Source organism: Microtus pennsylvanicus, chromosome 2, assembly GCF_037038515.1.
Source record: "Microtus pennsylvanicus isolate mMicPen1 chromosome 2, mMicPen1.hap1, whole genome shotgun sequence".
NCBI classification, from domain to species: Eukaryota; Metazoa; Chordata; class Mammalia; order Rodentia; family Cricetidae; genus Microtus; species Microtus pennsylvanicus.
The window spans coordinates 131,429,964-131,716,330 of record NC_134580.1 but is presented as its reverse complement, the minus strand read 5'-3'; the positions used below and the strand labels follow the sequence as shown (position 1 = coordinate 131,716,330).

At 43.9% G+C, this 286,367-nt stretch overlaps 6 protein-coding genes across 17 annotated transcripts; 3 read left to right on the top strand and 3 right to left on the bottom strand.

The window, feature by feature from the left end:
* Positions 1 to 31,739: 31,739 nt before the first annotated feature.
* Cnbd2 (cyclic nucleotide binding domain containing 2) lies at positions 31,740 to 85,089 on the bottom strand. Its single transcript, XM_075962737.1, has 14 exons — positions 84,784 to 85,089; positions 81,921 to 81,974; positions 77,264 to 77,311; positions 70,569 to 70,706; positions 68,127 to 68,180; positions 66,331 to 66,494; positions 64,456 to 64,612; positions 63,915 to 64,066; positions 61,272 to 61,410; positions 50,536 to 50,650; positions 44,663 to 44,840; positions 42,451 to 42,571; positions 36,324 to 36,487; positions 31,740 to 32,060 (listed from the first exon to the last, which is right to left on the bottom strand). Exons 1-14 carry the CDS (start codon positions 85,087 to 85,089, stop codon positions 31,742 to 31,744), a joined length of 2,109 nt encoding a protein of 702 aa, XP_075818852.1. The 3' UTR covers positions 31,740 to 31,741.
* Positions 84,993 to 85,771, top strand: Scand1 (SCAN domain containing 1). The gene is made up of 2 exons (XM_075962736.1): positions 84,993 to 85,120; positions 85,216 to 85,771. The coding sequence occupies exon 2, from the start codon at positions 85,272 to 85,274 to the stop codon at positions 85,698 to 85,700; it is 429 nt and encodes a 142-aa protein (XP_075818851.1). The 5' UTR covers positions 84,993 to 85,120; positions 85,216 to 85,271; the 3' UTR covers positions 85,701 to 85,771.
* Positions 85,772 to 87,568: 1,797 nt separating this feature from the next.
* On the bottom strand, positions 87,569 to 203,397 carry Phf20 (PHD finger protein 20). Of its 2 annotated transcripts, XM_075962734.1 has the most exons (18): positions 203,231 to 203,397; positions 181,594 to 181,708; positions 151,489 to 151,660; positions 147,926 to 148,010; positions 132,135 to 132,214; positions 128,763 to 129,150; positions 123,623 to 123,736; positions 122,603 to 122,791; positions 120,890 to 121,069; positions 110,333 to 110,611; positions 106,390 to 106,488; positions 105,664 to 105,828; positions 104,785 to 104,963; positions 102,547 to 102,646; positions 97,447 to 97,642; positions 94,124 to 94,505; positions 92,654 to 92,837; positions 87,569 to 90,203 (listed from the first exon to the last, which is right to left on the bottom strand). In XM_075962734.1, the coding sequence occupies exons 2-18, from the start codon at positions 181,674 to 181,676 to the stop codon at positions 90,061 to 90,063; spliced, it is 3,018 nt and encodes a 1,005-aa protein (XP_075818849.1). In that variant the 5' UTR covers positions 181,677 to 181,708; positions 203,231 to 203,397; the 3' UTR covers positions 87,569 to 90,060. The 2 variants fall into 2 exon arrangements, with proteins under 2 accessions (XP_075818849.1, XP_075818850.1); XM_075962735.1 differs by lacking the exons at positions 128,763 to 129,150; positions 132,135 to 132,214 and having other exon boundaries at positions 203,231 to 203,369.
* A 15,778-nt stretch (positions 203,398 to 219,175) lies between these two features.
* Positions 219,176 to 255,445, top strand: Rbm39 (RNA binding motif protein 39). Of its 11 annotated transcripts, none has more exons than XM_075962721.1 (17): positions 219,176 to 219,515; positions 220,145 to 220,208; positions 221,982 to 222,031; positions 226,264 to 226,458; positions 229,939 to 230,004; positions 230,101 to 230,154; positions 235,834 to 235,951; positions 238,055 to 238,207; positions 239,010 to 239,147; positions 239,525 to 239,590; positions 242,758 to 242,962; positions 243,099 to 243,176; positions 248,253 to 248,285; positions 251,786 to 251,867; positions 252,776 to 252,881; positions 253,575 to 253,653; positions 253,742 to 255,445. In XM_075962721.1, the coding sequence occupies exons 2-17, from the start codon at positions 220,158 to 220,160 to the stop codon at positions 253,840 to 253,842; spliced, it is 1,575 nt and encodes a 524-aa protein (XP_075818836.1). In that variant the 5' UTR covers positions 219,176 to 219,515; positions 220,145 to 220,157; the 3' UTR covers positions 253,843 to 255,445. The 11 variants fall into 11 exon arrangements, with proteins under 11 accessions (XP_075818836.1, XP_075818834.1, XP_075818837.1 ...); XM_075962719.1 differs by having other exon boundaries at positions 248,235 to 248,285; XM_075962722.1 differs by having other exon boundaries at positions 230,104 to 230,154; positions 253,742 to 254,693.
* A 2,096-nt stretch (positions 255,446 to 257,541) lies between these two features.
* On the bottom strand, positions 257,542 to 259,169 carry Romo1 (reactive oxygen species modulator 1). The gene is made up of 3 exons (XM_075962718.1): positions 259,028 to 259,169; positions 258,719 to 258,849; positions 257,542 to 257,729 (listed from the first exon to the last, which is right to left on the bottom strand). The coding sequence occupies exons 2-3, from the start codon at positions 258,847 to 258,849 to the stop codon at positions 257,621 to 257,623; spliced, it is 240 nt and encodes a 79-aa protein (XP_075818833.1). The 5' UTR covers positions 259,028 to 259,169; the 3' UTR covers positions 257,542 to 257,620.
* On the top strand, positions 259,150 to 284,081 carry Nfs1 (NFS1 cysteine desulfurase). Its single transcript, XM_075962717.1, has 13 exons — positions 259,150 to 259,284; positions 259,836 to 259,915; positions 262,073 to 262,189; positions 264,488 to 264,571; positions 271,541 to 271,693; positions 274,057 to 274,150; positions 275,129 to 275,263; positions 278,250 to 278,407; positions 279,372 to 279,477; positions 280,486 to 280,567; positions 281,204 to 281,287; positions 281,897 to 281,986; positions 283,537 to 284,081. Exons 1-13 carry the CDS (start codon positions 259,167 to 259,169, stop codon positions 283,598 to 283,600), a joined length of 1,365 nt encoding a protein of 454 aa, XP_075818832.1. The 5' UTR covers positions 259,150 to 259,166; the 3' UTR covers positions 283,601 to 284,081.
* The last annotated feature ends 2,286 nt before the right edge of the window (positions 284,082 to 286,367 follow it).

The following is a 286,367-nucleotide window of genomic DNA, read 5'->3' as shown; positions in this document are numbered from 1 at the left end:
TGTATTCATTTAAATACTGCCTAGCCCATTAGTTCTAGCCTCCTATTGGCTAACTCTCACATGTTGATTCAACCCATTTCTAATAATCTGTATGTCACCATGAGGTCATGGCTTACCGGGAAAGATTCAGCATGTCTGACCTGGCAGCTCCATGGCGGCTCTCTGTCTGCCCTTCTTCCCAGAATTCAGTTCTGTCTCCTTCGCCTACCTAAGTTTTTCCCTATCAAAAGGCCAAGGCAGTTTCTTTATTCAACCAATGAAAGCAACACATAAACAAAAGGACCTCCTACACCACCTTTTTCTGGGCTGAGTATATAGCCCAGAATAGGACATGTTCAGTGTTTGAAAACACAGGGCTGGAGAGATGGCCCCGCAGTTAAGTGCACTTACTGCCCTTATAGAGGACCTGGGTTCAGTTCCCAGCACCCACTAACAGCTTATAACTGTCTATAACTCCAGTTTCAGGGATTCTCTTGTCCTTTGTGGGCACATATATACACACAGATGAAACACCCACACGCATAAGAATAGGGAAACCCTTTAAGAGTTCTACTTAATAGCCAGGCAGTGGTGACACATGCCTTTAATTCCAGCACTTGGGAGACAGAGGCAGGTAGATCTCTGAGTTCAAGGCCAGCCTGGTCTACAAGAGCTAGTTCCAGAACAAGCTCCAAAGCTACAGAGAAACCCTGTCTTGAACCCCACCCCCAAACAACAACAACAAGGTTCTGCTTAACTTACAGAAAAGGTAAATTTCCTCTTTTCTAGTAAGGACCCCCTTTTCTTAGGGAGCCCTGCTTTTCATTCACACATGGACCCTGTGAATTCTAGCAGACAGTCCTCCAGGCCACTGCAATTGAGTCAAGGGACCTAAACTGCCCAACGCCTCTGTCTACTGCACTTTCTGGTTAAAGTAACAGGGAATCTGGTCTAGTTTCCTCTGGTCTCATAATTCCTGGGGTTTGTTGTTGTTGTTTGAGAAAGGGTCTAAGTATGCAGCCCCGGCTAATCTGGAGCTCACTGTCTAGACCACGCAGGCCTGAAACTCACGACATTCATCTACCTGTGCCTCCTACCTGCTAGGATTAAGGGCGTGTGTCACCATGCCTGTCCTATAATCAAGTAAGAACCTCTTTTAGGGAACCTGGAACTTTTTTACTTTCCCTTCTCTGTACCACGGACCCGGCAGTGCCTTCCTCCAAACACTCAGTGTTTACTGACTGCCTCTTAGAGGCTTGTTTTGTGTTCTGTCTAGAGATGTGGCGCTGGATAGGACACCACCCCTAGCTGAACCACTGGATGGATAGAAATGCTCTCTGGGCTATACCCAGTTTAATCATTGGATTTGAGCAGAAGAAAATGAGACATACGATTTGAAATTGCCAGTCATGCCTTCCAAGCTTCCTACAGACAGTCTGGTTGTAGTTTTGTCTACATGTTTACCTCCAGCCAAACCGAGCTGTTTGCGGTCCTGGAACAACCCAAGCTGTCCCCACTTGCATGTGTCACCAGGGTGTGTGCTGTGTACTCTCCACGTCTCTTTCTGTTTCTCTCCCATCCAGGCCTTCTTTGTTCTGTCTCCTTTCTCCTTCTTTTGTGTGTGTGTGTTGATGCACATATGTTTGGTCCTTTCTCCTCGTGTGTGTTGATGCACATTTGTGTACATGTGTTTGGTCTTTTCTCCTCATGTGTGTGTGTGTGTTGATACACAGATATGTGCATGTGTTTGGTCCTTTTTCCTCGTGTGTATGTGTTGATACACAGATATGTGCCTGTGTTTGGTCCTTTCTCCTCATGTGTATGTGGATGCACATTTATGTACATGTGTTTGGAGACCAGAGGACAACCTCAGGTGTTGTTCCTCAGGTGTCCCTCACCCCTTTTTTGAGACAGGGTCTCTCATGGTCATGGGCTGGAACACACAGAGTCTTCTAGGCCAGCATGCCCAAGGATCTGCTTGTCTCGGCTTTCCCAGAGCTGGGATTATCAGTGTGTACTGAACTTGACATTTTTACAGATGACCTGGGATCAAACTCAGGTCCTCGTATTTGTCAGGCAAGTGCTTTGCCATCCGGACCATGTCCTCACCCCCCATCCCTCACACTTTTGTTAGTTAGTTAGTTTGTTTTCCAAGACAGGGTTTCTCTGTGTAACAGTTCTAGCTGTCCTGGAACTCACTCAACTCGAGGTTGGCCTTGAACTCACAGAGATCCACTTGCCTCTGCCTACCGAGTGCTGGGATTAAAGGTATGCGCCACCACCACTTGGCCTTCCTCACACTTTTTGAAGCAGAAACTTACATAGCTTAGGCTGGCCTCAGACTCATAATGTAGCCAAGGATGGGCTTAAATTCCTAATCCTCCTTCCTCTACCTCCTAAATTCTGTACACCACCACACCTGGCTTTGGGACTTTCATCTTAGCCGTCCCTCTCTCTTGCTCTCCATTCTTTTCTTTTTCCTCTAGGCTCCTCCTCTGCCATCCCACCTTCCTTCCTAATTTTTCTGACTCTTTTCCTTTCTCCACTTCACCAGGGACCTGTCAGTGACATCCACGGTCACTCAGAGTCTCGCTCTGTGGGGACAAAAGATAGAACAAGACAAATCTAAGTCCAACAGCTGCTAGACCTCATTACAAGGAGCCTCAGAGTGGGTAGGAAAGGCGAGGAGGAATGTTGAAGGGGGAGGGGATCCCAGCAACAGAGAGGAGGCTGCCTAGCGACTGCTGGCGAATCCCCGGAGCATCCACAGAGAGCATGCCAGTCACAGACTTCCAACCCACCCGCTCCTCCCTTTCCTCTCTCTGATCAAAGAATTGGGGAGGGGGGAGGAATCATATTGCAAAAATCCTTGATAATCTTCTATCCCACCTCTGTAATTCTGCATTGAGAAACTGAAGCAGAGAGAAGGGAAGCCTCTGGTTAATGTCATCCAGAAAGTGGCTCGGCAGGGACTGGACTCCAAGCCTCCTGCCGCTCCTTTCTATTTGGTTTAATTGTTTACTTGTGGGTTTTTGTTTGTGTGTGTGTGTTCTCAAGGTCAGGGGACACCTTTGGGGAGGTCTCCCCTGTCACTTTGTTCTGAGGCAGGGTCTTTCTTGCTTCTGCTCCTTCAGTGAGCCCTCCAGGATAGCTCTCAGAGATTCTGTCTCTCCCTGGTCTTGCTGTAGCAGCAGGGGGATTAGAGGTGTGCACTTCCACACCTGTCTTTTCACGTGGGTCCTGGGGTCCAAACTCGAGTAGGTAGGCTTGCTCAGCAGGTGACTGGCCCTCTTGGGGGGACTTTGAGAGGGGTATCATCATGTGACACAGGCTAGCCTCAAACTCACAATATTTCTGCCTTCACCTGCCAAGTGCTAGGATTAGAGATTATGGACACGCCACCACGCCCGGCTGAGGGATCGTCTTTCACTACCACACTGCCATCCTGTACTCCCAGCCTGGCTCCTACCACGCCGGGCGTTCTAGTCCCTGTTAGGATTCTCCGTCTCTTTACTGGGAATAGGAATCCCTGCGGTTTGGATAAAAAGGACAAAGCACAACATTCTATCCTAGCCAGAAGCCTGGTGGCTTCTGTGGCTCTGGGAAGGATGATGCAAGTGTCCGTCTGGCCTGTAGGGGGACAGGTTTTGGAGAGCCTATAATAAGCAGCTGCAGAGAGTTGACTAGGCTCTGGTTCAGTAGGTGGGACCCTTCCTCTTCCAGCCTAGCTGGCTGCTTGGAGGCCCTATCTCACCCCACCAGTCTCCAACTTGAAGCCGAGGCCACCCAGGCACAGAGGATCGGGGCTGCCGCTGAAGGCTGCTGCAGGCAGGGGGGAGGGAAAGGTTTCCAGCGGCTCCTCTTTCAGTCCCCTCCTCCCCTCCACAAAGGGCCACTGTCTGAACACAGAGGGACCCTGGAAGGAGGCCTCCCAAGGTGCTCAGCAACAGGGCTGGGTTTCATCAGGCCAGGCCGCTGGGCCAAGTAAACATCAGGGAAGGAAGAGGCCCAGCAGTTTCTGCAGTCTAGCTCCCCGCCCCAGGAAGCTCAGGAGCGTGCTCAGCCAGGGCATCCAGAGACAATAAGGATGGCTGTGGTCATCTGCCTGATTTTATAGCTGTAAAAATGGAGAATCGGAGATAAGGGACCCACTCTGTCTGGCATTTGCCACTGCTTGGGGCACGGCCATCCTACAGTCCTTATCAAATGCAAAGGTTTTACAAGACTGTTGTGCTAGTTCAGAGGTGGGAGGGAGTTTTGTGAGCTGGAGAAATCAGGGAATACTTCCTGGAGAAAGTGGGACTTAAGTTTGGTCTCCATAACTGCACAAGAAGAAGCAAGGTACCTTGGCCAGAATGCACAGGCCGGGTACAGCATTGAGGAAGCAGGAGCACTTGGGGACAGAGACGACATCTCTCACATAGGGAAGGTTAGAGCAGTAGTCTGGAAAGTTTGGTTGGGAATTAAACCACAACTAGTCTGGACCAAATAGAGACGTCCTAAACAGAGTAATTAATGGATGGGGGGAGCAGAATTTTAGAGAAGGTAGGATGTCCTGAAAGAGCCATAGATTGACCTCTGCTTCTCTGGAAAGCCTGGGCTCGTTGTGGCCTCTCTCTGAGGTTCGGTTTCTTTTAAAAATGAAAGTGTCAAGGCTGATGCTCAGTTGATAAAGCGCTTGCTACACAAGGATGAGGACCTGATCAGATTCCCAGCGCCCATGGAAACGTTTGGGTGTGGTACGCATGCCTGCAATCCCAGCACAGGCAGGCGAAATGGGAGGGCTCTTGGAGCTTACTGGCAAGCTGGTCTAGCTAGTCGGTGAGCTTCAGGTTCAGGGTGAGATCCTGTCTCAAAACCAAAGTGGAGAGTGTTGGAGAAAGACACTTGACCTTGACCTCTGGCCTCTACATGCAGGTACATACATGAATATACACACATGTACATACCACACACAGAGACACATAGACATAAAATTAAAGAATAGAAGTGGGGGCTTCATCAGCAGTTAAGAGCACTTGCTGCTCTTGGAGAAGACCTGGGTTTGGTTCCCAGTACCCAAATTATGGCCTTACAGCCACTTGTCTGTAACCCCAGTTCCAGGGCATCTGATGCCCTCCTGACTTCCACAGGCACCAGGCACATATGTAGTGCACACACATACATGCAGACAAAACATACTCATTTACATAAAAGAAATAAATCTAAAACAAACCAAAACAGCAAAAAGGTTCGGGGGTTGAGAGAACAGCTTAGTGATACACTGCAGGCTTAGCATACAGGAACCTAGTGATACATTGCAGACTTAGCATACAGGAACCTAGGTTTCGTTACCAGTGCCATAAAGGTGAATAAAAGAAAAACAAAACAGGATTGGAGAGATAGCTCAGCAGCTAAGAGCACTGACTTCTCTTCTAGAGGATCCAAGTTGAATTCCCAGCACTCATATGGCAGCTCACAACCATCTGTGACTCTAGTTCCAGGGCATCTGGCATCCTCATACAGACTATACATGAGGGGAAAAACACCACTGAGCCATCTCTCCAGCCCCCATTATCAGTGCTTCATTTGTTTGGTTAGTTTTTATTTTATTTATTTATTTATTTTTGGTTTTTCAAGGCAGGGTTTCACTGAAGTTTTGGAACTTGTCCTGGAAACTGGCTCTTGTAGACCAGGCTGGCCTCTAACTCAGAGATCCACCTGCCTCTGACTCCCAAGTACTGAGATTAGAGGCATGAGCCACCACGGCCCAGCTCCACTTTACTTTTTGAGACAGGGTCTCTCACTGAACCTGGAGCTCATGGATTGGCTAGACTGGTTGGCCAGCAAACTCCTGGGATCCTACCCATCTCTTCCTCTCCGACCCAAGTGTTTGACTCTGCTTGCACATGGGTGCTGGAAATCCAAACGCAGAACCTCATGCTTGCGTGGTACATACTGGACAGACTGAGCCATCTCCCTAGCATCTGCCCTCCCTCTGATTATTTTTCTTTGCAAACTCGTGCTGTTCTACACTTTTTTTTTAAATTTAAAAGTTTTTATCATATGATTATATCAAGAGTTACCCTTACCTGTGTAGTCTGATGGTAAGCCATTCCCAAGGTCCTGAGTTCAATCTCTAGCATAAAAGTAAGAAGTAAAAAAAGATTCCTTGCTCTTTCTATGGTAAAACAATACTGAACACCCTAACCCCACTGTTGGATATTTAGGGTGCTTCTTTTCTATTGTAGACTATGTATTATTATACATACATTATTTAGTACATGCAGGAATATGTCTCCAGGATACAATTCCAGAATAGAAATTATGTGTTAAGTTCTTTATATCACTTAATACAACAATTTAAAGCAATCATAATTATGCAAATTGTACAAATGAGGAGAATCAAGCCGTAAAAAGACTCTACAGCTAGGTAAGTCAAAATCACACAGTTCCTGTATGGTAGGGTAGAAATTCCCAGAGAGGCATTCTGGGAATTCTGACACTAGAGCTGACAAGCTCAATCATTCTACCAGTGGGTCTCACATGGCTGCATCACCTGGAGGACCTGTTAAAACACAGGGCTACCGCCAACCCTGAAAACTTCTTAGTCATGTACTACGGGGCCCGTGGCTTGGTGTCTCATTTAGTTCCTAGGTCATCCGATGCAACAAGCACACTTCGGATAGTTTCATTCTCCACGATCTCGCCCACTCTAGCTCTTCTTTTAGGTCAGAAGGCAAAAGGGCTCGTGCCCTGCACATGGCCTTGAGGGGACCAGAGCTGAGACGTAGGGAAGGCTTCCTGGAGCCCATAGCCTATACTCCATGGAGACAGGGCGAGCATCTGGAGCCGGGCTGGTATGTAGTGCTCAATACATACTTGCAGAATGAATATAGAAATAAATGAGGTACAAAGTGCTCCATCCAATTTGTTGCTGCCTCTTTTCCTAGCCCCCTGGGAAGCCCCACTGCCCACACTGGCTGAGATCCAAACTCATGCTCTGAGAGCCCTTGGAGAAAAGCTGGGCATTTCATCCCGTCACTCCTGACTTCTAATGAAGTCAATGAGGCAGCCAGGCCCCTGTTATTAATGGAGAGACGACATCTTAGCATGCTAGAGTTCCGCTGAGATAAGCTAGTCCAATGCGCTCATTTTATTAGCATTAATAGCAGTAGATATAATTCATAGCATAGCTGTGCAATCGATACACTTACTTAAAAAAAAAAAGCCTCTCTAGCCAGAACTTCCTTCCCTCTTACAGCTGAGAGTTTCTTTCCAGAGAAGAAGTCTTTCCATGGGCTCAGCCTGGCAGGCTCACTCAGACACGACACGGAAGATTTAAATTTGGGAGGTCTGCAGGACATCCCTTCCACGAAGCAGGAAGACAGAGATTTCCCACATCTGAAGGAACAAAAGGCACCAGGTCACATGCTTACAGGAGGTCACACACCAAGCCAGCTCCTTGAGATCCTGACTCTGTTACAGAATTATTCTGAGGTAGGAGATATGGAAGCCTTCTAGTCCCTTCCCCAGCCCTGCTGTTTCTTCTAGCTGTCCCTCACCTGGCCCCCAACTCCTCCTGCTGCCTGCTCCACCTCAGGCTGTTCCTAAGCCTCCTTCCCTGTTGGGCCACTTGCCTTGGGTCCTCCCGGGCTCAGTCTTATTAGGAACAATTGGGTTCCAGGCCCTGCACAAACAACACACAGGAGTCATCATGGAATCTGTGGTGAGAGGTTTCATGGACATGGAGAGGAATTTCATGGGCCCACTCAATCTGATGCCGCTGACCAGCCAAGCAGTCGGACTGGCTATGGCGTGAAGGACAGATGAAGCCAGAGTGGTCAGTCATCCTGGCCTCCAAGCAGAGGGAGTTCTACACTGATGCTGTGAATCAAGCCAGCTCAGGCATAGGTGGCCAGCAGGGGACATTAGACAGACCCCGCCACACGGAGTACCCTGTCTGTGAGGTACATGTACACTCAGGGTAGACAGAATCAGCAGCCATGCAGACTGACGGACTGGGAGAAGGGTCCGGTCATCTGACACAGACGGACTCATTCTGACTGTGGGCAGTCAGACACAGGTGGCTGACACCAGTCAGATGCAGCTTGTCAAGCATGGATAGGGTCTGTTTAGTCGGTTGCAGTTAGGTCACCTCAGACAAGAGCCTCCTGTCAGGAGAGATGCCATCAGCCAGGTAGGGCAGTCAGTCAGCTGGGGTAGGATGGACGGAGCAGTCTTGGCCTGTCAGACCCATGAAATCTATGTTCAGTGGGACAGCCAAACACACTTGGGTTATCAGGGCAACGACGGCATCTGTAGGCGGCCAGTCAGGTTGTTTCCAGACAAGCGCTAGATTTCGGGTCCCTTATGTTCTGGGCGGAGCCTTGGCTGATTAAGGGTGGGGCCTGGTCTTGCCACGCCTGAAGACAGTGTCTTCCCAGCAGCCTTCTAGTGTTGCCATAGCAGCTGGGACCTGATCCCAGCCTGCAGCTGTACCTGGCTTTTCTACTCTTGCTCTGGCTAGTTGGTTCTGAATTCTCTTCCCTGGCCCTGGGGCCACCAGATGCTAAAGATAGAGCGCTGTGCAGAAGAAGCAGCAGTGGCAGAGGGGCAAACACACACACACACTCACACACACACACTCACACACATACACACAGACACACACACACACAGACACACAGACACAGACGCACACACACTGAGTACAGCGCTCTCCACTGTCATGTTGCACACTCACACACACACACTCACACACACACACTCACACACACACACTCACACACACACTCACACACACACACTCACACACACTCACACACACACACTCACACACACACACACACTCACACACACACACACAGAGTACGGCACTCTCCACTGTCTGGTTGCTCTCTCTTTCTCTCTCCCCCTCTCTCTCTCTCATACACACACACTGAGTACGGCACTCTCCACTGTCTGGTTGCTCTCTCTCTCTCTCTCTCTCTCTCTCTCTCTCTCTCTCTCTCTCTCTCTTTCTCTCCCCCTCTCTCTCTCTCATACATACACACTGAGTACGGCACTCTCCACTGTCTGGTTGCCACTTTATCAAATCTTTACCCTCCTAGGGATGATGGAAATGACTCACATAAGACTACACAAGAAGAATGATAGTGAATGATAGAAACCCCTTAACCCCAGATGCATACCATGGCCCTGTGGCATCCCCAGGAGCAATCAAGTTTCTCTCGACAGTGAGGGTGTGTCCACAAGAACAGCCCATGGAGTGAGGTGATCAGGCAATGCTGGGCTCAATGGTGGCAAGGGTGAGTGTCAAGTCTGTGACGGAAGTCCTCTAAGGTATTTGATCTGAGCCTCACAATGCTGCTTCTATACAGATGAGGAAATCAGGTGCAAAGGGAGTTCATGTTTTGCACGAGGTCAGCTGTCCTGAGGTGCAAAAGCCAAGATGAACTCCTTGACACGTTGACATGTGAATTCTTAACTAAACTCCGTGGGAATGTGGCGGTATAGGCCCAGCTACTGGCAGGATGGAGGATCACATGAGACTACACACTGGAGACTATCATGATCAACATAAGACCCTATCTCAAAAAAAAGTTAAAAAAAAAACCCTGTACCTTTTTATTATAAGCCTGACCCCTGAAGGCCAACATAAATTTCCATTAGCAAGTTTCTTTATTCTGCTTCAGAAAACCCAACTCTCTGCTGAGTCCTGGGCGTCCCTCTGCCTCAAGAACTTGGTATAAGAATCTGTTAGAACGGAGAAGCTAGGGGCTAGGGATGTAGGTCAGTGATAGAGCTTTATGCCCAGCATGCACACGACCCTAAGTTTGAACCCTGGCACCAGAAAGGAAAAAAAATAAATCTGAGAAGTCATGCTAAACCAGGAACAAATTGTAAGTCTATCTTTCAAGACTCTAAAATTGGGAAGCCTGTGAGATCAGGTGCCACTGGAAAACTGTGCTGCTAGGCACACTGTCACCAAAGAAACCAGAGTATGGCTTCAGGTCCAAACACCTATGATCAAGTTCCAGCAGTATGAACCAGGAGTTAAGAACACGTGATCATAAGCTCAGGTATCTACAAAGGTAATGAGATCATGAAACTGAGTAAAGGGTCAGACCAGCAAACCTGCTCCATCTAGAGGGCTGTGTGCTCCAGGTGTGGCGGTGCGTGTCTTTAAATCTAGCTCTTTAATCCTAGCATTAGGGAGGCAGGAGCAGGTGGGTCCCGATGAGTTTTGAGGCCAGTCTGTGTCTACATAGACAGTTCCAGGCCAACTAAGGGCATAAAGTAAGACCTTGTCTCTAACGAAATAAGCGCACCGTGTCCTCAGTCACCCACCCTCTGGTTAGGCAGTGCTGACTAAGTCAGTTAACAGAGTCTGATTTCCACCGTGTATATAATGAGAAGGAAACTTCATCTCACAGTGTGAAATTTTATGTTGATCAAACATTTCTATCTGTAGAAAACATGGGAAGTGTGGCAGAGTCTATAAATGGAGGGGAAAGTGAAAACGCTGACTGAAGGCTTGTTGGGCATCTGCCACACAGTCTCCAGGAATTCTGAGAGCCCGTCTCTGAGGAAGGGCTTGGGTCCCTCCTAGACAGATGAGGAAAGGCCCTAAAGAAGGATGGTGACTTAACCAAGGTCACAAGCTGTTTGCTGAGGAGCCAGATTTAAATCTAGACCCTCCGATGTCTCAGAGCAGTGTCTCCCTGCCAAGCCCACTATCGTCCTCACTGTTGATGGAGCCCAGGGCCTCCGAGCCGTACCTCAACCTCTGGCATCAACTGGCATCACTCTGGGTCACACCAAGATGACTTCAGGAAGAGCCCGAAAGAACAGTTCTTAAATGTTTTAATTCTAGAGCAGGCTTATTGATAGGGGGATCCTCAGTGACCTTCAGCCATGTTGTAGTAGGCTAAAGAACGGGTGCCCAAAGACATCCGATTCCAGTCTTTGGGGCCAGTTTCCTCTCTTACATTCCTCTGATATGTGTCCTAATTAACCTACATCCATCCTTCACCCTTCAGCATTCCCCACTGTCTTAGTTAGGGTTACTATTGCTTTGACGAAACATCATGACCAAAAAGCAAGTTGGGGAAGAAAGGGTTATTTGGTTTACACTTCCATATCATCAAAGGAAGTCAAGACAGGAACTCAAACAGGGGAGGAACCTGAAGGCAGGAGCTGATGAGAAGACCTTGGAGGGGAGCTGCTTACTGGCTTACTCCATATGGCTTGCTTAGCTTGCTTTAAAGAACCCAGGACCACCAAGGGCCCCAGCCACACCAATTACTAATTAAGAAAATGCCTTACAGTCTTGCTTACAACTGGATTATTTTTATGTGCGTTGGTGTTTTTGTCATGGTGTCAGGCCCCCTGGAACTGGAGTTACAGACAGTTGAAAGCTGTCATGTGGGTGCTGAGACTTGAATCCAGGTCCTCTGGAAGAGCACTCGGTGCTCCTAACTACGGAGCCATCTCTCCAGTCCCTACAACCGGATCTTAGGGAGGCATTTTCTCAACTGAAGCTCCCTCCTCTCTGAGGACTCTAGCCTGTGCCAAGTTTGCATAAAAGCAGCCAGGATGCCCACTAACTAATACCCCTTTCAGTCCTGTGGAGGACCCCACACTGCATTTCCACCATTTCTTCTCCTTGCTCCCCTCTGTTCAGTTTCTTAAGTTTTCATGACCTAGTAGGTGTTTGTTTGGTTTTTTGAGACTGGGTCTCACTATATCACCCTGACTAGCCTGGAATTTGTTATGTAAACCAGGCTTGCCTCAAACTCACAAAATCTGATTGCCTCAGTCTCCAGAGTGCTGGGGTTGAAGGCCTGAGCCACCACACCTGCCTCTGACCTTGTGGTTTTGAGAGGCATCGGTCAGAAGTTTTACAGGGAGTCCCGGATTTGGGTTCTCTCCTGTTTAGACTGGGGTCATGTAGTTGGGGGAGGGCATCATAGGCAGAGCATCCCTGTCACCACATTATGTCACGGTGTGTGCTCGTATGGCTTGATCACCTCAGCAAGCCGACGCATGCCGTGTTCCTCCACACTGCGGTTGTTTGTATGTCCTCTACCACTGAACCACAGCCCAGCCCGGGAATTCTCATATAACTATAATTTCTCTGTGCTGGAGAGAGGGCTCAGCAGTTAAGAGCACTTGTTGCTCTTTTGAGGACCCAGGTTTGGTTCCAAGCACCCACACAGTGGCTCACAACTACCAGTAACTCTAGTTCCAGGAGACTGACCTTTGCTGACCTCCTTGAGTGCCAGACAAGCATATGGTACACATATATACATGCAGACAGAACATTTATACACATAAAACAAATAAAAATTTAAAAAATTTCAAGAATTTCTCATTAAAATTCCTATATATTTATTCAATAATTAATATCAACATGGACTTGAGGATGCAAAGTTATACATTCACCTATCTTCCAATACTATGATATTTACTTTGTTGCTCAGATGGTCCTAGCTCTCTCTGGCCATTGGCAGTTTTTTCATGTTGTTTCCTATGTGCTTTTGATACCAAGCAGTTTGACTGTAAACAGAGACTGCTCGTTCATTTCCCAGCCGCCCAGACCTGAATAATCACACGGAAACTATATTAATTACAACACTATTTGGCCAAAAGCTTAGGCATATTCCTAGCTAGAATTAATAGAAATTAACCCATTTCTATTAATCTGTGTGTCACCACGAGGCTGTGGCCTACTGGTAAGGTTCCGGCATCCTTCTCCTTCCGCAGCTACATGGCATCTCTTTGACTCCGCCTACTCTCTCTCTCTATCTTTATTTGGTTTTCCTACCTAGTTCTATTCTGCCCTGCCATGGGCCAAAGCAGCTTCTTTATTAACCAATGGTAATGAAATACATTCATGGCATACAGAGGAGAATCTCACATCATTTGGTCAAGTATAATTCAGGTTCCCTGGTTGTATCAATATGATCTCAAAAGTAATCTAGATGAACCCTTTTAAGTGTTAAATATTTGAGGCAGTAGAATAGCTCAGTCATTAAAGGCACTTGCTGCCAAGACTGATGACAACCTGAGTTCAGTTCCTCAGGATTCACGTGATGGAAGAAGAGAACCGACTCCTGCAAGTTGTCCTGCGACGGCCACACTTGTAGGCATGTGTACAAACACACATATGTCAAGTAAACAGGTTTTTAAAAAAATCTTCTTTTTAAAAAGTTATGTGTTTACTTCAAGAAAACTTAACTAGCATGTCAACTGGTGATTTCCCAAGAACAAAGGGATACTAAGCATAGGCTGGTACTGGGCTCCTTAGAAATTCACAGTTGAAATGCTTACAGTGCCTCCTCAAGGTGACACTTAGAGGTGGAGCCATTGAGAGACGGTTGATCATGAGGATAGAACCTTTATTAATGGAATTAATGTCCCTATGAAAGGGACCCTAGAGAAATTTCTACCAGAAGGGACAGAAGTGGAAGACTCCCCTATGAACCAGAAATCAAACCCTCACAAGACACCGATTCTATCAGTTCCTTGATCCCAGACAGCTCAGCCTCTAGAACGATGAGATATAAGCTTCTATTGTTGTGTGGGTATGTGTTTTGTTTTTCTGAGACAGGTCTCTCTACATAGCCCTGGCTGTCCTGGAACTCTCTACGTAGACAAGGCTGGTCTGGAACCTACAGAGATCCATCTTCCTCTGGTTCTGAGTGCTGGGACTAAGTCAGATGCCACCACACCTTGCCAAATTTCATTTATAACCTTTTCTTTCTTTTTTAGTTTTTCTTTTCTTTTTTTGAGACAGAGTTTCTCTGTGTAGTCCTGGCTATCTTGGAACTCTCTAAATAGACAAGGCTGACCTTAAACTCACAGAGATCCACCTGCTTCTGCCTCTTGAGTGCTGGGACTAAAGGGATGCCCCACCACCATCTAGCATGATGATATTTTCTTATAGCAGCCTAAAGATACTAAGACACGGTGGCACACAGATATGGAGGACATTGGTAAGCTGCTTTGGGGGTGACTGAAGTTTGAAAAAATCTGGCCTAGAGCAGAACAGACTCCGAAATCCATACAGTGATCCAGTGAGGATTATGATCAGGTTGTTTGCACACACCTCCACACAACCGGCCTCCAGGGTCCTGCTGCGAATAAGATCTGGCTGGGTGCAGAGGCATGCTACTGTTGATAAGGAGATAAGGGGGTGGGTACTGCGTGTCTAGGCCCTGGGAAGGTGGCTGCTGCCGTGTTTGTTTCCCTGGCAAGCTGTGTGGGCGGCTTGAAGCAGAGCACTCTTTCGTGCTAATGAGCTTAGCGCCTTTGCCCTAATAAAGCCGCTATGTGTCACAGGGCTGACATGCGATGGCTCCCAAGGAGAAGGGTTAGAGATGCTCATTATTTTTGTTCACGACTTTTTCTCCATGTCATCCTTGAAGTAAGACAGCCAGAAGGACAGGGCAGGCAGACCTGGTGCACCCTTGACTCACAGTTCTAAACTCTCTGAACCCATGTGCCCCACCCTCAAGAATGCTCAGAACTGAACTGCATCATTTAGACTTAACCCTGAACCTGCCTCCCAACTGGGCAGAATTCTGCATCCCAAAATCTCCACCCTGGTCTGAGATAGAAAGGCCTTCATGTTTTCATTTGCTCTGCTCGCTTGAGTCTGAGCTGTGAGTTTCTGTGTGCAAGTGTCTACTTAGGCCTTGAGATCTTCTGCAGTGCCCTTCAGGGAGCTCTGGAGTTAGGTGACTTGGATTTGACTCCTGGCTTCTGCTGAGAACTAGACAGATTGCCTAGCCTCCCAACTGTAAGAAGAAAAGAGTAATAGAATATGCCTTACAGGGTTACTCTGTGAATTAAGTAAGACAACCTAACCAAAGCCTTCAGTTATTGAAGTGCCTGGCCCAGAGTGTGTGCTCAACAAATTCATCTGTATAAGAACTACTGTTAGCGGAGGGGGCACAAGCCTTTAATCCCAGCACCTGGGAGACGCCCCCGTGTGGATCTCTATGAGTTCAAGGCCAACCTGGTCTACAGAATGAGTTCTGGGCTAGCAAGGACAGTATAGTGAGATCCTGTTTCAAAAATCAACAAAGAAAGAAAGAAGGAAAGCAGGAAATGTGTGTCACCGTCGTCTGCAGGTTCCAGGAATACCAGCTTGTTCAGCTGCTGAGGAAGCCAGAGTTCAGAAAAGAGACCATGATCTCCTATTCCTTGGCTTGTCACTGTGCCAACTTATCTACCCAGCCCTACTGCTTGAAATCCTGGTGGGATTACTCCTCCTCTGCAGGCACTAGGCCCAGAAGCTTCTTTTGCAATGCTAGAAACCTTTGTTTCACCAATTTTCTGTCCTCGAGTCATTCCCCTGTCTCAGGCTCTTGTCATCCATCCGTGGCCTTTCACAGCTTTCCGTCAGAAAGGTCTCTCTGACTGTCTGGTTGTCCTCTTGGGAATCCATCAAAAGTTTTAAGCTTGGGTTAGGGGTGTGGTTCAGTGGGCATGGCCTAGTGGTAGAACAAGTGCTTAGCATGTCCAAGACTGGGTTCCATCCTCAGCACAGTAGTGTGTGTGTGTGTGTGTGTGTGTGTGTGTGTGTGTGTGTGTGTGTGTAGGGGCTCATACTTACTATAAATCTCATCAACATCAGCACCCTTTTCACTAAAAGAAGCACTATATAGCTTCTTTTTTGCTACATCCAATTTGCTAATACCATTAGTCTTATACTTTGGAGCCATTATCAAATAAGATATGGGTTTTTATGACATTTTATTCTCTCTCTCTCTCTCTCTCTCTCTCTCTCTCTCTCTCTCTCTGTCTCTCGCGGTGTGTGTGTGTGTGTTAGTGGAAGCTAAAAGGGACTTTGGATTCCTTGTAACTATAGTTACAGGTATTCTGTGCTTCCTGATATGGGTGCTGGGATCCAAACTCTAGTTCACTAGATAGAGCAAGTACTAACTGCTGAGCCATTTCTCCAGTCCTAACAACAGTGATGTTGTTGATTTTGTTTTGTTTGTTTTGTGGAAGGTGCTTACTAAGTAGCCTTGGCTGACTTGGAACTTGCTATATGATTTGATAATAGTCAGTCTGATAACTGAGGGGTAACTAAGAGATGGAGGAGTGGACACCCTAGACAAGGGACAACTTACATCCTGGATGAATGGTGTGAGGTAGAGAAGCATGTGACATGTTACTCTGAACCACGGGCAATGGACAGCTTACACATCGCTTGTTTGGGGAAATATCCGTCGAGTATTTCTGGGAAGCAGTTCACCTGCGGGTAGCTGAAACTAGAAAAGGGAAGCCAGGGTCAGGAGGACCAGGGTCAGGAGGACCAGGGTCAGGAGGACCACTGCACAAGCCCTGACCATGCTTCACCAGGCTGATCAGGTCTCCCCGCGTCTGCTCATGTTCTCACTTCCGCCATCTTTCACGATGCAACGCAAAGCCCTTCAATAGGTCTCACTTCCATCTCTGTACACGTCGAAAGGTCTGGCTGTCCTCTCTTCCCTAGGCCAGGCCTACGTGGTACAGTTCTCTAGCCTGTTAGCTATTTGCTCTTCTCTTCTGTTGGGAGGCTCCTCCCTGACACTCCCCATGGCTGCTCATTCCTTGCCTCCTTCAAGACTTTGTACCACTAAGGAGGCAGAGACAAACGTTTCTGTGCATTGGAGGCCAGCCTGGTCCACATAGTAAGTTCCAAGACGGCTGTTGCTATGTAGAGAGCGAGTCACTAGAAAAACAAACAAAAACCAAAGACTGTTCCAACGTCAGCATCCATCACCTCAGTATCCCACACTTACATCTGTGTCCCTTCCCTACTTCTTATTTGTCCAAGGCACTTCAGCTACCTGTCCTTAGATGCATTTTAGGGATGTTTAGTGTCTGTTTTACCCATTAGAACATAAAGGTCACATCAGGAACTTCGGGTTTATTTGGTAGAGTGCTTGTATTACAAAGCAGGAGGGCCTGAGTTTAGGCCCCAGAATGCATCTAGGGGGAAAAAAGACAGTTGTGATGGAACATGCTTATAATGCCAGCACTAGGAAAGCAGAAATAGGCAGACCCAGGGGGGGGGGGGGGGGAAGAGGGTACACCGGCCTGGCACTCTAGGTTTCTTGGCAGTGAGAGAGCACTGGCTGCTTTTCCAGAAAACCCGGGTTCAATTCCCAGCACCCACATGGCAGCTCAAAACTGTAAGTCCAGTTCCAGGGATCTGGCAACCCTCACATAGCTATACATGCAGGCAAAAAACACAAATGCATATAAAACATAGTAATAACAAATCCTGGGTTGGTAAGCAAACAAGCACGCACGCGCGCACACGCGCACACACAACACTGGACAGAAACACAGTGGGAGGAGGATGGGGTGGGGGGCTGACTCACCTTCCTAGCCTCACGGAACAATACTACGAGGTTGTATTTGAATAGATAAGCGGCAAACTAGGTAACCAGTTTAAAACACCGTTTCTGGTGAGGCTTGCCATTCCTAGAGAAGTGCTCTGGCTGTTAGGGGTTTGGCTACAACTATTTGTATTAGTCATCCCTAATTGCTGGGTCTCTTAGTTCGTTTTGCCCCACACCCCCTTTCTGGCCTTCTGGTCTCTACAGAGGGTTTAAAGAGATCAAAAATTCCCCCCATTTCCCCTGCTTCATCCTGTCCTATTCCACTAGGATTGCAGAAGGTACCCCGCCCCTGGCCGGAACCTTACAGTTAGGGAACTGTAGCTCTCCGGTGGTGTTTCTGGAGACTTCCGGTGCCGCGCCTGTCTGAACGAGGAGAACTGCCAAGTCAGTTCCGGCAGAGAGCGTGGCGAGCTAGGGCGTGTGGCCTCTTCCTCCGGGCCCCCACGGCCTCCGGCCTGCGCCGGGTGAGCCGGGGGGCCCGGGAGCAGCCTTGGTCTCCGTCCTGCAGACCCCAGGAGCCCGAGCCATCACAGCATCCGCCGATCCGGCCGAGCCGCGATTCTGCAGCGCCCTTTCCCCCGCCAACGAAGGGCCTCGATGGCGGCGGCCTCTGCGCACCGCCTCCTCCATCCACCGGCCCCCTGCTCTCCAGGGCCGGGCCCATGGAGAAGCCCCAGCCAGGCCTTCGAAGACATCTCCAGTTGTCGGCGAGCGTGGCGTGGCGGAAAGAATGGCCGCCACCCGAAAGCCAAGATTGGCCCTTGAGGGCCTCTGCAGCCTGAGGCGGAGGGTCTGCGCAGGAACACTCGGCCATCACTGGGAGGGGACCGCCCTGTTGAGCCCTCGGACTTGGATGAACAGAGGCCTCGACGGCCCTGGAGCGAGGTGAGCCGAGTCCAGCATAGCGGGAGGAACGATCGATCGTAGGGCCGCGGGGTCCCCCTTCCACCCGAGAGAAGACGGGACGTGACATCGCAAGCGGCCAGTCGGAAACGCTGGCGAAGATTTCCCCGCCGCCGTAGAAGGCCTTGTATATAATATGAAAAAGCTGCTCTCAACCTTTCCCCCGACCCTTTTAGAGAGACCTTGGCTAAATCTGGACACGTAGCTGTAGAGATTGCCTACGCAGGGTAGAAGTAGGAAATCACACGGGCGTACCCAGTCGTCTTTAAAAACACCGTCGTAGACGAGTCTTCTAGAAGTGACTTTGAAGTGGAATTGTTTAGGCCACCTCTAGAAAGATCCCTGGAGCGACATTCGTCCTTGTTTATTCAGTAGGTTAGAGGACCCAGCCGGAGGAAGAAGAGGTCCGGAGCCAGATTGATCGTGTGAAGAAGACGTCTTTTTTTTTTTTCCTGTTGTATTGTGTACACATTTTGTTCATTTCTCAACCCCCGCCCCCCGTTTGGGTGTATGTGTGTCAATGCCGAGTGTTTTTTGGAACTATCTTTCTAGATGCTCTAAAGTGCCTGACATATTTTATAAGTAGTGGTAGAAAAACAACACATCATGTAAATACGTTTTTGTTAGGTTTCATTTGAAATATTGTTTGGGGAGGCAGAACTAAACCATTCCCGAGTTGACCACTTCGTGTTTGTGCCCCGGTTCCCAGGAGAAGGCAGAGCTCTGAGCCATTGTGCTCCATTGTGTTTGGCTTTGCCGTGTACATAGCATATATAAAGGACAAAGGAGTCCTAATTTACGACGTCTAGTCACTCTAGGTGTCAAAGAGGTCGCCAGTGTATGACAAAGTAGAGGTAGTAGAATACGTTTTGTATTTTTTATGTTAAGGTTTTCTTTTTGTGTTAAAATTGTTTTAATTGCTACTCTTGTTCCATGTGTGCCGTTTACTGGACTGCTGTGTCCACAGTGGACAACAGTCCTTACTTGAAACATCTGGTCTATCCAGATGTTTAGAAGTGCCCAACGTATGTTAAATGTAGAGGTAGTAAAATATCACTTTGTAAATATCTTTTTGCTAAAATTCATGAAACGCTGTCTTTTGGGAGTAGAATTATGGAGCCCTCTGTGAGCAGTACTGTCTGTACTTGCTCAGTGGCCTGGAGGAAGTCAATGGGAAGCAGCGCGGTCATGTACTAGTGTGTTTATACGGGACCTTTTCAGATATCATTGCTATATATTTGCATTTTGTTTTGCTGTGTGTAGTCTGTATATAATGGACACATGCCTAAAATTTTCAGCTTCTCATCTCTAGATGGTAAAGAGGTTGCCAATGTATGACAAAGTAGTAAAATTAGCACATTGTTAATTTGTAGGAAAGGTTGCTCTGTACATGATTTGGGGATATGAATTTGTTCAGCTATTTCTGAGCATTGCTTATGTCTCTATTTGTCTACTGGCTTGAAGGCAGAGAAGGGAGAAGAAAGTGGGTCAAAGCCCAGATGGTTATATTTAGAAGATACCTCAGATAATAACCATTGCTTTGCATACAGTTTTATTTGCCAGTGTAGTGTATATAGCAGATAAGTTCTTACATGAGATACCTGGTCTGTCTAGGTATTTTCAGTGTTTGATACATTTAAAAGTAGAAGTAGTAGAATAATACTTTATGTAAATAGTTTTGAAAAACTGGAGATACTATGTTTAGAAGTAGAATTGCTAACCCACCTCCGAGAACAGTGCACAGGCTGGACTTGTCCAGTGGACTGAGGAGGTGGAGGGAAGGAACTGCAAAAAGATCCCATTAGTGTGCTAGACGTTTTTAGCTTCCCACCACCCTGTATGTTATATACATTTAACTTTGCTACACTGTACATACTGTACATACTGGACAAAGGGGTCCTCATTTATGATACCTAGTTTCTAGGTATTAAATTGCTAGCAAATGACAAAAGTAGAGTTAGTAAACTAACACCTTCTGTGTACTCAGTGTTAAAATTCACAGCAAGGTTGTCTTCTGAAGAGTTGTGAAAGTATCGTCCAAGTGTCAGGTGCCTGTGTCTTGTGATACAGGGGAGGGGCTGAAGAAAAAGGTCGGAGACCAGAATGCTCTCAGCAGAAGACACTTTGAGATCTAACCATTGTTACATGTGTGTGGTTTCCACACTACTGTGTATATAGGGGACAAATTTATGTCCTCATCTGAAACATCTAGTCCTTCTAGGTGTTTAGAAGTGCACAAAGTATGTTAAAGGTAGATGTAGTAAATAATTCATGTTGTAGATTCTCCTGTTTAAACTCGTGGTGAAATGCCGTCTTTTGGAAATGGAATGAAAAGATCATTTCTGAGCAATACAGACTTGTGCTGGATTGGCAGGAAGGAAGAAAGAAAACGTATGAAGGCCTAATACTAATGTAAGTTTTGGTGATGCAAGATTAGCCATTGTCCCTTTTCTCTGTGCTTCTTATTTTGCAGTATATCATGTGTACAGAAGACGGATGAGTCAGATATGCAGCGCCTAGTCTTCTAGAAGGGAAAGAGGCTGCCAGTATGTGACAGAGTAGAGTAGTGTTTGAAAGCTGTGTTAAAATTCATAGGAAAGAACTCTTAAAACCATGTAGGAAGTGAGGTTGTTATCCCCACGAAACCATGACAGATTCATAAACCTGACCCTTGGGTTAAAGAGAGGTGGGGAGGTTCTAGACCAGAGCGATGCTCTCGGGTCTGTTAGGGATGCGCGGTCTATTCTCTGCCCCGCACTGTACATACGCTGGGGAAACAGAAGTGTTACTGGAAACATCTTGTCTTTAAGCTTTTCAGTGCATAATAACTTGGTGTAGTATGCACACTTTTAATCCTAGGCTGAGGCAGGTGGATCTTGTGAGTCCCAGGCCAGCCAGGGCTTTGTCTCACACAGTAAGAAAATGTGCATAATGGACTGGTAGGTGGCTCAGCAGGTAAAGGCGCTTGCCACAAACTGGTGACCCGAATGTGATCTCCAGGATCCATGTAAGAGGAAACTGATCCACAAATTGTCTTCTAGCCTCCATACAAAGTGGCATGCATGTGCCTACACACATGCACTAATCCATAAATGTAAAAATTGCACACACGGTGAAAATAGAGGGTTAACAGCACCTTTTAAGGATTGTTATTTCATAGGAATGGTTACACTGGAATGGAACTTTTAGACATGGAATTGAGCCGTGTCTGGACATATTGCTAGGTTGACTGGAGGGACAGGGAGGCTCACAGGGCGAGGTCTGCAGCACTGCGCTGTTGAGATTGACATCCTGAGAACCCCTGCCGTAGGTGCATCTTCAGTGCTCATAGGAACTTCACATTTTAGTGTATAGATCTGAAGATAAACTTAGGAATGCTGTGCTTAGTGTGCTCTGTTGCTTTGTGTTTCCCTGTAAGCTGAGCATTGAGGGAATGCAGAATTTTAATTGTAACTTCGCCAGTACTTCTATCTAGAGGCCTGCTGCCATTTTTGTCTTCTATGAAATTTTTGTTGCCAAGGAAGACAGGATTACAGCTTTGTCTGACAGATTGAGATGGCGTGGTGTATTCTTGGTTATCAACATACTCATGTAGCGTGGGGTTTTAGATGGTGAATAATCACAATGTGGGGGCAAGCATGGTGCATACTGTGTAACCTCAGTTACCTGATGTGTGTACACTTGCAGCTGCATGTGGCTGGGTGACTGTTCTTGGCTTCTTGTGTTTTGTTTCCTGTAATGCACATGCTACACAATAAATAAAAGCAAGTTTAACATGGAATCTCTGTCCCTTGGTAATAAAGAGCGTCATCCGTAGAAGCAGTGCTCATGTAGCTGAGCTCTCTCTTCCATGCTCCCCTCCCCTCTACGTTCCCTATGCGTCTATAGACCTGACTGTGAAAACCTGGCCCCTACAGTGTGTGCCCTTTCCCTAGCAGTCCTGGCCTCTACCTCCTGAATTTGGAAGCCACCTTTGCCTGTTGTCCTTAAAGCCACCTTTAAGTTTTGACTGCAGCCATAAGATACAGCACATTACCTGGCAGGGAGGAAGGGTTAGGTAGTGTCTGTTCGTGCACTTGCTGGACACGGCTTTTTGGACCGTTGCTTTGTGCAGTATGCTGGTATATGTACCCACTGAAGAGCCAGGGTTTTCCCAACAGAAAGTCTCCACCATGACTAGCCAAGGTCAGATGCAACACCACAGACCCCAAGTCAGTTTCTGAGAGTGTCTGATAAGGTGGTGTAGGATTTTTTTTTTAGATTCAACTTGAGTGGGAGGTGCTTCTCAAGGTTGGGAACCTGAGTGCAAACGCACTTCCTGTTTGCTTCAGCCCCCATCAGTTTAGATCCAATCTGCCTCTGTTGATGCCCCTTTGATACAGGTGCTGGATGACTGAGCTGAACTTCAGGGAGGCACAAGGTTTTTGCATCTCTAGCCTTGGGTCCAAGTACCAGGTAATGCAGGGCCTTCCACAGCCACCTTTCATCTGAAGGTGTTTTGGTTTCTCTTTTGGTTTTTCAAGACAGGGTTTCTCTGTAGCTTTGGAGCCTGTCCTGGAAACTAGCTCTTGAAGACCAGGCTGGCCTTAAACTCACAGAGATCTGCCTGCCGACTGAAGCTACTCACTCACCCCTCACCCTTGACTGACCAGTCCTCTTGAGGAAGTTCATCCTTTTAACCAAGTATGTTGCTTCTGTGGGGATGCACACATGGGATGGAGGAAGAGGACCCCTGCCTAGCCAGCCAGATCAGCTGAACTGTCCCTGGTGATCTGTGGAGTGACAGATGCTGCAGCCAGACCACCTCACAGCTGAGAAAGCGGAATCATCATTTTTGTCTTTTTGTTTTGTTTGTTTCAAGACTAGGTCTCTGTGTAACAGCTCTAGCTGTCCTAGAACTCACTCTGTAAACCAGACTGGCCTCAGACTTACAGAGATCCTTCTGCCTCTGCCTCCCGAGTGCTGGGATTGAAGGTGACTGCCACCACTGCCTGGCTATTTTTGTCTTTTTGAGACTTTTTTTTTTTTTTTGAGACAGTGTTTCTCTGTATCCCTAGCTGTCTTGGAGCTCACTCTGTAGACCCGGCTGGTCTCTAACTCAGAAACCCACCTGCCTCTGCCTCCTCCGGTAGGATTAAAGGCGTGTGCCATCACCACCCAGCTGAAACCTTACATTAGGCATTTTTGCCTGCCTGTGTGTCTGCATGTGATGAGCATGGAGTTCCACATCTTTTGAGATAAAAGTGTGGAGCTCGGGCTGGAGAGATGGCTCAGCGGTTAAGAGCATTGCCTGCTCTTCCAAAGGTCCTGAGTTCAATTCCCGGCAACCACATCTGTTATGAGGTCTGGTGCCCTCTTCTGGCCTGCAGGCATACACACAGACAGAATAATATTGTATACATAATAAATAAATAAATTTAAAAAAAGTGTGGAGCTCTTCTGTACAACATGAATGTACTTCATGCCATTGAAGAACCATAACACATATTGCAAGCCAAAAATGATAATGTCACTTTTTTCAATAAAATGCTTTTTAAAAAGATAAATAAAAAGAGAAGAGTGACTTTACATCAGGGACAACCACTTAATCCTGTAAGTTAATATTGCCAGCAGAGCAACAGACTGAAGCCCTTTGTTACCTAGGGATCCTTAGAACAAGGTGGCGGGAACAGCAGCACATGCCTCCAATCCCAGCTGCCCAAGACGCTGAGGGGAGAGCTTTGCAAGTTTGAGGCCAGCCTAGCCACCCTTGTCTCAAAATGAAAACTATAAGAACTCAGGATGTGGCTTCGTGCTTATCCAGCAGGAGCACAGGATGGTGGCACTTGCGGGAGGGGGCAGAGATAGCACACAGTGCCACACAACGCAGACACTAAATGTAAGAATACCAAATAAACCCAGATCAAAGAAGTCTCCAAAATAACTGCTCTGTAATCTGCAAACATATTGGGAACACAGACTTCAAAACAAGACTGGGAAATGTCACACAGGAAACCAAAGGGATATGACAAACAAGTGGATCTATGTGCACCGCGTGTGTGCAGGTGCCTGTAGAGGCCCGGAGCTGGAGTTCCAAACGGTTGTGAGCCACCAGTGTGGGCAGTGGGACCAAACCTGCTCCTTTGGAAAAACATCAAGTGATCTTAACCTCAGAGCCATCTCCCCAGACCTCAAAAAAGTTCTGACCAAAAATAAAAATAAAAAATTATCTATTTTTGTTTAGAGACATTTCTATATTATAATTATAAGACCTATTTATTTGTTTAGATGTTAAAGGTCACAGTTACCTAGTATTCAGGAAAAAGAAAAAAAGGCAGTTTTAGGTTGACAGCAAAACTGGACAATGTAGGATTCGCCATACTCCCTGCCCTGCCTATGTATATCTGTGCATAGTATTGCTGTGAAGACACACCAATGAAAAAAAGAGCAATTTTTTAAAATTAAGTTTATGTATTATATATACACAGTGTTCTGCCTACATGTATGCCTGCACACCAGAAGAGGACACCAAATCTCATTGTAGACAGTTGTGAGCCACCATGTGGTTGCTGGGAATTGAACTCAGGACCTCTGAAAAAGTAGCCAGTGCTCTTAACCACTGAGCCATCTCTCCAGACCCCACTAACCTCTGTCTTAGTGCTTTATTGCTGTGAAGAGAACCATGACCACAGCAATAATGGAAAGCATTTAGTTGGGGCTGGCTTAACAGGTTCAGAGGCTTAGTTCATTGTCATCATGTTAGGAAGCAGGGTAACACAGAGGCAGACATGGTGCCGGAGAAGGAACTTGTCCACATCCAGATCTGTAAGCAGCAAAAAGAGCATGCCATGAGCCTGACCTAGGCTTCTGAAACACCAAAGTCTACCCCCTTTGACACTCTTCCTCCAACAAGGCCACACCTTCCTATAGTGCCGTCTGCTATAAGCTCATGGGGCCATTTTCACTGAAACCACCACATCCCATCATCAGCATCCCTTACCAGACGGGACAGTTTTGAAGAGGAAAAATCATCCACACCAGAGTCCATACTTTACATTAGGACTGGATCTCAGTGCTGTGCATCCAGCCCGTGGGTCTGGACAGTTGTCTAAGGGTGTGTATTCACCATTATAGTGTCTTCTTGTTCGTTTTTGAGGGGACTGAATTACTTAATGCTACTGTACTCTTAAAATTGTTAAGATGACACTGTGTATGGTGATCCATGCCTGTAATCCCAGTACGTGGGAGGCTGAGGCAGGAGAATCTTGAGTTAGAGGTCAACCTGAGCTACATAATAAGACCTTGTCTCAAACAAGGAAAGTGATGAAACAAAGGAAGGTCATTGAGTGCTGAGTGCCACCTCTCACTGCCACCAGCTCTCTCCTGCATTGGTTTTCAAAGTCCCAGGCCTGCAGCAGCCATGAATACCTCTCTTCCAGCTTTGGTCCCACTCCTCTGCCACTGGAAACTGTGGGCATCCCACGGTCTGCTCTGAACCAGGGTCAGGCTTGCAACTAAGTTCCTTGTTAAAGACTTCAGTCTTGACGTCCCAAACATCAGCAAGGAACCAGGGCAAAGTGGCCGGGGATCCAGGTGTGTCACCCTGACATCACATCCCTCCATCTCGTCCTTTAGGGTTGCCAGAAACGGAAGGTGAAATTCCCCCCACAGAAAGGATTGGAGATTTACTGATTTGTTTGCTTACAACCCCAAGACGGGCTCTTAAATTTCTTCTATAATAAACACTGGCACCATTCCCTTTGTTTGTTTCTCCAGTGGGTTTTCCCATTTCCCCCAAACAGTGGAAGTTTTTACTGCCGGGGGCTCTATTTTTGGCTGGGTGTGCCTATTTACATATGGGAAATCATGGCGGAGGGCGAGAGTGTTCTCTTTAGTGTAATGGCAAGGCTGGGTACGCAGAACTTCTCTCTGGAAAACAGGTGGCTGGATGGGTATGGATGAGTAAGAGTGGTTTAATAAACAGCACACACCCCAAAGCTGACTAACCAGGAGTGGGCAGGGTGAGCAGAAGACAGACCGCCTGCATCAGCCACCTAGCAGGCAACTGGGGTGAGACAAGGCTTTTGCCTTCTTGGGCCTCAGGCTTCCTCCCTAACAAAGGGAATAGAGCCTCCTGTCTTCCTGGTTGATAGCCGGGTTGTACTTAAAGGCTAAGTGTCAGCCTTTTGTTATCATTTAGTCGGAGAATGTCCCCATGGGGTCGTGTGTTAGAAGCTTGGTCCTAGAGTGGAGTAAGTCACGAGGGACGGGCGGTGGTGGTGTTTGCACGCCTTTAATTCCTGCACTCGGGAGGCAGAGGCAGGTGGATCTCTGTGAGTTTGAAGCCAGCCTGGTCTACAGAGTGAGTTCCAGGACAGCTAAGGTTGTTTCACAGTTACACAGAGAAACCCTGGGATGGAGTTGTAGCTCAGTGGTAGGGGGCTTGGCTAGCCCACAGCCCAGGTTAGATTCCCTAGTATCACATACAACCAAGCGTTCTGGCATAGGCTATAGTCCCAGGACTCAGAGGTGAAGGCAAGAAGAGTAGAATTGGAGGTCATATCCTCAGTTCACAGTGAGTTTCCAGGCCAAGCTCCAGGGGTCCTGTATCCCCCCACCCCCCCCAAAAAAAAGAAAAAAAAGGGTAGGGCCACGTGGGAGGCCTTTGGACTATTTGGGCAGGTGCTACCCTCAAGGAATTAAAGTAGATCATGTTTTTTTTGTTTTTATTTTTAAATAATTTATTTGAATTTTTTTTATGTGCATTGATGTGAAGATGTCAGATCCCCTGGAACTGGAGTTACAGTCAGTTGTGAACTGCCATGTGACTGCTGGGAATTGAACCCAGGACCTCTAGAAGAACAACCGTGCTTTTAACTACTGTTTTGTTTTTTGAGATAGGGTCTCACTATATAGCCGTGTCTAGCCTAGAACTTGTTAGGTAGACGAGGCTAGCCTGCAACTCAAAGAGATTCACCTGCCTCTGCCTCCCCAGTGCTGGGGTTACAGGCGTGTGTCACCACATCTGGCACGAAGGTAGTTTTCATGAGCCCCAATTGTTCTTTCCAGAGTAGCCTGTCAAAAACCCATCTCTAGACTCTTGTCTCATCACGTGACCTCTCACTTGAACTCGTGAGCAGCCAGGGACCTCAACAGAGCCGACAGCATGCCACTCTGACTTCCAGCTTTGAAAACCATGAATTAAATGAGCTACCTCTTGTTATAAATCAGCCTTGGATGTTTCATTATAACAGTGAGAACCAGGCTGGACAGTGGTGCTGCACGCCTTTAATCCCAGCCTTCGGGGGGTAGAAGCAGGTGGATCTTTCTGAGCTCGAGGCCAGCCTGATCTACAGAGCTAGGTCAGCACAGCCAGAGCTACACAGAGAAACCTGTCTCCGAGATAATAATGATAATGATAGGAACCAGACCAGAACTCACGCGGACCACACAGTCATGCCTGAGCACAGATTCTTCTAATGTTTGCCTCTTACCTTTGATAGGGTCTCATTGTGTAGCCCTTGCTGGCCTGGGTTTCCTTTACAGCCCGGACTGGCCTCAAACTTGTGGTGAGCCTCTCGCCTCCTGAATGCTGTCATATTTCACCAGGCCCCGCCCCTTTCCTTTACTCAGAAATAGGATGTGGGCATTCTGGAACTTGAGATCTGTCTGCTGGCAGGTCTGGGCTCGGGTCTCCGCAGTGGGAAACCATGATCTCCTGCTGACACTTGTGCCAAGGGCCAGCATATCTACCTTCTGAATGAACTCTCCTAAATAAGTCCTGAATTATCGTCCCGATTGATGCGGACCCCTGAGAGCTGCTACATAGTGTTTCAGGTGGGGCAGGTGCAAAGGGGCTTGGGGAACTGCCCTTTCTGCAGTCCTCAGCCCGGAAGCTCAGAGGTTGTCCCACCCTGACTGTCCCTCCGTCGCCTGCACCTTCTTCCATTGTCTACCAACAGGTGAGGACATTTCTGGTCTCCTCCTGCCAGGCTACCCCTTAACGCTGACATCAGTCAGGTCAATAGAGAAGAGGGCGGATGGGCTGCAGTGCTGACTTGGCCCCCTTGCACCCCAAACCACCTGCTGATGGCCTTTATCCCTGATTGTGAGGCCCAGCTCTGACGTCAGCTCCATTGGCGGAGGAAGCTGTCCCTGGCGATGTGGATCAACGTTAAACGATATTAACGACCTCTGGTGTACAGCAAGTACTTCCAGTGTGTTTGCCTTGATACGACAGGGTAGAGTGGAAGCTCACACTACCCAGCCGTGCATTCTGGGGCACTTAGTTCATAGGAGCTGCCACACAGAAGTTCCCCGTGTCTGTGGGAGCACACTGCAGTTCCCTTCCTCTCAATCCCTGCCACTGTGCTGGGGCCTTAGAGAACTGTGTCCTGCTGCTTGAGATCCTGAAGCCCACTCCTCCCTCAAGGCCCTTATCCCACCCCCTCAGGGCCCTTGTCCCACCTGCCTCAGGGCCCTTGTCCCACCCCCCTCAGGGTCCTTGTCCCTCGGTTCTCTTCAAATAGTCCTTCCTCTTCTATCTTCTCCTTCCCTTCCCTTCTGTACCCACGTCTCTATCTTCTCTCTTTCACCCCCTCCTTCCAGCCCTTTCTCTCAGCTCTCCTCCTCATTTTGGTTTTTAAGGCACGGCCTCTGTATAGCCCACTGAGGCCTTGAATGGTCTTCAGTCCTTGGCTTCTGGAATTTAGTAATTAAAGGCATGTCCACCATACACTGCTTTAAGTCCATTTCTTACCCATCATTCTCACTGAGAACATGTGGAGGAACAAGAACATTCTGGAAGCTTTTTTTCTCACTTTCTCAAGAAGTGGGACCCAAATTTCCTGATAAGCAAAAACTTCTGCTTGTTGTACACTTATTACATCAACAGCCCAAAGCAGCAGAGCTGGCAGGCCCAGCGGGTCCCTGGACCCCACAGTCAGGTACTTAGTAAGACGAGTGTCCTGTGGGTGTTCAGGACACCGCTGTGTGTCTGACCACTCTTTTTTTTGCTGGTCAGTGCGGCCTAACAGTAAGGTCAGACCGACGGCTTATTTCATCACCAGCCACACCTACTCATTTACATTTTCTACCATTGCTTTTCTGAGGTGGCACCAACTGCTGTGACAGGGACCACAGGACCTATGCAGCCTAGAGTATGTACCATCTGGCTCTTTCCAGCTGCAGAGCCCTCATCTGGAGAACAGAGTGTTTTATCCTCTGAGCCTGCCTCAAAGCAACAGTCAATAAGTACACCAATGAAGACATCTGTACCACCATTTTGGAGCCACACCCTCAGCCCAAAGACATCCCTAGTGAGACACCCCTACTTCCCTAGCCCCACCCCCCCCAACAGTGGTACCTGGTCTTGCAGGATGCCTCAGACTTCTTGTTTGGTGCTCTGTTTTGGCTGGGTTTCATGTAGCCCAGGATGTCCTACAGGTCTTATGTAGCCCAGGATGTCCTCCAACACTGTGCTGTGGATGATTGTGAACTTCTTGACCTAGTTTGGTCTCTGTTGCTGCTATGATAAGCACCACAGCTAAAAGCAACTTGAAGTGGGGCTGGAGAGATGGCTCAGAGGTTAAGAGCACTGCTTGCTCTTCCAAAGGTCCTGAGTTCAACTCCCAGCAACCACATGGTGGCTCACAACCATCTGCAATGAGATCTGGTGCAAAACACTATATACAAAATAAACAAATCTTAAAAAGGGGGGGGGGCTGGAGAGATGGCTCAGTGGTTAAGAGCACCAGCTGCTCTTCCAGAGGTCCTGAGTTCAATTCCCAGCAACTACATGGTGGCTCACAACCATCTGTAATGAGATATGGTGCCCTTTTCTGGCATGTGGGCATACATGCAGGCAGAATGTTGTACACATAATAAATAAATAAATCTTAAAAAAAAAAGCTTGAGGAAGCAAGGGTTTATATGGCTTACAGGTTATATAGTTCATCGTCCCCAAATACCAAAGACTTGGAACCTGGAGGCAGGAGCTGAAGTAGAGGCAGGAACTGAAGGCTGGCTCCCGGGCTGGCTCCCAGGTTCATAGCCAACTACCTTTCTTATTCAGCTCAGGCCCACAGGCCCAGGAATGGGAACACACACCATGGGCTGGACACCTTCATCAGTTAACAATCAAGAAAATGTCCCACAGATGTACCCGCAGGCCTGTCCAATGAAGGCAATCCTTCAATTAAGGTCCCTCTCCCCAGGTGCACCAAGTTGACAACGAGAACTAACTAGGACCTCCCTGCCCCTCTAGCCTTACACTCCCCAGTGCAAGGATCAAGGACAGCATTTGCCACCTCGGCCAGCTTAGGTGTCTCTGATTTCTTGACTCTTTCAAGTCACCAGAGAAGGCAAAACCCTTAAGTTCACCATTTCCCTATAACATTTATGCTCCTAGTCCTCCTGTTTAGTACACAAGAAAATGGGTTTTAATACAAAAATACCCACTGTTAAACATATCTTTTAAAACTATTGTCAATCTCGTGTCTATGCAATCCATTGATCTTGCCAACTTTCTCCGCTCACTATTGGGGATACAAAGTGTAGGCACTGGGATGACTCATGGTATTCAGGGTGCCCCAGGGTGGGACAGCACCAGACCCTCCAGGGCTCCCGACTCAAAGTCCACAGCCCAGGCCACTCTTTGCTGGGTTGCAGGTGAGTGGCCCTAGCCATGGGGTGCAAGAGGGTTCCTGCGCTGTCGTGACCTCTCTCAGGCCTCAGAGGGTTCATGTGGAAAGCTGGCATGGTGCTTCATCTGTGGTATCAAGGCTGGATGGGAACAGGCGCCCCGAAATAAGGAGTACCGGAGGAACCAAGGCGTCTTCCTGAACTCTGTCTTGCAGCCTGTTTGCTGCTGGTGGGCCTCTGCTGTTCACAGGATGCCGACTTAGCCAGAGAGGCCTTGCCCGCAGCCTGCTGCCCAACACATCCCATATGTTTTATTTAAAATATTTTAAATTAGAGCCGTGCGGTGGTGGTGCACGCCTTTAATCCCAGCACTTGGGAGGCAGAGGCAGGCGGATCTCTGTGAGTTCGAGACCAGCCTGGTCTACAAGAGCTAGTTCCAGGACAGGCTCCAAAACCACAGAGAAACCCTGTCTCGAAAAACCAAAAAAAAAAAAAATTTAAATTAGTTGCTCATGTTTTAACAGTAGGAATAATCTAAAATAATGGGTTTCTTGATTTTCTTACATAGTGTATTGACTGCAGCAACTGGCCTGTTTTAGTTCTCAGCACTGTGTCCATTGACTGAGGCGAGGGAGCTCTGTCTAGATGGGGAATGGTCACGTTGGTTCCCTAGTAACAGACACACCCCAGCCTCCTGGGCATCCACGTCTCTTTGCATCCCACAAGTGCTATGGGAGATCATGCCTCTCAAGTCACTGGCTGAGTCCTCCAGCCTTGCCCATCCTAAGCCTGCAACTCCCCTGTGGCCATCCAGGAAACAGAGAAGCCAATCCTAATGTGCTTTATTGATTCTAAAGAAGGACTCCTGCATTTTTATACTGAGGAAGGAGTTCTTGGATTTTACGACGGGGTGCTGAAATAGTCTGGACAATCCTCAAGGGGGGTAGATATTTCTGGGGCACCATAAAAACAGGATAACGTTGTTTCACTCTCTTGTTGAGGTTACACAAATCCAGGATCAAAGACCTCGGGTCGTAGATCTCTTTTTTCTTGGTCTGGATGGGGATGTACGGTTGCTCATTGAGGGGCTTCACCAGCAGCCGCAGCAGATCCTTCCGGAAGATATTCCAGTTGTTTTCCTTCAGGTATCTCTGACACAGCTCTTCGTCACTGAAGGGTAAACACAGAAGCTGCACTCCAGGGCCTGGATGGAGGCTTTCACCCTTCCTTTCCAACACTAAACACTCCCTGCTTCCCGGCTCTGCGCTTTCCCACATCCTCCACCTTCTTTGCCTTTCTGCCAACTCATTCCTTTAAGTCTATGCTGCTCTTCTGTCAGGCCAGGAGTCACTGGTGAGCTGCTCAGTGCTGGAAATGTGGCCAGTATAAGTTAGACCCACAACACAAAGAAATATGAATTATTAATTTTAAAATTGATGTGTAGAAAGAATACTTTTGATATACTGAATCCAATAAAGTGGATTGAAGCTAATTTTGGTGGATAAAATGGAGATAGTGGTATATGCCTAGAATTTCAGTACTTCTAACATGGATACAGGAGGATCACTGAATTTGAGGCGAGGCTGAACTACATGATGAATTTGAAAGTAGCCTGGGCTACATAGTAAAACTGTGTTTCAAAAAGGCCAAACAAAACTGGGCCGTGATGGCACTCATTTTTAATCCCAGCACTTGGGAGGCAGAGGCAGGTGGATCTCTAGGGGTTCCAGCCTGGTCTACAAAGTGAGTTCCAGGACAGCTAGGACTGTTACACAGAAAACCTGTCTTGAAAAATAAAAACAAACAAACAAAAATGCCAAACAAACCAAGGCCAGCAAGATGGCTCAATGGGTAAGTGCTTGCCATGCAAGCTTGGTAACCAGTATTCAATTCCCAGAACCCATGTGAAGATGGAAAGAGAACACCAACTCACAAAGTTATCCTCTGTGTACCCAAGCATATGTACCACACATGAATGCATGAAGACACTCACAATAATAAAATAAATGAAAATAATAAGCATACGCTATTGGAAAGCTGGTCATGGCACACGCCAGTAATCTTAGCACTCAAGAGACAGGAGGGTTATGAGTTTGAGGCCAGCATGATCTACACAGCAAGTCCTAGGATAGAGTGGGCTACAAAGCTGTTGATCATCAGCTTTCTGTCAATAAAAGCTACAGTGGGAGGAGGGTACCACCGGGGCAAGACCACTCACACACACTAAGAAGGGTACCATCAGAAGCATGGAGATGCTCTGAGTCTGGAGGGAGGGTCCCCAGGGCTGAGGGATGTAAGCTGGTGCAGCCACTTTGGAAAACAGTTTGACAACTTCTCAGAAGGTTAAACATACAGTTACTACATGACTCGGCAGTTTGCCATCAGAAGTATACTTAAGAGAAACGAAAATATGTTCATATACAAACCTGTACAAGAATGTTCAGAGACACATCAGCCATAACAGTGGAGAGCAGAACAATCCAAATGTCTATCAGCTGATGGATAGACTGTCTCTCTCTGTCTCTCTCTGTCTCTCTCTCTGTCTCTCTCTCTGTCTCTCTGTCTCTGTCTCTCTGTCTCTGTCTCTTTCTCTATGTCTTGCACACACACACAAAATTATTCTTTGTTTATGTTTGGGGTTTTTTTTTGGGGGGGGACTGGGTTTATCTGTAGCATTGGAGCCTGTCCTGGAACTAGCTCTTGTAGACCAGGTTGACCTCGAACTCACAAAGATCTGCCTGCCTCTGCCTCCTGAGTGCTGGGATTAAAGGCATGCACCACCACCACCCGGCTACAAAATAATTCTTTTATATGAAATGTTCAGAACAGAAAAATCTGAGAGAAATAGAGAGTGGCTGCCCTGGGCTGGTCCTGATGTCCTAATCCTACCTGGGCCCCTCCCTTGCAGCACCTGGGGGTGCGAAGGTAGAGCAGCAGGGTTCAGTGATTACCGGCTCATTCCTTCTGATACCTCAGCAAGGGAAGGGCATTCCAAACTTCCTCTGACTCCTCTGGCCTCACCTGTCCAAGCGCGCAAGCCCAACACCTCACTGGTAACCATGAATGGTCCCAGCTAAACAATGTTGATCAGGACAAAGCAACTGTGATCCCTAGAACTCAACCTAAGAAAATACCCAACAGTCAGAATGGGCTCTAAGGTCCTTCAGGTCTCAGTAACGTCCCTGCCCAGTCCGGAAAGCTAACTGTGGGCCTCTCTTCTCAGTGCCATCTATCTTGAGTGACATCGTGTTGGTAGCTGGCAATTGGCTGGTTGGTATAGTCACACCACAGAAATCAGCGCATGTTCCTTGGCAAGGTTGTCCCCTGCCTCTTAGCAACCTGGTTGGCAGCCATTTACCAGCACATGGATGGACAGTCTCCTCTTCAAAGTTCTGTTAACGCACATCTCCTTACACAACACAGAAATCACGTGCCCACGGCCCATACACTGGCTGAGTCTTTTTGGTTTTGTTTGTTTTTTCTGTTTTTCAAGACAGGGTTTCTTGAAACCTGTGTTTCCAGCTCTAGCTGTCCTGGAACTCCCTTTGTAGACCAGGCTAGCTTCGAACTCAAAAAAATCTGCCTGCCATCTCTCCAGCCCCATTTCCTTTTGTTTTGCTGAGATCAAAGGCATGAGCCATCACGCCCAGCTACATGGGTCGAGTTTTTTTGTTTTCACAACTAACCCATTTCACAGATGTGAACCATGGGCTTGAAGAGGCCAAAGGAACTTGCCAAAAACCTATGAGGGATAAGCACATAATTACACATTCCTACGGGACCTCTTATTTTTGGACCCAGAGTCCAAGACAGAAAAAACCGCATGTCACCCACGGTCGCTGAGGAGGTCACTGATTTCTAGTCTATTCTTTTGAGTAAACAGAACAACAAGTGTCTAGCTCCATACCCTAGCCTCTCCTAAACTGTGACTATGCCACTATGGTCAGCTCTTTGTTTTGCCCAGCGTGCCATGACCCGGGCCGTGAAGGCATTCGCGGGACAGGCGCCACCGTTTAAGGATATCTGAGCTGCATGATGGCTCTGTCTCCCACGTGCTGGGGCTGTCCAGGAAACCACAAGCTCAACATTAGCAAATGCAGAATCCTGCCTGGCAGCATCATGGTGGCACAAGGCATGTGTACAACATTCTGCCTTGATGTATGCCCACACGCCAGAGGAGGGCGCCAGATCTCAGTACAGATGGTTGTGAGCCACCATGTGGTTGCTGGGAATTGAACTCAGGACCTCTGAAAGAGCAGGCAATGCTCTTAACCTCTGAGCCATCTCTCCAGCTCCCAATAAAGAAATAAATCTTAAAAAAAAAAACAACCTTCAGGAATCTGACCTTCACAAACACCGCCCTGCCCCATGCATCATCGAGATGGTGTTTCTCTGTGTAACCGTCGTAGCTGTCCTGGAACTAGCTCTTGTAGATCAGGTTGGCCCCAAATTCACAGAGCTCTGCCTGCTTCTACCTCCCTAGTGTTGGGATTAAAGGCGTGCGCCACCGTCGCGGGGCCAGAAGACCATTTTTAATAGAGTCATACTCAAGATCCAGAAGAGAATGGCACCCTGAGGCTGGAAGAAGCTGCCAAAGATTTTCAACTTGTTTCTCTCACCAGCAGCCCCAAGTTTGGCCACTGGATGACTGGAAGCATCACCCCAGCCTCTGGCAGTCATTCTTGGGGCGCCAAGGGAGCCAGAAAGCTCCATCTCAAGCCTCCTCCCCCTGGGAGTTGCCTTGGTCTGGACTCCACCTCCGGGAAAGCCCGACCCCTCCCCAGAGAGGGTCAGGACCACTCCCACAGGCTATTTAGGGTTGTGCCATGGTCACAGGTTTTGCACGGTACCCCCCATGCTCCCCACCACCCGGGAGCATTGCATTCATTAAATGTGGGCTTGATTAGGTCTAATCTGGTTTAATTGGAGTTATTTGGCATGGATGGAGAGGCTCCTCTTAAGATTATACCTAACGGCCATATCTACATAAAAACTGTTCTTTGATTTGCTCATGAGTTTTCTTAAATCTACTCAGTTTCTTCTGAGTTTTCAGACAGGGCCTTGTGTAGCTCAGACTGGTCTCAAACTCACTATATAGTCTTAAACTCGCAACCTCCTGCCTCTACCTCCCACGTGCTGAGATTACAGGCATGAGCTGTCTTGCCCTCTTCAGTATCTCCTACTTAAATGCCTAACTGCCCTGAGCAACAGGTCAGTCCAGTCCAGGGTTTAGTAAATTCATCTTGTTGTTTCTCTAGTTTGCACTAGAATCTTACTTAGCGTCAAGACTATACAAGGCGCGGGGCAGAAGGGGACAAGGGTGAGACAGAGGGATGGGGAGAAAATCAAGAGAATTAACAAAACACTTTCTTTCGCTAATGGAAAACCTCTTTCAGTGGCTCCAAAGGACTTATGTACATTTCCAGCACTGACCTGGGATAATTCACGTCCATCTTTATCATCTTTTCTTTCGTCTCCCCATCAATCAACTCATTGAACTTTTCTTTTCTCACCCGTATGAACTCTGTTCCCATGCTCAAAAGGATGAGAGGTCGGAGGTCACGCATACTTTCTGGAAGAAAGAACTGGTGAGTGCCCTAGGGAGAAGTGACAGAAAGTTAAACCTCACAGTAGCCAGATCTGCCCGCAGATTCTGGATGGGAAACATGAGGCCTGAGGAGGAGGGGTCTTTCTAGAGCTTTGTGTGCTGACAAGGAGGGCAGTCCAGGGCTTTTGTTTGTTACCCACTGGTAGGTATATCCAAGTTAGACAAACGTTGCTTGGGCTTAACTTTGAGAGCATGTGAGTTAGATCTGGATGTCTGAGGTCTCCAGGATGGCAGCTAACTGAATGCTTCCTCCCCCATACCTCCAACTCTGCATGAGCCCACAGACTCCCAGCTCCCCTCCTCCCCCACATCACCCCATGCCTGCAGGAAGCAGCCAGACATAAACTGGCATCCATATATCTAAAGAGTCTGGGATGTTCTGGTGCAAGCTCCACCCCAGCCCTTTGCATCCATATATCCAGAGAGTCTGGAATGTTCTGATGGAAGCTCCACCTCCATCTCTCTCTCCCCAAACCCTACCTCATCTCAGAGAGTCCTACAAACATGGTTCCTCCCCCAGAGATGCTCAAGACCATTCCCACAGGATATTTAAAGTGCCCCCACAGAAAACAGACACGTGGTTTTTCAGTCTCTTTTCCCCTCTCCTCTCTGGGGTGCCAGAAGATCATCCAGGAGCGTTTTACCCATTAAACCTGGGTTTTGAGTTTTTTCTTTCTTTTCCTTTTTTTTATTTTTTATTTTACTTTTTGGTTTTTCCAGACAGGGTTTCTCTGTAGTTTTGAAGCCTTTCCTGGAACTCACTCACAGAGATCCATCCACCTGCCTCTCTGCCTCCCGAGTGTCAGGATTAAAGATGTGTACTACCACCTGGGATTTTTCTAATTCGGTTTGATCTGGTCTGATTTGGCTTGCTGCAGCAGTGGAGAGGCTTATTGGGGTGTAGAAACACCAACACAGTACCCGGTCCTGGAGAAACAGGGCCCTCTAGGTCCTCTGTCCCACCACCATACAGCAGGTTCGGCTCTTAGGACCCTCACACCACTATGCTTTAACTTTCTCCATGTCCAATCTCAAATCTATCCTCATTAATTCATTGTGGTCTATTGCCCAAGCTTGCCCGGGTCTGAGTGATGGTCTTCCCTCGGCCTTCTGAGTGCCAGAACAGGTACAATACCACCATGCCTGGCTCTCCAACATCTCTCTCTGCTGAGTAAATCCATTTTCTTGTCATCTTCTTTGTTTTTCCTTCTTCTTGTTTGTTTTTTGTTTATCTGTTTGAGACAGGGTTTTTCTGTGTAGCACTGGTTGTCCTGGAACTTGCTCTGTAGACCAGGCTGGCCTCAAACTCACTAAGATCTGCCTGCCTCTGCCTCCCAACTGCTAGAACTAAAGGCGTGCACCAACACCGCCCTGCCCATTTTCTCTTAATACTTAAAAAAGGAAAAATAGAACCAATCATCTCCTAGGCCTTTCCCTTTCCAGCCATCCCCAACCTTCCCCATGGGCTGTAAATGGAGAATATGCTTTTGCTTTTGTTTCCCTGGCCAAATCTGAATAATCAACCACACAGAAACTTATTAATTACAAACTTTTTGGTCAACGGCTTAGGCATATTCCTAGCTAGCTAGCTCTTACAGCTTAAATTAATCCATTTCTATTCATCTATGTATCACCTGTGGCTAACTGGCAATATTCTGGCATTTTTCTCCTTCCACAGCTACATGGCATCTCCTTGACTCCGCCTACTCTCTCCCTTTATCTCTGTTCACATTTCCCACCTGGCTTTACTCTGCTAAGCCATTGGCCAAAACAGCTTTATTCATTAACCAATAAAAGCAACACATTTACAGAAGGACATCCCACATCAAATTCACTCTTAATTCCAGGTGTAACAGCTAAGTATATATATGTGTGTGTGTGTGTGTGTGTGTGTGTATTACAAGCATACGTATGTGTATATGTATGTACATATTATGCATGTATGTATGTACGTATGTATTCAGCACTCAGGAGGCTGAATCACCCAGAAATTCAAAGCCAGCCTGTGCTACATAGTAAGGTACAGGCCAGCCTGAGCTACATACAGAGTAAGACCCTTTCTGAAAATCAAAAAAGAAAGAAAGAAAGGAAAAAGATTCATTCTTGGGTTGGGGATGTAGTTCAGTGGCAGAGCAATTTGCTTAGCATGTGTGAAACCCTAGGTCTAATCTCCAGTATGACAAAAATAAACATTTAAACCCACCAGAGGCCAGCCATGTCTGTGTGCTGCAAAGTCCTATGGGTGTTGACACTATCTAAAATCTTTGTCTGTTACAGTCTAAGCCAACACCCTTCTGCCTGACAACGCTCTACATGCCGCTAGCTCACCCCGTGCCCTGAACGCTAAGTCTCCAGCGACCACTAACATTTTACTAAAGCTTTACCTTTTCCCTGTCACAGGTTTGAAATCATATAATTAAAGACAGTCCTGGCCGGGCGGTGGTGGCGCACGCCTTTAATCCCAGCACTCGGGAGGCAGAGACAGGCGGATCTCTGTGAGTTCGAGGCTAGCCTGGTCTACAAGAGCTAGTTCCGGGACAGGCACCAAAGCTACAGAGAAACCCTGTCTCAAAAAAAAACAAACAAAAAAAAAAAGACAGTCCTGTGTAGCTCAGGTTGGCAATGAACTCACAATTCTCCCATCTTAGCCCCCTGCATTCTAGATTATAGGCGTGTGGCCTGCACCTGGCTAAATTCTTACATTTTCATACCGAGACCTTCTTGTTAGTTAGTTAGTTTGTTTTTATTTTTTGAAACAGGGTTTCTGTGTAGCCCTGGCTGTCCTGGAACTAGCTCTGTAGAACAGCCTGTCCTAGAATTTACAGAGATCCACCTGCCTCTGCCTCCTGAGTGCTGAGATTAAAGGGATGTACCACCACTGCCCAACTGAGTCCTTCTTTTTAAGATTTTGTTTTAGGGGCTGGAGAAACAGCTCAGTGATTAAGAGTACTTGCTGCTCTTCCAGAGGACCTGGGTATGCAGTTTTAAACCATCTATACCTCCCAGTACCCAGGACCCAGTACCCTCCCCAGCAGACACTGCACACATGATATACACACAGATATTTAGGCAAAAAAAAATACAAATAAAATAAAAATAAGTATTTTTCAGGCAGTGGTGACACATGCCTTTAATCCCAGTACTGAGGACACAAAGGCAACCTGATCTCCAAGTTCAAGGCCAGTTTGGTCTACATTGTAAGTCCCAGGTCAGGGCTACAAAGAGAAAAACATATATATCAAATTATATATATGGTTAATATATATATTTTATTTTTATCCAGACATAGTCAGTCAACCCCAGCACTTAGAGTGCAGGGATAGATGGGTCTAGTTTGAGTTCCAGATCAGGCCAGTTAGAGCTATATAATAAAATAGCAAGAGCCTCTCTCCTCTCTTTCTCTCTCTCTCAAGCTGATCTTGAACTTGCAATTCTGCTGCAGCCTCCCAAGTACCTGGGACTGCAGGTCTGTAACACAAGGCCCAGCTTTCGATCTTTATACGTTTTTATTCCCTCTCTCCTCTTACTGTACTACACACTAGGACTTTCGAGCAGAAAGTTGAAAAAGCTTACTAAGAGGCGGGTCCTTGATTCGCTCTCTCTCCGCTGTTTGAAAGGACGGCCAGCACTTTCACCTAGACATTTCTCCTTTCTTTGCTTTTTAAAACAGATTTGTTTATTTATTGTATACGTGTGTGCACCTGAGTGCATGCAGCTGCCCAGAGATCAGAAGAGGCTGTTGGGTCTCCGGGAACTGGAATTACAGGTGGCCGTGAGCTGCCACGTTAGTGCTGGAAGTGAACCCAGGTCCTCTGAAAGAACAGCAAGAGCTCTAAAGGAACTAGCCATCTTCCAGCCCCCCCCTTCTCTCTCCCACTCCGTCTCTCTCCAGTCCCTCACAACGGTGCTGGGGATTGAACCCAGGTACCCAGACAAGTGTGCATCACCAAGCAGCATCTGCAGCCTCATTTACAAATTTGTTTGTTTGTTTCTAAGGCAGGGCGTCCCTGTGCAGCCCAGGATTGCCTCAAATCCACAGTCCTCTTGTTTCGGCACCATAGAAATGTTCCACCTCACCAGACTCCTTTATAAATATTTCTTTTGGTAATTCCCCAATAAGGACATTTTATGTTTTAGATTTTTATTTGGAAAGGCTTTGGAAGTTATTTCATCATGGCATCTTTCCGTGTGTGCATGCACGTGGAAGACCGAGGCTAGTCTCTGGTGTCATCCTCGGGAGCCATCCACCTTGTATTTTGAGACAGGGGCTCTTTGGCCTGAAGATCATGACTTAGGGTTTTCCATTGCTGTGAAGAGACACCATGACCACAACTCTTTTTTTCTTTTTAATGCTTTTTTTGAGACAGGGTTTCTCTGTAGCTTTGGAGCCTGTCCTGGAACTAGCTCTTGTAGACCAGGCTGGCCTCGAACTCACAGAGATCTGCCTGCCTCTGCCTCCCGAGTGCTAGGATTAAAGGCGTGCGAAACCGCCACCTGGCTCGACCATGGCAACTCTTATAAAAGAAAACATTTAATTGTGCTGGCAGCTTACAGTTCAGAGTTTACTCCATTACTGTCACGGCGGGAAGCAAGGCAGCATGCAGGCGGACATGCTAGAGTAGCTGAGAAAGCTCTTACAGATTGTCTCACAACAACAGTGATCAGTCTCACTGGACATGGGTTGAACATATATGAGACTTCAAAGACCACCTCCACAGTGACTCATGTCCTCCAATAAGACCACACTTACTCCTAATAGTGCCACTCCCTTTGGGGGCCATTTTCTTTCAAACCATACAGCTCACTAAGCAGGGGCTCACCTGCTTCTGCCTCCCCGAGAGCCACCACACCCAGTTTTCTCCCATGGGCTCTGGCTCAAATTCAGTTATCCATGCTTGTACCTAGCATCTTGCCAACTGGGCTTTCCCCAGCTCCCAGTCACACTGCACTGCCATAGCTACATGTAGGGATTATTTTTAGTCGTTCCCTTCCCCTACCTGTCCCCTGGCCTCATCATCTCCAGCTGGTTCCTTTTCTCTCCCCAGTTACCCACCCTCTGCTGCCTTGTCAGATAGTACTTTCCCATATTTTGTAACTCTCTTAAAGTTTCCCTCCCCTCTGCTTTCATGAACCCCAATATATAGATTCCTAAAAGATCAACCACAATATCTTTATCATGTCTTTATTTTATTGTTTTACTTTTTTTGAGACAGGATCTTACTGTGTAATCCTGGTTGACCCAGAACTCACTATCTAGACCAGGCTAGCCTCAAACTCAGAAAGACCTGCCTGCCTCACCTCCCAAGGCATGCGCCACCGCGAATTAAAGTCTTTTATTTCTTTATTTTCTTAAAAATTTTAATTTACTCTAATTTGAACTTAATTTAATTTTAATTTAAGCCGGGCAGTGGTAGTACATGCTTTTAATCCTGGCAGTTGGGAGGCAGAGGCAGGCAAAGCTCTATGAGTTCAAGGCCAACCTGGGCTACAAAGCAAGTTCAGGACAGCCAGAGCTGTTACATAGAGAGACACTCTCTTAAAAAAAAAATTAAAAAAATTATTTTATTTTATCATATGTGTGTGCATGTGTGTGTTGTGTGTGTGCATGTGTGTATGCATGTGTGTTGTGTATGTGTGTGTACACGTGTATAATATGCATGTGCTTGTGTGCATGTGCATGTGTGTGCATGTGTGTATGTGTGCGTGTGTGTTAAAAGGACAACTTTCAGGAGTCAGTTCTCTCCTTTCACTTGTGTTCTGGGGACCTAAGTCAGGTTGACAGGCTTCAGCTAGAAGCGCTTTCGCCCCCTGAGCCATCTACCAGCCCAGCACGATTTCTTATATCATCAAATATGGAAAGATGTGTTTCTAAGCCTTTCTGCTCGTTACCCAGTATCCGCAGCCCGTCTGTGCTGTGCACTAGCCTGGGAACGAAGCTCCTTGTACACTTACCACAATGTCGCCTTCCTTCAGCGTGTGCACCTTCATGTAGACCCCCACTATGGCATCCCTGGGGAGTTCACCGAACTTGGTTTTGGCCATGGGACATTTGACCGGATGACCAAACCTAGATCTGAAATGTAACAGCTTGTTAGAACTGGTCCATAAAATAGCCAGCTAATCAGGTCCCAAGAAGTCAGCCCTCGCGGCACTGCTGACGAGAGCCCCCCCCCCCCCGAGAATCTGCACCTCTGAAGAAGGCGAAAAAAACCTCAAAACCAAATCCTGAGTGAGTCTGACTGCTGCTGGCTGGGTCACAGAAATGTCAGAGAGCCTGGACTTGGGAGAGAAAGGAACTAGGGATCTTTTAGCCACCAGAAGGCTGCTTCCGGAAAGCAGACGATCCGATGCAGCTGCAGCAGCTGTGGACAAGAAGTACAAGCACAGAGTTCAGGCTGCCCAGTAAAGGAAAAGAATTCCCACCAGCCAGAGATGCTCACAAACAGAATGACTGTTCAAAGGCGAGGCTCTAGGCACCTAGGGGCACAGCAGAGGCTGCCTCTCTGTTTATAAAGACCAGTTCCCCTGCTTGGCCTGCAGCCCCTAGACTCTATTCAAATTGAGCTTAATTTTACAAAGGCAGCCCTGCTGTGCTGTCCTTGGTTTCTGTCTAAGGCAGCAGGAGAGAGGCGAGGCAGGTGATAAGAAATAGAGAAAAGATTATGAGCTATGGATAGCTGGGGCTCGTTCAGCTCATACAAAGATAGGCTGGCTTTATTCCTGCCCCTCCAAGAGGAGCATGGGACAGGGGTGTACCCAGCATGCCCTGTAACTTCTACTTCTGGCTCCCTTTGTCCCTTCTCCCTTACTGGCTCACAACAGACACACTAGGTCTGTTTTTTCTCTACCTGTGGGGAAGCTGGAAGTGGGAATATTCCATCAGAAGCAAAACAAGTAGCCGGGCAGTGATGGCACATGCCTTTAATCCCAGTACTCGGAAGGGAGAGGCAGGAAGATCTCTGTGAGTTGAGGCTAGCCTGGTTTACAGAATGAGTTCCAGGACAGGCTCCAAAGCTATAGATAAATACTGTTTCAAAAAAAAGGTGGTGGTGGTGGGGGACAACCTGGAAGTCATGGGTTACTTCTTATGGAAGCCAGCAGACCGGAAGCGTTAATGGATAAATGAAGAGGCCATCGAAAAACAGGACAGTGATACTAACCCCATTATTGATACCGTTTTTTTTGGTTTTTTTGTTTGTTTTTGTTTTTTAAAGGACGTAGCTCTGGCTGTCCTGGAACTCACTATGTAGATCAGGCTGAATTCAAACTCACAGAGATCTATCCGCCTCTACCTCCCTAGTACTGGGATTAAAGGCGCGTGCTACCACCGCCTGGCTTAGACTCCTTGTGATACTTGAGTTTCAAATGGGAAGGGGAGTGAGCAGTGCTCCTGACCCAGTCTTTTCCTGTTCCTCGGGTCCTTGAGTTAAGGCAAGAGCACAGGTCTCAATGTGGCAGACGGGACAGATGTTCGACCAGATGCTCAAGCCTGAATCCTGGTTCTACCACTTTCTACAATGTGTGACCTTGAACAAGCAACTTCACCTTGCCGTGAAGCTTAGTTTTCTCACCTGGAAACTGAGTGATGACCGGAGCACCTTTAGGGACGTTGTGGAGATTAATTAGATAACTTAATGCCAGATACTAAGCATCCTGTCAGCATTAAGTATGATTTATCAATAGTTCATATAACCACTGGCTTATAATGACCTTGAAACTCAGAAACCCACAAAGCATAAGGCTTAGAGAAGTCAGATCCCTTGGCCAGGGACACAGCCAAAGCAAGTGACCAAGCCAGGATTGGAACCTGGGTTGGACTGACTGCCAGCCAAGCTCGTACCTGCCATGCTAGAGCTCGCTCCCCTAGGTGGACAATCTTCTGAAGACACTGAGTCAAAAGGACCCAGCAACAGGGACACAGAAAGCCAGAAGATCCTTTCTCCCTTTTAAAAACCATTACTGTGGCCTTGAGGAAATGAATGGTGGTTGTTCTTAAGTAGCCAAGTGAGACGGAGACAATGAATGCAGGTCCTGGAGGACAAACCCAGCCAGCCACACCCATCCACCTAGGATGACCTGCCTGCCACCTCTGCCCCTCACCAGCATCTCCAAAATCTTTAACACCCCCACCCAGACCACTCTATCAGCTAAGAGCTCAGCTTACCTGACCTTCGGGCCCAGCAACTTTGGGAGACTATTTTCTGTTGAGTTGATCTTCCCGTGGAAGGTTTTTCCCTTTTGCCCTCTGACTTCCTGAAGACGCCGAAGTTTCAAATAGCTGAAGTCTCGTAGCGGATATGATTTGATCTGGAATTCCTTAAATCTCTCAATAGGAGAGATTACTATTAAGAGAAAGCACAGAAAAACACAGCAATGGGCCTTGGGCAGTACAAGGACGGTGAAAGAACCCCATCGGAACCTGCCCAAGTCAAGTCGTCTGATACGCTGGGGAAAGAAAGCAGAGGCGTGGTGGCACATGCCTTTAGTCCCCGCACTTGGGAGGCAGAGATGGTAGTTCTCTGTGAGTTTGAGGCCAGTCTGGCCTACATAGCAACTTCTATGTCTGCCAAGGCTTCCGAGCCAATGAAGAGGAGGAGGGAGAAGGAGGCAGATTCCATAGACTGCCCTCAGAGGCAGCCCTGCATTAGATTCTTCCATGATTGCATCTAGTTGAGCAGTTAGCCTAGGACAGAGGAGGTAAACACCAGAGAATCCAAGTTGTCTGCTAAAAGACTGATGCTTAATTTGAACTCAGTTCTAGTCGATTCAGAGTCCATCTCTTCCTACTGCCAGACCGTATTTGGGGCTGGAGATGCAGGTCAGTTGGGAGAGGGCTTGCCTAGCACCCACAAAGCTCTGAGATTCATCCGCAGCACCCATGCAAATAGTTGGGCATGGTAGCTTGTACTTACCCCAGCACTGGGGAGGGAGAGACAGCCCAGCCAATATGGCAAACCCTATGACCAGTGAGAGACTGCCTCAGGAAACAAGGCAGGCCAGGCATCTTGGCTCACACCTTGACTTTTTCTATATTTGGGAGGTACAGTCAGGGAGATCTCAATTTCAGGGAATGAAAGAAACTGCCAACCCTCTTTACTATAGCCAGCAAAACGGTCATAATTAAGGAGAAAGAAACATCCCAGCACCCACATGCAACTATCTGAAGATCCAGTTGCAGGGGATCTGACACCTTCATACTGGATTAGACTCCCAGCACCCGCATGGTGGCTCACAACTGTCTGCAACCCTAGTTGCAGGGGAACCCAGGGTGCACACACAGAACACATACATACATGTAAAGTAATAAAAAGAAATTTCAAGACAAGGTTTCTCCGTTTAACAGCCTTGGCTATCCTAGAACTCGCTCTGTAGACCAGGCTGGCCTTGAACCCACAGAGATCCACCTGCCTCTACTTTTCAAGTGCTAGGATTAAAGTTGTATGCCACCACCGCCCAGCAAATCAATCTTTTAAAAAAAAAAATAAAGGTAAACACATCCAGAGGCCACAGGAAAGAATAAACCAGACTAGAACAGTAAGCACAATAGGAATAGGAAAACACCAAACGCTATAAAATCAACACAAACACAGGAGTTAATACACAACTTTCAATAATAACTCTGAAGCTTAATGATATCAATTCTTCCATCAAAAGACACAGAGCAGTAGATTGGCTTTAAAAAAAATAAACTGCATTGCCTGATGATGGTGGCTCACACATTTAATCCTGGCTAGCACGTGGGAAGCAGATGCAGGCAGATTTCTGTGAGTTCAAGGCTAGCCCGGTCTACAAAGTGAGTTCCAGGACAAACAGTTCTACATAGAAAAACCCTATCTTGAAAAACAGATAGACAGACAAGACAGATAGATAAATGGCATCTATAAGTTGCCTTCAACAAATGCACCTCACCATCAAGGATAGAGGCCACCATAGCATGAAAAGATGGAAAAGCATATTCCAAACAAATGGAACTAGAAACCAATCAGGGGACAGCTAGTCTGGCATACTTTCTGGCAAACAAGAGACCCTCATCAAACAAGGAGGAAGGCAAGAGCCAACATCTGCGGTTGACCTCTCAGTTCCACAGGTGCACCATGGCATGTGTACACGCTCACTCAGACACAAACATGCACACGTACATGTGACAGTGTGTCTATAATCTTAGCATTAGAGGTGTAGAAACGGGAGGCCCCCCAGGGTCTGGTAGCCAGTTAGTCTAATCCAAGTACACACCCTTCTAACCTAAAAAAAAAATATAAACAAAAATGTTTAAAACTTTCTAAGTAAACTCATTTTTGTGAGCATGGCTATAGATGAATGGTATAGCGTTTCCCTGGCATGCGTAGACCCTAGGTTTGATCCCCAGTGCCACAAAAACAGAAAAAGCCATTTTAAATAAAAGATACAAAAAAAAAAAACAAACACAAAATGATAGGAAGAGAAATATCAAACTAATAGCAATGAAAGGCAGCTAAGTTAAATCAAAAGGAGTGGCTAAAATAGTATCAGAAAAAAGTAGATTTTAGAGTAGAGAATGCTACCAGAGACAAAGAAGTTCATCTTAGGTCAAGAAGGTAGCTCGTGCTAGAGCGCCCGGCCTTGCAGTCTGCGGCTCAATCTCGACACCTCAAAGCCAAGCTTTCTTGTCTTGAAGAATTCAGCCCTGAGGCTCTATGGGTCAAAGTCAGCCTCAGATACTGGGGGGGGGGGGACACAAAGTAGGGGGAGAGAGAAAGCAGTAGGTGGAGATTTTCTCAGATCTGTACTAACAGCTGATAGAGCAGATGAGGAAAATGAGGAAGGACACGGACCCCTCCTCCCCATCACCAGCCCAGCTGACTTACATTCCCAGCACACTGCTGCCGATGCCAGCATATTCTTTTCAAATGCAAATGGAGCATTTACCAAGATAGATTGCCTTCTGAGCCATAAAACAACGTTCAACACATTCAAGAGGATCCAAACTGTCCCGAATGTTTTATCATAGAAATAATAAAGAGAAAGATAGCTGGATGGTCCCCAAATCTTGGAAACCAAATAACACCCTGATTAATATTCAGTGGGTCAAAGAAAAAAATCAAAAGAGAAACTTAAAAATATTTTGAACTGGTCCACGATAGAAACATAGCATATCCAAACTTGTGCAGTACAACCTTATACCTAGGGGACTGGTGTTGGGGGATGGCTGATGAGAATTGACATCCCTTTCAGCCTGCCTGTCATCTTGCAGTAATGGTGACAAGTGTCTACCATAAATTCATGCACCCAGGGGGTGGTTTATGAGTTTTGTATGTTCATTTGTTTAACATCCAAATGAGTCTATGATATAGGGAACATAATTTACATTTTATAGGACCCGAGGACACTGATGTACAAAGTCATTTGTCCAGTGTCACACAGGACCCTGTAGTCTAAGCCTAGGCTCTTTAACAAGGGAGGGTTTCTCTATGTAGCCCTGGCTTTCCTGGAACTCATTCTGTAGACCAAGCTGACCTCAAATTCAGAGATTCACCTGCCTCTACCTCCCGAGGGCTGGAATTAAAGATGTGCACCATCACCACCTTGCATGAGCCTAGACTCTTAACTGATGTGGGATTCCCCTCTGTATGCTGTGAATATGTTTTATTACCATTGGTTCATAAAGAAGCTGCTTCTGCCTATAGCAGAGCAGAATATAGTCAGGTTAGAAGAGAGATATAGAGAGAGCGCATAGACGGAGTCAGAGAGATGCCATGTAACTGGCGAAGGAGGAAGGCACACCAGAACCTTACTGTAGGTAGGCCACAGCCTCGTAGCTATATACAGATTAATAGAAGTGGGTTAATTTAAGATGTAAGAGTTAGTTAAGAAGCCTGAGCTAATAGGCCAAGCAGTGTAGTAATTAATATAGTCTCTGTGTGATTATGTCGGTCTGGGAATGAACACGCAGCCTCTGACTACATTTAACGGTGATACTGTCTGGAAAAGTGATGGAGAAGCCAGATCAAACGATTTAAGTATTAACCAACGCCACCTACTATGTGGGGTAAACATGGCTCTGTCAAGCTCCAAAGTTATCTTTGTCACACCGCCACCCCACCCCCCCCCCCACACCTTTTCCCCCGCCCAGCCACCAATGTTGGTTTCAGTTCTAATATCAGAACAACTGGCCACATCCACAAAGTGATCTTGGAGAGGCTGGATTATAATCTCAAAGGATTGTTGGGAGGAAGCCAGTGCTGGTATATTTAGTAAATTTGTAACCCCTGGGCCACTGTGGCTGTCTGTTGAGGGCTGGGTCTCTTTACCCAAATGTATAACACACATACACACACACACTCACGTACTCACACACACATACACACACACTCACGTACTCATACACACATCCTCACACACACACTCACGTACTCACACACACATACACACACACACTCACGTACTCACACACACATTCACACACACACACATTCTCACACACACACACACTCTCTCTCACATGCTCTTGTGTTTACACACATATACAGCCTCCTGTGTACAGAAACACCACACAAAGTCGGGAAGTTGTCACCTCAGGCAGGTTCTAGAAACTTTTATCTCACACTGGTTGTGTTTAATACCAAGAACTGGAGACTGAGCATGCCTGGAGCCTTTGGCAAATACAAAAGCGTTTGCTTTTCTTTCAATGTGCGGGCCTGCACTCTCCAGCCCTCCATTACTTAGTATCTGTATGAGCTTTAGACAGAAGTTTCAGTTCTCTGAACCTCAGTCTCTGTATCTGTAAAATGGAGATACAATTGTATTTTATTGAAAATCTGCGGTGAGGGCTAGTCTTGGTGGTCAACCTGACTGCATCTGGAATTAACTAAAGCCTAAGAATGGAGACACACCTCTGAGGGATTTTTGCTTAATTTGAAGTGGGAAGATCTACTTCTAATCTGGATCTTTGAGGTAGAAAGATGCACCTCTAATCTGGATCTGGGCTGGGTAGCGCCTCTGACCTGGCCACGCCCTCCGCTGGAAGCCTATATAGGGACACTGAGAAAGGAAGCTTTGGCTGTTTGCCTGCTTGTTTCCACCTTGCTGGCTAGTCCATTCCTTCTCTGGCACTGGAGCCCACTTCTTCAGGATTCTAGCATCTCCTGAAGAACGGCCAAAGCACCCAGCCTGTGGACTGTTCACAGCTACCATCCACTCACAGGCTGCCATTGCTGGACTAGTTGAACCCCAGCCTATAAGCCATTCTAATAAAGCCCCTTTCTATATAGAGAGAGCGCTATTAATACTTTAAGTTCTGTTACTCTAGAAAGGCTTGACTAATACATCTGTTAGGAATTACACTTCTGTATAAACAAATCACTGAATATATGCAGAATTCAATGAATGATAGCAACTATCCGTGCCATATATATATTTATATATATATAAATTTAGATAGGTACCCAAGAATACACAGGTACAGTCACAACTCGGGATATACTCAAAACCATCCACAATAGCTAAAACATGAGTGTTGACTCTGTGAGTCACTCTGAATATACATAAGATGCCTAGGATGGGCCATGGGCCCTGGGATCCTAGAGTTTAAATTCTAGGGAGGCAACCATTTAATAACCATTTCAGATTCAGTGATTGCAGTGGAACAGACACGACACAAGAGAAATACCGCAGATGCAAATGGGATGTAATGAGGGCTGAGGTGGAAGATGCTGCTTCAGCAAGAGAAGTCTAGGAGAATTCTCTGAATAAGAATGCGTCATTTAAGATGTGAAAAGCAGAAGAGAACTGGGGAAAGACGGGGGGGGGGGGGGGAGCATGAGTCATAAGTACTGCTTACATGGAAGAATCCAGAGAGGGAGGGAGGAGCCAGCAGGCAGGGCCAACGATCAGGCTCTTAGAGCTGGTAGAAGAGGAGGGTCAAAGCAGATCTCCTCTTCACCCCTTTGAACTCAGATACCCATGAGTCTATGGACTGGGGACTGGAACCAGGACAGGGCCCAGGGGACACACCTCTCCCCTGCCAGCTATGCCATCAACAGATGTGGCCATGTGACTTACCCTCGCGGTGAACTCCCAGAGGTTTGTAGTCCAACAGATCCAGCTGCTGCCAGACCCACTTATAATAGGTACTGGAGGCTCCCAGGTCTATCATCCTCAGGATCTCACAGCTGCCCTGGACACATCAAGAGATATAAGCCAAGGGTTAAACCTGGATGCTCCAGGCAGACCAAGCTTTGAAAGGAAGCTTTATATCCACCTGACCTTACCCCATTTTGTTTTATTTGCTAAATGTATATCGTTCCATGTGTTTTCCTTAATAAAAATGTTATTGTCTCGTAGCAAATTCAAGCACCTAAAGAAGCATAGAAAGTACACGCAGTATTGACACTGACCGAAGTCATCGCTGAGGATGTAACGACACAGCCAGTGGTACTGTTCACTGCAGGCTACACATCCTGCTGATACTGACAGTCACACACACACACTTTAGCTTTTTAAGACAGGGTTTCTCTGTGTAACCCTGGCCATCCTGGAACTCACTCTGTAGACCAGGCTGGCCTCAAATTCAGAGATCTTCCTGCCTCTGCCTCCAGAGTGCAGGGGTTAAAGGTGTGCGCCACCACTGCCCAGTGCCTTTTATAATTCTTCTGCAGCTAATTTCTGGTCTTCGAAACGATCACCTGTGAAGCTGGAGAGATGGCTCAGTGGTTAAGAGCACTGGCTGCTCTTCCAGACTAGCCAGGCTCAGTCTCCAGCACAAACACAGCAGTTCACAACCAGCCATAACTCCAGTCCCCGGGGATCTAATGCCCTCTTCTGGCCTCTGCAGACACCAGGCACACACATGGTGAACTTATATACATGCAGGCAAGACACCCATACACATTAAAACAAAACAAAACAAAAAACTCACGCCTTTAATCCCAGCACTCGGGAGGCAGAGGTAGGCGGATCTCTGTGAGTTCGAGACCAGCCTGGTCTACAGAGCTAGTTCCAGGACAGGCTCCAAAGCCACAGAGAAACCCTGTCTCGAAAAACCAAAAAAAAAAAAACAAAAAAACAAAAAAAAAACCTCCTTTCTTAAAAAAAAAAAGCAAAAAGGCCAGGTGGTGGTACATGACTTTAATTCTAGCACTTGGGAGGCAGAGGCAGACGGATCTCTGTGAGTTCAAGGCCAGCCTGGTCGACTGAGTGAGTTCCAGGACTGCCAAAAGCTACACAAAGAAACCCTGTCTTGAAAAAACTAAACAAACAAACAAACAAACAAAAACAAATCACCTAGGTTCCCAAGGATGATGTTCACCTCTCAGGTAACTCCAGCAAAGACAAAAGAAGAGGAGGATAAGGGGTGGTGGTACACCCTTAATCCAGGCATTTAGGAGGCAGAGGCAGTCAGATCTCTGAGTTCAAGGCCAGCCTCATCTATTGCAAATTCCAGGCCATCCAGGGCTACATAGTGAGAGTTTGTCTCAAAAGACCAACCAACAAAAAGAAACCCCAGTTAGACATCAGCCCCAAAATATAATCCTATGTTATTGCTTAGAATATTATTCTATGCTAATTCTTTATTTACATGTGTGTACATGTTTGTGTGTGCACACACATGCTCAAGCATGTGGACACCAGACGATATCAGGTGTCTTCCTAAGTCATTCTCTACCTTATTTTTACAAGATGGATCCCTCAGTTGGCTTAGAGCTGATTCATTAGACTCCCTATAAACGGAGACTGTGCTTGTGTTTCCCAGCCAGCCAGACCCAAATAATCACACAAACACTATATTAATTACAATACTACTTGGCCAATGGCTAGGTATATTTCTAACTAGCTCTTACATCTTAAATTAACCTATTTCTATTAATCTGTGTAGCACCACAAGGCTGTGACCTACCAGTCAGGTTCTGTAGCCACATTCTCTCTGACTCTGCCTACTCTCTATATCTCTGTTCAAATTCCCCACCTGGCTTTATTCTGCCCTGCCATAGGCCAAAGCAGTTTCTTTCTTAACCAATGATAATAAAACATATTAATAGCATACAGGGGAATCCCACATCATCTCCCTTTTTCTGTCTAAATAAAAAGGAAGGTTTCAACTTTAACATAGTAAAATTACATATAACAAAACAGATATCAAGAATTAGTTACAATATTTGTAAGTTTCATATCTAATTTATCTTTTATCATACCTACGGAAAACTATAACTATCTGTCTTCAACTCCATCAAAAACCCCAGAAGGATACAATATTATCCAAGTAAACAGGAAATACATTGTAAGCAACTTCCAAAACTCTAGAATCGACAGCATTTGGGTACCTGGGACAGTCACCCAAAGTTCTTCTGTAATGTTGGAGCACCCATTTTCAGCCTACAAGCCCATAGTTTCCAGCAGACTTTTCCATGAAGCAGGAAATTTGAAAGGTTGTTTTGCCTATATTGACAGTTTGTCAGTCACTTTCTTCTGTGTCCTGCAGAATGTCTAACAGACTCTTTCATGAAGCAGAGCCCAAAAGGACTGTCTCGCCTTCTTTAGGCAAGTACAGCAGTCACTTTTCTATGGGTCCTGCATGTCCAATTTATATAACACACCATCAAGCAGTCCAGTCAAGAGCAATTTCTTGCCCAATGGCTAGCCTTGTCACCTTGAAGACAAATTCCATAACGCGTTTCTTCAGTGTCCATCAGCCTCTTGAAGCAGATCGGTGCTACCCAAAGCTGACTTGCCTCATTGTCGACAAATTGTCTACGTTCTTAACACACTTTTAAATGCCATATTCTGTAGGTCTTTGAAGTGTTGAAGATTATCTAAACTGAAATATATCTCTGTATATCTAGGAAACCTAACATGACTACGAGTTTGACGATTATAAATGACTATCAAGCTGTAATCCTTAATTGTACATTTTTTAATGAGCTGCACAAACATGATACCTTAAACAAGAGCAGAAATACATAAACACAGTATAACAAAATTGACCTTAAGTTTGTATCAATAGACCAAGATCCATACCAATGCAAAGTGTTTATTTCTATATCAACTTCCTGACCAGGGAGCTCAACATATGTCTTTCCTTAACATATGCTGAGTAACAAAGAATCAGATGTATGTACTAGTGTTATTCCATTTCTAGGAGGTTCAGAAACTGGTTACAAAAAAATACTCTATGGTTGGGTTAGAGAGGCAGCTTGGAGCTAGAGAGGGAGCTCAGAGGTTAAGAACCCTGCTTTTCCAGAGGACCTGGGGCAATTCCAGAACCTACATGGTAGCTAACAACTATCTATCTATAAAACTCTATCTAGTTCCAGGGATCCAACACCCTCTTCTGACTCCATAGGCACTGTACACAAGTGGTACACAGACATACATGCAGGCAAAACACCCATATACACTAAATAAATCTCAAAAGCAAGTTGTGATGATATCGTAATAGGAGTGTCTTTGGGGGAATTTTGTCTGGGAAAGGGCACAAGGGCATCTTCTGGAGGTTGGAAATTCTGGAGGTTCAATATGTCAATTTGGTTGATTATTGTCAGGTTTTGAACTCATCAAGAGAAAAATAGTTCAGATTGGAAAGTTCTAACTCAAGAAGACATTTTAATGTTTATTTAGTTTTATGTGTGTACTTGTTATGTGAGACCAGGTGATGTCATCTGATCCCATGGAACTGAAGTTGTAGGCAGGTGTGAGCTGCCTGAGGTGCTGGGAACTTGAACTCAGGTTCTCTGTAAGAACAGTCAGTGCTCTGAACCACAGAGCCATCTCTCCAGGCCCCAGAAAACATTTTCTAAAAGATTCAGATTTGGCTGTTTCTAATTTGTCAGCATTATCTGTAAGTTTTATTTTGCTCAGCATAGCCAAGCACCAATTTAACCCAAAAGCCTTCATCTTTCACAAGTCCTCTGTTCTGGGAGTGGGGATGACTCAGATCCAGGTAACTAACCGTCAGCAGAAAATGCTGGATAGAACTAGGGGAGCTGCTGTCCTTCCTTCTCTATTCTCAACCTACAGACTTATGCTACTCCTAGATGACCGAGAAAAAGTGACAATGTAAGCCGTTTGTTGATTGTTGATGCCCTGCACAGCAAGCAACTGACATACATCTTCAGTTCTCTTTGTTTTTGTTTTTTGAGACAGGGTTTGTCTGTGTAGTCCTGGCTACCCCAGAACTTGCTCTGTAGAGCAGGCTGACCTCGAACTCACGGAGACCCATCTGCCCGTGTCTTCCTAGTGCTGGGATTAAATGCATGTGCTATCACCACCTGATGCGTCTTCTAATTCTTACAGAGGTCACTGAAGCAGCTCCCTGGACAGGCAGAGGGATGGGACTTCCTCAGTTTTGGATTGGACACAACCCCCTGATTTGCTTGGATCAGTTTCCTAGAAAGGGGGCTCGTGATGGTCAGAGTGAGAACTTTAAAAGCCAGTCTTTAATTCCCAGCATCCCCTTCTCCTGCCTTTCTGCTATGGGAGTTTAGATCAAGATATGGGTCTCCAAGCCAAGAATGGTGGCACAGCCTGTAGTCTCAGCACAAAAAGGCTGAAGCAGGAGGATTTCAAGTTTGAGGTCAGCATGGGATACACAGAGACCCCTTGCCTCAAGAAGAAACAAGAACAAAGCAATCCTAACATATGTAGGGTTCCAGGCTTGAATCCCAGCACCAGAAAAAAACATGTTCTTTTTATTTCTTATCTTATAGAAATCTTCTGCCTCTTAATAGGAAGTCTAAGAAATACAGCAGGATGTCTTAAAGACAGGCTGCTATTGGTAAGGGGACAGACATCTAGTAATTCCTTGTGTGCCAGGCCCTGTCCAAAATTCATTCACCATATACGTCTCACCCAAGAACCGCAGACGAGAGAGAAGCAGCGGTTCCTCTCGGAAGAATCTCTCAAAAATCTTTATTGCCTCTGATACTTGCAGAGAGAGGTCCAGCCATGTGTGCCAAGTGGCCCAGAAGGGATTGATTGTGGGCATTAATTGTGTTTGAGATACCAGTGGGAATCCTATTCCCGAACCTCCCTTACAGGAAATCAGGGGCTGGCGGCTGACTCCATCCTCTTGTGGCAGGAAGTACAGGAGTCTGGATGCTGAGGAAGTCTGAACAGGTGAAGAGCCAGCTACATGGCGAATGAAAGTCAGAAAAAAAACAGGGGCAGCTGAGTTCCTGCTAGAGGACACACAGGATCTGGTGTGCGGGTGCCTGTTCTGAATTCTCAAAGCCACAGATAAGAATTGATACATAAACCTTCATGTTAAAGGCTAGATTTTAGTGAAACACCGTAAGGAACAAGCTGAACGCCACTGCTGGCCCAGGGTGCCCTGCCGGCAGCCAAACTTTGGCCTTTGTGTTATTTCCCCTGGAGGGTCACTTGTGGCATTTAACTCCCATGCAGGTTGTGTGGTGAACCAATCTTGAGAGAGAGGAGAGAGAGAGAGAGAGAGAGAGAGAGAGAGAGAGAGAGAGAGAGAGGAGTTTCCCTTTTAAAAAAAGTAATTTAGTGTGCTTCAGAATACTCAAGCTTTGTCAACTACCAGCCCTCCTTCCTGGACTTCTGGATTTAATAGCTCAGGGGGTACAGGGGGCTTGAGAATTTTCATATATTTTATATAAATGTATATGGAGAAATAACTATGGTGCATCTTGACAATGAAATATTATTCAACACTAAAAAGAAATCAATTCAAGAGATAAAATTTTTCTTAAATGCAAACTTCTAAGTAAAAGTCAATCTGAAAGGCAACATACTCTAGGATCCCAACCTGTGGCACTCTAGAAAAGGTAAAGCTTTAGGGACAATAAAAACGGACCTAAGGGGGCTGGAGAGATGGCTCAGTGGTTGAGAGCATTGCCTGCTCTTCCAAAGGTCCTGAGTTCAATTCCCGGTAACCACATGGTGGCGGCTCACAACCATCTGTAAAGAGGTCTGGTGCCCTCTTCTGGCTGCATACATGTACACAGACAGAATAGTGTATACATAATAAATAAATATTAAAAAAAAAAAACAGACCTAAGACCCCTGATTGGGGGGTGGCGGAGACATAAGTGGGATAGGGTGGTCTTAGGATAGCACAATTATTGTATATGGCCGTAGGTTGGATACTTGTCAAGACCCATAGGCTGTCCAACACAAGGAGGCTGAAACTCTATGTAGCCCAGGCTGGCCTCGGTTTTGAAGCAATCCTCTCCTCATCTCAGTATCCCAAGTACTTGGATTGCAAGAGCACAGGCACACAGCACTGCACCCGGGTGACACCCTGTTTGTTGTTTTCTGGGTTTGTTTGGTTTTTGTAGCAGTGTCTTCTGGCCCACACTGACCTCAGACTCCCTAGATAGCCAAGGACGACCCTGAGCTCCTGGTCTCCCTCCCAGCGGTGGGATTGTGTGAAGCTGCCGCTGTGCCTGGCAGAAGTTGTGTTTCTCATGAGCTCCCGGGTGTGGGTGCTGGCTGGGCGGCACCGCTGTTAGAAGCCCTGGATTGGTGGGTAAGCATTAACCCAGGACCCATGCGCTTCAAAGTTACTTTTTAAAGATGTATCTTACTATTTTTAATTGCACACACAGGCACATGTACAGAGGTGTGTGTGTGTATGTGTGTGTGCGCGTGCGTGCATGAATGCAGTTGCTGACTGAGGCCAAAAGAGTGTCAGATCCCCTGGAGCTGGAGTTACAGGTGGCTGTGAGCCACCCTATGTGGGTACTGAGAACCCCACACAGGTCCTTAACAAGAGCAATAATGTTCTTAACTGCTTAAGCATCTCTCTAGCCCACCTTTTTTAAAAAAGATTTTGATTATTAAACTAATTCTTTTTTCCTTTTGGGGATTTTTGGTTTTTTGTTTGTTCTTGTTTTTGTTTTACAAGACAGGGTTTCTCTGTAGCTTTTGGAGCCTGTCCTGGAACTCGCTCTATAGAACAGGCTGTTCTTGAACTCACAGAGATCCACCTGCCTCTGCCTTCCAGAGTGCTGGGATTAAAGGCGTGCACCACCACCACCACCTGGCTATTAAACTAATTCTTATTGCAAGACTTTATGAATTCAATGGTCCCATTTTACAGATGAAAATAGAAAAAAAGACACCCCAGCTGGCTGTGGAGGCACTGATGCAGGGGTCTGTAATCTCAGTGCTCCAGAGCCTGGGGCAGGGGACAGAACCGCTAAGCCAGTCCCTTTGAATGTGTAGAGACTGGAAGCCAGTCGCTTCCATCCCAGCTCCTTGCAGCAAAGGTGCACTTAACGAGGCTGGCTCTGGGAGGTGCTAGTTATCTGCTATCTACCCTATTACTTCTACACTGGCTGTGGGAGCGGCTTCCTTCTTGGTCTGTGTGTCAGGCATATGCAGCTCAGGATCTGCTTCTGCAGGTTTCCACACCCTCCATCGCTCCACAAATCCTCTACCTACTTACCAGCCCGCAATAAATCCCTTTTTGCTCCAGGTTAGTTGGTCTTAATTCTCCCTCACTGGGCCCGGCCCCTGAAGAACAACACTCCCCCTAGTGGTGCTGCTAAGACTAGCAACAGGAAAAATACATGTTCACGTACATAAATGTTACCTTCAGGCCAGGTGTGGGGCCCATGTACCCCCAGCACTGGAGGGGTAGAGACAGGAGGATGAAGAGTTCGAGGCCACCTTGGGCTACATAGGGAGACCCTGTCTCCAGAATAAAACAGTGGTGGATGTAGAAAATGTACAATTAATGCAAACTAACCTTTTAAAGGGGGTGGCGATGTATCTCAATGATAAATTCCTAGCCTACTCTGTGAAGGGTCCTGGGTTCAGTTCTCAGCACAGCAGAGGTAGGGGGGTCGAGACCACTTGTACAAAATAAAACACGCACACTCTAGAAATCCCACACAGCCCTCCGGTTCTCAGTCACCTTTGATGGCGCTGTCTCACAGACCAGCCAGGATTTGACAAAGGAAGCTGAAGGCAGCATTTCCCCAGCGAGTTTCATCAAAATCTCCTAGGCCATCTCTTGTTCGCCCACTCTTACCCTCACATGGATGGTGTTCAGTAAATTGGGACTTCTGGTAGCTTGCACACTTGCTCATCAGTGGTGTGTGTTCCGTGATGACTCAGACAATAGAGGGGCACTAGCCACAGCGCGAATGTGGAGGTCGGAGGACAACTTTGCGGGTCGGCTCTCTCCTTCCACCATGTGAATTCAAGGATTGAACTCTGGTCTCAGGCTTAGTAGCGAGTTCCTTTACTCACTAAGCCTTCTCGCTGGCCCTATGGTCATTTTTGTTTTTAACGCTGGCCCCGGGTCACTGAAGGCACTAGTCATTTTAGATTTAGACGCAGAGGTCATCATGAAAAGACCTTTTCAAGTCATCTGCTTAGGAATTCACTGGTTCATCCCACCTGCCTGTTCCGTCCTCCTCCTCTTAGTGTCTAAAAGCAGCAGGTTCATTTCTGTATCATTACTTATTTATTTGTTATTTGTATTTTGAAACAAGGTTTCTCTGTGGAACAGCCCTGGCTGTCCTAGAACTCACTTTGTAGACCAGGCTGGCCTCGAACTCACAGAGATCCGCCTGCTTCTGCCACTTGAGTGCTGGGATTAAAGGTGTTCTCCACCACTCCCGGCCCCATCCTGATTTTCTATTTTCCATTGACATCTTTTACTGTATAATCACCAAGGTTATTTACTGTTCCAAAGTCTCTGCAAGACGGGCTGCAGTGAGCGTTCCTCCCACAGATGAGCCATGTCCTTGGTCCCCCATTCTGCAGTGATACTATCCGCTTGTTTCCTCCTGGGTAAGGACAAATGCATTTGTTCCACGTTGTGGGACTTCAGCACACTGATGCTCCCTATTAGTATCTTCACCAGGAGAATCAGGGCTTGGACATGAAGAGCCAGTGTGCTGCAGTTCCACAACAGGAACCAGACCAGGTTGGGGCTCTGCTTTTGACTAAAGGTTTCTGGAGCTTTTGCAGGAGCTGTGTGAATCCAAAAGAGCTCAGCTGTTACCCTGCGTGTCCTATGTGCATACACTAGGATGTCTATAAATGTTGTTATTATTGATAAAGTTATCAATTAAATAAAAAAAATAAGTATGTGTAAACTCATAAAATGCCTGAAAATGTGACACTCAGCTCGGGCCAGCCCATGCAAGCCAGTTCTGGTGCATGTCGATCCTGTGCGTTTCTTTGATCCATGGGTTCAATACTTGAAGTTCACCTTCCTCTCACCTCCTTCAAGAGGCTTCTTCAAAGCCTGCAGCCTTGCAGCTTCCCCTCTCCTAGTCTTTGGAGATCACTCCCATACACCTATTCCTTGGCACTTGGCGCTGGCGACTTTGACTATGCTCCAGATCCAGTGGAGGAGATAGACGGAGAACACGAGTCTTCTCCATCTTTGTATCCATCCACATCCTGGACCAACCTCACTTTGGCAAAATTGCACCAAAACTCTTTGGTGATTTACAGTGTAAGGAATTGGCAGGTCAACTCCAAGCCTAGTTCTGGAGAAAGGCTCTGTAGTCAGACAGACCAGAAGTGAACCTTGGCCCCGCCCCAACTCTGTGACCATGGACAAACATTTCATAGCCCAGTGCCTAGGTTTACTCTTCTGTTAAATGAGAATGAGGACCCTACCAACCTTTGGGAGGTGACTGTGAGACCAAGATGAGACGCAGCATGTGCACCATAAACAAGAGCTTAGCTGTGGTTATAGTCATCTGTAATCTTCCAGACTAAGAGCATCAAGTGGAGAGCCTCAGAAATACACAAATCATGAGTTTGAAGCTGTGTGCCCTTCTGAGTAGCGTGGGTATATTTCTTGCCAGCCTACTCTATCCTGCCTAGAACATGAGCCATGACCAATGTATCCACACTGAATATGCTACTGCCTGTGAGGTGTTTGATAGCTCTCCATTATCAGCTCATCTGCTGTAGTGTCAGGTACTATGGTCAAGTAACTTTATTTTACTTAACAGTGACCCAAAACACAAAATCTGTGGTTTTGTGATACAAATATGCTAAAGTGTTGGGACCATTTGGAGTCCTGGCCTCCCGCTGCTCTTCCCCGCTAGAGATCTTTACTTTTCTTCTGATTTGAGTTACTGAAAGCTGTGTCAAAGTTGTTTACCAGCTCTGCTTCACGAGCATGTGTTGCCTTGGCCTTGAGGATCAGAGGATGAGGTTTTCACCTGTTGGTCCACCCGACTGTGTTGGGTATATGAGCCTCCGTGGTGCTATTGAATAGAGGGCTTCTTACCAGTGACTAGAGGTCCGTGTCCCTGTCTGTGTGAGTCTCTGTGTATTTTAATCTCCAGCCCCTTGCCCGAAGCTTGCGAACTGTATGGTAGCGCATAGAGCGCAGACAGGCGTTGTGCGCTGCACTAAAGAAAGGCTAAAAGTTGTTTTCTTTATATTTCATCTTACATCATCACAAAAGGGGTGAGGGTAGAGTATTTTAGTACATAATAGTTCTATTTTATGATAACTTAAATCTCTTACTGTGCCTAACTTATTAAATCTGAATAGAGGCATGTATGCAGAGAGAGGCAGCCCATTCAGAGTTAGGTCCTACACACGGTTTCCACATTTGCAGTGCATTCCCATCCCTACCCCCAACAACAGGGTCACGCTGTGCACCCCAAAGTTCACAGCAACCCTCTGAGGCAAGCACGCCATACTTGGCAGTAGACCTTAAGCTAGAGCATGGTCAGACAAGGACCTGAGCTGCGTGCATTGCAGATCCGGCCCAAACCATGTCTTCCCGGCCAGAGGCTGGGCTTTAAGTTGGCCCTGCTCTTCGCAGCTTTGCTCCCTGCTCAGACTCTCACCTTGCAGATAAATATGATAAATGACGAATCCACGAAGTTTTTTGACACCAGCTGTCCATGGGAGAACTTCTCTATCCTCCCCAAGGCCACCAGCTGCCAGAGTTTCTCATCAGACCAGGACTGGAACAGATCCAACTTCCTGAAGGTCGGGGAGAGGGAAGCCTAATCAGAACTTAGCACCTGATATTAGAACAGTCCAGAAAGGGGCCTTGTCCTTGGACTCTCGAGAGAATGCCTGGTGTGGAAGATTCCACCACACTGCATGTCACTTCTTCCCAGTCTGTGGTCAGCATCCTGCATTTCCTCAAGGCCTCCTCTTCCACTGAGTGCCCCTTCCCTGTCCCCACCCAGACAGCCCTGAGTTGCCCAGAACCTGGCTCCTCGCATTCTGCTCCACCCTCCAGGAATCTTCTTGCTGGCTCCATTTCTGCTACTCCCTACAACTCTGGCTCACAAGCTCTCCCGATAGCAAGGACCATCAGCTCAGATGGTTCTTTACTTCAGCACATTGGCTATTTGGTTCCCAGTCAAGGGGTCCTGCCCCAACCTTAGGTCCTAGGGCTGCCTCTGGCCCCTGAGCTTCAAACATTTAGCTCAGAGCCTGGGGGAGAGGAAAGAAGTCTAGAGTCTTTTAGAGTTGTTTAAAGGCTCACTCCAAAGTGGCCATCTCTTCCCTGGCCTCAGTCCCCATGAGTTACACAATGCTGCTTCTCTCTGTCTGGTGACTTCACAGCACTGCTAACAATGATGGACTTCCCTCGGTTCTAACATGTGACGGGCTCCAAACTCAACAGACTCGGGTTGGCTGAGCTGGCTAACTCAAGGTGGCTCAGGCACTAAACATACCGAGTTCAATGAGTTCAGTCCTGAGCATTACATGGGAGCAGGGTCCATAGCCTGACATCAGAGGGTTATCTAGAAAGAGGGAAGAGGAGGAACATGCCAAGAAAAGCACAGCACCTAGTGTGGACCATGCCCTGGGCCCTCTCCTCTGTCACATACCCCACCCTTAGAGTCTGGGGCAGAAGCTTTCACTCTCCCTTTTCGTGAAGCAAGAAACTAAACCCCAAGATGGGAAGCCTACCCAGAGTTACCTTAGAAACCGAGGCTGTGGATTTGGGCTGGGCCCATGTCCTGGGCTCAGAACAAAGTGATACAAGCACTCCTGTACAGTGAGCTGCTAAATCACAGATGGCTAAGCTATAACATATTACTAGCTGGGCTGTAGTAATCCAGTTCTCTGTCTCCTATTGCATCTGATCATGTTGCTAGTTGGAACGCTCAGAATTTGCTTTGGTTCTGAGATCTATATGAGTCTCAGGTTGTTTATTTTTGCTTTGCTTTGCTTTGCTCAGTTCAAATAAGCCCTGCTAAATTTAATTAGTCTGTGGAATTTTCCTTTTACTAAGCCCAAGAGCGGAGGTTAGGTGTCAGACCCATTTCCCCACAGTTTGCACACCTCTCAGAACCTCCTGCCTTTTCCAGGCTCCATCCCCTCGGTGATGCTACCTCTCAGGCCCAGCCACAGGGGCTAGACCCCTCCATCCAGTACATTTAGTCAACATTGATTTGATGAGCATCATGTGTGCTTAGCACCATGACAACGGGAAGATTACAATGGTGGCTAAATCTGGTCCCTGTCAGCACACTACTGTCAGATATGGCATGCAAACTATAAAAAAATTAGTACACAATGAAGAGTCACAGTGTGGATAGGGATTTTAAGGAACACAGGGTGCAGCAGTAGATGGGGCACCCTGTCTATCTGGGTGATGACAGATGGGGTACATCAGTGAAATAGGATGTTGAGACCCTGTTACTTTTCGATCAGAGGTGGTATGCCATCCCCCTGAGCCCTGACACTCTCATCTACACACTGAGGAAAACGTTTGGTTGGGGGGCTTAACCTCAGCTCCCTGAAACCCCTTTATACAAAGAATCTGGAATGTTTAGTTGGGGGCTCCACCCCAGCCCCTCTGGCATCCATTTTGGAATGTTGGGCAGAAAACTCCATTCCAAGCCCCCTCCCCTGAGAGTTGCCTCAGTCCAGACTCTATCTCCAAGAAAGCCTACCAAACAGTGACCCCTCCCCAGGGAGGGTCAAGACCACTCCCACAGGCTATTTAAACTGTCTTCCAGAGAATGAACACGTGGTCTCCTCTTTTTCCTCTTTGGTGGTCATTCCGGTTCTTTCCCTCCCTCTGTGTTTTCCCAGGGGCCACCCAGGAGTGCTGGCATTCATTAAACCTGGGCATCTTCTAATTCAGTCTAATTTGGTCTGATTGGGATTATTGCATTGGTGGAGAGGCTTGTCAGTCAAAAAAATACTTAACAGAAAATAACCCAAACAACCTCACGGGATTGAATGTGAGACTAGAGATGAGACAGGGAATGAGTACAAAGCACAAGCACCCTGCCTGGCCCAGCAAGTGCTCGATCTAAGTTCTCGTCTCTTGGGTTTTACTGTTCCATAAGGAAGGGATATCTGAGCTGAGACCTGAAGGCGTTTGGCTACATAGAGAAGTTGGATAGAAAATGAGTATTTTAGAGTACCTCGGGCCAACAACCACACCAGAATATTTCCACCCAAGGGCAGAGCCAAGCACCGAGGAGGAGGAAAGATACTGAATGAGGGGAGGTTACCTAAAAAAATTGTAGCGATAGTAAGTTTCCTTTTGAACTTCATCTTCCAGTTTATTCGAGAGGAAATCCTCCCGGTCGACAACCAGGAACTCGGTTTCCTCCATGCAGACCACTGTGGCCCTCCTTACTGCAGTACTCAGAAGGCCCATTTCCTGGTGGGTGAACAGGGACAAAGACAGTGTGAGGCCACGCCCAGTCCTGCTTCAGCCTCTTCCGTACTCCCACTCATCCCCCACCCCGCCACTACACCCGTTAGTGGAAAAGAGGCGATAGGTCTGAGCGGACCAGAGGAAAGGGGGACCTGGCAAGGCCTCTCTGTGCGGTCTATGGCATCCCTGTGTCTGTGGGAGTATACTTTAAGTATCAGGTAAAGAGGTCAGCTTTGCACATTGCATTTCACAGGTAAGGGTCCTAGGGTGCACGCGGGCCAGTGACTTGCACCGAGGACAAGGCAGGCAGGGCCTGGATAAGAGGTTGGAACAGAAGCCCTGTCTTTCCCAACAACCCTGGCCCAGGAAGTGAGGCCCTTCCCCTGGCTCACCCCGAAACATCCACCCTTGTGCAGCAGCGTTGGGTGAGGGTCCAGGAAGGCACTGCTCCCATCTTCATCCTCGGTCACGGCGACCGTGCCCAGATAGATGAAATAAAAGCTATTGCCTCTCTGCCCCTTCTTGACGATCACACGCCTGCGACCAAACCTGGGAAAGGTTTGACTTCTAGTTAAGAAGTGCTCCGGACTCAGGGCTGTGTGCTCTGAGTGAAGACAGGAAGACACAACCTTGGGGTAGAGGAGACTTCAGAATGGCCCAGCCCCTGTCTGTCACGCTGGACCCGCCCCTCACACCTAGCCTGTCTCCGGCTTCACTTACACTGGGGCTTCCTGGAAGCAGCGACTGCTTCAGTTTGCCTCACTGTTGGTGTAGCTTAGCATCTGTGAGCACTCGAAAGACCAGCGCTGCCCAACACAACAGACTCTAGAGAAACTGAGCAGCCATCAGCGCTTGCTGTAGGGTCGCATGGGACCCGAACCCTAGTTCTGCACCTGGCTGTGTGACTCTGAGCAGGTCATCTCCTCTTTGAACCTCTGACTCTCTTGTCTCTGAACTACAGATGACCTCGCTAGGAACAGACAAAGTGGCTGGTGAGACTGGTCCCAGGAGGAGGCACTAGATGCCAAGACTGACAACCCAAGCTTGTGATCAAGGACCCATGTGGTAGAAAGGGAGAATTCATTCCCTCAAGTTGTCCCCTGACCTCCACACAGGTGCTGTGTGTGCCCTTCCTAAATGAGAGAGAGAGAGAGAGAGAGAGAGAGAGAGAGAGAGAGAGAGAGAGAGAGAGAGAGCATCTCTAGTAGCTCTATACTCCCCACACTTAGGGCACAGACACCCAAGCCTAGTGCAAATTGGATTTGTTAGAAATTCTTAAACCCAGATCCTACTAATGATTCTAGGCAAAGCCAATCCAATGAGAGGAAAGGAAGGAAGGAAAGAAGAAAGAAAGGAAGGAAAGAAGAAAGAAAGGAAGGAAGGAAGGAAGGAAGGAAGGAAGGAAAAATTCCAAGGCTGACCCAAGAGATACTCGTTCCAACTAGAGTCAGACTGAAGGTAGACATTAGGAGCTATGACCGTGGCAACCATTTTAGCACTACGGGGAGGAAGGTTGGGCCTGGGGACACGGGCCAGTCATCCCAGCTACCAAGAGGCTGAGGCAAAAATCTCTAGTTCAGGGCTTGCCTGGTCTACAGAGTGAGTTTAAAGCCAGCCTAAAGCCCTGTCTCAAAACAAAAAAATATGAAAAGGTCTAGGAGGTATTCTTCAGAAGAAGAGTGTGAGGCCCGAGTGCAATCCCCAGGACTAGAAGATAAACAGGGCCTACCAGTCCTGCTTGCACTGACATGCGTAAGACTTTGCGTTCGATCTCCAAAGCCAAGGGGAAAAAGGATTGGACTAGATCAATAGGATGAGCCCTCACAATCAGATATTGGTAGCTTCTTAAGAAGCAAGACCAAAGGATATATGTATAGGCTCCCTGACTTTCACCGTATGATGCTTGGGGCTCCACCAGCAAGAAGGTCATCACCAAATGTGGCTCCTTGCCCTTGACCCAGACCATAGGCCAAAAGCCTCTCTCCTTTGTAACTAGCCCAACTGTAGCGTTATTAGCCACAGGGAATGGACTAAGACCCAACCCAGTGACTAGATTGAGTGGTCTCCCTCCCTGCCCCTCGCTTCTGCATCTGAAAAGTTTTGGAGTTAGACTAGATTGGTTCAGAAGTCCCTGTTGGATCATCAGATCCCATGACACCCAGAGAGTGACTGAGCTGTGCTGCTGCCCTCACCAAGTGACCTGCCACGCCTTTCCCACCTGGAGTTCTCCTGCCTAGCCCCACCCTAGTCTAGTGCCTCTCACTGACCTTTCAAAGCGCATGACCTTGGCCAGGAGCAGCTGCAGGGCCTCTGCATAGTTGCGGTAGCAATCTAGAACCTGAAGAACATTGCAGAGCGCTTGGATCTCCTCGTCTGTCCTCCAGGACGGCTTCTTCTGGGTGATATAAATGGCCCTTGGAGGGAAGTGCCCCTGGGGAGACATGGCCGGAGGGTTTTAGTTGGCAACTCTCCATAATCTTGCTACATGCTCACCTGTTCTACGCACAGTAATGGCTAACGTGGACTGAGGATCATGTGCCAACCGTTAGAGTTAGCATCTATGCACCCATCTCACTGCATCTGCACCCAGACCAAGAATCACTCCTATTTGGTGAAGAAACTCAGAAAATAAGTAGACCTGCCACCTGCCAGGGCAGGGTCTGGGGCTGCCCTTGCGTCAGAACCTCATGGTCCCCAGATAGATCTGCCACCTGCCAAAGCAGGGGATGGGGCTGTTCTTGCTTCAGGACCTCATGGTGCCCAGCACAAGCACACTGCAGCTGGGGCAGAGCTGTCCTTGTCTCAGCTACCATGTTCTTCTGTGTAGTCAAGTCTCATTGGACTGCCACTGTCTATAGGCCATGCCAGTCACTGCGGGTATCCCTTCTGAAGCCCTCTTCCTTTTCTTGACTCCTATGCACAGTGTGTCCCTCAAGTCTAGGGTTCTGCGGTGTTTAGAGAGCTCCCTGGTTTCCCCTGTGTGAATCAAGGCAAAATTTTGGTAACCCTTCCCTGCCTAGTGACAGGCATTGGCTCATCTGAAGAAACACAGAATTTAGAAGAATTCCTTACTATGTTTCACCAATGAGGGGCCATGAGAAATTAGACTGCATCCAAGAGAGCCAAAAACAGGACCCACACCTGCAAGGGGTGTGGGCATGGGGTGGGCATAGGTGGCAATAGCACCAGTTAGGAAGTTCTGTTCTCCCTCTTTCCTCAGAGAAGAGCCCAAATGGGCTACAGACCTCGGTCAAATCAGATCTGAACCGGGAAGAATGTGACTGGTTCCTATAAATAGGCAGGATCCTTTACATTTAAAATTGGATGCTAAATTTTTACTTAGTATTTAGAATTTGGTGGTTAGAGGAGAGGAAGGTGCCAGGCATGGTGGCGCATGCCTTTAATCCCAGCACTTGGGAGGCAGAGGCAGGCAGATCTCTGTGAGTTCAAGGCCAGCCTGGTCTACAAAGCAAGTTCCAGGACAGATAGGGCTACACAGAGAAACCCTCTCTCAAAGCACAAAGAAGGAGGAGGAGGAGGACGAGGAGGAGGAGGAGGAGGAGGAGGAGGAGGAGGAGGAGGAGGAGGAGCAGCGGTGATAATGATGCTTGAGCCGGTAGCCCACATCACACAGGCTCACGGATATACAGGCCTTCTCTTGTCAGAGCGGGACTCCCTTTAAAGGACATCCAACACAGGAGGGGCATGTCAGAATCCCTCAGAGAGCTCAGTACCAAACCAGAATTCACCAACAGGCCCACCACCCGGTTTTGCTCTCCTCTGACTGGGTCTATCACATAGTCTGTTCTGCTCTCTGCTGATTTCCCACAAGTCCAAACCCAGAAACTCCCCCAGTCTGGTCCTCCCCAGTTAAACAGTGGCAACACCGTTGGTGTGCCAGGGCTGGGGAAGAGGGGGCAGGATCGCTGTCACCAGAAATGGAATGGCTCCTTCAAAGTGCCACCAGCACTGGACCATCTTCGTGCGGTGCTTCTTCCGGCCCGAAACAGACAGAAGGGCAGACTCACCCGAGCCCCACACGGAGAAGCCCCGCCCCACACACCTCCTCTGCAGCAAATTCCAAGGTATCAAACGAGATCCGGCATTGCTTCTTTTTCTGAAAGAAAGGAGACAGAGAATGAAGAAGCAGTAAAACTGCCCCTGGAGTTCTGCATGGGAAACCCTGTCTACGTGGGCCACCATGATAGACAGGAAGCTATGGGAAACCTCCAACCAGATGGCCCTTTATCACCTCTGTCCCAAACCCCCACACCCCCTACTCGGCCCTACGGCAGCATCAAGGTAGAGGGAAGGACAGGGTAGAGAGAAGGACATGGCAGTAGGAAAAACAAGAATAAGGGAGAAAAGGAAGAGGGGAAAGAAGTGGGGGAAAGGAACAAAATCTGGGGCAGGTGAAGTCAAGCTTCGTTAAGTTTCTTTTTTTATGTTTTATTTTCTTTTTTTAAAGATTTATTTATTTATGCATACAGTGTTCTGTTTGCATGTATGCCTGCAGGCCAGAAGAGGGCACCAGACCTCATTACAGATGGTTGTGAGCCACCATGTGGTTGCTGGGAATTGAACTCAGGACCTCTGGAAGAGCAGGCAATGCTCTTAACTGCTGAGTCATTCTCCAGCCCCCAAGCTTATGTTAAGTTTCTATAGTAACTCAAACATGGTACATCTTCCATCTATCCCTCTGTTTAGTCAACAGGCAAAAGTTGGTTTTGTCAATAGGAAAAAAATGTTTTTATCAAGTCCTATACTGGAAAAACTTGTCTAAGAGCCAGTCATATAGTAAGAGGCCAACCAGGTGATGATGGCACACACCTTTAATCCTAGCACTTGGGGAATCAGAGGCAGGCAGAGATCTGTGAGTTCAAGGCCAGACTGGCCTACAGAGCAAGTTCTAGAACAGCCAGGGCTACACAAAGAAACCCTGTCTCAAGAAAAAAAGAAAAAGAAAGAAAAGAAAAGATAATAATTAGATTATTGTCTCAAAAAAAAAAGGTGGAAGTCCTATCCCTCACAGTCCATCTCCTTGTCCTCCATCCTTCAGAAATCATTCTGGGGCATTTCTTGGAATATGATGTTAGCTGCAGAAGGCAGAGGGTTGGGTCTAGCCAGTGATGGTCTAAGAGGAAAATGGGCATGGCTGGTCTACATACTGAGCTGGGAAATACTGAACCTGGAGTGGATGGAGACACACTGAAGACCCATGAAAATCTTTGGGAAATGGAAGAATTATCGGAATGGTGGCTGTGGTGACTGTACCGAGAATGACTGCTGTGGACCTGTATGTTCGAATACAAGGGCCTCGGTTGGTGGAACTGTTTGGGAAGGATTGGAGGAGGTAGGTCTTTGGGGGTGGAATTTTGAGTTTTCAAAAGGACCCTGCAATTTCCAGTGCTCTGTCTCTGTGTCCTACTTGGGGATCAGATATGAGCTCTCAGCTGCTGCTGCAGCACCATGCCTACCTGCCTGTCTGCCTGCTGCAGCACCGTGCCCCTGCCTGCCTGCTGCAGCACCCACCCTGCCTGCCTGCGCTGACATGCTCCCAGCCGTGATGGCCATGAACTTCTGTAAGTTGCAATGGTCATTGTGTCTTATCACAGCAATACAAACATAAGACAGTGGCCAACCAACCACTATTTCTAAAACCAAAAAAAAAAAAAAAAGAATTCATGATTTACTATTGAGATAAGGTATTTGAAGCTGGGACCTTCTTTATCTTGAAAATGAGATCAGAACAGCAAACAGCGTCCTGAAAATGTCTCCTTCCTGTGGTAAAGAGAGCATGTGCACCTTAAAACACTCAGAAAAATCCGGGTTCTGATGTGACCTCCTAATTTCTTCAGGCTCTGTCAGAATGTAGTTTTTTGTTTTGTTTTGTTGTTGTTGTTGTTTTTAACGTGTATTCCCGTTTTGCCTGCCTGTATGTCTGTGTGAGGGCAGCAGATCCCTGCAACAGGAATTGCAGACAATGTGAGCTGCTATGGGGTTGCTGGGAATTAAACCCAGGTCCTGGAAGAGCAGTCAGTGATCTTAACTACTGGGCCACCTTTCCAGCCCTATTGCTACAGCTGGAAAGCATGCCACACCTCCCTCAGCCCTGAGGTTTCATTCCACCTGAGGGATGTGTGTGAGCACAACACTACTGGCTTCTATTTTCACATGGAGAAGGAGCCACAAACTTTGGGAGGAGAATCCGGACAGGAGCCCCCTTTTCTCCCTACTCTCTGTTCTGCCCTACACTCAGGACAGTGTGCCCTGCTACTGTCTGCACCCGAGGCCTGCCTCAGCCAGCACTGCCTACCACAAGGCCATGAAGGAATATTTAATACAGGGTTTAGTCTTGGGCACCCCACTTGTTCCAATGCCAGACTGGGACGAACAGAGGCCACGGTTTCCATTGTCTTCTCCCACAGTTGGCTTGGATTGAGGCCCGGGAGATGTGCTGTGTACTCATGAAATCCCAGCAGTCCTGGTTAGTGGGGCTACTTACATCCCAGAAGGAGAAGACAGGTTGCTCCCGGCGAATAGGCTCGATGATCTGATACTCCCGAAAGCCCCTGAGGCCTTGGCGGAACATCTTGCACACACGGATCATCATGATTATGTCCGTGGTGAGCTTGTACAGCCCCTGTGGAAACAGAGTGGACCAGGGCAATGAAGTCATCTGCCCTTGGACTGGTCAGCCCTACACAGGGCAGAATCAAATGACGTGAAAGGCAGAGATATATTGGAACAGTGGTTACGGTTACACAGTCAGAAGGTTTGCTTTGGGAAGTGGGGCTGGGGTGCTGGGGATTAAGCCTGGGGCCTCGAGCATGAGTTCTACTGCTCAGCATCCACCCCATCCTCTCAGGAAGTTTGAAAGCCAGTTGAAATTTTGTGGGTAGCTTTAAACTGTCCCGGGCTGGGGGTAAACACTCAGAGCATCCGCCCCACCAGGAGCCAATTGTTAAACAGTCACAGTGCACTAATTTTTATTTTTGTAGAGAAAATAAAGAATACAACTGTATGTGTGTGCATGTGTGTGAGTGTGTATGTATGTGTATATGTGTGTGTGTTTGTGTGTGCATGTGTGTATGTATGTGTGTGTCCACACGTGTGTGTGTGTGCACGCGCGTGCACTGGGGTAAAGGTGAAATATACAAAAACTGTGGAGTCAGATGGATCTGAAGGGAAAATGGTCAAAAAGATTGAACACTGCTAGCTTTAAGCATGAAGAAAAACATCACAAAAGAAGAAGGGTGAGCGGCCCTAGAAGCAGAGACATCAACACCTCCGTACTGCAGTCTCTGGGACCTTGCAAAAGGAATGCAGGCCTGCCGACGCTGATTCTTGTTTTGTTTATTTATTAGTGTGGTGCTCATTTGCCTGTTTATTTGCTGACTAAATCTAGGGCCTCGCATGTGCTAGGTAAAGACTCTACACTGAGCCATATTCCCAATTTCTGGCATCATGATTTTAGCCTAAGACAACCCCTACTATATTGAAGCCTAATACATCTGCATTATTTTAAGTCATTAAATTGTAGTGATTTGGGGCCAGAGATATGCCTGGCTCAGTGGTAAAGGGCACTTGATGACAAACCCAAAGCCTTGAATTTGACACCCAGACCTAAAGGGTGAGAGGGGAGAACTGACTCGCATGACCTGTCCTCTGACCACATGGGCAACGAGGCATGCACAGACAGGAGCACACACACAAATATATATATACATATATAAATAAATGCAACTTAAAAATTAAATAGTGGCGATGTGTTACATCAACAATTAGAAAGCCTGGCCTGTTTATTTTTTTTTGTTTTGTTTTTCAAGATGGGATTTCTCTGTATAGTCTTGGCTGGCCTCGAACTCAGAGATATCTGCCTGCCTCTGCGTTCCTAGTGCTGGGATTAAAGGCGTGAGCCACTACTGCCCAGTATCATAGGGGATTTTTATTAGCTAAAGTCACCTGTGCTTCATCTGGATGCCAGCTGGCCCCTTGGTATGATCTATGTGCAAATGAAATCACAGGACTTAATCTGTTGGAAACCTGAATCTTTGCCTATAAGTAACACATCTTAAAGATTTCTATTTAAGTCACAACAAAACTCATCATTTTGTATAATTATATATACTAGTATATATTTCCTGTTCATGAAAACTAAAAAAAAAACTATTTAATACTTCACACTAAAGGATAATACCAACCAGGCTTGGTGGGACAATAATTTCAGCACTTAGGAGGCAAAGACGGGTGGATCTCTGTGAGATATGAGGCTAGCCTGGTCTATATATCAAGTTTCAAGACAGCAAGGACTACATAGAGAGACCCTGTCTCAAAAGAATATTCATAACACCAACTGGCCATGATGGCATGTGTTCTTAATCCCTGTACTTAAGAGGCAGAGGCAGGCAGATTTCTGTGAGTTCTAGGCCAGCCAAGGTTACATAGTAAGATCTTCTTTCAAATAATAATGATGATAATAACAATAATAATAATAGCAACAACAGCCAGGTAGTGGTGATGCACACCTTTAATCTCAGGAGGTAGAGGTAAGTGGATTTCTGTGAGTTCAAAGACATCCTGGTCTACATAAAAAGTTCCAAGACAGCCAGGGCAACAGAGAAACCCTGTGTCGAAAAAAATTTTTAAATAACAACAACAGGTAGCCTTCCAGATAGCTCAGCAGTTAAGAAAGTGCTTGTGTAATTCTGGCATCCTGAATACAACCTTTTGTTGTAGAATATCTTACTCTTGGCTTTTTTGGGGGCCTGCCATCCAGCTCGCAAATAAATCACACACAGAAGTTTATTCTTAACTATGAATGCCAGGCCTTAGCTTGGCTTGTTTCTTGCCAGCTTTTCTTAACTTAGATTATCCTAACTACCTTTTGCCTCTGGGTTTTTGTCTTTTCTATATCTGGACACCTTTCTTTCCCTCTTACTCTGTGACTGGCTGGGTGACTGCCCCTGGTGTCTTCTCCTTGTTCTCTTGTTGCTCCTTTCTCATTTCTCCTATTTATTCTCTCTGCCTGCCAGTCCCGCCTATCCTTGCTCCTGCCTTGCTATTGGCCATTCATCTCTTTATTAGGACCACCAGGTGTTTTAGACAGGCACAGTAACACAGCAACACAGAGTTAAACAAATGCAGTGTAAACAAAAACCACACACCTGAAAATAATATTCCCAACCATCTTTGACACACAAATAAGGATAGAAGGAGAGAAACAACTCCACAGAGTTGTCCTTTGACTTCCGTTTTAATTACTTGTGTATTGTTATGATAAGACATCATGATGAAGGCAACTTACTAAAGGTGTTTATTTGGACTTACAATTTCAGAGGGTTAAAGTTCATGATGGCAGAGTAACAACGTGCAGCAGGGACAGCTGAGAGTTCACATCCTGATCCACAAGTAGGAGACAGAGAATGAGTCTCTGGAAACAGTATGGACTTTTGGAACCTCAAGGCCCTCCTCCAGTAACACACCTCTTCCAACAAGGCCATACTTCTTAATCCTTCCCAAACAGTTCCACCTATGACCTATGGGGCCATTTTCATTCAAACCACCACAACCTCTAGAGAAACACATTTTTTCACAAATAACAATAACAACAACAACAAGGTTGGGAGTAGAGCTCAATTAATAATAATAGTTACTGTCTTGGTCAGGATTTCTATTGCTGTGATGAAGCAGTATGACCAAAATCAAGATGGAAAGGGTTTATTTGGCTCACACTTCCATATCACTGTTCATCACTGAAGGAAGTCAGGACAGAAACTCAAAAAGGGAAGGAACCTAGAGGCAGAGGCTGATTGTCTTAGCTAGGGTTTCTTTATTTCTTTTCTTCTTTTCTTTGTTGTTCGACACGGGGTTTCTCTGTAGCTTTGGAGCCTGTCCTGAACTTAGTATGTAGACCAGGCTGCCCTCAAACTCACAGAGATCCATCTGTCTCTACCTCCCAAGTGCTGGGATTAAAGGTGTGCACCACCACCCAGTTTGTTTGTTTGTTCAAAGACAGGGTTTCTCTTTATAGACATGGCTGTCCTGGAACTTGTTCTGTAGACCAGAGATCTGCCTGCATCTGCCTCCTGTGTTGTGGTATTAAAGGAATTCACCACTATTGACTGGCTCAATTTTTCTTTTAAAAGTTCAAAGTCTTAAGCCGGGAGGTGGTGGTGCACGCCTGTAATCCCAGCACTCGGGAGGCAGAGGCAGAGGCAGGCGGATCTCTGTGAGTTCGAGGCCAGCCTGGTCTACAAAGGGAGTTCCAGAACAGGCTCCAAAGCTACAGAGAAACCCTGTCTCGAAAAACCAAAAAAAAAAAAAAAGTTCAAAGTCTTTCAGTTATGGCTCCTATAAAAATTAAAATTAAGGGGGAGCTGGAGAGATGGCTCAGAGGGTAAGAGCACTGGCTGCTCTTCCAGAGGTCCCGAGTTCAATTCCCAGCAACCATATGGTGGTTCACAACCATACATCTGTAATGAGACCTGGTGCCTTCCTTGCCAGCAGTACATTGTATGCTTAATAAATAAATCTTTAAAAAAATTAAAATTAAGTTAAATACTTTCTTTCAAGAGGGAAGAACCAGGACACAGTCAGAATCTGAGCAAAGCAAAACCAAACCCCGACAGTTAAATAACTTAACGACCAGTTATCTGGGTTCCCTCCCTATCACTTCTCCAGGCCTGCCCTCTGCAGCACACACAGCTTGTCTTCTGGGTTCACACAGGCTCCAATCCACCTCAGCTGCTGTCCTCAGGGGTCATCCCATGGTACTTGCATCTCCAAAATGCTGGAGGCTTCTGCAGCAACTGGACTGCACATTCACCAATAGCCTCTCCTGGGCTCTTTCATGGTGCCAAGCCTCAGTTTCTCTTCATGACACCTTCAGTCCTGATGCTTCAACTGGTACTGAGTCTCCACCTTCACCAACAGTCCTGGCTTCTCACACTGCCAAACCTCAACTGCTCTCTGATGTAGGAGGTTCCTCTGTTTATGTGTTGCTTTCATTGGCTAATGAATAAAGGAACTGCTTTGAGCCTGACAGGGCAGAACTTACACAGGTGAAGTAGACAGAGCTGAATGCTGGGAAGAAGGGTAGAGTGGCAGATGCCATGGATCTCCTGCCTGGGATGGACTCTGGTGAGAATCTTGCCGGTAAGCCAAAGTCAAGTGGCGATACATAGATTAATAGAAATGGCTTAAATTAAGATGTAAGAATTAGCCAATAAGAAACTAGAGCTTGATCCTACTGCACGTACTGGCTTTGGGGGAGCCTAGGCAGTTTGGATGCTCACCTTACTAGACCTGGATGGAGGTGGGTGGTCCTTGGACTTCCCACACATCAGGGAACCCTGATTGCTCTTCGAGCTGATGAGGGAGAGGGATTTGATCGGGGGAGGGGAGGGAAATGGGTGGCGGTGGCGGGGAGGAGGCAGAAATCTTTAATAAATAAATAAATTAATTAAAAAAAAACAAAAAAAGAAACTAGAGCTAATAGGCCAAGCAGTAATTTAATAAATACAGTTTCTGTGTGGTTATTTCGGGTGTAAGCTAGCCGGGTAGCCGGGACAGAACAAGGGCCCGCTCTCCATGACCCCTTCATGCCTTCAAAACCAGTACCACCTGAGAGACTCTTACACAGTACCAAATTAAGCTGCCAGCATGAGGTATAGCCTTGACCACCTCTAGAACACAGTATAGCTTCTGTAGGTTGACCCTGATGAAACACCAGAAGATTTCACCTCAACGATGCTGATCTCTTTGTTTGTTTTTTTGAGACAGGGTTTCTCTGTGTAGTCCTAGATGTCTTGGAACTCTGTAGCCCAGGCTGGCCTCGAACTCACAGAGATCCACCTGCCTCTACCTCCCGAGTGCTGGGATTAAAGGTGTGCGCCACCACCTCCTGCTGGTCTCTTCTTAATCACAGCTAAATTCTCAGCTCCAGCCAACCAGCATCAAGTGTCCCAGGAAAGCAAAGTTTTCGCTTTAGCAGTTCTGGGATCTTGTTAATTCAAACTGATTCTTTAGCCCCAGCAAACCAGAACCACAGAATCTTAATCCAAAATAACAAACTACCTCAATAGAGTATTTATTTATTTATTGGTATTTTTCAAGACAGGGTTTCTCTATGGCTTTGGGGGCTGTCCTGGAACTAGCTCTTGTAGACCAGGCTGGCCTCGAACTCACAGATATCCACCTACTTCTGCCTCCTGAGTGCTGGGATTAAAGGCATGCGCCACCACGGCCCAGCTTCAATAGTCTTTAAATTTCCCTCCGAAATGTCACAAACACAGGCCTCCATCGTCTGCCTTGCTCTCAACATTCTTATCTTCCGAGCGCCTACAGAACAGCTCACTGAGCTCTCAACATTCAATGGCTTTTCTAGCCCAAAGTTCCAAAATCATCCCACAATGCTTCCCAAACAATATGATCAGGTCTGTCACAGCAATACCCCTCTGTCCCTATACCAACTTGTCCTAGGGTTTCTATTTCTGTGATGAAACACCGTGACCAAAAGCAAGCTGGGGAGGGAAGACTTCAAGTTCTACTTACACTTCTAAAGCGCTGTTCAGGAAGTCAGGACAAAAACTCAAACAGGGCAGGAACCTGGAGGCAGGAGCTAATGCAGTCAGAGGCCATGAAGGAGTGCTGCTTTGTGGCTTGCTCTGCATGGCTTGCTCAGCCTGCTTTCTTATAAAACCCACAACCACCAACATGGGCTGGGTCCTCCCCATGAATCACTAAGAAAATACCCTACAGGCTTGCTTACAGCCTGATGTTATGAGACATTTTTTCTTTTCGTTTTTTTTCTCTTTTTTCTTTCTTTCTTTCTTTTTTATTTTTTATTTTATTTATTTTTTTTTTGAGACAGGTTTTCTCTGTGTAGCTCTGGCTGTCCTAGGACTCTGTAGACCAGGCTGGCCTCGAACTCACTGAGATCTGCCTGCCTCTGTTTCCCAAGTGTTGGGATTAAAGACATGCACCATCACTGCCCAGCTGGTTTGGTTGATTCTTACAAAGTTGAATACAAAATTACTATTCGACCCTGCAATCCCACCTCTGGGTTCATACTTAAATCAACTGAAAATGGAAATTCAAACACCAATATCACAGCAATTTTATCCACAATAGCCAAAGAGTAGAAAGAACCAATATGTTCATGACATGTGAATCAATTACTAAAGCAGATCCACTTACTAGGTTTTGTACTTCTTCCCAGGACTTCATCTTTTTCCTCCTTCGTACCTTAATCGGCAAAATCCAGGAGAATGGAATATTAGCAAATATATACATACTTATTTCTATCTGCATTTATGAATATATACTTGGGGAATTGCTCTTTTAATGGGATGAGTTTGCTTTAGATGAGAAAAAGAAGAAAGCTTGGGAGATGGATAGACAGCACCTATTGTCCTGTCACGTGAATAGACTGAATGCCACAGAAGAGGACATTTAATAAGTTTGAGCACGCTGGGCACACAGCTGTAATCCCAGGACTCAGAAGGTGAGGGAAGAAGGGTCAGAAGTGCAAGGTCATTTTTGACTACAAAATAAGTTTGAGGCCAACCTGGGAAACATGGGACTCTTTCTCAAAGTAACCAACAACTGCTGGGCAGTGGTGGTACATGACTTTCATCATCACACTTGGGAGGCAGAGGCAGTAAGATCTTTATGAGTTTGAGGCCAGCCTGGTCTACAGAGTGAGTTCCAGGGCAGACAGGACTGTTACACAGAGAAAGCCTTTCTTGGGAAAACAAAACAAAAAACAAAAGCCCTACCCAAGAACTAAAATGATCAGTAGGAGGCAGGAGAGACACAGGAGAATCTCAAGCTTGAGGCCAGCCTGGGCTACAGAGAAGACCCTATCTCTAAAAAATAAAAACAGTGCCAGAATGGTGATACATACCTATAGGTCCAGCACTTGGGAGGCTGAGGCAGGAGGATTATGAGTTCAAAACCAACCTGGCAAGTTTGAGGCTAGCTTGGGTAATGACTAAAATGGTAATATTTATGTATGTACTCTTACCACCATTTTAAAAAGCTGCATTAAATAAACAAAAATGAGAGCTACTGCCAAAAGTAAAAATGTACAGTGAATTTGAACAAACATTTTTCCACAAAGAGAAAGGAAATATATTCAACATCTTTAGTTATTGAAGAAATTAAAAATAAAACCATAGCTGTGCAGTGGTGGTGAAAGCCTTTAATCCCAGTACTCGGGAGGTAGGAGGACCTCTGTGAGTTCAAGGCCAGCCTAGTCTACAGAGCCAGTTCCAGGACAGTTAGGGCTGTTACAAAGAAAAACCCTGTCTTAACAAAAAACAAAACAAAACAAGACAAACTACAGAGAGTTAATACTAAACACTAGCCTGACTTTTTAAAAATAAATCGCTGGCCGGTCTAGAACTCAGAAATCCATCTGCCTCTGTTAGAAGTGCTACCACACCCAAATTTAGTAATCTTTTTCAAAGCTTGACAGTATCAAGTAACAGGAAGGACATATTCAGTCCTGGGTCCTGGTCCCACACACTGGCTAGCTTGTCTACTCTCTGAGCTGTAGCTTCCTCATTTAGGAAGCGAAGGGGCTGTCCTGGGGTCCAGGAATCAAGTACATCTCTGAGGGTTAGTCACTGTTGATGAATAAGAAACACCTAGACAGGCCTGATCTTGTGGAAGACCTAAGTTCAGTTCCTACTGTCCACATACGATGGCTTACGACTGTCTTTAACTCCATCTGCGGGGATCTGATGCCTCTGGCTTTTGAGGACACGTGCACACACACATACACATAATTAAAAATAGGGGTTGGAGAGATGGTATAGCGGTCAAGTGACTGGCTGCTCTTCCAGTTCAATATGAGTTCAATTCCCAGAACCCAAATGGTGGTTTTCAGCCATCACTAACTCCAGTTCCAGGGGATCTGATGCCCTCTTCTGGCCTCCAGAGGCAATGCATGCACATAGCTCACCAACATACATGCAGGCAAATACCCATACTCAATTTTTTTTTTTTGAGACAGGGTGGAATTCTACATAGGTGAAAATGGCCTCAAACTCAGAGATCCTCCTGCCTCTGTTTCCTGAGTGCTAGGCCTAAACATGGCCCCACAAATATTTGAAAATTAATAAAAAAAAAAATAATAAATCTTTTAATTAATTTATTTATTGGGTTTTTTTTTTTTTTGAAACGGTTTCTCTGTGGCTTTGGAGCCTATCCTGGAACTTGCTCTGTAGACCAGGCTGGCCTCAAACTCACCTGTCTCTGAGTGTTGGGATTAAAGGCGTGTGTCACCATTTACCGTTTTTTGTTTGTTTTTAAGATTTGAAAAAACAAAAATCACCTAAAATCTCAGCTCAGCTATGATTGTCTACGAGATGGCAATCTAAGGACAATTAGGTCCTGAGGGTTCTGATCCGAATTAATCCTTTGATAGAGTCACGATGTCACAGTACCAGTCAATGGAAGAGCTGTGGAAGGGGGTGTCTGAGAGGTCACTGGGGTTGTGGGTAGGAGTGTGTTTTGCCCTGGTTTCTTTTTCTTTTCTTTTCTTTTTTTTTTTTTTTTTTTTTTTTTTTTTTTTTGGTTTTTCGAGACAGGGTTTCTCTGTGGCTTTGGAGCCTGTCCTGGAACTAGCTCTGTAGACCAGGCTGGTCTCGAACTCACAGAGATCCGCCTGCTTCTGCCTCCCGAGTGCTGGGATTAAAGGCGTGCACCACCATTGCCTGGCCTGCCCTGGTTTCTTTCTGTTTTCTTCTTTTTCTGCTTCCTGGCCATTGAGAATTGAAGAAGCCCACCCGACCCCCACCCCACCTGCCGCAAACTGTGGCCTCCGTGATTTTCTGCCTGAGTATCATGATTCGAAAGAAATCCTTCCCTTCCAGCTGTCCTTGCTATTTGGTCACAGTGGTGCAAAAGCAATGAAGATACTTCTGAGAGAAAAAGTGGTGATAATCAATCAAATGTTTAATTCCATTTCATTCTCTTTGGGCTTAAGGCGGTATGGTATCCCTGATTGTCCAAACTGGCAAACCAAGTAGCAAATAGATATTTGCACTCTAAATATGGAAGAACTTTAGCACTCAAAGATGATCACATGATTGCAACAGTTTCAATCTAACATAATGGGGAGGTCAGAGCAGGGCAGTGAGAACAGAGATGAGGCTTAGTGCCTGTAGCCCAGGAGCAGCGGGAAGGGCGGGGCAGGAACCCTGAGCAAGCTCTGATCTCCCTAATCATGTAGACCCGGGCCACCTGAGGAACAAGCATTTTAGCGTGTGACCCTGTGGGGAGCTTCCAGATTCACACCATAACCAACAAGGCTACTACTGAGGAACTGTATTAAGAATACAATTTGTCTACTATTCTGTTTTCCTTTTGCTTTTCCTTTTTGAGACAGAGTTTCTTTATGTAGCCTTGGCTGTCCAGGAACTCACTCTGTAAAACAGGCTGGCCTTGAGCTCACAGGGATCCACCTGCCTCTGCCTTAGCAAGTGCTTGGATTTAAGGTGTGCACCACCACCCAGCACACAATTTCTCTACTTTATTTGCAACTATCTATGAATCTATACTTATTTCCATAGAAGAAGTGTTTTTTTATACAAGGTCTCACTATGTAGCCCAGATTGGTCTCAAACTCTCAATACCTGGTCCCTCAGCCTCCAGAGTGGTAGGGCTGTAAGGATGCTACCAGACCCAGTGAGTGACAGGATTAAAGGTGTGTCACCACACCCAGCGAGTAAAAAGAAAAAAAAAGTTCCAGGCTTCCTTTCCACAGCCCCTAAGAAGAGAACACTCTTTGCTCTCATTTCATTCTGTTACTGCGCTGAAACAGTCTGACTAGGCGGGCAGTGGGTGCACAACTTTAATCCCAGCACTTGAGAGGCTGAGGCAGATGGATCTCTGTGAGTGTGAGTTCCAGGACAGCCAGGGTTACACAGAGAGAAATTCTGTCTCAAAAAACTAAAAAACAAACAAAAAGGGGGGGGGGATTAAAATTAATTAAAAAACAAACCAACAAAACAACCCCACTGTGACCAAAAGCACCTTGGGGAGGAAAAGGTTAATTTGGCTTACACTTCCAGGTCACAGTCCATTACTGAGGGAAGTCAGGGCAGGAAGCATGGAGGAATGCCGTCTGCTGGTTCAGTCTCTGCTTCACGCTTAGCTGATTTTTCAAGTTCCTATCTGCATGTGTGTGTATCTATGTGTGTATGGACATGTGAGTGCAGGTGTCCACAGAGGTCAGAGATACTGGGTACCCTAGAGCTGGAATTAGAGGTGGCTGGGGGAGGGGCACCTGATGTAGGTGCTGGGACTTGAACTTAGGTCCTCAGGAAGAGTAGTACCTGTGTGTGACTGCTGAGTCATCTCTCCAACCCCTTAGGGAACGTTCTCACACAGCCCAGAACCACCTGTCCAGGGAATGGTGGTTCTGTGCCATGGTGTCCTGTGCCATGGATTTAAACAATCCGAACAGTCCCTCACAGACATGCCCATACACCAAGCTGACAGGACATTCAACTAAGGCTTCTTTTTCACACAATTGTAGGCTGTTGTGAGTTTATGGGTAATACTAACTGGACACTAATTCAAACACCTGGAAAGCTCTGGCAAAGCCAGAGGATTATAGTCAAGTTTTCCCTTCACAGGAAAAGAATGGAATCAATGATTATTTACTTTATTTCACCAATCAATATTTATGGAGGGTTTACTGAGCTCCGAGGCTTGTTTTGGAAGCTAGAAAATTAATGATTTAAGATCCCTTCCTAGGGAAATGGAAATTATAAATAAAAAGGGCTAATGTGATAACAACTTTGGCATAGCATTCTAAAAATTCCTTCATGGCATCACTTACGAGTTGTCTGACAGTCTTCCAACTTACTGCCTTTTGGGGTACTGACGTCCCAATCTGCAAAATAGAATAATATATGTGTGTGTATATGTATATATATATGTGTGTATATATATATATGTAATTAATCTGAGCCTCTGACGTATTCAAAGATACATATAAAATACCTGAAACAAGAATATGTACATTTTCTAGGGAGAGAATTTTTCTAGACCCTATGCCGGCTAAATCATAAAGGCTTTATGAATTTAATATTTTTCAATTAAATCCCAAATTCCCTCTCCTTTCTAATATTCCATGATTCATATAAATCTCAAAGGTCCCCACTTCCATCTCTAACAGCCCATGATTCCACTGTGGATGGAAAAGAGACAGAGATTGAGATCCTGATTCCCAGACATCCCTTCCCAAGAGGAAAAGGGTTAATTCTAACCCAGAACCCTGTGCTCTGTGCCTTACCCTCGCCAACTCTCCCACTTCACTTCTCAGCCTCTCTCCAGATCCTACCCACTTCCCCATCTAGCCTGCAATTTAAGTTTTGGCCTTACTTAGCGTAGGACTTTGTACAGACAACACCTTCTAGAAAAGCTCTTAGGGAACCATAGAAAAAGGATTTTGTTATATTTTTAATATATTTTTATTCTTTGATAATTTCATACATGCATACAATGTTTTTGATAATAGTCATTGATTCCTGCCAGTAACTTCTTCTAGCTCCACCTCCGACTTTTTTCATTTTAATGTGTTTGTGTGTGTGTGTGTGTGTGTGTGAGAGAGAGAGAGAGAGAGAGAGAGAAAGAGAGAGAGAGAGAGGAGGAGAGTTCATCTGTGTAAAACATTGAGTGCAGGTGCTGGCAGAGGCCAGACATTAAATCCTCTAGACCTGAAGTTACAGGTGGTGTGAGCTACCCTATCTACCTGGGTGCTGAAAACTGGAAGCTTGGAGCTGGGATGGGGACAGGGTTTTGCCATGTAGCTCTAACTGGCCTAGAACTCACTATGTAGACCACACTAGTCTCAAACTCACAGAGATCTGCCTGCCCCTGTCAACTTCTGGAATTAAAGGAAAACGCTGTTATACCTGTTTCTTTCTCTCTGTAACTCTGACTGTCCTGGAACTCACTCTGTAGGTCAGGCTGGCATTGAACTCAAAGATCCGCTTGCCTCTGCTTCCCGAGTGCTGGGATGAAAAGCGCCACCACTGCCCAGCCACAGCATCCACCCTTAACCAGCCATTTCTCTAGCTCCAGGAAACGTATCATATGGAACCTCTGTCCCATTCTGGGGTTCAGTTCCTTTTCTGGAAGATGGAGATACAAACCTTATTTGTGAGCAAGCTGTCAAATAGAATACGCCAGAAGTTGCCAGACATTACACTTTTGCTGGTATCATCTCCGAACTTTCACAAGCTTCCATGAGGTCAGCTCTCTTACATCTAGAGCTTGGATTTTAGATAAGAAAACTGTAGCTGAGAGGCTGTGGGCAGTATGCCTAATGAAAATGTGTCTCTGTGTGTGTGACATGTGCATGTGAGTGTACAGGTGTGTGAGAAGGTCAGAGGAGGGTGTCTTACTGTTGTTCTCCTTACTGCCTTGAGATAGGGCCGCAGACTGAGTTTAGAAGCACATAGGTTTTGCCTAGGCTGGGGAACCAGTTCTTAAGATCCACCTGCCTCTGACCCTCAACACTAGGGTGATAGGTGAGCTCAGTCACACCTTGTTTTCTCACATGGATGCAGGAGAATCCAGAACCTCGTGCTTTTGCAGCAAGCACCCTTACCAACTGAGTCACCTCCCTTGCTCTGAAGGCACTTTTTAAAGCCCAGTCTTCCCCAGAGCTTTATTTACTCCTCTCAACAACTGGGCGATAGGTATTATTTACTGCTAGGGGTGCTAAAGCAAAGAAACCCTGTCAAGAGGATGCCACCAGACAGCCTGACTCCCAACACTCCAGACCGCAGCTGTCCAACAAAAATATACCACAAACTGTATGTGTAATTACAAATTTTATAGCACCTGTATTTCAAAAAAGACACAGGTAAAATTAAAATAATATAGTTTATTTGACCCAAAATACACAAAATAATACAACATGTTCCAACGTGTAATAAATATAAAACCTTTTTCTTTACCTTCACAGAGGCACGAGTATTCTACATTATAATACATTTCAATTCGGGGTATTTACATTTCAAAGGTTCCATAAATACATGTGGCTAATGGACACCGTAATTACAGTTCACTCATTAATCCTAAAATTAAAAAGCAGTACCCACAGAACCACCTGTCTCTTGGTTTTCGAGGACAAGCAAAAATAATGACAAAGAACCCTCGTGCATTTGCTTTGTGCCAGGAAACAATATTAAGAATCTTACCCAAGTATTTTGTCATCCTCAAAATAAGGTGAGTTCTATTGCACTCACGCAGGCGGTAGGGTGTGCGTGTGTGCACTTCTGCGGCCCAGGCGTGACCTCTAAATCTAAGGTTACAGGATTGAGTCTGCCTGCTCTTTCTCGCTATCCTTCCCATTCCTTCTTTTCTTCCTTCCTTCCCCCTCCCCCTTTTTTTCCTTTTTCCTTTTTTTTTCCGAGGCAGGATTTCTGTTTCTCTGGCTGTCCTGGAATGCTCTTGTGTAGAGCAGGCTGGCCTCGAACTTACAGACATCCGCCTGCCTCTGCCTCCTGAGTGCTGGTACCACGCCTGGCTGAGCGGTATTTCTTAAAATAGTAGGAGCCCCTATCCCGCTGCCCCACCCGGGTGAGCCGTCAAGCTCCGTCAAGGCCCTGGCCAGCCCCCTCATTGACCCAGGACTGCCGACGCTCCGCCCCGATCCTGGTCCAGCATCCGCCCTAGCAGGCGCAGATCACCTGCAAGTCGAGGTGGCCCGTCCGCAGGGTCGCCTCTCCTTGTACCTCTTTCCTCTTCAATATAGTATCCTCTTCCGACTGCGATTCCGACTTCTGGTCAGTCTCCGTCTCCGCCCTCCCTGCCTCCCTATCCTGCGGCTCCTCCGGGAACAGACGATTCTCGGAGATGCTGTCCGAACTCTCGGGAGAGCTGACTTCTGCGTTCCAAAAGGCCTTGGCCAGGTCACACTTCACGTGACTGCGAGTGGGCGGGGCTTCCGGGACCGTGTGCCTTCCGCTCCTAGGGAAGCCCGCGGTGTCGCCCATTTCCGGCCGCTACGGAACTTCGCAGGTGGAGGTAAGCTCTGCTCGCCCTCGCTCGAGCCCGCGTCCCCCTAGGGCAGCGCTGCCTCTGCCCTTCAGCCCATCCCTCTCTTCCCGGTCTTCGCGCAGACGCAGAGCCATCCTGTAGCTACGGGACAAAGAGGGTGACGCGGAGAGCTGTAGTCATGGCGGCGCCGGAGCCCGGCCTGGCCGCCCCGAGCCCCGCGGCGCTGCCTGAACAGCAGGAAGGAGCCGTTGACTGTGCGGACCCCGCGCCCGACTCCGTGAGCTCCGCGGCCCCGGAACTCCCCGGCAGGCCCGCAGCTTTGGACGCGGCTCTGCAGGCTGAAGCCACCCCGCGGCCCGGCGCCTCTCGGCCGGGCCCAGAGACGTTTCGCCAGCGTTTCCGGCAGTTCCGCTACCAGGACGCGGCGGGTCCCCGGGAAGCTTTCCGGCAGCTGCGGGAGCTGTCCCGCCAGTGGCTGCGGCCCGACATCCGCACCAAGGAGCAGATTGTGGAGATGCTGGTGCAGGAGCAGCTGCAGGCCATCCTGCCCGAGGCGGCCCCGGTCCGGCGGCTGCGGCGCCGCGCAGACGTGCGCATCACCGGCTGAGCAGAGGAGCCGGGGGCTCCTTGGACTGTGATACCCTACCACGAGTTAATGAAAGTTGAATTTTGACAGTTCCTGTGATCTGGTGTGTCGTTCGTCCTCTATTGGGCTTATTTCCCGAGCGTGTTCCCCACCTTTCCAGTTGATAAGAGGAATGTCGGGAGCCTCTAAGAGTAAAGCTTTACGTACTATTCCTGGACCCCTGGGGTGGAGATGCGCCGGACTTTGCCCTTAGGCAGGAAATTCTTCTCACCCCGTTGAGTAGTTCTAGGCCATCCCTCTACCACGTTCCCAGTTTTTCTGAACCTGAGTTGTCTTGCAGAATGCTAATGATGGTTGTAGTCGGCTAGTGTTCCATACTACCCTCTGCCTTGCACTAGCTCGTATCCGAGCTTGAGCAATAAAATGGGTGGCCCTGTTAAAAGCTCAGCTCAGTGTTGTGGTTCTTTTTTTTTTTTTTTTTTTTTTTTTTTTGTGTTGTGGTTCTTGCTTTTAATCTCAGCACTGGGAGGAGGTGATTGAAAAAGGGACTGGGGCTGGGCCCAGCCTGGTCTACATAGTGAGTTCCAATCAGGGCTATGTAGAGAGACCCTCTAAAAATATAAAACAAAAAACTGATCAGGCAACAACTGGTGTTACCAAGGAAAATGAAATGGGTCTTATAGTGTCACTTCCTTGTAAATGAATCTTAAAGCTTTCTGCTTGGTGGCTTAAAGATCAGTGATTGCAATCCACACAGTGGACAAACGTCTTTAACACTTGCTGTTACATATATATTTATGTATATGTGTATATATGTATATATACACACACCACAGTATACAGCTGTCCAGTAACTAACGCGGATGAAAAGGTTTGGCCCCTGTCTCCTTTTGGTCAGGGTCTACTGGCTTTGCACGTGCCGGTGATTATCATTAGAGAAATGTTTTGACTAAAACTAATAGAGGGTTCATGACCTTTGTTAAAAGCCTACTGGTGACCATGACCAGAGCATATACTATGAAGAGGGAAAGAGCTCTCCTGTCAGCTCCCTGGAGTGAAGCACTTTCTCTTTTACAATGAATAAACAGAAACCATTTTCAACCCCTAATGCTCCATTTGCACAATGGTTTTCCATGGAATGACCTTGGAATGTGTTAAAATTACTGGAAGTCCTCATTTTAGTGTATTCAGGGGGCTCCTGTTTTTAACAATTTTCTCTAATCCTCAACTCTACCAAGAGAAGGAATTTTTCAAAGAATGAAACATCTGGATTTCCTTGAGGCTTGTTGGGGGAGGGGGTAGTTTGGGTCTATAGAAAGCTTGGGTTTATTCAAGAGTGGTGGGTGAATCTCAGTGTAGAGAAGGCAAGGCCCTTGCATTGCTTCCAGCAACCAAAACTAGTAAATCTGTAGCTTCCACCACAATGCATGAGCCAGACTTGGGTAGAAGCTGGTATGAGCATCTAGCTTTGGATGATTTGAAAGCATCTGCTTATGCTTTCCTGGAATTTCTTGATAGAGTTTGTGTCTGTCTCCCTGTACAAGATTATCATAGAAGAGCAGGCATGCTATAAAACATTGATTATATATCTTAAAAGTAGGGTGAAACATTTGATTCTTGCTGGGTTATGGTGGTGCACTCAGGAGACTAAGGCAAGATGACTTCAAGTTTGAGGCTTGTTAGATGACATGCTCAAGGCCAGCCTGGACTACATAGCAAGACTGTCTAAAAAACAACCAGGCATGTGCCATAGGACTTTAATCCTAGCACTTGAGGGAGAAGCAAGGGATTTCTGGGAGTTCTGGAACAGTCAGCTACATTGTGAGACCTTGCCTCCAAACTAAACAAAATCACAACCTTTTATACTCCAGTAATATGTGACTGACACATAGCAACAAGAACTGTTTTATTTTTTTCCAGATACAGAAGTTTGCATGTTTTGTAAATATTGCTTGAGAGCAACACTCCTATGTACAGTGCCTTCTGTCTAATAGCATGTAAACACAGTACGTATCCACAGTGCAATGTTGGCTCAGCCACGATCCACCTTGCATACATACTTAAATGACTATCAAACCAGAACTGTTGTGTCAAGGCAACTTTGTATAGGTGGACAGCTTTCTAAGCAGACAGAACTTCATGCACATCTTCCTACACTGTTTGCAAGTAACAGATTCTAGTGCTCCAACTTAGGGTTAGTTCACTGTGACCCAGGAACTGGGAGTGGAGCCCTTCAACATGGCTTTAATTTAGGGAAGAACTGCGGTTATTAGAACACGGGGAGTCTGCTTTGCTTCCCTAAGAACAAAAGTCACAATGAAACCAGATCATTTCCTTCAAACCTAAATGATAAACACAGCAATGACCACATCGCAGAATCAGGACCACCAGCTTCTGCTTCCATGTTTGAACAAGACACAATGGACTGCCTTCAGAGTTAGTCCCCGATGGAATTTTCTAGGGCAGTACAGAGAAGAAAACACCTCAATTAAAAAACCTTTATTACATTTGTTTAGCGTGTGGATGTGTGTCAGAGGGCAACTTCAAGGTATCAATTCTCTCTACTGTGTGGGTCCTGGGGATCAAACTCAGGTCAGCAGGCTTGGTAGTAAACACCTTTGCTCACTGAGCCATCTTTCTGGCCTCCAAATCAGTACCTAATATAACAATCATCATACCTCATACAGTTGTAGCAACAGATAGTTATCTTGGCTCTTCACCTTTCAGACAATCACCATCCAGTTCTCAAGATGCAGCCATCTAATAAATCACCCAGAACATCAATGTCATATGGAGCATTTCTTCCCCCAACATCAGTGCTAGCAGCGGGAAGCAGCCTTTTGTAAGGGACTATGTTACACACTCCTTATGTGTCGCACACTCCTTAAGCTGTGCCAGGTCAACTCATGCTTGCCCTGAAGCTCATTTTAGAGCAGATGGTGAACAAGTCACTAGAAAGGGCACTCACTTCCTGAAACTTCTCTGTACACAGGCCTGAATTCGCAGGCCTCAATGACCTGTTGTGCCTGAAGCTTACTCATTCCCAAGGCAGGGAGATGCTGCTGTTACTAGCTACTGACATTGGCTCCTTGACGTTTATATAGTAAATATTTGCAACCTAAAACGTTACAGATTCCAAAACTCATGATGAACCTGTGGGTGTTGATGGATAAATGTACTTTGATATTTGCCTTTAGTGATGCAAAAACTGGTAAAATGAAGTCCTCAAAGCATGGAACCTTTTAAACATTGTCTAGTAAGGTAAAACAAAACAATACAGCAATTACACATGGAACCAGACCTGCAAAATAACACAAATATTCTTTCCGAAGGTACAAACAGTTGTACCTGGACCTTAAGCAGCATAATCACCTTGATTTCACAAGTAATACAACCAGGACACTGAAAGTGTTGAGTGCATCAGCAACCCTGCAGATGCCGGCAGCCATGCTGGCCTCCAGGAGGAAAGTGGCACACAGATTCTCAACTGCTGATGGCAATAGAAAATAAGGTAATTCCCACATTCTTTGTAACAAATCTTTACAGTCAAAGTTCAAAATCTTGGGAAACATTTTTTTTAACTTTAAATAAAAGTGGGAAGATGTTGAAATTAATAAGTGTATAGAAAATGCTGTCCTTTGGGTTCCAGACCCTGCCTGCTTCCTTCTGGAGATCCTTGTCAATTCTCATTGCAACAAGATTCTACCTCTTCCTTCAGACGTTTTGGCTTCGCTGCCATAGCCATGGCCCAGCCGACTCTGGGGTAATAAACATAAAACCTTGTCCCCTGTACCGTGAAATCCTGCATGAGCCATGGCAAGAAAATGAAGTCTTAAGAAGCAGTGCTGTCAAGGCCCCTGCTCCTCCTTTCCAAACTGCGCAGCACAGTGAGGTCCCAACATTCCAGTGAAGCTGAAGGATGAAAACGGTGCCTGCCTGCTGCCCATACACCGTGCCAGGCAGAGAAACCAGAGGGGTTGGCACATGCCTCAACCTGACATGACACAAAAGTCAAATAAACCGTGAATTGAATTTACAACTGTTTCCAACTAGATTTTTTTTTTTTTGGCTCTCCATTTATCATCAGTGGCACGATTCCAAGGAAGATGTGCAAAGACTTGCTTCGTTCAACAATGTGCACAGAAAGGGGTGCTAAGACTGCACTGCCTTCGTGGTCGGCTTCCGGATCAAGAATGCCCTGTCCTCCTGTCCTCCAGCACTCAAAATGGTCTCTGTCCCAGTGTCCATCACACTCCTGGCCAAATCCCTGAAGTCAGTCAGTGTCACGTGCATTCAGCATGCTAAGTTTATTTACTTAAATATGCGAAGCTCCCCTGGCAGATGGCCAGGATTGTGCTCCAACTGTCTTGGGTGCCCAATTTCATGTCGAGCAGCAGAGGGCAATCTGCTGCACCTTGCCCAGGTCAGTCAGCAGCTGCTTGATGCAATGCTTGAGCTGTGGAAGCCTGGCCAACGGCTCTGGGGGTTCCAGTTCCCCAGTGTAGTCCAGCCAGCTTTCTAGTACTGCAGGTGGAAAAGAGAGAGAAGATCCAGTGAGGGCTTAGAACTTGGCTTAGAAAAACCACATCACAAGGCCATTTCAATCCAGGCTGCCTCAGTATTAGCCCCCCACAAAGTACTGCTCCAGGGCACAAAACTAATGTTTAGGCTAGCAAGTGATCTATCCCCATAGGCTTATGTCTAGAATGCTTGGTCCCCAGCTGGCGATGCTATCTGGGGAGGAAGTAGGCCACTAGGGGTGTGCCTGGATTCCATCCTCTCATGCCTGTTTGCCAAGACATAGACAGGTGCCATGACAAGACCAAGAAACCATGGACTGGACTCTGAAATTATAAGCTACTTAAGCAAATTTTCCTTCAAGTGGTTTGTCAGGTATTTGGTTATAGCGATGAAAATATAAATGCTTCTCAACAGTACGGGCACCAAGTCCTAGTTAGTGGTGGAAAGAATAATCTACATCTATGCTCCCCAATACAGTGGATCACCAGCCAAATCAGACACAGCTGCTGAGCTCTTAAAGAGGTGCCAGTGCATCTAAAGAATGCATCTGAATTGTATTTACTTTTAATTGTTAACTAGTCACACAATCTAGCTGCTACTGTGCCAGAGCAGAGCCCAGAGGCCCTGAAGACCAACCTGAGTCATTACCAATCTTTCTAAAGCTTTTCCATATAAATAGGGCAAGCGAGGCTGCTAGAAAAATTAAGCGTCTACAGGGACTTTTAAGTTTTATTTTTTAATCAGTCAATTCTGATTTGCTTCATATTAGTATGTGATACATAATTAGCAGCACAAAATATATGCTTTTCGCCCTTTAAGAAGTTAGTGTAAGCCTGGTGTGGTGAGTACAACTTGAATTCCAGCAATCAGGAGGCAGAGATGAGACAAGTCTAATTCATACAGAGAGACTCTGTCTCAAAAACTAATCTAGCCTGGCAGTGGTGATGCATATCTTTAATCTCAGCACTCAGGAGGCAGAGGCAGGCAGATCTCTATGAGTTTGAGGCCAGCCTGGTCTACAAGAACTAGTTTTAGGACAGCTAGGGATGTTACACAGAGAAATGAATGCTATTTCAAAAAATCAAAACAAAACAAAAACTAATCCGGCCAGGCGATGGCAGCACACCCCTTTAAACCCAGTACTCAGGAGGCAGAAGCAGGCAGATCTCTGAGAGTTTGAGGACAGCATGGTCTACAAAGCAAGTTCTTAGATAACTAGGGCTACATACTAAGATCCTATCTCAAAAACAAACAAAAAAACTTTTTTCTTTTTTTTTTTAAGCACAAAGTAGTTTCCTAGCTGGGGAGATGGCTCAGGAGATAACAAACTTGCCAATAAGCTTAAGACCACAGTTTAGACAACCAGAATTTATAGAAAGCCAGATGTGGCAGCACAAATGGAAATCCAAAAGAATCCACAGAGAAATGAGAGGCAGAAATGGGAGACAGGAGAGTCCCCAGAGGCTTGCCAGCTAGCTAGCCTGGCTTACATAGTGATGAGCGAGAGACCCTGTCACAAGACAGAGAAGATGTGGACTGACACCCAAGGTTGCCCTCTGACCTCTACAGCTGTGACACAGAGCTGTGCTTACACACCAACACACACGCACACATAAATGCACATCTGAGGGGAAAAAAAAAAATTTTTTTTTTTTTTTGAGATTTCTGGCCAGGTGGAACTCAATAAAAACGTGCTCAGATGTTCCCAACAGCTGACTCCAGTTGCTCTTCTATGGCGATGCCTTCCCTTATCTTTGCCTGAAGACTGAACAGAGCACCCTCTTGCTGAGCACACACTCTGCCCCTGAGCTACCTACTCTCAGCCCTGCATGGTCAGCACTGCAGAGAAGACTGGACAAGTGAGGCAAGACCCCTGAGAGCTCCAGACTTCATAATGCTTAATACGTGTTAGAGTTAGACTTGTTGGCCAGCTGGGCAGTGGTGACGCACGCCTTTAATCTCAGCACTCAAGGCCAACCAAACTCCAAACCCCAAGAACCCCAGTTGATATGTAACAGATAAGAACTTTAAGAACTTTATTAGCCAGGTGGTAGTGGTGCACGCCTTTAATTCCAGCACTCAAGGCCAACCAAACTCCAAACCCCAAGAACCCCAGTTGATATGTAACAGATAAGAACTTTAAGAACTTTATTAGCCAGGTGGTAGTGGTGCACGCCTTTAATTCCAGCACTGGGGAGGTAGAGGTAGGTGGATCTCTATGAGTTTGAGGCCAGTCTGGTCTACAGAGTAAATTCCAGGACAGCCACAGCTACACAGAGAAACCCTATCTTGAAAAGCAAATAAGCAAACAAGCAGTTAGGCTTGTCCTCACTGAGGGGAGAGCTAAGTGAAAGGAGACCAGAAGAGAGCTGACCCTGGACAGCCAGACTGTGGGCTTCAGAAGGCAACATGGGAAGGGAAGCTCAAGAGTGGTGCCCAGAAAGGAATCCTACCGTCCAGCTCCTTCTCAATGGAGTCCATCCGATGTGTTACTTCATCCTGAAGAGACTCCACATGCGTCAGTAGGTTAAACTGCCACTGGTGCTGTGAGCTCACCAGGCCTTCTCCGCCTCTGTCCAGCAGCTTCCGAGCAGGGGCTTCTTCCGGCAGGACCTTCTTGGAAATGTACTCCTTCACCTGGACATGCAATGATGTTTAAGTCCCTGAGCAGAGACAGTCAGCTCTTTCTCCGACTGGCCAGCATTTACAACCCTGGGAAAAAGCACTGCCTACCTGAATGTCCTCAATCCCCATCTACTGCCAATACCACTCACTGCCGTAGGACTGCACCCAGGGGCTCAGCAGGCCCTGCCCCAGTACCCCAACATGAAGTAGGCCTTTCAGAACCCCGAGGGCTGCCTAGAGCAGGGCTACTGTAGAGAAAGATTAGGGTATTTATAGTCATGTTTAGCAAGTCCTGGCTGTCTCTGGGTGAACATGTGGCCCTGACGAGTTACTTCCCTTGTGAGCAGCATGGATGTAGTATTCTGAAGCTTCATAAGGGTAAATATGGTGCCAGTATACAGCTCACCAGGGGTTGCCTTGATGAGGAAAAGAACTTCTAGATTTCACACATGTTTACTTTAGAAGTCTGCTTAATCCACAGGACACAAGACTGTTAGCCTTTTACTGCAGAGTTTGGGATGCTAACATTTCAAGATATTGGCAGGTATATAGGCTGAAAGTGCAATCCCCACTCTGGAAGCCTGGTGGGGATGTTCCCTCCCTCTTGGCAACACACAGCAGTGTAATCATGCTGCTGATGCTGCCCCATAGTCTGGGAAAATAAGGATGACCAGGGACCAGGGCAGAGCCCTGAAACCACACAAGGCCTCACTCACAGAAGATAGGCACAGGGAGGAATTAAAGAGGAAGACACTGGTATGACACTGGGGACTCAGAACAGAGTGACATAAAAATCACAAAAACTGAATAACAAACAAAAGGCTGGCTCTAAGTGGCAAATACTTTAATGAAATTAACCCTTCTTGTGACAGGGTTAGAAAAGAACATGCAGTTTTGTTGAAACATACTTAATGTGCTTGACTGTGCTCATATTAATAATTAGCATCCAGGAGCAACTGTGATGTAAATGATACTAAAGAAAAACCTAATTTATCTTCATTCTATTTTTTCTAAGTGAGAATCAGCTTCTCTGCTTGATAACCTCCTCTTTTTGTCCCTGATTTCCACATTGTGCCATTTTGACGACCTTTGACTAAAGTGGGTCTCCTGTCTTTGTATCCGTCTTAATAGGAGAAAAAAGAAAAAAACAAACAAGAAAAATTCCAGAAACTCTCTGATGAGCAAATTTAAACAGAGTTCTACTAAGAAGTGTCTTCCACAGGAGCGCCCAGGAAAAGGACTTAAAAGCATTCAGCTACTAAGTAAAGCTACTAAGAGAAGGCAAGCAAGCCACATACCTTTGGGGAGCTGGGTTTAGGATCACTGTCCCCTCTGCTCCAGCCTAGGCGAGGGGAGAGGGGATCGTCACCATTCTCACAGAGGGGGTTGACTGCATCATCAAGGGCAGAGCCTCTTGTCTCTACTACCAGCTTCTGCTCCACGGCAGGGTAATAGGTGCGGGGCTTCTGGTAGCAGTGCTCACTGGTGATATAGGACTCCTCCACAGACCGGGGCAGGGGTAGTGGCTTCTCCACAGCCCCATTTAAAGTTCTATAGCTCGGGGACTCCTCCTTGCTCCTGGAGTCTGTGATGTGGATGTGTCTGGAATGCACTCTCCCCTCCGCAGAGTGCTGTTTCCAAGGCTGGCACCACAGCTGCAGATCAGGATGCTCCCTGCTTCTGTGGGGTGGCAAACAGAGAAGCAGTTTTGAGGGTAGCAAGGATCATTGCAAAGCTTCTTGATTTACAAACTCTCTCCCACGAGGGAGAAAAGCTTCAACCTGGGATATCTACCCACGTGGCACACTGGGGTGTAGAGCCTCAGTCTTTTAGGAAGCCATGTCCCTAGTCTTTCACCACAGCCACAGTGGGTAGAACTGGGCTTGGTTGCTGAGCAGTAGTGAGCAAGCTCAGGCTCCTTCTGGTTTCCTCCTCCTTTGGAAACGAGTGCTATCATCTGTCAGCTACCAGCTCTGACTTTTGAGAGAAAGGAAGACATTAGAATGGAGGTATTCTGTTGGTATGAAGGTATTCTTCAAACGTGGCTTCCAACAGCTAGGGAGATGGCTCAGCAGGTAACAATCCTTGATGTCAAAGTCTGATAACCTAAATCTGATACCTAGAACCACATGGTAGGAGAGAACCAACTACCAAAAGTTGTTCTTCTAACTGGCACACATAGCCGGGCAGTGGTGGCACACGCCTTTAATCCCAGCACTCGGGAGGCAGAGGCAGGCGGATCTCTGAGAGTTCGAGGCCAGCCTGGTCTATGAGAGCTAGTTCCAGGACAGGCACCAAAGCTACAGAGAAACCCTGTCTCAAAAAATTAAAAAAAAAAAAAAAAAAAACTGGCACACATATGCTGTGATGCACACACACATAAATAAATAAAATGCAATAAAACAAATGTAGCTTCCTAAAAATATACTCAATCAATTGGCACAATAGCCGTGACGTGCAACAACACACAGTGCTGCAGGTGGCTGCATATGTATGCGTAACATGAGGTTTTTACAGGCTTGTTTGTTTGTTTTGCTTTTCAAAACAGGGTTTCTCTGTGAAACAGTTCTGGCTGTCCTGGACCTTGCTTTGTAGACCAGGCTGGCCTCCAATTCACTGATATCGCCTGCCTCTGCCTCCCAAGTGCTGGGATTAAAGGTGTGCGCCTCCACTGCTCAGCACAAGTTTTAGTTTTCTATTTCCATCCTTCCAAAGAAAGAAGTGGCTAGGGTAAGTAAAGAGCACAGTCTGATCATACAGCACAGTTCTGTAAGACTTATAAATTTTCTGTATGAGAAAACTCTGACAGGGACAGGAGTGTGAGCAAAATCCTTGAGCAAGCTGCTAACAATGATTCTCCCAGCAGACTTTTTTTTAAAGTATGTGTGTGTATGCACATGTGTGCATGTGTGTGTGTATATATACACAAGAGAGGCCAGAGTACTGATCTCTTAAAGCAGGAGTTACAGGGGCTGGGGAGATAGCTCGGTGTTTAAGAGCACTGGCTGCTCTTCCAAAGGTCATGAGTTCAATTCCCAGCAACCACATGGTGGCTCACAACCATCTGTAATGAGATTTGGCGCCCTCTTCTGGTGTGTGGGCATACATGGAAGCTGAATGTTGAATACACAATCAATCAATCAATCAATCAATCAATCAATCAGTCAGTCTTTTAAAAAAAAACCTGTCTTGTTAAAAAAAAAAAAGCTGGGGTTACATGTGGTTGTGAGCTGCCAATGCTGGTGCTGGGAACTGAACTCGGGTCCTCTGGAAAAGCAGCAAGAGGTCTTAACTGCTGAGCCCTTTCTCCAGTTCCTCTGACGCAGATTTAAGATTCTTTATCCATGCTGGGCGGTGGTGGCACATGCCTTTAATCCTAGCACTTGGGAGGTAGGTAGTTCGAGGTTTGGTCTAGATAGCAAGTTTCAGAACAGGCTCCAAAGCTAAACAGAAAATCCCTGTCTTAAAAAAAATTAAAAAAAAAAAAGATGTCTATAAATCATGGGTGTTTAGGATAAAAGGATAAACAAAATGTGATATACATATACTACACTTTGCCTTTTAAAAGGAAATTCTGATACAATATAGATGAACCTTGAAGATGTGCCGTGTGAAATAAGCAAGAGGTAAACACTGCATGACTTCTCCTGTGAGGCATCTAGAGAACTGAATTCATAGGGACAGAAAACAGAATGGCAGTTGCCGGAACTGGGACGATAAAGACATTGGAGATTAATTAATGCATGGAGAAATCAATCTTGCAGGATGATAAGTTCTGGAGACTGACATTGCTTGAGATCAGAAATTCAAAATCAGACCAGGCAAAGACAAAATAAAAGAGCTAGGTGTAGAAAGGTAAAGGCAGGTGGATTTCTGTGAGCTCAAAACCAGCCAGGTCTACATATCTAGTTCCAAGACAGCCAGGACTAAATAGAGAGACCCTGTCACAAGTAGGAAAAATAAATAAACAAATAAATAGATTTAGATGGTAACATTTAAATTAAATTTGCATTATGTACACAATTTAAAAATTCCCCAAAACTGTACACCCAAAGATAGCACAAAGCAAACTATAAATGTGTATACCACACCACAGTGGCCTACACCTGTAACCCCAGTTCTCAAAAGGCTGAGACAGGAGGAACACTGTGAGTCAAATTAAGGGTTATATACTTAATTCGAGGTTGGCCTGGACTACAGAGTAACAATCTGCCTTAAAAACAAAAACAAAAAACCCAGATGCACACACCATGTTCTGTTTGTGGTATTGGTGACATGGATTATTATATAATTATTAAATTCAGTAAGGTCTTTAAAATAAAGGAACTTAATTATATGTAAAATATTCCTCAATAAAGTCAATTGTTTTACAAAGAAGTGCTTATTATGTAACTGATTTTTTTAGAGGGGGATGGAGCAAGGGTACTGGCAATCACACTCAGAGACCCACACATGCTAGGCAAACACTCTACCCCTGAGCCACATGCTCAGCATAGCAACAGAATTTTTGGTACAGATCTAAACTTATCAGTCTTAGTGCTGACTTTGAGGCGTTTCACTTTCTCCCCAAACCTAAGAGAACTGAGAGCCAAAGGAGATTCCTACCAAAGCCCACACTTACTGCAAGATGCTCATCTTGAGCTGCAAGCCGTGAAGCACCTCAATCACTCTCTGCACATCACCAAGAAGCTGATGGGTGGCCACGATCTTCTTGGCATTCTGATGGGAGTAGTTCTCTTCTAGAAATGCCAGGCCATGCATATGTCCCCGGCTCAACCACTCCTTATCATACCAGTACTTGAAGCCAGGCCTCTGACCTAAAGTAGTGACATTAAAAGACGATTAAACGTGGCCTGAGAGAAACCCAGGCTGCCCCATCATTGGTCCAATCACCATGTTTCCATGACGGACTGATTACTGTGCTCCTTTCATTTACATTTACTTGGCACCTGCTCTATGCTTGGTCTCTACTAGGTGTTGGAGATGAGGTAGGAATACAGTATGGTTCTTTCCACTGGCCACAGGGGTAACCAAAGCACAGTTCTGATATATTTCTTCCCTCTTTCCTTATCTCCACTCTTGTCCCTTCTCTCTTTACCCTCTCTCCCTTTCTTTTTCTAGACAGGGTCTCATGTGGCTCAGACTATCCTCAAACTGATTATATAGCTTATACTGGCTTTGAACTCCTGTTTTTCCTGTTTCCATTCGGAGAGTTCTAGTATTGTGGAACATTACTTTATGTAAAGAAACATTAGTTTATGCTGCAGAATATTACTTGAACTGTGTAAAGGTGTGTTACTTTTGTTTATGCTACATTTGTTTGATTATGTAAAGATGTGTTGCATTTGTTTCACCTTGCCTGCTTAAGACACCTGACTGGTGTAATAAAAACCAAGGCAGGAAAAGGACAGGCAGGGTTGGCATGGAGAGAAAATAAATTGAAGGAGAAATCTAGGATTGAGGAGAAACAAGGGAAATGCATAGGGCCAAGCAGTCACCAGCCAGCTAGACTTGAGAAATAGTGAAAGTAAGTTATACAGAAAAAAAGAACAGTGAAATACCCAGAGGTAAAAGGCAGATAAAGAGAAACAGGTTAATTTAAGGTAAAAGAGCTAACCAGAACGAGCATAAGCTAGGCTGCACATCCAAAACTAATAATAAGTCTCTGCTGATGTGGGAGTGTCATATCAATCTGTTGATTTCATTGGTTAAGCAATAAAGAAACTGCTTGGCTCATTGGTTAGGAGATAGGTGGGAGGAGTAAACAGAACAAAACGCTGGGAGGAAGAGGAAGTGAGGTCAGACTCCGCAGCTCTCCTCTCGGGAGCAGACGCCTCAGGAGAGACGCCATGCTACCTGCTCCAGGGAAGACGCACACCATGCCCCAGCTCCGACCCAGGATGGACTTAGGCTAGAATCTTCCCGGTAAGCGCACCTAGGGGCGCTACACAGATGATTAGAAATGGGCCAGAGCAGTGTTTAAAAGAATACAGTGTCCGTGTAATTATTTGGGGCATAAGCTAGCCGGGCAGGGCAGGCGGCTGGGGTGTTTGGGGACACAGCCCCGCCGCCGCCCCATATTACTACAGATGACGCCCAGACGTGTGGCCAACTGAATCCACAGAAAGCCTAAAAAAGCTTGGGAAAGAGTAAAGCATGTTTCTTATGGCAATTTCTTGGGTCTGCTCTGCTTGCTAGAGGCAAGCAAGCTGCCTCATCTAAGAGAGGCTTCCTGACTCAGCTTCAGCTGCAAAGCCTGCAGCTCATTAAGAGGTCCTGCCACAAAACACTCAAACAGTGTTGATGAAAAGCTGAACGCATGCTTTTCGGTTTTCAGGCGTAGCAGGAAAAAAAGCTGCGCTGTTTAAAAATGCCGGCTTTCTGGGCCATCCTGCCAGGGCAAACTCTGACTGTTTGAGGCAGGAGGGCCGGCTACTGAGAGAGGACTTGAGTGTTGTCTGTTGTAGCTTGCTGGCTGGCAGGGACCTTGCAGCCAGTACCTCAGCCATGAGGCTGGAAAGCTAAGGAATGGGCTGGATCCAGCCGTCAAAGCCACGCCTTTAGTCCTACTGATATTGCTTGGTAAATTAAAGGCTCTTGTGGTCAGAAAAAGAGAGATACACAGTAAAGAGAGATTCAAAGACAAAGAAAAATTTTAAATGATTTACAGTGTTAAAAATATATGCAGACTAAAAGTTAAAATTCTTAAAGTAAACCTCTGTGACTTCAAGGTGTGGTAGCACACGCCTTTAATCCCAGTGCCTAGAAGGCAGAGACAAACAGATCTCTGTGAGTTCAAGGTATAGTAGTGTACGCCTTTAATCCCAATGCCTGGGAGGCAGAGACAGGCGGATCTCCGAGAGTTCAAAGACAGCCTGGTCTACAGATACACGCTCGAAAAGCAAAAAGTTAACCTAGGAATGTCACAGCTTAGATTCTTAAGCGCCTAGTGATTTAAAGGTGCAAATCAAAAGTGCTCCTGGATAGTAAAAAATTGCAGATTCACAATAGGACAGATTCAGACCACTAAATGAGTCACACTGTTGGATGAATGTACGTAGGCTTGAGAGAGAGAGAAGAAAAAGAATATAGAGAATAAAGTTGATGATTTAAAAAAAAAAGTAAAAGTAAAGTCTTTAAAGAGACAGAGTACAGATAGTTATAGATATAAATAAAAATAAGCCGCGTAAAGATGGAAAATTCACAGAGAGTCTGGATTATGTACATTGTGTTTTCTTTAAAATTTTTGACTGTGAAGGAGCTAAGTACAGAGAGACATTTCATTACATGGGCTGCCAAGCTAAACCAGAATGGATATAAGGGTATTACGATTTCAGAATTTGGGCCTAAGGATATGATGCTTTGGAGAGAGTCTTCTTTTGTTTTCACAGAGGATGAGACTCTATGGATTTCTTCTATTCCGATTTGGTATGATGGACCACGTCCTCCTGAAGGGTTGCTGTGAACATCTTCAGAAAATTGCTTTGCTCAACTGCCAACTGAGATGAAACTAGCACACAGGTTATACCATGAAAGACCTAATTAACGACGCCCCCATTCAGCAGGAAGCAGTTTGGAGAGAAAAAACTGCGCCCATGTTCCCAAATATGGTTTATAAATGTTCTTTTACATTTAAAGGGGGATATGATATAGACATGAATAATTTGCATTAGTATAGATTTTGCTTTATTGATAGAGATTTACGGTTAATTTTGTTATATGTATGAATGTTTCTGATGTAATTTTTACTTGATAACTGTTTTGTTATATGTAATTTTGCTATGTTAAGGTTAAAGCCTTCCTTTTTTTGTTTAAACAGAAAAAGGGGAAGTGATGTGGGAGTGTCATATCAATCTGTTGATTTCATTGGTTAAGCAATAAAGAAACTGCTTGGCTCATTGGTTAGGAGATAGGTGGGAGGAGTAAACAGAACAAAACGCTGGGAGGAAGAGGAAGTGAGGTCAGACTCCGCAGCTCTCCTCTCGGGAGCAGACGCCTCAGGAGAGACGCCATGCTACCTGCTCCAGGGAAGACGCACACCATGCCCCAGCTCCGACCCAGGATGGACTTAGGCTAGAATCTTCCCGGTAAGCGCACCTAGGGGCGCTACACAGATGATTAGAAATGGGCCAGAGCAGTGTTTAAAAGAATACAGTGTCCGTGTAATTATTTGGGGCATAAGCTAGCCGGGCAGGGCAGGCGGCTGGGGTGTTTGGGGACACAGCCCCGCCGCCGCCCCATATTACTACACTCTGCATTGTGTTTGGGAGCTGGTTGTTGGCCCAAAAGAAAAAAAGCCTAGTGCATTCTGGTATCAGATGCATGCTACAATGTCCAGCTGGACTATCTCTTACATTTAAGAGATACTTTTCCCTCCTCTGCTCAGAACCTTCCACAGCTTTTGACGGCTTACAGAAGAATAACCCAAACTCCTAACTAACTCTTTATGGCTCACAGGACCATTCCTTCCTGTTCTCCTCCTTCCACCCTATGGTTTTCCTGAGTTTTGGGAACACACGCACACATGTTGACCTCTCCTCTTGTGTGTCTCTGTCTGAAGTGCTATTCCCCTAGACCTTTCCAGTACTGGAGACTCGCCATCTCCTCAAGAGGGCCTTGATGCCACCATCCAGCATCAAAAGAGCCTTTTCAGAGTCTCTGGTTACTCCCTCATCATCCCTTCTAGCTTCACCTGTGCACACAGTCTTGCGTTTAATTTGTTTCAACTTTGGTTTTCAGTTCCCAATCCTATTAAGAGTCAGAAAACAAGGAACCATTTCATTGATGGCTGCAGTCCCAGAGCCTAGCAAAGGGTTCCAAATGGACTTACCTAATGAACGAGAGGTTCCAAGCCCCTTTCCAACAGTACCAGCTGCCCCTAACTAGACAGATGCTTCCCTTCTGCTATGTAACATGGCCTGGATGACTCCAGGGGTCTTGCTTATTACAAGCCTCCTTAGGAGAAAACAGCTCAGGGACTCAGCAGTACTTCCTGCTCCAAAAGCTCAGAAGACAGCACTTTCCAAAGAAACTCAGTCACTCTTCAGTCACTAGAAAACCCTACAACAGGCTGGGTGTGGTGGAAAGGACAGCCAAGAGCCATGGACAACCCCTGGAAACCACAAAACCAGCTGATCCTGCTGAGGAACTGAGCAAGACACTGCTTGGAGTGGTGACAAGCTGTATATAACCATGCCGTGGCCCTTCTAGGGGCCGTGATGCACTAGAGGGCAGGTGTACCCTCCAACATCTCTGAAATGCTGAGAGCAGAGCCGCACACCCATCCTCAGATTTCTCAGGGAAAGAAGTGCTTCACTGTTGAAACTGGAACAAGAAACCAGCAAGGCCCTGAGCAAGAACGATGAGCCAATTCACGGAGCAGACAACACTGTGGACAGTCTCAGACAGAGCTGGGGAAGTCCTAGACTGCTGTCCCGCTTTGTGCTCATCATTCACAATACCATGCGTGGTTTTCACCACATTCCAAGAAATGTTCTAGATCAAGGTCAGGCCTGCTGCTGGGTAAGTAAACACCTTCAGACACATTCCCTCACTGCTGGGTTGGAGAGCTGGCCACCAGGGGGGCTTCCAAAATGCTGAGGAGAGTCACCTAGCCATCCACAAAGAAATTCATCAAGAACACGGTCAGGGTGTCACTAGCTGCTGAGCTAAGAGGAAGTTACATACATACTGCTGGCACCCCGGCTCCAGAAATCTCTACCTGGAGGGTCTTGGCAGACATAGCAGGTGTATTTCTCGGGCACATTTTCTTCCAGTAATCCCATGCAGACCCCGTGCTGCCAGCACTGGCATTCTTCACACTGGGAAAAGTAAAGAAGCAACACAACTTAGAAAGCAGGAAGCCCCTAGAAGCGTGAGGGTGAGAGAAAACGGCAGGGAGCACTCCCTACTGACTGCTGCCCACCACTGACCACATGGAGGCTTAGACATAAGTGAACAGGGTAGACTAAAGAGTCCTGCGGTCTTCAGTCCCAAGAGCCATATTTGAAGGACCCCTGAGGCTATCGGCTCTGGTAGAGGCCACAACACATGAAGAACACTTAGATGTGAGGTGTGGTGGAACACAAGGTGAGCCTCAGTTACACTGTGAGACCAAAGCCAGCCTGGATACTTTAGAATCTGTCTCAGAACCAAAAGTTACATTAACTGGATAGTGCTGACTCCAGACTGACTATTGTCACTTCCCTTCTCAGCTTCTACTGCCAGTCAACGGGAAAGCCACAGCCCATTTCACAGCAAAACAAACTGCAAAAGGATAAAACAGACATAAGGTTGTTTTTTTTTTTTTAATTCTTTCACAGGGTTTCTCTGTGTAGCCCTGGCTGTTCTGGAACTTGCTTTGCAGACCAGACTGGCCTCAGACTGAGATCCACCTGCCTCTGCAACCTGAGTGCTGGGATTAAAAGTACATGCCATTGCCACCCAGCTAAAACAAAGGTTTCTCTGTCTTTCTCTGTCTCTCTCTGTCTCTCTCTGTCTCTGTCTCTGTCTCTGTCTCTCTCTCTCTCTCTCTGATTTTTGGAGACAGAATTTTTCTGTAGCTTTGGAGCCTGTTCTGGAACTTGCTCTGTAGTCCAGGCTGCCCTCAAACTCAACAGAGATCTGCCTGTCTCTGCCTCCCGAGTGCTGGGGATGCATAAGGTTCTTAAAATCTCTGAAGCTCTAGAAGAAACCACAAAAGTCTACACTTAGGAAGCAGAGACACGTGGTAGCATGTGACTGTAACCTCAGTATTTAGGGAGCAGAGACAGAAAGTTCAAGGACAAATGGGACCAGGATGAGACTGTGGTTAATTTCATCTGCTTTAATCTAGAATCACCTGTGAGGAGTCTCTCAATAAGGGACTGTCTAGATCAGGTTAGTTTGTGGATCTGTTTATTTGGGATTATCTTGAGTAGGTTGAGTGGAAGACCCTCTCACTGTAGGTGGCATCATTTCCCTAGGCAAGGGATGCTAAACTTTGTAAGAATAGAGAAACTAAGCATGCAGCATGCAGGTATTAACTAGTTCCACTCTTCTGACAGCTGATGCACTATGATGAGCTCCTGCACCATGCCATGCTGTGTCCATCTATCCCTCCACAGCTATGGACCACAGTAATTTCTCCCTTAAGTAAGTTCTCCCTTAAGCTAAGACAGACTCCACCTAAAAAAAGTCAACTAAAAGGATAAAACACATAAATTCAACTACGGACACTAAATCAAGTCAATTTCAAAATTTGATGCCATGTACATAAAAACAAAGAAAGCAAACCAAGAAGCTGGACCTATTATTCCTAATGGATATTAGCCAATGCAGAGTATTAATGCATGGTGGGCTGCCAGTCCTTTCGTTAGGAACACCTACTGCCACCAACACAGACAGATACACACCACCCTCTCCCCCATAACACCAAGTGGCAGACAGAAACAGATATTTTATAAACCCAGACTCCACTTCTTTAGGCCACAAGGGAGATTTATGTCAAAGAGAAGAGGAGTCCACAAAGAAACTGAATGGTGGGCTGGAGAGATGGCTCAGCGGTTAAGAGCATTGCCTGCTCTTCCAAAGGTCCTGAGTTCAATTCCCGGCAACCACATGGTGGCTCACAACCATCTGTCATGAGATCTGGAGCCCTCTTCTGTCATGCAGGCAGAACATTGTATACATAATAAATAAATAAAATCTTTAAAAAAAAAGAAAAAAGAAACTGAATTGTCACCCCTCACTGTGGGACGACAGGCCAGGCCGTCCCCTTTAGCCTCGGTGACTCCTCTCTCATTCTATTTACAGCAGCCTACAATTCTCAGAAAGCTGAATCAAAAGGCAAACTTGGTCTGCTGCTGTGAGCAGTACACACTGGAGGCTGCTGACACACCTCACTATCGCTGCTGGCCTTACATCCTCTCGGGATATCAGTTTATCTTCCTCTGGCCTGTGTTCTGGGAGCTCTACTTGCCTGAATCATGAAGTCATTTTCCTCTTGGACTTCACAGATGCAACGAACCACCTCAAAATCATAGCGGTCGTCCCCATCAAGCTCCTCATCGGGGTTGGTGGTGACATCGACATCTTGACCATATTCCTCATCAGTCCAAAGAAAGCTCTCAGAAGAGGACTCACTCAAATTATCCTCCTCTGGAAGGAAAGGGAGGCCAATAGTCAATGCTCTAAACTCACAGATAACGCTGCTGCATACCACCGCCCCTCCTTCAGGGACTTCCACAGCCTGGCAACAGGACACTGCTCTCAGGCAGGGCTTTTTTTTTTTAAATATTTATTTATTCATTATGTATACAGTATTCTATCTGTGTGTATGCCTGCAGGCCAGAAGAGGGCACCAGACCTCATTACAGATGGTTGTGAGCCACCATGTGGTTGCTGGGAATTGAACCCAGGACCTTTAGAAGAGAAGGCAATGCTCTTAACCACTGATCCATCTCTCCAGCCCCAGGCAGGGCTTCTTACTGGAACATGCTGTCTGCCAAGGACTGAACTACATGTCCTCATTTCACTAAGGGACCATGAAGAGGCTCCCAAAATCCCTGAGCTCACTATCAGAAGAGTGACTTCTTGTGAACCACACACACCACTGCCCTAAGGACTCTAAAATGCTCCCTAGCTGCCCCTAGGCAGCCAGGACCTGGCATATAGCCATCTCTATCCACAGCCACCTTTAGAGTTTTGCACACCACAGGGAAAGAGGCAGGACCAACTGCAGGGATAAGGTTAGATCCCGGTGCCTGACTACTTATGGTCACCGAGTCCTTCCTCCACAGCACACCCACTGGTGTTAGCACACTTCCTAACAGGTGTTCAGCTGAGAGTGGGCTCTTACCACATGCTTTCAGTTTCCCTTTCTGGTTTCCATTATCTGAACCATGGAGTTGTGGGCTCATATGGACCCCAGGCTTGTGTGAGGACCCACACCTGGTGACAGCAAATGCTTTGGGTGGAGAAGGTTCCTGGGAGGTGTCACTGATGTCTTCACTGCAAGGACATTCTACAAGAACAGCATCAGGTACAAATGAGCAACCCCAGACACCACCCACATCCCAGAAGCAACCCAATAGCAGCCTGCAGTCCAAAGAGCTCAAAGGCCTGGGGAAGTACACCACAGAGCGGGGTGAAGGGCAGTCACTTCCTCCTCACCCTGCCCTTCCTTCTTTTCTGGTAAAATGGCTTTTGTAAGCCAAAAGGGGCACTGAGAATAAAACAAGGCACCTCTTTAGCTCCCAAGGTTGAACAGAGATTTTTTTTTTCAAACACTGTTGTTGGAATTGAAACGCACTTTTTAAGAACTGAAGCTTTTCTTGAGAGTTGGGTGTTTAACAGTTATGAAGCAAACCACGAAGATCATGCCCAGCTGTAATCTCAGTGCCTGGGAGGCTGGAGCTGAAGAATTCAGTCTGAGAGCAACCTGAGCTATGTTAGTGAGTGATCTGAGTTGGCTTAGTGTTCAGCATCAACCCACACCCTCTTCCAGGGCCCATGCCGAGCCCACAAGCCCTAGAAAAGGCCTGCTGGTTATTCCTAAGCAGGGAAACCATCCAGGGAAAATTACCAGGCTTGGTTTTCTTTTTCTTTTTCTTTTTCTTCTTTGGTTTCACTCTCACAAGCTCTTTGAATTTCTTCTCTTTATTCTTTTCCTTCTCTTTTGCAGCTAGAATTAACACACATTCAAGAGTTGTTACTTTAATATTTTATTTCAGTTATGAGATCTTGTTCTTTTCTTAGTAATCAAGTATGCGCAAGACAAAAAAATAACACAGTCTCTGACATGGTCCTGTCTGGGAAGGTCCCTTTCTGCCCCTGGGAGACACAGGCAGGTGGATCTCATGAGTTCACACCAACTGGTCTACAGAGCAAGTTCCAGGCCAGCCAGGGTGAGAATGTCTCTCAAATAACAATAAAAATTAAAAAAAAAAAAATAATAAAGTTCAAGGCCAGCAAGGCTACACTGTGAAACTTTGTCAGGAACAGAAAAAAAAAACTTTTGTGTGTGTGTGTGTGTGTGTGTGTGTGTGTGTGTGTGTGTGTGTGTATAGATATAGAGATATAAACTACAATTTATCTACTAGAAGTCCTGGGACATGAACTGTTCCCAAAATGGGAAATGCAAATGGACACAGATCTAATTCTCAACATTACCCCCCACCTCCCCGGTATCATAACGTCTCCTTTCAATTTGCCCTTGCTACATAAGTAGACACTGTGTCCCCAGTATCTCTGTAAACTTCCACTACTTTGCAGCATCTAGCAGCTGTCCAACCTGCTAAGGTGCCCTTAGTCACAGACATCACAGGGCAGCTATGAATGAGGCCAGCATGTCTGCAGTATCACAAAGGTGGACACGTTTGAACTCAAAAGGGTTTTGTCATGCCCCCTTTCCACTGTATAAAACAAAGTAACAGTTAAGCTACATTGATATACCTCAATTATGTGCTCTCTTGATCCCTCATCCCTAAAATTGGTATTTTTCTGGCAGTGCTGGGGACTGACCACAGGGCTTTCTGCATGCTTGACAAGCAACTCTGCCCCAATCCTAAAATTTCTGTTGTTATGTTTCCACCTGCAATGTGATGTTATATGGAAAAAGAAACTCTGGGAGGCACCTATCATGAGGGTGGGGCCTTCCTGATGGGACTAGTGTCTTTCTAGAACTAACTAGAGATACATGTGAGGATGCGGAGGAAAGATCCATCACCGGGAGCCACACTAGTGATGCTTTAATCTAGGAATCCCCAGCCCGTAGAACCATGGGAGAGAAATGCTGGTATACATGTAGAGGTGGCCCATTCTCTACTACATGAGTCCCTGGGACTAAACTCCTGCCATCAGGCTCGGCAGTAAGTGCCTTTTCCAGTGAGTTTACCACACAGAGGTGTAACCTAGGAAGAGCACCATGGAATGGAAGGAATGGAAGAGAAAGAAATTCGCTCCTGCTTACTATCTATTGCCATTCCCACCTGGGCCATTTTCTTTTTTTTTTTTTGGTTTTCGAGACAGGGTTTCTCTGTGGCTTTGGAGCCTGTCCTGGAACTAGCTCTGTCGACCAGGCTGGTCTCGAACTCACAGAGATCCGCCTGCCTCTGCTTCCCGAGTGCTGGGATTAAAGGCGTGCGCCACCACCGCCCGGCTACCTGGGCCATTTTCTTACCCTGGGAAAACCTTGGCTTTAGACTAAACTGAACCTTGGGGCACCAGAGTGCTAGTTTCCGCTGCCATCCGCATTATTGTGGTGCTAGAAAATTTGGTGGCAAGGACGCTTCCTCTCTCCCCTTGAAGAGTAATTAATATCCCTAAAGACTCAGTGTTTGGCTGGGTACAATTGTGCATACCTTGAATCCCAGCAGAGGCTGGTAGATCTCTGTAAATCTCTATAGATCAACACTGTATATAAAGTTCCAGGCTAGTCAGCACCACACAGTCTCAAAAAAGCCAGTGTTTGACCCTAAATGTATCAAGTATTGTTTAGATGAAAGAAATGAACCAGACCTTTGTTTCTTTGCTCCAGAGCACCCACAACCATAAGCACTTCCCAGAAGACGACTTAGGTCTCTTTAGCAGGGCCCAGGCCAAAGCATGGCAATAAATCCTAGCAAAGTGGACAGGCTGATCTAGTTTAGCTTGGCGCAATTCTGACTCCAGCATTTGGAGCCCCTGCTCAATAAGCAACTTTCCCTGAGGTAGGTGATCTCTGCTTTTAAAAAGTAGGGCATGGGCTTTGGTGTTCAATCTAGACACAGTCCAGCTCATACAAGCCCACTCTGAAAAACAGCCATCCCTGCTGAGGCTTGGACAAGACTGAAGTAAAGCCACTAGGATGGGGAGTGCCCTATGCTGTACGTCATACAGCTACTCTCTTTCTAGTGGTCTGTTGACAACTAGTCTTCCCTGGGCAGTTCATTCTAACTTAGCCTTTAGTCTCAGCAAGTACAGCCAGCTGAAGGAAAGAGAGCTACACAGGCCAACAAATGGAATACCATTGGCCACCCATTCACAGCACTGGGCACCTCACAGGTAAGGCTAGTTTGTATTGATCTGTGTTTTAGGTAGAAAACACAGGACAACTGGGCGGTGGTGGCGCAAGCCTTTAATCCCAGCAGGAGGCGGATCTCTGTGAGTTCAAGGCCAGCCTGGTCTATAAGAGCTAGTTCCAAGATAGACTCCAAAACTACAGAGAATCCCTGTCTCGAAAACAAAAAAACAAAAACAAAACAAAAAGAAAAAAGAAAAAAAGAAAACACAGGACAATTTTTAAAGATTAACTTCTAGGTAAAATATATAAAAGTCATGATTTTCATGTTGCTCACACACTAAGATGGTTGTCATATGTCCACTACACAGGACATGTTCTAAGAAATTCATCCTTAGCTAATTTCACTGTCCAAACTCCAACGGCTGCTATGTCACAGATAACATAATTTTATGACACTGTGGTTATATACATGGTTTGCCACTGACCAAATTACCACATGGTGCCACAAGACTATTTTGGATATACGAAATATACTATTAAAAGCACTGTTTCTTTTCATATTTTTAAAAATGTGCCTATTCAAAAATAATAAACTATAGGCTGGAGAGATGGCTCAGATGGTCTTCCAAAGGGCCCAGGTTCAATTCCCAGCACCTACATGGCAGCCCACAACTCTCTGCAACTCTAGTTCCAGAGGATCCAAGACCCTCATACAGATTAACATGCAGGCAAAACACCAATGTACATAAAGTAGAAATAAACTATAAAAAAACATTAAGTGGGCGGTAGTGGCACACACCTTTAAATCCCAGCACTCGGGAGGCAGAGGCAGGCGAATCTCTGCGAGTTCGAAATCAGCCTTGTCTACAAAAGCTAGTTCCAGGACATGTTCTAAAGCTACAAAGAACCCCTGTCTCAGGGTGAAAAAAAATCATTCTCAATACTTAGGCTAGCCTGGTATAAATAAGACTCTATCTAAAAAGCAAAGCATAATTTTCAATTTCTCTAAATTTTAGAAGAAATCTCAAAAGGGGGGGGGGTTCTCTGCTGAGGTAGGAAGGGAGATTGGTGGCTGTGCCAGTGCATTGTGATTTCTGTACTAAGCAGCTTTTAGAAAGTGTCTTGAGGTGTGTGAGGGGTTAGAGGGTTCACACCTGAACCCAGCAACAGACAGGCTCAAACTCACTTTTATATCTTTTCAACATTTGTCCTGGCAGGAACAGGACATGAATCTGTGGGGTACCAGGGCAGCATTCATCTGTCCTGGGGCCAACTTCTGCTGATCTCAGAGCTCCTTTGCTTGATGGTCCCCATCCATCCTGGGAGCACCACAGATTTCACAGTAACTCCCTCAACGTCACATGAACACAGAGAAGCAGAGCTTCCTGCTTCCTCCAGGAGGGCTTCAGTTCTATGATGGGTACAGTCCCAAGAACCACCTCCTCATAGGGACCAATCAACCTATGGCAGTTTTCCATCTAAGAAATGTCAGAGTCCTTTCAGGACACAAAAGCAAGATACTCACTTGGGGAGCTGGCAGAGCCCCGCTTCCTGGTCAGGCTCTCCTGGCTGGCCTTGTCAGGCCCTGCAGAGCCCCGAGTTTGCACATGCCTCTTCCCTGGGCTCTCCTCTGGCTCTGGTGACTTCTCCATCCCATGGAAATACTTCATATGATAGTGCAGCAGCTTAGCCTTGCGGAAAAATTTCAAACAGTCCACAACCTTGCATCGAAACTTGTGGTCTAGGTCCACAGCTGGCACATTCAATGTCACAAAGTCATCTGTTTTCCTCAAAGTATTTGGAACTGTAAAAAAAAAAAAAAAAAAAAAAAAATGAAGAACCACGGATTGTGCTGGCTGTTATGGAGTGTACATCAGCACAGCCAGAAAATGTAGCAGTGGCAAGCAATTCCTGCACAAGACATCAATACACTGCTACCTCCAAAGCACTGTGTGGAGAGGAGATCCAACATCCAGGAAACAACCTTGACTCCGTTTAGAAAGTGGAGACTGACACATTTATCTGAAACAGCCTTATGTCCTCAGGGTTTCACAGACCTTGGGCACCACTGGCTAGTGCACCCCCACTGCATAGACACACCAGCACCGCTCTCTGTACCCCTACTGCATAGACACACCAGCACCGCTCTCTGCACCCCCACTGCATAGACACACCAGCACCGCTCTCTGCACCCCCACTGCATAGACACACCAGCACCGCTCTCTGCACCCTCACTGCATAGACACACCAGCACAGCTCTGCACCCCCACTGCATAGACACACCAGCACCGCTCTCTGCACCCTCACTGCATAGACACACCAGCACCGCTCTCTGCACCCCTACTGCATAGACACACCAGCGCCGCTCTCTGTACCCCCACTGCATAGACACACCAGCACCGCTCTCTGCACCCCTACTGCATAGACACACCAGCACCGCTCTCTGCACCCTCACTGCATAGACACACCAGCACAGCTCTGCACCCCCACTGCATAGACACACCAGCGCCGCTCTCTGTACCCCCACTGCATAGACACACCAGCACCGCTCTCTGCACCCCTACTGCATAGACACACCAGCGCCGCTCTCTGCACCCCTACTGCATAGACACACCAGCACCGCTCTCTGTACCCCTACTGCATAGACACACCAGCACAGCTCTGCACCCTCACTGCATAGACACACCAGCACCGCTCTCTGTACCCCTACTGCATAGACACACCAGCGCCGCTCTCTGTACCCCCACTGCATAGACACACCAGCACCGCTCTCTGTACCCCTACTGCATAGACACACCAGCACCGCTCTCTGCACCCCCACTGCATAGACACACCAGCACCGCTCTCTGTACCCCTACTGCATAGACACACCAGCGCCGCTCTCTGTACCCCTACTGCATAGACACACCAGCGCCGCTCTCTGTACCCCCACTGCATAGACACACCAGCGCCGCTCTCTGTACCCCTACTGCATAGACACACCAGCACCGCTCTCTGTACCCCCACTGCATAGACACACCAGCGCCGCTCTCTGTACCCCTACTGCATAGACACACCAGCGCCGCTCTCTGTACCCCCACTGCATAGACACACCAGCGCCGCTCTCTGTACCCCTACTGCATAGACACACCAGCGCCGCTCTCTGTACCCCCACTGCATAGACACACCAGCGCCGCTCTCTGTACCCCTACTGCATAGACACACCAGCACCGCTCTCTGCACCCCTACTGCATAGACACACCAGCGCCGCTCTCTGCACCCTCACTGCATAGACACACCAGCACAGCTCTGCACCCCCACTGCATAGACACACCAGCACCGCTCTCTGCACCCCTACTGCATAGACACACCAGCGCCGCTCTCTGTACCCCTACTGCATAGACACACCAGCGCCGCTCTCTGCACCCCTACTGCATAGACACACCAGCGCCGCTCTCTGCACCCCCACTGCATAGACACACCAGCACCGCTCTCTGCACCCCTACTGCATAGACACACCAGCACAGCTCTGCACCCCTACTGCATAGACACACCAGCGCCGCTCTCTGCACCCTCACTGCATAGACACACCAGCGCCGCTCTCTGCACCCCCACTGCATAGACACACCAGCACCGCTCTCTGCACCCCCACTGCATAGACACACCAGCACCGCTCTCTGCACCCCTACTGCATAGACACACCAGCACAGCTCTCTGCACCCCTACTGCATAGACACACCAGCACAGCTCTCTGCACCCTCACTGCATAGACACACCAGCACAGCTCTGCACCCTCACTGCATAGACACACCAGCACCGCTCTCTGCACCCCTACTGCATAGACACACCAGCACCGCTCTCTGCACCCCCACTGCATAGACACACCAGCACCGCTCTCTGCACCCCTACTGCATAGACACACCAGCACCGCTCTCTGCACCCCCACTGCATAGGCACACCAGCACAGCTCTCTGTACCCCCACTGCATAGGCACACCAGCACTGCTCTGCACCTCAGCGCCGCTCTGCACCCCCACTGCATAGACACAGCAGCACAGCCCTTTATTAGCTACATGCCTAAGCCGCCTAAGTCAGTCTGGTTCCTCAGTTTCTTGCCATGAAAATGATAAATACTATCAATTCCAAGGAGCTGAAGAGTTAAAGATAACCTATGTACAGGGATCAATAAATGGAAGATTTTTTCCAGTGTAAAACATCTCCATAAGCACACTCATGGGTCTCTAAAATTCAGACAGGGACAGTTATTGTAATTATCAACAAAATGTAAACTGTTTCCTCAATCACCTCTCGCACATCCTGGCAGGGGGACAGATTACTGTGTAAAGCCCTCAATTTTATCTACATACTCCTAAAAAAGTGAAATCCAATATAAACCACAAAGCTCCTAGTGTGGCCATCCAGCAGAATCATTACCCCCACATGAGCAGCATCTTTTACTGGGACAGCGAAAGGTTTTTGGGAGGAGTGGGGAAATCTCTATGTAGCCCAGACTGTCCTGAAACTCACCTTCTGAGTACAGGGATTAAAAGCATATGCCACCATGCCTAGTTTTAAAATATGTGTGCGTATATGTATGTGTACACACATACATATCTTAAATATATATGAGTGTTTTGTCTGCATGATGTACCATGTGTACCATGTTCATATCTAGTAACCATAGAAGCCAGAAGAGGGTGTTGGATCCTCCGGAACTGGAGTTCCAGGTGTTTGTGAACTGTCACGTTGACGCTGGGATTGGAGCCTGGGCTTCCATAAGACCAGTGAGTGTTCTTAACTGTTAAGCCATCTCTCCAGCTCCATTTCATCTTTTTTTGTTTTTGTTTTTTTGTTTTTTGAGACAGCTGTCCTGGAACTAGCTCTTGTAGGCCAAGCTGGCCTTAAACTCATAGAGATCCCCCTTGTCTTTGCCTCCCAAGTGCTGGGATTAAAGGCGTGCACCACCACTGCCTGGCACATTTTATCTTTTTAATGCAGATTAGGGCTGGGGATGTACCTCAATGGTAGAATGCCTGCTTAGCATGCATGAAACACTGGATTTCACTGAGGGGGACCCTGCAAGGTATCAATGCAGATAGTGATCCACAGAGAGATGAGAATGAAGACTGATTGTGTCAACCTGGATCAGACTTCGGGGAGTCTAATACCAGGTGGTTTGTTGTCAGCATATTTAAAATACAATACAATTTGGGAAAAGGCTTCCAGGCAACAATCGTTCCCATCCCTGGCACACAATAAAGCTTAAGGGAACACTTATAAACTCTTTACAAAGGACATGTGACCATGAGGGTGAGGTCTACATGTAAAAGGCCTAGAATTCAGTGTGGTCTTTGATGGATCGCAAAGAGGTCAGCAGGCTATAAAATGTGACATCTCCTGTAAGGATGGGCTCCATTAAATATAAAGGTCTCGGGAGTGACAGTCTGGGATAAACATTCTGGGGGATTTAGGTGACGTCTGCCTCTATAGCAAAAGGTTGGTGAGGATAGCTAAAAGGTCACCAGGTCCTTAACAATATCCACTCCCAGCCTTCTGAGCTGGAAAACAGGTGCTTGATCTCCTCCATTGAGGAGAGGTCCCAGGGTGTTTAATATTCCCAGTTTCCCTAGTGATCTACGGGTGCAAGGACCTCTGTGTCCCCAATATTTGACTTCCAATAAACTATCTTTTTTTAAAACACCAAAACATAAAACCATAAGTCAAAGTACACCCCAACTTTCCCCAGTTTTATTAAACTTGTTTTAATTAGGGTTTCTACTGCTGTGATAAAACACTATGACCAAAAAGCAACTTGGGGAGGAAAGAGTTATTTGGATTACACTTCCATATCACTGGTCATCATCAAAGGAACTCAAATAAGGCAGGAACCTGGAGGCAGGAGCTGATGCAGAGGTCATGGAGGAAGGAGTGGGGCTTATTAGTTTGCCCACTATGGCTGCTTAGCCTATTTACTTATAGAACCCAGAACCACCAGCCTAGGGATGGCACCAACCACAATGGGATGAATGCTTCCTCTTCAATCACTAATTAATTAAATGCCCTACAGGCTTACATACAGCCTGATGTTATAGAGGCTTTTTTTTTTTGAGGTTTCCTCCTTTCATATAACTTTAGCTATGTCAAACAGATATAAAACCAACCAGAAAAAAAAACTATACGATAAATTATAATTGCTTAGTGAACTCCACCTAATTGTTTTAGTCTAAGGCCTTAGTAACATTTTTTCATCAATTTTGGTTGTTTTGGGGGGGATAAGTTCTTGCTATGTAGGCGAAGCTACGTACAAACTCTAGACTTCCTGCCTCCACATTGTAAATGCTGGGATTACAGGCCTGCAGCAATATGCCCAGCAAGAACTTTGTAATCCTCACTGTGCAAACTCATATATTCTTGGGTCTATACCCAAGTCAATGAAAGAACAGTCCAGTAGCTACGGGAAACCCTCCCAACAACTGCCTTTAGGCCAACATTAACCAATCATTCTATATGCAGTATTTCCTGAGACAGTTCAATTCCATCTTTAGAGCCTACCAATGTCCTAATTACTATCTCCTTATTTATGAACAGATTCCAAGAGAGGTGTGGTCTGACTATAGGCTAACTAGGGACACATGGGACCTGACAGCCTGCCACTACAGAAACCTTTTGAAAAGACAACTGATGTGGGATTCCCCTCTGTATGCTGTGAATACCATTGGTTAATAATGAAACTGTCTTGGGCTTGCACAGGGAATAGAGGTAGGTGGGGAAAACTAAATTGAATGCTGGGAGAAAGGAGGCTGAGTCAGAGAGAAGCCATGTCGCCCCACAGGAAACAGATACCACCGGAACTTTACCTGGTAAGCCACAGCCTCGTGGCAATACACAGATTTCTAGAAATGGGTTAAATTAAGATGTAAGAGTTAGCCAATAAGAAACTAGAGCTAATGGGCCAAGCAGTGATTTAAATAATATAGTTTCTGTGTGACTATTTCAGGGCTGAGCACCTGGGAACCAACAAGTGGCCTCTCTCAATAGACAACAAAGTCAGTTCAGCAGGAAAAAATTTCCCTCAAATCAAAAGCCCTGATTCTTCTCTGTATTTGAGTAGAAGGTGAGACAGCTGCACTGCCAAGAGAAGCAAGCTTAGCACCTGGGTGCCTCTGAGGGATAGCAGTGCCAAGATCACACAGGCTTAGGTAGGCAAGGAAACTCCATATGGAAAAGACACTACCAGGTGTCACTAGGACAAAGCCCCCAGCCAGCCAAACTAAGAGCTCTTTTCAAGGATGGTGATGCTAACAAGGCAGAGTACGTACTATATCAAAAGATGGATGATCTGAACACTAGAAATCTTCAGCCACTGTTGTTCAGGCAGTTGGGCTTCCAACAAACCTAGTGGTCTTTATGTCCCTGTGTACTCCTCCATCCCACCCCTCAATTTGAGCAGCACCCGTGAATCATCTCTAACAGAATATGGCAAAGGCAGTTGCATCTCCTGCTAGTGAGGTTGTAATACTAGCTTCCTGGCAGACAGACTTCTCTGTTGGCTTAAAAACACAGGCCATGTTCTGAGCCACTTCCCAGAGGCCACTGCACAGAGGACCCGGAAGTGCCAGAAAAATGCCAAGGCCTTCAGTCACCATCTTCAAGTAGCTGAAGACTGGGCTCCTCCCCTGAAAGTTTTCAGATGAGAGCTCAGTCCTGGACAACCCCCAGCTGAGTCAGCCATATCAAGTAAGAGAAAATAAAAATGTTTCAAGTCTCTGTGTTTGGAGTAATCCTATCACACTGTAATAGAGAATACAGAGTGGGATCAGCAGCCTTCTTATTCCTATAGTCCTGTAACAGAGAAATTAGTATATGTGTATGTATACTGACATATGCCAGGGCCATCTGGACTCCTTCCTGCGTGCAGAGCAATCAATGGTTTGGCCAGGTTTTGTTTTCATTTGTGTCCTCTGGGGAGAGAATCAGGGCTTTCTGGCTATTGGCAGCATTCAGCTCCTTGGAGGCTAGTATTGCTATAAATCACACATACCTGGGCAATGATTTATACTTTTCCTACTATAACAAACAGATCTCATACTTCTGAAAAAGCTTTTAAATAGGTTAGCATTTTTATTGTTTTATTTTACTGCTGCAGGACTAGGGTGTAGGGATAAGTCCCGCCCCTTAGGGGGCGTGTTCGCCTCGGGCTAATGTCTGCCTATAAATTTGGCGAGCGTCGCTTCTGCTTTCCTGGTCTCCGCGGGAACGGTGGTTCTGTAAGTCTATTTCTACATTAAAACTATATATATTTTTACAATCTGTCTGCATTCGTTTACGCCGCTACACTAGGGGGTTGAACCCCAAGTTTCATGTATGATAGAACCGTACCCCACTCCAGTCCTTAAATTCTGTTCAGTGTAAAAGTCAATTTTAGGGGCTGGAGCAAAGGCTCAGCAGTTAAGAGCTCTGGTTACTTTCTTCCATAGGATCTAGGTTTGATTCTCAGTACCCAGGTGGTAGCTCATGACAGTCTGTAACTCCTTTTCCAGGAACTCTCAAGCTCTCCTTCTGGCCGCCACAGACACAAGGAACAATTGTGAAGCACAGACAGATTCAGGCAAACACACCCCACACACATACACATACACATACACAAAATTAATAAAAATGCTAGACCTACTTTAATCTCTTTTGGTATGCCCATTGCCAATATCTCAAAAGCTAGGCGGATGACACTCAGACTGGCCTAATTCTGGGTCCTTAGCACTATCTTGTCTTCTAAAGCCACTGTTCTTCAGCAAGCCTCAGTTCCTACCTCAGCCAATATTACCTGGCCCCAGGTGTGCCTTCTCTCCCTACCATTCATCTCTAGTTCACTCAAGTCTTCATTTCCATCCAGACCTAGCTCACTCAGCATGTAGGAAGGGATCCCCTACATGCCCCCTCTGGCAGGGAGCACATGTCATCTACTGCTGGCCCAATGATTACATGCTGCACCTCATCACTGAACACACTGAGCTTAGTGCAAGTGGAGATAGAAGGATCAGGGCTGAAGATATCCTCACAGCCAAGTTCCAGGCCAGTCTAGGATACAAGGGACCCTGTCTCAGAATTAATTAATTAAGGTTGGGTGTAGTGACACATGCCTTTAATCCCAGGAGGAAGAGGCAAGCAGACCTCTGTGACTTGCAGGTTAGTCTGGACTACAGAGTTCCAGGAGAGTTACACAGAGAAACCCTGTCTCCAAAAATTAAAAACCAACCACAACAAAATTATAAAGGGGTCCTGTCCTTTTTGTATCAACTTCAAAACCATGGACACAGGAAAAATGAAAACCAGATGAAACACTAACTTGGGTGTGATGGCAGCTGCTTGTAATCAATCCCAGTACCTGGCAGACAAACGAAGCTGGGGGATGGTGAGTTTGCAGCTGGTTAGGGCTACACAGGGAAGCTTGAACACACACACACACACACACACACACACACACACGAGCAGGCGAGGGGAGACGAACCCACCAGTTCAGAAACTATAGCAGTGCTCCTTTAGGGTCTGAACCACCTCCTATCCTACCAGGTGTTGCTTTGTAAGACAGTTACAGAAATTCTAACTGTTGTTGAGACAGGATTTCACTCCGTGCACCAAACTGGCCTTGAACAAACTAAGTAGCCCAGGATGACCTTGAACTCACTGAGTAGCCCAGGGTAGCCTCAAACTCACAGTAACCCTCCAGCCTCAGCCTCCCAGATGCTGAGATTACATGTGTGAGCCACCATGCTTCTCTTTTTTGTACTGTATTTACAAATTTTCGTGGGTCTGAGATAATTGCAAATTAGACTTAAAAATATACACAGGGCTGAGGGTGTAACTCAGTGGTATAACTCTGGCTTGACTTGTACAAAGCCCTAGGTTCAATCTAATACCACAGAAGAAAAGAAAGCATGACCAAGTGTGTAGCTCAGTAGCAGAGTGTGTACTCAATAGCGGTGAATCGGTGGTTCAGTCCTTAGCACTAAGAGAAAAGATAAACCATACACGTATGTTTACACATATGTATGTGTACGCTCAGGAGAAATATCTAGGGTCAACAGGAGCTTAGGGAGTAAAGGTACTTGCTGCATACACCTGTCATGTAATTCTGCTTCTCAAACCCACATAAAAGAAAAGAGAAGTGGCTCACAAAGTTGGCCCCAGACTTCCATTCATCTGGTCCCAGTGAACATTTCCTGGCTTTCCCACAGAATATAAATTTCTACACACATACACACTCAACATCTATTCCATAAGGTGGCAGTGTTGCCCCAGCCGCCTGGGCTGGGCTTTGGGAGGCCCAGCTGCCATCTTTCTCTGAGCCTGACATGTTGTTTATGCCAGCTCCAACTGCTGCCTACGAGTCTCACAGTCATGACTCTCCATCTAGGTTTAGGAAGACCAAATCTGTGGCAGCAGCCTGGAGAACAGTCACTTCCCAGTAACTGTGCTGCCTCTAGTCACCCCTGCTCCCTGTGGCCGTTTTGCTGACAACTCAGCCAATTTCCTGTTCACTTATATAACACATTCCTGGCGTATGAGTCTTTAACAGCCTTCTTCCCGGCAATCTTTCTGTATCATCTGTATTTCCCACAGAGCCCTTGTTCCAAAACAAACCCCAGGAACACCTCTTTGCTTCTAGGACAAGTATTTCTCCCCTTAGGCTACAGAATTCCAAAGGCTACCCATCCCCAAGTCCTAATCATCTACAGCCTGCTGCCCCTCATTCAGAGTGGACACATGAATGGGACAAGGGCCTGGAAACAGATGGCCCCACACCCCACACTGCACAAAGTCTCTCCAGGCAGTAATTTTGTTCTCTTCTTATTGTGTCCACAGCACCCAGCAACACATCAGATGGGACTGGGCCATGTCAGAAGGGCAGGATTTGGGACCACACTGGAAATCCATAGGTACAGACAGACAGCTTTGGATGAGAGCTGCATCTTCTTGCAACTTACCAGGCTCCTCTGTCTACTGTAAAGTTAGACTTAACTTGAAAGTAAAGAACACCATCAAATTCCTCAATGCAAATGGCCTCAGACTGACAGCAACTTCCTTGTTAAGCCTTAACCTACTTTAGGAAGTCAAAAGGCACACACATGATAGTCTCATGGGCCCCCATCCTCAAATGCCTACCTGTTGCCTACCTTCTAAGACCCTTCCTCCAACCCTAACTAAATGCCACCTCCCTCCCAGGGGCAGTTAAGAACACTAAGACCAATATGGCCATTCATCTGTGAAAAATGGGGTCAGAAAGGGAGTTCTGAGTTCAGCTCCTCTACACATGATGCAAACAGTCTATTCTCAGTACTTTAAGGGTTTCTGGAGTCCACATTTTGATTAGCCATTCTGTTAGATAGAAAGACCCAAGATAGCATAAAACTAATAAGCCCACTTGGAGAAAATGATAATATAGCTAAGACTTTCTACTCAAGAAAACAGAACCAGGTGGCTTATGCCTACAATCCCAGCACTCAGAGGCTGAGACACAAGAATTGCCATGAGTTTGGGGATAGCCTGGGCTACACAGTGAGTTCTAAGCCACCTTGGGCTACAGAGTGAGGCTTTGCCTCAAACAAACAAACAAAAAGCATAAAAACCTACTTAACTTAAAAGCACAACATTTGTTAGTTTCTAACACTCCACTGACAAATACCTATTGTTCACTTTACATTTTTGGATGTGAGCCTAGCTTTAACGGCTGAGCCATCTCTTCAGCCTCTCTTCACTTTATAACAGACAGACAAACACAAAGACTACATGGGTCACAACTACTGATCTAGAAACCACACGAATCTGTTCTTTGCTCCATGTTACATGCATAACATTCACAAATAAGACAATTTAGAATAAGGTTTTTTAAAAAAAAACTTACAGGTGTAGTGGCACACACCTTAAGTACAAGTATTCTAGAGGCAGATCTCTGTGAATTCAAGGTCAGCCTGGTCTACAGAGCAAGTTCCAGGACAGTTATAGCTGTTACACAAAGAAACCCTGTCTCAATAAGCAAACACCTTATAGTTGAAGTAAAAGTGCAAGTATACACATAAAGCATGGTTACGTTAATTCTAAACAAATACCTTCAACAGTTGAAACCTCCTGTGCCTCAGCAAGAGGAGTGAGTGGTTCTGTTTTCATAGTGTTTTCTCCCATTGACTTGCAGTTCAACTCCAAGTCTGCAGCCCCCAGTCCATCCCCAAAGGAGTGGCAAGTTAATACAGATGAGACCTGGCCAGCCTCCAATGGAGATTCCAATTGACCTAGAGGAAGAAATAAATAAAGAGTGCTTAGGAAATACATATGTATACAATCAAGATATAGAGAGTCTGAGGCTTACCTGATGTATATAGGGTTCCAAGTCATAATGCTACATAGAGAGACCCCATCTCAAAACAAAAAAGGAGGGCCAACAAGATGCTTCCAAGCCAGATAATCTGCAGCCAGTCCCCAGTACCCACACAACAAAGAGAACAGAGTTCCACAAGTTATCTTTTGATCACACATACTGTGGTGTATGTGCGCGCGCACCACACACACACACACACACACACACACACACACACACACACACACACAACAAGTAAGTGAAATGTAATTTTTTTAAAAAATTTTAAAAAATGAAAAGGCCTTCCACCCATACAGCCAGGGCTATAAGTGCTTAAAAGAATTTGGTTAGCCGGGCGATGGTGGCGCAAGCCTTTAATCCCAGCACTCGGGAGGCAGAGGCAGGCGGATCTCTGTGAGTTCGAGACCAGCCTGGTCTACAGAGCTAGTTCTAGGACAGGCTCCAAAGCCACAGAGAAACCCTGTCTCGAAAAACCAAACAAACAAACAAACAAACAAAACAAAAAAAAAGAATTTGGTTAAAGTGAAAGAAAGTCAGCAAAAATGCACACATATCAAGGCAGTATCAACAAAGGCATAGAAGCAGGGCTCCCCAAGCCATGTGCCTCCAGCCTGACATGCAGCACAGAATAACAAGCAAAAACAACCACAAAAGCATCTGAACCCTCTGGGAAGAACAATACACCACCAAAATATTTGGATTTTTAACACAGTCTAACCTGGGACTGGAGAGATGGCTCATACTGCTGTGGCACACATATCTATACACACACACACACTTTTTTAAAAGAGTTATTATTATTAGATTCCATTTTATTTTCTATTTATGGGTTTTGGTGGGGGTTTGTTTGTTTGTAGCTGGCCTGGAATTCAAAAGATCTGCTTGCCTCTGCCTCCCCAAAGTTGAGATTAAAAGTTATACAACCATGCCCAGCTGTGTATGTGTGTTTTACCTGCAAGTATATCTATCTGTGCACCACATGCATGCAGTGTCTGCAGAGGCCACATCAGAACAGAAGTTACAGGTGGTTATGGGTCGCAAAACTTGGGTGTTAGGAATTTAACACAGTTCTTCTGCAAGAGCAGTATCACTGAGCCATCCCTTCAGCCCTATACACATCAATTAAAAAAAAATCAATACAGTCTAACACAGAAACCTATACAGTGGCTCAGAGATTAAGAGTGCTGGCTGCTCTTCCAGAGGCCCTGAGCTCAATTCCCAGCAACCATATGGTGGCTCACAACCATCTGAAATGAGATATGGTGCCCTCTTCTGACCTGCAGGCATACATGCAGGCAGAACATTGTATACATAATAAACAAAACTTTAAAGAAAAAAAAAGAAAGAAGAGAAAAGAAAAGAAAAAGAAACCTATACAGAAGAATCTAGACTGGTTTTTAGTAGACAGGCACCAGGCAGGCTAAATACTAAACAGACACTGACTTACCTTCAGCAGATTCCTTGGCACTGGATGCCTTGTCTTGTAGAGGATTCGTATCAACCGTATGAACCAGATCAGGTACAACCGAGTCGGAATCTAGGGTCTCATGGGTCCCATTAGTAGACAGCCTGGAGGACCGTCTCCTGGACAAGTCTTTGTCACTGTTTTCAGAGCGGTTTTTGGACTGTTCCTGGGCTGTAAACCATTCAGAGAGTTGTACTCAGAAACCAACAGGAAAGAAGACTTCCACTAAGGCAGATTCTGAGCTGCTCGATTCTACAAGGACTTTTCTACAGAGACTTCTGGAATGCCAGACTGACAGCCTCTCCTAGCTTATAGCAAAAACTAAAACCTCTGCTAGGAAGTTACTTTACTTTGTTAAGAATTCCTAGTCTGAGCTCGAGAGCTTACAGCCAAGTGTCAAGAATTCAGACTGAAGAGATGTGCAGAGGCACGTCCTAATCTTGACCATGGCTCTATTTTGGAGCTTCCAGTGTAAAAGACTGTATGCTGACTCCCAAAGTAAGGGCTACAAGAACCGTATTTAAAAGACAACACGTTTGTTTTCTAGTAAACATTATATATATGCATACATATAGTATTTCTAATGTTCTGCTTGTTTTTCAGTCCTAGACTCTCTATGTAGCCTCAGCTCTCCTCAAACTCACAGAGATCAGCTTCCCTCTGCCTTCCTAGTGCTAGAGTTGAAGGCACATGCCACCATGCCTGGCTAAAATTTTTCTCACCACATGAAGTTCATCCTTACTAGGTCATATAATATCTCAAAAGGAATCCCAATCAAATACACTTTAAGGAGGCAGATATGCTATCACTGAGCCCAACACAAATACAGATCACGTTGCTTCCAGCAAAAACCTACTGACACAAGCACATTCCACTCACATTCACATTAGCTTAAGGACAGTCATGAGCACTCATAAGAAACAGGACTGACAGACAGAACACAGAGGTTGACCCAAATAACTTATCAAATTCTAGGCACATATACATAAATTAGAGACTCACAGGAATTTTTGTCAAGTCGGGAACGTTTTAATGGGATGTCACTTCCTTTTGATATTTTCCGTCTTCTCAATTCCAATGTTATTGGTTGCAAAGTTTGAGAGTTTGAATCTACAGCTGTAATATATACAAAGCACACAAAAATATATAACTCTTAGTGCCTAACTGAATCTTTTTACAAATAAAACAATATTTTGTGTGTGTACACACACACACATACACACTTTATATATAGAGAGAGAGAGGAGAAAGATATCCTTATAGATATTAAGATACAGTAAGACCCTGCCTCAAAACTTTAAAAAAGATACATTATTAAACTCTGAAAATGAACATTCATACTTTAAGGAAAAAGACAAGACAACTAATTAACAGAGTGACAAACTGTGTCCTTGGGAAGATTTGACACACTCTGCAGACTGACTTACTCAGTTTCTTTTTGTGGTCTTGCCTAGGCTCTAGCACTTCTAAAACCTCTTTAAAACACCACATTCCAACATGACCTCTTAAAAACATAAAGGTTCGCCGGGCAGTGGTGGCACACGCCTTTAATCCCAGCACTTGGGAGGAAGAGGCAGGATCTCTGTAAATTCGAGGCCAGCCTGGTCTACAAGCTAGTTCAGGGCAGGCAACAAAGCAACACAGAGAAACCCTGTCCCGAAAAACCAAATAAATAAATAAATAATACAAATGTTTGTAGGCAATATAAAAGTCTTGGCAGGGGACAGGAGAGGGATGGTGTCTTACTAAGTTGCTGAGGGTAGCCTGGAATTTGTAAGCCCCCTGCCTCAGTCTCTGGAGGAGATGGACTGCAAGCATGCACTACTACTGCACATGCTCCTGTCGTCTTGTTTTATTTGGAGGAAAGGAAAAAAAATTGGACAGTGTAGTACCTCAGAGGCTGGTCTCAAACTAGATATATAGCAGAGGATAACTTGAAACTCCTGATCCTCTTGCCTCTACCTCCTGGGGCTACAGACAGTCACTACCATATAAAGCTCCTGCAGTATTGTGAAAGGGTACTGCAGGAAAACAGGAGCTCACAAAGTCTAGATTGGTGGTTCTCAACCTACGGGTTGAAACCCCTTTGACAAACCTTTAGCTCAAAAAACATTTACATTACAATTATAACAGTAACAAAATTATAGTTATAAAGTAGTAATGAAAATAACTTTATGGTTGGGGGTTAACACATGAGGAACTATATTAAAGGGTCACAGCATTAGCAAGGTTGAGAACCACTGGCCTTGAACTCCGTACGTAGCTAAAAATGACCCCCACTTCTCAAATGCTGGGATTACAGGCTTGTACCACCAGTGCCTGACTCACACGCATTTTGAGCATCAAATCTTTTCAAAACCTACTGCCCAGTCCAAAGACAGAAAAGAACTAAAACTAAACAAATCCTGACCTACCCAGTACTTAGAAAACCCACCCATGCAGGCTCACTCTTAAAATCTGTGTCAAGGTTAGGGCTTGATTACTGTTTTCATTGTCTACCTGCTACTCAGTGTTTTTGTTCTGTTTTGTATTGTTTTGAAGATCTAAATGAAAACCAACACAAATCTCAGTGCCCCAGACATGGCTGTAGAGCACTAACCCAGCAGGGTAGACACTAAGTCCCTGGAGGTGCTTCATTTTCTATTTTTAAGCTTAAAGCACAAGACACTCTCCTCAAATCTGAAAGATGAAAATCCAAAAAGAGTCGGAAGAAAGATTAGGGAGCCTGGCAAGAAAGCAGGACTAAAGAATCTGAGGAGGGGCAAAAGAAGATAGAAGAGGACTATGGACAGGAAAAGGAGGATAGAAAGCAAATGGGAGGAAAAAGAGAAAAGACTCAGGCAAGGTCAGCAGCTTCGGTGTGGCAGAAGAAGAGAGGCAGCACCCAGCTCTGAGGAGGCAACCCCCATTCTTGGCTCTTGTTATATTCAATCTTCCCAACATATCAACATTATTCTATTCCAAGTGGAGGAAACTTGGATCCAAGGTTGAATCTAAGCTAAACATCAACACAAACCAGTCTATTCTACACAGCTCAGAGTCTGCTCCCAATCAGATCTGTGTAATCTGGGGAGCTCAAGACTCCACCACGTCAATGAACGCAGGCTACTTGATTTCTTAAGGGTGCCTGAACTATGTACACAGCATCAGACAAGCCTTCTTCCTTTTGATACCACATACAAACACGGACCTATAGAGAACCCAAGTGTTCCCCTAACTTCCCCAGAACACCTCATCTAGGAAACTTGTTAACAGCCATGAGCCCAAGGTCTCCACAGATACTGACCAGGGAGTACCTGGGCACAAGTGTGGCCTGTTCTTACAAACGCCTCAGTCCAGTAATGGGAAACTTGGGAATGCCCCTCTCTAAAATATGTTCTAGCTGGTATGCAACCACACACTTAAAAAAGCAAGAAATGAATGCAGGGTAGACTGAAACCTTGGATGGCTCCAGAGAGAAGTCTGTGACCTGGGACACAGATATGTCAGTACATACTCCAAAGACTCCAAACCGCAGCAGGAAGAGCTAAACTGAGTTGCAGACAAGTCCCATTTTCTATCTCTTCTTTCTCCCTGCATAACTGCCCTTCTCCAACTTTCAAAAGAATGTCTGCTTTGGGGTCTCTAGATGTAGCATGGTATGAAGCATTTGTGTGAGCAAACATTGGGTTCAATCCCTGAAGGGGGGGGAGGGGAGCCTGCCTCTCACTCCCTATCTGAACGTGGTGTACTACCCGGGATGGTTCAAACCTCTAGACGGTTCCAACTCACTCTTCATCCTTGAACACAGACGCACGGGGTACCATCTCAATCTTTCTGAGGACAGTATACAACTAGTACCACTCTCAATGCAGAGAGAGCTCAGTTCATCAGGAGTCCCACAGGCCTTGGTATTACTGCTTAATTCTTTCTCGAAAGGCAATCAAGACACGAACTAAACTTAAGGACAATGCTGTTCAACAGAAATACAATGAGAGCAACAAACGTAAGTTCACGTGTGACCAAATTTTTAAGCAATCATACTAAGAAATTAAAAACTAACTTTAAGAATCTATTTTATTCAAACCAATCCATCTATAAAACATTTCAACATGTAGTCAATATGAAAAATAAAAACCAAGAGAGGGCTGTGGGCATAGCTAACAGCAGACACAGCACTTGTTTATCATGCAGAAGGCCCTGGGTTTGATCCCCAGCACAGCCAATTTAAAAATAGGGGGGGGGGGGGTTGGTGGTGGTGCAGATCTTTAATTCCAACAGGTGGAGGAAGGAAGATTTCTGAGTTTGAGGCTACCCTAGTATACAGAGAGAGTGAGGTCCAGGACAGACAGGGCTAAACAAAGAAATCCTGTCTCGATAAACAAACAATCAAAAAACCAAAGGAAAAAAGACTTTTTACATTGTTTTATTTGTGTGTGTGTGTGTGTGTATGTGTGTGTGTGTGTGTGTGTGAGTGTGAGTGTGAGTGAATACAAGTCCTGCATATCACAGAGCAAGTGTGGAGATCAGATGACAATGCAGGGGATTGGTCCTTGTCTTATACCTTGAGATAGAGTTTCTCTTCCCATCCCTTGCTGTATGTGACAAGGTTGCTGGCCCACAAACTCCCAGTGAATCTCCTGGGATGGGCAATCTAGAATTACAGACATGCACTAAAGTGTCTGCCCTTATGTGGGGTCCGGAGAGTCGAATTCAGGTTAGCAGTCATATGCCAAAAGGGCTTTACCCAGTGTTTTAAAGGGGGAGGCATGTATTTCACCTGAAGACAAATCAGGTTGTATCTAGACTCCTATAAAATTAGAACTCAGATTTGAGGAGGATAAACTACTACATAAGTAACTTAAGGTAGACTTTTCCACTAGGTATCAGTGAATGGGCTATTACTCCAGTTTTGACAAAATACATTTCATGTCAAATTTTACATTTTAAATTATATACTGAAACTGCTTAAACTTGTACTGAAAAAAGAGATACTGTGGGCTAGGGATGTAGCTCAGTGGTGAAGCATGCGTTTATCATGTGCAAGGTTATGGGCTCCAAGGCCAAAAAAAATACAGACATTGCTTGAAAATGTGATCGAGTTCACAGTTTTTCAATGTTCATGCAAACTGAACAGAGAATGTGCAAAGAAGGAAGTCTAAAGAGCACAAATACACTCAGTCATGGGTGAGTTCCATCTAGACATCCGGGGACTGCTCTTCCTGCTACCAAACCACTTGAGGAATTCCAAGCTTATTATACTTCTTTTTTATTTTATTTTATTTATTTTATTTTTGCTTTTTTGAGGCAATGTTTCATTCTAACATGAACTGACCTGGAACTCACTATGTAGCCCAGGCTAGCCTTGAACTCATGGCAATCCCCTAGCTCAGAGTTTATACTTCCTTTAAATAACTGGATATTATTCCTTAAATCTATATTGAATCCTTAATTCTTACCAATTTAATTACCAAATTATCTTTCTATTTAGACTGAGATGTCCCCTTCCATAAATATCTTTTAAAAGCTCAATGTCTTTTTTTGAGACAGGGCCTCATCATCACAAAGCCCCAGCCAGTCTTGAGCAGTCATCCTCCTGCTTCTGCTTCCCGAGTGTTAGCGTCACACGTGTGAGCCGCAATGCCCGGTAAGAGCTCGATTTTAAAAAGTGCACTTGCCTCCAGCTCTAACTTTTGGGGGGGGGGGGCTGTCTCCCTCAGAGGCTCATGTTTGTGTGTGCTTGGTTCTGGTACTAAGGCCTGGACCCAGGGTGTCATGCAGGCTCTGAGTGTGCCCTACTGCTACTTGTACCTCCAGCCCCTGTTGCCTCAGCTCCCATTCTTCTCCCCTTTCATGTTTGCCCACCAGGATGTTATTTCCTCAGACTGACGTCATGTGAGCAGGCACAAGGAGAAGGCCTCAGTTCCCTTGGCTCTTTCAGGGAAGATGGGCTGTCCACTCAGAAGCTCAGCCACGGCCACACTCCCAACATGTTCACCTGGACACACACCTCACTGAAATTCAGCTCCACAGGCATGATTCGTTTTCAGGCCACAAGCAAGTCACAAACACGAAGGACTGAAGTACAGAAGGTATAAAGAACCACAAAGGCCACAGGAGAACACTGGCATCACCCATTGCAGAGCCCGCGTGGGAAACTCACCAGTAGGAGCTATGGAAGGGGGTCTGCCTCGTTTTCTTTTTGGCTCCTTCGGGTTCTCTTGTGGACTCTTCACAAGGTCATTTTCAGGCTTCTTTTCCACCTGGACATCCCCAGAGTACTCCCTGTCGTTCTCCGAAATGTTCTCCTTGTCTTCCTTCTCGTTCTTGGGAAGGCTTTTCTCTGACACTTTGCCCTTTTCTGAGCAGGTCAGCTTTCCTTCTTTGTCAGGCTGTTTGGGTCGCTTTTCTGTCTTTAAGGCTTTTTCCACTTTGTCTTTCTTGACGTTGGCCGTGGCTTTTCTCTGTTCTTTAAATTTCTCTCGTTTCTCAGAAGATGACGAAAGACTTTTGTGATCTGTTTCTTTAGGCCTAGCATTACCCACAATATTCTAAAATGAGCAAAATAGCGATGAAACACTTTGTGATTACTTGCAAATACACAATCAGGAGGTTGCTTGCACACTTATGCAGACAATGAAGACACTAAGAGGACACAGGCCGGGTCATACGATGCAAAGCACCAGGAGAGTATCTGAGCTTGGAGGACTAACCCTACGTTTAAGCCTCCTTCTGAGACTCTACAATCTCCCTTATGACAAGGAGCCACATAAGATGAGTTAAAGGGATGTCAACTAGTGGGACTCTTGACTAGAGGCAGTGTTTCTAACAGAAGTGTTCTCACTTTCTTATTCAGGGCTTTTCAGAGGCCCAGTGTATGTGCTGCCCAGCTTTATGAAGAAGAAAACCAACTGGTAACTGGAGGCTTAATAAGAATACTGTTCAGAATGCCCAAGACAGACCAAGGACTCACGTCTCAGGTTCCTTTCTGCTAAGCCACTTACTGGGTTCCTGAGCTGTTGGATGTTTTCTCCACTGAAAAGTAGTACTGCTTCTAATTTGTTACTAAATTACTTTAAACTTCATTCTAAAATCTTGTGTCCTAGTGTGACTCTCTCCTAATAAAATTGACTCTAAAAGTTAGAATTTCTAACATTATAATTAAGTTTGTTTATGCATGAATCCCTCTTCTACAATCCTGACATCACAGGGCATCCCTAGCACACACATTCTAGGTGCACTGATTTCTCCAGAAGCAGGAACGGAATTCTCAAATGCTCAACAACCAAAAATAAATTTGTCCCACAGGGAAAAGTTATAAACAATGAGACTTTTTTCTTTTTTAGTTCTAATACTATTCTGAAAAAAGCCAGACACTGAGAGGAACAATTAACAGACATATGCAGTTGTACCCCTTCTAGTAGGGGGTAAATATCAATTCTGATCAAAGATTTGAAAGTTCCTACTTCGTTCAGAAATGAATTTCCCAAAACAGACTTTGCTAACAAAATAATCAGACTTCACAGTGTGTACAAACACCCTGATGTGCACCCGGAAACGAGTCATTTCAGGGTAGCTACATGCATACTACAGAACACTGTAGAGCTACCAAACAGCTGAAACTTCAGATAAAGGAACTCTGGGGAATGTTATATTGTTAAAAGAACAAGCTATAGACAGTACATGCACTTGACACTAATTCTGGGACTAACACACACATTTCTAACAACAACAAACCAGCAGGACAGACACAAAGTGTCAAACACAAAACAAGCAGAAGCCCTTCATCTGAGTGGGGTAGTTTTGCTTTCCTTCTGCTTTCCAGCACTTTCCAGATTTCCTACAAGTAAATATTCATTTTATAAACTCAGAAAATAAAATGTGACTCAAGACTAAAATTATCAAAACATTTAGAGTAACAAGATTCTACAGTAAAAATTCACCTATTCCAATACTTCATAAAAAATTTTTAGTCAGCTTGAGTCAAAGGACTACAGCCTCTTGACAGGTAGGTGTAGGGTGTCTGTGTGTGTGTGTGTGTGTGTGTGTGTGTGTGTGTCTGTCTGTCTGTCCATCTCATCTATACATGCACATCTTGGAGCTGCCCGGTGTGTCTTGGTGGCCTGCTGGGATTGAGAAAAGGTGAGACACTCAGAGGCACCGGAACTGAGAAGGGAACTGCTTGTAAATCTTCCCCCAGCAAGGCCCCACCTCCAGGCCATAGTCAATTTACTGAATAAATAGTTAAACTCTATGGGGTTCATGGCTCATACATATATTCCCCAGCACCTGGGTGGTGAAGCAGGGGATCACTATGAGTTAGAGGATAGCCTGGGTGAGAGTAAGAATCTGTTCCAAAATACAATTTTCTTTAAAAAGTCGAACCTTCCCTATAAAGAGCTGCGGAGTCTCAGGACCTCTCTATCTACCAGTTCCATTCAAGCCAGTATTTCAGTTCCTCTGCCTTTATCAACTCATTCCACAAAACTTCACCACAAAAATGGCAAAGTTAAGGACAAAATGGCACAGTCAAGCACAAGGGCCACTTTTTAGATGCTTGAGAGGCAAGCAAAGAAAAAGAAAGCATCCGTCATCTGGGCAAAGTGTCAGCATGTTCTCAATGCTCTCTAGAGGAAAACCAGCAAAGGCAAAACGTTCCTGAGGCTCCTTGAAAGTTCTTCTGCCCTCAATATTTATAGAAAATCTGGTGAAATCTGTGCCAAGTGGAAGCACTTGATCATCACAAGAAAAGAACCAACAGGTTACAGCACCCGCAGTCCCACTTCCACCCAAGCAGAGGAACCAGTAAGGATGTCTCAGAACCAAAAACCTTTGGCTAACTTGCTTTAGCTGTTTCATCAGTAACTATCAGGATTATAAGCAGTCCAAAAAACACCAATACACAAACTCTGGTTTGATTAAAACATGAGGAGGAAAGACACCAAAGAGGGAGAAATCATAAAGTATTTTAAGAAGTCTCAGAGCTCTGTAGAGAAAGTCTGTTACAGTGCTCAAATGTTCAAACTTCCTATGTTGGGTGAGGGTACAGGAAGAGGATAGAGTCAGAACACTTGAAAAGAAATGAGAGAGGGCTGGGGAGATGGCTCAGTGGTTAAGAGCATCGCCTGCTTGTCTAAAGGTCCTGAGTTCAATTCCCAGCAACCACATGGTGGCTCACAACCATCTGTAATGAGATCTGGTGCCCTCTTCTGGCCTGCAAGCATGAATGTAGGCAGAATACTGTATACACAATAAATAAATAAATCTAAAAAAAAAAAAGAAATGAGAAAACAAAAATTAAACAATGGGGAATATACTTAGCATTTTCAAAGAAGAAAATCTGTGTTAAAAGAAAAAGACAAAGAAATACAAATATCACAACTTTTGAAAACCCGTGTTATTACTTTCTGGCCAAACTGTCAGATGGAGGAAATAAAGACTTGTCATCATAAACACATGTAATGTCTTTATTTGAGAAACAAAAGTACAATGTTAGCATAGTTCAGAACACAAAGCACAAAACCACATTTCTCACCTGATCTTTGGAAAAAGCTTTGACATGAATATGTTTGACAGTTTGAACTACTCCATCATAAAATTTCACAGTGTAAGTACCTAAAATTCAAGAAGATATGATTTTAACTTGCTGTTTCATGAAAGCAGCAACTTTTAAAGAATATACACAAAGGAGCTCCAAATACAATAAATGTGCTTTAAAAAAAAAGCTGAAGAATCACACTGAGGGCAGATTCACAGTGGCAAAGTACCCTCTTAGCATGCGCAAGACCCTAAGTTCGATTCCTAGCACACACACACACACACAAAGGCAAATTTAGCTTCCTATTTGATTGGTCAGACTGGTTTATTTTTTTAATCTAAGCAATTCAAAATTCACTTTAAAAATTTTATGCTGTTTGATTAAAATAAGAAATATGTACACTGAATTTGAGCCAAGGGGAAAAAAGAACAGTAAAACAATTAAAAATAGATACAGGCTTACTAATTCCTCGGTGAGTGGCATTCGCAATTTAATCTTTACTTGATTTTCTGTTTTGAAGGGCAGTAATCAAGTATTTTTTAGAGGTTGTGTGAACCTTAAAATCTGTGAACCTATCTTGGCCAAAATGCTAAATGCTATCCAGCAGTTGTTCAATAGGAATCCTGTGAAATATTAAAGATAGAAACCCATACATCTAGGTATGTTTGTTTGTGGATTTCTTGGTGCTGGCAATTGAACCCAGGGCCTTGTACATGCTAACCTCTCAATCAATCAAATCTCCACCAGAGCAGAGTGACTCACTACTTACCCACTGAAACACTGTAACATTTCCATCTCCTCTTATTTTTTAATAAAGTAATTTTTAAAAATTATGTAGTTGAAAATAGCAGTTGCACGCTGATGCTGGCTCTTACCAACTCACAAGCTGTTTTTTTTTTTTTTGAGACAGGGTCTTATAATATAATTCAAATCAGCCTGAAACACACTGTGTAGCAGGGTTTGGCTTGATTTCACAGCTATTATCCTACCTCAACCTCCCAAGTGCTGGGATTACAAGCATAGGCCACCACAACCAGTTCTATCTTCATAGTGTGCAACAGAAGTATCTTCCTACCTAGAGAGTATCACTCAGTGAGCCTCAGGCAGCCAACTTAAACAAGCAACCATATTACATTTGGTAAAGGCTTTCTGGCTTTCCAGCTAGTTACAGCCAGTTCCCTCTACTTTGAAATCCTCATTTGCCACCTGCGGAAATTTACAAAAGGTCTTCAAAATCAGAGAACGTATCTCAACTTCTTCCTCATACAGTACTCAACACACAACAGTCCAATGCTCAAAGCTACCACACCAGTGACACTGGCAACCTCCTGAGAAATGTAGCTCACCAGCCCTACCTTGGAGAGACGAAATGAGAAGTGCTGGGAGCTGGACACAAGGGGGTTTTTAGCAAGTCCTACAGGTGGTTCAAATGATATAAAGCTGAGAAACACCTCCGAAGGCAATTGGCAGCTACCTCTAGACCTTTACTGCAGACCATTATCCAACAGACATGACCACCATAGAAGGAAACTAACTAGGAACCTCTCAGAACACACAGACAGGCTTGGTCAAGTAAAAGAGCAGCAGTTAGATTCAGGATAGTACAGAGGACACCCGGGAAAGAAGGCATAACTATTCTCTATACAGGAGGCTCAGCAATGTCATTCTTAGGCCACGACAGCAAATGTTTAAGCTCCCGTCTTTCTTTCCCTGCCCACTCAGTGTGGGTGATATCTAGCAGAAGAGCAACTGCTAAAGAATACTAAACAGAGCTGTTTCTTTGGGTTTTTAAGATTGACTTATTTTTAATTATTTTCTTTTATTTATACTTCATGTATAATGGGTATTCTGCCTGCATATATATTTGTGTACCATATGTTTGCAGTGTCTGAGAGGTCAGTAGAGGGTGTCAGATCCCCTGGAACTGGAGTAAGCCACCGTGTGGTTGCTGGAAATCAAAACTGGGCCTTTGGAAAGAACAGGCAGTTCGCTAATCACTGAGCGATCTCTCCAGCACTCCTTCTGATTTTCTGTGTTATATTTTTGTGGGGGTGGGTGGGGTTTACTTGTTTGTTTATTGTTGTATGAGATAGGGTATTATTCTGTAGACTAAGCTGGCCTTGAATTTAATAGGTAGCTGAGGCTGACCTCAAATTCATTGTGGTTCTCCTGCCTCACCAATGCTGGGATTATGGACAAACAGTGACACTATATCCAACCTTTGAAGACTTCTCAAGGGCTAGGGAGATGGCTCAGTTTAGGGCCCCAGTACTGATACGAAAAAGACTAACTCCGAGGCCTATAATCCCAGCACTTAGGAGGCAGACACAAGGAAATGCTTGGTACTTACTGACCAGCTACTGTAGCCAAAGTTCTAGGTTCAGTAAGAAGCATTATCTGAAAAGATAAGGTAGTGAGCAGAGAGGGGGTGGGGAGAGATATGTACAGATACATATATACTAAACAAACAAGTAAATAAAGACTTCTCAAGCAACATGGTGCAATGTATCTCTGGCTATGTAGGGATAAAGCTGAGAAATGACAACATCAAGATTAAGCGCTCCTGTATTTTTAAATTCAATTATATTTTATTTTGTGTGTACTGGTGTTTGTATGTATGTCTGTGTACTACTGTGTGTCTGTTATTCACAGAGGCCAAAGAGGGCACTGGATACCCTGGTTTTATAAACAGTTGTGAGCCAACATGTGGATACTGGAAATCAAACCCAAGTCTCCTGGAAAAGCAGCCAGTGCTCTCAACTACTGGGCCATCTCTCCAGCCCTCTCCTTCAATCTTAAATACTCAGTGTGCTGACAAGCCACACTGGACAATACGGTTAACAAAGAAAATACAGTACATTAAAAAGAAAACAGTCAGTCAAGCGGTGGGGGTGTAAACCTTTAATCCGAGCACTTCAGAGGCAGAGAGAGGCAGACAGAACTCTGAGTTCAAGGCCAGCCTGGTCTACAGAGCAAGTTCCAGGACAGCCAGAGTTACACAGAGAAACCATGTCATCTCAGGGAGAGAGGGAGAGGGGAGGAAAGAGAGGGAGACAGGGAGTGAGAGAAACAGTTGTCAAATACGATGACATGTAGGTACCTATGTACCTACACCTGGAAGACTGAGACAGGACGACTGCCTTGAATTCTAGATCAGTTTGGGATATAGTGTGATAGACTGACTCAAAAGAGAGAAAGTAGCGGGAGAGGAGGCCTTCCATTTTTAGAGATATTTTCAAGCTGTAAAAGTAGTAGAAGAATGGACCACCATTTTCAGCTGTTTGGGATTCACTTTGAAGTTAACTCTCTCCAATGGTAGAAGCCTTACATGAAGGGAACCCAAGTTGCACATTAAATCTAAGACAGGACTTAAAGCTAGGAAGAACACCTCATGCCTTTAATCACAGCATTCAGTAGGCTGTCAAGTCCAGTCTGGGATACCAAGTAACAATTTGTCTCAAAAACAAACAACAATGAGCTAAAATTAAAACACACCTGCCTACTGACCTCTGACCAGTTCTTTTCCTATTGTCCATGGCCAAGGCCCTGATGCCTAAGTCCAAACCACAGATCCAGAACACCAGCTGGCCACTATGAAATGACCCAAACTCTGGCCAAAGATTTGGAGGCCCCCACTGCTACAAAGCAATATCCCACCCACTCCTGACCCCTTCGACATCCAGGAAAGAGCTATCATCTTGAAACTTTCTTCTGGCTCACACTCAACAGCCTAAAGAATATATCAGAGGAAAGATGGCATGACAATAGCCTAGCCCCACTTCTGAAGCAAGGCCCCAAATCTATTTTCATGATGACTGTGTAGAACTTAAACATTTTCCCAAGGGATAGAGAGTGGTTAAGAGCAGGCACTACTGTTCTAGAAGGTCAGTGTTAGGTTCCTAGCATCCACATCAGGCAGCTCACAACTGCCTGTAACTCCAGCTCCAGGGGATCTGACACCCTTTTCTGGATTCTGCAGGCATACACACACAATTAAAAAAATTTTAAAGAACATTTCCCCAGAAAATAGAGTGTTCTGCTGGCCACAAATCACAGCTAACAGATAACATGTAAATATGTGAGAGAAGTAAAAAAATAAATACATCCTTGCCTGAGGATACAGCTCAGTGATACAGCACTTGCATAGCATTCAGAAGGCTGTTTCACTCCAGTAACAACAAAATTGTAGCCTGCCCTTATCTCCTCTAGCCTGAGGTACCTGGGAGAGTTTAAGCAGCCCTTTATCAGTGCCAGGTCAAACAAAGGAAGGCCTTGAGAAGAACTCAGCAATCAGATGATCTTGGAAGCAGTCAAAATGCTGAAGGGGTATGAGAACCCAGCTACTGCTGCTCTGTGAGCTTTTCTTCTCTAAGGCCCATATAGCCAGTTCCAGAGCAGCCAGAGTTAGTTACACAGTGAGACTCACTCAAAAAAAAAAAAAAAAAAAAAAAAAAAACAGAAGTGAAAACAAGCAAAAACACATGTTTTCCCACCAGGTATGGTGGCCCATGAGTTCAGGAGGTGAGAACAAAGCCAGCCCATCAGAAAGCACCCAGAGAAGTACTTCAGCATCTAAGCACAAGACGTGCATATAGCATGAGGGCTTTCCTTCCCCAAGCCTTTGCTTCTGAGCTATTTTACATGCTGGACTTGCTTTCTGCCATAGGAAATTTCCCAAGACACTCAACCCAAGCTATATAGCCAGCCTTTTTACTTTTTAAGACAGGGTTCACTAAGATGGCCAGTGTAAGAAATAAAAATTGTTACGATCCATTTCAGTATGAGGCATGCTTAGAGTTCATTGGTTAGGGATAAGGCAGGAGGCACTAGGCCCTCCTTGTCCCAAAGTTTAGAGGTAGAAAGCTCCACATTTGGTGCTATATAACTGAGCCCACAATCAGAACATGGGGCACTCGTGAGCCCCAAATCAGTCAATAAACAAGGCTTGTGACCTAAACCAGTAATGAAAGACCCCTACCTAGCAGCATTAAGTTAGCAGCAGCAATAACGCTATTTTACAAGGCTTAAATTTTTGAGCAATATAATTAGAAGCTAGGACAGGGGAGTTTAACTTAGAGATAAGGGCTGTGGTCAGCTTAGGGGCAGGGACGCTGAGCAAGGCAAGATATCTCTGGTCAACCATCCGGACTGTCAGCAGGGGACTTGGGGTCCAAAGGAAGAATGACACCCTAAATAGGCCAGAATAGCATGTATATCTGATTTCTTGGAAACCACGAAATTGTACTCAGTTTGAACCCGAGCCTTATTTGAATTGCCCAATCAGAACCCTGTAACTATGCATCTCGCTTCTGTTCCCACGCTTCTGCTTCCCTACCCTATAAAAAAACCCACTGTTCCAACCTGAAGGTGCGCAAGTCCTCCGAAAGACTTGTTGCCCGCAGGTACCTGTGTTAATAAACCTCTTGCTGTTGCAGCCGTATGAGTGGCCTCGCTGTTCTTTGGGAGGGTCTCCCCAGACTGAAAGGCAGCCCACCTTGGGGGTCTTTCATTTTGGTGCATTGGCCGGGAAGTGGAGACCCCTGCCCAGGGATCACCGACCCACCACATCGGGAGGTAAGCTGGCCAGCGATCGTTCTCTGTGAATATCTGTGCTTCTGTGTTTCTGTGTATGCGCATGCGACCGTATCTGTATCTGTATCTGTACTAGTTAGCTAGCTAGAATCAGTATCTGGCAGATTCGTGGAGAAGCTGACGAGCTTGTACTCCCGGCTGCAACTCTGGGAGACGTCCCAGAGTGTCTGGGGCCAAATTTGTGGCCCGTCCGTATTCTGTGAATCCTACCAAAATAGGACTGTTCGGGGCACCCCCGCTGTCTGAAGGGTATGTGATTCTTCTGGGAGACGAGAGATCCGGACTCTCGCTGTCTCCATCTGAAATTTTGCTTTTGGCATCATGCCGAAACCGCGCCAGCGCATCTGTATTGTCTGTGTATTTTTGTGCTTAATATGTTCTTTGTTTTGTATATCTGTTTGTACTCGAGTCTAAATCTGGTACCATGGGGCAGTAAGTAACCATCTCTTTGACCCTAACTCTATGAAAATCCAAAAGGAACGCTGACAGCCTGCCCTCCCTTCACTTCCCTAGGCTGTGCTGCTGAACTGCCCTGCTTGCTGTTGCGAGGGGGGAGGGAGCAGGGCTGTTATCTCCTGCAGCACAGCCTGGAGCCAGGCCTAGGAGGGGCAACCAGCTCCAGCTCTGAGCAAACTTCTCAGCAGAATACAGGGCGGGCATGGCAGCAACCCTGGCCTGATCAGGGAAGGGGGCAGCTGTGGCCCCCACATCTGCAGGTGAGTCCCCTCCCCGGCCCAGCAGCAGCCGCCTTAGCTGTTACCAAGGGCGCCAATGCAGAGACGCTTGAACTGAGTTGAGGCTTCCAGGTGGCCCACCAAACCTGACCTGATGAGTTCCCTGGAGGGAATGCCTCCTGGGGCCTCTGGAATCCCATTCAGAGAAAAGCTGTTAGATTGCTGTGAGTACTGAGGTGGGGTATGGGAAGCTTGTGCTATACAACTAGGAGCTCACTGTGGACGGAGCTGAGGCTGAAGCCAGGTCCTGGGAGGATCCCCAGTGGGGTTCCCTATGGAGAAGGCTTGTTTTCCCTGGAAAATAAGGTGCTAGAGACTAAATGACAGCCCCCATCTGCAAATGCCATGTAAAACCTTGTGCCAAAGATCTGTGGCCCTTGCTCAGGGGAAATAGCTGGTGCTAACGCCAGGGTCACGGAACTAAGGCCTCCTGTGGAGACACATGCCAGCCAGTTGGGTCCAAACTGGTGCTAATTCCTCCCCACAGGACCCAGTAAGCCTGGGAACCTGCAGTAGGCTATTTCTCTGGGATTGGATACCCTATTAAAAAGCAAAAGGTCCCCTAAAGAACCTGGACCTTTCCGTTTTGGCAGTGGGGCAAGAGATTGCAAGTAAATATCCCTGTGGCTGTTGGTAAATGATGAATGTGGATTTAGGAGTGGCAGGTAATGGAGTAAGCTGACATTAAAAGGGCCTACCAGCTCTGATAACATCTGTCTTCTGGGGATACTCTATACCAGTCATCATGTGCTGCATCCAGGTAAAAGCCTCTGGTTTAAAAATTGGGAAAATTAAATTAAGTCACTTTAAAATAATATGCTTATAAAAAACTACAGATTGTTGGTTTTTATATTTCTTACTATGCAGTGTGTCCAGATGAAAATAAATTCAGGCCTGGCACAGGGCCAGGGCCATATGAACAGCCCAGCTGAGCTTCTAAGCCAGCCCAGGTTTAGATCTAAATTTAACACTTGTCTGCTCACAATGCTTGTGATAAGGTGGGGACCCCGCCCACATGGCCACATGGCAAAGATCTGCTAAAGCCTCTCACCCCACCACAATTGCAAGGGGGTGTTACTGAATGATGAGGTAGAGATAAAATGGCCCTTTTGACTCTTTATAATGTTTATGGATATTTAAAAAGAAAACATGGCAAAGATTCTCATTCATTATTAATATAAAAAGGTGCATTTTAGGTTGTTTTCAGATTCTGTCTATAATAATAAAAAGGAGGTCGCTAAGTTTTTAAGGTAATATGTTATCTAATTCTGAAAATCCACCATGCTAATGTTCAAAGTAGCTGTGAGCATAAATTGTCAAATGATATTTTTAATCCTGGTCAGTTTTACAGGAATAAGATAAAATCTCAGAATTGTTTAATTTGCATTTCCCTGATGATTAAGGATGTTATATTTAAGCAAATTTTAAATATCTTTCAGTCATTTCAAGTTCATTTTTTGAGAATTTACAGTTTTGGTCTGTGACGTAATTGTACTGAAATATTTATTTTTATGAGGATTAAGCTTCTAAATTCCTTATATGGTTTTAACATAATTGATAAAGACACCTTTCCTATTCTACAGGCTGATATTATGTTCTGTTAATTATATCCTTTGTTATACAAAAAGCTTCTCAGTTCTGGAGATTTCAATTACTGATTGTTTCCTTTAATGTCTACGCTACTGAGGCTATGTTCAAAATTCTATTTATATTGTTGCCCTTATGTTAAGGTCTTTAATTTGTTTGGATTTCAGTTTTGTGCATAGAGATAAATATGGATCTATTTTCATTCTTCTACATGATAATGTCTAATTAATTCTTAAAGGGAGAAACTGACAGTCAAAATGTTGGGCTCATGGCAAATCTCAGGGGGGGGGCTGCAAGGCACCCCACTAATTCGGCCAAGATAAGAGAGGTTCTCCAGGGGCCAGTTAAAATCTGTGTTCCTTAAATGATTAATAAAAGTTTACAAGCATTTTTACCCAACCTCTGAAGGTCAGCAGACAGCAGTAGTCATGGCCTACCTAGGACAGGCAACATCAGATATAAAAAAAGATACAGCAAATAGATGGGTTAAAAGATTATACTTAGTAAAGATTTGGAAAAAAAAAATGTTAAACAAGGGACAGAGAAAGAAAGAAAAGCGAGCGAGAGAGAGAGGCGGGAAGCAAAAAAAAAAAAAAAAGAGAGAGAGAGAGGACTCAGACAGATAAGGAGCGAGCCTGGGCAACAGAAGATCAAAGACAAATGAAGAGGGACACTGGAACTGAGTAAAGAATACGAACTGGACACCTTACAAACTATAAATTTGGGAAAAAGACAAATAAATGACTCGTTCCTCCCTGGTCACTTCTGAATGTATGACCAACGCCTTTTGTTGACCAAACGAGGGACTTTTGCTTTCGATGCTGTTTTCAGTTCTGCAGGAGATACAGGCTGCTTGTCTACCTCTGCCTCTACCACGCCCTCCTCACCGGGATGACCACCTCTCCCTGCCGTCACCGCTGAAGAAATCCTCACCTCCTAGCAACTGCCTTGATGCTGTGCTTGCTCTAAAGCCTGCATGAGCCCTGACTGCTCACTCTACAGTCTTGCTCCCCTCACCCATGTCAGACTGCGACACAGCAGTCAAATGCTACCACAGATGCCCTCCTGTGACAGACTACTGCTCCTGTGCTGGGCTGACGTCGATGGACTATGGATCCTGCCAGCATCTGCATAAAGGACAGGTGAATGGCAAAATGGCAGACTAAGCTGTGCCAGGCAGAGCCGAAAATGAGGGCGAAGCTTGCCTGGGGCACAAGGCTGGCGGTCCAAGCTGAGCAGGCACACAAGACTGAAGGTAAGCGGAAGGCGGGGGCAGCATTGGTGGACAGGAAGCAAATGATCTAGGCCAGTAGCCTCCCTTCAGAGATGGCGGCCCGACCAGAAAGCTGAACTTATGGCTTTGATACAAGCTCTACAGATGGCAGAGGGAACGTCTATACTAACAGCAGGTATGCTTTTACCCTCACCTGTATACACAAAGCAATATACATTTGCAGAAATTTTGAGCCTCCAGGAGGCCACACATTTACCAAAGAAGATAGCCATCATACATTGACCAAGATTGAGACACCCAATATGATGGCTAAGAAGATCATAAAAAAAGATCATCCTAAGGTTGGGGATGCCCAAGATAATCATGTCCCATAATAGACCTGCCTTTGTTGCCCAGGTAAGTTAGGATGTGGCCAAGATATTGGGGATCAATTGAAAATTAAGCTTACCAACCCCAAAGCTCAGGTCAGATAGATAAGATAAATAAAATTCTAAAAAAACAAATTGACATAATTGGCCCTGGAGACCAACAAAAATGACTGGACAGACCTCCCTCCCTCCTGTCCTGTTCTGGGTTCAAAACACCCCGGCATTGTTGCCACTAGTTCTGCTGCCTGGCTAGTTAGCTGCCGCTCATGTATTTGCTGAGAATGGCTGACCTTGATGATGGAATCCTGAGCTCAAGGCTTGCACAGGGCAGGCACATCTGCTATAAGATGGGCTTACATCACCTTTAAGGCTCTTCTTTCCTAAAGTCAGAAACCCACAGGGCTCTGCTCATTTTTTAATGTCTTTTAAAGCACAATATCACACAGCAGAAGCAAAAGGCAATTCTGTTCTCTTCCTCCTCTGTGTGTCTGGGACAGATTGACAGGAATTATTTTGTACTGTTTAAGACTTTTCCAGATCAGACCGTTTTGTGCAGATAACTGCAGAGATAAGCAAACACACCTAAAGCCTCCTTACTTCTGGACAGGTTTTGTTTTTCTAAAGCCTGGGTATTTATGTCCTCATTGGCTGTCCTCTGGCTTTAGGGCTTTTTGTTTTGTTTTAAACATTTGTCATCCTGTATTGCATTTTCTCTCATTGTTTGTTAAAGTTCTCACAATGGACACAACCCTGTACATTTGGATGAAGCTGATGCTACAGGATGCAATGGAAACCCGTAAATGCCATATGGTGCCAGCTGGACCAAAACTGACCTCTCCAGCACATTCTCTGGAGTTGAGGATCAACACTCCCGGTGTCTACAGTAAAAGAGATTTGTCTTCATAATACTGAACTTGTCTCTTATGAAAAGGCATGTGTTTCTTAGGGCTGAGTTAAGCTCTTTGTAGTCAATAGACTATTATTGCCACAGTGTTGGGTGCTATTCTCGGGTCTACAGTGGTTCACAATGTCTACCATATAGTTAATTTCAAGCCTCATTCAGACAATTTTGCCAAGAGCTATTCTGCACACCCTAGAGGTGTTCTACTATCTTCTCAACAAGGATAGTTTAAAGGATGGTTTATAAACCGCCTGGTACAATTTATAAAAGACAGACTTTCAGCTATCCAAACCTTGGTCCTCACTCAGCAATATCATCAGCTTAAACAATATGATCCAGAACATGTTAAGAATGCCCGCTAGTTGAATAAATGATTTTATTCAAATTCACAAAAAGAAATGGGGGGATGAAAGACCCCTACCTAGCAGCATTAAGTTAGCAGCAGCAATAACGCTATTTTACAAGGCTTAAATTTTTGAGCAATATAATTAGAAGCTAGGACAGGGGAGTTTAACTTAGAGATAAGGGCTGTGGTCAGCTTAGGGGCAGGGACGCTGAGCAAGGCAAGATATCTCTGGTCAACCATCCGGACTGTCAGCAGGGGACTTGGGGTCCAAAGGAAGAATGACACCCTAAATAGGCCAGAATAGCATGTATATCTGATTTCTTGGAAACCACGAAATTGTACTCAGTTTGAACCCGAGCCTTATTTGAATTGCCCAATCAGAACCCTGTAACTATGCATCTCGCTTCTGTTCCCACGCTTCTGCTTCCCTACCCTATAAAAAAACCCACTGTTCCAACCTGAAGGTGCGCAAGTCCTCCGAAAGACTTGTTGCCCGCAGGTACCTGTGTTAATAAACCTCTTGCTGTTGCAGCCGTATGAGTGGCCTCGCTGTTCTTTGGGAGGGTCTCCCCAGACTGAAAGGCAGCCCACCTTGGGGGTCTTTCAGTAAGACAGTTAATTGGGGAAGGGGTCCTAGCCTAGAAGAAAAGATCAGAAGTTCAAGCAATTGGGGACTTTGGAAACCACTGTCTTTTGCGTGAAATCAGCATGCTGTTCATTTTTGCCTTTTCTCTATGCTGATGTCTCTTTCTGTGGAATTTTATGTTAAAAAGTACTTTGTTTTCACTAGTCTTGTTTGTTTTGTTTTTTTGTTTTGTTTTTCAAGACAGGATTTCTCTGTGTAACAGCCCTGGGCCAAACAGTGTTTAAAAGAATACAGTTTCCATGTAATTATTTTGGGTAAAGCTAGCCATGTGGAGCCGGGGACGCAGACCGCTGCCGCTACTTACAACACATACAGGCAGACAGAACACTGTGTACATAAACAAATCTTTTAAACAAAACAAAACAAACAAACAAACAAAAACAAAAAAGCTGGGTATGGTGCCCCCACTTGTAATCTCAGCACTTGGGAAACTGATGCAGGAGGGTTGCTATGAGCTTGAGGCCAACACTGGCTGCCCAGTAAAAACAGGACAGTCAGGAGTATGGAGTAGGATCTTAATTCAAAACCAAAACAACAACCAGTTGTGGTGAAAGGATTTTACAGTCTTAGCACTCTGAAGACAGAGTGCAAAGGATCCAAGTCAAGGGCATCCTCAGCTACACAGTAAATTCAAAGCTGCCCTGGGATACAAAATTTTCATTAAAAAAAAAAAAGACCCATTTTCAATGACAAGTACTTTTCTCCCTCTTCTCCAAGTGTTAGCCAATTTCCCTAAGAAACTCTTTGTTATTTAGGGATTATAAATCATGCCAGACTCCTCTTGACAACAGTTGCTGCTCCCTACTCTGCCCAGAGTCCCCACAACCTGCTCAGTCAGTGCTCAGCTTCAGGAAAACCTCAGAGGAAACTAAGAGCAACCAGAAGGTAAACCAGCTGGGCGGCAGAGGTGCGAGGCAGAGACAGGCAGATTACTATAAGTTCAAGGCCAGCCTGGTCTACAGAGCTAGTTCCAGGTCAGCCAGGACTGTTACACAGAAAAACTCTATCTCAGAAGCTGGAGAGATGGCTCAGAGGTAAAGAACAGTGGCTGCTCTTCCAGAGGTCCTGAGTTCAATTCCCAGCAACCACATGGTGGCTCACAACCATCTGTAATAAGATCCGGTGCCCTCTTCTGGCCTGTAGGATACATGCAGGAAGAACCCTGTATACATAATAAAAAAAAAAAATCTTAAAAGAAAAAGAAAAACTCTAAAAAAAGAGGAAGAGGGGGGAGAGGAGGGGAGGGGAGGGGAGGGGAGGGGAGGGAAGGGGGGAAAAAGTTAAACCAAAGATGAATGCATAAGCTTCCCCTTATCGGCACAGGCTAGACAGAATAGCTTAAAGGGAATCAAAGGGCACCTTGGCAGCAGAGAGCCCCCTCCTTATAGGGCCTGTGGCTACTGAGAAAAACCAACTGAGGCAGGGAGAAAAATCCAAGGTAGGAATGAAAACAAAGTCAAGGTGGTAGAGCACTGTCCTGGCATGCATGAAGCCTTGGGTTTATTTAATCCCAGCCCCCCAAACAAAGAGAAAGATGGACAAACAGGGAGAAGGAAAGAAGATGTGGGGCAAGATGACACATGCCTGTAATCTCGGCATTTGGGAGGCTGAGGCTGGAGAAATAAGTACTACAGGTTCCAGAACCAGACCTGCTCTCAAAACAAAACAAGACAAATAAGCCCACATGGCCTAGAATGAAGCAGCATGAAGAAGGAATCACCTACTTATTCTGCCAGACCCAAGAATAAAGGCTAAGTCTAGAAACAGCACCTAAGAATCAGTGGACTGGGGGGCACAGCTCACAGAAAAGAAATCAGTGTCTTTACTTCCTAACTAGGCACAGATCTGAGCACCCACAAGGCTAGCTTTCCCAGCATGCTTTGATAACTTCAGAATTTACTCTACTCTATATCCTCTTGCCCTCTTCCAGTGAGCCTCAAGAACCAGCAAGACTGGCAGTACAACATAAACAGGCCTTGGCAGAAATCTGCACTCAGTCAACATGTCCTGCAACTGAGTAAATGAAACAGGTGGAATTAATTCAGAGCTACAAAACCAATCCACCAAAGTGGCCATGACCATTTCAGGAGCCCATGGTCTGACGACTCTCCTTCCTATAATATGAACTCATAAGGAAACAACAGAAAGGACTTTTTAAATTTGCAATGCTTTAGTTACCCCATTTATCTTGTTAATATTGTTTGATTTAATTGGTTGTGCTGTGTTGAGTCTTACTGTATAGCCCAGGCTGGCCTCTAACTCAGTATGTAGCCCAAAGCTAACTGCAAACTTGGGATCCTCTAGTCTATGTTGAATTACAGGCACATGCCACCATGCCCAACTGTAGTTGCCCCGTTTAAGAGCCTTCTAAAACTAATTAGTTATAGCCAATAATGTAGTCAATAATGTTTATTCCTTAAATAATTACTACAAAAAGTTTTCACAGCCATACCACACACCAACATCCTTCTTATCCTTACTAGGATCGTCTGCACCACCATGCAACTGCACTGTCCTCCAGCCCCTTTGTTCTGCCTTACTAGGTCTTTTGCTTGCTGTCATATGCCAAGTTCAGGGCTCTGTAAACACTAGACATAAACTGTCAGTACTAAGACTTCTGTGACCTCTATGAAACCACCCTCTACTCTTCTAAGAGATCACCCCCCCCCCAATCACCACCACAAAGCTCCTAAAATTCCCTTCCTCCATCTGCCCTTCCCTGGTTGTGTATCTGATCCGAGTCACTCTATTCCAATTCTATCCCCATGGACTCGGCCATCTTGGGAATTAAAGACGCTCCTGCTAACTGTTGCTGTTATCTTAAGGAGTGACTCGTAGAACACCCCCAAATTTTCATCCCAGCTGAAGGACTGATGTTCCCCAAGGGAGTCTCCAGAGCAGCTATCTTACTGGTGGGGAGAACATTTCTTGACCAGCACTAATCACTGTATAGTTTTTTCAGCCATTTATGAACCTAAAGAATGCATGATTACAAAAGATAGTAAAGAAAGAAAGAAAATCTTGAAAACAAGAATCTGGAGAGGCAGAATACATCTTGACCAACTATGTCTGTTTCTAAGAGGACTTGCAGTGGTTTAATATGTGAGCTTCTCTCCAAACAAGCTGTCTGTTAATATTTATGAAAACCACTAATCAGAGATGTTATTTTGAACATGGGCTTATAAATAAAAAACATAACCCAGGGAAAGATGGAATTATCCAAATGGACTTTATGTGAACTGGAAAAATCAATAACTACTTAAATAGCTCAGAAGATGGAGCCTCACTTTGGAGGTTTCTTTAGACAATGTCAACCTCCTTCAGACAAAACTTAATCATCCAACACTTGGCAGAGTACTGAATAAACAGCTAAATAATTTCATGGAATGAAAATCCAGTGTGGGCCAGGCATGGTGTACATGACTTTAATCCCAGCACAGGAGGTAGAAGTAAACAGGGATCTCTAATTCTAGGCCAAGGTGGTCTAAATAGTGATCCAAGCCAGCCGAAGCTTCATAGTGAGATTCTGTCTCAAAAACAGCAACAACAAAAAAATCTAATGTGGACTGTTGTTGGTTTTCTGTTCTGTTTTAATTTTTTATTCCTTTCAGTGCTTTGGATTGGTCCAGGGTCCCATGCATGCTAGATCAGGGCTCTCTTAGTGAGCTACATCTTCGGTCTCTTGACCTGATACGGAAGGGCCCTGATTGCTAGAAACATTCACTCCAGAGATCAGGGCCACAGAACAGACACCCTGCTGGACTATGCTAAGGAAGAGACACCACATGGACCCAAAGTCGCTTCCGATCATGAGAACTATTCCACATACCACTTCCTTGCACTCAAAAAAATGCAAGTTTTTAGATCAAAGTCCTTGCCCTGGATTCCCACAAGTGCAAAACTCTGGCAAAGTAACCACGACACTCAAGGTTCTATATCCCAGCACTCTAAATCACCTTGCATCCACAAAGCATATTTTCAAATGTTTGTTGGTGTCCATTTAATATGCAAGCTTTTAACTAATAAATAAAATAAACAATGGTGTTTATTTCACCAAAATATCAAGAAGTTCTAGACAGAATGGACCCACAGACTTCTCATCAGAGTCCAATGTGATTGGTTGACGAAATAATAACTGGAATTTAGTAACAAAGAATTAATCCCCTCCCTTTCTTTTATTTCTGATGCTGGAGATTGAACCTAGGGCAAATCTATCCTTCATATCTAGCTTTCTTTCCATTTATAATCTCGCCCTACTGACAGGCAGATTAACATAAAAAAATTATTCCTAGGCAATAAATACTAACACACTATCAAATACTCATATTGTAAAATTCCCCTACAGCAGAAGTGAAAAAAACTGCAACTGCAACACCTTACCATCCTTGTTCACAGCAGTGACTTTGGCTGGATAAAATCGACAGTCAGACCAGCAAGCAAGCACTTGCTCGTTTATTTGAAATTCCTATAAAAAAAAAAAAGTAAATATCCAGTTACCAACTAAATTCTACAGATGTACAGTATAGCCCGATCCATAAAAGCAGTTGGATGCGTGTGAGTGGTAAGGGAGGGCTGGTATGGTGATGAGAGCCAGCAATCTTGACATTGGGAACACTAAGGCAGAAGGATCAGGACTGTGAAGTCAGCCTTGGCCACACAGAAAGATTAATTCTCAAAAACAAAGGACTGGCAAGATGGCTCAATGGACTAGGCAAGTGCTACCAGGCCTGATAGCCTGAGTTCTATCCTTGGAACACACATGCTAGAACAAGAGACCACTCCTGCAAGTCGTCCTCTGACACCTAAAACCTATACTGTGGCATAAGTGCACACACACAATCAGTCAACCAATAAACAAATAAATAAATAAATTTAATAAAATAGCAACAAGGAAGGACTGGAAAGATGGCTCAATGGTTATGTAGAGGACCTGGGTTCAATTACCAGCACCCAAATGGCTGCTCACAATTCTCTGTAAATCCAGTTCCAGGGGATCTGACACCTTTATACCAACGCACATAAAATAAAGTTAAATAAATCATTAAAAAATTAATAATTAGGGCTGGAGAGATGGCTCAGAGGTTAAGAGCATTGCCTGCTCTTCCAAAGGTCCTGAGTTCAATTCCCAGCAACCACATGGTGGCTCACAACCATCTGTAACGAGGTCTGGTGCCCTCTTCAGGCCTGCAGGCATACACACAGACAGAATATTGTATACATAATAAATAAATAAATATAAAAAATATTAAAAAAACAAAAAAATTAATAAATAAATAAAATAGCAACAAATTATGAAAAAATGGGCTAGTCAAGATGACTCAGCAGGTCAAGGCACTTACCCCCAAACCCAACAATCTAAATTCAATTCCCAGAACCCACATGTGGAAAGAATCAACTCCTGAAAGTTTTTCTGCACGTGTATCATACATGCACAAACAAATATCATTTTTAATTAAAAAATAATAGCAATTGGGGCTGGATAAATGGCTCAGCAGTTATGAGCACTTACTGCTCTGGCAACGGACTGAGATTTGGATCTGAGCATCCATACAGAAGCTCAAAACTAAGAAAATAAACAAAAAAAAAAAAAGAGAGAGAGAACAGAAGCTCAAAACTGTCTTAACTCTTTTAGCCTCTTCAGGCACAAAGCACACACATAGTACATATAACACTCATATGAGAATATATATATGAGTGTATACACACACACATAAACAAGAGTGGCCTGGAATGGGCTATGAGATACATGACGGTGAGCACAGAGAGCCAAATACGAGAAGGTGGAAGCTGGAGAGACGACTCAGGGGTTAAGAGCACTTGCTTCAGCCAGGCACTGGTGGCACACCTTTAATCCAAACACTTTAGAGGCAGAAGCAGGTAGATCTCTGTGAGTTCAAGCCAGCCTGGTCTACAGAGTGAGTTCTAGGACAGACAGCTACACAGCAAAACCCTGTTCAAAAAAAAAAAAAAAAAAAGAGTATTTGCTTCTATTGCAGAGGATCTGAGTTTGGTTCCCAGTACCCACACAGTGGTTCACAACCATCTTTGTAACTATAGTTCCGAGCCAGGCGATGGTGGCGCACGCCTTTAATCCCAGCACTCAGGAGGCAGAGGCAGGCAGATCTCTGTGAGTTTGAGGCCAGCCTGGACTACAAGAGCTAGTTCCAGGACAGGCTCCAAAGCTACACAGAGAAATTCTGTCTCAAAAAAATCAAAAGGAAGAAAAACAAAAAACAAAAAAACTATAGTTCCAAGAGACCTGATGCCTTCTTCTGACCTCCAAAAGCATCAAATACATACATGCATACAAACCCCATACACGTAAAATGAAATAAGTAAATGTTAAAAAATATAATAGCTGGGCATTGTTACACGCACCTTTAATTCCAGCAGTTGGAAAGCAGAAGCAGACAGATCTCTGTGAGTTCATGGCCAGCCTGGTCTACACAGTGAGTTCCAGGATAGGTAGGACCACAAGTGAGACCCTGTCTCAAACAACAAGCTAAATAAATAACTAAGTAAACACACAAACAAACAAATTATATAAAAAGGCTGAAGCATAAGAGCGTCTAAGTCAGGGAGGACTGGGCAAGTACAGGACAGCACTGAGATAATCTTCCCCTATCTGGTTTTCACAATGAAAGGGAATCTGAGAGACCAGTGCTAACAGAGAACATACCTAGTTTAGGAGCTGGAAGGAATGAGGCTACTCCTCTTCAAGGAAGCAGCATTTACAGCATCTCATGCTACCCACACTACTGCCAGGCCCAAGGGAGGCGCTCATGCAACTTTCATATTTTGTGCTGTTCTCTCAGCACACAGTTTGCATTCATAATGATCAAATGGAACAATATTGAACAATTTCAATATTTCCCCTAATTTCAAAGGAGAAAAAAAGCAAAACGAAAAGGCCAGCCAGAGTTCAAGTTCCTCAGTGAGGTTAAAATGGAAACCAGAATCCAGGCTGAGTCAGATCCCAAAGCAAGGGCTACCACAAATGTCTCAATGTCTGTTTTAAACAAAAGTAAAGGTTTGTGCGTCATTCTGAAGGCAGTCAAAGCTCCAGGAGCAGTAAGGAAATTTAGAAAAGCCAAAACAGTCCAATCAAATCCAAGTTCTCTAGGGCTAATAAAAGACTGTATAATAAGCTCAGGATCCAAATATAAAATGGCTACTTAAATAACTGGAGATTAGCACAGCAAAGGGTCTTCATGGCTACTTTATCTAGTATACAATATTCTAGATTTCAATCATCCATTCATTATATCACAGTCTGGTTGAGGGCTAGTTTTATTTATTGTTGGTTTTAAGATGGGTCTCATTATGTAGTTCTGGTTGGTCTGGAGCCTGCCATGTAAACCAGGATGGCCTCGAGCTGTAGAAGTGTCCTGCCTCTGAGTTATGAGTGCCACTGGTTTGGTTTGGTTTGGTTTGGTTCGGTTCTTTGGACAGAGTCCTTGACCTCTTGATACCCCTCTGCCTCCACATTCTCAGGGTTGGGATCAGAAGCATATATCATCATTCCTGGCAGAGGAGGTATGGGGGTGTTTAAAACCAGGTCTTACTTTGTAGCCCATGCTGGCCTCAAACACACAGCAATCCATGAACCCTGGCCTCCTAAGTACTAGGAGTACCTGGTTTATTATAGAAATATTTCCTGAAGACTTACTATGAACCCGATAGTACTTCAGACACTAGGAAAACAGCGCTCTCTGAAAGAGACATAAAACCTTATTCATATGGATGGAACCCAATATAAGTGAGCTTCTATGACATCAACTGCATCAAACAAGAAAAAACTAGACTGCACATGGTTACCATCACAAGCCAAGGATTGCTCACCAGTGGGTTCTGACTTGCCCACTAGAGAGCAAAGACCAGACACACACACTGCCTGAGGCTCAGCAGTCTACACTACAGAACTCCACAAATTCGCTACTCACAGAAGAGCCATCCTCCTCGTGCAAGCCCTCTTTCCTCAGCTGGATCTTCTCTAAAGGGCGGAGGTAAGGACTGTCCCAGCAAAACCACTCATCGTAACGATGGTTCCAGCGCTTGAAATGGATGAGAACTTTCCCTTCTTCGTAGTCAATGTCTTCAATGTGAGCTGGATACCTGAGTGAGAAAAAAGAGAAATTACCCAAATGCTTACCAAAACAACCAAGTCTCTTTTCACAGAGCATAAGACAAAGTATTTAAGGCTGCCCATTTTGCTGTTCTTTTTGAATTTTGATATTTGCTTTTAAAGATTTATTTACTTGTACAGATTTTTGCCTGTATGTATGTTTGTGTATCACTTGGGTGCCTGGTGGAGCCCATGAAGGTCAAAAGGAAGTGGGATTCTCTGGAACTGGAGTTACAGATGGGTCTAAGCCACCACACAGGTGCTAAGGAATCAAGCACAGGTTCTCTAGAAAAGCAGCAAGAGCTCTCTTAACTGCTGAGCCATCTCTCCAGCACCAAAGTCTCACCATTTTGAAGTCAGGCATGAGTACTAGCCTGTAGCATCAGCACTCGGGGGCTAAGGTAAAGGGATTGCTGCAAATCTGAGGCCAGGGCTTCTTGAAGACCCCTGTCTCAAAAAGACACAAAACAAAAACAAAAACAACACTCCTAACACTTTGAGATGCTGTGTCAAATAAATTATAGAAGATAGCAGACTTGGATTCAAGTCTCATGGGGCAAGGCTGAGGCACACCTGCAATTACAGTTCCTCACAGTGGGAGGAGGAGGAAGTGGCATGAGTCCCAGGAAGTCCCATGAAACCTGGACTGAAGACCCATCTCAGAAATAAACAAACAATAAATAATAAAAGTCTTAATCTGAAGCAAACAAGATGGTAAAAGCACTTGCCACACAGGGTGATGAGTTCCACCCCCAGAACCCACACTAGAAGAAGAAACTCCAAATGTTCCCCTCTGACCTCCATGTGCATGCTGATTAAGGACACACACTCAGACCTTTAAAAATATCTCAACAGGGCGCTTTCTTAGTTGATGGACGACTATTAACCTTTCAGAGCCTGAGTTCACTCATGTAAAGTTGGTTATAGTACCAGTTAAAAGAGATGACATATACACAGGGCCTGCGCATAAGGAGGCAAGAAGCAAACGTGAACTCCTAGTTCTATTAGGATGTGCTCATAGACTATAACACAGCCTCATCAGGTTAGGTTTTTGTTTAGTTTTGTTTGCTTGTTTTGGTTGGTTTTCTGAGACAGGGTCTCATATGGCCCACATTAGTTTCAAACACTAAAAATCACCTCCTGATCCTCCTGCCTCTACTTTCCAAATGCAAGGATTATGTGAGTACCAGCATGTCAAGCTGTTCCTGAGATTTTAAAGCCGTATAATGGAAGTTCTGTGCAGATACTGAAAAGAATAAAATGACTCTGCAGACCCTGATGCAGAAAGCTCCCGTGATGTACTGCTATATGAAGTGTTGAATTTGTTATTACATTGTATTAATTGTATATATTCATGTATGCCACAGCACACAGGGCATGTCAAAGGACAACTTTTGGAAATCAGTTCTTCCAGTGTTTGGATCCCATGAACAGAACTCAGGATGTCAAACTTGATGGTAAGTACCTTGAGCGGCTGAATCATCTCACAGGCTCTATTACTTGTATGGTTTTTGTTCATTTGTTTTTCTGAAACAGGACTACATAGTAGCCCTGACTTGGACCTGAACTCACAGAGATCTACCTACCCACGCCTCCGGTGTGCTGGGATCCAAGGCATGTGCCATCACACATGCTATTACTTGCTTTTAAAGAAGGTGAATATGAATCAAAAACAAAAAAATAAAAGAGAAAAAAGAAAAACAGATTTTAAAAAAGGTGAATATGTAAATCATATCTGGAGGATGAAGAAGTGTAGCTCACTCAGTCTATGTGCTCTTTCAGTCCCCATTCCACCCTTCCTGATTGAGTTGGGAAAACAAACAATAGTCTTTCATTCCCTTCCAATAAGCAATCAAGATGACCCAGAGTTGTGTGAGCAGACCAACCACACACAAGTAAATCATTGGAGAGTTTGTTAAAATGTAGCTCCCGACTCAATAGCTTGGCCTTTGATCCCAGAACACTAAGGAGTTCCTGGATGTGGCTGCCGCTGCTTTTCAATAGCAAATATCTGGCCACCAGTTGCTACTTCAGTGTTAGAGGGCAGTAGTGTGGGTGGCAATGCCAATAATGGCTTCCTGGCTGTAGAGGCTCCAGTGATAGACCCTCAAATCGGGACCCTAAGGACAGCCTCCTTGAGTCTCACAACTTCAATCCTTTCTGTTTTGTGTCTGTTTCCCTGTGTTCAATCTTTCTGGGGCTTAAACACTCAAAGAAGCTGAGTATCATAGTGGCACTCTCCTGTAATCCTAAGCACTCATGAGGCAGAAGATTGTAGCCCAGCCTGGAGCTATGTAGCCAAATACTGCCTGCCTCCCAACCTCCACCCCAACCCAAAGAAGCTAGTACCGTAGCATACACGTGTAATCCAAGCACTGAAGAATTAGAGCAGGAGGACCACTGCAAGTTCAAGGCCAGCATAAAATACAAAGCAAGACTTGGTCTGGAGAGATGGCTCAGCAGGTAAAGGTGCCTGCCACCAAGAAGCCTGATGCCCTGAATTCAATCCCTGAGACCTACATGATGGAAGGAGAGCCAACTCCAGCAAGTTGTTCTCTGACCTCCACATGTATACCACTGTGTACATGTACACACAAACATAAATTATTTTTCTGTTTGTTTTTATCTTTTTTTTTTTAATTTTGAGACAGGGTTTCTCTGTAGCTTTGGTGCTTGTCCTGGAACTAGCTCTTGTAGACCAGGTTGGCCTCGAACTCACAAAGATACTCCTGCCCCTGCCTCCCAAGTGCTGGGATTAAAGGCATGCACCACTACTGCCCAGTTCTCACTGTGTAGTTATGGTGCCTATCCCTGGCACTAGCTCTTGTAGGCCAGGTTGGCCTTTAACTCACAGAGATCCACCTGCCTGTGCCTCCCAAGTGGTGGGATTAAAGGTGTGCACCACCACCACCTGGCAATATATTTTTTTTCATAAATAATTTAATAAAGTGTTTTAAAGGAAAATACTATCTCTAAACAAAACAAAGCTGGATGTGATAGCATGAGTCTATAATCCAGTATCCTAGAGATAGATAAGAATATTCAAGGTCTCCTTCAACCACGCACATAGCAAACTGGAAACCAGCCTGGGCTATATGAGACTCTGCTGGCCCTGGAGACCTGGTTTAGCAGTTAAAAGCTCATACTGCTCTTGCAGAAGACCCAACTTTGGTTCCTGGCACCAACACTGGGTGGCTCATCATTACCAGAAACTCCAGCTCTAAAGGCTCCAAAACCTTCGGAACTCTGAGAGTACCTGTACTCATTCACATGTGCACAAATCCACACAGACACATGCAAATATACATAATTTCTAAGTAATTAAATAAATTTATTTCTTTTTATTTTATGTGTACGGGGGTTTTGCCCACACATATCTGTCTGTGTGCACCATATGCACTTGGTACCCATGAATGTCAGAAAAGAGTACTAGTACTAGATGCCCTGAACTGGAATTATAGTTGTTAGCTGCCATATCGATGCTAGGATTGAACCCAGGTCCTGCAGAAGAGCAGCCAGTCTCTTGACTACTGAGCCGTCTCTCCAACCATAAGTAAAATTTTTGTTTTTTGAAACAGAGATCACTATGCAGACTAAACTGGTCTGGAATGATCCAAGCTGGCCTCAAATTCATAGAGAAAATGTTTCTGTTGTTTTATACTATTGCCAGGCTGCCTTGAACTTGCAGTCTACCTTTCAAGTGTTGGAATTACAAGAAAAGTGTATTGTGCTGGGGTATTCCAACTGTTTGCAGACCGACAGGCAACTCTCCAGGAAACTCAACAGTAGTCAAGGGACACTTTCCTGAAAGTGCTTCTGTCTTCTGTGACAGAACAGGTGCTAGAAAAACTGTCCCGCTAGGTAAGAGCACGTAGAAACTTAGAACTGCAGTTCCAGGGGATCCAATGCACCTCTTCTGACCTTGCAGACTCCTCCATTGGCTTAAAACACATTCAGGTGCACACATACCCATAAAAAATAAAATAAAGCCAGGAAGTAGTGATGCACACCTTTAATTCCAGCAGGGAGACAGAGGCAGGTGGATCTCTGAGTTCAAGGGCAGGCTGGTTTACAGAGTGAGTTCCAGGACAGCCAGGGACACACAAAGAAACCTTGTCTTGAAAAACAAAATATCAAATAAATAAATATTTTTAAAATAAAAATTAAAAATAAGTGACAAGATGCACTCCTCGGTGAGGGGACCTATCTGTGTGTCAAGAAAACAGGAAGCAGTAGTGACCATTTTAAACATCGACCCAGTAGGACTTAATATTAAGAGACTGATCCAGTAGAACTTAGAAGATCACAGTTGCTACCTGCCTTGGGCACAGCTTAGTTTCATCAATCACAGGGCTTTATTAAGTGCCTTTGATGTTGTCAGTCAACTACAGGCATGTGTACAGAACATACACATGCGTGCTTTGACACACACCCATACCCACGCACACCCCCCCACCCTCAAGGCAAACTAGACTCAGTAGCTGACTAAGCTTCAGATATCAGGATGAACTCCAGATTAATGATAATAACTGCTTTCACCAAATAATTTATCAGGCTTAGCCTCAACAATTGGACAGCTGCAAGGAGGCTAGAAGGGCTAGGAATTAGCAGGTGAGTTGTGAGTGTTCCATTCACAGACAGGAAAAGGAAGATGGAATGTCCAGCTTCAAAATGTAACTATGAGTCACTGAACTGCCTTTGTAACCTCACACTTCTGCATTGCTGGTGGGAATAAAAGCTAGTACAACCCCTTTGGATGTCAGTGTGGCGATTTCTCAGAAAATTAGGAAACAACCTTCCTCAAGACCCAGTAATACCACTGTTGGGTATATATCCAAAGGATGCTCAATCGTGCCACAAGGACATGTGCTCAACTATGTTCATAGCAGCTTTGTTTGTCATAGCCAGAACCTGGAAACAACCTAAATGTCTCTCAATCGAAGAATGGATAAGAAAAATGTGGTACATTTACACAATGGAGTACTACACAGCAGAAAAAATAACGACAGCTTGAATTTTGCAGGAAAATGGATGGAGCTAGAAAACATTATTTTGAGTGAGGTAACCCAGACACAGAAAGACAATTATCACATGTACTCACTCATAGGTGGTTTTTAAACATAAAGCAAAGAAAGCCAGCCTACAAACCACAATCCCAGAGAACTTAGACAACAATGCGGACACTAAGAGAGACTTACATAAATCTATTATACATGGGAAGTAGAAAGTAGAAAAAGACAAGATCTCCTGACTAAATTGGGAGCATGGGGACCTTGGGGGAGGGTTGAAGGGGGGGGAAGAGAGAGGCAGGGAAGGGAGCAGAGAAAAATGCAGAGCTCAATAAGTATCAATAAGAAAACATATAAAAAGTTCAAGAAGCCATATCATCAAGAACAACTAAAGCAACTGTCTGCAATCAACCTTCACGTGTGACCTCTTCCCAACAGCCACTGCAATGACTTCAAAACGTCTGTGAGCTTAAGATAGGCAAAACTTTGCTTTTAACCAATACTTTCATTGTAATTTTTAAAGCATGAAGAAGCTCCGTTCTATGAAACCCAAAACTTGTTGAACATGCACGGCAGAACAGACTCATCTTAAAGAACACTACAAAGGTGAAAACAGCTGCAGGCATTAGCCCTTCTAAAACATACGTAATCTTTGGGTAGCAGGAGTCAAGCTTAGTACGATTCCACAATCGTTTATAGCTTAATTCCTCTACTTAGGACCAAAGCAAAAAAATTAATCTAACAACTCAGCTACCTTTCTCAGCAGGATTGCCAGTCCCCAAACCCTCTTCATACAAAGTTGGCTTTCCTTCCCAATGGTCCTTAAATTGTCTCCCTACCTGTACAACTATTCCTCTCTCTGTCTCCTATATGTGTGAGTGTGAGAGAGGGAATATAAGCTTTCTCCAAAGAAAGCATAATAAGACATCCTCTGATATTAAAATACATGCACATGGACTTTGAGAGATCCTGTTTCCTGATGCTCCAGAGGCAGAAAGGTAACTGAACTCAATGTCAGGCAGAACAGAACAGCCTGCCTGGAAGCCAGGGTGCCCACAAATTCTTTTAATCTGACCTTGAACCAGTATTCAGAACAGACTAGAGATGAATCATCAAGACCGTAAATGGACACCAAAAGCACAGGAGTCGTCTGAACACGCAACGTTTTCACTACCTAAGCTCTCACACCAGAGGAAAACAGAACCTATGACAAAAGGTGGACACCCCTGCCTTCAAAATGTGGGGTCTCATTATCCACTGCTTGAATATGGCAAAAGGAATGGTGTGGGACTTTCAAAGCTGGGTCACACAGAAGTTCCTGTTGGTGCTTTTCCAGAGGACAATGGTTCAATTCCAGCACTCACTCAGCAGCTCACAACCATCTGTAACTCCAGCTCCAAGGGATCTGATGGTCTCTGTGGGCCCCAGGCACACAAGTGGCATGGTGTACAAATATACATACAGTTAAAACACCCACACATTATAAAGTAAATAATAGGTCCTGCATGTTTGCTGTATGTTGATTTATAGTTGAGATAATTTTCATCTCACCATTTAGGTGCCTTACACCGCCTAATTTTAAACATCTTCACCATAAAATAAATGAATATTATAGAACTACAAATTTAAAATGGTCAAAAAGTAACCTGGAAGCCGGGTGGTGGTGGCGCACGCCTTTAATCCCAGCACTCGGGAGGCAGAGGCAGGCGGATCTCTGTGAGTTCAAGACCAGCCTAGTCTACAAGAGCTAGTTCCAGGACAGGCTCCAAAACCACAGAGAAACCCTGTCTCGAAAAACCAAAAAAAAAAAGTAACCTGGGGCTGATGATATGGCTCAGTCAGTAAAGGCACTTACTGCCAAGCCCAAAAACCTGAGTCAATCCCTAAAACTTAAATAATCAACTTATTTTCTTGGGATTTGGGGGGGGGGGGTATTTGGAGGGGTCTTGTTGTGTAGCCCTAACTGGCAGAGAACTGATCTGGCTGGCCTCCTGCCTCTGCTCCCTGAGGGCTGAGATTACAGGCATGTGCCACCACACCCAGCAAATTATAATGTATTTTAGTACACACAGTACTGTTGTTTTTGCCTATATAGTCTTTCTTGGGTTCCCATTGGGGAAGGGCAAGAACAACCAGGTACTACATTGTGGAAAACAGTATAAATTCCTATGGAAAGGCCTATATGGTGGGGAATCAAGGTGTAACCTGAAGAACCACACCACAGTCCCGACTCTATGAATAAGCCACTTTCAACTGCAAGGCTGAACCAAAACCTCCCAGTTAGCTGAATTCTGACCCACAGAAACTTGGAGGAAAATAAATGTTTAACTTTGTTTCAAACCTCAAACCACTAAATTCTAAGAAGACTTGTTAGAATACAATTAAGAACTAACAAGGTAGCATTTGCAGGACTCTGAGGTTTTCTAAAAGTAGAGACTGTAAGTCGGAGGCTCCAGACCTGGGGTTTCCAGTTTGAGAAATACTTCTGAAAGCTACCAGACAAACTCACCAAGGAAAGGAGAGGGCTGGTGGGGGGAGGGAGGACGACACCCAAAGCCCCTGCCAAGTACTGGGAAAGGCTGACTCCACAGGCATCTCCAGCCAGGCAGAAGCAGCCAGGTCTAGTTCAGAAATACAATGCTGACCTGTTCTTACTGTACGTTCCCAATCCCAAGGAAGGCTGGCTTGATGCTCAGGTTTGCTCACAGAACAGCAACTGGCAATGCTGGATGGGGGTCTGGTCCCGCCCACACCCATGAACTTCAAACGCAAAAAAAGCAGCAAGTGAAGGAAGGACCTAAAGGTGGTGTGGGGTGGGGATTTCTTTTGGAAAGCCTACTCCAGGGATGTGGCCCAGTTGAGCATGCATTAGCCCGTGCAATCCCTTGGGCACCATTCCCGGTGCTGCAAAGATAAAAAACAAAAACATTGGGACCGACTCCAACTGACAACAGTCACTAGTTTATAATTCCTGGAGTAAACAGAAATCATGAACTATGAATAACATATGTGTAAACTGGGTGTAGTGACTCATACTTACAATCCTAGCACTGGAGAGTCTGAGACAAAAAGATTGCCCAGATTTTGAGGCTAGCCTGGACTACAGAGCAAGTGAAACTCTATCTCAAAAACAAACAATTGCCCTCAAGATGACTATGACTTAGCAGACAGAGAATGGTCTTCCCACTAAGCATGACACCTGAGTTACATTCCTGGGACCCACATAGTAGTAGGAGAAAAATGACACCTGCAAGTTGTTCTCTCCAAACACACAAACTAGTTTTGTTGTTGTTATTGTTGACTTTATTTTTTGAGACAGGGCTTCTCTGTGTAACAGTCCTGACTGTCCTGAAACTCTTTGTGGCCAGGCTGGCCTCAATCTCAGAGAGATCCATTTCCCTCTGCCTCCCAATTGCTAGGTTTAAAGAACAATGTTTTTAATTTAATAATAATAATACTAAAAATACAACAGGACATGGTGGTGAATGCCTTTAATCCCAGCACTTGGGAGGCAGAGTTCGAGGCCAGCCTGGTCATCAGACTGAGTCCTGGGCCAGCCAACACTATATAGTGAGACCTCTAAAACACAAAAGCAAAAACAAAAACACTCATGTGCATGGCTTGCTACAGAGTTCACAAAGGACCCTTATGTAAGAAATCTCACATGACTTTACCACAGTCCCATGAGGACTTAGCAATTATTACCATCACTACATCCATTTTACATCTGAGGAAAAGAAAACTCAGTGACTAGCAGGAGTAACCAAGATCAGCATGTAACTCCTGCAACAGCTGAACCCATCGAGGATACTCATGTTATGAACTCACATGTATATAACTGAGTAGTAACACATACATAGCCAGTCTGTCCTCGCAACTATCCAGTAGTGACAAACACAGAGGGCCTCTCCTCATAGCTACCTAGTAGTCTATCAAGACTACCCCAGAATTTGCCTCATTTTTTTTTGTCCTGGGTTTGGGTATACTGGCTGCTTACAGACTGTTCTTTACATAAATAGTCTTTCTGCAAACATATAACAACTCCTTGTGCTTCAGAAATCCAAGCATGCCTCTATTCCTGGCTCAGAACACACAGCAGAAGCCAGGCATTTCTATGCACAAAAGCAACACCCAAGCCATCAGCAACCTTTGCTGGAGAGAGGATGGGGATGGAAGACTATTTGGCAAAAAGAAAGGGCCAGCTTTGGGAAAACTCTACTGGTTTTGGGGACAGCCTTCCTTACTCCTTTCCCAGCTCTGCTAATCAACACCTGATAGCTTCAATTCAGGTAGGGTCTTGATCCTGAATCCACCTTTCCACTCTATCCACTCATCAGCAATGCTCAGTATAGTATAGCAAGCCCTGAGATCCTCCCATTAGTACCAGGCACAGGCCTGAGTTAGCACTGAGTTAGCAGAGAGCCAGACAATGGTGGCACATGCCTTTCATCCCAGCACTCAGGAGGCAGAAGCAGGCAGGCAGATAGATCTCTTAAGTTTGAGGCCATCCTGGACTACACAGTGAGTTCCAGGACAGCCAGGGCTACACAGAGAAATCCTGTCTTAAAAAAGAAAAACAAAACAAAACAAAAAGAGACCAAACAGTATCATTTTCCTACTCCTACCAGGGATCTGAATACCTCTTCTATTTAAACCTCCCCTGCCAGCCCCTTCTCCCACCACGCCTGCTTAGTTCTCTTTCTATACTCTCTAACATACTGCTGATGTCCTGCCTCCTCCAGCTCTCACTCTCATATCCTGAAACCATCTCATCTTCTTGTCTCACTTCCTTAAAAATACCCTTCAATTTCCTGGCCCTTCTTCCTCTGTCATAACTGCCTTGTGACCCCGGTTATGTCAGACCCTCCATGTTCTCAACTCCTACAATCAAGATTCTGAACACAGGCGCGCGCGCGCACACACACACACACACACACACACACACACAGACTTAATAAGCTGCTGATGCCTCCAGGACTCACTTGAAAAGGAGGGCTACAAAAAAAGCTTCCTTCTGGGGATGGAGGAGCTATGCAACTCAGTGAGGCGGCAAGCAGTCTTCTGAGGGATCCAATATCATCCCAAGCGTGGTACATGTCTGTATGTAAAAGGTCATCCAGCCTCAGCTTAAGATGTGTGTACTCTGATAAAGTCCTTTCTAAATAATTCCCCTATCTAACAGCCTTACTATATATAGCCCAGGCTACCCTTGAATTCGTAACCCTCCTTTGGCCTCGTAAACACTGTCATTACAGAGGGATACCTAGCTCAATACGACTTTTAAAATAACATAAAAAGAACCACTCGTTGATGTGGGAGGTCCTTCTATATATGTGCTGCTTTTATTGGTTGCTCAGTAAAGCTATTTTGGCCAATGTCTTAGCAAAGTAAAGCCAGGCGGGAAATCTGAACAGAGATAGAGAGAGAGAATAGGTAGAGTCAGGGAGACATCATGTAGCTGCCGAAAGAGAAGAATACCGAACCTAACTGGTAGGCTACAGATACACAGATTAATAGAAATGGGTTAATTTTTTTTTTTAATATTTATTGATTTATTATGTATACAATATTCTGTCTGTGTATGTCTGCAGGCCAGAAGAGGGCACCAGACCTCATTACAGATGGTTGTGAGCCACCATGTGGTTGCTGGGAATTGAACTCAGGACCTTTAGAAGAGCAGGCAATGCTCTTAACCACTGAGCCACCTCTCCAGCCCAGAAATGGGTTAATTTAAGATGTAAAAGTTAGTTAATAAGAAGCCTGAGCTAATAGGCCAAGCAGTGTTACAATTAATATAGTTACTGTTTGATTATTCGGAACTAAAGAGCAGTCTCCATTTATAACGTATGGAACAGCAAGATTGCTCAAGGGAGGAAAAACCTTCAGTTCTCACATACCTATACAGTAGAAAGAGAGAACTGCTTCCTGCAAGTTGTTCTCCTACCTCCATGCAAACACAAGAGCCAAGAATAGTGGCACATGCTGGCAACTCTAAGATTTGGGAGGTGAAGACAAGAGATTGGGAGTTTAAGGCCATCCTCTGCTACCAAGCCTATTCAAGGCTAGCCTGGGTTTCACGAAACTATCAAACGACAAATGGAGAGTAGTGCATACAAAATAAAAATATAAACAGTCTATTTGAACAGATGTGGAGGATCACAATTGCAATCCCAACACTCAAGTGGCTGAGTGGAAGGAGCAGCATGAGTTCAAGGCAAGCACAGGCTAAAGAGGAAGGCCCTAATTCAAATTAACAAGAAAAATTACTTTTACTCTCTTACTTATTCAATGCCTTCCATCTAGAAAATGATACAAAATTTAAAAATTAACAAGAAAAATTACTTTTACTTTCTTACTTATTCAATGTCTTCCATCTAGAAAATGATATAAAATTTAATATCAAAAACAGTTTATCAGGCTAGCAGACAGCTCAGATAGTAAACTGCTTCCCATGCAAACAATGGCCTAAGTTCTGATCCCCAGAACTCACAAAAAAAGCCAAGTGTGAGGCAGATCTGTAATCCCAGCACTGGGAAGGTAGAGTTCAAGGCCAGACTGGTCTACAGACCCAGTTCCAGGATAGCAGGGAGGCTGTACAGTGAGAGCCTGCCTCAAAAATAAACAAACAAATTGGATCTTCCTGTCTGACTTGAAGAAATGGATAATTCTGAGACTGGGGCAGAAAATATCCAAGATGAGCTTATCATAACTTTCAGGGCCAGAAAAGAGAAACTTCTTAAAAATAAATAAATAAGGTTTATTTATTTTTATTTTATGTGCACCAGTGTTTTGCCATAGATCTTAGGTTCCCTGGAACTGGAATTAGAAACAGTTGTGAGCTGTCATGTGGGTGCTGGGAATTGAACGTGGGTCCTCTAGAAGAGCAGTCAGTGAACTTAACCACTGAGCTATACTTTGAAAAAAAGAAACTCTGAAACACACACAAAACAGACACAAAAAATGATGAACTACATCAAAAGGATACAGAAGCCAACTGAAAGCTGCCGGGAAACAATGTGAACAAGAAAACAAAGTACTGCTGGATTACAACATAAGATATATAATAAAAACCTCAGTCATACTGACAGAACGAAATAAAAGGAGGCTGGGCACAGTGGCACGTGCCTATAATTCCAGCTGAAGTAGAAAGATAGTTTAAAGTGACATAAAAGTGGAGGAAAAGAAATGACTAAATAATTAGCTTCTAACCTCCACAAATGCACCATAGCCATGCATGTTCTGTCCGCCCCCCCTTTCTTGGATGGATAGATAATGGGATGGACCAAAACTTTCCACTCTTTAAATGTGGGCCAAAGAAAGTAAGTTCTTTTTTTTTTTGGTTTTTTGAGACAGGGTTTCTCTGTAAGAAAGTTCTTTTCAAGCTGTGAAGAAACTAGGAAACTTTATACTGGAGAAACCCTACAGACGACCAAGGTAAACACCAGCAGAGGGAGGGAAACATGTTGATGTGATGACAATGGCACTTCATCTTTGAGGGCTTCCTCCAGTAAATGCTAACCTACCATGAAAAAAGCATCAGTTGATCCCAACTGAAACCAGTCCATGCATTCTGTCTTCTGTGGTCTGCTCCTTCCACTGGAATGGCAGCTCCCAAAGACTGGATGGATAGGCATGTCCAATCACCACTGAAACCACCTCAACTGGCAGTATCTGAACAACATGTCATCTTTGTGAAACTTCTGACATGCCCCCTATGAAATTCCCTGTTTTGCCACAGGGGTTTTTACATGAACTTTGTACAAAGTAAATGTCTTCCCATGATAACTAATTGCAGGGACTTTGCTCTCTGTTCCAGGTACAAGACTAAGCATGGGCTCAAAGCCATACCTAGGGGCTGGAGGCATAGCTCACTGACAAGAGTCCAGTCTAGCATGATTCAATTCTGGGTTCAAACAAAGTCCAAACACACACAAAAATGAGTCAGATGTATATCTAATCCCAGCACTCACGAGGGCAGGAGGATTACTGTGAGTTTGAACCAGCCTGAGCTACAAGAAAAGTACCAGACCTAAATCTGAAAAAAAAAAAAAAAAGATGGCTCAGCGTTCAGTGTAAAGTGCACTCCCTGCTCTTGCAGAAGACTGGAGTTTGGTTCCCAGAACCCACAATCAAGGGGCTCACAACCACCTGTAACTCTAGTTCCAGGAGATCCAACATCCTTCTAGAATACTAAACTCACGTGAACAAACCTACTCAAGCACACATATATACTGATAAAAAATAAAATATTTTTAAATAATAATAAAAGTAGTCATGCCACGGGTACGTTTCAGAAGCCAGAATACCTATTACAGTTAATGTTATTTTCTATGTCCAATCATCAGAGAGCTAAAGCTCCAGCCCTCTTTTACTTTTCAAGGCAAGTCTTATTTTGTAGCACTGGCTGTCCTCAAACTTCCAGCAACCATCCTACTTCAGCCTCCCGAATACTAGGACTCTAAGTGTGCACCACTGTGGCCAGTTAGTTAAAACTATCTATATTCAAATCCCAAGTTCAAGCAGGGCATGAAGATTCATACCTACAATCCCAACACTTGGGAAACAGAGGCAGGAAGGTCAGGAGGCATCCTTTGCTACATGGTAAATTCAAGGCCAGCCTGGGTTACATGAGACCCTCAATATAAATAAATAAGAAATAGATCACTGGGCAGTGGTAGCACACATCTTTAACCTCAGCACTTGGAAGGCAGAGGCCATCAGATCTCTCTGAGTTTGAGGCCAGCCTGGTCTACAAAGTGACCCAAGGACAGCTACAACTGTTATACAGAGAAACCCTGTCTCAAAAAAAGGAAGGGAGGGAGGGAGGGAGGAAAAAGAAATAGATCCCATACTTAGCACTTAACTAATTGTAACTTCATGTACCTTAAGTCACATGCTTTGGGCCTATTGCCTCATACATAAAATGTGCATGTGCATAATAAAAGTAGGTAACTTAGCTGCGTCCCCCACACGAGCCTTCAATCCCCAGGCAGGCGGAGCTCTCTGAGTTCAAGGTCAGCCTGGTCTACAAAGCAAGTTCCTGGATTGCCAGAGCTACACAGTGAAACCCTGTCTCAAAAATATCAAAAGAAAAAAAAGTAGGCAACTCAGAGTACTGTACGGTGTTGCATGCAAAGTTTTTAGATTTAGGCTTGGCACACAGTAAATCACTGAATAAAATGAGCAATTGGCAAAGGCAGGAATCCTAAGATCATATGATTAACAACACTTGGCCATTAAGGCCAATACCAAATCCTTGAGTATCTCTCAACTTCATCAGGGATCTGTGTGTTCTGTTCTCTCCACAGCCGTCAGTGTAATGCCATTTGATATATGTTTGTGGAAAACTCAGAATGGAAGGTAATCCTTTGTAGCCCCTCCCACTCAGGAGATCCTCCGCACTTTGCCATAATAAATCTATGTTCACTCTGCTCTCACATAGACATAAATACACAAACATATACATAATTCTTAGAAAAGAAAGATTGCTTTAAAATAATAAATATATGAAACAGCATAAGAAATAAAGTCTGCCATCGCCAAGTCATACAGAAGCATAAGCTTAGGTGTTTTCAAGATTCGGCTTCTCCCCTAACCCACCACCAGGGCTAAAGAGGGGGCATTGCTACTGGATGTGTGAATTCACAAAGCCGCCAACTCTTGGACAAGCGCCCAGTTTATCTTTGTGTGCTTGCACCCATCTGTGATAAGCCTACATTATGTAAGTGTAGGGAGATCCTTTGTTCTAAACACCAAATAACCTAATAATTAGGACTGACGAAAAAAAGAACCCAGAGGAATGGACAAGCCTATGTAAAACTGACCCAGATAGGAAGCCCTGTGAAGGGACTGGTTGCAGCTGTGCTGTGGTTAAGTACCATGACATAGAATCAAGGGAAAGATGTCGCCGAAGAATACCTCAAAGGCAAGCAATGAACAAATGAAAACATTAGTTCACCTTTAAAAAAACAAAAGAAAGAAAAGAAAGGTGGGGAAGACGGAAAGATGGCTGAGCAGCAAGGAGCACATACTGTTCTTACAGACAGCTGAGTTTGATTCCCACTACCATGTTGGGCAGCTCATAACCATGTGTATACAACTTCAGCTCCAGGGGATCTGATGTTTCTGGCCTCCTCAGGCACCTGCACTTAACAGGCACACATATTCGCATAATTTAAAAAGAAAGAAAGAAACAAACAAACAATACAAGTGAAGAGAAGCCAGGCATGATAGCACACATCTGTAATAACAGGCCTTGGAATACTAAGAGGACTGCAATGTTTTGATTGGTTTTTGTTTTTTAAGACAGTCTCTCTCTGTAGCTCTGGCTGTCCTGAAATTCGCTCTGCAGACCAGGTTGGCTTCGAACTCACAGAGATCCACCTGCCTCTGCCTCTGAGTGCTGGGATTAAGGGCATGTGCCACCACCACCTGGTGACAATTGCAATTTTAATTCAAGACCAACCCTGACCACATAGTAAGACCCTGTCTTTCAAAAGAGGTAGAAACCACACACCAAAACATGACCAGTGGAAAGAATCCTAATAAAAAGAGATAGCAGGGGTTGGAGAGATGGCTGAATGCTTAAGAGCACTACACGCTCTCCCAGAGGACCCAGGTTTGAGTACTAGAACCCACATGAAGCTCATAACTTTCTGTAACTCCATTTCCAAGAGATCTGATAGCTACTTCCTACTCCTGTGGGTGGCAGGCAAAGACTCATGTGTAGGAGAAAAATTACACATACACATAAAATTTTTAAAAATTAAAAAATAAACAAAAATTAAAGAAAAAAAGAAACTAAATGGTAGACAAGATAGCTCAATGCTAAAACAAACCTGAAATTTGAGTTTGAGCCCTGGAACCTGTATAAAAATGCCAGATGTGGTAGGACATATCTGAAAGTCCAGCACTTCTGTGGTAAGGTGAGAGGCTGAGAAAGAACAGTCCATAAGCTCTTGGGCTAGCTAGCCTGAAGCATGCAGAATGTCAGAAACAAGAGAGCCCCTATTCCAACATGGTGGAAGGAGAGAACTGACTACTCAAAGTCATTAGTAATCTGACCTCCATATGCATGTTGTGATACTGTGTACATGCGAGAGCAAGCATGCGCACACAGTGCGCACACACACACCAAATTAAAAAAAGAAAAAGACTGCAAAATCAGATTTTTTAATTCTTTGTACATGAAACAAACTATGAGCACCTAACTAGAAATACAGTAGAGAAGAATGTGGCAGAAGGACCAGGAAGGCACCAGACAGAGTTGCTACCTCACTGTGAGAACAGGGAAGGCCAGCCTGCTGCTGGGACAGATGGTGCACTGCCGATAGATGACAGGAAGAAGGGGGAAGTATCAAGCAAAGCAAGCACTTTCTATTCCATCCACCCAGCATCTTGACTAAGACACCGAAGCCTGTCAACTTAGCCAGTTTATCTGTACAAGTCTGGGACTGAGCAGGGTAGGCAGAATTACTCTCTCACAGAGACATTTGCCCAGAAGCAGCAGCTCCAAACAAAATTAGAATCTGTTTTGGCTTGAATTTTGCTTCTTGAGACAGAGTCTTGTAAGCTAGCCTGAAAATTACTATATAACCCAACATGGCCTTGAATTTTTGACAATCCTCCCGCCTCAGTCTCCCAATGCTGGTGTTACAGGAGTGACCACTCCATCCAGCTTAGTATTTGTGCTGCTTTTTTCCCACTGCAGGCCTCCAAACCCAGGCTTCCTGCATACCAGACAAGTGTCTTGTCACTAAGCTACACCTCTGCCCAACAACTATTTTGTCTGACTAACTCCAAGATAGATGCTGTGGTATATCCCTTCAATCCCAGCACTTGGGAGGCAGAGGCAGAAGAATCTCAGTAAATTTGAGGCCAGTTTCCCTCCTAACCCCAAAGAAGTAAAAATATCAATTGTTTTATTTCTTAGGGACCCTAAATTCTGAAAAAAAAAAATCTTTCGTGGGTGACTTACAAACAAATCCACGAGGCCCCCAGAGCACTGTGGTCAAACAGAGCTAAGTGAGTCCTAGACTCAACAGTAAGAAGTTTGTGTCTAAATTCAACGCAATTCCCATCAAAATCCCAGCAAAATTTTTCAAAGACCTCGAAAGAACAGTACTCAACTTCATTTGGAAAAGCAAAAATCCCAGGATAGCCAAAACAATCCTGTACAATAAAAGAACTTCTGGGGGCATCACAATCCCTGACTTCAAACTCTACTACAGAGCTACAGCACTGAAAACAGCCTGGTACTGGCATAAGAACAGACAGGAGGACCAATGGAACCAAATAGAAGACCTGGATATCAATCCACATATCTTCGAACACCTGATTTTTTATAAAGAAGCAAAAAATATCAAATGGAAAAAAGCATATTTAACAAGTGATGCTGGCATTAACTGGATATCAACATGTAGAACAATGAAAACAGACCCATATCTATCACCATGCACAAAACTCAAGTCCAAATGGACCAAAGACCTTAACATAAAGCCAGCCACACTGAACCTTATAGAAGAGAAAGTGGGAAGTACACTTGAACGCATTGGCACAGGAGACCACTTCCTAAATAGAACCCCAGCAGCACAGACACTGAGAGAAACAATTAATAAATGGGACCTCCTGAAACTGAGAAGCTTCTGTAAAGCAAAGAACACGGTCAACAAGACAAAACGACAGCCTACAGAATGGGAAAAGATCTTCACTAACCCCACATCAGACAGAGGTCTGATTTCCAAAATATACAAAGAACTCAAGAAATTGGACACAAAAAGATCACATAATCCAATAAAAAAAATGGAGTACAGACCTAAACAGAAAACTCTCAACAGAGGAATCTAAAATGGCTGAAAGACACTTAAGGAAATGTTCAACATCCTTAGTCATCAGAGAAATACAAATCAAAAGAACTCTGAGATTCCATCTTACACCTGTAAGAATGGCAAAGACCATAAACACTGATGACAACTTATGCTGGAAAGGTTGTGGGGAAAAGCGAACACATCTGCATTACTGGTGGGAATGCAAGCTGGTACAGTCCCTTTGGATGTCAGTGTGGCGATTTCTCAGAAAATTAGGAAACAACCTTCCTCAAGACCCAGTAATACCACTGTTGGGTATATATCCAAAGGATGCTCAATCATGCCACAAGGACATGTGTGCTCAACTATGTTCATAGCAGCTTTGTTTGTCATAGCCAGAACCTGGAAACAACCTAAATGTCTCTCAATCGAAGAATGGATAAGAAAAATGTGGTACATTTACACAATGGAGTACTACACAGCAGAAAAAATAACGACAGCTTGAATTTTGCAGGAAAATGGATGGAGCTAGAAAATATTATTTTGAGTGAGGTAACCCAGACACAGAAAGACAATTATCACATGTACTCACTCATAGGTGGTTTTTAAACATAAAGCAAAGAAAGCCAGCCTACAAACCACAATCCCAGAGAACTTAGACAACAATGCGGACACTAAGAGAGACTTACATAGATCTCATCTACATGGGAAAATAGAAAAAGGGGGCTGGAGAGATGGCTCAGAGGTTAGTTAAGAGCATCGCCTGCTCTTCCAAAGGTCCTGAGTTCAATTCCCAGCAACCACATGGTGGCTCACAACCATCTGTAATGGGGTCTGGTGCCCTCTTCAGGCCTGCAGGCGTACACACAGACAGAATATTGTATACATAATAAATAAATAAATATTTAAAAAAAAAAAGAAAAGAAAATAGAAAAAGACAAGATCTCCTGAGTAAACTGGGAGCATGGGACCTTGGGGGAGGGCTGAAGGGGGAAAGGGAAGAGACAGGGAGGGGAGCAAAGAAAAATGTAGAGCTCAATAAAAAATGTATAAAAAAGAAGTTTGTGTCTAAAGTCATTTTACTTCTGAACCTCAATTCCAAATAAGCCCTTATTTTATTTATGTCTTTATTTTAGACCTAGAGATTGAAACCTGGGCCTGGATAGTCTAAATATGTGCTCTATCAGTGAGCTCTATACCTCCAGTACAGTTAGCATTTCTGTGGAGAATTAAATTAGACAGCCCATGGAGTACCACTGGGGTCAATAAGACTCAGACCTGTCAAGAGCAAACCTGCAAGCACGCTAGTTGTCACTGCTGCCTGTCTAACACACAGCATACTAAGATGAGGTAGATCCAGGCCTCTGCATAAGCAACACAAACAAACTAAACTGAAGACTAATACATGAAGCATCCAACCACATCTGTTGTGTGTGTTCCCCTGTGTGTTCCCCATGTGCTCTACTGTCACACAGATTGAAAAATATAATTAAATTGGGTGGTGGTGGCTCAAACTTAAGTCCCAAAACTCAGGAGGCGGAAGCAGAAAGATCTCTGAGTTTGAGGCCAGCCTGTTCTAAAAGGGAGTTCCAGGTCAGCCAGGGCTACACAGAGAAACCATGTCTGGAACACCCTCCCCTCCTCCCAAATAAAAGAAAAAAGAAAGAAAGAAAGAAAGAAAACTATAATTAACTTTTTTATTTTTTTATGCCTCCCACCTTTTTATTCCTATGCAAAGTAGTAGCACATCCAGAAAATAGGCAGAGGAATGCACCTGGAAGTATAGTGTGCCTCTGGAGTCAGATCAACAGAGGTTCAAGTCCCAGTTCTACCACTTACTCTGTAATTTGGGAAAGAATGTTTTACCTCTGTGATTCTTGTTTAGTCCCTCATTTATTTTTAAAAGGTTTATTTTTATTTATGTGTATGTTTATGCGTATGTACGTGTATATGTCACCTAGGTGCAGTACCTATAGAGGCCAGAAGGGTGTAGGATCCCCTTGAACTGAGTTACAAGCAGTTGTGTACCACTCAAAGTGTTTGCTGGGAACCAAACTCTGATCCTTGGGGAAAGCGGCCAGTACTAGTACCCACTGAGCCACCTCTCCAGCCCCCTTACCTCATTTATAGAGTTACTGAGGTGGCACAATTGGTTAATAGCACTTGCTGCCAAACTTGAGATCTGAGCTGGGTCCCTAGGACACATATGGTAGGAGAGAAATAACTCCTGCAAATTGTCCTCGTACCTCTACATGTGTACTGTGGCACACCTTCACAAATGTGCACACATGCAAAACACACGGACACATACATACAGACACATAAATAAATGTAAAATAATCAAAACAGCCCCTTAGCTTACTGAGAAAATTATTATAAATAAGCTATCTAATTCTGCAACATTAGAAACAGGATTAATGGGGGATGGCTCAATAGTAGAGTATTTTCTAGCATTTTTGTGACCCTGCATTTAATCTCTAGCACTGAGGAAAAATTTTTCTCTCTGGCCTAAGGGCACAGACGCAGCAGTGAGGATACAAGGCCCTTAGCTCTGAGATATCAGAGAACAAAGTAGATAGTTTACCTTCAGATGACTTGAAAACACATCAGATTCTCATCTTCTGCTAGTAACTGACTCCAGTCCCACAGCTGTGGGTGGGTGCCTCTGAGCCAGCACAACTCCCCGGCTGCTGGCCAGCTGCTGGCAGGCAGGGACCAAGGAGCACAGAGATAATAAGCAAGACTTCTGGAAGGGGAGGCTCTTCTGGTGGTAACTCTGTCTTGAGAACTCTCCCTCTCTACTCTGTCAACTCCATCTGCTACACAAAAGTTACAGGAGGCCATTGTTTTAGACTAAGCCACTGCATGAGGCTCCAACAGCCTGACCTTAACATCAAAATGGAGTCACTCACAGTAAAGTCCCAGGTCACCAAGATGGATCTAAGAAATCAAGATTAGAATTATAATAGTCAGATTTCCCACACAGACCAGTTTCAACTGGCACAATAATGAAGTTCTACAAGCCTTAATCCTAAAACAGAGATCTTAAGATGACGTGCATTGCATGAACCAGCTATTCTGCTGTCATGTCTCCCTGGTTGGCTTATGAAATGAACCAAGACACGCCCATGCATACCTTTAATTAATTCCAGCACTTGAAGCAAGGCAGAGGCACATGGACCTCTAAGAGTTCCAGGCTAGCCAGGGCTACAGAGTGAGTCCCTGTCTCAAAAAACAAGCATAAAAGTTTAAAGTAAATTTGTAATTTTGTCCAATTACACTCTTGCTTTATTTATTTATTTCTGTACTGGGGATTAAACCAAGAGCTCAAGCATTCTAGACAAGATCTCAACCATTGAGCCCTCTTCTGGCTTTTTGGGGTTTGGTTTGGTGATTATTACTGTTTTCTGAGAAAGAAATCCTGCTATGCAGCCCAGGCTACCTTGAGCTTCCCCTGTAGTCTAGGATGGCATTGAACCTCCCACCTCAGCCTCCTGGATGACTAGCTTCAGGGTTATGTGAATTCTTCAGGGGAGGCGGAGGGGGGGGGGCACTGTCAAGAATCTGTGTCAAAATTAATAGGTTACTGAAGTATAGTAGGTAGTTCACAACTGTAACCCTAGCACATAGGAAACTGAGTCAGGAGGGTGACTAGCCTAGTCCAGCCAGGGCAGTATAGGAAGAAAGGAAAGAAACAACAACTAAACTTATTTAAAAAACACACACTCCACCTGGCAGAAACCCTGCCATGAAGTTCACAGCACAACCACTTCCATCTACACCAAAGCATTCAAAGGCAATGATCTATGCAAACAATTAAATGTTGGGCCAAGGAACACTGTCAGAATGCATCTTGCAGATGTTAAAAAGTAGAAATCCAACCTACAATAAAAATCATAATACCCAGAACCCACAGTGTAGAAGGCGAGAAATGACTCCTACAAACTGTCGTCTGACCTCCCTATACATGTGCACACTCACAAGACAAAAAAGGTAATAAAATAGGGGATGGTCAGATGGCTCAGCAATTAAGCTTGGTGGTTGGCGGTTCTTCCAAAGGACCAAGGTTCTATTTCCAGCACCCACATGGCAGTTCACAACTATTTGAAACTCCAGTTCCAGGGGAGCTGACATTCTCACACAGGCACACATACAAGCAAAACACCAATATATATAAATAAATAAAAAATAACAAATAAATCCTTACGATATAATAAAATAATGATAATAAACTGCTGTGTGTGGTGATACACACCTTTAATCCCAGCCCTTGGGAGGGAGAGGCAGGCAGATCTCTGTGAGTTCCAGGCCAGTCAGAGCCACAGTGAAATTTTATCTCAAAAACAACAGCAACAGTAAACACTACCACACCAAAGGCAGGAGGATCACAGTGAGTTGGAAGGTAGCTTGGACTACAGTACAAGACCCTATCTCAGGATTGTCTGGAGGCATTACCATCCCTGACTTCAAACTCTATTACAGAGCTACAGTATTGAAAACAGCTTGGTATTGGCATAAAAACGGAGAAGTCGACCAATGGAATCGAATAGAAGACCCTGACTTTAACCCTAAAACCTATGAACACCTGATTTTCAATAAAGGAGCTAAAAGTATACAATGAAAAAAAGAGAGCATCTTCAACAAATTGTGCTGGCAAAACTGGATGTCAATCTGTAGAAGAATGAAAATAGATCCATATCTATCACCATGCACAAAACTCAAGTCCAAATGGATTAAAGACCTCAATATCAGTCCGAACACACTGAACCTGATAGAAGAGAAAGTGGGAAGTACTCTACAACACATGGGCACAGGAGACCACTTCCTACGTATAACCCCAGCAGCACAGACATTAAGGGCCTCATTGAATAAATGGGACCTTCTAAGACTGAGAAGCTTCTGTAAAGCAAAGGACACTGTCACTAAGACAAAAAGGCAACCCACTGACTGGGAAAAGATCTTCACCAACCCCGCAACTGACAAAGGTCTGATCTCCAAAATATATAAAGAACTCGAGAAACTAGACCGCAAAAGGCTAATCAACCCAAATATAAAATGGGGCACTGAGCTGAACAGAGAATTCTCAACAGAAGAACTTCAAATGGCCAAAAGACACTTAAGGTCATGCTCAACTTCCTTAGCGATCAGAGAAATGCAAATCAAGACAAATCAAGATACCATCTTACACCTGTCAGAATGGCTAAAATAAAAAAAACCAATGAGGGGGCTAGAGAGATGGCTCAGCGGTTAAGAGCATTGCCTGCTCTTCCAAAAGGTCCTGAGTTCAATTCCCAGCAACCACATGGTGGCTCACAACCATCTGTAATGAGGCCTGCAGGAAGAATACTGTATACATAATAAGCAAATAAATAAATATTTAAAAAAAAAAACAATGATAGCCTTTGCTGGAGAGGTTGTGGAGAAAGGGGTACACTCATCCATTGCTGGTGGGAATGCAAACTTGTGCAACCACTCTGGAAAGCAGTATGGCGGTTTCTCAGGAAATTCGGGATCAACCTACCCTTGGACCCAGCAATACCACTCTTGGGAATATACCCAAGAGAGGCCCTATCATACAACAAAAGTATATGCTCAACTATGTTCATAGCAGCATTGTTTGTAATAGCCAGAACCTGGAAACAACCTAGATGTCCTTCAATGGAAGAATGGATGAAGAAAGTATGGAATATATACATATTAGAGTATTACTCAGCAGTAAAAAACAAGGACTTCTTGAATTTTGCGTACAAATGGATGGAAATAGAAAACACTATCCTGAGTGAGGTAAGCCAGACCCAAAAAGAGGAACATGGGATGTACTCACTCATATTTGGTTTCTAGCCATAAATAAAGGACATTGAGCTTATAATTCGCGATCCTAGAGAAGCTAAATAAGAAGGTGAATTCAAAGACAAACATATAGGCATCCTCCTGAATATTAACCTTCATCAGGCGATGAAAGGAGACAGAAACAGAGACCCACATTGGAGCACCAGACAGAAATCTCAAGGTCCAAATCAGGAGCAGAAGGAGAGGGAGCACAAGCAAGGAACTCAGGACCGCAAGGGGTACACCCACACACTGAGACAATGGGGATGTTCTATCGGGAATTCACCAAGGCCAGCTGGCCTGGGTCTGGAAAAGCCTGGGATAAAACCGGACTTGCTGAACATAGCGGACAATGAGGACTACTGAGAACTCAAGAACAATGGCAATAGGTTTTTGATCCTACTGCACGTACTGGCTTTGGGGGAGCCTAAGCAGTTTGGATGCTCACCTTACTAAACCTGGATGGAGGTGGGTGGTCCTTGGACTTCCCACAGGTCAGGGAACCCTGATTGCTCTTAGAGCTGATGAGGGAGAGGGATTTGATCGGGGGAGGGGAGGGAAATGGGAGGTGGTGGTGGGGAAGAGGCAGAAATCCTAAATAAATAAATAGATAAATAAATAAATAAATAAAAGACCCTATCTCAAAAATTATTATGGTTGTATTTCCTTGCTAATATTAAAAAAAAAATCAGATACTGGGGCATGATCCTACCTAATCCACGGAACAATCAACTGGATTTCCTCATTCTGCCTATATGGAAACTTGAGACCAGGGAAATAAAGTAATTTAACCAAGGAAACTAAGCTAGTAATGGGAGCTAATTTTAGACCTGAATCCAGAGCACCTTGCTCTAAACAATAGCCATTTCTTACTGTACCTGACACAGCTATTTGTTTTTGTTTTTCAAGACAGGGTTTCTCTGTGTAGTCCTAGCTATCCTGGAACTAACGGATTTCACCTGCCTCTGCCTCTGGAGTGCTGGGATTAAAGTTGTACACCCGGCTACCAGACAGGAATTTTAAACAGTGTGATAAACCATAATCTGAAGCTCACAGGCTGTTCTACTGACTTGCTATTGACATTTGGAAGGGCAAAGAAGACAGTAAACTTATCTGGCATGATGCAAGGACTTAACTTTAAGTAGTCACCTGTACCCAAGCGACCTAGTCAACCAACTAACACCAGGTACAACACCCGCCCCCACTTCCTTAGCCTCTGCTTGTGTCCAAATGTTCAATTAAGCTTTACTCCCGGCTCCAGTCTGCCTTTTCCTGAGACCCTATGCTGTCTCTTGACACAGAACAGACTCCACTAAAAGCCCACTCCAGGCACCAGTGGCCCCTTAGTCTCCAACGGTCTCCTAGATAAGACCCAAAGCAAGCAAGAGAGCATTCTATTCACTGCCTGATATAAAGGTTGCTCTATTAAAAGCAAATAACTGGGTCTGGGAATTAGCTCAGCTGGTAGAGTGCTTGCCTAGAATGCACAAAACTCTGGGTTAGATCTTCCACTCAGCATAAACCAGACAGAATGGCCACGTTTATAATACCAGCACCTAGGGAGAATCACAAGTTCAGGACAGCCATAATTACACATTAGGACCTTGCTGGCAAAATAACAACAACAATAATAATAATAATTTAAAAATAAAAAAATAAAAAGGCCAACAGGATGGCTCAATAGATTAGTGCTGCCACCAAGCATGATGCCTGAGGTCCATTCACACAGTAGAGAGAAAGCACTCCTTCCAGCTATCCTTTGACTTATACACACAACAAATAAAAGAAATTGATTTTGTTTTGTTTTGTTTTTTGAGACATGGTTTCTCTGTGTAGTTTTGGTGCCTGTCCTGGAACTCACAATGTAGACCAGGTTGGCCTTGAACTCAGATTCACCTGCCTCTGCCTCCCAAGTGCTGGGATTAAAGATGTGCACCACCACTGCTGGACTTAGAACACTTCTTGTGACCTCCACAGGTTCCTGCACACATGTGTTGCACATATACACTCAGGTACACACATACACAAATAAAACAGAGCTGATTCAGCAGTTAGCAGAACTGGCTGCTCCTGCAGAGGACCCGCGGATTCCCAGCACCCACAGAGTGGCTCACAACTCTCTGTAACTCTGTTCCAAGGGATCCCACTCTCTTCTGACCTCCTTGGGCACCAGGCAGATATGTGGAACTCAAACAGACATGCAGCCAAAAAACTCATACACATAAAATAATACTTTAAAAATTTTAAAGATAGCTGGGCGGTGGTGGCGCATGCCTTTAATCCCAGCACTCGGGAGGCAGAGGCAGGCGGATCTCTGTGAGTTCTAGGCCAGCCTGGTCTACAAGAGCTAGTGCCAGGACAGGCTCCAAAGCTACAGAGAAACCCTGTCTCGAAAAACTAAAAAAAAAAAAATTTAAAGATAAATAAATATATACATATTTTTTTTTTTGGATTTTTCGAGACAGGGTTTCTCCGTAGCTTTTGGTTCCTGTCCTGGAACTAGCTCTTGTAAACCAGGTGGGCCTCGAACTCACTAAGATCCGCCTGCCTCTGCCTCCCGACCACCGCCGGCAAATGAATATATTTTTAAAGCAACAAATTCCAGAATTCATAAGGCTGAAGCAGAAGGATAAGACCTTGATTCAAAAAAAAAAAATTTAAGCAAATTAAACAAAAATGCATTTACTGATTCTGATAAGTAAATTATAATTAGCTTTATCTGTATCTAATTTTTTTTCAAATTAAAAATTAAAATGTTGCCAGGGTGGGAGGGTGGCACACACCTATAATCCCAGTACTCAGGAGGCAGAGACAGGAAGATCTCTGTGAGTTTAAGACCAGTTTGGCCTGTATTAAAAGAAAAAAAGGCTTCCTTTGATCCCTAATACTAACAGTAACATTTTTATTTTTGGGTTATTAGTTTATCAAGATAAGATCTCAGGTAGCTCGGGTTAGCTTTAAACACTGATGGATCCTCCTGTCTTAGCCTAAGTACTAGAAACACGGACATACATCATCACATCCAGTAAAAGCAGATCTTAAACAAATGTCAAAACTGGGGTTAGGCTGGGCAGTGGTGGCGCACGCCTTTAATCCCAGGACTCAGGAGGCAGAGGCAGGCGGATCTCTGTGAGTTCAAGACCAGCCTGGTCTACAGAGCTAGTTCCAGGACAGGCTCCAAAGCCACAGAGAAACCCTGTCTCGAAAAACCAAAAAGAAAAAGAAAAAAAAAACTGGGGTTAGAGTGGTTAAAAGCACAGGCTGCTCTTCCAGAGGACCTGGGTTCAATTCTCAGCATCCACACGGCAGTTCACAACTGTAACTCCTGTTCCAGGGGATCAAACAGCCTCACACAGTCATTCATTCATATATACATGCCAGAAAAAAACCTATGCTCATTTAAAAAAAAAAAAGCCAGAAATGGTAGTGAACATCTTTAATTCCAATACTGGGGAAACAGAGGAAGCCAGATCTCTGAGTTCTAGAGAAACTCTGTTTCAAACAAACAAATTAACAAATTGTGAAAACCAGAGTCAGCAAGATGGTTTAATTCATAAAAGCACTTGCTGCATCCCTCCCTCATGACCTGCGCTTCTCTGATCTTGCAGTAAAGGAAGTGACTCCCACAAGTTGTCCTCTGACCTCTGCAAATACACAGATGTGTACAGCAGACCTGAGCTTAGACACACACATAATAAAGAAAAAATAAATTCAAAAAATTGTACTGGTGCCGGGCGGTGGTGGTGCACGCCTTTAATCCCAGCACTTGGGAGGCAGAGGCAGGCGGATCTCTGTGAGTTTGAGACCAGCCTGGTCTACAAAAACTAGTTCCAGGTCAGGCTCCAAAACCACAGAGAAACCCTGTCTCAAAAAACCAAAAGAAAAAAAAAATTGTACTGGTTAGTTTTTTTTGTCAATCTGGAAAAAGGAACCTCAGTCAAAAATATTCCTCCAGGGGGCTGGAGAGGTGGCTCAGAGGTTAAGAGCATTGCCTGCTCTTCCAAAGGTCCTGAGTTCAATTCCCAGCAACCACATGGTGGCTCACAACCATCTGTAATGAGGTCTGGTGCCCTCTGCTGGCCAGCAGGCATACACACAGACAGAATATTGTATACATAATAAATAAATAAATAAATACTTAAAAAAACATATTCCTCCATCAGACTGGCCTCTTAGGCAAGTATGTGAGGGCGTTTCTTAATTAACAATTTATGTAGGACAATCCTACCCACTTAGGCCATGCCATCCCTGGGCAGGGTGTGTAAGAACGCAAACTAAGTAGCCTCTAGGAGCAAGCCAGTAAGCGGAGTTCCTCTGTGATCTCTGCTTCATCCAGTTCCTGACCAGTTCCTGATTCCAGGTTCTGGGTTCTCTCAGGAATATACTATGATCCAGACATGAAAGCCTTTCCTTTCTGAGTTTATCACAGCAGTAGAAAGCAAACAAACCAGAAACACGGGCTTGGAACAGAAGGAACAATTGTCTAATATGCACAAAGCCCTGGGTTCAATCTCCATTTATCCTTGGTGGCCAGAAAGGCTGGGAAAATGGTTCAGTGAGAAAGGACTTGCTATACAAACATGAGAGCTGAGTTTGAATCCCCAGTACTAGGCACGGCACCCATTACTTGGAGAGGGGAAAGAGACAGGCAGATCATGGTGCCTCCCTGGCCAGTCAGTTGAATCAAAATAACAAGATCCAAGTTCAGTGAGTGACTGTCTCAAAAATAAGGTGGGCAGTGTTAGAGGAATCCATTTAATCTTCTTCCCACATGCATATATGGCAAATGACCACCATAAGCAAATGCCCTTGAAAACATGCACTTACATGCAGACACTACCCACACAAAAAATACATAAGTAGCTGAAACCAATATTTAAAAAAATTATAGAATTAGTAATTCTGTCCACAACCAGTATAAATGCAACCAAACTACATTTTCTTTTATTTCTGAGGTAGTAGGGACTGAACTGAGGGCCTCACCTATACCAAACAAGCATTCTCTCACTAAATTCACTCTCCAGTGCCAGGGTCTTCGATCCTAATAGCATGGACAGTTTCTGGCCAAGTCTTTTCCTTTGACTCTCCTACACCACAGAAGTCAGTCGGTCTATTCTGAGATGACTATCACAAGAGCTAAAGCTCTTCATTACAAACACTCAAAAGGTTTATGTTCTGAAACTTCTGTGCTTTGGAGCACTAAGAAATAACCAAATTCTAGGATGCCCTCAACTACAACTATCTTTGTAGCAGTCCTGTTTTTCTTTTTCTTCTTTTCAGGCAGGGTTTCACATAATTATAGCTTGCCTCAAATTCACTATGCAGCAGTTAAAATAACCTTGAACCTCTGATACCCATGCCTCTACTTCTCCACCTCTATTTATTCAGTGATGGGAATCAAAGCCAGGACTTTGTGCATGCTAGACAACTCTACCAACTGAACTTGAATCTTAGCTGGTTAGTTTGGATTTTTTGGGTCAGGATTTCACTCTGTAGTTTATGTTGACCTGGAACTCTTTATGCCAAGCTCTATACCAGTTCTCAGTAATCTTTCTACCTTAGCCTCCCAGCTATTGAGATTACAGGTATATGCCACCAAACCCAGGTATGTTTAATTTTGAAGACTGCTCTCCAAATATTCAATATGACTCTTAAAATAATCCCCAGATGCCAACATTATCAGTGACCACATTTATAGAATATTCAAAGTATCTGACAGCCAGAGGACAAAAGGCAATTAAAGCCAGTCAGTCACAGTTGCAGGGACCTGTAATTCCAGCATTTAGGAGGCTCCTCTATCAATTCAAGGTCAGCCTTAGTTACTAGACACCTTGTCACACAAAACAAACAAAATTCAGCAATGCAATCAAAACCCTCAGCATCTCAATCTAATTATCCTGAAGGGAGACCCACACCATCCCCAGGAAACAAGAGGGGCTGTGATGACATGGGTGCTGTCCCCATCCATCTCTCATCTCCATCTGCCTTTTGCTCCTCTTTCAGACAGGTAGCCAGGAGCGAGAAAGCTTTTCTTCCCAGGGCAATCCATGATCCACTTTCCCGTAACTCTTCATCAAACAGAAAAAGGGGGGAACAAGTGTGACCCAGGGATCCCCCTATCAAAGAGAAAGGACAGACCTGTTTTCTAAACTTAAGTTTCCCTGCATCTTCCGAGACTGAAGAAGCCAGAGAACACACACCACAGCACCGCTCCAGCGGTGCTGGTGAGACACCCTCCATCAAATGCTTTAATTAGTAGGACAAAAAACATAAAAGTACCAGTTCTTTAACCGGTCCCGAGCTTCCAACTGGGCTCCCACTTCAAAGCTGATTCCTCGTCTGTTAGGTGGATGCTTTGTCATTTTCAGTCATCAACAGGGCTGCTTTTGTTCTCCTGAAAAAAACAATTAAATATTGATGAAACTTGGGGAAGTCTGCCCAGCGTGTAGCATCACCACCACAAATTTAAAAAAAAAAAAAACCAAGCAGGCATTATTCAAAATACCAAGCCCCCTTCTATCGGTGCCCCCACTAGCAGCACTCCTCCACCGTGTCCACCGTGGGCAGCCAGTGAGCTCTGAAAACTCGGAGGGCTCTCTCAGCGAGGATTCTAAGGCTCACCTCTGATGCTCTTGTGATCGAGTTCAACTACTCAATGACACATTCAACAAATATTTATTCAGAAATTTAGTCAAGACCTAAAGGCCAACAGTTCTTACCCTCAAGGAGCCTTCATATTAAAATGTAGCCAATAAAAAGAAGTCAGTTCAAGCTGCAATTGCTATAAAAAGTAAAGTGCTACAAAGGAAGCAAATGTAAGCTGAGATATGAGGCAATAATGGAGGCTTGGGCTGTAGTGCTGGCTCCCTGGAGGCTGAAAGAGGACCCCTGATGCCAACCCTGAACAACAAAGCAAGAATGAAAGCTGGCACCCAACCCTACTTTTGGAAAAGTAGACAACGAGTTACAGGGCTGAGGACATAGCTCAGCTGGTAGAGTGCTGACCTAGCACGCATAAGGCCCTATGTTGGATTCCCAGCACCCAATAAAGCCAAGAATGGTGGCCCGCCTATACTCAAAGCAAATAAAGGCAGAGGGTTAGTATTCCTCCCTTGTCAATCTTTCACTCTCAAAAGGTTTCCTTACTTTTCTTAAATAAATCTGTTTCTGGGCTGGAAAGATGGCTCAGAGGTTAAGAGCACTGGCTGCTCTTGCAGAGGTCCTGAGTTCAATTCCCAGCAACCACATGGTGGCTCAGAACCCTCTATAAAGAGATCTGGTACCCTCTTCTGGCATGCATTCATACATGCAGGCAGGACACCGTATACATAATAAATAAATCTTTTTTTTTTTTTTTTTTTTTGGTTTTTCGAGACAGGGTTTCTCTGTGGCTTTGGAGCCTGTCCTGGAACTAGCTCTGTAGACCAGGCTGGTCTCGAACTCACAGAGATCCACCTGCCTCTAATAAATAAATCTTTTAAAAAATAAATAAATAAATCTGTTCCTTTCCAGGGCTGGAAAGATGGCTCAGTGGTTAAGGCCAATGGCTGCTCTTTCAGAGGACCTGAGGTCAATTTCCAGCACCCATATGGCAGGCAGCTCATATCCTTCTGTAACTCAGGTTTCAGAGACCCCCAACACCCTCTTCTGGCTTCTGCAAGAACCAAGCACGTACACAGTACACAGACATACATTCAAACAAAACACTGATACACATAAAATAAACTCTATTTTTCTTGCTCAAAAAAAAAAAGTTCCTGGTCATCCTCTTACCTAGGGAGTTTGTAGCCAGCCTTAGCTACAAGAGACCTTACCATAAAAAGAACAAGGAAAAAGAAACAGAGAGTCCTAGAGCTGCATGCACACCTCATCAAGTACTAAAGCACTTGCCTTGTATTTGCTACACAAGGTCGGGGTCAGGGTAGTGCGCACCTTTAATCCAACACTCCAGAAGAAGAGGCAGGTAGGTCTCTGTGAGTTCCAGGGCAGTCATTACTACACAGTGAGAGTCAAATAAATATAAATAAAGTGATCTCAAGTAACTAAATAAACCTGAGCATGGTGATATGCTGTGGAATATTCCTTTACACTGTATGGATATATGTGGCTATGATTGCTTTAATAAAGACACTGACTGGCCAATAGCTGAGGCAGGAGAGTCAGACTAGGAGAATTCTGAGACGAAGGACTCTGGAGTCACCAGCAGATGCAGAGAGAAGCAAGATGAACATGCTGTACTGAGAGAAGGCATGAGCTATAGGATAAGCATTTATAATTAATATTAAGCATCCATGTTGGCTACCTGGGAGTGGCCTGAGAGACAGAAACTTTGGCCTACAGTAGTTTATGCCTTTAATCGCAGCACTCCAGAGCAGGGGGATCTCTGGACTCAAGACCAGCGTAGTCCACAGAGTGAGTTCTAGAACAGCCAGGTCTACACAGAGAACCCTGTCTCACAAACCATCTAAATGAAGCAGGACAATGGTGGCACATGCCTTTAATTCCAGCACTTGGGAGGCAGAAGCAGACCAAACTGTGAGTTCAAAGCCAGCCTGATCTATAGAGTGAATTTTGTGTAACAGTCAGGGCTATTACACAAAGAAACCATGTCTTGAAAAACCGAACAACAACAACAAAAACTAAATAAATAGGCCAGGCGGTGGTGGCGCATGCCTTTAATCCCAGCACTCGGGAGGCAGAGGCAGGCGGATTTCTGGGAGTTCGAGGCCAGCCTGGTCTACAAGAGCTAGTTCCGGAACAGGCACCAAAGCTACAGAGAAACCCTGTCTCGAAAAACAAAACAAAAAAAAAAAAAAAAAAAAAAACTAAATAAATGAAAAGGAGGAGGGCCTGATTAACATGCTGTTCTGCTGTTCTTTCAGAGGACCAAAGTTCAGTTCCCAACATCAGACAGATCACAATCACCTGTATCCCCAGCTCCAGGAGATCCAACGCCCTCCTCTAGCTTCCACAGGCACCAACATACACACATACATAAAAATTAATCCTTAAAAAAAAAGGCAAGCCAGGCATTCTGGCACCCACCAAAATCCCAGTTCTCAAGAAGCTGAGGTAGAAGGAACACAAAGAATATTATGCCAGCTTGATCTATCTCATGAGTCCAGTTTAACTAAACTTTAATCCCAGCACTCTAGAGGCAGAGGCAGGCTGATATCTGTGAATTTCAAGACAGCCAGAGCTACAGAGACCAATTTATTATATCTCAAAAAGAGTAAATAAATAAAGGAGTTCAAGGTTAAGCTCAACTACATTTCAACTTCCAGTTCTAGGCCAGACTTGACTAAATGAATTCTATAGTGCACAAGGCCCTGTATTCAATTCCCAGCACAGCAAAAGAAAAAGAGTAGGCCATCAAGTCTGGTGTATTAACACATGTGTGAAATCAAAGGAAGGCAGAGGCAGGAGTATCACTGAAAGTTCAATACCAGCCAAGACTACATTGTGAAGGCCCGTCTCAGAGAAAAATAAATAAATAATAATATAGGCATAAAGCAGAAACTGATGAATGAAGATGATCAAATTATTTCCAGGGGCTCCTGAAAAGTCTCCATGGTGTTGAACAGTCGAGGGCCAGGTATGGTGGTAAATAACTGTAATCCCAGCATTGGAGAGGCAGAGCCAAGGAATCTATGTGAGTTTCAGGCCCACCTGGTGGTGGTGAGGTGGTGCACGCCTTTAATCCCAGGAGGCGGCAGAGACTAGAGGATCTCTATGTGTTTGAGATCACCCTGGTCTATAGAGCGAGTTTCAGAACAGGCTCCAAAGCCACCGAGAAACTCTGTCTCGAAAAACCAAAAAAAAAAAAAAAATACTCCTTACATTCAAACTCTCTAAAACAGGAACCCACTGGTCCAAAGGAGACAAGGAGTCCAGTTTATTTACTTAGACACAGTGCTCTTTCAATGCCCTGAGTCAACAGTAATGAAAGCTTTAATACACATTGTGGCACACAGTTCAAAGAAAGAAATAACTATAGCCCATTAGGACAAAGAGCCAACTTCCTTTGTTAACAAAGATTGTTCTGACTAAGGACAAAAAGGTTAAAAAAAAAAAAGCATGCTAAAAATGAATTATAGTGAGTGACAGGGGAAGACACAAAGATCCAATAAGTGTGTGATTTATGCCCACATAAGTACCCTAAATTAAAGGAAATGCAAATCAAAAATCAAAACAACAATTTTACTTTTGGGGACAGGGTCTCTCTGTAGCCCAAACTGGTTTGGAACTTGCTATGACTGTACAACTCAAAACTATATATATCAAACTCAAAAGCAATCCTCCTGCCTCAGTCTCTCAAATGCTGAAATTACAGGCACAAGCTGTCATAACTAGGACTTTGTACAAATGTTTTCTTTTGCTGTCGTACAAATTTTTAAATGCAAGATTTATTTGTGAACTGGATGTCTCTGTAGGTAAACTTGCCACTAAGCCTGAGGACCTGAGTTTAATACCAAAAACTCATATGGTAGAAGGAAAGAACAAACTCTCATAAGCTTTCCTCTGACCTCCACATAGATAGTATAAAGCTTTAGGGGCTGGAGAGATGGCTTAGCAGTTGGGAGAACTGGCTGTTCTTCTAGAGGACCCAAGTTCAGTTCCCAGCACCCACATGTCAGCTCACAACTGTTTATAACTCCAAGATCTGACACCCTCACATAGACATACATCCACACCAATGCATATAAAATAAAAATAAATAATTTTTAAAAAATTAAAGAACTTCATACTTATACTATGTTACTGGACCTTCAAAACCAGGTAATACAATTAAGACTAAATTTTTTGTTCCCATGATACTGAAGTGAGACACAATTGCAGAAAAGATGAAGCATTCCAGGCACGAACAGCTTATGCAAGGTTATTGGAAACTATACAAGGGGGGTGGAGAGATGGCTCAGCGGTTAAGAGCATTGCCAGCTCTTCCAAAGGTCCTGAGAATTCAATTCCCAGCAACCACATGGTGGCTCACAACCATCTGTAATGAGGTCTGGTCCCCCTTCTGGCCTGCAGGCATGCATGCAGACAGAATATTGTATGCATAATAAATTAAAAAGAAAAGAAAAAATAGGAAAACTATACAAGGCAGAGCTGGAGAGACAGAGAAGAGTACTTGTCGCTCTTGCAGAGGACCTGAGTTCAGTTCCCCACACCTACAACTGGGCAGCTCATGATAGCCAGGGAATTTGATGCCTTCTTCTGGCCTCTGTGGGTATCTACACACAAGAGACATACTCACATAGGCACACATATCCATAAATAAAAATCGACATGAATCTAACAAAAAAAAATATCCAAGCACGAGAAACCCCTGTTATCAAAAATAAGATTACCCTAGAAGCAGATGTGTTTGTGCTTATATTCATAGAGGCAAAATTGGAATAAAGGCATATAAAGCCCCTGAAGTCTTTCAAAGGCTGTGCCAGCATTATCACACCTTTTACAACAAGCAGAAATACTTAAGTTTTCAGAAAGGATCAAAGCTACTGTGGGTCCTGTGGAGAGGAAAGTGAAACATAGCTGTAGCCTTCTTTTAATCCTCAAGCTGGAAGGCAAGGGCACGCTGTGAAGATGCTTAGAATCTGACTATCACTTCCATCAGAAGACTACACAACCCAGAACACAAGAAACCAAGAGTCTCTTACAGCTGGGCAGTGGTGGCGCACGCCTTTATTCCCAGCACTCAGGAGGCAGAGGCAGATGGATCTCTGTGAGTTTGAGGCCAGCCTGGTCTACAAGAGTTAGTTCTAGGACAGCCTCCAAAACTATAAAGAAACCCTGTCTCAAAAAACAAAACACAAACAAACAAACAAACAAACAGTCTCTTACATCCAGTTCTGGAGAAATCTAAAATAATGCTCACATTTAGGAACTGAGTATTTTTTCATTTAAAAATTTTTACTAAAAAAAAAATTTACTACACTTTTATTTATTGTGTGTGTGTCTATGTGTGGGCCCATGTGCCACAGTATCCATGTGGAAGTCAGAAGGAAAGTGGTGGGAAGTTTCCAATACAGAAGGAAAATTAAGGACATTCTAGGACATTCACATAGCAAGAAGCTGACCCCAGAATTATTTAGTTTTTTTTTTTTTAATTATTTAGTCTTTTTAAAGAAGGGTTTTACTATGTAGCCCTAGCTGGCCTAGAACTCACTTTTTAAATTGCTTACCTCTGCCTCCCAAGTGTTGTCCAGATCCATAATTACTACTCCAATTGTGTTTATGAGCTACCTCCTCAGGCCTTCCTTCCTGTTTTCTATCTATGGCACTAATGGCCTCTATCCTGGGCGTTGTGAAAATCAGACCAGAAAAGTCTCTAAGGTCCCATTAAAATGCCTAGCACACGTCTGAGGGACATGGCATAGGATGTATGCTTTGGCAAGCATGGCTATGAGTTTCATTCCCAGTTAAAAAGATAAAATAAAAGCCAGACTCCATGAAGCAAGCCTGAGAGATGGAGACAGAGCTTCAAGCTCATCCTCCACTGCATAGTAAGTCTGAGGCAAGTCTGTGCCACAAATAAATACATCCAAAGCTATTCCCAACAAGTGGTTTCAGGAAGGGCTCTTTCACACTAAAAGAGCTCCATTAGTCTATTAAATTTGACAGGATAAAGACAGGAGAGATGAAGACAGGGAGGGGAGAGAGAGTTTAGTTCTGTCTTGTGGATTGTTTTCTGTTTTAGACATATGGATGTCTTACCTATGCACACACGCATGTATGGTACCCACAGAAGCCAGAAGAGTTGAGTCCCTTAGAATTGGGGTTACAGATGGTTGTGAGCCCCCATGTGGGTACAGGGAATCAAATGCAGGTCCTCTGGAGGAGGGGTCAGTGCTCTTAACTGCTCAGTCATCTACCCAGCTGTGTGTGTGTGTGTGTGTAAGTATATGTATGTGTATGTTTTAAAAGACTTTCTTTTATGTAAGTATCTTTCTTATATGTATGTTTGTGTATTACAAGCATGCCTGGTGCCTGTGGAAGTTAAAAGGGATGTTGGATCCCCTAGAACTAGAATTTCAGAGAGTTGTTAACTGCTGTGTGGGTGCTAGTTGAACCCAAACAAGGGTTCTTAACCACTCAACTACCTCTCCAGTTCCCAAGAGGACTGTGGGGTTTTTTATATAAGATTTTTCTTTACATGTATGAGTATTTTGCCTGTATGTACATGTGTACCACCTGTATACACTGCCCACAGAGTCATCTCATCACACACATATGGACCTAGAGTTACAGAGGTTTCAAGTCTTCGGACATGGGTTCTGAAAACTGACCCCAAGTCTTCTGCAACAGTAGTAAATGCTCTTCACCACTGAGCCAGCCATCTCTCCAGCCTTAGAAAAAAAAGGGTTTTACTTGGGGGAGGAGTATTTTGTTTTTCGAGACAGAGTTTCTCTGTAGCTTTGGAACCTCTCCTGGAACTCACTCTGTAAACCAAGCTAGCCTCGAACTCACATGATCTAGATCTGCCTGCCTCTAGAGTGCTGGGATTAATTGCATGTGCAACCAACACCAGGCCAATAATAGAGGTTTTAAAAATGCTTTCTAGCTGGGCAGTGGTCGTGCACGCCTCTAATCCCAGACTCAAGAGGCAAAGACAGGCAGATCTCTTTGAGTTCAAGGCCAGCCTGGTCTACAAAGTGAGTTCCAGGACAGCCAGAGCTACACAGAGAAATCGTCTTGAGAAAAACAAAAACAAAACAACAACAACAACAAAAAGCTTTCTGGTGCCTTTGGGATAGCTCATTGGGTAAAAGCACTTGATGAACAATGCAAATCTGACAAGCTGACTTCTATTCCTGCATCTACGTAAAGACGGAAGGAGAGAACTGACGCTACAAAAGTTGTCCTCTGCCAGGCAGTGGTGGCGCACTCCTTTAATCCCAGAACTCGGGAGGCAGAGGCAGGCGGATCTCTGTGAGTTCGAGGTCAGCCTGGTCTATAAAGGGAGTTCCAGGACAGGCTCCAAAGCTACAGAGAAACCCTGTCTCAAAAAACCAAAAAAAAAAAAAAAAAATTTGTCCTCTGATCTCCATACGGGTGCCATAGCACACAGCCCACCCCAACCCACCCATGAATCCTACACATATAATAATAAATAAAATAAGGTACACCTGACACAAGAAGGTTGCCCCAAGTTTCAGGTAACCTGAAGTACACAGTGAAACACTGATTGGAAATCAACAAAAAATGCATTCTGAGAACCCAAGCTTTTCTTTTATAATTAAATGGGTTGAGTTTACTCATGCCACATTACTGAGAATGAGCTGGTTGAATCAGTAGAACTTTCCAGAATCAGTGGGAGAACCTGGTTCTATGACCTCTAGCCTATTACTCAGCCTCACTAAGGGAACATCTTACCCTCACAGTCCCGCCTCCCCCTTCCCGGACATCACTGTGCAGGAAGGCCTCCAGCCTGACACAGGCAGTGCCCTGAACTCCTTTCTCCCACCTTTCCTTTCTTGTGTTTTTCTTTCTTTTTTGCAACAAGGTCTTATTCTATAGCCAAACTCCTGCCTCAGTTTTCAAGTGGCCAAGATTAAACATCCGGCACTATTCCATTTTCTGGTCACCATTCTGTAGGCCCTACTGTAAGGTTTCTTCATTACCAAGGGGTACCCAATTAAGGACCCCCACTTTTGTAATTTTTTTTATTATTTCTTAGATGGAATCTCCTGTAGCTGAGGATGTCCTTGAACCCGGACCCTCCTGCTGCCTCTATCTCCTGACGGCTGTGATTATACATGAACACAAACATGTATATACATCCCACATACATACAAGCAGGGAGGGCTTGGTAACTTGGGAGGTGGAGGCAGGAGACTCAGTCTGAGGCCAGTTCTGAGTAAAGAGGGACAGTCTAGTCTCTGGAAGCCAGGCTGGGCTGTATGAGAACCAAGAACTGAACTTAGTCTGACTCCAGATAACAACTACATGCCAAACCAAACGGGTCTCCAAAGATGGGAGCTGGAAAGCAGGGAAGGAGGGAAGTCTATCTAATCAGTTATGAGCCAGGACTCTGCAATAGGGTAGCCCAGGTTGGGATCACATAATGCTGAGCAAGCTATTTTGTCCCTAAGCCTCAGGCTCCTCCCCTAAAATATGGCGTATCGAAACCTAGTGTGTACCTTCACACAGGTTTACAAAAGCCTGACTCACAATAAGCTGTCAAGACTATTGATCTTGCAGCTCTTAACCCTACTAATCCAGACTGCTTATAGTTCCAACCTCTAGAACCTTTGTAGAAAAGCCCCCCTGGTTCATTAGACTTGGGTACAGTCATCAGTATCAGTACCTCTCAACAAGGTATCAGTTCTATACCCTCCCGTGACATCTGACCTGCTCAATCACAACTCAATACTGGTTTCAGCTGAACTCTTCCAGAAGGTAAGGAACTCTTGTTTGTTTGTTTTGCTTTGCTCTGTTTTTTGAGACAGGATTTCTCTGTAGCTTTGGAGCCTGACCTGGCACTCGCTCTGTAGACCAGGATGGCCTTGAACTCACAGAGATCCGCCTGCCTCAGCCTCCTGAGGGCTGGGATTAAAGGCGTGTGCCACCACCAGCTGGCAGGTAAGGAACTCTTAATGGGCACCCTAGCATCTAACAAGCAGTGACGTCATGTGAAATACACTTGTTATGAGATGACCTCAGCTTCCTCAGAAGGAAAGTGGAACAAGGTCAAGATTAAAGGACTTCATTGTGCTAAAACTCTGAAAAGCAAAAAAAAAAAAAAAAAAAAAAGAGCAAAAAAGTTCTACATAGAAACAAAACATATGAACCATTAATTATTAATACCCTTTGGGGACACAGGGAAGATGGCAAAACCTAAGGAATACAGCACCTGAAAAGAGGCCATTATTTTGTCCCTGAGGTCTGCTACCTTTTGAACTTTTTTCTTAGGCTCTAGGGACTTCAGCCTGCAAGCCACTCCACTGTATAGAGACTGCAGACTAGAGGTCTGGAGTGAGACCTGGTTTTGGGATTTGGGGGGAGGGGGGTGTTGCTGTTTTGTTTTTTAGTTTTGGTTGATTAGTTTTGTGTAGTGTGCCTCCTCCCCCCCCCCCGCAAAGACGGATCACTTTGTGGCCCTAACTAGCCTACATTGACCAGGCTGGTTTTGAACTCACAGAAATCTACCTGCCTCTATCTAGCCTCCCAAATAATGGAATTACAGGCATGAGCACCACACTTATAGTGAGTTTTTTGTAGATTCTTTTTCTTTTCTCCCCCTATTTCCTTTTATTGCGATAAAGTTTCACTCTGTAGCCCAGATTAGCTCCTGAAGCAATCCTCTTGCCTTAGCCTTCTAAATATTAGGTTTATAGGCATGAGTCACCATAACCTGGCTATATTTGTGTTCTTTCTGAAAGTCATAGGAAAACACAGCTAAACTAAGTTTTTCCAATAAGCAGCCCTTTCGTTGCTTACAGAATGTTAAAACACATTATTTAATAGACAACTAATTCTCTCTTTTTTTAATCTCTCTCTTTTGATTTTTCAAGATACGGTTTCTCTGTGTAACAGCTCTGCCTGTCCTGGTCCTAGCTCTGTAGACCAGGCTGACCTCAAACTCAGAGACCCACCTGCCTCTGCCTCCTGAGAGCTGGGATTAAAGGCATGAGACACCACCACCCGGCTTCTCCTCCCATTTTATATACCTCTCTAAGGCTGGGATTAAAGGCATGCACCAATACTGCCCGGTTTCTATGGTAAACTAGAGTGGCTACTGGGATTAAAGGTGTGTGTCACCACTGTCCGGTCTGTAAGGCTGATCAGTGTGGCTGTTTTACTCTCTGAACTTCAGGCAAGCTTTATTTATTAAAATACCAATGAAATATCACTACACCTAGGTATTTCAATTAAGTGTGTACCTACAGAAGAAAGGTAACTTAATCTACCCAACTGTAGACACACACACCACGACACTGTCTTTTTAAGACAGGGTCTCACTATGCAGCCCTGGCTGGCCTGGACTCCCTATGGAGGGAGACCAGACTGACCTCAAATTCAGAGCCTCCATCCTGAGTGCTACTATTAAAGGTGTAGTAGAATTAAAGAATAGACCTTTTTCATGTAGGAAAGAGACCTCCAAAATCACATTCTTCTCCTAGAAAAGACATTCAAACACACTCCCCACGGATACCTAGGAGTTGGCCTGAATTCCTAGGATTATGTTCCCTCAAGGAACAAAGGCCTCAGTTTAAAGTCTTCCCCCAACAGAACTTCTGAGTCCTTTTCCAAAGACCACTGACTCAAGCACCACCTCCCTTTCCCACACCCTCCTATTTAAGCTTGGTGACTAACACCAGACTCTTACATTTTACAAGACCTCTGAAAGCTCAGTAGTTCCATTTGGCCAAATAACCAAGGTCCAACTGGAGAGACTCAGGCAAAGATCCAACAAAGCTATTAACGTTATTCCAAATAAAGGTTTTGATTTTGATGAGGTTACCTCCCTGTTAGTCAACAACAGACAAAATAGGGGCAGTCCCTGAGAAAGCAACCCAAAAGCAGCACCCCTCCTTTCTCTAAGCTTGCAACCGATCAAAATTGAGTGGCTAGCTAAATAAGACACACACACATGTAATCCCAGTACTCTGAAGGCTGAAGAAGGATTACACAGCCAGAGTTACACAAAACCCATCTCAAACAAAAAAAGGCTAAGACTAGGAGCTGGAGAGTGCTAGCAGCCAGTATTCTTCCCGGTGTTCTTCCAGAGGACCTCCGATCAACTCCCAACACCAACATAACAACTCACAGCCGTCTGTAACTCCAGTTCCAGGGGATTTAACACCCTCTTTTGGCCTCCACGAGTACTGCGTGTACATGACACACATATAGATAGATGCAGGCAAAACACCCACATATAAAACATAAAAACCAATCCAGGCAGTGGTGCATGCCTTTAATCCCAGCACTCGGGAGGCAGAGGCAGGCGGATCTCTGTGAGTTCGATACCAGCCTGGTCTACAGGAGCTAGTTCCAGGACAGGCTCCAAAGCTGCACAGAGAAACCCTGTCTCAAAAAAAAAAAAAAAAAAAAAAAAAAATTTTTTTTGATTTAAGGTGGGGCACTGAACATGTTAGCACACACCACACTAATCCCTACACTTGAAGACAGAGACAGACAGGAGAAGCTCTGTAAATTTAAGGCCAGTCTATAGTACGTTCCAGTATAGGAAGAGCTATATAGTGATCCCTTATCTCAGAAAAAAACAAATAAATAATTAACACGGCCGGGCGATGGTGGCGCACGCCTTTAATCCCAGCACTCGGGAGGCAGAGGCAGGCGGATCTCTGTGAGTTCGAGACCAGCCTGGTCTACAGAGCTAGTTCCAGGACAGGCTCCAAAGCCACAGAGAAACCCTGTCTTGAAAAACCAAAAATAATAATAATAATAATAATAAATAAATAAATAACACATAAATAAAATTATTTTCTAATTTAAAAAAACTTTTAAAGTGATAGAACACTTACCAAGAATGAGAGCATCCTAGGGTCCAGCCCCAGGACCATCAATTATTATATATACAGATACAGATATCTTCCCCATACGCCTCCCTAAGAAGCAAGGGCACTAAATCAGTAGATCAAATGCACCTTGAAAGCCAGGCAGTAGTGGCGCACGCCTTTAATCCCAGCACTCAGGAGGCAGAGGCAGTCAGATCTTTGTGAGTTCGAGGCCAGCCTGATCTACAAGAGCTAATTACAGGACAGGCTCCAAAGCTACAGAGAAACCCTGTCTTGAAAAACAAAAAAATGCACCTTCAAGTACTGATTTCCAGACCCCATAAGTAATGGTTATCAAGACATTTTCAAGGAACTCATTGGAAATCTAGTAGTTTTGTTTATGTTACTGGGGATCCATCCAGGAACCCCCATATCCCAAGTAACTAATCTATCATCAAGCTACATTAACCACCCGCCTGAACCATGTTATTCTGTCTCTTTTTGAAACAGAGTCTCACTACAGAGCCCTGGCTGGCCTGGAACTCCCTATGTAGAACAGATACCTGGAACAGTAAGCTTCACTCTAACTTTGCCACCGAAGTGCTGGAATCAAAGGCAAACACCACCAAGCTCCACCCACAGCTCCTCTAATTTCTGAAAGGATTTTTATTATTATGTACATGTGTATATGTGACTGCAGGAATAAATTTCTGTAGTTGCTGCTCTCCTTCACATTTACATGGATTCCAGGAATCAAAAGCAGGTCATCAGCAAGCACTCTTACTTACTGAATAATCTTACCAGTCCCTGTTTGTCTTCTTTTAGAGGCAAAGTCTTGATATATAGACCAGGCTAGCCTCAAACTCTATCAGGCACATAAACTTATATCTACAGGGCAGATGCAACCAAGGATAGCTATGAATATGGCCCAATGCATTTGCAGATGACTATGTCAGTCATATTGCAATGTCAAGAAGTTAAACACTGCATCTCAAGCTCCCCGCCTCACCCTTTGGAGCAATGGGATTTCAGGTAAATGTGTCAGCTCTGGGATAGGGTTTATTTAACATTTTTTCTAAGATTTATTTATTTATGTATTTTATGTATATGAATGTTCTGTTTGCAAGAAGTCTACATGACAGAAGAGGGCATCAGATCCTATATTAGATGGTTGTGAGTCACCATACGGTTGCTGGGAATTGAACTCAGGACTTCTGGAAGAGCAACCAGTGTTCTTAACAGCTGAGCTATCTCTCCAGGCCCTCTAGAATAGTTTGTTGTGTCTGTACTTAGTATGTTTTCATAATTCAGAAGCACAATATTAAGCACCTTTAAAATTCAGGAAAATGGTGATTCATTAGTCCCTGCACTTAAGAGGCAGGGACTGGTAGATCTCTATGCCTTAGAGGACAGCATGGTCCAGGCCAGCCAAAGCTAAAAGTTGAGACCCTGCCTTAAAAATAAACAAACAAATGAATAAATAGAATCTAGGAAGAAATTATCAGGTAACTGGTTTTTGAACAGGGGAGCTAAAAGCACTACAATACACTTTTGAACTTTTTATTTGTTTTGTTTTTTCGAGACAGGGTTTTACTGTCTAGCCCGGCTGTCCTGGAACTCACTTTGTAGACCAGACTGGCCTGAATTTAGATATCCACTTGCCTCAATCTCCTGATTGCAGGAATTAAAGGCATGCATTACCACCCAGTCCCTCCAAGTCTTAAAGCAAAGCAAACCATTTTTTGTGTGTGGGACAGTCTCCCATAACCTACCTAGGCAGACCTCACTATGCAGCCAAGAAACGGCCTTTGAATTTTTGATTCCCCTGGGTTCCACCTCCCAAGTGCTGGAATTCTAAACATAATACAATCCACTCCATCTGGTTGCTAATTGCCCTTTCACCCTTAAAATTTCACGCTACTTGCCCTGCTAATTAAAAGGGGAAAAGGTGGGGGCGGGGGGATTGGAGAGGGAGCCAGGCAGGATGATACACACCCATAATCCCAGCACTGGAAGAGGCAAAGATAGGTAGATTCTCTCAAATTCAAGGCCAACCTGACTTATGCAGGGAGATATCATCTCAAAAAAAATAATAATAATAATAAGGGCTGGACCTATGGCTCATTGGTTAACAGAACTGGCTGCTCTTCCAGAGGACCCAGGTTCAATCCCCAGCACCCAAACGGAAGCTCACAACTGTCTGTAACTCTAGTTCCAGGAGAGCCCGCACCTTCTTCTGGCCTCAGAGGACATACACAAAGTATACAGACATACATGAAAGCAAAACACCAAAAATATTTTAATTAAGATGGAAAAATAACAAATAAATGAGGTGAGGAAAAGAAAAAAATTAAGTAAATACATTTATTTTTAATCCCACCTCTCAGGAGGCAGAGGTAGGTAGATCTCTGTGAGTTCCAGGATAGCCAGATCTATGTGGTAAGACCCTGTCTCAAAAAAAAAAAAAAGTTTAAAAAGGGGAGGGGTGTATACCAGGCAAGATGAGGCAAATCTCTGAGTTGGAGGCCAGCCTGGTCTATATATAGTAAAACCTTGTCTCAAAATAATAAATGAACAATAAAGGTGCTAAGTGATTGAAGAACCACTTTGATTCCAAAAATGCACACATACATACACATACTTCATGTGTATGCACATGTGCGCACGCTTAAAATAAGCATTATATAAAAGCATTTACAAGTAAATGTGGATAAATACAAACCACAGCCTGAAAAACAAACAGCCTCCCTCTTGGTGATGCAGACAGGCAGCTAACATTGAAAGGAGAACACACAAGTCAGACTTCTTTGAGAACTCAGGTAGTTCTGAATGAAATATATCCCACAACTGACAAGAGTACACAGAGGTACAAGAATGTTGACACTGGGCATGAAGACAAGCTGGCTGTTTGGCTAGAAAGGAGACAGCACCAGCAAAAGTGACTTGGGACAAGGAAAGCATTGGCAGTCTGCCCACAGGAGCACGTGAAGGAAATCAGACCTGCTACTAGGAGCTCCTGCAGGCAACTGGACTTTTAAACAAGGTCCCTACAGATCAGCAACTGCCCAGCGTCCAGCTGGAGAGAATGAGGCCTGGACCCAGAGCACAAAGTGATTGGCCTGAGGTCACATGTGAGTGTAAGAGCTGGGACCAGTGCCAGATCCAGATCAAATCTGTCACTGAAGATAATCTGACATTTGTGTGAGGAATGGAGGGCTTACAGGGAGATCAGGGACACAAAACGGTCTCGTCATTCAGGTTCGTCCTGATTAGGGCCTGGAATAGGATCAGGCTGGAAAAGGGCCATGAAGGCTAACAGATACGAATGAATCAAGAGATTCAGAATGGAAAAAAAACACGCTGGGCATAAGCAGCAGATGCCTAGAATTCCAGCACCTGGGAGGTAGAGGCAGAAGGACCAGGAGTTCAAAGTCAGTCGAGGCTACTTAAAAGAACCTAGCTTAAAAATCTAAAGCAAAGAAACGTCCCCAAAACACAAAAAGAGGCCGGGCGGTGGTGGCGCACGCCTTTAATCCCAGCACTTGGGAGGCAGAGGCAGGTGGATCTCTGTGAGTTCGAGACCAGCCTGGTCTACAAGAGGTAGTTCCAGGACAGGCTCCAAAACCACATAGAAACCCTGCCTCGAAAAACCAAAAAAAAAAAAAAAAAAAAAAAAAAACACACAAAGAGAGAGTGTCACAAACTAAGAGCTCATCCAAGAATGTCACCAGATCACCAGGACTGCCTTCTGGAGCATTTGCAGACGAACCAGCAGCTTCCATTCAGGGCCAAGCACCTAGTTTCAGCCTGGCCTTTCTCAGGTCCATTTGAAGAACCAGAAAATCAAAGAGAACTGCAGAGACTCCAGTGGCTTGATGTGGTACCCTGACTCCCTTCTCACAGTAACAAGAGAGGAATCAGGAACAAACTGGCTATGCAGTACTTACTAGAATGGTTCCATGTCAAAAATTATCCATCAGACTTGGGGTACGAGAGCTCAGTAGAAGAGCACTTGTCTTGAATGTACAATACCTTTAAACAATATATATTTACACACTTAAATCTGGCAATATACAGAGGAACCTGTAATTTTGTAGACAGTTAAAAAAGCTAAAGGTTGGCCAGGAACAGGGAACTACAGTGCAACTATCTACAGTACCAGACTTTGAGGTAAGACAGCCTTGGGCTACACACAGCAAGACTATCTCAAAAAGTGGGAGGAAGGGTTGGAGGCTAGAGAAATGACTCACAGATTAAGAGTGCTGGCTGCTCTTTCAGAGGAACCCAGTTCAATTCCTGACAGTCACAAAGCAACTCACAACTGACTGTAACTTCAATTCTAGGGGATCTAATTCCCTCTTTGACCTCTGTGGGCACTAGGCATGCATGTGGTACAGATATAAACATGCAGGCAAATACATAAAACAAAATAACCTTTCTTTTTTTTTTTTAAATGAAAAAAGGGGAGGGAAAAAAGAAATTGAGCAAACCAAGTTATGGTGGCACACACTCCCTTAATCCTAGCACTCCAGAAGCAGAGGCAGGTGGTCTCTGTGAGTTCAAGCCCAGCATGAACTACAGAGCTTTCCAGGAAAAGTCAAGGCTACAGAGAAACCCTGTCTTAAAAAAGAAAGAAAGAAAGAAAGAAAGAAAGAAAGAAAGAAAGAAAGAAATTGGACACATTGGTATAAACCTTCAACCCTAGCAGACAATTCAAGACGAGATCCTGTCTGAGAACAATGGACTTGAAAGAATTTATAGACCTTATAAACTGTGTCTGGAAAAAGGGAAAGGGAAAACAATACCATTTGGTTAACAATCAGATTTCTGTTTTCACTGAGCACTCCAGCTGAATGTGGATTTGGCTACTCATGTGTTCTTCCCTAATCTTAACACCACCCAAAAACTAGAATGGCATATATTCAGACCCCACCCCACCTACTAAATCCAAGCAGCATTTTAACAAGACAGGTCGGTCATTCTTTTCACATTCAAGATGAGAAGCAGGAATGTAGGACCCTTCAAGGGTGTACTTAAAAGCATCATACAGAGAGCAGTAACAGCCAAATAAAGAGACAAACTACCTGTTCACGTAAGTAATCATATTTTATTAGCGCCTACTCAGACAGACCTCCAATTTTTTTTTAAAGAAATATACTGAACACAGGATTTATTTCTCTTCCTGAAATAACACAACTTAGTTCTAGGGTTTTAATGAACAAAAAATTTGAAGCAGCTTAGCTGTTCCAAAATACAATAATGGTCAATTTTATTCAAGTTCTCACACCGAGTTCAGGGCACTTCCCCACAAGCTCCATTAATTCCTACAGGTTCCCAGGGGTACCATTAAATCCCCCAGCATCCCTAGGAAGCAGGTGCCTGGCAAATGTCCAGTTTCCAAATGAGATTCAGGACTTGGGTCTTGAAATGCTGTATTCCTGCCCTGTCCTACGATATAGCTTCTCAGACCCCAAAGCCCGCCCTTCCCCAGCCTCGCCTCCTGCAGCTGCACCATCAAGTACTTCCCAAAAGGAAGAAAGGTCAGAGGAGTCATTATCCCCTAAGCTTGTGAAACGCCAGCTGTGGAGAAATGAATCAGAGTTCAAAAGCAAAAATCTGGAGGGGAAAAGAGAAATATTAGGGATGAGGACCTATTGAGACAAGATGTCCCAGATATTTGTAGATTTTTAAAGTGGGGGTTTGGAGAAAAGACAGGCAGATATTCAGATATTCAAGAAGAATGAAAGAGAAATACACAGTTTTTTTCTTTCTATTCATTCATTCATTTATTTATTTATTTTTGAGGCAGAGTCTCTATATAGCTCTGGCTGCCCTGGAACTCGCTTGTAGACTAGGGTGGCCTCAAACTCACAGAGATCCTCCTGCCTCTGCCTCCAAGTGCTGGGATTAAAAGTGGCACCACTGCCGGGCGGTGGTGGCGCACACCTTTAATCCCAGCACTCGGGAGGCAGAGGCAGGAGGATCTCTGTGAGTTCAAGACAAGCCTGGTCTACAAGAGCTAGTTCCAGGACAGGCTCCAAAACCACAGAGAAACCCTGTCTCGAAAAACAAATAAATAAATAAATAAATGTGGCACCACCACATCAGGCTGCTACACACCATTTTTCAAGCAGAGAATCAAATCCAGGCCCTCCACACACGGTAGGCAAATAACCCACCACTGAGCTATATCCGTCAGCCCATATGACTTCTTTTCTTGATACAGAGCTAATGGAAAATAGTTTATGAGCTACAAGGTATACATTACTAGAAAAATCTCTTAAACCCTTCACCCAGAACAGGGAGGTTTAAAAACAAAAAAGAAAAAAAAAGAGGACTTTAATCCCAGCACTCGGGAGGCAGAGGCAGGTGGATCTCTGTGAGTTCGAGGCAAGCCTGGTCTACAAGAGCTAGTTCCAGGACAGGAACCAAAAAGCTACAGAGAAACCCTGTCTCGAAAATCAAAAAAAAAAAAAAAAGAGGAACTGGGTGGTGGTGGCACACACCTTTAACCCCAGAACTAGAGAGGCAAAGACAGGAGGATCTCTGAGTTCAAGGCCAGCCTGGTCTACAAAGCCAGTTCCTGGGCAAGCTCCAAAGCTACAGAGAAACCCTGTCTCAAAAAGAAGAAAGAAAGAGAGAGAGAGGCAGAGACAGAGAAAGAAAGAGGCAGAGAGAGGGCTAGAGAGATGGCTTAGAGGTTAAGAGCATTGCCTGCTCTTCCAAAGTCCTGAGTTCAATTCCCAGAAACCACATGGTGGCTCACAACCATCTGTAATGAGGTCTGGTGCCCTCTTCAGGCCTGCAGGCATACACACAGACAGAATATTGTATACATAATAAATAAATAAATATTAAAAAAAAAAAGAAAGAAAGAGGCAGAGAGAGAGAGAATAAAACAAAAAAGAGACTGGGCAGTGGTGTGCATGCCTTTAATCCCAGTCAGGCAAGCGATCTCTGTATGAGTCAGCCTGGTCTACAGAGGGAGTTCCAGGATAGCCAGAGCTACACAGAGAAACCCTCTTGGGGCGGAGGGGGGCTGAGGGGGTGGGGGGAGGAAATAGAACCTACCTAATCAGATCTGTTTGCTTGATACTGGGTCTTGCTATGTATCCCTAGCTGGCCTGGAACTCTTCAAATGGCCCAGGCAGCCCTCAAATTTGCAACAATCCTCCTGCCTCGATTGCAGGGGTCAGACCCACAAAAACTATTGAGAACTTCACCAGAAACTTACAGGAAGTAAAACATCAGAAGATTAAAAAGTCCTAAAATAACAGAAAAAATTACAAGGGGATTCCTTTATAATTTGACTACAGCAACAGGTCAGGAAGTCTCTTCCTCCAACAAAGAGGAAGAGAGAGGAGAATCATTATCATCACCAGATAAGCAAAACAGTGTCCAACAGGAACCAGAAGCCAGAAAAATGCCTGGATAGGCAGTGAACCAAAAGGGAATTTCTATTTGCAGAAAGATAAACGACATAAAAAAAAAAAGTCATGCGAGCCAGGCATTCTCGCAGAATGCCAACACTTGTGAGGCTGAGGCAGGGGATCCCGTGGATTCAAAGTCAAACTGGACTACTACTCAATAAGTGATAACCTGGACTATTCAGTAAATTCCGGGATAACGTGGACTACTCAGTAAATTCAGGATAACCTGGATTACTCAGTAAATTCCGGGATAACCTGGACTTCGTGAGACAGGGCCTCACAACAACAATGAAAACCGCGAGCCTGGAAGGGGATTCTGTCAGGGAAGAAAAGATTGGGAGGGGTGACTAAAAGAACTGCCCCGGGGGAGGGCACAGAAAGCGTTCTGCAGCTATGCATTCAACAGAGGAAGGAAGACCAAAGAGACACACTGAAGAGCTTGGGAGGGCACGTGAAGAGGAATGCGGTTCTAAAGAGGGAAGGAAACGCAAGAGTGAAACTATCTTGAATGGCAGAAAAGCTTAAAAGAAAGAAAAAAGGGAGGCTCAGAAGGAGGACCTGTAATCTCAGACCGGGCCACGGCAGCAGGACCATGAATTGGAAGGCAGCTGGCACTGCACAGTAAGTTCCAGGGGAGCTGCACAGCACGACCTGGTCTCAAAACAGATGGTTGGCTAGCTGGCCACTTGACACTTGCAGCCAAGAATGACCACCTGAGGTTGATTCCTAGAACCCACGAAGGGGAAGCAGAGAAATAACATCCTTCAAGTTGTCCTGTGGTCGCCTGTCATGGCACGCACCAAACAACAACAAAAAAGGACGAGGTGGGAAAATGGGAGAGGGAGTGCTCAAGAATGACCCCATCTAGGAGTGGGAGGATCCAAGAGAAAGGTGTGTCCAGCATTTGCTGCACCCCCAGGGTGATGTTTCCTGCTAAAAGGGGTGCAACTCAAACCTTGAAGAAGCCCAGAAAGTAAACACACTCTCAGACAAGAAAGCGGTCTCCCCCAAGAAACGAGTCAGGTTGGAGAACGCCTGGAAAAATCACAACCCCAAGGACAGACTTAAGTACAAGTCAGTGAAACCCCTTATAGGTGAAACAGGAAAACTATGGGCCAGAGCATCAGGATTTGGACTAGAACAGGAAAGGGATGCTCACCTCAGACTGTGGGGGGTGGGGGGGAGAACTGGCCCTCAAATTTACTAACTTCTGAAAGCATACCAGTTTTGGGGCCTGGAAAGAAAGATTCTTTTCCTCAGAGTTGTGGGAAATAATAAAGTATTCCAAAACTCTGGTTACTGACCTGACTTCTGAGAGACCTATCAGTAGACTGAAAAGGGAGAACTGTTAATTAGGTTTGAATATAGGAGTGTCGCCTGAGAATAGGGAAGCAAAGAAAAGCGAGGATGTTTTCAGTCCGTTCTCAAGGATGGTTAGAAACTGAGAGAAAAATCCCAGGACTAGCGCTTAAGGAAGGGGAGCGACGCCCAGATTTTACAAACTATAGAGAAAGGGGACACTCCCATGTTCCCATGTACAGGGTCTTGAGGACAGGGTGTGCTTCCCATAGCAGGATAAGAAAGGCACAAGACGAAAACGCGTTTCCACGGCATAAGCAGCAGTGTAGGATGCACCCCAATCTCACTGGTCAAGCTGGGGGTGCAGCTCGGGCACCCCTCCCCACCCCCACTGCCCCGTTCCGCGCCCCGGGCCCGCACCTCGCAGCCCAGCCCCCTCGGGCCGAGCTGATTGGCCGTAGTGGCCGTCACTCCCACGGGCAGCCGCAGTGATTGGGCGGCGCTCGCACGCCCGCCACGCTCACAGCAGAGGTCCCCGGGCCTCCCTCCGGGGCTAGGTAATCGGGGGCCAGACGGGGAGCGGGACTGAGCCAGGGTCCCGCAGTAGCGGGGGCCTCCGTCCCCGGTCCCGCCCGCACGGCGCGCGCGCGGCACGGGGCCTTCCCCCGCCATGGCCCCAGCCAGCTGGCTACGCGTCGCCGCGCCTGGCCACGAGCTCACCTCACGGTCCCGCTCCTGCTGCGCCGCTCCAGGACCAACCGACAGGAGGACTGTGCGCGCTGCGCACCACGTGACCCCGGGGACGCGCCCAGCGTATCCCCCGCCCCCTACACACACGCACCATCGCCACCACCAAGTGACGCAGCGGCCCATCCCCGCCCCGGGCCCCGCCCCACCCGGTCGCCGGGACGACAGCGCGAGCAGGCCACGCCCACCTCCCTGACGCGGGAACACCAGTCCTAACTCACCCGTGACCGCTGAGGTCACTAGAAGCCGGGGCCTGGGTGCTGCCCATCTGCCGTCTTAATTCGTCTCCTTAATGCATCTGGAAGTCACCCACTTTCCTCAAGCTCCCGCCACCACTCTCCACGAAGATCGTGATCTTTCCAGTCCGTCCTTCACACGCGAGGGCTTTTCGAAACGCCTTGTTCCCTTCTCCAGATGAAGAGCTAAGTCTTCAAGCTCGATTGTTACCAGGCCTTCTCAGTCTCACACATCCAAGTCTGCCCTGCGTGCTCTGCTTCTTTCAAGTCCTCAACTGAGCTTTCTCACCTCTGTCTTGCTTTGCTCTCACCCCTACAAAAGGATTCCAATGGCTGCTGAGGGAGGAAAAAAAAAAACTATATTTTGTCTCTAGGGACAAAGGTCCAAGATGCAGACACAACAAAAGAGAGGTTTTCCCAGTGGGACTCAGCAAGTGCCAACAAGCAGTGCTAAAATTGCTATTTACCGGGCGCTCATGACATGATTTAACACTGGAAGCAACCAAACTTGTGCTTCTTAAATTATAAGTCTAATCACATCACTGCTTTATGCTCCTTAACCTATTAATCTATCCTTCTGTATCCTGTGCCTTTGCTCATCTGACCACATTTTCTGTTTTTTTTTGTTTTTTTTGGTTTTTTGAGACAGGGTTTCTCCGTGGTTTTGGAGCCTGTCCTGGAACTAGCTCTTGTAGACCAGGCTGGTCTCGAACTCACAGAGATCCGCCTGCCTCTGCCTCCCGAGTGCTGGGATTAAAGGCGTGCGCCACCACCGCCCGGCTTGACCACATTTTCTGTTGCTCTGCTTTTCCTGTTTGTTTGAAACAGTCTCAGTGTGTAGCTGCAGCGAGTCTGGAATTCAGTACATGACAAGGTTAGCCTTAGTCATCCACATCTCTCTGCCCCTGGAGTACTGAGATTAAAGCCCATCGTCCACGCAAAAACACAGCTTTCAAGCCAAAGGAAGTTAAGAGATTGTTTTGGGGGCCAAAATGTGAATGATCGTGCCCTGGAAAAACACAAATTTAAATTACCTACTTCATGGAAGTAGTTTCATGGACTTTTATGGCAACAGAACAAAGAATGTTATAAGCCAATACATTTTTTAAAACTGCATTAGTAGAGACCAGGTATGATTTGGAACTCTTGGCAATCCTCCTACCTCAGCTTCCCATATATAAGCCCCTACATCTGCCTGTAAAATGAAATTTCTCAGATGCTAACGAACCAAAATATAGTAACTTGACTCTCAGATTCCACTGTAAAAGGTGAGAACCAGGGGGCTGGAGAGATGGCTCAGAGGTTAAGAGTATTGCCTGCTCTTCCAAAGGTCCTGAGTTCAATTCCCAGCAACCACATGGTGGCTCACAACCATCTGTAATGGAATCTGGTGCCCTCTTCTGGCCTGCAGGCATACAGACAGAACATTGTATATATAATAAATAAACCTATTAAAAAAAAAGGTGAGAACCAATCCCTGAAAGTTGTCCTCTGACCTCCGTAAATTAACCTGCACTCGCACATCATTCAAACACACACTAATAATAATAATAATAAACAACGTTGAAGAATTCATACCTTGGTAGATAAATTGTAAGTTTATAAATTAAAATTATTTTCATTTGTCAGATACTGGTGGTATATACCTTTAATCCCAGCACTCAGGAAGCAGAAGTAGGTGAATCAAGCAAGTTCCAGGACAACCAGGGCTACACAGAGAAACCCTGTCTTGAAAAACTTTAAAAAAAAACTATTTTGGCGTGAGTACAAGCATTGACACTACTGTATAGGCAAATATGAGGACTGTAGGAAGGATAGCGGGAGTCCTGAGCAGCAACATGCTAGCAGGCTTGGCAAACAAGGACGCCCGAGGGCCTCCAGTCAGAGGCAGCAGCTGGTGCCCTTGGCAGCACAGGATCTCCATCTTTGTCTTTGAGCAAAGTCTTGACCAGCAAGCCACTGTTGAGCAGCCAGTTTCAGGTCCTGTGGAGGGGGCAGGCCACAAGGGAAAAGGAATGTTCTTCCAAATACAAAAGAGGAAGGCGGGGCTGGAGAGATGGCTCAGTAGTTAATAGCACTAGCTGTTCTTCCAGAGGACCTGGGTTCAATTCCCAGCAACCACATGGAAGCACAACTGTCTATAACTCCAGTTCCAGGGGAGTTCTGACACCTTCACACCAAGGCAAATAAATTAAAGTTAAATTAATTTAAAAAAAAAAAAGAGGGAGGTATGGCAGAAGAAAGACACTGCTGATACTGATATGAACAAAGTGTCCTCAGAGCTAAACTTTGATTGATCTTACTTTTGAGAGGTTGGGGGGTGGGGGGCGGAGATAATCCATCCTGGCTATGCCAGTGAGTTCCAGGTCAACCTCAGCTATATACTGAGACTCTCTCAGTGAAGCAAGTAAGGGTATGGTGGTTCAATGGGTAGGAGGGCTTTGTCTTGAGAGTCTGGTAACTTGAGTTTGATCCTGGAACCCTAAGTGAAAGGGGAGAACAAAGTCTGGAAAAATTTCCCCTGATTTCCATAGACAGGACCTTGTTATGAAATAATCTTTTTGTAGGGCTGGAGAGATGGCTCAGAGGTTAAGAGCATTGCCTGCTCTTCCAAAGGTCCTGAGTTCAATTCCCAGCAACCACATGGTGGCTCACAACCATCTGTAATGGGGTCTGGTGCCCTCTTCTGGCCTGCAAGGCGTACACACAGACAGAATATTGTATACATACATAGTAAATAAATATTTTAAAAAAATAATAATCTTTTTGTACACTGTGAAGATGCACCTTTGCCAAGGCATCTTTTGGTTGGTTTAATAAAAGAGCTGACGGGCCCATAGCGAGGCAGGAGCTATAGGCGGGACAGCCGTACAGAGGACACTGGGATGAAGAATGCCAGAGTCTCCGGAGTCTCAAGAGATGCAGAGAGAGAAGCAAGAAGAAGGTGCCGTGTTGAAAGAAGGCGCAGCCACATGGCAGATAGTAGATAAGAATTATGCATTAATTTAATATGGAAAAGTTAGCTAGTAATCAACCAGAGCATTTACAATTCATAATAACTCTCTAAATGGTTATTTGAGACTGACTGCCCAGACACAGAGAAACTCCAGCTACAGGCTCTGACACCAGCAATCACACACTCACTAATAATTACTAACATCTCCCAACTAATAACAGAAGAAAAACAAATTGTAAATTCTTCTTAAAATTGTAAAAAAAAGGGCCAGGCGGTGATGGTGTAGCACCTTTAATCCCAGCACTCAGGAGACAGAGGCAGGAGGATCTCTGTGAGTTTGAGGTGAACCTGGTCTACAAGAGCTAGTTCCAGGACAAGCTCCAAAGCTACAGAGAAACCCTGTCTCGAAAAAAAATTGTAAAAAAAAATATATGTTTTATTTCATGTTTTTGGTGTCTTGCTTGCATGTATTGCACGTATGTCTATGCACTTCATGCATGCTGGGTCAGTGAGGCCAGAAGAGGGCGTCAGATCCCATGGAACTAGAGTTAGCATGGCTATTAGACCTGTGTAGATGCTGAGAACTGAACTCAGGTCCTCTGGAAGAGACCAAGTGCTCCTAACTACTGAACCATCTCCCCAGCCCCAAATGATCTTTTGTTTTCCTACTTGATTTTGAATATAGCCTATTTAAGTTATCGCTAGAAAACGTAAGCTACACATTTAATCCTAGAACTCAGGAGGCAGTCAGGCCAGCCTGATCGACATAGTGTGTTCCAGGCCAGGTAGAGCTGTACAATGAAACTGTGTCTCAAAAAAGAAAACAAAAAAATTAAATAAATAAATAAATAAAATGATCAAATAACGACCAAATACTAAATTAGAAACTTTACCAGCCAGTGGTGGCGCACACCTTTAATCCTAGCACTCTGGAGGCAAAGGCAGGCAGATCTCTGGAATTTGAGGCCAGTTTGGTCTACAGAGTGAGTTCCAGGACAGCCAGGGATATACAGAGAGCTCTGTCTTGGAAAAAAAAAAACCCAAAAGTTAGGAAACTGGTCTTTCTCAAACTTGGTTGGGCAAATTTTAATACATAGCCTCAGGACTACTAACTATGTCATGAAAATGATGGAAAAATCAAAACCAAAAAAAGCAAGCTCCTTAGCCCTCAGAGGTAGGAGATACAGAACTCATCATGTCAGCCTAACACCCAACAACAGACCCAGGAAGACAGCTCTGCAATCAGACAGCGTGAGAACTCAGGAAGCTAGAACCACAAAGGCAGCTGGCTAGAGCCCTAGGGCTTCAACGCCACAGTGCCTGGCCCCAGGCAACCTGAGTCTCACCTGACCCTGAGGTCTTCCCAGTTTGACTTTGTAGATGGAAAGTTCTTCAAGCCTTAACTATTCTCTAGTCAAGGATGAGAACTAAATGGAATGTCAGATTTCCAGCATTTGGCAATATTCTAAGGAGGAGAGCTAAAAGAGGAAGGAAACAGCTGGGCGATGGTGGCGCACGCCTTTAATCCCAGCACTCGGGAGGCAGAGGCAGGCGGATCTCTGTGAGTTCGAGACCAGCCTGGTCTACAGAGCGAGTTCCAGGACAGGCTCCAAAGCTACAGAGAAACCCTGTCGCGAAAAACCAAAAAAAAAAAAAAAAAAAAAAAGAAACATTCTTGTCCTAGCCACCGAAAAGAGAAAATCTACCCCTACCACTTCAAGAGCACAAACTATGCTTTGAGGTCTCTGATCCCGGCACCAGGGAGACAGAGGCAAGAAGAACTGTTCAAAGCCTTCCTGTTCTATGTAGTGAGTTCCAGGGCAGCCAGAGCTACAAAGTGAGACCCTGTCTCAAAAACAAAACAAAGCAAAACAAAAAATCATGGGCCTGGAGAGACAGTGCAGTGATTGAAAGCCCTGGTTGTTCTTCCAAAGAACCTGGGTTCTGTTTCTTTTTTTTTTTTTTTTTTTTTCTTCCGAGACAGGGTTTCGCTGTGGCTTTGGAGCCTGTCCTGGAACTAGCTCTGTAGACCAGGCTGGTCTCGAACTCACAGAGATCCGCCTGCCTCTGCCTCCCGAGTGCTGGGATTAAAGGCGTGCGCCACCATCGCCCGGCGCTGGGTTCTGTTTCTAGAACTCACATGAAGTTTCAAAACTGTATTTCCAGCCCCTGGGAATCTAATATCTATTTTGCCCTCAGGAGGTACCAGGAATGTCTGTGATGTACAAACATATATGCAAGCTAAACAGTCATAAAAAGAAAAAAAAGCAAAATGAAACAGTACAATAAACTAACCAACTTTGAAGCCTAGTGTTTTTGTTGTTGTTGTTGGTTTTGTTTTTTGTTTTTCGAGACAGAGTTTCTCTGTGGCTTTGGAGCCTGTCCTGGAACTAGCTCTTTTTTTTTTTCTTTTTAAATATTTATTTATTTATTTATTTTGTATACAATATTCTGTCTGTGGGTATGCCTGCTGGCCAGAAGAGGGCACCAGACCTTATTACAGATGGTTGTGAGCCACCATGTGGTTGCTGGGAACTGAACTCAGGACCTTTGGAAGAGCAGGCAATGCTCTTAACCTACGTTATACTCCTGTGATAGGCTGGAACTTGTTGTGTAGAACAAGCTGGTTTTTTTGTTTCGTTGTTTATAAAACACAGGGTTTCTCTGTGTAGCCTTGGAGCCTGTCCTGTAACTCACTCTGTGGACCAGCCTGATCCTGAACTCACAGAGATCTGCCAGCCACTGCAAGTGCTATGATTAAAACACGCACCTCCACTATCTGGCTCAAACTGGTTTCTTTTTTTTTTTTTACCTTTTTATTTTTTTTAATATTTATTTATTTATTATGGATACAATATTCTGTTTGCATATATATGCCTGCTAGAAGAGGAAACTAGACCTCATTACAGATGGTTGTGAGCCACCATGTGGTTGCTGGGAATCGAACTCCGGTCCTTTGGAAGAGCACACAGTGCTCTTAACCGCTGAGCCATCTCTCCAGCCCTCAAACTGGTTTCAACTCAAAGACCAACCAGCCTCTGCCTCCTAAATGCTGGGTTTAAGGTGTGAGCTATCAAGCTAGGTTAAATACTTTTTTTCCTTTTTCTTGATTTTTTGTTTTGTTTTTCGAGACAGGGTTTCTCTGTAGCTTTGGAGCCTGTCCTGGAACTAGTTCTTGTAGACCAGACTGGCTTTGAACTCCCAAAGATCCGCCTGCCTCTGCCTCCCGAACGCTGGGATTAAAGGTGTGTGCCACCACTGCCCGGCTTCTTGATTTTATTTTTTTATTTATTTATTTTTATTTTTTTTAAAGATTTATTTATTGATTATGTACACAACATTCCTTCCATGTATACTCGCATGCCAGAAGAGGGCACCAGATCTCACCATAGATGGCCACGAGCCACCATGTGGTTGCTGGGAATTGAACTCAGGACCTCTGGAAGAGCAGTCAGTGCTCTTAACCTCTGAGCCATCTTCCTAGTCCTTTTTTTTTTTTTTATTTTGGTTTTTCTAGACAGGGTTTCTCTGTGGCTTTGGAGCCTGTCCTGGAACTAGCTCTGTAGACCAGGCTGGTCTCGAACTCACAGAGATCTGCCTGCCTCTGCCTCCCGAGTGCTGGGATTAAAGGCATGCGCCACCATCGCCCGGCTCCTAGCCCATATTTTTAATATTTATTTTATTTATTATGTATACAATATTCTGTCTGTGTGTATGCCTTGCAGGCCAGAAGAGGGAACCAGACCCCATTACAGATGGTTGTGAGCCACCATGTGGTTGCTGGGAATTGAACTCAGGACCTTTGGAAGAGCAGGCAATGCTCTTAACCTCTGAGCCATCTCTCCAGCCCCGGCTTCTTGATTTTATATTTAGTTATTTACCTACCAATTTGTGTACAAGTGTGTGTGCTATATCTCTGGGTGTGTGCACACGCATATTGTCCACAAGCATGTAAAGGCCGGGGTCAACTTTAGACGTCTTCTTTCATTTCTGTCCATTTCTGATGGCTAATTACACCATCAACTACACCTGATAGTAACTAAAACCCAAGTAGCTGGGAAGGTCTGTCAGGGTTTTGTCTTGGTTGGGTTATCTGAGGTAGAAGATTCATCTTGAATCTGGGCCGCACCTTCTGTTGGACATAGAAGAAGGAAGCTTTTGCTTTGTTCCTGCTTACCCTCACTTACGCTGCCAAATCCATCTATCCAATTCCTAAGGCATTTCTTCAGTGGTATTAGACCTACTTCTTCGGGGCTCTAGGGAAGACTAAACCCTGGTAGCTCTCAGGGACTTCCCTGGGAGCCCAGCATTGGATTGGAACTGCTGAGACAGCCAATCTCCTGGACTTCTTACAGAAAGGTCCTTCACCTTTCTGTAAGAAGACAGTCACTGTTGACTACTCAAAACACAGCCTGTAAGACACGCTAATAAATCTCATATACATATATGAATATTAAATGAATTATAAATAAAGTTATAAATTTGTTACAAATTAAATTTATAATAAATTAATGGAATAATAAGTCGTATATATGTGTTTGTATATCCATATATAAATGTATTTATACATATGTATGTATATAATTCTATCAGTTCTATTCTCTAGAAAAGCCTGATGAGTACATTTTATTTAAAGACAGGTTTTCTGCCAGGTGGTGGTGGCACACACTTATAATCCCAACACTTGATAGGCAGAGGCAGGCAAATCTTTGAGAATTCAAAACCATCCTGGTCTATAAAGCAAGTGCCAGGACAGGTTCCAAAGCTAAACAGAGAAACCCTGTCTCAAAAAAAAAAACAAAAAACTCCTGGTCTACAAGAGCTTGTTCCAGGACAGGAACCAAAAAGCTATGGAGAAACCCTGTCTCAAAAAATCAAAACAAAACAAAACAAACAAACAAACAAACAAGACAGGTTTTCCACTATGAAGCTCTGGGCCTAACTCGCGCAGAAACAGAGATCCGCCTACCTGCTGGCATTAAAGGCAAGGACCATCACGCATTTCCTTAAAGACTAAGGATGATTAACACTTGAGAAATAATCTGTTTGTGGGGTATTCTGGAGAGATGGATCAGCAGTTAAGGGACTGGCCCCTCTTCCAGGGGACCTAGATACCTTCTAGCACCCACATGGCCCCTTACAGCTGTGATCCCAGTTTCAGAGGATCTGATCAGGCCAGTTTCTGGCCTCCAACGGTACCAGGCACACACTTGGTGTGCAGATATACATGTTATCAAAACATTCATATGTATAAAATAAAAATAAGGTTTCAAATTGATCAATTATCAGCATATCCAAGTTCATAAAAAGGTTGTGGTTTTTAGGGAAAGATAGACAGACAGCACAAGTGAGCACGGGTGAGTCTGCAGGAGTGGAGCACACTTTTAATCCCAGCATTTGCGAGCCAGAGACAGCTGCATCTCTGAGTCGGAGGTCAATCTGGTCTACAAGTGACTTCCAAGTTACACAGAGACACTGGCTCAAAAGAAAGAAACAAACAAATTTTTTATTTGTTTTTGTTTTTGTTTTTCGAGACAGGGTTTCTCTGTGGCTTTGGTGCCTGTCCTGGAACTAGCTCTGTAGACCAGGCTGGTCTCGAACTCACAGAGATCCGCCTGCCTCTGCCTCCCGAGTGCTGGGATTAAAGGCGTGCGCCACCGTCGCCCGGCCAAAACAAACAAATTTTAAAAAGGTGAGAGAAAACAGCTTTTCAGTATAGTTAAGGTAGCTGTAGTGTTTTGTGGCTTTTGAAATTATATCTCAAGAGGTTGCAAAATGACATTTTCTTATTTTGGAGAATGGCATGGTGGCACACTCCTTTAACCCTGCACGCAGGAAATAAAGGCAGACTGATCTCTGTGAGTTCTAGGCTAGACTGATTTAGTCTACAAAACAAGTTCCAGGACAACCAGAACTGCACTGAGAAACCCTTCCTCAAAAAAAGCAAATAAGCAAGAAATAATTTTTTATTTTATTTTTCTTTCTTTTTTTTTCTTTTTTCTTTTTTTTGTTTTTCGAGACAGGGTTTCTCTGAGGCTTTGGAGCCTGTCCTGGAGCTAGCTCTTGTAGACCAGGCTGACCTCAAACTCACAGAGATCTGCCTGCCTCTGCCTCCTGAATGCTGGGATTAAAGGCGTGTGCCACCACCGCCTGGCCGCAAGAAATAATTAAAAAAAAAACTTTTCTTTTTGGGGGATAGGATCATAGGTAGTCACTAATGTGCACTGAATAAGTTGTGTCGGATGAGGCAAAGCCTTGGCTGACTAGGGGAGCAAGAGCAGTACTTCTATATTTTTTATTTTTATTAACTATAAACACATGTTTAATCTACTTTGTAAGATTCTTTGAAAGTATCTGGAAAAGTAATACAGCCACACATCAAGGCATATATGCTTAGGCCTTAAGCATGGTCATTGCTATTTTACTATTATTGAAAATCATATGTAAAAGTAATATTGTTGGGGCTGGAGAGATGGCTCAGTGGTTAAGAGCACTGACTGCTCTTCCAAAGGACCTGAATTCAACTGTCTAAAGATCCAGTTGCAGGGGATCTGACACCTTCACACCAATGTACATTAAATAAACCATAAAGCAAGTAATATTGTTTCCATGTAAGCCACCTTCAAATGTTGCTAACTGTGCTGGTATTCTTGATTATCTGCTGGCAAGAGGCATTAACCAATGACGAGAGAAAATTTAAAAGGTTTATTGTGCCCACTGACTTCTAAAGACTTGCTTCTCTAACAGCTAGACCATGTAACCACAAGAGATCCCACCAGGTCAAAAAAACTGGTCCCTGGGTGTGGTGGCACACCCCTATAAACCCAGCACTAGGAGGCAGAGGCAGGCAGATCTCAGTTAGTTCGAGGCCAGCCTGGTCTACAGAGGGAGTTCCAGAAAAGACAATGTTACATTGAGAAACATTGTCTAGAAAACAAACAAACAACAACAACAACAAAACTCAAAAACCAAAGGATAAAGGACCTGACTCCCTTCTCTAGGACCCATGTGGTGGAAGGAGAAACTGACACAAATTGTCCTGGAACTGACATTTAAGTGCCCCCATATGCACAAAATCAATACCACTGCAGTCTGTACAATAACAGCTTTAGTTTCCTGAGCTCCTATTTACTGTCTCCTGGGCCCGTGGGAGTGACAGGTGGATTTCTGTGAATTCAAGCTGGGCTGGTCTACATATAATTCCAGGCCAGTGCAGATCTACACAGGAAGACCCTGTTATAAAAAAATAAAATATAGAGCCAGGTGGTGGTGGTACACACCTTTAATCCCAGCACTTGGAGGACAGAGGTAGGTGGATCTCTATGAGTTTGAGGCCAACCTGGTCTACAAAGCAAGCTCCAGGATAGGCTCCAAAGCTACATAGAGACCTTGTCTCAAAAAACAAACAAAGCCGGGCGGTAGTGGCGCACGCCTTTAATCCCAGCACTCAGGAGGCAGAGGCAGGCGGATTGTGAGTTCGAGGCCAGTCTGGTCTACAAGAGCTAGTTCCAGACAGGAACCAAAAAGCTACAGAGAAACCCTGACTTGAAAAAAAAAAAAAAAAATATATATATATATATATATATATATAACATAACCATACACACAGGAAAAATATCCCAAAATATAAATTAATAATAATTTAAAAATAAATAAACTCTCCTGTGATGGTAACTTCCAGTTTTATGTTTGTGTGTTTTAGTTTAGGTGTGTGTTTTGTTTTGTTTGGGGGGAGGGTTAATTTTTTTTTTAAAGTTTTTTTGAGACAGTTACTCAGTAACTTTAGGTCCTGTCCTGAAACTAGTTTTTGTAGACCAGGCTGGCCTCAAACTCACTCTGTAGACCAGGCTGGCTTCAAACTCACAGAGATCCACCTGCCTCTGCTTACTAAGTGCTGGGTTAAAGGCGTGCGCCACCAACGCCTGGCTAGAGAAATTTTTATTTAAAAACAAAACAAACAAAAAAAAAAGGGGGGAGAGAAAGTTGTACTGGGTAATGTCAGATCTCTGAGTTTGTGGCCATACTGGTCTACAGAATGAGTTCCAGGACAACCAAAGCTACACAGAGAAGCCCTATCTAGAAAAGGGAAGAAAGAAAGAAAGAAAGAAAGGAAGAAAGAAAGAAAGAAAGAAAGAAAGAAAGAAAGAAAGAAAGAAAGAAGAAAGAAAAAGAAAAAGAGTTTTTGGCTCAGGTCTTTCATCCTAGCACGTGGGAGGCTGTGAGCCTGGCTTTTAGATCAGATACTACGCTGGTGAAGCTCAGCCTTGGATCTTATCAAGTTCTTTTACTAAGCTGCACACAGACTAGCAAGTGCATGGAACAATAGGAATCTTTTCTGCCCAGAATCGTTTGTTTTTTGATATAGGAGTTCTCTGTATAACAGTCTTGGCTGCTGTCCTGGAACTAGCTCTGTAGATCAGGTTGGCCTCAAACTCACAGGGATCTGCCTGCCAAGAGCTGGGATTAAAGGTGTGTGCCACCATTGCCCGGCAAATACACTTCTTTTTGTTGTTGTTGTTGTTTGTTTTTCGAGACAGGGTTTATCTGTAGTTGGAGCCTGTCCTGGAGCTAGCTCTTGTAGACCAGGCTGGCCTCAAACTCACAGAGATCTGCCTGCCTCTGCCTCCCGAGTGCTGGGATTAAAGGCGTGAGCCACCACCAGCCACCACAGCCCGGTGGCAAATACACTTCTTAAAAAGTAAATAATGTAAAGTTAAAAGAGAGCCCATACATTTAGTAGTAGAGCATTCTTAGCATGTGGGACCCTAAGTAAAATAAAAAGAAGAGAATGCGAGACCAGCCTGGTCTACAAGAGCTAGTTCCAGGACAGGCTCCAAAAAAACCAAAGAGAAACCCTGTCTCAAAAAAAAAAAAAAAAAAAAGAGAATGAGAATGAGGTTGGGGTTACAGCAGTGCCAAAATCATGCCTAGCACTAAAGCCATGTGTTCCATCCAAAGTGACACACAGAAAATGGAAGAATATAGAATTTTAGGAAATGGATTAAAGGAATATTACTACTTATTGTGTGTTGGGGTCCAAAGCCCCAACATAAACTATTTTTCCCTCTCTGGACTGGCTTGGAGGGGAGGGAATAATTGAGACATAGTTCACACAGCAATATCAGAAGTGAGTCTCAGGGTTCATTCAAATCCTGAAGATCACCAGCATTTATCATCCAAACACCTTTTATCCCCCAAGGGAAACTGAGGTAGACGTTCATTAACATTCTGTTTTCAGGGTAGCAGGATTAAAGTCATGTCTGCAGCTCTGTCACTAGCTTGGAATTGACACCTCTTCTCAGGTGATCTACATAATGACAAAGCAAGGAGCAGCGTAGCCTGAGCTTTTGTTAGGGTAGTGATAGCCTATCTGGGAGGGTATGTGACTGCTCCAGATACTAACTATGGCCTGAGAGCCCTGGCGGTCACCCTATGTAAAAATATGGGCCTACAATTGTGAATATCTGTTCTCTAAAAGACAAATTTTAACTGTGCTTCTTTTGGGAGGATACTGAATCCTGCTATGTAGAGTAGGTCAGTCTTGAACTTGTGGTGGTCTTCTTGCTCTGCCTCCGAAGGGCAGGGATTACAAGCATGGCCAAGCATCCTTTAACCATCCTTTATTGTAGAACTAAGCCTTTTGGCAGGACCAATGCTTGTTATGTTTTTAGAGAGGGTATTCCTTATGTAATACTAACTTGTCGTGTACTTACCAAGCGTCTGCGGTTGTTATGGAATTGCTTATCCTCCTGCTTCCAAATCCCAAATCCTGGGATTACATGTGTATACCCCAATAGCCCAGCCACCTGGAACTCTGACTTCTTTGTTTCTCTTGAGACAGTGTTTCTCTGTGTAGCCCTGCTTGTCCTCGACCTCACCCTGTCGATCATGCTGACCTCTAACTCCTCTCTGTCTGCCTCTACCTCCAGAGTGGAGTGCTGGGATCGATGATGTCCACCACCACTGACCAGAAACCTGGAAGTCTTAATCTTCCTGCCACTCCCACTGGTGTGCTGAGTTTATGGAATTTTCTCACCACTCCATCCCAGCCTCAACTTTTAAAGGAGAAATCATTTTATTTTTTTATTTTTATTTTATTTTATTTTTTTTTAGTTCTTCGAGACAGGGTTTCTCTGTGGTTTTGGAGCCTGTCCTGGAACTAGCTCTGTAGACCAGGCTGGTCTCGAACTCACAGAGATCCGCCTGCCTCTGCCTCCCGAGTGCTGGGATTAAAGGCGTGCGCCACCAATGCCCGGCAAATCATTTTATTTTTATGTTTAATGTACGTGTGCTTTGTTTGTGTGTAGTTTGTGCACCAAATGCGTGCGTGATGCTTGTGGAGGTCAGGAGAGGGCATCAGGTCACCCTGCCCAGCAGCTGTGTATTTGCCAGTGTCCTGAATGGGTTCCTCAGCTTTCTCTCCAGCATCGTTTATCCTTTTCATGGGCTTTCACTAAGTGTCACGGTTGGCCTTGACTGTCAGCCCAGGGCAGCATTGTTAATTAAGGGAAACTGTAAAGAGACAGACAAGACCAGGACCATGTTTACACATGAGGGGCCATTTCTGTCTCCCCCACCCCATGGTCAAAATGCCTGCAGAGGAAGATGGGATTAGGGCCCTTTATAGGTTAAGAAGCTGGGAAGTGTAGTCTTTCAGTAGGAGCTATGGGGATCTCAGTATTCTACCATATCTGAGAGAGAAAGCCTCTCTCTCCTTTTCTCTCTATGAGATAAGGTTTCACTGTGTAGTCCTGGCTGTTGCAGAGCTTGCTCTGTAGACCAGGCTGGCCCCGAACTCACAGATATTCTCCTGCCTCTGCCTCCCAAGTGCTGGGCCTCTTTATGGTTACATGTCCTCTAGGTCTTGTTTGAGATAGGGCCTTACTATGCAGCCTGGATCTCCCAATATATACTAGGCTGACCTCTTGCTCACAAAGATCCCCCTGCCTCTGTTTTCTTTCTTTTTTTTTTTTTTCTGTTTTCAAGACACGGTTTCTCTGTTTAACAATTCTGTCTGGGCAATGGTGGCGCACGCCTTTAATCCCAGCACTCGGGAGGCAGAGGCAGGCAGATCTCTGTGAGTTCGAGACCAGCCTGGTCTACAGAGCTAGTTCCAGGACAGGGTCCAAAGCCACAGAGAAACCCTGTCTCGAAAAACCAAAAAAACAAAACAAAACAAAACAAAACAAAACAAAAAACAATTCTGTCTGTCCTGGAACTAGCTCTTGTAGACCAGGCTGGCTTCGAACTCACAGAGATCTGCCTGCCTCTGCCTCTCAAGTGCTGGAATTAAAGCATGCTCCATCAGGCATGCTAGGCAAGCAATATGACAACTGAGCTACATTGCCAGCCCCTAGAAGTTTTGTTTTCTTTTTTTTTCCCATTATGTATACAGTGTACTGCCTGCAAGCTAGAAGATGACACCAGATCTCATTATAGATGGATGTGAGCCACCCTTGATTGCTGAGAATTGAACTAGGACCTCTGGAAGTGCCAGTGCTCTTAACCTCTCAGCCATCTCTCCAGCGCCCTCCTAGAAGTTATCAATGATTAAAGTATTTTTTCCAGCATTTCAATCACCATATTTATTTTTCATCCTACTAATGAGCCTTCATTCATTTCATGGCGAGATCACCTGGATAGACATTCCCTGCTAAACCTGGAATACATATATGAACATTTGCTGCCTTGGTCACTGATGCTTCCCCTGGCTACTAATTACATTCTCCCTCCTTCCTTCGGAGGAGGAAATGGGATATATACTCTGAGAGCTTAATTTACTTGCCCAAGGTCAGCTACACCAATCAAGGTGTCACATTTTGAATCTTTTATATCCTCAAACTGTCGGGTAGGTTTCAGGACTGGTTTGATATTTAATTTTATTTTAAACATTTTCTTTTCTATGAAAGGGGGAAAAAAATCTTACAATGACCTCGCAGTTTGTCCTCTGCGACAGTATCACCCACCCCACCCCCCCAAAAAAATCTGAAAAAACCCCAACAAAATAAAAGCCTAATAAACATCAAAAGCAATAAATTAACACGTGGATTTATTTCCCAAAATCCTAGGGGAAAAAAGGGATACTTTTAAAGTAACAAGCAATAGTGATACATGGCACGACTACATGCAGGGAGTCGAGAGCTACACATTGGTGAGGGAAATAGTTTCTTCTATAACCTCGCCCACCTTCAGCTTCTAAGGGTGTTCCGAAGCTTCACCATCGAGGACGCATCTAACCAGCGACACCGAATGACAAAGCAATTGTACTTTTTATTATTCTCCCACTTCCCCTGATTATTCTCGTCTGCATGAGTTTTCACCATCAGTGAATTTGGAAACGAACGTCTTACTCCATAGCCTTATGTACTATATAATAGGTTGCCTTATGGCGACCTTGACAGCCACCTGGGTGGGAGGAGGGTGTCGGGGGAGGTCGATCGTGAGGGGTCGGGGGAGGAGACGACACCAGCCGGGGTAAACCGCGAGGCTCCACTCAGCAAAGCATTCTTCTAAAGATTGACAGACAGTGCACCAACTGTCTTTGCCTTAGAGACGGCGTAGCATCGCGAGATTTCGATGCACCTCCGGTGGGGGAGGAGGGGAAAGGGGGGATGGGCTCCTCTGTGGTGCAATCATTGCACGAGATTGGGCTACAGTGGCCGAAGCCTTCCTGAGATCTCGCGATATTTCGTTTTTTCCAGTCTGGAACGCTGGGCAGTTTCTCGCGAGAGCCCGTGCTGAGGCTCCGGGAGACCCCGGGTGTTTGTGTGTGTGTATGTGTGTTGGTGAATGAGTACGGAGGAGCAGCGGCCGCCATTTCAGGGAGCGAGCCGACGCTGTCGCAGGGGTGGATCCTGAACTGCCAAAGCCGCTGCCCTGCTCTCCCGCGCGGGCTCCTTTAATCCCATTGTTTCTTTTAGATTCGCTTGGGCCTAGACGCCCTCGGGGCCCGATATTCGGGTTGGGCGGTACCGCGGCCTGGGCCTAGGGGCTTAACAGTAGCACCGGCGGCGGCGGCAGCGGCAGACTTCCCGAGCCGAGCACAGGCGCGCGAAAGCCCGCACAGGTACGCGGCGTCGCGGACTGGCGTGGTCCGCTTCCCGGGGTCGGGTGGGCCGAGGTACCGAGGGCAGCTTGCGGTGGCTTTGAGCCGCGCGCGGGGGTGGGGGGCTTCTCGACAAGGTCGGTTTCAGGTCCGTAGCTGTGCTTTTCATTTCTGGCAAGCGCACCGCGGCTATTTTGGTGGTGGCAAGGCCCTCCTTGGGGACCTCGGGCAGATAAAGATCTGTCCTTTCGAGGCCGGGGCTGGTCGCGACCTCCCAACATGGCGCCTGTCGAATGCTACTTTGGTACACAACCCCTCCCAACAGAGGGAGTTTCCCTCTGCCGCTAAAATGGCAGCGCGGGTTTTGTGCGGAAGGAAGCTCTCAGCCTCAGATTCTCGGGTTCGGTTTCGGGAGTTTCAGAGGCGGCATTTGAGATCAGACATTGGGTTCTGACCGTGTGTTTGATAAAAGAAGCGTTTCACGCTTGCTTGGCCGAATCAAAACTGTATTAATGCGCATCCCACAATTTTCGTCATTGTAGGGCTTTTTAAGGACTTTGCTTAAAATTTGAATTTTGTAGGCCGAGGAAATCTTTTTTAAAGAAGAACTGGAAGTTGTTTACTTACAGGATTATCGTGTTCTTCCCTAGGCGTGTAGAGAAAATGGCAGACGATATTGATATTGAAGCAATGCTTGAGGCCCCTTACAAGAAGGTGAGAAAAACATGCCAGTGAGCTTTAATATATTTCTTAATTTAGCATTATTCACGAAACTACTGCTGAAATGTAAACTAACCTTCCCGGAGCCCTCTTGATTATCTTATCAGAGATGCATTACATGTAACTTACAAAAGTAAATATATGCTATTGATGTAATAATATTGTGCAGTAGTTTCACTTCAGCGTGATGAATAAATGCCCATCTATCTCTCTTTGTAGACTTGCCTAACGATATCTCACCTCTACTCCCATGAATTCACCTTTGATTCCAGTGTGAACTGTCAATCATAAGGTAGTAATTGAGTGACTTATCGCTGTACCGTGGTCCCCTAGGTAAAATGACTCAACTAAGAATTAACCAGCTCCAGTTTGGTATAGCAAAAAAGGTGAATGTAGTGGTTTGGGAAAATAGCAGGGGTCCAAGAATAAATTATAACCAGTCCATGACAAGTAAATCATCTTACAAGTCTTTAAAGAAGAAATGGGTGAGATTAAAAATTTATTTTATAATAATAGATATAAGGCTGGTGATAGTAAAACTTAAAACCAGGCAGGTGTTTATCTGCTTTTCAGTTAATAATTACTAAAATTCTTGGATCCCTGAATAGAAATTAGCACAAAAACAAACAAACAAAAAAAACCACCAAAAGGCAAGAGGCAGTGTCACGTGTTAGAGTCACTTGATGACTGTTTTACTGCTCTCCATAGTATATTGTTTTTAATTAGGCCCTACCATAGTATTTCACACTAAAATCTACCAAGGAATTATTTTGGTTAATAATGCAATGACAGTCAGTATCACAGTAAAAGTAAACGCCCTTCATTCTTTCACCAGTTGGTGGTGAAAATAGCAGTATGCATGCATTATCACTGGTATCACAAACCTTAAGCTTTGTAATTCAGCAGATATACTACTATAGCTGATGTGTTCAAACTTTGAAATAAACGTTGCGCATAAACCGTTTAAAAATAATACATTTGTTTTCGAGCGTAGCACGACCATGTGGTTCCTTTTGGATGAATTCTGATAGTTTTAATTTAAATAGTGTAATTTTGTAATGCTAGACTCTTGAAGATGTATTTTCTGATTTTAATGTTTCTTGTCTTAGTTTAACATGGATGTAATTCCATGTAAACAGGTATGGAAGTAGGAAATGTTTAGGCTGGACTGGTGAATTATTAATTAACTTTTCTTGGGTTCTTGGGAGTCAACATTACTAAAGCAGTGTGAATCCCTGTTTGCTTCAGGGCGAGATGTGTGACAGAGGTGGCATCAAGCTCTTACAGTCCCAACCCTCCAACGGAAATGGGCGAAGATCTCAGGAATGGCATCGGTCACAGGAAATCGATAGTGGCTGGCTGCTAGCATGGCCACTTGGGGCTTAGGCAGAAATAGAGCCATGGTACCGACAAGAGGGACAATAGCACATGGAATAAAACTCAATGACTTCATGTTTCATAGAAATCATATTTAACCACTTCAACATTGTAACTCTTGATAACTTATTTAATCTCTAAACAATGTAAGAAAGTAAATACGTTAATGTGGAAAGATTTTAATTTTTGTTTCTTGATGACTTAATTATTAGCAACAAAGTGGTTAAACGTATACCATCTAAATTTTTTTTATAGCCTTCCATGTTAAACTAAATAAGTAATTAGTTTTAAAATTGTCTTGTATTTTCTTATTCCTATTCCCTTTACCCTTTGACAACTTGAAATGTTACCACTTCGTCCTCATGATGTTCTTCTATCAACCTTGCTTAGGATGAGAACAAGTTGAGCAGTGCTAATGGCCACGAAGAACGTAGCAAAAAGTAAGTTTTAACAAGGAACCTGGGAGGGTGGGTTTCTAAACTTCATGTGGTGGATATCTTGTGTTCTTTTGCCTAAAGCATCAAACTATGGTTTTCTTCGCTTCTTAGAATACTGGTCATACCTTTTGGGATGAGAAAGTCCTTCAGGACATAAAACTATGGACTTTGCGATGTAGACTTCAGGATATGGTTTCAGAGACCTTCTGGACACTTTGCCCTCCAAGGATCCCATGATTCTCTTGAGTTCTATAATGTTGTAAATTTGGTAACTTTGGCTTAATTTTTTGGAGATGTGATAGTCATTGAATAAAAGAGTTACATTAGAACAAAGATAATATAAAGACCATGGAAAATACTGTTTACCTTCATTCACTAAAGGAATTGGCTATGAATTATTTCTGCTCCTTGCTGCTTAAAGAACCCTTTTGGTAGTAATAAAGGGGCATGCTTAGTAACTCTTTGTTTAAAATATATTTTTATTCATTGTTTTGGGCCTTTTTATCTCTAGTGTATCTAAGGAGATCGTTAAGAATATGTAGTTTATTTGGGGTAGATGAGTAACCTGAAATAAGAACTTCATATTACGGACAACACAGTAATATAGTACATAAAAAGGTATATTAACAGTTTAAACAGGATCCAATTTATAAAGATGGAGCCTGTCAGCTGTTGTGAAATTACCATTTAGCTCCAAGATTAGTGATTCTTAATATCATAAGGTCATGTTACATGCATTAAGTTCTAGCCCATGTTTATGATGCCATACTAAAATATTTTGTTATGACCCATAATACATAATGAAAATGATGGTAAAATAGCCACTTACTTGACTCTGTGGTTGTTTTCCTTCTGTGAGCTCAGAGTGCTTCATAATATCTACCTCAGTCATCCTTACAATTTCGTTAGGGTAGGTTGATAGAATTTCATAAAATAGATGAGAAAGTGTGGATCACTTAGGTTTTGCTAAGCCAAAGTTTTATAATCTTAGTATGGTAGTAAGGGATTAATTTTGATGTTGGTTGGGTGTGATGATGCCAGCTTACAAGACCCTCCTTAAGGTGAGGCAGGCTGATCATAAATTCAATGCCATCCTGGATTTCATAGTGAGACCCTGTAGAAAATGCAAAAATAAATGCTAAGGGGAAAAAGGTCTAATTTGTGGAAATTTTTTTTCTTGAACAAGATTAGGTGGGCTCAGTAATGTTTCCCTCCTAGTCAAAAGTGAATACAGAGAGCAAGTTGACAGGGCTCATTCCATGCATTTTTAACCTTTGCGAAAGAAACAATTCTCTAAAGTCTTGGGTTTTGCAATTTTATGTTAAAATACTGGAACAGGACTCTACCAATTTATAAAAATCACTCACTTTAGGTGTGACTTAGTAACTAAGATTTTTATCATAAATGTGCAAAGGATGAGGATAAGCTTAAATGCAAATCTTTCCACTTTTTTGATGTCACTTCCCACTGTCTTCAGATTGTATTCTTTTAATCCTGTAACTAACCTCATTAAGATCACCAAGCTTTTATGAGGAATTTAACCACTGAGCGCTCTATAAGACCTAGTGGGTTTTTGTTGTTTCTTGTTTTTTATCTGTTGTATGTACAGTCAGTTGGACAATTTAACATAACTGTTTTAAAGACTTTCCTAAACACTTCAATTAGTAATATCTTGAGATTTTTCAAGGCTTCTATAGTTACAGTTGACTTAAATTAGGCAATTGCCTAATTTAGTCACAAAGCTTTTATTATATGGTGATTTGAAGGAATGTGCCATTTAAACTAATTGAACATATTGTAGAAGAAAACTTGAAATGCTCGGTGAAATGCAAAACAAGTATTTACTCATTTTAAGATAATTTGTGTTAACCTAAGGTAGATGTCATTTTTGTATGTTTCATGCTAAAACCTTATTGAATTGGAGATAACTTGCTGATAAGGTAGAATAAAAAACTGTACATTCTGACAAAGTTAGCTAAGTAAATAAACTTCTGTTTAAACAATTGTAGCTGACTTGTAACACTCATTGTATCATATCCCAGTAGTAAAGGGATAAGAGTTGGAAATAACTGGTTTGCCTATTTTCAGAAGAATTTTAACACTGAGTTTGTCAAGGCCTCCAGTAAACTCTTTAGGTACTTGAGGTTGCTCCTCATAGAAGTATTTTTTGCTGTAACCAGTTTTGCAGTCTCAAATCAAACTTCATTTTGTTAACATCTTTAAAGAATCATTTAGAAAAGGATAACAGTAAAATGGCACAGTTAAAATATATTGGCTACTGTGGTATGGATTATCAAATTTTGGAATAAATGACTTTTCTATTTTTTTTCTTATTTTCCAGAATACTTTGCATTTAAAATTTAGATCTTCTTACATGGAAGAGGTCAAATCCAGTTATAGCAAAACACCTTTACAGCAGAGGCCATATAACCAAAAAGTCCAAAGGCCCAGTGGACCATTTACTTCAATGATGTTCAGTACAATTTCCACTGCCACTAAATACTTGGGAAAGTCTCATTTAAGTTGTAACAGGATTTGACTATTAGGATGGATTTTTATAACCATTTCTTTAGTTGATAAATGTTCTATAGAAGTATCTTGGTTTCTTATAACACTAGTCTTTTGTCTGGGCTTTTATATGGAAGATGGTATTTTCTGCTATCTTAGTATGTTGTCTATTTACCTATCTGGGGTTGCCTTCAGATGTAGTTGGGGATTAGCAAGACATTTGGTTAAAATTAGCTCTCTGATTTATGTATTTATAATTTAAGCTCCTTTGGCAGAATAAGATTGGGGGCATATGAGAGGTAAATAGGCAGATTGACTCTGCTGTGGGCTGTCTTTGAGCAGAGCAAAAACTTACTGTCCTTTTTTTTTTTCAGGGGAATTGAATTTTTACCTTGTCCCCTAATTTATAGGTAGGACGTAGGTTTTAGCCATTCCAGAATTCTCTACTCTTAAGAAATAGTGTCAGAATTGAAACATCAAAGTTGGAATGTTAATTGTTGCCCTTCTGAGCATTGGAGTTGGTTTGACTTCTATATAAATAATGAGTGTAGCCTAATTTTCTGTCATGTGCTACCTAGCATATTTCTGACAGTCAGGTGGATTATCTTGAAATTTTAGACAAAGTTTCTGCCTCCTTGGAAAGCTCTACATCTCCTTGTGATTGGAGTGTGGGTTTCAAGATTCCAGAAGGTGGGTGTCTTCATTTTCTATTTTCAATGCACTCTAAGATGACCTGCTTACAGGTTCTCTGAGGCACACCTCAGTTGTTCTTCTGCTAACTTTGCTTTGATACAGATTCAATAGCTAATTAATTTTCCTAATGATGTAGAGTTGTCAAAATGGATATTTTGGTGGAATAAATTTATTTCAAAATGTCTTTCATTTACATTGAAATATCTGAAGGCACCTCTAATTTGGGTGATGACAGAGATACAGATTTCAAGGTTTAATTATTAAACCAGTGGGTGAAGTACTATGAGGAACAGAAATGAGTGGAAAGATAACTAATAGACTTTTTTAGTTTCCAAGGAAGGTCAAGTTATTTTAATTTTGTCCCACAGGCTTGTATAAACTAGCTTAAAAGGGCATTTTCCATTTTCATTATAGCTTTAAGTAGAAAACTTCTATGGTCACAATACTCTGGGGTTCTAAAAGTGAATATTATTGCATTCTTAGTATCCTTTATCATTGTAGTTTTGCTCATGAAAAGTAAAATGCTATGTATATGTTTTGGACGTTCAAAATATGCTTACCTGTACATTGTGTCAGTTGACTTGAACTAAATTGTTGTATGGAAAATTTTAAGTGACAATTACTATTTCTTTAATGTGAACATAATGTAACTTATTACTATAACTTATAGATTACAATTATGCTTGGTGGTCTGTTATGGGAATGGCAGATAAATCGTTTTCTGATGCTCAGTCTTGGTTGTCTACTTACCAGCAAGTCCTGTCTCTTGTTTCAAGCTGTAGCTGCCTCAGGAGATGATTGCAAATTCTTCCTCTTAAACCTGTTTCTCAATTCTTTGGCTGTCTTCATTTAACATGAAGCAAAGGTTGGGGTCTTATGTCCCTACCTAGAAATTGTTTTTCCTAAAATATGATTTTTGTGCCATTGTACAGTGTGGTAAAAATACATTTACAAAAGGGTAAACATTTTGACCATAAAAGGAAGTATATATTAGTGTTTAAATCAGCATGATAATGATATTTTCCCCCCCTCAGGAGAAAAAAAAGCAAGAGCCGAAGTCGTAGTCATGAGCGAAAGAGAAGCAAAAGTAAGGAACGGAAGCGAAGTAGAGATAGAGAAAGGAAAAAGAGCAAAAGCCGGGAACGAAAGCGAAGTAGAAGCAAAGAAAGGAGACGAAGCCGCTCACGAAGTCGAGATAGAAGATTCCGAGGCCGCTACAGAAGTCCCTAGTATGTAACTGTAATTAGGACTTTTGTTACCTCTGGTTAGATAGCAAGTTAACTGGGGGAATATGAATTGTAAGATTCTGTTTTTCAATAACATTTAAAATGAAGGACATTGACATTGAAGCTTAGTAAGGAGAAAATACAATATGGGGACTGATTTATAAACTTCAAAACTTACCAACTCTTTCTGACCAACTAGCAATAATTTGCTTGCCAGTCCAAATTAAAAGAAAGCATTTGAGTGCTTGGTAGAGAAAAACCTAAATTGTGTAAGCTATTAGAACACAAAATACGTATCTAAGCACAGTATATGAAGAATATTGTTTGTGACTGGGAAACTGAAATCCTTCGTCAATATGTATTCTCAATTTTTAGGCTTATTACTCTTTATTATTTGTATTTAAGCTTTGTAGATTGTTACAGAAATTTGCATGCCTTATTTAAGGAAATTTAAGATAATTTCATTATGACTGTTAAAAATTCACCTGGGGCAAAAAGAGATGACTCACTATTTTAAGAGCACTGATTGCTCTTCCAGAGGATCCAGTTTGAATTCTCAGCATGCAGGAACATGGCCGCTTACAACTCCAGTTCTAGGGCTTGTGACACCCTCACATAGACATACACGCAGGCATTTAGCTCAGTGGTAGAGCATTAAGCACAAGGCCCTGGGTTCGACGCTCAGCTTCGCAGGGTTGTGGAAGAAAAAATAACAAGGTAACTGGCAGGCAAAGCAACAATGCACATAAGAAATTCACATATATTTTGGGGGAAAATTGTGTTTATAAACAAGTATTTGAAACAATTACAGTCTTTCCTTAATGGTTACCTAAGTCCTAAATTCTTTTCTAAGCACACCTTTTAAACTACTTTTACAGTATTTATGCTTGTATGAGTTGGCCAAATGCAAGTGAGTTTAAGTGTCACTGTAGGCCACAAGCATTGAACTACCCAACCTCTGGAGCTGGAGTTAGAGGTATTTGTGAGCTTCCTGATGGCTGGGAAATGAACTCAGGACCTCTGTGAAAGCAGTATTGCCAGTATTGCCCTTAACCAATACATTTAATTTTTAAAACTTAAGTAGTTATGTATTTAACTCAAAAACAGTCGACTAAATCAGTCACTCCCTAAGCTTTTGTTAACGAATAAACTTGGACATAAACTAATCATGATAATTGTCAACAACATATTCAGAATACTGGATTTTGTGAGATACTGGTATTAACTTTTAAGATCTTTGAGTAGTTTAGGTTCTGACTCTTTCATTTACGAATATAGTATGTTTCTGTGGATGCTTCCCATGTTTCTAGGTTCCTCCTAGTTATTTTATAGACATTACATGAGGGTAATGGAGCCACAGTGTTAGACTTTACATGATGATAATGGAGCCACAGTATTTAATTCTGGATAATATATCAAAAATATTACTGTTATTTTCTCATGATTTATTCCACATCCTTTAAGTAAGATTGTTAATTGTCTTACTAGGATGAACTAAATGGGTCCAGCTACCTTTAAAAATTAGAATACTGTTGTAGAGGATGGATGCGTGGGTGTGGGCTGTGCCTGACACCCTGCTCTATTTAAACTTTTCTTGTGTTGGGTTCCAGTTGAACTGTTGAATCTATAACTGGACTATTTTATTTATAACTAAGGCAGAAACCTGGTAGTCTGGATGGGCAGAAGCAGATTTTGTGAATTCAAGGACAACCAATTCTAGGCCAGCCAAGGGTTCGTAGTGATACCCCCAAATCTACAATACTTTTTTTTATTAATTGTAGTAAAAGAGAGAAAATAGCTTGTTAAATTATACTTTTTATGGGGCTGGAGAGATGGTTGACTGGTTAAGAGCACTGACTATTCTTCCAGGAAACTGGGGTTCAATTCCCAGTATCATATGGCAGTTCATAGCTGTGTAACTCCAAGATCAGATACACTCACAAGGACATACTACCAGACAGAACACCAATGAACATGAAATAATAAAAAAAAATTATAGGGGGCTGGAGAGATGGCTTAGTGGTTAAGAGCACCGCCTGCTCTTACAAAGGTCCTGAGTTCAATTCTCGGCAACCACATGGTGGCTCACAACCACCTGTAAGGAGGTCTGGTGCCCTCTTCTGGCCTGCAGACATACAGACAGAATATTTTATACATATTAATTAAATTTATATACTTAAATGATCATTAATCATTCCAGTAAGTATCTTACTATTAGGGCTTAGTGAGGCAGAAGAGGCGGCTCACAGCCAAGTCCCAGTCCATATTGATGTGAATTCCAAGCCAAGTATGTACCCTATTTTTAAAAAATTATTTTTTTAAGTTTAGAAGGGTCAGATCCATTTTACATGAAAATGCTTAGTTACAGGTTGACAAAGTTTTTATTAAAACTATCTAAGTATTAATGACAGGCCCTCTGATTTCTTTATTTTACCCAACCTCTGTGATGGTCCTTTGAGGACTATTGTTGCATACTAATTAACATGTACCTACCTTATAAAACCTTGAGTAATCTTTACCTTTATAAAGGTACAAAAAACATTTGTAATTTGAATGAGTTATTATGAAATCCTCTTATTACACTGTTTTACAATATTAGTATCAGCTTTAGGGGGTGTTGTCTTTGAATAAATAAAATTCTCAATTGTCTAATGAGTGAATTAGCTTTAAATTTCAATTAAAAGTTTGAGGTCAGCCTATTGTATAGAATGAGCTGCAGGAAAACAAAAATTAAACAAAAATAAGAATATATCATAAGTATTTTCTTCAATAAAACATAGTACATTAAATGTGTTGATATTCTCTTTAAGAATTATTACATGACCTGGGTGGTGGTGGCGCACATGCCTTTAATCCCGGCATTTGGGAGGAAGAGACAAGCGGACCTCAGTGAGTTTAGGCCAGCCAGGTCTTCAGAGCGAGGTCCAGGCAAGCCAGAACTGTTAACACAGAAACCCTATCTCAAAAAACAAAACAAAAAAATCCTTTATATGGCTACAATGGCTCAGTAATTCAACACTAATCTGATCAGTACCAGAAGTTGAGCCAGGAGGAGCAAGAGTTTAAGTCATTCTTCCCTATATAATGTGTATTTGTTTTTCATAAAGAACTGCGTAGTAAACTGATGCTGCAATGAGAGTTCAGAAGCATTTTTTACTCTTATTTCTATATTTTAAAAGAATCTTGTATTCATGATTATATGGGTGAAAAACTAAAAGTAGATGTGATGAATTTTTTTAGAATGAAAAATTTTTGAGGCTGTAACTTATGTTCTTGGCACCTCTAACTGGTCCAGGATAGATAAATATATAAAAGGGCTACAGGTCTGAGATAAAGTTACAGATTTTTCTAATTGTTTCCTCTTTATAATTGAGGTAGAAAAGAAGCTGCCTAATCATTGTTAGACTTGCTGCAGAGCCCATAAACTTGATCATAGCAAGACCCTAAACCTGTAACTAGTGTAATTTTGTGTTTTCTTTTTAGCTCCGGACCAAAATTTAACAGTGCCATCCGAGGAAAGATTGGGTTGCCTCATAGCATCAAATTAAGGTTTTTAAACATACTTCTGAATTGCTTAAATTGTTTTTTAAGGAACTAATGAGATATTACTGTTAGGATAACTTGTGAAACTTTTTAACCTTGCAGCAGAAGGCGTTCCCGAAGCAAAAGTCCATTCAGAAAAGACAAGAGCCCTGTGAGGTAACTATTGACTTTTTTCTCCTTTTAAATTTGTTACAATGTTCTGTAAACAACCAGAAACCCTACTTTTTAAACATACTTGATGAGTTTGATCTTAAGTATTACTTCCTTTTGCAGTATTGGTACCTTAAAAACAATGATTATGAACTGTTGCCCTGGTTTCATTATTGTGTATTTATGCATGCATATTTGTATGTGTGTTTAAGACAGTTTCTCTGGCTGGGCGGTGGTGGCACACGCCTTTAATGCCAGCACTGGAGAGACAGAGGCAGGCAAATCTCTGTGAGTTCGAAACCACCCTGGTCTACAAGAGCTAGTTCCAGGACAGGCTCCAAATCTACAGAGAAACCCTGTCTTGCAAAACAAAAAAAAAGAGAGAGAGAGAGAGAGCGAGAGAGACACTTTATCTTTGAGACAGCCCTGGATGTCCTGGAACTTGATTTGTAGACCAGGCTGACCTACACAGAATTCATCGGCCTCTGTCTCCAAGTGCTGGGATTCATACCTAGCTTCCATTTCATATAATCTTAAAAACAAAATATCATTTGAAACAGGTTTTTTGTTTCGTTTTTAAGTTTTTTGAGATTAAAGGCGTGCGCCACCACTGCCCGGCTGAAACAGGTTTTAATAGCATTTATACTGATCATTTTTTTTAAAGATTTATTTATTTATTATGTATACAGTATTCCCAGTACTCTGCCTGCAGGCCAGAAGAGGGCACCAGATCTCATTACAGATGGTTGTGAGCCACCAAGTGGTTGCTGGGAATTGAACTCAGGATCTTTGGAAGAGCAGGCGGTGCTCTTAACCACTGAGCCATCTCTCCAGCCCTGTACTGATCATTTTAAGTCAGCTTCATTTCATATGGAATTAATAACATTTGAAATAACCGCATGTAGTAAAATAAGACAACAGTCTCAAGTTTACTTAAAACCAAGTATTTCATGAGAAAGTACGTTTTGGCCATGGGTGGTAGCACATGTTTTTAATCCCAGCACTTGGGAGGCAGAGGCAGGCGGATCTCTGTGAGTTCAAGGCCAGCCTGGTCTAGAAGAGCTAGTTCCAGGACAGGCTCCAAAGCTACAGAGAAACCCTGTCTCGAAAAATCAAAACCAAAAAAGAGAGAGAGAGAGAAAGAGAGAGAGAGAGAGAGAGAGTTCCATTCTAGCCAGAGCTGTTATACCAAGAAACCCTGTCTCATAAAACAGAGAGAGAGAGAGAGCGAGCATTTCATTATACCTGTCTTTTTTTTTTAAGAAAATTAATTTATTTATTATGTATACAATAGTCTGTGTGTATGTCTGCAGCCCAGAAGAGGGCACCAGACCTCATTACAGATGGTTGTGAGCCACCATGTGGTTGCCAGGAATTGAACTCAGGACCTTTGTAAGAGCGGGCAATGCTCTTAACCACTGAGCCATCTCTCCAGCCCCTCATCCTACCTGTCTTTTGTTTGTTTGTTTGTTTGTTTTTGTTTTTTTGTTTTTAGAGACAGGGTTTCTCTCTGGCTTTGGAGCCTGTCCTGGAACTAGCTCTGTAGACCAGGCTGGTCTCGAACTCACAGATCCGCCTGCCTCTGCCTCCCGAGTGCTGGGATTAAAGGCGTGCACCACCATCGCCCGGCTGACTCATCCTACCTGTCTTATACAATTGAATGGACATATCGTTAACCTCTGACTGACTTTATATGAGGAACATTTTAAATTTAGTTTCTTTGATATATTTTTTTTAAGGGAAGATATTCCTTTGTAGCCCTTGCACACTTGGAACTTCCTATGTATATTAGGCCTCTAGCTAACAAGAGATCTACTTGCCACTGCTACTCTTGTTGCTGGAATGAAGGTGTGTGACACCATGACCATGCCCAACTTACTTTGTTATTTAAGAAAGCTTTTATTTCATGTATTTGAGTGTTTACAGGCATGTATGTACAGTATATCATGCCTGATACCTTTGAAGGGATTAGATTTTCTGGAACAAAAATTGTAGTTTTCAGCAAGAGTAGCCAGTCCTTTTAACCTTTGAGAAATCTCCATTGTTTGAAACATTTCCTAAACTAAAGTTTATTCTTGTTACATTATGTATTCTAAATATAAAATCCTTGGGTTTGAGAAATACTTAAATATTAATGAAATTTCCTTTTTTAATAAATATTGTTTATCTATTAAAGACAGACTTTCTATGTGTAGGTTTGACTGTCTTGGCACTTGGTCTATAGATCAGATTGGCCTGAACTCAGTATCTGCCCCCCCCCGTGCATTCTTTTTTTCCCCTCATCTTTTTTGTTTTAAAGTATTTATTTATTATGTATATAATGTTCTGCCTGTATACCAGAAGAGGGCACCAGATCTCATTGTAGTTAGTTAAAACCACTATGTAGTTGCTGGGAATTGAACTCAGGACCTCAAGAAAACTCTAGAAAAACAGCCAATGCTCTTAGCCTCCGAGTCATCTCTCCAGTCAAGCCCCCTTGTTGTTTTTATGAGACTGGGTTTCTGTCTATAACAGTACGGACTGGCCTGGAACTCAACGGATATCCATCTGTCTCTGCCTCCTAAGTGCATGCGTAACCATTGCGCAGTTGATATTGTGTTCTTAATAATGTGTTTACTTGCAAGAAAAACTTCAGTTATTCTTTGAATCTTAGACATTTTTGACCATAACGTGTTTGAAATTACGTGTTGGACTGGAAGTGTAGCATAATTGTAGAGTACTTGAATAGCAGGATTCTATCTACAATTTTACAAATAAAACTCTTCACTGATACCTCAGGTGAAATTCATGTCTTCTTGATAATTAGTACTTCCTAGTAGTGTACTGAGTGAACAAGAACATGTTTATGTTATATATTTATTTTAAAATATATTATTTTTCAAGGTAGGATTTTTCTGTGTATGCCAGTCTGTCCTCAAATTCACAGAGATCCTACCTCTTGAGGCAAGCTTTGTTAGAACACAAACAAAATATCACATTTCCACTTTCTTGTCTAAAATATAGTTTATAACTAATAAAAGAGAAAGTATATACCATAAGTATAACAACTGTACAATAAATAAATCAGCAATGTCTAGTCCATTAGCAAATGACCAATTCAGAAAAAATACTCTAAAAGGTTATACCTAATTCACTTACATTTATTTATTTATTTTTTGCTATGGGTATCCGGTCCCATGGAACTGGAGTTACAGACCGTTGTGAACTCCCATGTGGCTCTAACCACTACCTTTCTTTTTCTATTCTAACTTCAATTACCAAAACTGTCTTTTAATGTTTCTAAGCCTTATATATTTACATCTTTTCATTGAATTTCTTGAATCTATAAGGAAAAATATAAGTCTTCAACTCCATCAGAGACCTGAGAAGGAAATAATATTAACTGAGTAAGCAGGAAGTGCTAGCGCGTGACTCCCAAAAAGTGTGAGATATGGCGAAAGCAATGTTGGGACATCCATCTTCGGCCTATAGGCCTAGCATATCTGACAAACTCTTCTGTGAAGCAGTATATTTTAAATGTCTACAGAATGAGTACTAGGAAAAAAGTTCTTTAGCACCTTTAATCATAGAACTTCCAAGGTTGAGGAATCCTACGCTGTTTGACAAAGGTATTACTCAGGAAGGAAGGTTTGTACGGTGAAACCCTGTCACAAAAAGAAAACCAATAAAGAAAAATAAAACAAAACCTGCTTCATGTTGTGGTGATACATACATGCCTTTAATTACAGCACTCGGGAGTCAGAGTTTAAGGCTAGACTGGTATTATAGAGCGAGTTCCAGGACAGGCATCAAAGCTTACAAAGAGAAACCCTGTCTTGAAAATCAGGAGGAAAAAAAAAAACAAATGAGTAAGATAATGAAAGTTATGTTATATTTGTTTTATTTTACTATTCCCTTATTTGAGTATTTTTATTCATATCTGTTAAATTTAAAAGTGCTTTATTTTTAATTTTTTGTCAAATGAATATGTTAAGTCTCATTTCTTTTTGTTTAGGTAATTTCCTTCTTTGTTTTGTTTTTTGACAAAGTTTCCGTATGTATCACTGGCTCTTCTGAAACTTGCTTTGTAGACCAGGCTGGGCTGGAGCTCAGATACACCTCCCTCTGTATACTGGACTGCTGGGGTTAAAGTATTTCTGGCATAGGTCTGTCATTTGTTCAGATGTTTGATCAACTGTTTAATGTGGAGAGATGACCACTTTAATAATTTAAGAACAATTCTTTGATGTTCTAGTATTATGCATACAGTGACAAGGGATTATTTGGTCAATTGGAAAAAGACATTTTGAAATTTTATGGACATTTGTCTACATATAGAGTGTATTAAAACTAGTTGGAAACGGTTACAAGTAATGAAAAGTTTATTCTTTAATATTTAGAAGTTAGTTTCTTGTTTTCCTGCATGTATGTGTTATGTGAACTATGTGATTGGTAGTTACGAGGTTATAATGTGGAACTGAGTTGTGAACTACCAAAGCAGGTCAGCAAATATCCTTAAATGCTGAGCCATCTCACCAGCCCCTTTCTTCCCTTTCATTGTTTTTTTTTTTTTTTTTTTTTTTTTTGGTTTTTCGAGACAGGGTTTCTCTGTGGTTTTGGAGCCTGTCCTGGAACTAGCTCTTGTAGACCAGGCTGGTCTCGAACTCACAGAGATCCACCTGCCTCTGCCTCCCAAGTGCTGGGATTAAAGGCGTGCGCCACCACCGCCCGGCTCCTTTCATTGTTTTTTGAGACAGGTCTTCTGTGTAGCTCAGGCTGCCCTACAACTCGCTATGTACAACAAATTGTCCTTGAACTCAGATTTTTGCCTGTCTCTCGCCCTCAGATGCTGAAATTAAAGGCTTGGCAGCACAGGACAACCTCCTTTTTTACAATTTTACTAAAAGTTTACATTAAAAATTACTTGAGAACCCAGGACATATTTTAGTTTCATGTGAAGTGTGTGGCACTATCTCCTGGAGAGCATAAATTTTAAAAAAGGTGTAAGATTGCTTGCCTAACAGGCATTAAAGTTTTAATGCGCTGCATTAACACGAGTGTTTGATGCAAGTCTATAATGCTGCAAACTGAGAGGTTGAAACAGGAGGGTGAGATTTTTCAAGAAAGATTACTTAACTGATAAAAGAAAGAACTTAATTGTTCTCAGAGAAGATAGGAGTTCAGTTTCTGGCACTTACTTGCTAGCTTACAATTATTTTCAATTGAGGCTTGAGGAATCTTAATCTCCATTGGCATGAATTTAGTCTAATTGTATACACTTAGAACACACCATTGAAGGGTATAGACAGGTAAAATTAAATATTTCCTTAAAGAAAATTGAACTGTCAGTGGTTGTGGCGTGTGCCTTTTAACCTCAGCACTTGGGAAACAGGCAGGTAGATCTCTGAGTTGGAGTCCAACCTGTTCTGCAGAGTGAGTTCCAGAATAGGTAGGGCTACACAAAGAAACCCTATCTCAGAAAAAAAAAAAAGTTGAAAGAAATCTTTGGTTAAGACAGGAGTTTGAATCTGTCAGTGGTGGTGCAGGCCTTTAATCCCAGCATGTGGGATCTCTTTGAGTTCCCAGGATATCTAGGGTTACACAGAAACCCTTTTCTGAAAAATAACAAAAATGATAGTTTGAGGGTAACTGTGATAAATGTGATCCTTACTTCAACTAACTTAAGCATTAATTCTGTATTCTTAGGGAACCTATTGATAATCTAACTCCTGAGGAGAGGGATGCAAGGACAGTTTTCTGCATGCAGTTGGCAGCAAGAATTCGACCAAGGGATTTGGAAGAGTTTTTCTCTACAGTAGGAAAGGTAACTCACCATTTACAGACTGCAAGCTGCAAGTCAGGGGTTTTAACCATTTCCACATTGTGACACACACCGTAAATGCCACTGTGTAAGGAGAATTCAAGGAAAACTGGGGTTTCATAGGCACTCTTGGCTCATTCTTTAATCTTTGCATACAGGAGCCAAAGGCAGGTGAGTCCCATGGCCAGCTTGATATATAGAGTGAGTTTTAGGATAGGTAGGGCTACAGAGGGAAATCCTATCTCAAAAAAAAAAAATGAGCATGGGTGTATGTGTTTGGCAGAATGTCACAAATTATTTAATTTTTTGTTTTGTTACTGTCTTATTAAATACATCAATATAATCATTCTCCTGAGGTCCTTTAGTGGTCTTTGCATGTGTATAATTTTAGGGCTGACCACTTAGTGCTGGGTAACCAATTAGGTCTTCATTTGAAGAAGACTGATTGATTGTCCTCCTCCACCTTGTGCTGTCTTGTTTAGGCTGCTGTATTGACATTTCCTGAATGCAGCCTCCCTGTCAACATATAGAAAAAAATACCTCAGATATTGTTCTGGTTATCTAGCTCCTAAAAATCTTTATTAGACCTCTCTTCGATAATGGTCCCTGAACCTTGTGTGTGTTGTAGATGTATCATTTGGGCCTTAGCTCCCTCATGATTTAGTGGTGCTTTTTGAAATGGTCTTCATTTGATGCCAAAAACTTTGATGAAAGGTGAAGTATAGCAACCTTTACTGTTACAATTAAGGATAGATATGTATGGTTTGGTTTGACATCCTGCCAATATTAGGTCATTTTCTTACATCTTTGACCTCAAAAGACTTAGACAGTTGAGTAGCTTTACAGTACACCAATGAATTCTTTCCTATTGAGTTAGCTGTGAGGTCAATTAGACTGTTGGTAATCATCAATATAAAGTTCCAAATTGCACCTTTTGGGAAATCTTCTGTTGATCATCATTGTGTTTTGTAGGTATCACAGCAGGTTAGGACTATTGATTGCTTTTCTCCCTTGGCAGTTTGTATAAACATCTTCCAGTACTATGAGAGCTAGTCCTCAGGGACGAGGCTTCCAGGTCAGTTCCAGCTGAATTCCTCCAAGTCCTATTTCCATACATTGTGCTGTGTCATTAGCAGTAGGAGCTTACCTTCACATTTTGGAATGTAGCCAAGGAAAACGGCAATAGGTAATTTTGTACTTAAAATAAATGTGAAAGGGATTGTTATAATAATACTGTGAAGCCACTTAAGTTTGGAAGACTTAGGAAAGTGCCTGGGTATCTGGACATATGGTTTAGTAAGCCAATTCTAATTACTTTACCTACTGTGCTGCTTCAGGCCATTCTCAGAACACATCAGGTTCCTTATATATTGTTCTACTTTGGGATTTAAGCTATGAGTATATTGAATAGATTAAGATGAAAATTTCATATGTAAAAATGAAAATACTAGGGGTTTTCTGGGTGTGATTGAATTATGTGATTCAATGTCTTATATAATTACTATAACCCTGGCTACTATTGAGTTAAAGGTAGGAGTGTGTTTGAGCTGTAGAGTTTCAGGAAAACCTATCAAAACACCAGGTTCGTCCTTAATCCTTTTGTGTTGAAGCAATTAACAGCAGCCTGATGACATTGAGTCCATCCCTCCCTGTAGCTGTAGTTCATGGTGAAAACAGACAATAGGGTGGCTAAAGTTGTCCTGTAACTTACACAGTTTTACCCCGTGCCCCAAAGATAACATAATAAATTATTCACTAATTATTTTAGGAGCAAGTCTTTGATAATGTAACCCTCTTATTGAGGTAAAAAGGCTGTAAGTTTTAACATGAGATGGGAGTAAATACTGAAATCCTATTGGTTTTCTTAGTGTTCTATTTAAAGATACGTGTCAATCCTGTCTTCGGTACTGAAATTTAATTTTTGCGCTCTGAAGACAAGTATGCAGAGTTTTGCGAATTTAAGGCCAGCTAGGTCTGCAAAACAAGTTTAAGCTCAAGGGACATAAATTGAGATAGTGTTTCTGACGAAACAGTCTTTTATGTGTTGAAATAACTACGTCGGTTTTTTTTAATACAAAATAATTATTGTACTTCTTTTCTCTTTAGGTTCGAGATGTGAGGATGATTTCTGATAGAAATTCAAGACGTTCCAAAGGAATTGCCTATGTGGAATTTGTTGATGTTAGCTCAGTGCCTCTAGCAATTGGATTAACTGGTCAACGTGTTTTAGGAGTGCCCATTATAGTACAGGCATCACAGGTTGGTCATTGAGCTGGGTGTTGTAGCGTAGCACATACGAGGGTTAGGCAGGACAATTGTCATCAATTTTAAAGAGGCTGATAATCAATACATGATGATTCTTTATTCACCAAACCTATTAAATGGAATGAATCATCACATTAGACATGAATAGTGTACAGATGCACATGCAGACAAAACATCTACAACACATAAATAATGAAGTTTTGAAAGGTGCTAATATAGATCAAATAGCAGTTATTTACTTAGACGAATTAATGTATATGGTCCTTCAAACATCTTATTTCTAAATTAGCCATCGTTTGAGATGGAAGACATTCATTCAACTCTCAGATAAATTGATCTTGGGGTTTGTCCACCAGTGAGTAATGAATGTCTTCAAATATTCAGTAAACAGGACAAAATTGTGAATTCCAACATTTAACACATCGGCTATTGGGCAAAACTGAGTGTCATGGAATATACCTCGGTGGTGCAGTGTTTGCGTAACAGGCACACGTTTGACTTAATACGTGGTATCAGGTATCACCGCCCTTCACTTTAATTTGGTGCCAGTAATGACATTCACAGTGTGGTTTAGCTATCACCATCATCCTTCCGTCATATAATTTTATGGTCCCAGACAAACTTTTTTTACCAATAATTCAGTTTCCTTTTTCTTCGTGCTTGGCAAATTCTTTCTCTTTTTGAATTTGGAGTTCAGTTTTTATTATTCATAGATTTTAACTTTTTAATCTTTTCCTCTGTCATTGACAGTGCCTGCTTTATATTAGTGTTTGACATGGGTTTCATTTATTTACAGGCAGAAAAAAATCGAGCTGCTGCAATGGCTAACAATTTACAAAAGGGAAGTGCTGGACCTATGAGGCTTTATGTGGGATCATTACACTTTAACATAACTGAAGATATGCTTCGAGGGATCTTTGAGCCTTTTGGAAGGGTAAATTTTAGTACTTTTTTCTTTCCCTCACTCTCCAGATAGTATTTCCCTGCCAAAGTGTTCTAATTCTCAAAAATTCTAGTTCTTGACAAAATTTTATTTTACATAGATCTAATCTACATGAGAAGTAGAAAGTAGAAAAAGACAATATCTCCTGAGTAAATTGGGAGCATGGGGGGTGGGGAGAGGCATTGAGGGAAGCAGAGAAATATGTAGAGCTCAATAAATGTCAATTAAAAAAATGAAATTTATTTGTAAAGAACACTTGTACTATCTTCATTACTTTGGGATCTGGGGATAAGCATACAGTATATTCTAGATTTTAAAAGCTATATCTTAAGGAACATTTTTGCCTAATTTATGCCTTTAAATTTTAGATTGAAAGTATTCAACTCATGATGGATAGTGAAACGGGTCGATCTAAGGGATATGGATTCATTACAGTAAGTATTTGTCTTACAATATTTGCTGTGTATATGAGGTAGGGATTGTTGTAAATATAAAAGAATAATTTGTATTTTAAGTCATTTTATTTGTAGAAATACCTGCGTTTCTTTATTTGTATATTGATTCTGATTGTATTATGTCTGTTTTGATCTATGCATGTAAGTGCTCGTGACCATAAATTCTAGTGGTGTCAGATACACAATATAACTTGAGTATTCATTTTTGAGATCTGGTGCCTCATTGTAACCCTGGCTTCTAGATTTAGTCCAGGCTAGCCTCAAAATAACTGATCTCTGTCTCCTAAATTAAAAACACACACTATCATGTCAGGTTCCTTATGCACATTATTATTGGTTAAAAGGAAGATCCGTGAGAATTTTAACTTGACCAAGTTAAAGGTTTTTCTTACTACGTTAGCTTTTAAGTCCTAGAATTTAGATATAAGGTACTACTACATCATCCATGTCTCCCGTCCCCCCGTCCCCCTTGGTTTTTGGAGGCACAGGTACTCAGGAGGCAGAGTAAGTTCCTGGCTGTCCTGATTTAAAGAGTGACTACCAGGAAAGCGGGCTATACAGAAAAACCCTTTCTTATAATAACCATATGTATAATTAAATATAGTTAGCATATTATGTATAGTTTATATTGGATATAGCTTTTTAATTCGTTGTTATAAGGTTAAATGATATGACTTTTCATGGTATATTTTATAAATATTTTGTTTTTATATGTATTGTGTATAACTATATATATTCTATTAGAGTTATATGTATTAATGTGAATCAGTTCACATTAATGCTTAAGGGGAAAGTCGTTCAAGAAGTAGGTAGATTTTGTGGGCGTGATTTAATTCTCATGGAATTAAATGTGGTGGCAAAGCTAAAACATGTTTAGAAAAACATGGCACAATCATGGAAGCCATGGAGAAAGTAATGATTGGATTTGTGATTCAGTGAAGTAGCCACACAATATAATGAAGGTAAAGCCAGGCAAAATGTGACTATGGTGGGAGAAATTCATGGCGTGGTATTGACCTTGGTTATAAGTGGGCTTCATAAGCCTGGTTCTGTCTGTGTTTATAGACTCATCAGTTAAAACAAAATATGGTTGAAGGGAGAAATAAAATCACGTGAAAGACTGAAAAATGTGTGCAATTTAAGTAAATTTTTTCCTTTGTTTCCCATAACATTAATGTTGTAAAATAATTTGGACTTTATTATATTGTTTTGTTTGTTTTTGGTTTCTCAGTAACTATGTAGCCAGCCCTGGAATTCTCTTTATAGACCAGACTGGCTCTAACTCAGAGAGATCCACCTCCCACTGCCTCCAGTATGATGGGATTAAAGGCTGCCTGGTCTGTTTGTTGTATTAAAACTGATTATTCTTGTCTTTAGGGACAAGTTCTTAACCTAGTCTATTAACTCAGTTTTTATTATTTTCTTTTTATATTTTTTTTTTGTTTCGATGTGTAACCTTAGAACTCCCTTATATCAGTCTGGGTTTAAAGTCATACACAGGATTTTAGCCTTGCAAGAATTAGCATTTTAAAGGCATGTGCCACCACATTGGTTTTTTTCCCCTTAGGCAATATTCCATTCCACTTGGTTCCCTCATAGTGGAAATAGACTCTATTTCCCAGATGCTAGAGTAAAAAACATGTGCCATGATTCCTGGCAATATTTTTTTTCTTCATCCTTGTGGGTGTATGCCATTTGTGTGCTTGGGGAGGCCAAAGGGTATAAAATCACCTGTAGTGGGAATTAGTTTTTGGCGGTGGGGATTTGATAACAGGGTTTTTCTATAGCTTTTGAGCCTATCATGGAACTTGCTCTGTAGACCAGGCTGCCATCAAATTCACTAAGATCTCCTGCCTCTGCCTCCCGTGTGCTGGGATTAAAGGCGTGTTCCACGGCTGCCCAGCCTAGAGTTGGAATTTATGGTGGTTTAAAGCAACTCAGTGGGGATGCAAGGAACTGGACTCAGGTCTTTTTGGAAGAGTAGCCAGCATTCTTAACTCTTAACCCCTGAGCCACATCTCCAGCCCCTTACCGCATTTCTTAATAGGAAAAGGCCTTGGAATACTCCTTGAGGCCTTTAAAATCATGAGATGGAAAGAAAAAAACCTGTTTTAAATCCGTTTAGAAGAGGCAGGGCACAGGACATTGAAAATTAATCTGGAGACTAAAGGACAGGTGTGAAGGAAAAAGCATCTTTGTTCCATTTACTAGGTGGACTAATGTTAAGTTTCTAGGTGCCTTTAGATTCAGATAGATTTCTTGATATGCTGGTACACACCTCCATTCCCATCCATTGGGAGGCTGTGTGTGTGTGTGGGGGGGGGATGTCTCAAGGATTTGAAGGCCAGCTTGATAAACATAGTGAGTTCTAGGCCTATGATATATATTTAGCAACACATTGCCTAAAAGTTAAAACAGCCTTACAAATACGCTTTATTTATTTCTAGTTATCTTTCATTTTAATTTGCAAATACTTTTACACTATTTTTAAATACTTATATTTTTTTCATTGTTTTATATTAAATTCATGAAGTTAGCCAGGTGATGGTAGCACATGCCTTTACTCCCCGGACTTGGGAGGCAGAGGCAAGCAGTCTCAGTGAGATTGAGGTCTGCCTCATCTACAAAGTGAGTTCTAGAATAACGTTACACAGAAACCCTGTCTCAAAAAACAGACAAAAATATATTTATGAAGTTACTACTAAAGACTGGAGAGGTGGCTCAGCGGTTAAGATCTCTGACTGTTCTTCCAGAGAACACGTGCTAATTCCCAGCACTCACTGCAGCTTGCAACTGTCTATAACTGTATTAACTATGTATGCAGAATAGAATCGCTATGTATCTAGGAACCCTAATTAGTCTGACTAAAAGTAAAACAAACATGAATGACTATTGACCTATAATCCTTAATACCTATATAACTTACAGATAAAGACTTCATATCAGAATATTAAGCAAACATTACATAACTGCAGTAAGGGAGACAATGACCTTAAAATGTAAACAATGTGTAAACATCTTTATCAGAGGTCACCCTCACACAGACAGACATTCACTCTGTATGCCAGTGCACTTGAAGGTACTATTTTGTCTGTAGTGATATATTGCAAATTAATCAGTTATAAATTTCCTGTCGTTTATTCTAGTTTTCTGATTCAGAATGTGCCAAAAAAGCTTTGGAACAGCTTAATGGATTCGAACTAGCTGGGAGACCAATGAAAGTTGGTCACGTTACTGAACGAACTGATGCTTCTAGTGCTAGTTCATTTTTGGACAGTGATGAACTTGAAAGGACTGGAATTGATTTGGGAACAACTGGTCGTCTCCAATTAATGGCTAGACTTGCAGAGGGTAAGTTCTCAATACTGGTTTTACAGAGTAGAACCATTTTGCTTATGCCTCTGAGTCGAGCATGTAATGTAAATTTCTCAAATTGGGTTTCTCCACTGTAACCTTGGTAAGAACTTGAAGATTCATTCTTTTACAGGTACAGGTTTGCAGATTCCACCAGCAGCACAGCAAGCATTACAAATGAGTGGCTCTTTGGCATTTGGTGCTGTGGCAGGTAGGAATTGAATCTTTTCTAATTTGAAATCATTTTTCACCTAATTCGAAATTATGCCAAATTTTTTGCATTTCAAAGGACTAACTGAGAATTCAATTCATTAAGTACTTCTACCATCTTAATGGTTACAAAAGAAGTGTAGCTGTAGTGTAATTGTATACTAACCAGAATGCCCTGTGTGGTTATGGAAGTATCTCAAGTGTAGTTCAAATTGTTACTGTCAATTTTTAGAAAATATTCTTTGTTAAAAGGAAGCTTAGATTTATTTTGTTGCTTCTGTGCTCTTTTGTTTCTATGATTAAATACCCTGAGAAGAGCAACTTAGGGGAAAGATATTTTTGTGTGTGTTTGTGCTTACAATCATCTAATAACCTCAGTACATCCAAGAGAGCTATGTCTTTTGAAGTTTCCAGGCCACACTTACACATGACATACACATGGAGGCAAAAGTCTTAATAAACACAGAACTTAGATAAATATTTTTAAGAGATTAACACAGTCGTAAATCTAGAACATAGAATAATTGATTTTGGATATATCATGGATACAAAATCAAACCCTGTTTTAAACAAATGTTTTACTGATTATAATTAATTAAAAGTATGGTGATCTGGGACTGGAGAGATGGCTCAGAGGTTAGGGACACTGGCACTGATGATTGCTTTTCCGTTTGAGATCTAATGGTGCTCTTCTGTGATGCAAGCAGAACACTACAAAAGAAGTATGGTAATTTGTGTTCTAAATTTTATATAAAGGAAGGCTGTGTAAGATTTTAATCTAGTAATATTCTGAATGTACAAAGAGACCTTCGTGCTAGCTTAGTGAATCTGCTTAGATACATAGCTATATAAAACATTTTAATTGCTATTATAAGTAAAAGGATACGGGTTGGTGTTGATACATGCCTATGAGTCCAGCAGGTAGAGCCAGGGAGATCTCTGTAAATTAGAGGACATCCAAAGCTGTTAACAGAGGCACTGTGTCTTAAAAATATAAAATCAGACTAAACAAAAAATAATAGGGCTGGGGCTTGAAATTGCTTCTCAGTTTAAAAAGTCTTTCTGCTCTTTTAATGGATCGTAGTTTAATTAATTCCCAAAGAGTACTTTTAAGTCCCTCCAAAGGGAATTGTCTCTCTCCAGGGAAATCAGAAACATTTCCTTTGTAGGTACCTACAGATAGTCACCCATAGATTCATACATACAGACATATTTAAAAATAATTTAATCCCGGCGTTGGTGGCGGAGCACGCCTTTAATCCCAGCACTCGGGAGGCAGAGGCAGGCGGATCTCTGTGAGTTCGAGACCAGCCTGGTCTACAAGAGCTAGTTCTAGGACAGGCTCCAAAACCACAGAGAAACCCTGTCTCGATAAAAAAACAAACAAAAAAATAATAGTAATAATAATTGAAGAAATGAAGTTAGTGATCTTTGTCTTTATATTTTTTATACACTATGTTCATACAGTGCCAATATAATTAATTATGTGAAGGGAAAAGTAATCATTGAGACATTTTGCAAGTGCTGTCTTCTTCTTTTGGATTTTTGAGACAGGGTTTCTCCATAGTTTTTAGTTCCTGTCATGGAACTAGCTCTTGTAGACCAGGCTGGCCTCGAACTCACAAAGATCCACCTGCCTCTGCCTCCCAAGAGTTGGGATTAAAGGCGTGTGCCACTACCACCCAGCTCCGACAGGTTTTTTTTTTTTGGTTTAGGTTTTTTTTTTTTTTTTTGGTTTTTTGAGATAGGGTTTCTATGTGGCTTTGGAGCCTGTCCTGGCACTAGCTCTGTAGACCAGGCAGGTCTCGAACTCACAGAGATCCGCCTGCCTCTGCCTCCCGAGTGCTGGGATTAAAGGCATGCGCCACCATCGCCCGGCCGGTTTTTTTTTTTTTTAAAGATTTGTTTATTTTATGTCTATGAGTGCTCTATCTGCAGGTACAACTACATGTAGATCAGGGTCGCACTACAGATGGTTGTGAGCCACCATGTGGTTGCTGGGAATTGAACTCGGGTCCTGTGGAAGAGCAGCTGGTGCTCTTCACTGCTGAGCTATCTCTCCAGCCCCTGACAGGTTTCTTTTACCTGTGTTTCTTCTCTTAGATTTTAAAACATCCACTGTTGTTTTTTTTTTTTAGCATTAAATTAATAGTCACCTGTCGCTGTTTTCTTTCCTACTTCTTTTTTTTTTTTTTTTTTTGAGTTTCATTTATTTTATTATGTATTCAGTGCTTTGGCTGCACGTATGCCTGTAAACCATACACAGTACCAGATCTCATTTTAGATGTTTGTGAGAGAGCCATCATATGGTTGTTGGGAATTGACTCAAGACTTATGAATACCCATAGCTCTTATCCTCTGAGCCATCTCTTCAGCCCACCAAACTGCTTTCTGCAATTGAAGTCAAATTTCGGAAATACCCTGAAGTATGAATGTTAGGATGATTATAACTCTTCCAGTATGGTTGTGTCCTGAGGATTTCTGTTCATTTCCCTTAACCGTATGGTGCAACTCAATTACCTGCTACGTTAGCTTCTACCACCTCTACTGGTTTCTGAAGGCAACCACATCCATGTGCCTTACATTCAAATTGACATATTCACATAAATAAAGATAAATAATTCTTTTGAAAGATAGTACCTCACCAAATGTGGCAGTGCTCTCCCAGTATTTCAGAGGTGACGCCATCCTGGTTTACATAGTGAGCTCTTAGATAGCAGCAACTGTGTAGAGAAATCCTTTCAGTAAAAATAAAAGATCATTTAATTTCAAAATGGTTACTTCGTTGCTTCCATTCTTTTAAGGCCAAATTTTCATGCGAAAAATAATGCTAAATCATGATTTGGGTATTCCACTAGAGCAGGGGTTCTAAACCTTCTTTTACCTTATCCCTTTAATACAGTTTGTCATGTTTTGTTGACCTATAAAACTACTTTTTTGCTACTTCATAACTAATTTTTCTGATATGAATTGTAAATAACTACTTTTTATGATAGTCTTAGGTGACCCATGTGAAATGATTGTTCTGCTACTGAAGGGTTCTTTCTTAATCTGCAGCCCTAGAGGGACTAGTGAATAGAGAAACACATTTATATTCCTTATTTTTATAGGATCAATAGTAGTGTTAAGTTTGGCAAGTTCTTCTTACTCCTATAATCTTCATACCTTTAAGTGAAGTTAGGGTTGCTGTGAGTAGGCTCTATTCAGATGAGTTCCATGCCACCTTGAGGTATTGCTTATTATATACAGAAGTCTCATCATCAACCCTGAGGATAATATGTCCTGGTGATTATTAGTAAAAATCTTAAATATATGGGCTGTAATGGTGGCCTCATGAGGATTGGCTATTCTTACAGGCGAACCAGGGTTCTATTTCATGTATCCACCTAACAACTCACAGCTAATCATAAGTCCTCTTTCTGGGTAAATAATGCATTCTTTTGACCCTGGGGGCAATCGAAACACCCTTGTTGCACAGACGTAAAGCCAGGAAAAATTACACATACACTTTTAAAGAGAATTCACTTTGTAGGGTGGGGAGGCAGGGAAGATTCGCTTTGTTTTAGTTGTGTTTACTTATTTTGAGGTAGGATACTTAATCCTCTGCCCATGTGTGGAGGCTAGAGGCCCATTAATCTGTTCTTGCTCTATCCTTCCACCATATGTGTTTCAGAGACCCAAGTGAGGTAGTCAGGAGAGAGGCCTTCCTATTTATGAATTTAGTTTTTTTGAGACTTGGTTTCTCTGTGTAATATTCCTAGCTGTCCTGGAATTAGCGCTGTAAATCAGGCTGGACTCGAACTCAGAGATCTGCCTTAGTCACCCAAGTGCTAGGGTTAAAGGCATGTGTTAGCATTATATTTAGTTTACCATTATTGAGACAGGATTTTACTGGATATCTCTGGTTGGTCTTAACCTTTATCCACCAACTCAGAGCTGTCCTACTTGGTTAATAGCATCAATCTCTTATTTATACATTTTACCCATTTTGTGTGAAAAAGGCAATTTTATTTAAAGTAACTGATACTGGTTCACATTAATATTTTTGAGTTCACTTGATATAAATACATTTCATCTCTTGAGCTCATTGATATGCTAATTTTTAGCTCAAATTGCCCAGCTGTTTTAACGCCCTAAACGTGTAGTTTTAGATACATGTTTTATGTATTCTGGTCTTTTTACATCCCAAATAGAACTTCAGGTTTTATTGGCTATGGTAGCTTTGCAGAGATAAATTCTCTATCTCTTGTTTTTCTTATTTGCTTGAGACAGGGTCTCACTATGATGTAGCTCTGGCTGTTAGGAAATTCCTTATGTAGATCACCCTGTGTTCAAATAGCCCACAACCTGCCTCTCCTCTGCTATTGCTGGTTTTAATGGCTTGGACAACACCAACTAACTGCTTGAGTCTCTTTCCCAATTCATATACAATTCATATTCATATAGACTTTCCGTACATGTCATAATTTTTTAATGTGCTTTCCTGTGTTAACAGTTTTCACTGTAGGTGATCAAATTGTTAGCCTGTGCTAAAAAATCAATGACAGATTGAATCCGAGAAGCTCTTAGAAAGATAAGTTCCACATTGTTACAATAATGTCTTTTTCAGTTAATGCAAAATTGTAAAATTAGTGAACTGGATCATAGGTCTTAAATGTGTGTCTGTTGTTACACTTCTAATAAAACTTTTTGAAATACTTAACGCTTTATTAGTTTTATTTTCCAAGTACTTGGAATTGAATTCTCAATCAGGGTTTTTAACATATTTTCTGACTGGTATGCTTCCCTTTCCCCATTTCCCATTATTCCTAGCCGTGGTATCATAAATGGAACACATATGATAGGGAAGACTGTACATAGGAGAGGTGAATCATTTTCTAGGATAAGAAGTAAAAGGCCCCAAAGCCTATTCAATGAGGAATGGGGAAGGAGGTTTTGCTGCCAGGTTTTGCTAAGTTTACTCTAATAAACCCTGCTGTTGAAGTCCTCTTTTATTAATACTTTCCTGACATTTACCCTGTTAGTTGAGGCTCTTCATTGTTCCTGCACTGAGCTGTAGAATTCTCTTTTGTTATAGATTTGCAAACACGACTTTCCCAACAGACTGAAGGTGAGTTAATTGTTTTTAATCTTTTTTCCTTGAAATATAATTAAGTGTACAAAGATAAAATTTGTTAATGATTGTTTGGATATAATTTTGCCATTTAATGTAAGATAGAATAATCTATCACTGAATTTAAAGTTAATAAAAGATGTCTGGATATTTTTACATTTGAATTGCTTGAATGTTTGAGCCGGCGAGCTTTTGGGTTTTTTTGACCTCTGATAGAGGATTGTCGCACTCAGTCCTTGATTCTTAAAAAAGAAAGATCCATAACTCAGTCTTGTATTTCTTTCATGGTTTATCTAAGTTACCTAAAAGAAAGTGACATATAGTCAATATTTTAGCAGACCAGCCTCAGAACATGAAAAATGGATCTGCTGTTAAACTCAGAATTGTATGGGGTTAGATATTTTATATTGTTATAATGATGGCTTATCCTACTCTGTAGTAACAAGCCTTGACTGGGCCTCTAAATTGTTCTAAATTATGTGCATATTGAAATGATTTCAAGTAGACAATGGTTTCATGTCTTATTTATGAAACTACTTCATGACAAAAAAAGCATCTTAGTGTGCCACCATTAGAGTAACGTGGTTATTGTTTTATACTAATGATCCCATTTGAAAAAAATCTTATTTTTAGATAAGTATTAAGTGTATTTTAAGTTTCTTTAGGCAAATGCCACATTTGTAGTTACTGTTTTTTTTAATGATTAACATTTTCATCAAATTAAAACTTTATTTCTTTGTGCTTCTGCATGCTGTTTAGTTTAAGCCAGAATGATCCTTTTGTAATTTCCTTGATCTGTATTACTCATAATTAATCAGTAGTTCCCTTTAGGTGTTTTCTTGACGCTTTTTAGTTGTGCATACATTTATTTTTTTATTTTAGTAGATAGGGTTTCACTGTGTAGCTCTGCCTCTTCTAGAACTTTGTATGTAGAATAGGCTGGTCTAAAACTCAATCTGCTTGTCTTTGCTTACTAGAGCTTGGCATTTTTAATCATATACAAGTGGTTTTGTATGTTTTGTTTTTCAAAACAGGGTTTCATTTTAGCAACCCTTGTTGTTCAGGAGCTCAAAATGATATGCTTTCCTCTGCCTCTTGAGTGCTGGGATTAAAGGCGTGCACCACCAGCACGTTTTGTTTTTAGATGTATTATGTTGGGTTTCTTAAGCAGTTGTACATTTAATTCCTAAGCTGCACCAGGTAATATTTGTTCACAGTGGGAAATACTAGGAAAAGGTTTCTCAATTCTCTAAAGAAAAATCATTTTTTTCTTTAAAGGACATATTAAAGAAGGAAAAACACCCTTATCCTCCACCCAAGACAAGGTTTATCTGTGTCCTGGAAGTCCCTCTGTTGAACTGGCTGGCCTCATTGCGTCTGTCTCTGCCTTCTGAATTCTGGGATCAAAGGCATTCACTTCCACTGTCATGTCCATTTAACACTAGGCTTTTCCTTTTTCTGCCATCTCCATCCTTTCCCATTGGCTATAATGCTTTCTCTAGGGCTAGGATTAGAGTGGAGTCACATGTCTATCATTATGCAGGCATTCTTTAAATAGATATCCTGCAGCTGCGTAGTGGTGGTTTAGACCATTAGTCCCAGAACTCAGGTGACAGAGCCTGGTGGATCTCAGTGAGTGACTTCTAGAAGAGCCAGGGCTACACAGAGAAACCCTGTCTCAAGAAACATAACCATAAAGCACAAAATTAATAGATTAATTTTTTAATGTGCTATTTCGTGATTAGCTGTAAATTGTTCAGTGCAATTTGTCTGATACGTCCTTAGAGATTATTTGTTTCAGTTATCTCGATTTCTTAATACATTATTTTATCCTTAGCTGTTTATTATTAATGCATTGGAATGGGATTTGGTCAGATAATGTGATTACGGTGAGTTCTGTAACAGCTGCTATAATATCTTTGATAATTTTATGCAAACTGGAGGGACACAAGACCTGTCTCAACAGAAAACCATAACCCAAGGGACTCTAAATAGAAACCATTGCAACAGTTAACAATTAACTACAGCTATGTAATGTCCAGTGTATTCAAACATATGTGAGTCATATCATAAATGAGTTGTTCTTTTTTATTATTTTTCTATGAGAAAGCATTTAAAATGTTACTTTATTTTGACATTTTTCCTTGGATACTTTTTTCTTACCTTTTAATAGTTAATCATATTAAGGTTCACGCATTGAAAAGAAAGTGTATCAGAAAGATTGTTCCTTGATTTAGAGCACTTTAGTTCCTCATTTTAAGACCCATGTTTGGATTCCAGAATCCACATGGTAGTCACAAGAGTATGAAGCAAGTATCAGGTTATCTCATGCAGCCTTCTTGCTTCTGAGATAAACAGGTACCTAAAGCCCTTGCATGTAGGCAATGACTCTCAAATACATACATATATTGCGCCTTTGGGACTCTTGATATGGTTGAGTTTAGAGAATTTGTTTTTATACATAAATCTAAAATATATGCATTGCTCTTTTTAAAAAACAATTGCATTTGGCAAAACCAAGAGAGTATTATTAGAGATTTCCAATAACTACATTTTATATCATTAAAGAATAAAATGAATCTTCTATTTAACTTTTTTCTTTCCTGAGTGTTTCGTATTAAGGTGTTTGTTTTAATTTTATTAATTTAGAGTACATATCTGTTCTCAATCCGTCATAGGATTTGTTTGGCTGGTTTGGTTTGAGAAAGGGTCTCTCTCTGGTATTGTAGTCCAGGCTATCCTAGAATTTGCTTTGTAACCCAAAAGACCCAGAAATCTCTAAGAGACCCTCCTACCTGTTTCATAGGTGGTGAGATAATGTGAACTCAACCAATGCCCTGTTTTTGGTTTTTGGAGACAGGGTTTCTCTGTGGTTTTGAAGCCTGTCCTGGAACTAGCTCTTGTAGACCAGGCTGGTCTCAAACTCCCAGAGATCTGCCTGCCTCTGCCTCCCAAGTGCTGGGATTAAAGGCATGTGCCACCACCGCCCGGCCCAATACCCTGTTTAAATATGGGTTTGTTTGTTTTCTTAGAAACAGAATTTCATATTTTCCTGTCTAGCCTAGAACTTGCTATGTTGGCTTGGGTCGCTCTGAACTTCTGATTATCCTTCCTCAGGCCAAGATTATAGATGACCCATTTGTGTTTATGTTAAGGATTAAACCCAGAGCTTCGTGTCTCTTAGGCTAGCACTAAGCTCCAAAACCAGCTCCTTAATTTTTTAGGAAAATTTGCATCTTGTGTCTGAGTCCATCTCATTCTCTAAATAATAAATGTTTATAGACCACGTTGCCTATTATAAGTTAAGCTAATGATGATTTAGTGTAGTCATGATTACCTTAACTGTTAAGGTTGAATGATAAAATGAGCAAATGTCTTATGTTGAAGAAGGTGATTATATAATATGTACTCCACATTTAGATAGGCTTAATTTTTGTTTTAGTTGTCACGGGATATTACATGTTTTTCAGGAAGCTGATTTTTCTTTTTTTTTTTAGCCTCAGCTTTAGCTGCAGCTGCATCTGTTCAACCACTTGCAACACAATGTTTCCAACTTTCTAACATGTTTAACCCTCAAACGTAAGTATGCTTACAATAAGATAAATTGCCATTCATAATTAATTATTGAAAAGGTATTACGTTGGATAGTTGGCATTGTTTTGCACATGGACACATGGTTTGAAATTTAAAGCTGTGACAGTAGTAAAATATCTACAGCCTTTCACTACTACTTAGTTGTATGTGCATTGTCTTACCCTATGTGTTGTATGAAGGTCCTAGATTCCCTGGTAAGCTGCTACACATATGCCAGGAATTGAATCTCTGGGAGGACACATACTGTTCTTAACTACTGAGCTTCTCTCTAATCCCTCTTTGGAGCTCTCTTGAAAAAGGAGGTCCTCTGTAGCGAGTATCCATCCTTTTTTACTATTAGGATTTTATTTTCTTTTTCATGTACTGGTCATGAATATAAGTGAGGGCTTTTGCTGATGCTGGAGATTACCAGTCCTCTTTTACTCCCAACAGGGACTATGGTTTTTTTGGTAGGAATGAACTTTCTATAGCACTAATAATCTGTGTGGGCTTTGAACTTGTGATCCCTCTCTGCTTTGAGTTTATCTTTGTGCAATACATTTTATTTTGAAATTTCTTTTTTTATTCACATGTCAGAAAATAATTTTAATTTCTTTTAATTTTATTAATATATAGTGTTAGTAGTCAAATATTTAAGTGTTTGGGTGCTAAAATTCAACTTTTGATTTTATTTTTTTGTTTAGTTATTTTGTTTTCTAGACAGTGTTTCTCTGTGGGATAGACTTGGTTGTCATGGAACTTACTCTGTAGACCATGCTGGCCTTGAACTGATTGGCCTGCCTGGTATTCATATGGTGGAAGAGCTAATGAATTCCTTTCCAGATTACAAAGATAGTACTTAACCACTTTTAGTACTTAAATATAACTTCATTATGTTTTATCCTTTCTTACAGAGAAGAAGAAGTTGGATGGGATACAGAGATTAAAGATGATGTGATTGAAGAATGTAATAAACATGGAGGAGTTATTCATATTTATGTTGACAAAAATTCAGCTCAGGTACATTAATATTTCTTTCTTTGTGGGTTTTTGTTTTCTAGACAGGGTTTTCCTTTGAAGCTCTGGCTGCCTAGTATTCACTATGTATAGTTAGTCCCAGGCCAACTTCGAACTCAGTGCTGGGACTAAAGGCATCCCCCACCACTGCTGGGCCTTATTTTGATACTTTTACGTAAACATTTTATCTTATTCTTTAACCAGTTAGAGCATCACATGTCCATTGTATTTTATATTAGTTTTTCTTGGGTTATTTTTTTTTTGTATTTAATGCATTGTTAATGCATGAATTTTGTTATTTGGTTTACCCACCCAAGTGATTTTGCTTACTGTAGGCACATAGTGTGATTCTCTAGTGGTTATTCTTGAAAAGAACTTGAATGTGCTATCTAAATTTACCCCCTAAAAGAAAGGCAAGATGAATACAAATTTTAATGAGAGTTATGTCATATATCAGTTTGTTTACTGCGGTTACCTTGGTTGGAACTGCCACAACTTTCATTCTTTATTTAAAAATAAATGAGAGATTGGGGGGGTACCAGAAAGATATTTGAGTTTCTGAAACATCTGAAGTATTTGGTCATAAGCTATTTGAATGAATATGAAAAATTAAGTACTAAGTTGCAAACGTCTTGAATAAACATGAGACCTGTGTTCTATACCGTTTTTATTAATTTTTTGTTTTTCTACTTTCAGGGCAATGTATATGTGAAGTGCCCATCTATTGCTGCAGCTATTGCTGCTGTCAACGCATTGCATGGCAGGTGGTTTGCTGGTGAGTTACTGCTACACACACTTTATGTTGGACATCAAGTGATTTGAGTATAGTTGTCTTACTCAACTTTTTTTTTTTTTGTCAACAGGTAAAATGATAACAGCAGCGTATGTACCTCTTCCAACTTACCACAACCTCTTTCCTGATTCTATGACAGCAACACAACTACTGGTTCCAAGTAGACGATGAAGGAAGATATAGTCCCTTATGTATATAGCTTTTTTTCCTTGAATTCATCTTGAGTTATCTTTTATTTAGATAAAAATAAAGAGGCAAGGGTCTACTGTCATTTGTATTCAACTCCTGTTATCTTGAAAAATAAAAATGTTAACAGGAATGCAGTGTGCTCATTCTCCCTAACTAGCAAATCTTACTTTATGCAAAGCTCTTTGCTTGTTCTGCCGTTTTAAAAATGTCCGTGTAGAAAATTACATTAAGGCTCTATAGAATAGCTCTAGGGGAACAAATGTGCTTTCTGTATAAAGGCAGACAGGTAATGTTTTAATGTTTCAGAAGCCTAACTTTTTACACAGCAGTTACATTTCACATTCTTTCATGTACTTTGCTCCTTGGTTCAGGAAAGGTTTCTGGAATACACATTTAGTGTGTGGAAAATCTAGGCAGCTAAGGGCTGTTTAGCATCTCACCTTGATCATTTGGCAAGAAGGGGCTTTCAAAATTATATTTGTTGATGGTAACTTTTCAATTAATGTATCTGTAAAAGTTTCTTTGTAAATACTGTGTGTTAGTGTGTCTTGAGATTCCAAACAAAATGATCCCTGCATTTCCTGAAGATGGTTGATGTAACAGTTTGAGCAAAGCTGTCTGAGCAAGTGATAGGAAATGCAGAAATAGGTTTTGTCTGGTTGCATATAATCTTTGCTCTTTTTAAGCTCTGTGAGCTCTGAAATATATTTTTGGGTTACTTCAGTGTGTTTGACAAGACAGCTTGATATTTCTATCAAACAAATGACTTTCATATTGCAACAATCTTTGTAAGAACCACTCAAATAAAATTCTCTGAAAAAGGACACAAGAAACTTTTCGTTCTTCAAATGCTTATGTTACAAACTTGAGCATAGGCTGTCATGGTTTTGTTTTCAAATTAGTGTCTCTGCATTAGAGTTTAGGTTTACCACTATCTAAAGATGGTACTGTCTCGGCCTGTGGATTGTTAAGATTTGGTATGTATGTGTATCAACACACATAGCCTGGTATTAATTCGCTTCATTCTTAGTAATAGTATTTCCTAGTGAGGGAAATATTTTTCAACATCTTGGGCTTCTTATCAGTCACCAAGGTATGTCCCTTCTGTTGAAGAAAAGCTGACCGTTGGCTAATGCTCTGGAACAGCATTCATCGATATGTCTTAGTCTGTCAAAAGGTCGGAAAGTTTTTACCGTGATCTCCAAACACAGTAGCTTCTAAACTCATAGGGAGAAAGTCTATTCTGCTTGTACTTGATAGATTTGATTGAGTTCTGTCTTTTTCTAAGTCCTATACAAATATTTCTGGTTTAAGCGGTAGCCCTGAACTGCAGTGCCACATTTGCTTTGAGCTCTTTGATGTGTCTTATGTATGTGAGCCCAAACATTCTTGAAGGGCTGACAATACTGCCTCAACTAGGCTTCAATCACTGTACTTCTCCAAATGCTGAAACAGTCTTTATTATTTTGGGCTTAGTTTTGTTCCAGGGTTCCTGGGCATGCTTTGTAGACTAGGTACAGATCTAGGTAGAGATCTCTGTGCTTCTACCTCATGTGTGCTGGGATTAAAGGCCTGTTTTACCACAGCCAGCCTTTGTTTTTAATTTATTTTGAGGCAGGGCCTCCTGTAGTCTTGAGAGTCTGTCTTGGAGCATCTGACCTATTTTTGTGTTTAAAAATAATTTTAATGCTACATGAACATTTGCCAGCATATCTCACATGCACCACATAACATGCTTGGTGCCTGTGGAGGTCCTCTGAAATTGGGGTTATGGGTGACTGTGAGTCACAAATTATGATTTTGGGGGACCGAAGTCAGAGCTTGTTAGAAATTTTTTTTCCTATTTTATGTAAATTGGTGTTTTGCCTACATGAATTTCTGTGACTGTTTCAAATTTTCTAAGTGAAATTAGACAAGTTATAAGCTGTCATGTGGGTGCTGGGAAATGAGCCCTGGGTCCACAGAACAGTCAGTGCTCTTAGCTCTGCAGTAAGCATTCTTAAGCATTGAGCTCTCCTACCCATCTTTTCATTTTCACAATAGGCAGTATGAATTCCAATGGATTTTCATAGCATGCCAATTTCTTTAAAGGCTGAGTCGACTATAGGATAATATTGAATCTGCTTTTTTACATGTAACCAGTGTAACAAGTACATCCAAGCTTGCCAATCAACACATCTTTAATTGTAGATAAGGGGATGGAAGTAAAAATTGCTTGAATAAAAATATTCAGAATGTATTTTAAAGTGTCCATTCTGAGTGAAATCCTTTAGATCTTTAACTGTGGTTTCCCTCTTAGATAAGAAATCTATATATTTCTGGCTGGAGAGATGGCTCAGTGGTTACCAACTTACTGCTCTTCCGGAGGTCCTGAGTTCAATTCCCAGCAACCACATGGTGGCTCACAACCATCTGTACTGAGATCTGGCGCCCTCCTCTGGTATGCGGGCATACATTGAGGCAGAATGCTGTATACATAGTAAATAAATCCTTTAAAAATAAAGGAGGGCTGGAGAGATGGCTCAGTGGTTAAGAGCATTGCCTGCTCTTCCAAAGGTCCTGAGTTCAATTCCCAGCAACCACATGTTGGCTCACAACCACCTGTAATGAGGTCTGGTGCCCCTTTCTGGGCTGCAGACATACACAGACAGAATATTGTATACATAATAAATATAAAAAAAGGAAATCTATAGATCTAAAGTCTTAATTTACTTTTCCATGTGCCCTCAAAACACATTTTTGTTTATTGACTAATCAAGTTCTGTTTGAAATACAGTTGAAGAGTAATCAAAATCCCTACGAACCAGTCAAATTAAGTCTGTACTTCATGACAGTGGGGTTGTGCTAATAAACAGGATTTTATGAGGAGGCTAAATAATTAAAATATCCAATATTGAAGTGAGGATGGTTAGTAGAAGTGAAATGATACAGGCAGTCAAGAAAACTGGCTGTTCATTGTTTTTCATATCTGACATGAAGCTGCAAAGACAAATCTCAGGATATACAATTTTATTTGGTTAATAGGTCATTTTGCTGTGTGTCCTTGTTCAAATTGTATACTGTGTACCACCAAGGGACTAATGTTTACAATATTTAATACACTGAGCCAGGATCTGTGAGAATATTTGTATCTCAAGACAGTTTTCATGTAGCTTTGGAGGCTATCCTGGAACTAGGGTATGTGGTCTAGGCTGGCCTCTTAACTCACAGAGATCACCTTCCTCTGCCTACCATCACTATCCAGTGGGAAACATCTCATTAGCTCAAATTTAAACACTTTTTTGTTTTGTTTTTTTGTTTTTCGAGACAGGGTTTCTCTATGGTTTTGGAGCCTGTCCTGGAACTAGCTCTTGTAGACCAGGCTGGTCTCGAACTCACAGAGATCCACCTGCCTCTGCCTCCCGAGTGCTGGGATTTAAACACTTTTTTAACCAGTCTATCTAGCAATGGCTGCTCCCATCTACAGAGTACTGAGATTAAATTTGTATGCCAACGATTCTGGCAAGACATTTAAGTATTAGTGATGCGCTTGCATGTATTCAAGGTACACCATGTGTGCCTGAAGAGTCAAGATGATCCCAGGGAACTCGAGTTAAGTAACCATGTGGACACTGACCTCAGTAATCTCTTAAATCCTTGGTATATGCTTTCAAATGCTATGTCTGAAGTAAAAATAGGCTGTGAGAAGAAAAAAACTTTTATTGTACAAGGGTCGAAATGGATGGCAAAGTATAGATGTAGCAGGCAGTCACTGCCCTGATTAGCATCGTATGCCCATTCCAATGGCCATGAATGTCCCAAAGGTGCCGCCACTCTGCATCATGGTTTTCCCAATGCCGCCCATCAGTTCCCGACCCCGCATTCCGATCCTGAAGAGGCAAACAAGAAGGGGTCATGTAGGAATAAAAATACAGGAAAGATCTGAATTAACTTCCTCTATAATCAGTGTTGAAGTAGGTCAAGCATTAAAAGCGACAATCCCTTTACCTTATTTGTCTTTGTTTTTTCCCTGAGACAGGCAGGGTTTCTCTGTAGCTTTGGAGCCTGTCCTGGAGCTAGCTCTTGTAGACCAGGCTGGTCTCGAACTCACAGAGATCCGCCTGCCTCTGCCTCCTGAGTGCTGGGATTAAAGGCATGTGCCACCACGGCCTGGCATGTTTTATTTTTTGAGACAGGGCTCTGTAACTTTGGAGCCTGTCCTGGCACATCTGTACGCCAGGCTGGCCTTGAACTCCAAGATCCTTCTGCCTCTAACTCCAGACTGTTTGGATTAAATGTGTGCGCCTGGTTTGTCATTCTTAAAATGTTACTCTTCACCCCCCCTTGGAGGAACAGTAATAGATGTGTAAATTGTAAAGCAGACATCATTACATTTATAAACTTTGTAACTGCACTATTTAGCAAGACATTTAGCTCGTACCGAATAAATAGCAACATATATATGTACATTATCCCAATGTGGAGATGGCCTTTAGAACAACAGTATTGTTTCAGAGGTAGGACACTGGAGTACAGTAGTTTATCGGCTTTATCTCTACAACTTATTCTGAGGATAGTAAAGCGGCTCAACACAGTTGGAAGTTAAAATGCCATACAACAATAACGATTGACGACGATATGCCAGATTATATGTAAAGCATACTAATATGATTGGTTTTTCAAAAGTACAGCTAAAGTACTGTCCTCGACTACAGTTGAGGAAATTCTGCCTCTAACTTGCTTAAGGTCACTGAACTACAAAAGAGTCGGAAAGCCATTCTGACTCTAGAGCTCAGATCCCCAAGCACTCTGCTTCCAACCACAACCAAGTGTGCTCTCGCGTCCGAGGGATCCAGGAAGTCCCGCCCGCGACGCTCACCTGAGACAGGAGAAGGTGCCGAACAGCGCCCCGGCCGCCATGCCCACGGCGCAACCCATGACAAAGCCCATCTTCACACGGTCGAAGCAGCTGGGCTGGGACTGCCCGTAGGGACCCACGGCCACCGGCATCTGGGAGAGAGGGCTAGGACAGTGAGGGCCCGGCCGCCAGTCGCGGCGTCACCCAGCGGCTCACGGAAGGGCTCCGCAGGACCCAGGCCCGAAGCCAGCCCGTAGCACGCCCCCACACCCGTCCCCGCGGTCCCGGATCCAGTACGCGCGACGCCGGGTCGCTCCGGCCCCACCTCACCTCGTTCGCCGCCGCGTTCGCTAGGCTCTACGTCTCACACCGAAAGCTAGGCGTAGGGCGCTCTCCGCCCGTCCGATCGCTTCCGGAGCGCAGGCCAGTTACTTCCGGGAGCATGGGCTGAGGACTTGAAGCGCTGTGGATGGTGGGCTCTACTGCTGCCAGCATGCTGCGAGCCACTTGGAGGCGGGCGGCACGGGCTGCTGCCGCTGCGGCCCGGCCGAGGTTCACGGCGCCCACCCGGGGATTGCGCCTGCGCGGTACGCTCCCCTTTCGTTTAGGGCCCGTTCTCCCTGGCCGTCCGAACCGGTTGCGTTGTTGCTGCTACGCACAGCACTGGTGCGGAGCTTGCCCGCCGGGTTCCATGTCCCAGACTCTAAACCTTCCCGTTGCTTACTCTCACATTTTCTCGGTTCGGCCCTTACATCCTGCCACGTCTGAGCCGGGATCTCATCTTTCAGATCTCTCCCGGCCAACTGTTAAAGATGTTAGTTGAGGCTCCTCCAGCCTTGACCCTATTAAAGGAACCTGCGCTTTTCATTTATAAGTGTTTTTGCTATTTAGAGCGCATCCCACTCCTCTGGATAGTTTGAAGATTGCTCCCTATTGCCGCCGGCGTTCCTTCAGGAATCTTGAGTCTATAACTTTCCTCGATGTCTTTTACCGCGCGTTGTTTTCTTTTCCTTTGACAGTCGACCTCAACCTTCCGTAATTCACCTCGAAACAACTTTGACTATCTTTTGTCTTTTGTACCTTGTGTCCACAGTTGCAGCGTTTCTCATTTTCCCCTCCACTCTGTTGTCCGTTGTAGATAATGCTCTCCTTTCGGCTGTACCCTCAGAGGCAGTGCTGCGACCTCTCTATATGGATGTGCAGGCTACAACGCCTCTGGTAAGAACTAAGGACAGCTTTTCTCGAGGCTTTTTGAAGGGAGAAAAGGTTAGAATAACACATTTCACCGAAAGGCTAGATTTCTGTAGGATTGAGAACCATTAAATGTGCTAGAAAAGGGAACCAGAATCAGGAGTTTAGATTTTTGATCACCAGAAAAGGCTTTATTGCTTTTTTGGGTTTTTTTTTTTTTTTTTTAAGCTATTGACCTTGGTGTTGTAGTTAACAGTGAATGCTCAGGCCTTGGAGCTGGAACTTGTGGCACCCGGAGTTTAAGAGAGCTCCAGGCCAGCCTGGACCACATAGAGATCTCAAACCTATGTAAAAGTAAAAAGGAAAGGAGGAAGCAGGAAAGAAAAAAGAACGCAGACAAACACACACACACACATCGGCTCTGGAATTAGCAGGACTACCATCTAATAACTGTGTGAATTTGGTCAAGTGTTAAGTGAACTGAAAACATATACTAGTCTAACACATGGTAAGCATGAAATAAAAGTTACTGAGCTGGATCTGTCACTCAGGTGGTAGAGTACTTGCCTGGAATACAGGAAGCCCTGCGTTCAATCCCCAGCACCACATAAAACTGAATTACTATAATCCCAGCACTGGGGAGGCAAAGGCAGGAAGATTAGACTCTTAGGTCATTTTTGGCTACCTCATCAGTCCGAGACTAGTCAGGAATCTACGCAATCCCATTTATTTATTTCTTTTATCTTACAAGTAAGTGCCTATGTTTGTGTGCTGCATGTATGCAGTGCCTGTGGATTCCAGAGAGGGTGTTGGATCCCCTAGAACTGTAGTTATATAGGCCCTTGTGAGCTGCCATGTTAATGCTAGAAATTGAACCTGGGTCCTCTGGAAGAGCAGCCATAGTAAAGTGGTTTCTCAGCTATCTCTCTTGAATCTGAGACTCTTGTTTAAAAAAAAAAAAAAAACAACCTAGTAATTTGGTGCTAAGTAGATATCCTGCTAGCTATGGCCCAGTCCCTTTTTTGGTTTGGTTGGGTTGGGTTTTTTGTTTAGTTTTATTTTTGTTGTTGTTGTTTTGGGTTTTTTGGTTTTGGTTTTTTATTTTGGGGGGGGGACGTTGATTTTGGGAGACAGAGTTTCTCTATAGCAGAGCTGGCTGTCCTGGAACTCACTTTATAGACCAGGCTGGTCTTGAACTCACAGTTCTGCCTCTGTCTTCTGAGTGCCAGTATTAAAGGCATGTGCCACTACATCCAGCCCAGTTCCATTATGAATACAAATTTTCATTCATGTGTGCGGAAGGATGTTTGCCTGATTTCATCAAATGCCAACACTGGCTTTATTTATCTATTTATTATTTTCTGACATAGGATTTTTCTGTGTAGCCTTGTCTGTCCTAAAGCTTGATCTATGGACCAGGCTGGACTCAGAGATCTGCCTGCCTCTGCCTCACAAATGCAGGGGTGAGGATGAAAGGCGTGCACCACGGTTTATTTATTTTTTTAAGACAAGGCCTCTTCAATGTCAGCCTGGTCTACAAAGCACGTTCCAAGTCAGCTAGGGCTGTTATGCACAGAGAAACCCTGTCTCAAACAAACAGAGGACAGTGTCTCATTGTGCAGTCCTGACTTCCCTTAACTCCCTTTGTAGATCAGGCTCACTTCGAACTCACAGAGATCCTGTTGCCTCTCCCTTTTGAGTTCTGGATTAAAGGTTTATGCTACCACACTGGCAAGTCACAGCCCTTTGTAACTCATTTCGTGGCAGGAATGGCGTCATCTGTAGCAACAGTTGTAAGAACAGGACTGGGTGGGATGGGAATGTAAATGGCAGAGCACTTGCTTAGCAGGCGCCCAGCCTTTGGGATTAAAGGCCTGCACCACCATACCCAGCAGCAAAATTACAACTGCATAAGACCTTGTCTTTCAATCAATAAATAGAAGAAAAATTAAAGACAGTGTTTGTAAACTGCTTGAGGGATTGGTAGAGCAGTGGGATTTCAGGTGGTTTTGAAGTGGGGGGTATTTCAGGTCAATACTTGATTTGCATGTGGGAGGGTGGAAGAAGGCAGGCAGCATCCAAGGACTGGAAACATACCGAGCGAGGTGCGCGGTGATCAGTGGATGGAGTAGGTTCTGAGTTCACTATGAGCTCAAGAAGACTGACCGGTTCTCTTGTATTCAGGACCCCAGGGTACTTGATGCCATGCTCCCATACCTTGTGAACTACTATGGGAACCCACATTCTCGGACTCATGCGTATGGCTGGGAGAGCGAGGCAGCCATGGAACATGCTCGCCAGGTTAGCACAAAGGACTCTGAGGCGTTTGGGAGTCAGGTTCGGTGGCCTGTGGGAGGCATTCTTTCTTAGGAAATGGTTTTGTTTCTGAGAGTTTGATTGCAGGTGTTTAATTACTTCTCATGCACTAGGTGAAGAACCTCAGGCAAATCACCTCATTTCTCTAAGCCTTAAGATTCTCACCTATCAAGTGGAAAGTGAAATGGTTCATACTTGTAAAGTTATTGGGTAAATTACATGAACCAGTGGTGGTAAAGGTTAACAGCTATCACGTAGCTCAAAAAGTACTTAATTCAGTAAATACATTTTTAAAATGCATTTCATAGCCGGGAGGTGGTGGCACATGCCTTTAATCCCAGCATTTGGAAAGCAGAGAGAGGCGGATCTCTGTGAGTTCGAGGCTAGCCTGGTCTACAGAGTGAATTGCAGGACTCACCCCATAGCTACTGGGAAACCTGTCTCAAAATAGAAAACAAAACAAAAAAACAAAAAGAATACATTTCTTGGGACGGTGTGATGCCTGCATAGGTACCTTAACCTGGCGACTTAAGTTTGATCCCCCAAAACCCACATACTATGGCATAAATGTCGCAAACCAAAAATAAATGAAAAAAATTATTTAAAAACAAAATTTACTATTAAAAATACTTATTTTTCAGCACTCGGGAGGCAGAGGCAGGCGGATCTCTGTGAGTTCGAGACCAGCCTGGTCTACAGAGCTAGTTCCAGGACAGGCTCCAAAACCACAGAGAAACCCTGTCTCGAAAAACCAAAAAAAAAAAAAAAAAAAAAAAAACCTTATTTTTTCATTCATGCATATGGATGTTTTGCTTGTGTATGTGTGTGTTTGTACTATGTATGAACCTGGTACCTGAAAAGGCCATTGGAGGCTGTAAGATCCCTGGGAACTGTGAGTTAATGATGATTGGGAGCCACCATGTGGATGCTGGGAACTGAAACTGGGTCCTCTGTGAGAGCGGCGAGTGACTTGATGCCTGGGCCATTTTTTCCAGTTCCTTACTTGACATTTTGTTAGAATTTTTTTGTTGGTTTTGTTTTTGGGTTTTTTTGTAATAGTATTTGTGTAATAGCTCTGGCTGTCCTGGAACTCACTCTGTGGCCTTAAATCTCAAACTTACAGGGATCCACATGCCTCTGCCTCCGGAGTGCTGGGATTAAAGGATGTGTGCCATCACACCAAGCAGAAATTTTTTTGTTGTTTCGGGGGTTTTTTTTTTTCTCTGTGTAGCTTTGGAGCCTGTCCTAGAACTTACTCCGTAGACCAGGCTGGCCTTGAACTCAGAGATTCTCCTGCTTCTGCCTCACAAGTGCTGGGATTACCTTTAATCCCAGCACTCGGGAGGCAGAGGCAGGCGGATCTCTGTGAGTTCGAGGCCAGCCTGGTCTACAAGAGCTGGTTCCAGGACAGGCTCCAAAGCTACAGAGAAACCCTGTCTCGAAAAACCAAAAAAAAAAAAAAAAGCATGCACCACCACTACCCAGCTGTTTTGTTTTTTGAGACAGAGTTTCTTTGCATAGTCCTGACTGTCCTGGAACTTACTCTGTATATCAGACTGGCCTCAAACTCATTGAGATCGGCCTGCCTCTGCCTCCTGAGTGCTGGGATTAGATTAAGGACATGTGCCACTACCACCTGGCAAAAAAATATTTTTTTAAAGTTACAAATGTGTATGTATGCATTTTTGTGCTTGCTTGGGTGCATGTATGTGTACACATATGTACCAAAGTATGTAGTGTGGAGGCCAGAGGGCAACGTGGAGCAGACTGTCTTCTTCCTCTATGGATCTCGGGGCAGGAAACCTGGGTTGCCAGGTTCTGCAGCAGGATCTTTACCCACTGATCCACCTCACTGGCTCCCTACTTTGGTTGTTTAAGATCAGTTTCACACTCTAGTCTAAGACGGCTTGGACCTCACTGTGTGTTCCAGGCTGGCCTCAAACTCAGGCCGCTGTCTTACCTCAGCTTCCTGAGTGCTGGGATTTCAGGCATGCACCATCATACCTGGTATATGCAGCACTGGGAATGAGCCCAGGGCTTCATAAATATCAGGCAAGCACTCTACCGCCTGAGCTACATTTGGCATTCTCACTAGCCTGTCCTAGAATGGAGAAAGGCTAGCATACCGGTGCTGTAACAGTCAGTTCCTTGTTCAGCCCGCATCCGACCTGGCGGCAGGTGGAATGCAGTAGAAGGCTGCTGCAGAACCCAGTTCTAGCTGTGTCTGCAGCCCCACTCCTTCCCTGTGACTCATGCTGTGTATCTTTGGCTCTTGGTTTACAGCAAGTAGCATCTCTGATCGGAGCCGATCCTCGAGAGATCATTTTTACTAGTGGAGCGACTGAGTCCAACAACATAGCGATTAAGGTAAGAGACGGGGTTGGGGGGGGGGCGTTGTATCGTGGAGTACTTCCAGCATGCGAGGCACATTTGGGAAGACGAGGGTCAGGAGGAAACAGAAGGGAGACAGAAACTATCTATGGGCTTTCTTGAGTTTAGAGATTAGTGCTTCTCTATCGTTTGGACTCATTGATGTATTTTTTCCAACTACTCATTCATTCCTATTTCTTTTGCCTTAAAAAAAATTGTAGCCAGGCTACAATGGTAGCGCACACTTTTAATCCCAGTACTTGGCAGAGGCAGGCAGATCTCTCTGTGAGTTTGATTCCGTCTTCCTCTACAGAGCTAGTTCCAGGACAACTATGGCTGTTTCACAAAGAAACCTTGTCACGAAAAACCAAAAAAAGAAAAAGGAATTGTTTTGGAGTCATCAGACAACTTTGTAGAGCCTGAAATCTCCTCCACCTTTTCTCAGGTTCTGAGTATCAAATTTAAGTCACTAGGCAAGTACCTTTGCCTACTGAGGAGTCTTGGGAGCTCTTCTTCAGCCCTTAGTGTCTGTATTGTCTTTTATCCTATTGGTCTGAGCTCAGTGTGGCAGTGGGTAGCTCTTAGACCAGTAACTGTTTGTTTTTTTTTAGATTGTTCTTCCTTTTTTTAAAAAAAAAGTGGAATGCAGTAACTATCTTGGTTTCTGTTGCCATGGTAAAACACCGTGACTGATGGCAGCTCGGAGGAAAGGGTGCCTTTCACCTTACAAGTTACAGTCCTTGATGAGAAGTCAGGGAGAGAGCTCAGGGCAGGAACTGAAAGTAGAAGCCATGGAGAGGCACTGCTTACAGGCCACCTGCTTTCTTACACCACCCAGAGCCTCCGGCCCAGGGGTAGCTCCACCCACAGTGTGTTAGGCCCTCTGCGTTAATCATTAATAAAGCAAAGTGCCTCACAGATTGGCTACAGGCACTCTGATGGGGGCATTTTTTTCAGCTAGGTTGCTGTTCTCAGGTGACAGTGGCTTGTTTTGGGTTCACAAAAGCTCACAGGGATTAGTTTGCTCTCACTGCCTGATCAAGGCCACGTTCCTACCAGCTTTCCCTTTTCTTTCTGATTAGATGTTTACAAAATTCCTCTGCATTTTGAGTACTTGTTGCTTTGGTATCTTCTGTGCCTTTCATTTGGACTTGGTCTTTTGGTTTCAGTCTTTCTAGATTTGGGGCATGCGGATGCCTTGTGCAAGTGTCCCACTCTTTTTTTTTTTAAATATTTATTTATTTATTATGTATACAATATTCTGTCTGTATGCCTGAAGGCCAGAAGAGGGCATCAGACCTCTTTACAGATGGTTGTGAGCCACCATGTGGTAGCTGGAATTGAACTCGGGACCTTTGGAAGAGCAGGCAATGCTCTTAACCAGTGAGCCATCTCTCCAGCCCCCCACTCTTAATAGTCATGGTGATCTTTCTTTTCTTTCTTTCTTTTTTTTTTTTGGTTTTTTGAGACAGGGTTTCTCTGTAGCTTTGGTGCCTGTCCTGGAACTCCCTTTGTAGACCGCCTGCCTCTTCCTCCTGAGTACTGGGATTAATGGCGTGCGCCACCACCGCCCGGTATGGTGATCTTTCATACAATGTAATGCAATCACGTTTTACTTAGATCTAGCAAATTTATTTGTCTATTTTTTTATTTATTTAGTTTTTGGTGTTGGACAGCTAGACTCTCAAGCTTGCTAAAGTCAGCTGTACCACTTGTACTACTTATAAGTTATTATTCTGATATCCTGCCTCTTTTTAAAAAAATTTTTTTGGACACTGTGTAGTTCTGGCTTACCCAAACTTGCTCTGTAGACTAGGCTGGCCTTGAACTCTGAGAGATCTGCCTGCTTCTGCATCCTGAATGTTAGGATTGAAGGCATATGCCACTGTACCGGGCTTTTCTGAGATGAAAAAAGTGTTTTATTTTAACTTTGTGTATCTGTGTATGGGTATGTTGATAGGAATGCAGTGTCCTCAGAGGTCAGAGGCATTAGATCCCTCTGGAGCTAATTTTTTTTTCCATTCTTTTTTTTTTTTTTGATAAAAGAAGAATAAAGAAAAAAAAAACAAATTTCCACCTCCTCCCAGCCTCCCCTTTCCCTCCCCCTCCTCCCACTCTTCTCCCCCTCCTCCCACTCTTCTCCCCCTCCTCCCACTCTTCTCCCCCTCCTCCCACCCCTCTCCCCTTCCCCCCACTCCTCTCCCCCGCTAATTTTTTTTAAAATATTTATTTATACAATACAACATTCTGTCTGTGTGTATGCCTGCAGTCCAGAAGAGGGCACCAGAGCCCATTACAGATGGTTGCTGGGAATTGAACTCAGGTCCTTTGGAAGAGCAGGCAATGCTCTTAACCTCTGAGCCATCTCTCCAGCCCTTTTTTTGGTTTTTCGAGACAGGGTTTCTCTGTGGCTTTGGAGCCTGTCCTGGAACTAGCTCTGTAGACTAGGCTGGTCTCGAAGTCACAGAGATCCGCCTGCCTCTGCCTCCCAAGTGCTGGGATTAAAGGCGTGTGCCACCACCTGGAGCTAATTATAGATGACTGTGAGCCACCCAGTGAGTGTGTTGGGAGCCAAACTGAGTCTTCTACAGGAGCAGTAGTCTCTCTTAACCACGAGATATCTCTCCAGCCCTCATTTTTATCATTTTAAATTTTTTAGTTTTTGAAAAATCATTTGTGCACCTGACAATATTAATGTCTCCTTTTTTAAGGATTTATTATTTACTTAAAATTTTCTGTAGGGGAGGGTTGGAGAGATGGCTCAGTGGTTAAGAGCACTAACTGCTCTTCCAGAGGACTCATGTTCAATTCCCAGTACCCATATGACAGCTCACAACTGTCTGTAACTCTAGTTCCAGGGGAACTAACACCCAATTAGAGCTTGGTGGTAGTGTGAAGGCATAAGTCACAAACAATCCCGCACAAGTTTGGAATTATGATTAATAGAATGGTTATTTATTTAAAGGGGAAAAAACTTACAGATCACCGTCCCAGACAACAGCCCTCTGCACAATCAGGAAAGGAGCCTAGTCGCCCAAGCGGAGCAGGAAGCCAGAGAGTGAGCAAGGGCAGTTGCTGCTTTTTTAAAGAAAGAGAGACCACGTCCCAATGGGCTGGTATCTCAGCAGCTATTGGCTGAAGGAGCAGAAGGAGCTCCTGCAGCACCTCCCCCTTTTGTTTAAGTAAGAGAGTTCTCAACCTACTACGAAATTATATACAATAAGTACAAATATCCTATTTTAACTAGCTTAAGTCTTGTATAATAAATAACTTGGCCAAGTCATGAGTGGAAAGTAACTACATTTATATAGTCTTCAACCCCATTGAAGATCTGAGAAGGGAAATAATGTTACCTGAGTAATTAGGAAGTGCAATCAAACAACTTCCAAAACATGCAACAAATCATAGAGACAACTGGCTACCTGGGCAATCACTCAAAGTCACGTTTGCAGCGTTGAAACAACCAACTTTGGCTAAGGCCTAACATAACATACCTTTTTTTTTTTTTTCCAAGACAAGGTTTCTCCGTAGCTTTTGGTTCCTGTCTCTGCCTCCCGAGTGCTGGGATTAAAGGGGTGCGCCACCACCGCCCGGCTCTGACATACCATTTTTAAAGGCAAGAAACTTTTCAAAACTATCTTACCCAGTGGGGTGGTGGTGGCGCACACCTTTAATCCCAGCAGAGGCAGGCGGATCTCTGTGAGTTCGAGACCAGCCTGGTCTACAAGAGCTAGTTCCAGGACAGGCTCCAAAACCACAGAGAAACCCTGTCTCGAAAAACAAAAACAAACAAACAAACAAAAAAAACTTATCTTACCCTGTCTTGGCAGGATATGACAATTTTTTAAATTGATTTTTAAATTAGCATACTAAGTAATGGGTTTTATTACAGCATTTTCATACACATATGCCAGTTTACTGTGCTCCTGTTTCTTCGCCTCCCGCATTTCCCTGCTCCATCCTTGCTGGTCCCTTTGGCCATCCCTCACAAACTCTCCTTTCTCTTTCACATCATCTATATTCACTACCTTCCCTTGCTCCCTTCCTCCCCTCGCCACCTAGATTGTCTCTCCAGCCGGGGAGATGCTCAGTGGTTAGTGTACTTGCTATGCACGTTCAGAGCACAGGTAAAGCAGGGTATAATAGTGTGTGTGTGCCTCGCTGGGAGGTGAAGACAGGAGACGCTCCAGGGGCTTGCAGGTCAGAACAAGCAGCAAAGGGGCTGTGCCTCCAGTAGAGTGGAAGGTGATGACTGACACCAGAGGCCGTCCCAGGACTTCGAGACACACGTTCTTGTCCTCATGCCATGAGCATGCAGACAGACACTTATATACAAAGATTGCTTTTCCCTTTTCATGGCACCTTTTCTACCTTTGTGACTTAGAAACACACACACATGTCTATATTCACACACACGCACATGTAACCATATTCCAACAAGAGAGAACATGTTGCCGGACGGTGGTGGCTCACGCCTTTAATCCCAGCACTTGGGAGGCAGAGGCAGGTGGATCTCTGTGAGTTCGAGGCCAGCCTGGTCTACAAGAGCTAGTTCCAGGACAGGCTCCAAAGCTACAGAGAAACCCTGTCTCAGAAAAACTAAAAAAAAAAAAAAAAAGAGAGAGAGAGAGAGAGAACATGTTATTTGTGTTTTGTAATTAATTGATTAATTTGTATGTCTGCATGCATGTGCCACAGTACACATGTTGAGGTCAGAGAATAACTGTGGTAGATGGTTCCATCATGGGCTCCAGGGATGAACTCAGTCTGCCTTTTGGCGATTGCTCTTACCTGCTGGACCGACTCACTGGCCCAGAATTTGTTTCTGTATTTCACTTATGTTTCTTAACATAATGATTTCTGATTTCATTCATTTTTCTGAAAATATTATTATTTTATTTTTCATTATTAAATTAAATGCCATTGTGTATGTACCACATTTTCTTCATCTGTTCATCTGTTGATGCACATTTAGGCTGGTTCCATTTCTCAACTATTATAAATAGGTCAGCAAAACTGGGTGTGATGGTATGCAGCCTTAATCCCAGCACTCAGGAGGCAAAGGCTGATTTCTTTGAGTTCAAGGCCAGCCTTGTCTACAGAGCAAGTTCCAGGACAGGCTCCAAAGTTACACAGAGAAACTCTGTCTCGAAAAACAAAACAAACAAAAATTCCTGAATGGTATTAGGGACTTAACCCTCAAACATACACTATTCAATAAGAACATCTCTCAAATAAAAACAGAAGAGACATCCAAACTTATGTTCCAAAACAGATGCAGAAGAAACCTGGAAAGACTCCTTAACTACTGAATCAAGAACAATTTGCTAGGGGGCTGGAGAGATGGCTCAGAGGTTAAGAGCACTGGCTGCTCTTCCAGAGGTCCTGAGTTCAATTCCCAGCAACCACATGGTGGCTCACAACCATCGGTACTGAGATCTGGCGCCCTCCTCTGGCATGTGGGCATACATCAAGGCAGAATGTTGTATACATAATAAATAAATAAATAACATTTTACTAGTGAAAGTCATCACCCTGCATGGGCAGCCTTGGGTGTCACCCTCATGAACACCAGCCAGATTGAGACAGGGTTTCTCATTGCATAGGCGCTCACTAACTGAGCTGTCCCACCTGGCTGGTGGTCACTGGGGCTCTCCTGTCTCTGCTTCCCCAGAAATAGGATGGCAAGAACACTGGGCTCTAGGATAGAACCCAGGTCGTTTATTTAAACTTCAAAAAAAAAACCATATTTATTTTTTAGTTTATGTGTATTTTGCCTGCATGCTTGTGTGCCCTCTGAGCCCCAGGAGGGTGTCGGGTGCCCTGTCAAGGACAGTAGTGAGTCACCAGTGGATGCTGAGTACAGAATCCAGGTTCTCTGTAGGAGCCGTCGCTCCAACCTCATAGGTCCTTATGTGTGTACAGCAAACACTTTTTATTTTTATTTATTTATTTTTTTGAGATGATATCTCACTATGTTGCTCAGGCTGGTTTCAAACTTAGGAGTTCAAATGATCCTCCTTCCTCGGCTTCCATAGTACAAGGACTGCAGGCTATTGCACTCCATTATGTTTATTTTCCTTCTTACTTCCTCCCTCGCTCTCTTCTCCACTCCCTCCCTTTTGTTAGTTCCTTGGTTTGTTCAGAGACAAGGTCTCACTAAGTAACCCGGAACTTATTCTGTAGACCGAGGTGGTTCCTTTTGCAAATGCCCCCTAAGTGCTGAAACTATAGGTATGTGGCCTATGATTTTTGTTTGTTTGCTTGTCTTTTAAGTAAAATAAATGTTCTCATTCTTTATTTTATTACACTTGAAATTTCAAGTGTGGTGTGACTCCCTGACATCCTACACTCACGTCCAGAGCTCTTCTTAGCCTATCTTTATAATTTCTTAAAATGTTAAAAATATTACATACATGAGTAGGAACTTGGTCTGTGACATAGAATATCTTTAGCATGCTTGAGGCTTTTTAGCAGACACTCACAGAAAGACTTTTATAAATAGGATTCATGGTAGGCAGTGGTAGTGCATGCCTTTAATACCAGCACTCGGGAGTCAGAGACAGGTGGATCTCTGTGAATTTGAGGCCGCTGTGGTCTATGGAGCGAGTTTTCTTTTTTAAATTATTATTATTTTTTAAAAAAGAAAACAAATTATCTTTTTTCATTTTATATACCAATTCCAGTTCCCACTCCCTCCCCTCCTCTCATTCCCTTTACCTACCCCCTTACCCGGCCCCATCCACTCCTCAGAGAGGGTAAGGTACGTGCTTTGGGGAAGGTCCAAGGCTATATCTAAACATGGAGCTAGTTTTCTAGGACAGGCTCCAAAGCTACAGAGAACCCTGTCTCAAAAAAACCAATAACAACAACAACAACAAAAACCCAAAACAAAAAAAAAAATAGGCTTCATATCCTTGCTACCTCTGTATATTGTCCTTTTTTTAATTATCATCTTTTTTTTAGGGAGTGGCCAGGTTCTACAGGTCACGGAAAAAGCATGTGGTCACCACCCAGACTGAACACAAATGTGTGCTGGATTCCTGCCGCTCACTGGAAGCCGAGGGCTTTCGGGTCACATACCTCCCAGTGCAGAAGAGTGGGATCATTGACCTAAAGGTAGGAGTCCTACGCTAGGCATGAGCGACAAAACTGGAGTAATCCTGTAAGTCTGTCTCCAGCGTTGGGTGGAGCCTCAAAGTTGAGCTAATGGTGAGAATGGAGCATGGAACAAACCCGCAGAGAAGGAGATTATGTTCTCTGAATGTGTACTGCTCTTCTCTGGAAAACTTGCCTCTTAGCTCTTTTGGTGATCCTCTTGTCTGAGAGCTACTGGACATGAGTGTAGGATGTCAGGGAGACACACCACAGCACCACAGAAGAGCTACTGGACATGAGTGTAGGATGTCAGGGAGTCACACCACAGGAGACCTACTGAATGTGAATGTAAGATATCAGGGAGTCACACCACAGGAGAGCTCTGGTCGTGAATGTAGGATATCAGGGAGTCACACCATAGAAGAGCTCTGGGCATGAGTGTAGGATGTCAGGGAGTCACACCACAGAGGAGCTACTGGATGTGAGTGTAGGATGTCAGGGAGTCACACCACAGAGGAGCTACTGGATGTGAGTGTAGGATGTCAGGGAATCACACCACAGAGGAGCTACTGGACGTGAGTATAGGATGTCAGGGAGTCACACCACAGATGAGCTCTGGCCTCATTGTTCCCTGCACTGATGATTCGTGTTGACCTATAAAGGAAGCATGGTGATTGGTGATGTGGCTCAGTGGTAGAATTTTTTTTTACCCTTTTTTAAGGCAGGGTTTCTCTGTGTGGTCCTGGCTGTCTTAGAACTAGTGCTGTAGGCCAGGGTGGCCTCGAAATCACAAAGATCCACCTGCCTCTGCCTCCAGAGTGATGGGTTTAAAGAGACATGCCACCACTACCTGGCTAGAATTTTTGCATAGCATGCACAGGCTATAGGCTTGATCCCCACAACTGCAAAAACAAACACAAATACATTAGTGTAGATTAGATAAAGGGGAATTCGCCCTTAAACTCAGCACTCTGGAGGCTCAGACAAGAGGAGCACCAGAGTTTGAGGTGACTGGACTTCAGAGTGAGCCCGTCTACAAATAACAGGCTTGAATATGTGCTTCTGTCCTGTTTCCATGTTGTACACACACCGTGATCACACTGCTCTTACTTCTGTAGCTCAGTAGCTGCTTGAAACCGGGATTTGTTTATTTGGTCTAGTTAAGATCTCATGTAAACTTTTTCTTTTTTCTTTTTTGTCCTTGAGACAGTGCCTTGTGAATCTCAGGCTGGCATCAGGTGACCATGTAGCCATGGATGATTTTGAACTCATGATCCTCTTGCCTCAATCTGTTAAGAGCTGGCATTATAGTCATGGGCTACAATACCTACTCAACTAACCTTTCTTTTTTAAGATTTATTTTATGAGTGTCTAGGTGTTACAGATGGTTGTGAGCCATTGTGTGGATGCTGAGCCTTGGACTCGTGTCCTCTCCAACTGCATCAGTTGCTATTAACCAACCACTGGGCCATCTCTTCAGTCCACCATTTCTTAATTAATTTATTTTTAGATTTCATATGTTTATTATGTATACAGTGTTCTGCCTATATTCCAGAAGAGAGCATCAGATCTCACTACAGATGGCTGTGAGCCACCATGTAATTTCTGGGAATTGAACTCAGGTCCTCTGAAAGAGCATGAGATAGGGTTTCAATGTTGCCAAGGCTGGCATTGATCTGTTCTTCCTGTCCCTACCTCCTAAAATCTGGGATTGTAGACATGTGCTACCATGCCCAGCCATTTTCTAACTTCTATTTTTTGTCATTGTTGTTTTTGTTTTTTGAGACATGGTTTCTCTGTAGCTTTGGAGGCTGTCCTGAAACTCCGTCTGTAGATCAGGCTGGCCTCAAAACTCACAGAGATCTGCCTGCCTCTACCTCCCGAGTGCTGGGATTAAAGGCGTGCATCGCCGCCATCCAGCTAACTTCTACTTTTTGTGTGTGGGTGTTTTGCCTGCATGCATATCTGTGTACCATCTGTGTGCCTGATGCCTGTGGAGGCTGGAAGAAAGTATCCAGGCCCCTGGAACTGGAGTTACAGAGAGCTGTGATCCTCCATGGTGTGCTCGGAACTGGACGAGTCCTCTAGAGCTGAAGTGCTCCTCTAGAGCGGGAGTGCTCTTCACTGCCGAGCCGTCTCCAGTCCCTTGTGCTGTCGTTTGTTGTTGTTCTTGGTTTTTTTAAACTGGTATTACTAGGGATTAAACTTTGCCTCCCACATGCTAGGCAAGCACTGAGCTACATCCCAAACCTCCTATTATTTAATATTTAAGTGTTCAGATAGTGTTATAGTGAAAGGCTCCTTTTCTAGACTTAAGGCTGTCTGCTTTCTTATTCATGTAGTTCTCTTGGCATCATATACACTCCTTACTCCCACATATTTAGGAACTAGAGGCTGCCATTCAGCCAGATACCAGCCTGGTATCAGTTATGACTGTGAACAATGAGATTGGTGTAAAGCAACCGATTGCAGAAATAGGTGAGTATAATGAATAGGTTATCCCTTACCATCCCTGGGGTCCATGTAAGGGGCAGGGACAGACAGTTAGAAGATGACAGCCAAGCGGACAAGGGAAGAGCTTCTGTGCCTTGCTGACTGCATTCTAGGTAGCATGGCCACTAGTTAAGTTTTTAGGATGAAGAGTCGAGTGCCCTTCATGTTTTTTTTTTTAAAGATTTATTTATTTATTTATTATGTATACAACATTCTGCCTCATGTATGCCCACATGCCAGAAGAGGGCACCAGATCTCATTACAGATGGTTGTGAGCCACCACGTGGTTGCTGGGAATTGAACTCAGGACCTCTGGAAGAGCAGCCAGTGCTCTTAACCACTGAGCCATCTCTCCAGTCCTCATGTTTGTTTTGTTTTGTTTTTTCAAGACAGGGTTTCTCTGTAGCTTTGGAGCCTATCCTAGAACTTGCTTTGGAGATCAGGCTGGCCTTGAACTCACAAAGATCCACCTGCCTCCCAAATGCTGGGATTAAAGGTGTGTACCACCATCCAGCCTGTTTTTTAATTTTATTTCATATTTTTGTCCCAAATAACAAAACAATAAGAAAAGACCATCTGTCCTTTCTTTATCCCTATTTAGAGTTTACCTTGTAATCTCTATGCAAATTAGCAAAAATATCCACTAATCTTTCCTTCTTTTAAGTAAGAAAGGATTTAAAGGTGATATTGTATCCCCATAGTAAATGAGGTGGTATGAAGGATCTTGGGCATCAGCATAGCATGTGTGTGTGGTTTGTTGTTTTGCCCTTGATCTATAGAGTAATAGCAGAGAGACTGGGAGTTGGCAGGTATCAGGCGAGGCACAGAGAGGGGAAAGGGGGAGGTCGAAAGGCAGAGAGGGCTTCCATATGCCTAACAGTCGCTTAGTCATTCATGGTGCCTTGCAGGGCTGTTGCCAGCTTACTTTCACTGTGCTATGGGTCTTTCTCTCTCATTCGTCAGGGAAGATTTGCAATTCCAAAAAGGTGTATTTCCATACTGATGCAGCCCAGGCTGTTGGAAAGATCCCACTTGATGTCAACGATATGAAGATTGATCTCATGAGCATCAGCGGTCACAAACTCTATGGTCCAAAAGGTACCAGCCCCCTGCCTCTTCCTTGAACTTCTCAGCAACCCCTTTGACTGACGCTCATCACAATCATTAGAGACTGTGACTGCTTTCCAAACAGGTTGTATATTCAGAATGGCCTGGAATGTGCTAGTGTCATTCAACAATGGCCCAAACACTTGCCTCTCTGTAGACGCTGTGTGCACAGTTGGCATTCTTCCTTGATCCCTCCACACTGTCCTTAAAAGGAATATAGATGATAATTTGCCTGAGGGAAACAGGATTCTCTTCATTCAGTTTTCCCTAGACATCTGTAAGTAAAATACGTGAGAACAACAGAACAGCTTCCATTAAATAGGGGGATATTACTAGCTGCCCTACCATGCTGGCTGCTAAGGGGTCCCACAGGGTTATAACTCACAGTCTTCTGAGCTGTTTTTGCAGACACCAACTTCTACTCCACTCCAGAGTGCGGCTTGAGTGGGATCTCTTCTGTATCTACTCAGCCTCATCAGGGTCTTGTGATTGGGTCCCACCTGCCTCTGAGTTTGCCGTCTTCCTTGTCCCGTGTCCGGAGGGAGGGGCTATAGACACGTCTGCCGTGCCATCTTTTACACAGTTGTTCTCTTGATTTGTAAGAGCAGCCATACACTCCCTCCCTCCACTCCTTTCTCCTTTTCTCTCTTTTTTGGGATTAAAGGCATGTACTGCCACCACCTGGCCCCTCCACTTCGTTTTACCCAAATTATGTATGTTCTGATCTTGCTTTCTCGCCTAATAAAACATCTTAAAAGAAATAAAATGTCAGATATGGTAATATAGTTCTCTAATTCCAATGTCCTGGATACAAGTAGATCTCTGTCTGTTCAAGGACAGTCTGGTCTCCATAGTGAATTCCAGGTTAACCAGGTCTTTAGAATTAGACCCGTCTTTTTTTTTCTTTTCCTTTTTTCCCCTCTTTTTTTCAGTTTCTCAAGACAGGGTTTCTCTCTGTGTAGCCCTGGCCATCCTGGAACTCACTCTGTAGACCAGGCTGGCCTCTAACTCACAGAGATCAGCCTACCTCTGTCTCCCGAGTGCTGGGATTACAGGTATACGCCACCACTGCCCGGTGAGAAAGTTTATTCTTGATTACCTATTGAGTTCTAGGTCACCTTAGAGTTCTTGAGACTCTGAAAATCAAACTGAAAGAAAAGGAAAAATGTGGTGCAGGGTTGATAAGATCTTCCTTTCTTTCCTTCTCTTTCATCAGGATTTTGTATCTTTACCTAAGGCTGGCTCTGCCTTCCCAGTGCTGGTAATGTGGGCACGTGCCACCAATCCTGATCTCACCAGATTCCTAACAATGTATTTTAGAGTTTTTACACTGTCAGCATAAAAGAATGTTTTTCCTATAGCTGTTTGGTGTTTCATTGTATTGACATAGGATAAATTACGTTTTCCCAACAATTATTACTTAAGTTATTTGAGTTTATTTTTTTAAGATTTATTTATTAGCTGGGCGGTGGTGGCGCACACCTTTAATCCCAGCACTTGGGATGCAGAGGCAGGCGGTGGATCTCTGTGAGTTCGAGGCCAGTCTGATCTACAAGAGCTAGTTCCAGGACAGGCTCCCAAAGCTACAGAAAAACCCTGTCTTGAAAAACCAAAAAAAGAAAAAAAAAAGATTTATTTATTTTCTTTTTATGTGTATGAGTGTTTTGCTTGAATGCACCTAAGTGTATTGTGTGAGTGCAATGCCATTGAATCCCCTGGAACTGGAGTTATAGCTGTGTGCGCTGCCATGGGGGGTGTTGGGAACTGAACCTGGATCCTCTGCAAAAGCAACAAACCTTTGAGCCATCTCTCTAGCCGCTAGTGGGTGGTCATTGTCTCACCTTCTTCTCTTCCTTCTTCTTCTTGAACTTTATTTTTTATATTTGGGTTTTGTGCGTGTGTCATTATTTTTATTTTTAATTATGTGTGCAGTCTGTTTTTTGCCCTTAAGAATAATCCTGGGGGCCGGGCGATGGTGGCGCACGCCTTTAATCCCAGCACTCGGGAGGCAGAGGCAGGCGGATCTCTGTGAGTTCAAGACCAGCCTGGTCTACAGAGCTAGTTCAGGACAGGCTCCAAAGGTCCTGAGTTCAATTCTCAGCAACCACATGGTGGCTCACAACCATCTGTAATGGGGTCTGGTGCCCTCTTCTGGCCATACACACAGACAGAATATTGTATACATAATAAATAAATATTTTTAAAAAAATGGGTGGCTCAGTGATTAAGAGCATTGCCTGCTCTTCCAAAGGTCATGAGTTCAATTCCTGGCAACCACATCTGTTGCTCACGGCCATCTGTAAAGAGGTCTGCTGTCCTCTTCTGGTCTGCAGACACACACACAGACAAGAGTATTGTATACATAATTAATAAATAAATAAATAAATAAATGTTTTTAAAAAAAGAATAATCCTGGGGCTGGAGAGATGGTTTACTGGCTGCTGGTCCAAAGGACCCTGGTTCAAGTCCCAGCACCCACATGGAAGTTCACACCTGTCTATAACTCTAGTTCCAGGACTTCTGACCCCCTTACCCAGGCATACCTGCAGGCAAAACACCAATTAACATAATTTTTTTTTAATTAATTAGAATAAAAAGAATCCTCTGTTGCGTGGTAGGGAGTTGATCAAAATAATCTTGGTCATTATTCCTGTGGTAACATAATTTATGTTAAATATTTTTGCTAAATAGTAGCTTTTTCCATTTTTTTTCTTAATTTTTTGTTTGTTTCTTTGATTTTTGAGACAAGGTTTCTTTGTGTAGTCCTGGCTGTCTTGGAACTTGCTCTGTAGACCAGGCTGGCCTCTGCCTCCTGAGTACTCAGATAAAAGGCGTGCACCACCACTACCCAGTTCTTTTAATTTGTTTTTTTAGGTAAAGTTAGCTGTAAAATTTGAAATAATATTTTAATTTCTTTAGAAAGTAATATTTTGCTTAACCTGTGTCTCTCTTTTTTTCTAACAACTTTTTATTTAAGGGGTTGGTGCTATCTATATCCGGCGTAGGCCCCGGGTGCGTGTGGAGGCCCTACAGAGTGGCGGCGGGCAGGAGCGGGGTATGCGATCCGGGACAGTGCCCACACCCTTGGTGGTGGGGCTGGGAGCTGCCTGTGAGTTGGCGCAACAGGAGATGGAGGTAGGTACTGGAGAGAGCAGTAGTTCCCCATCAGAATATCCCCCTGGACAGGATCTTCCATTCAGAAACATCTCAGCATTGCTGAGGCCAATCTCTGCTGGAAAAGGAAGTCTGAGGAAATCCTGTCTTTGAACCAAGTGTGGCATCTGCTTAGGAGCCTGAGGCAGGAGAATTTTCAGTTCCAGATTAGCCTGGACTACGTAGCAGGGCTGGATCAGAACTGAAAGTAAAGTGTTGGGTCAGCAGTAGAGTGCTTCCCTGGGGTGTGCAAGGCCTTGGGCTCAGTCCCTGTAAGTAAATCTGTGTGCACAGACACAGTTAAATAAAAACCTGCCTTGCCAAGGTCCCACAGCCCCTGGTTCTCAAGGAGGTGATTGAAAACCCACACACAGCCGGGCGGTGGTGGTGCATGCCTTTAATCCCAGCACTCGGGAGGCAGAAGCAGGCGGATCTCTGTGAGTTCGAGACCAGCCTGGTCTACAAGAGCTAGTTCCAGGACAGGCTCCAAAACCACAGAGAAACCCTGTCTCGAAAAACCAAAAAAGAAAAAAAGAAAACCCACACACGCCCCGCTTGTACTTACCAGTCCATCTCTCTTTTTTTTTTTCCCCCCCGAGACAGGGTTTCTCTGTAGCTTTGGAGCCTGTCCTAGAACTAGCGTTTGTAGACTGGGTTGGCCTCGAACTCAGAGATCTGCCTTACTTCCGAGTGCTGGGATTAAAAGTGTGAGCCACCACCACCTGGCCAGTCCATCTTTCTCTGGGTTGTTAGAACCTTGTGTTCAGCTCCTGCTCACCTTTTGTACACCAGGCAGTGCTGGAGATGCAGCCATCTCCACATATACCAAGCGTTAGAAGGCCTGTGTGGCACACAGCTCTTCTGGGTAGAGAAGGGCTTCTGGAATTTCTTGTCGCCGAGCTGGCTGGTGGGCACTGTACTTACTTCTCTCCTACCTGCTCCTTAGTATGACCACAAGAGAATCTCTAAGTTAGCAGAGCGGCTGGTACAGAAGATAATGAGCAGCCTTCCAGATGTGGTGATGAACGGGGACCCCAAACAGCACTACCCTGGTATGGATATGCCCTTTCAATCTGTATTCTGTTTTCCTTCTTAAATTTTATTTATTATGTGTGCATGGGGGATGCCTGCCACAGTGTACTTGGGGAGGTCAGAGGGCAACTTTGTGGGGTCAGTTCTCTCATTCCATTCTTTTTTTTTTTATAATACAGTTTTGTTTTTTTTTTTTTTTTTTTTTGGTTTTTCGAGACAGGGTTTCTCTGTGGCTTTGGAGACTGTCCTGGAACTAGCTCTGTAGACCAGGCTGGTCTCGAACTCACAGAGATCCGCCTGCCTCTGCCTCCCGAGTGCTGGGATTAAAGGCGTGCGCCACCACCGCCCGGCTTAATACAGTTTTTTTTATTATTTATTTTTTAATTTATTTATTTACTCTCATTCCATTCTTTTTTTTTTTTTTTTTTTTTTTTTTGGTTTTTCGAGACAGGGTTTCTCTGTGGTTTTGGAGCCTGTCCTGGAACTAGCTCTTGTAGACCAGGCTGGTCTCAAACTCACAGAGATCTCATTCCATTCTTATATGGGTTAGAGAGATAGAACTTAGGTTATCAAGCTTGTGTAGTAAAGGTGTCACCTGCTGACCCATCCTGGTGGCTCCTCCTCAGCCCCACAATTCTGGTTTGTTTGTTTGTTTGTTTTAAAGATTTATTTATTTGTTGTGTACACAGTGTTCAGCCTCCATGTATGCTTGCAGGCCAGAAGAGGGCTCCAGAGCTCATTACAGATGTTTGTGAGCCATCATGTGGTTGCTGGGATTTGAATTTAGGCCCTCCAGAAGAGCAGTCTCTTAGCCTCTGAGCCATCTCTCCAGCCCCTGGTTTTGTTTTTTAAAATTTTTTTTTTTAGCTAAAAAAGTTTGTTTTGTTTGTTTGTTCTGTTCTGTTTTGTTTTGTCTGAACTCGCCTCTTTCACGCCAGGCGTGTCTACCCCCAGCTCTGTCTCCAGCTCTCAGACTCCTTTCTGGCAGAGGCTGAGACCCAGAGCCACCATTGTGTTCTCTTCTTCAGGCTGTATCAACCTCTCCTTTGCGTACGTGGAAGGGGAGAGTCTGCTGATGGCACTCAAGGATGTTGCTTTGTCCTCAGGGAGGTGAGTCGTACCAGGTAGTTAGCTTGTCTGTTGAGTACCCTACATGTCACTGAGCTTCCTGATGGTGGTAAAGGTCACTTTTTAGCTAGCGGCCATGGGCTGACGTTCACCATTCTGTCTGGTCTCTCTTAGAGGACTTTAAGACCTAGAATATGTATGTATCTTCTTTGTCTTGAGACAGGATCTCTCTATGTATCCCTGGCTGCCCTGAAACTCTCTGTATAGACCAAGCTGTCCTCAACCTCACATAGATACTCCTGCCTCTGCTTCCTGAGTGGTGGGATTAAAGGTGTGCGCCATTATGCCTGCCTGAAGATGTATGTGTCTTTACAGTGTTAAACAAGCTATTTGTAAGCCAGACACACATTGTGTTTTCTGCTCTAGATGCAGAAGTTTCTCTGGCTCTTTTGTCAGATCAAGTGCATGGATCTGACATGCTCTTTCACCTCTTGACAGTGTCCTTGCTCAAGAAAGTTTCTGCTATAGGTACCAGAGGGGCTGGGTTTACATCCCAAGATGTACAGGGCATCATCAGGCCCATGACATTCCTCTGTCCCTGTGGTGTGATTCCAGGGCCCTGGGAGGGGTGACTCTGGCTATGTCCTATGGGCTAAAGGTTCATATCTCCCTCCTTAGTGCCTGCACTTCTGCATCACTGGAACCCTCTTATGTGCTCAGAGCAATCGGCACTGATGAGGATTTAGCACACTCTTCTATCAGGTCAGTGCCTTGAGCTGCTGCAGCGCCTGTGTTCGTCCCTCCCAACTCCAGCTCCAGAGAGCTGAGATTACAAGTGTGTGCCCCCATGCCTGGTTTATGCATTTTGGAGAATCATACGTGATAGGCAAGCTTTCTTCCTTCGAGCTATCTCCCTGCCCCTTTCTTAAATATTGGTGAAGATAATCTCTGAGTCCCATGCTCAGATCCTCTGCCCACCACATCTGGGGTAAGTGTAGGAAACTTCTCAGTTGATTCTGATCCCAGCTGTGCTCTAGGAAGCTTTTACCTAGAAGGTAGGTCTGCGCTCTTTTTCCTCTTCCTTTGAGCCAGTAGCTTTCCCAGAGCCCACTCTGCCTCCTGAGGATGACCTTGATTGTTCTGCCTCTGCCTCCCAAGTGCTGGAGTCACAGAAGTCACCTCCATGCCTGTTTAAGCAGTCAGGAATTGAACCCCACACTTCATGTGTGTTAGTCAAGCACTCTACCCACTGAATCAATGGCATCCCTAGCTCTCTATCTGTTGTTTAGTAGGTCCTCAGTGAGTATTGGCCAAAAAAGAAAACCAAACCAACCCTGGGGTCAGGTAGAGAGCTCTTCTGTGTTCTCTTAGGTTCGGCATCGGCCGCTTCACTACCGAAGAGGAGGTGGACTACACCGTGGAGAAATGCATTCATCATGTGAAACGCCTCCGGGAAATGAGGTACGGGCTGCTGCAGACAGATGCTGCAGAGGAACTGTACTGTTTCCTCTCTGTACGCAAGCTGCCAAAACCCAGGTTCAAGGAGGATGTAGATTTTACAAAGGAAGGAACGAGAACTCCCTGGCTTCTTGTTTTTCAGGTTTTGTTTGTTTGTATTTTGAGACAGTGTTCCTTTGTATAGCCTTGGCTGTCCTGAACTCACTCTGTAGACCAGGCTGGCCTCAAACTCACAGGCATCGGACTCCCTCTGCCTCCTAAGTGCTGGGATTAAGGAATTGCGACACCACCACCCTGACTAGAATGTATTCAAAATGCAGTCCTAGCAGGGCTAGCCTTTGGTCCCAGAGGCAGAAGGATCTCTGTGAGTTCAAGGTCAGCCTGGTCTACTCGAGCTAGTTCAGGACAGCCAGGACTGTTACACAGAGAAACCCTGTCTCAAAAAACAAAACAAAACAAAATCCTAGGTTTTTATATATAGCACACAGATTATTTGTCTAACATCAATAAAGGCCCTGGATTTGATCCCAATCATACAAATAACAAGGGAAGGGCTGGGGTTCAAAGCTGGGTGGCAGAGTGGTTGTCAAGAAGGCACGAAACCAAAGCAGGAATCATGCCCAGGTCTGAAATCACAGCCCTCAGGCTGCGGCAGGAAGATTGTGAATGAAACCTTTTCTCAGAAAGAGAAACAAAGGATGGGCTGTAACTCAGGAGAGGAGATGGCTGAGTGTGGGTTTAATCTTCAGTGGCAAAAGCAAACAAAATTGTCGCTCTCACCACTACCACCCTCAAAGTCAATCTGGTTTTAAGAACATTATCCATTAGAACACATCTGTCTTCCAAATTTTGTAAATTTTTTTTTTTTTTTAGTTTTTCGAGACATGGTTTCTCTGTGGTTTTGGAGCCTGTCCTGGAACTAGCTCTTGTAGACCAGGCTGGCCTCGAACTCACAGAGATCCGCCTGTCTCTGCCTCCCAAGTGCTGGGATTAAAGGCGTGCACCACCACTGCCCGGCTGTAAATATTTTTTTCATAAAATGTAAACTTTACATAAAAGTGGTATCCCTAATAAACATACATATAAGCAACATTATCCACATTCTTATCCACAGTCTTCTCGGTATCATTTCCTGTATAAGAGTGGTGCTCAGGGCTGGAGAGATGGCTCAGTGGTTAAGAGCATTGCCTGTTCTTTTAAAGATCCTGAGTTCAATTCCCAGCAACCACATGGTGGCTCACAACCGTCTGTAATGAGGTCTGGCACCCTCTTCTGGCTTTCAGGTGTACACGCAGAAAGAATATTGTATACATAATAAAAATAAATATAAAAAAAGAGTGGTGTTCAGGCTTAATACCCAGATGTTCTTCCGGGTTAAAGCCATTGATGGTATCTTAAGTTAGGGAGAGGCTGGAAAAGGCTTGTTCGTCTCCTGTGTTGGGGTTCACCAGGGCAAAGGCAGAGGAGGCAAATTCTTGCTTAGGGCTTGAGCGCCTGTGTTGGCTGCTTCTTGTCTGAGTCCTTACTCACTCAATGCCTCTTCTCTTTGGCAGTCCCCTCTGGGAGATGGTGCAGGATGGCATCGATCTCAAGAGCATCAAGTGGACCCAGCATTAGAAGAGTGGACCCGTGACTTTGTGCTGACCTGGCCCTTCCTGCCTCACTGACCCGTGTACAACCAGGAACCTTGTTACGTGCTGAGTGGTCCATGGTCAAACCAGAAATCGAGTAGCCCTGTTGACTTTACCACAGAACGTTTTCAACTGAGAAATTCCTGGAAGTATCTTTCCTAGCCTCAACCTCTTCCTCAGGAGGAGCTCTACTGTTGTGATTGGACATTCTTAGCCGGAAGCCTGGAGGCACTGGCAGGCCACTCCCCCTAGGCGGACCTGCTGTTGGGGAGGTGGCAGAACCGCAGAAGGCTCTCGATTCTGTGTCAGCTTCTGGATCTTCATTCTGCTCAGCTCAACTGGCACCTGTAGCAACTAGCATAAACAAACTTTATTTTAATCTTTTTTTGTGGCTTCAAAAGACATCTCTTTACATTGACTGCAGCCAAAACAAGTTTTATTAAAGGCTTGTTTGCTTTGTGTTCTCATCTTCCTTCCTTTCCTTTTCTTTTTTTGTTCGTTTGTTAGTTGAGACATGGTTTCTCTGTGTAACAGTCCTGGCTGTCCTGGAATTTTGTAGACAGGCCGGCTTCAAACGAACAGAGATCCACCTGCCTCTGCCTCCCTAGTGCTGGGACTAAAGGTGTGCGCCACCACCCCACCACTGCCCAGCTCCTCTTCCATTCTTTTGATTTAATGAAAATAGAAATATCCATTTGATTCTAATCATTTGTTTATTTCCTTAAACTTTGTTAATTTGAAGATCGGAGAAATAAATAAATTTCCATCCCCCTCCCCTTTATTCTGTGAGTTTTCGAGACTCTGAGGGAGAAGTGCTCTTTTTTTTTTTTTTTTGGTTTTTCGAGACAGGGTTTCTCTGTAGCTTTGGTGCCCTCCCGGAACTAGCTCTTGTTGACCAGGCTGGAGCTGAGCTGAGCATCCTGCATCAACCGAAAGCAGGAAGTGAATGGAATGCTATATCGGGGGTGGCTTGAGCTTCTGGGACCTCAAAGCCCACCTTCTAGTAGCACACCTACGCCAACAAGGCCACGCCTCCTAAGAGTGCCACTCCTGGTCAAGCGTTCAAACTTGAGTCTGGGAGTCACATGTAAGCAAAATACTGTGAAGAGGGAGTGATAGCTCCTCAGAAAGGAGGAGGAATAGCCTGAAATAGAAAACCCAAAGAATGCCGTGCAACTAGGGTAGATCATCTGTGTCTGAACTCAGAAGTAGATGTTCATTAACCCTCAAAAAAAGGAATATATGTTAGAATAGGGGCCAGGTGGTGGTGGCGGCGTCGCACACCTTTAATCCCAGTGCTCAGGAGGCAGAGAGGCAGGCATTGTGAGTTTGAAACCAGCCTGTCCTACAGAGCTAGTTCCAGAACAACCAGGGCTACATAGAGAAACCCTGTCTCGAAAAGCTAATATATAGTTTTATATAGGGGCTTATGAGGTGACTCAGCAGTTAAGAGCACTTGCTGTTCTTTTTTTTTTTTTTTTTCCGAGACAGGGTTTCTCCGTAGCTTTTGGTTCCTGTCCTGGAACTAGCTCTTGTAGACCAGGCTAGTCTGGAACTCACAGAGATCCTCCTGCCTCTGCCTCCCAAGTGCTGGGATTAAAGGTGTGCGCCACCACCACCCGGCCACTTGCTGCTCTTGCAGAGGACTCAGGTTCAGGTCCCAGTGCCTACAGTTTACAACCATCTATAACTCCAGCTCCATGGAAAAAGTCTTTTAAAAACTGTTAGACTAGGGGGCTGGAGAAATGGCTCAGCGGTTAAGAGCATTGCCTGCGCTTCCAAAGGTCCTGAGTTCAATTCCCAGCAACCACATGGTGGCTCACAACCATCTGTAATGAGGTCTGGTGCCCTCTTCTAGCCTTCAGGCATACACGCAGAAAGAATACTGTATACATAATAAATAAATAAATAAATATTAAAAAAACTGTTAGACTAGATTGCATGATTTTTCTCCATACATTTAATGTTTATTTCCCTTCTGTCATATCTCTGACTCTCACCAGCGTTGTAAGAGGAAAAAGCAAGACTGAAATAATGAGAAACTGGAATCAGAGTCACTAATGTTAGCAAGGGGGAAGCAAATCATCTAAAAGCCATTAGCAAAGAGCACCCCAAGAAAAAGGCTGTGATATAAACAAGATTGTTAGAAAACTGCACCCATCCCTCCCATGCCTGTCTAATGCGCTCCTGCATGGTGGAGAAACACATAGACTACTGTGGGAAGGAAAAATGTGTGTGATGGTAATTCTAACCGACTGTTGCAGAGTGGGGAGGAACACAGCTCTGGATCCTGGGCATGAGGATATTGTAATTTCTTTTATTGGGATAGTGGACACTCGCAAAAGTTTTGAAAACGTCTCTTAACAGGATTTCAAGCACGCCTTTAATCCCAGCACAAGGGAGGCAGAGGCAGGTGGATCTCTGAGTTCAAGGCCAGCCTGATCTACGTAGTGAGTTTCAGGACAGTCAGAGTTACACAGTGACTCTGTCTCATAAATAAATGAATGAATGATAAATAAATAAATTAAATAATTAAAAACATATCTTGGTAACAGTTGGATAGAAGCAAACTTCACTGCAGTGAGTCCACTCCCCTGGCAAGTCTCGCGTGAGAATGTTCAGAAGATCTCTTAACAAACCTTTGTAGTGGTGGAGATGCTCTTCTGTCTGTGTGTGCTTGGGGCTGATAACCAGCCATTATCTTTGGAGGAAGTCCCAACGTTTTCTTATATGCCCTTCCTAAGTGTATGACC

Coding starts and splice junctions, on each gene's coding strand:
- Cnbd2 (XM_075962737.1), bottom strand. CDS start 85,089: ATGGGCGACACCGCGGGCTTCCCTAGGAGCGGAAGGCACACGGTCCCG. Junction 70,707..77,263: donor GGGAAGAAGTACAAAACCTA/GTAAGTGGATCT, acceptor CTGTTTCCACAG/GGGCTGTACAAGCTCACCAC. Junction 64,613..66,330: donor AAGGTCATGCGCTTTGAAAG/GTCAGTGAGAGG, acceptor AACCTTTCCCAG/GTTTGGTCGCAGGCGTGTGA.
- Scand1 (XM_075962736.1), top strand. CDS start 85,272: ATGGCGGCGCCGGAGCCCGGCCTGGCCGCCCCGAGCCCCGCGGCGCTG.
- Phf20 (XM_075962734.1), bottom strand. CDS start 181,676: ATGACAAAGCATCCACCTAACAGACGAGGAATCAGCTTTGAAGTGGGA. Junction 122,792..123,622: donor CCGACTTGACAAAAATTCCT/GTGAGTCTCTAA, acceptor AATGGTTTACAG/CCCAGGAACAGTCCAAAAAC. Junction 102,647..104,784: donor AAAATGACTTCATGATTCAG/GCAAGTAGAGCT, acceptor TACTTTTCCCAG/TGTGAAGAATGCCAGTGCTG.
- Rbm39 (XM_075962719.1), top strand. CDS start 220,158: ATGGCAGACGATATTGATATTGAAGCAATGCTTGAGGCCCCTTACAAG. Junction 222,032..226,263: donor CACGAAGAACGTAGCAAAAA/GTAAGTTTTAAC, acceptor TCCCCCCCTCAG/GAGAAAAAAAAGCAAGAGCC. Junction 235,952..238,054: donor TTTTCTCTACAGTAGGAAAG/GTAACTCACCAT, acceptor TTTTCTCTTTAG/GTTCGAGATGTGAGGATGAT.
- Romo1 (XM_075962718.1), bottom strand. CDS start 258,849: ATGCCGGTGGCCGTGGGTCCCTACGGGCAGTCCCAGCCCAGCTGCTTC. Junction 257,730..258,718: donor GGCACCTTCTCCTGTCTCAG/GTGAGCGTCGCG, acceptor TTGCCTCTTCAG/GATCGGAATGCGGGGTCGGG.
- Nfs1 (XM_075962717.1), top strand. CDS start 259,167: ATGGTGGGCTCTACTGCTGCCAGCATGCTGCGAGCCACTTGGAGGCGG. Junction 271,694..274,056: donor GTGGGATCATTGACCTAAAG/GTAGGAGTCCTA, acceptor CCACATATTTAG/GAACTAGAGGCTGCCATTCA. Junction 275,264..278,249: donor CAAACTCTATGGTCCAAAAG/GTACCAGCCCCC, acceptor TTTTTATTTAAG/GGGTTGGTGCTATCTATATC.